General features: G+C 43.1%; 8 protein-coding genes and 1 long non-coding RNA gene across 18 annotated transcripts in view; 3 read left to right on the top strand and 6 right to left on the bottom strand.

Annotated features, from left to right (window-relative positions):
• Positions 1-5,136, top strand: part of Dmbx1 (diencephalon/mesencephalon homeobox 1) — a 5,571-nt gene extending 435 nt beyond the window's left edge. Inside the window, exons 2-4 of one of the 2 annotated variants that reach the window (XM_076862808.1) lie at positions 2,925-3,120; positions 3,401-3,749; positions 4,682-5,136. In XM_076862808.1, coding sequence (XP_076718923.1) covers positions 2,925-3,120; positions 3,401-3,749; positions 4,682-5,136 — 1,000 coding nt within the window. The remainder of the gene's footprint in view (positions 1-2,924; positions 3,121-3,400; positions 3,750-4,681) is intronic. The other variant, XM_076862809.1, reaches the window with a different exon arrangement.
• A 17,401-nt stretch (positions 5,137-22,537) lies between these two features.
• Positions 22,538-23,083, bottom strand: Tmem275 (transmembrane protein 275). Its single transcript, XM_076861158.1, has one exon. The coding sequence runs from the start codon at positions 23,081-23,083 to the stop codon at positions 22,538-22,540; it is 546 nt and encodes a 181-aa protein (XP_076717273.1).
• Positions 23,084-37,789: 14,706 nt separating this feature from the next.
• On the bottom strand, positions 37,790-40,701 carry Kncn (kinocilin). 2 transcript variants are annotated; one of them, XM_076863706.1, is made up of 4 exons: positions 40,551-40,701; positions 39,440-39,512; positions 38,735-38,805; positions 37,790-37,869 (listed from the first exon to the last, which is right to left on the bottom strand). In XM_076863706.1, exons 1-4 carry the CDS (start codon positions 40,699-40,701, stop codon positions 37,790-37,792), a joined length of 375 nt encoding a protein of 124 aa, XP_076719821.1. The 2 variants fall into 2 exon arrangements, with proteins under 2 accessions (XP_076719821.1, XP_076719819.1); XM_076863704.1 differs by having other exon boundaries at positions 38,735-38,836; positions 39,444-39,512.
• Positions 40,702-41,374: 673 nt separating this feature from the next.
• On the top strand, positions 41,375-45,564 carry LOC143402993 (uncharacterized). The gene is made up of 3 exons (XR_013091805.2): positions 41,375-41,503; positions 42,402-42,560; positions 45,484-45,564. It is a non-coding gene; the product is annotated as an uncharacterized LOC143402993 (long non-coding RNA).
• Positions 45,565-46,839: 1,275 nt separating this feature from the next.
• On the bottom strand, positions 46,840-89,899 carry Mknk1 (MAPK interacting serine/threonine kinase 1). 5 transcript variants are annotated; one of them, XM_077109926.1, is made up of 14 exons: positions 89,811-89,899; positions 80,558-80,704; positions 73,677-73,783; positions 71,488-71,589; positions 69,220-69,317; positions 66,119-66,198; positions 64,497-64,570; positions 60,437-60,541; positions 56,957-57,012; positions 53,303-53,398; positions 51,485-51,679; positions 50,708-50,872; positions 49,398-49,441; positions 46,840-48,239 (listed from the first exon to the last, which is right to left on the bottom strand). In XM_077109926.1, the coding sequence occupies exons 3-14, from the start codon at positions 73,690-73,692 to the stop codon at positions 47,993-47,995; spliced, it is 1,278 nt and encodes a 425-aa protein (XP_076966041.1). In that variant the 5' UTR covers positions 73,693-73,783; positions 80,558-80,704; positions 89,811-89,899; the 3' UTR covers positions 46,840-47,992. The 5 variants fall into 5 exon arrangements, with proteins under 5 accessions (XP_076966041.1, XP_076966042.1, XP_076716585.2 ...); XM_077109927.1 differs by lacking the exon at positions 73,677-73,783; XM_076860470.2 differs by lacking the exon at positions 80,558-80,704.
• A 3,274-nt stretch (positions 89,900-93,173) lies between these two features.
• On the bottom strand, positions 93,174-101,382 carry Mob3c (MOB kinase activator 3C). 2 transcript variants are annotated; one of them, XM_076862806.2, is made up of 4 exons: positions 101,300-101,382; positions 97,620-98,087; positions 95,040-95,242; positions 93,174-94,748 (listed from the first exon to the last, which is right to left on the bottom strand). In XM_076862806.2, exons 2-4 carry the CDS (start codon positions 98,035-98,037, stop codon positions 94,719-94,721), a joined length of 651 nt encoding a protein of 216 aa, XP_076718921.1. In that variant the 5' UTR covers positions 98,038-98,087; positions 101,300-101,382; the 3' UTR covers positions 93,174-94,718. The 2 variants fall into 2 exon arrangements, with proteins under 2 accessions (XP_076718921.1, XP_076718922.1); XM_076862807.2 differs by lacking the exon at positions 101,300-101,382 and adding an exon at positions 98,171-98,246.
• Positions 101,383-114,860: 13,478 nt separating this feature from the next.
• Positions 114,861-150,339, bottom strand: Atpaf1 (ATP synthase mitochondrial F1 complex assembly factor 1). Of its 2 annotated transcripts, XR_013091804.2 has the most exons (10): positions 149,871-150,339; positions 146,906-147,011; positions 143,499-143,549; positions 142,797-142,859; positions 131,295-131,345; positions 130,101-130,148; positions 126,544-126,639; positions 125,353-125,460; positions 116,713-118,159; positions 114,861-115,977 (listed from the first exon to the last, which is right to left on the bottom strand). XR_013091804.2 is itself a non-coding variant. In XM_076860469.2 (9 exons), exons 1-9 carry the CDS (start codon positions 150,185-150,187, stop codon positions 117,965-117,967), a joined length of 1,035 nt encoding a protein of 344 aa, XP_076716584.2. In that variant the 5' UTR covers positions 150,188-150,339; the 3' UTR covers positions 114,861-117,964. The 2 variants fall into 2 exon arrangements, 1 of the variants encoding a protein (XP_076716584.2); XM_076860469.2 differs by having other exon boundaries at positions 114,861-118,159.
• Positions 150,340-152,884: 2,545 nt separating this feature from the next.
• Positions 152,885-154,037, top strand: Tex38 (testis expressed 38). The gene is given in 3 exon segments (XM_076862597.2): positions 152,885-152,921; positions 153,449-153,562; positions 153,565-154,037. Coding segments are annotated over 3 exon segments (624 nt in total).
• A 1,605-nt stretch (positions 154,038-155,642) lies between these two features.
• On the bottom strand, positions 155,643-193,323 carry Efcab14 (EF-hand calcium binding domain 14). Of its 2 annotated transcripts, XM_076860466.2 has the most exons (11): positions 192,153-193,323; positions 190,826-190,974; positions 185,023-185,168; positions 173,849-173,947; positions 170,401-170,511; positions 168,440-168,544; positions 167,218-167,412; positions 165,408-165,494; positions 163,930-164,041; positions 162,130-162,255; positions 155,643-159,057 (listed from the first exon to the last, which is right to left on the bottom strand). In XM_076860466.2, the coding sequence occupies exons 1-11, from the start codon at positions 192,335-192,337 to the stop codon at positions 158,882-158,884; spliced, it is 1,491 nt and encodes a 496-aa protein (XP_076716581.1). In that variant the 5' UTR covers positions 192,338-193,323; the 3' UTR covers positions 155,643-158,881. The 2 variants fall into 2 exon arrangements, with proteins under 2 accessions (XP_076716581.1, XP_076716583.1); XM_076860468.2 differs by lacking the exon at positions 167,218-167,412.
• Between the last annotated feature and the right edge of the window lie 51,335 nt (positions 193,324-244,658).

The following is a 244,658-nucleotide window of genomic DNA, read 5'->3' as shown; positions in this document are numbered from 1 at the left end:
AGTGCTCATCTAGCATGTGTGAGGCACAGGGTTTAAACCTCAGTATCACATAAAAAATAAGTACAATAAAAGTATTGTGTTGAAAAAACACGTTGAAAAGAAAAACAGTGCTGGGGATGTAGCTAAGAGATAGAATGCTCCTGGGTTCAACCCCAATGCCAAAACAAAACAACTCCCACCACACACAAAACAAAAACCAAGAGCCCCAGGGCACGTGGCAGAGATAATTCAAAATCTGGGTGTTATTCTCACTTAAACAAAAATCTGTGCCTGTATACCCAGTGCAGCCCATTTGCCCACACTGTGCTGGACCCTGGTGCTGGTGTGCCTTGAAAATCCCATGACAAGCCTGTGCAGGAGGTAGCCATTAGCTAACTTGCAGATGAAGAAACCAAGGTAGACGGTACTGGACTAGTCCAGAGTAGCTGAAAAGCAGCTGAAGTAGCTGAAAGAGGGCTAGAGTGCCCGGGGAGGAAACTATAGGCACAGGGAGTAATAAGTAATAATAGCTCCATGGTGTGAATGCCATGTATGTGCCATGTACATACTGTGTGAAGTCCTCCTCCTTCTCTCTCTCTCTCTCAAAATGTTCCATCCCCATGAAGACAGATTATTATTTTCATTTTGTGTGTAAGGAGACTGAGACTCAGACTCATGAGTGGGGTTGGAACACGAGAGCTGTGGAAGGAGAGCTTGCAGTCAGTGCAGGGTCTTCCTGTTCACTTCTGTTCTCTGAGACTCAGTTGCCCCTGGCATGGTGGCAGTGCCCATCCCACAGGATGGCTGAGAGATAATTGAGATAACACATACAGGGTGTTCAGCAGAGTCTCAGCCAGGCTCAGAAGTCTTTAGTATCTAATACCCAAGGGAAGTACCAGGAGGGAGCTACAGCCTACCTGCCCCCAGTTCCTGGTTCAATTGATCGTTGCCTTGATTGCCTTTCAATGGGTAGAGGAAGGATTCAGTGACATAGGTGAGGAGCTTGTTTTCTTGGGAGGCAGTGTCACCCACCCCACCCTGTCTCAGGCCAAACTTTGTTGAATCCATGTGGGCCTAGGCCTGTGTCAGGCAGTCCTCAGGGACTTTAGGGAATTCCTATGGAGAGCAGGTGCCCATGGGCCATGAGACAGTATGATAGAGGAGTACAGGAGCGAATGGTGGGCAGCTCAGAGCTGTAGGACCTGCCAGTGCAATCAGGGCTTTCTGCAGACCATGGGGCAGGCACCAGGCCTCTAAAAGCACAGCAAAGGTGGGTGGGGATGTTGCTCAGTGGTAGAGCACTTGCCTAGCATGCAGGAGTCCCTGAGTTTGATCCCTGGCACTGAAAAAAAATAAAAACAAACAAACAATGGCACAGCAAGGAGGGAGGAGTAGCAGGAGCCAAGGCACAGAATGGGACGGGGTCTGAGAACCCTGCCCAGGTAGGGGTGCCAGCCTGGCAGGGAGGATGTGGTGATGGCCAGCCCACTTCTTTAGACCCTACCAGACCTTCAGGCAGGACTCAGGATAAAATGGAGACCCCTTCTCTAGATCATCATGGGGCATCAGTGCTCAGTGTGGGGATGCTGGGTGCAGTCTTGCCCCTGCTATGGCTGCTTGGAGTGAATCCCCTGCTCAACCTGGTGGTAACATCAGCTCCTGACAGAGTTCTGGGACCCAAGGGCCAGAGCTTAGGGAAAAGGAGTCAGGGAGAATGGCTCATGTCTGTTGGTAGGGGCTGCTCCTTCTAGTGGGGAGTTCTGCCTGTGGTATAGAAAGCCTGGCCTCCCCTGCGACCACCCTACCCTTTGTACTGTTGTTTGCTTACCAGGGTGAGGGTGACTAAACAGTCCTCACCCCTCTGTTGCCCTAAGGTGACCAGCATGAGTTTAGGGCTTAGTCTAGGAAAGGGCTGATTTGTAAGGGATCGGGCTCCCTTTAAATGGAAGTAACATCCCCAAATCTGGGGCTTCCTGGACACTTGGTTGTCTCATTCCCACTTATGATGTTGTGAATGACTCCCCAGGGGAGGAACTCTGCAGCCCTGTGCAGAGGCAGAGACAACTCAGGCTCCCTTCAGCATAGACAAGGCAGGATCCACCTTGGTGGGATGGGAGACAGTAAGTAGGGAGAGGCTCTAGTTAAGCAGAAGGCTGGAGGCTGGACACCCACCAGCCCCAGGCAGCCACTCTCCTGGGTAGTTTTTGTGAACCAGACATGTGAGCAGGACCATAGAATATGATGTTGGAGCACAGTCTCTTAGTCTTCCTGTCCCTGAGGAGGCAGCCAGAAGGGTGAAGATTGGGTGTAACAGGCCTTTATCAAACTCTCAGGGCCCTGCCAGATCAGGCTGTCTGTTCAGGAAAGTAAGAGCAGGAACCTCTGGTCCTGCCGTCAGAGACAAAATGGGTCCCCTGGAGGATGAGATTTGATGCAGAGGATAGAGAATGGAGTTCTTGCCCAGTGAGATTCCTTAACTAGACCTTGAGGTGAGTACCAGCTCATGGCCTGGCTTCTCATGCTCTGATGCCACAGAAGCCTTAGTATCCAGAATTTAAGGACCATAGGGTAGTAGAACCATTGTGGTGTGGATTCTTAGATTATTAGCATTATGTAATTTCAAAACATTATAGTAGTCTGGGACTTTAAGAATCTTAGGACATATCTACCCATCCCCAATACCAGCCAGATAAGGAAGACCCTGCCCAATCACATGCCTAACAGTCATTCTTGGTGCTGAGTTGATCTCTGTGGTCCTCTTAATAGATAATGGGATGGAAAGATTTTGAAAATTTAGCCAGTGGAAAGGGGATGGGTGATTTCCAAAGGGCCAGCATCCAGCTCTGACAGATGCCTGTGTCACTGCAGCTGGAGTGGGTCAGAGAAGGCTAAGATTCAAAACCTATTTCCCATAATTAAATGGGCCCCCTCTCCTTGCCCTCCAACGGCTGTACATTTCAAGACATCATCTTGGAGGCCCGCTATGGCTCCCAGCACCGCAAACAGCGACGCAGCCGCACAGCGTTCACGGCTCAGCAGTTGGAGGCCCTGGAAAAGACCTTCCAGAAGACTCATTACCCAGATGTGGTGATGCGTGAGAGGCTGGCCATGTGCACCAACCTGCCTGAGGCCCGGGTGCAGGTAGGGCCCAGCTCCCCAAACTAGTTCTTACAGATAAGCTCCAGCTCATCTGTCTGGCTCCTTGTTGTCCAGGAGCCAGCATTTGCTCAGTCAGTGCCGAGATGCAGCTGCTACCTCCGCTGATGGCTTAGTTGATAGGAGGGGCAATTTGGAAGGGATGGAGGGGGTGGGTTTCCTAGAGGTGGAGGCAGAGTTATTCCATCCTCCCCAGAGCACCCTGCTCCACAACAACCTCATTTCTTTTCTCCTCACCTCTGACTGCTTCTCTGCCTGTCCCCAGGTGTGGTTCAAGAACCGCAGGGCCAAGTTTCGTAAGAAGCAGCGCAGCCTGCAGAAAGAACAGCTCCAGAAGCAGAAGGAGGCTGAGGGCTCCCATGGGGAAGGCAAGACAGAGGCCCCAACCCCAGACACCCAGCTGGAGATGGACCAGCCCTCCAGCCTGCCTGGTGGCGATGCCCCTGCTGAGCTTCACCTGAGCCTATCCGAGCAGTCGGCTAGTGAGTCAGCCCCTGAGGACCAGCCAGACCGTGAGGAAGATCCCAGGGCTGGGACCGAAGATCCCAAAGCTGAGAAGAGCCCTGGGGCTGAGAGCAAGGGACTGGGCTGCAAGAGGGGCAGCCCCAAGGCAGGTGAGGCTTGGGAGATGCTGCTGTCATGCTGGGGCCCCGGCTCAGGCAGAACAGGCAGGTGCAGCCTGACAGGGGCTTGAGTATGTGACGTGTGTCAGAGTAGGGGATAGCCAACAACTAGCACTCAGGGGCATGACCATAGCAGGCCTGTGCCAGATGTTCACTGTTTAGTCGCTGAGTCATGGAAAGGTCTAGATGATTTGGGGGAGAGGGGCTGGGAGCCAGGGAGAAGCACTCAGAAGTCCAGGGCAAAAATTATCAACCATTTGGAGTACTCTAATATTTCAACAACTAGGACAGATGTGCTAGTGTATACCGGGTGAATACCATCTGGGTACCAGATTCCCACATGCAGCAGAGACTTCTCCCCAGATTCCCTCTTTCCTTGGGCCTTGGCTCCATGTATTTTCAGCTCAGAGGTCTGGTTCCTTAGGGACCCTTGTGGAAGGGGCACCTGCTGAGAGGGTCTGTAGGATGGATCTTTCCAGGGCTGGGTAACCCCTTCGCATCTCTTTCCCACAGAGCTGCCCTGGGCTGAAGCCTCCTGTCCCTAACCATGTTTGTGCAGGAACAGAGCTCTGGCCTGAGGCAGATCTCAGACACAGATTCTAAGCCCAGGCAGGGAGACTCTAGAGACTGTGGGCTGAGCCCTGGCAGGAGGGGATGGGAGCTGAGAACAGGAGGGAAGGAGGAGCCAGGGGCTCCCCAAGTTTTCAGGCACGGGAGCCTGGACCAGAACCCTGGAGATTCCTCAGGTTCCTTCCTCTCAGGATTCTGAGCCACACTTCTGGGGGTGCCCTGGTTCAGATGGGATGGATATAGTTTCAGCTAAAGCCTATTTCGCTAGTGCCAAGAGATAGGAAGCAAGGGAACCCCTGCTGTCAGGCCAGTCCCCTGTCCTGAGTATCTGGTTCTTGGTTCTCTGCTTGCAGATTCCCCAGGCAGCCTGGCCATAGCTCCTGCAGCCCCAGGGGGTGGCCTTCTTGGCCCCTCCCACTCCTACTCCTCCTCCCCGCTGAGCCTCTTCCGTCTGCAGGAGCAGTTTCGCCAGCACATGGCGGCCACTAACAACCTGGTGCACTACTCATCGTTTGAAGTGGGGGGCCCAGCCCCTGCCGCTGCTGCTGCCGCCGCTGCTGCAGTGCCCTACCTGGGCGTCAACATGGCCCCGCTGGGCTCACTACACTGCCAGTCCTACTACCAGTCCCTGTCAGCAGCCGCTGCTGCCCACCAGGGTGTGTGGGGATCCCCACTGCTGCCTGCGCCCCCAGCAGGCCTGGCACCTGCCTCGGCTGCCCTGAACAGTAAAACCACAAGTATCGAGAACCTGCGGCTCAGGGCCAAGCAGCACGCGGCCTCCCTGGGACTCGATACGCTGCCCAACTGACTGTCCGGCCTCCAACCCAGCCAGGGGTCTTGGGTGCCTCCTTCCCAGCCCCGTGGTTATTCCCAGAAGGCTCTCTAGGAGTTAATTTTGGGAGCCCAGGAATCCTGGGGTCTGGAGGTCTCTCCCTGTCCCCTTCCTCAGAGCCCCAGGTGAAAACTACATCCCTCTGCATGGCCCTGCTTGGACCCCATGGAGGCCAAATGGGGAGGTGGTGAGAGGCTGGCTAGATCCCCTTCTCAGTATGGCCTCCTCCTTCCCTTCCCTCCCCTTCTGCCCCCTAGTCAGTTGATGTGTGGAATGTGAGATATAAATATAAATATATAAAGCTATATTTTCAGGCACTGCCTGCCCCAGGTCCCCTGTCCCCTCCTATCTCTTCTCCACTGCCACCCCTGCCTCCACCTACAGCTTCTGCACTCACTCCAGCCTTCCTCTTCTCTTTCTTCCTTGGAAGCTCCCTTGATCTCTCTGTCCCTGCCCCTCAGTCTTGCCCACTCTGGTCTTCCTCTCATGTCTGTCACCCCTGGTGCTGGCTGTGTTGGTGTCCTCAGTTCTCAAGCTGTGTCTTGTGGTCTTTTTAGTTTTAGTAATTCTGCTTCTTCCCATCTCTCTCGTCCTCTTCTCCCTCCCTACTTCTTCCCTGCCTGCCCCTATACCCCTATACCCTCTCTAGGCAACAATTCCATTTCATGCCCACATAGGCAACAAAGCCCTCACTGGAGACCTTGGAGTGGCGAGCAGGAGGTAGCCGGGACCTCACAAACCTCCTCCCCAGGTCTGACATCTGGAAGGCTGCAAGAGCCATTTTCTCTTCTCAGTTTGGAGGTCCCACCCAGATCGAGGAGGGAGTGGAGGCAGGATGCAGGCTGGGTGGGCAGTAGAATAGACAGCATGCCTTCCTGTGCATCCTCCAAGGCCCAAGGCTGGGGTCAGTAATGGTCACCAGGTCTGACCAGGGCTCTGGAACCCTCTTTGGTAAGATTTTCCCTGATTGGAAGGAGGTGGTGGGGAGGAGTGCCCAAGAGAAAACAGGGCTGGTACTCCTCTCCCGCAATCCCAATGTGCATTTTCACATTCAGCAGTTTCTGGCTCTTCCCTGAGTACATCTGAGCCAGGAAGGTTGAACATGGGCTCCTGGTCACAGTGAAAGGCAAACCACACAGCAGCACATAGTGTCAGGCTTCTGTTGACTGCCTGTTCCAGAGCCAACTATGAAAGTAATTCTGCCCGGCTAGTCACTGGCATGGTGAGGTATGTTCCTGTTTATGGCCAGGCCACTCACTCAGCTGACTTCCTCTCACGGTAGCAGTGTGAGCTTGGCCAAGCCTGAAGCTTCTATGGTACCATTTCCCTATCTGAATTAGACGGCCCAGAAGATCCTATCCAGCTCCAACATTCTGCATTCTGTGCTCACAACCTTGTTTGGCAGAAGTTCTTAGTTAAATTTAACATAACAACCACAGAAAAGCTCTCAGAAGGCACAGTGAATTAGAAAATTACTGTTGTCTTGTTGTGGAGCAATGAGTTTAGTATGCATAAACACTGTGAACACTGCCTTCAGTTTCCCAGTAAGTGTAATGGGTCCCTTCTAGTTCAGGTGGTCTGGATTTTTTGTTGTTGTTGTTGTTATTCTTTTTAGATAGACATGGCAGTGGATGATCTAGATTTGATCCTGATTTTCTTGAGTTCCAGTGCTAGCCTGTAGGGTCACCTCATTTCCATGCCCATGGTCAGGGAGAGGGGGATGGGTTAAACAGATTTCTTGTCGTAATCCCAAACCCTCTGTGATCCCCTCCATCCCTGCTTAGAGAAGTTTAAAAGACTTGTCAAGTTCCAAGGCTTATCTCCCCTACCTCCAGTGGGTGCCCTAGTAAGATTGGTTTGCAGAACAGTCAATGCCCATCATCTTTGGGAGGTCAGCCTGGAATGGGGCAGATGGAGAAGGCTTTGGACAGGAAAAAGTGAGAAGAGTGGTAGGTTGGGCCCAGAAAACGATTTGAACAAAGCAGGAAAGGTGAAACTAAGTGGATCATATCACAGGAAGGCTTCATGAAAGGTGGGCCCAAGGGGACTGGAATCTGGGTTAAAGAGCCCCACCTCTGTGTGACAAGTACCAAGGTAGGCAAATTGAGGGATTCTAAGCAGGGGGTGTCTTGCTGGGATCTGGAATTTGGAAAGTGGATCCAAAGCCATGGGAGTATCAAAGGAGGAGAGACCAGGCCAAGGAATGGGAGGTTGGCAAAGAAGAGTCAAGAGGAGGTTTTTGGTTTGTGCCCATGGTCAGCTCCAGGAAGTTCTGTTTCTGAAATAAATACAGATCTCATCTGGACCAGGCATGGGGGCTATTCTTGGGTACAACTGATGACATGTGCTTTGGAATCCAATAGCCTTAGACATCAAAACCCCCTTCCAGGAAGCTTCCCCTGACCTCATAAGGGGCAAGTCCACCTGGAGTCGTATTCTGACTCCAGGAGGTTGGGCCCACCCTAGGCTCATCCCAGTTCTTTGTTAATACTTCTCTCGTTCAGTTGACCAAAACCTACAAGCCCAGAAAAGTCAGGGAAGGTACAGGTGGGGTTTCAAGTCAGTTTAAGGTACCAGCCTCAAGTACTAAAAGCAGGTGGAGAGCAAGCAGAGGGTATCCTGGCAGCAGGTAAACCTGTGTGTCCACAAGGAGTCAGAGGGCACTAGCTTGGGTGGGCTCAACCCCTTAACACTGATGCTGGAGTCTCTCCCAGGCCTGTGGGGCCACCCTGAGGGGCAGGCGAGAGCCTGAGGCTCAATCCCTGACTGTCCCTTCTAGGAAAGCCTAATTCCTCTCTGCTCACTCCTATTTGTGGTCTCCCTTTTCCTGTTGCCCCACTCCCCCAGAGTGTGTTCCGGGGACCTGGGTCCCCACCTCAACTCTAAGGCTGGCAGACTATACGGACTGCTTTCCAAATCAGCTGTTTTGTGATCATTTGTGCTTAGAGATTGTGCCAGCCCATGGCGAAAACACTGTGTGTACTGTATTTATTTATTCTGTTAGTTGAAGAAACAAGACTCAAACGATTCCCTTCCCCCTGCCCTGCCCCCTGAGTAGTGCAGCATGATGCTCTGTTCCGTGTATCTGTCTGTCTGTTGGTCTTACTTCTTGTGACGTTGTGACCTGTTCTTTGTCCTACTCGGCTAATAAAAGAACCTGGCAGCACAGCTCTTGATCTATGTTCATTCCCAGAGTGGCTTGCAGAGGTACCAAGTGTTTTAAGTGGCCTCTCTACTACCAGTAAGGAGGGCAGCAGGCCTGCCTCCTGATGACTGACCACTCCCACGCTGACCTTGCAGTTCTCGCCTTGGCCCCTACCAATCTGCAGCTAGTGTGCCAGTCTGGAGGGGTCACAAGGGAGCAAGAATGGAGAACTCTGTGTTCTCTGGGCTGCTTGCGCCTCACCCAAGCACAGGTGGCATGGTAGGCTGGGGCAGGGGATGTCTGGGAGGGAATATTCAGGGTATCCTGGGGGAGGGAGAACTCTTCATCCCTTCTGCCGCATTTCAAGAGAAAGAAGACCAGAGATATCCACCCCTCAGCCCTCCTCTTCCCTGCCCCACTCCCTCCCCTGAGTTCTCCAGTGTTTGCACAAGTGCCCCCACTTCCTGCCCTGCTATCAGAATGGTGATGTATGCTGGGGCTGGTGGGGTTGAGGTCCCCTCTGAGTCTTTCCTGGTAGGAGAACCCCAGCCAGCCTGAGTAGTAGTCAAGGAGCAGTTACTGGGCTTCCCAAGGGCGGGGCCTGACCTCCCCACTTCCTAGGTCTCTGTGACTCCAGGAGAGCATTCCTCTCTCCCCAGTGGGGCTGAGGATTAGGGCTGGGAGCATCCCCCTTCACCTGCCTCCCCGCCTCCCTGGGAGGGGCTGATGGATCAAATGTCTGCCCCAAATCTCCCACTGCTTCCTCCCCCCTCTGCTCAGAGCCATCTCCTGCCTCCTACATACCTCAGCTTTGAGGGACACACCTTCCCTGGCATAGAGTGTACCCTGGTAACGTGGCTAGTAAAATCCCTCACTCACTTGTCATTGGCTGAGGACCTGCTGCATGCCTGGCCCTGTGCTGGGCACTGGGCATAAAAACAAGTAAGAAGAATCTGCCCTGACAATTGCAATACAGGGTGATTTAGGGTTCAAAAGCCAGGGAACTGTGGGAGCACAAATAAGGGTCCCTAGCTCAGCCTAGGAAGGGCAGGGAGGTCTCTTGGGAAGGAGACTTTGACCGAGTCCTAGAGGGAAGGGTGTTCTGGGAGAGACTCATCATATCCAAACTACAAGACAGTCACTGGGTCCCTGAGCCCTGGAACAGCAAGGAGACTGGTAGGGCAGGAGGACAGTGGGGGTGGTGTCAGCAAAAGAGGGCAGAAGGGGAAGCTGGGAACTTAGACTCAAGCCCTGGGGCCAGGACCTGGGGGGCACTGGAAGCGATGACCAGACTTGTGTTTCAGTCACCCCACCCCTGACTTTGTTGCATGGTGGTTTGTGCAAAGGAGCTGGCAACAGTGAAACAGGGGAGAACACTCACATCCTGGTGAGGAAGGTGGCATCTTCTGGACTTGGTGGGGGGAAGGGATGGGGCCACACCGATGAGAGATTTAAGAGGCAAAATCACCATTGTGACTGAAGGATGGGAGGGGTCAAGGGTGCTCCCCAATCTCTGGCTGAGCTACAAGGTAGATGGAGCCCTCTGCGCTGTTGGGGCTGGGGTGAGTGTCTGGGAATGCCCCTGAGCTCAGGTGGTCCGTCTTGTTTGATGCATTTGAGGAGTCTTCGATTTATTCTAGGGAAGATGTTGAGCCTCTGTGTGGTATTAACTTGACAAATACGTATGCAGCACTTACTCTTTGCCTGTTACCTTATAAATAAGTCATTTAATCTTCATGCAACTCTGTGAGGTAGGCACTGTTATTATCTCCATTTAACAAATGGGGAAACCCAAAAAAAAGAGGGGGGGAACAGAGGAACAGAGTGGTTAAATAGCTTGGCTCAAACCACAAACTAGTAATGGGTCAACCAAAGTATGGGCCTGGTTAACCTTGGAAACCACGTTCTTGAACTTGGTGGTTGTCAATAGTGACATGACAAAAAAATCCACTTTACTAGATGAGATCACACAGAGAGAAGCCTGAGGTCAGGACCTCCAGGAAATGCTGGCTGTGATGCAGAGCATTTTACTGACGGAGTCAGGACAAGCCAAATCCCATTTGCTATTTACTGTGGGCCCCTTTCCTGTCCTCAATTTTCTCTTCTGTTGAATGGGAAAATAACCATGTCTAGCCTGCTTGCTTCCTGGGAGGTTCAGATAAGATAAAGAGGAGATGTTGTGGGGGGAGGCCTAGAAGGTGAGCAGTAATGTGTCCAGCATGCAGTAAGTGCCCAGGCAGCCCATGGCGGTGAGATGGGGAAGGCAAGAGAGGGCTCTCTCCAAAGCTTCTCCCCCTTTAACTAGGTGTTGGCCTCATGTTCTTTCAACCTGGGGTCTGGTTCCTTGGGGGCCCTTAGGGACACCTGCTAAAGGCCCTGGGGGATGGACCCCTTTAGGGCGGGCACCCCTTCCCCATCTCTTTCCCACAGAGCTGCCCTGGGCTGGAGCCCCCCACCCCTAATCTCTCATTCTCCTTTTGCTTCTGGGAAAGCCGATTAGGAGGCCTCCTGCCCGCCCCCCTGACAAGTTTGTCTGAACTTCCAACAAAGGCCCTCAGAGACTGCAGAGGGAGGGCTCCTGCACCCAGGAACCTGACACCACTGGCCAGGATCACCCCAGCAGCCTAGGAGGCGGCTCTGTGGCTCTGCCCACTCTATGACAGGCAGGAATGTGCCTCTAAGAGGACCCGTCCCACAAAAGCCTGGGGGCCCTGGGCTGGGACAGGCTCAGGACCTCTTTGCCTGGTAGCCCCTCACATCAGGGAAGGTGGCAGGGGCCATGGCCTAGGAGGGCAGGTGGGGATATGCATGCATCCTCACACACAGTGACACACTCCTAATTACACACATGTACCCCACTCCACCCCCTTCACAACACTCATAGTCTCTCATACACATGGGTCATGCTGGCTTCTGCACTAGACCACAAGTCCCAGGGTATCTGCCTTCCTGTCTCTCACACTCATGCCCACACCCTTCAAATGTCAGACACACAACCCACCACCTGCCACCTGGATACTCCCTACATACCTGCCCCACCCCACGCATGCATTCTTCCTGGCTTACTCACACTCCAGACAGCCAACCAAAGGCTCAGACTCCCCCTTCTAGACAGGCCTCTCAAGAGACAGGCCACTTCTGGCCCGAGAGATACTCAGTGATTGCTGCTGTGCTTGTGAAGATATTGGCCCGTTGGCCAGACAAGGGTCCGTCCAGTGCCAGCCCTGCTGACACTTGAACACTCATGGCCATTCCTATTTATCTATCTGGATGTGCTGCCCCGAGCCCAACGCCTCATACATAGTCTGTTCCCTGCCGGGGCCACCTTCATGGGCTCCCATGAAGGTTTGCTCAGGGTCCTGGGTTCAGAGGGCCCCATAATATTCTGAGGCTGCCATCTTGAAATCTTTCATTTTTTGTGGGGCCCCAAATTTTCATTTTGTGCTGGGCCTTACAAATTATATAGCTGGTCCCACTCCCTTATTGTAGTCTCTTTCATCACAGTCTCCCTCGGGCTACTCACTAGGCCTTTCTGTGGCTTTCTACCCCAATGCCATCATTTCCTCTCCTAGCTGGGGCTTCCCTCTCTGGCCCAACCCTCACCAGACAACTGAGTGTGATGGTTCAGGGAGCCACTAAGAGCACGCTGTACCTTCTAATGTCACCATGGGGCTCAGTATTCTCACCTGTGAAACAGAACTAATGATAGTACCTATATCAGAGTTCTTTGTGACCATTAAATGAGATAACATCTGTAAAACACTCAGCACAAGCTTGGCATATAATAAATGCTCAATAAATGATTTTAGTTTGGTTTGGTTTGATACTGGAGATTGAATCCAGGGGCACTTTACTGCTGAGCTACATCCTGAGTCCTTTTTATTTTTTATTTTGAGACAGGGTCTTGCTAAGTTACTTAAGGCCTCACTAAATTGCTGAGGCTGGCCTTGAACTTGCAACCCTTCTGCCTCAGCCTCCTGAGTCCCTGGGATTACACGTGTGTGCCACCACACTGGCTTAATAAATGCTTGTTATTAGTGTTATTATTACACTCTTATAAGTACTAGCAAACAAAAATAGACTCAGTCCTGTATTTAGTCTAGCAAGTAAAACAGAGATTACTGGAATAAGTGCCTGTACATAAATGTAAAGCTGCGAGGTGAATGCGGAGCACCCATGCCTCTGAACTCAAAGGGATTACAGCAGACAGGAGAGGCAGCCTGAGGTTAGGTAGGATCGGGGATCAACGCAGGGCAAGTCACGGCTCTGTTAGAGGCTAGACTTGGAGCTCAGGATGGGGTCAGGGCAGAACTCAATTTGGGGCAGGACTGGGTTCCTCCCAGGGCTGCTGTCAAGCCCGTTTCATTTCTAGCACTTCAGCTTCCACGAACCTGTTTCATCATCCGTAAAAAGGGAAGAACTTCCCGGACCCCCAGGTTTGTGGGAATTGAATGAGATAATAATGAACATGAGGGGTTAAGCCACTGCTGCCACTAATGACTCCAAGCCTGGCCCAAGGGTCTCCTCTCCCTTCCAGGCCCAGAAGGGAGGCTGGGCAGGCCCTACCCGTCTCCAGCTGTGGGACACTGCCACCTCAGCCTGGGATCCTTTCCAAGAGGAGTCTGGAGATTTCGCAAAGCTCTTTGAACAACAAAGGCCACAGGAGCGGTATTTCCTCCAGGAGGCTGACCGCCCAGTGGCTCCTTTATCTTGGCAACCAGGCTTGAAGAGCCGTTCTTGGAAAGAGCTTGTGTGGGGCGTGTTTGGGTGCGTGTGAGTGTGAGCGTGTGTGCACAAAGCTGCTCTTTGTTGCTGTCTCCACCTGAGCAGGCTGATAGACCTGTAAGCCTGGGTCCTTCACAGGTCACCCCATCCATCCCCGGGCCTCCACACAGCATTTGCTGGAGGGAGCAGACACATTCATTTTTACCAGGAGGTTCTCTAGAAGGAAAGAACCCCAGGAAACAGGAGCCACAATGCTTCAGCAAGAATCCAGGTTATGAGGTGAACGCTGGGCAACAGGGAAGAGATGAAAGGGGGCTTCCACTCTTTTTAGAAGGGGCACGACATGCCTCAGCCCTGGGCCTCTCCCCAGCCCATAGGGCCCTGTGTGTGGAGGGCCCACGTCATGAACTGAAAGGCTTTCCTCATTCAGGCACTCCTTCTGTCTGTCCTTGACTGGACTCCTAGAGAAAGACTGTGACCTGCCTCTTAGATTGTGAGCTATTGGAAGTCCCTTTCTGGGTCTCAGCGTCTGTTTTAAATCAGACTTGGACTTTGACAGCTTCTAACCCTGACTTAAGTCCCTGGGCTGGGTTGGTAGGAAGCTGAGATATCCAGGCAGAACCCTGTACAGCTGGACCTGGATGCTCAGTTGTTCTGCCTGCCTTCTCCCTCCCTCTCCCCAGCTCTACCACCACCATCCTGCAAGTCCAGGGGAATGGACAAGGTGAGGCTGGAGTTGCCCAGTGGAGGGCTGGGCCTGTTCATGGTCTGGGGAGTCTGCTTCAGGTTCTCAGGGGTTCTAGTTCAGCCCCATAGGGTGGGAGTTACCAACCCAGCCTACACCTGAAGGGATGGGGAGCACACTACCTTCCACGCAGCCTGCTCCAGTTCTGCTGGGAAGTTCTTTCTCATATTGAGCAGAAGCTTACTGTGCAACGGTCTCCTTATCAGGTCTGGCTTAGCCTGGGATGGGAAGGGGCCCACAGAACATGTCCACGCACACTGTTCTGGGATGTGCCACCAAACTGACCAGGAGGGGCTTCATATACACTCTGTGCCCTTGCCCACCTGTCTTTGCTTCTGCTGACCCCCACTTCAGGGACAGCCGATTGGCTCTTCAGGACCCATCCACATGCCAGTGCCTCCAGGAAGCCTTCCTTGATTCCCTGAGGGAGGGGGGATGTCCCTCTCTCTTGACCTTGTTTTTGCCACCGAATACAGTTCTCATCTACTACCAGAGGGAGCTCCCTGAGTGGGACTTGGCATGACCCAGAGCCTGGCTCAGAGCTGGTGTACAACCAATACCAAACTTGTTGAATGAAATTGGAAGAATAAGGTGAGGGACAAGCTCTGCCAAGGCCTTCAGGGAAGCTGGTTCCTGTCTAGTCTTGCCCTGGCTTCACCATATGGCCTTGGGCAAGCCCTGGCCTTTTCTCGGTCTCTATTTCCTGGGTAGAGTTGGACAGAGTGGTCTGTATAGCCTTGGGCAGCCTGGCTTCTGAGTGTCTTGCCGGGTTTTCTCCTCCATGTGTGATCATCACCCCTGGTTTCCTCAACTGTTCCATCTAGGACCTCTTCCCATGCTGGGTGCTCCCAGCCATGGGTGCAGGTGATTTTTCAAGGCACTCATGTGGCAATGCCTGAGGGGGTGGGGTGAAAGGGTCTCCTGGATGACATCCAAAGATGAGTGAGCCTTTCTGTTCATGCAGGGCCTCTACCTTTTCTGGCCCGCCTCACTCATGGCATCCTTGGCCTCTTCTGAGGACATAGCCCCATCCTAGCACAGGTTAGTTTTCACCTTTCAGTCCTGAGCACCGATGTTCAGAGTGTAGGGGTCTCACCCCAGTGTTTGCAAGGTAGGTGGGAGGGGCTCAGTCAACTAGTAATTTACCGAGCACCATCCATGTGGCGGATCAGCTCAGACACTGGGGAGACACTGTTGAACAGGACTGGTCCTTCCTCCTAACACACTTGTATGCAAAGGGGAAACAAACAACAACAAATAGACAAGCAATGAAATATACACATTTGGGGAGCTGATTAAAAGTTATGAAGAAACTGAAACAGCATGAAGTCAGGGCTCAGTGCATGTTTGAGGTTAGAGCCTGGAGGAAGAGATAGAGTACCTAGACCAACCTGAGACCAGAGATGACCAGACAGAGGGACAGCCAGGTGGATGGATTGGGGGAAAGAGGCTGGTGATTGCCTGGAGGCAGGACTGAAGGCTGGGGTGGAGGGGATGGGAAGGGGAGGCAGGATCTATTAAGCTGATGACTCCAGGCCCTAATCCTGTGCCAGGCCTAGGCGGGTAGTGTGTGTAGGGGGAGGGGAGCACCCCCGCTGGGGTGTAATTTCACGCTGAAGGGCCTGATGGGGCGTCCCAGGGACTGATCCTTTCTGGATCAGAAAACTCACTTCCCTTTGTCGCATGCAGGGCGATTAGCGCCTTAACCCTTTGTGAACTGGCTGTGGGCCAGCCCCGCCCCATCTCACCTCAGCCCCTTGGGACCTAGTTGGCCCAGCCAATTCCCAACCTGGTTCTGCCTGCTGAGAGGGAGAAGCTGTGACTGTGAAAATCCAGGGAATGGATTCTAAAACAACTTCTGTCCCTGTTCCTTTCTCTGGCACTCAGTTACCTCTGGCCCCTGAGTCCCAAAGAAGTGACCTGTCCACTCCCATCTTTGGGCTCCTCTTATAGCTCAGCCCAAGGCCAGTCTCTTTCAAGAAGTCTGGGGTCTAGTCTAATCCATTGCTTTGCTAGAAGGCTGGAACCCTCAAATTCACAGCCTTCCCACATCCTGTGTCGGGGAGCTCACTACCTTCCAGGCAACCAAGACATATCCTCTAACTCCCTCTGAGCTCTGACCGGGAATGAACACTGACCCCAGCTCAGGTCCCCTGAACACTCACAGGCCATGCCTCCAATAACATCCCAGAGACATCCAACAGTGGCATTTCAGGACTGGGTAGGTCCCTGTCAGCCCCCTGTAGCCAGGCCCTCTTTTGCTCACATCCTCATCTCTGTGTCTCTCTGAAGATAGGCCAGGAAGCCGTCTCACCTTTTTTGGTTCCAGGCTCCCTACCCTGCCCTCAGGGAAGGTCCCTCAGCTCTCCCCAGGCTAACTGCCACACCTCCTGGGGCCACGCCCCAAAGGCTCTCGCTGCCGAGTCCCCCTAGCCTGGGGAAGAGGGGCAGGGACCAGGCTGAGCCTCCTCTGAGCTCCCCTGGTCTCCCAAACCCCAGCCCCATTAAAAGAAAGCCCCTAAATGTTATTTACACTTCGGAGTCTTAAAAACCATTAACAAAAGCCACTTAATTCAATTATCTTCCCGGCTGGCTCGGTTCTCAGCGCTGAGCACCGGCCCCCCCATGCCGCCCCCTCCTTCTGCACCCCCCCCCCACTGTCATTGTGTCGGGCTAATGAGGTAAACTGAAGCGAGCCCTGTCCCCCCTGACAGGTTTATGAGAATTTAATAAAGCGTGGCCGGGACCAAATGAGTTGCCTCAGCCTCCGAGAGCTCATTGTCTTCAGCGTCAGCGTTTTTGACTCCAGCCGCCCCCTCCCCCGCCCCAGCTCCTGCCTGGCTGGGCCCCACCCCCGCCCTCTGTGCCTCCCTAGGTGAGCCCCGAGGCCGGTGGGCCTGGCTGAGGCCGGCGGGGACCCTGCAGGGGCCAGGCACCGAGGCTGATCCTTGGAGAGGACAGAAATGGAACTGGCCACTGTGCCCAGGGGAGGGGCTCTATTGTCCTCTGTGGCCCTCCCAGCCCTCACACAGCACAAGGGGAAAACATTTAGAGACTTCCTAGCTGCCCTGGGTTCTCTCTTGTGTTACACCCCCTACCAATGTGAGGTGACTGTGGGCACCATTCACTTTTTCTTGGAGTGACAGGTGAGCTCCCAGATTAAGGGGGCTTCTCTTCTGGTCAGGACACAGGTGTTAGGACATGGGCCTCCGACTTGACCTGGTGTCACTCTCATCACCTGGAGTGTAGCCTCCTTATATTTTGCCTGAAAGGGAACAAGTGGTAGACACAGCCCAGTGAGCAGAGGGAGTTGAAGAAAGTCTCAAGGCAGTTGGAAATGCAGATGGAAGAGGCTTCAAGCTGACTCTCCAGCTAGACAGGCAGAACACCCACTCCCTCCTAGTTCCTAGGATACCTTGAGAATTTCAGCCACCCTTTACAATGTGCTGGACCATCTAGACCTGGCCATTCTCTGCCTGGTCTCTTGGGATCCCAAAGCCCAGGAATTTCTGGACCAGAGACCCAGAATTTCTTCTCTTTCCAACAGTGGTTCTGAGAGTTACTTCCTTCTAGAGCTGAAGCTTGTCCTAACAGGAGCCTTTTTTGGAAGGCCCTTATATCAATGGAGAGAAAGTTTTAGAGATCAAGGCTCCATTTGTGACCACGATAAAAGTTCAGTCTTTGTTCAGGGTCAGAGTTCAGGCTATGACCAGATTCAGACTCAGGATATTATAAGTCAGGGCTCAGTGTATGGCTCAGGGTCAAGGCTATCTGTTCCCAGGACCAGAGCTCAGTCTATGACCAAAATAAGAGGTAATGTGTGTCCATGATCAAGACTCAGTCTGTGTCAAGGTCAGTGTTCAATATATAGTAAAGGTTAGGGGTCAGTGCTCAGTTTGTGATTAAGGTCAGGGGTCAGCAAATGTCTCAGAACATGAATAGGGTCAAGTTCAGTCTGTGATCAAGTTCAGGACTCAGTATGGGCTGGGATGAGGGGTAAGTCTAAGATCAGGGTTGGGTTTAGTCTATGATTAGATTTAAGATTATTGGTGACCTTGATAAAGGTTAAGTATTTGTGCAAGTTTAGGCTCCCTCTATAACCTCAGGTTCCAGCAAGGGGTTAGTTAACTCAGCAAATTTGGGTGACGTCTCCCCACCTTCAACTTGCCTGCCTCTCCCATTCCTCAGGGGCTTGGCCTTCAGAAGAGGGAAAGGCAAAATTTTGTGGTCTGGTTTGGCTGCCAGGCTTCCATCCCCTGTCATGTGCCCAGGGTGCCCTCTGGTGGCAGTCTGTAGCAGTGCTGAGTTCCTCAAATTTGGTCCACCTATCTGGCTCCTACTTTTGGGAATCTCACCCTCAAGCCCATCATCCATCTATGTCCATCTGGCCAGCTCTACCTCCCCACAGAGAAGTAGAAAACTGAGGAAGCATCCAGGGAAACTCCCCTATACAGGAGGAGATTTTTTTCATTTCCTGCTGAGTCAGGCATCTTGATCAATCCCTATCCCCTGTTCCCAGGAACTTAGAATCTCAGTCCTGCAATGAAATTCACACCTTTTACTTGGTTAATTCATTTGAAAGATATTATAGAGCATCTCCCTTGTTTCAGGAAGGTACTGAAGGCATAGTAATGAACAGAAGCCCTAAACTCTTGGGGCTCACATTCCTCTTTCTTCTCTCAAATCCCCAACTCCTAGTCCACAGTCCTCATCAGAAAGGCAGAAGGTTGAGGAAGATTTAGAACTGGGAAGCTTGGGGTCTCTTCTTCCCCTAGATTCAGAGGTTAGACTACCTACCCTAGGCTCTGGGCTGTCTTCCCATCTCCTCAGATGCCTCCTCTGAACTCCAGGGTTAGCCACCACTCACATGCCAGAGGCTCCTCAGCCTTCACCCCAGGACCTTCTCCTCTTTCTAGAACTCAGGACTATGACTCCATTCCTGCAGGAAAGCCCTCCTGGGCTTACAGACTTTTTGCCCTACTGAGACCAATGAATTTTCTCTCTAAAACCTGATCCACCATTTACCCAGGTGCTCAATCCAAATTCCAGCACTTCCTCCCAGATTCTTCTCTTTTGGATCCCCCAGGATATCCATAAGGGCAACCTGTTCTATTTACCCAGGAAATGGGTGCAGTCTCTGTCTGCTCCACAGCTACCACTCCAGGCCCAGCCCCCAGCACAGCTCTCTGCAGTAACCTCCTAACCCTCCTGTTTTCCCTCTTGCCGGCGACACTCTATTTTCCACATAGCAGGCCAAGTGATTTTTACAATAATAAATCAGATCATGTCACTTGCCTGCTTAAAACCCTCCAGTGGCTCCCATCTTACTGAGAATAAAATCCTCACCCGGGCTTACTAATCTTTCCACGAGCTGGGACATGCCCTTCTCCCCACCTCTCTAATTTCATCTCTCACCCCAGTTTCTAGGGCCCTTCTTTATTGATCTGACACATAGAGGCCAAGTTCATGCTTATCTTAAGAGTTTTTGCACTGGTCATTTTTTGAGCTTGAAATATTCTTGCTCTGAACCTTGTTGGTATGACTATTATTATTAGGAGCTTAAATGCCACCTCTCAGAGAAGAACTTCCTAACCTCTTACACCTTCCTATTGTGATTTTTCTGCATATAGCACTGTTCCCTAACTAATGTTTGCCACTGCCTTCCTTTTCCTCCTCCTCCTCCTCCTCCTCTTCCTCCTCCTCCTCCTCTTCTTCTTATTCTTCCTCCTCCTCCTCGAGGGAGGGGATTGAGCCTAGGGACACTCTACTACCAAGCTACACCCTTAGCCCTTTTCTTTCTTTCTTTCTTTCTTTCTTTCTTTCTTTCTTTCTTTCTTTCTTTCTTTCTTTCTCTCTCTCTCCTTCCTTCCTTCCTTCCTTCCTTCCTTCCTTCCTTCTTTCTTTCTAGTTAAGACAGAATTAATTTTGAACTTTTAATCCTCCTGCCTCAGACTTCCAGGTGGCTGGGATTACAGGTGTGTGCCATCACACCCAGATGTGCTTATTTAATTCTTTACTGTAGAATGTGAGCTTCATGAGAGCTCATTCACACTGTATTCTCAGTGCTGGGCACATAGTAATTAATTAGTAAAAGTTGGTTTTAAGTGGCTTCCCTCATTTCTTCTTGTGGAGAGGGAAGAGACCCCCTACCCCACCTAAGAGGCTCCCTCTTCCAGGTCAGCAGTAGTTTCCTCTGGAGGCAAAGCTCTCTGTACCATCCCAGAGCTCCCCCAGCCCTGGGGAGTACTCATCCTTTTCAAAAGACCAGCTTTGTGTCCTCCACTGCAGCCCCTGGACCTCAGAGAACAGGCCCTGGTAACTTGGTGGAGAACTTAGCCCTTATTAAGGGTCCTCTGCATAATTGCTATAGGAATTGTCAATCAGGGATGTCCCTGTACTGTTAGAATCATGTCCTCACCTTCAAAGTGGCCCCCTCAGTGGGCCTGCCTGAGGAGAGGCCTACAGGGGTGTGGAGACAGAGTGTATACTCCAGCCCCACTTTGTGAAGGAGAGTGGGGCTGCCCTAGGTCCTCACTGGGCTGGCCGTGCTGTCCTTGAAGGTCCTGTCCCTCAGCTCTCACCTGAGGAAGCCGTGTTGGGGGAGGACTCCCTAGTGTGGCAGCCTGGAGAGAGGCAGAGATGCTCTTTGCTGGAACTCCCTGGGAAGTGAGTCCTGTGGCACTGGGTGAAGAGGCTTTCTCCTGGTGTACCTAAGAAGTGGGAGGAGCCCAGATGAGATAAATAAGGACCTTTCAGCTGGTGGCAGCTGAGGGGACTGCAGGGAGCCAATGACTCGCCCCACTCTCTCTGCATTCTGCTCCCATTGTTGATCTGTTCATCTGTGGCCTATGTCCTGGATCCTCATCTGACGCTCACTCTTCCTGCCCAGCAGCCAGCTCCCATGGCAAGATCTGAAAGTCATCTTGTGGAAGAGGAAGGTGCCCTGAGAGTGTAATTCAGGCGTCTGCCAGCAGGTGGGAGAGGGGCTTGGGCTGAGCCTGGCACTGGGATGGGGTGAATCTGGGGGAGTCTCCTAAGAAGGTGGTGGGAGAAGGGGGATCCAGACCCCATGGCAGAATCAGCATGGCCCTACACTGTCTGTTCTACTAAGGCAGCGGGTGGCCTCAGACAGCTACAGACCAGTGAACCAGAAGAGAGGATGAGCCTAAAGAGGTGGACTCACACACACATGGTGGTGGTGGGGAAGTGCTGAGAAGAGGCCATCAACTCCAGGGGCTGGGTGCTTCAAAGGTTAGGGCCCCTCCTCATTAGAACCAATGGAGATGAGCTGCTCAGCACCTACTGACAGACTTGTAACACTCTTAGTGGGAGAGGGAGACAGCAGGACAGGAGGTTGAGATGGTATCAGAGGAAGAACAGAGCTTTCCTTGTGGGAAGTACCTGGGCTATGGCAGGAGGGCAGCAGAGCCCACCTTGGAAAAGGAAACCGATGAAGCCAAAGGCAGGGAGTCATGGTCCCCAAGAGGTGGCGGGTCAGTGTGTACCACCATCACTGCTTGCCTGGATCCCTGCAGGTGGGAAGGGATCACAGGATTTTCCTCCCAGTTCCCTTGTTCTACTTACAAGGCGACCCCCATTCCTCTACCAGTGCCCTTGCCTGCCAGGACAGACCACAGTCTGAGCCCAAACTCTGCAAGCCCAGCCAGCCCCAGAGAAAGTCCAGAATTTACATAGGTGGCTCTCTCCCCTCCCTCAACTACCTACCCCTCCCATACTCCCGCACATGTGTGATATTGACAGTTACCCAAATACTGCACTCCTCATCTCCTACAGGAGCCAGGCAATTGCACCCACAGCCACACTCCTACATTCATCCAGCCCCAGGTGTGACACACCCGTTCCCACAAGACATTCACAGACACATACTCCTTTCCCCACGGACTCCTTTCTAGGTCTCCAAGAAGAGCTAGTGGGTGGTTTGGCCACTGGCTAGCAGGGGCCCAGAACCCCAGTGCTCAGTCAGAGGCCCCACAACAAGAGGCCCATAGCAAGCTCCCTCCAGCTTGCTTGCACACCAGAGAGGACTGACTCCAAAGGTGCTTTATTGAGGAGTGGGAACATAGATGTGGCACAGTGAAGATGGCAGCATTGTTGGCAGTGAAGATCACTGGGACCTTCAGGGTTGGAGAATCCCCCTCAGCACTCATCCTTGGCAGGACTCACACTGTGGGGGTCAGACAGAATGGCAGGGAGTGCGCTGCTCAGCTCTACCCATTCATGGCTGAAATCAGAATCTCTCCTCCCAAATGAATCCCAAAGATCATGTTGGGGTAGAGATGAAGAGGTAGGGGAGGGGCAGAGGAGGGCCTAGAGGACTTTCACAGTGTGAAGGGATGGAGCAAGTTAGGGCTGAGTTCCTCCCTTCTCCCCGCTTGGGGACAGGGGCCTTGCTGGTAGCCAGAGCCGCTTGATGCTTCTTTTTCCACAGTGCCCAAATACTGTGGGTGGGTCAGCTTCCAAGGTCCAGGAGTCCAGCTTCATTAAAACTCGAGGGTGAGGTGAGATAGGGCGCAGAGACCCCGTCTAAGGGGCCAAGGTTGCTCATTTCTTTAGGATGTGAGCCTTGACATCTTCACCACATTCTTCCCTCCAGAAGTTCAGAAATGAGACAGGTGAGGCCACCTGTGCCCAGGACTGGTTCCTTATGGGGAAAAAATTAAAGCCCCCCTCTTCTAGTTTTTGTTTAAGTGACACAGGATGGAGGGAACCCAGACAGGGGAGTGGACAGAGGCCTTGGTCCGCTAGGAGGCGGACGGCTCCCGGGGCAGGTTGAGCTGCGTCCCTTCGGGGCGCGGCACACAAACTGCTGTGGGCGCAGGCGCGTCCAGGCTGAAGAGGCCGGGGCCCGGGCCCGGGCTGGAGCGGCCAGAGGACGCGGCCGAGGCAGCGGGGCTGAGCTGTACGGCCGTGGTGTCCTGCGCCGTGCGCTCGCTGCTTTCCATCTCCAGCGCCACTGGCCCCGCGCGCCCGCCATTCTGGCCCCGGCCCGCCGTTTCCAAGGAGCGCGTCCGGAGCGCAGGGCCCCGGCGGCTACACACGCAGCAGGCTGCGAAAAAACCGAGCGCCAGCACTAGCAGCGCCGGCCCTACGATCAGTGGCACATTGTGCCCTGGCAGGAAGGAGGCGAACGCACCCACTAGCGTCACGTTCACACCCGCCAGCAGCACGCACAGACCGCAGGCGCAGCACAGCGCAGGTGACGGTAGGCCTGGCAACCGGCCCTGGGCACGGCCGCCGGGCGCCGGAGCCACAGGTCCCTTGCTCTTCGTTTTCTTTGTGGGCGGCATAGGCCCGAGCACGCCTGGCACGCATCAAGATCCCTCCAGCCAGGGGCGAGCTTACGATGATCCTGTGAGCACACAGAGAGGGCCAGTCAGTGGAGCATCTCAGCTCAGTTTCCTAGCTACATTACGTGCCTGGGAGTGAAGAGGTCATCTTGGGCAGACCCCTGCCTCAGCTTTTGCCTCTGGAAGACAACCCACCTCATATGTATAGTCAGCCTGTTTTCCCCACCTAACTCCTGGAGTCCCTCACCGCTAATTTTGCCATTCGCTCTCCCTCCACCCAGCGCCTCCAAGAAGCCTTCCTGGGAGAATTAAATTAAGAGAGTGAATCTCTGTGAAACCCTCAGCAGGGTACTTATTAAATGATCATTATCATCACTCTCAATAGTTATAGTCAGAGGACACAGCTCTTGGGTTTTTGACAACACCACCTCCAACTCTGCCTGGAGATCATTTGATCTAGCCCCTCCTTACTCAGATGAAGGAAATGAAGTTTAGCCCTGCACAGTGGAGCAGGCCTGTAATCCCAGCAACTCTGGAGCAGGAGGATGCAAGTTCCAGGTCGGCCTAGCATATTAGTGAAACTGGAGGCAATTTAAAAAATAAAAAGGGATGGGAATGTAACTCATCCCCAAGATCTTGCCTTCCTCAACTCCCTATTGTGAGACCCTGTCTCAAAACATAAAAAAATAAAATAAAAAGGGCTGGGGATGTAACTCTTCCCCAAGATCTTGCCTCCCTCAAGTCCCTGTTGTCTTTGTAGCTCTCCTGTGCCTTTAAATAAATTTCTTAAATACTAAATCCAGCTTTTTAAATTATTCTCAGTGGTGAATTGGTCTGATACAAGCTAGCCTACCTTAGCCCAAAACAGAATTCTAGATAAGAATCTGAAAAAAAGTAAAGTGCTCCTGGGTTCAAGTTCAATCTGGAATAAACAAAACAAAACACAACACAAAACCAGACAAAGAAGAAGGAGGAGGAGGAGAAGGAGGAGAAAGGAAGGAAGGAAACAATAAGTTGATGCTCAGGAGGTCTAGTACTTTATCCAAGATCCAGGGCCTATGAATGTTTTCTCTGATATGCGGATGCTAATTCACAAGGGGAGGGGGAGAATAGTTATATTTTGGACTAAACAGAGGGTAATGAAGGAGGGAAAGGGGGTATGGGGGTAGGAATGATAGGAGTAGAATTAATTGGACATTATAATCCTAGGTACATATATGATTACATGACCTATGTAACTCTACATCATGTACAACCAGACAAATAAGTTATACTCCATTTATGTATGTCAGGAAAAGTGTCAGTGAAGGGTCTTGGTTAGGTAGAGGTAATCAGCACAATGGGAGCAGAGCATGGAGAGTGAGGAACAGGGAGGGTGACCAGGACAAGAGGCCCCATGTTCTGTGTTCAGGATTATCACATATGACATGGGGTTAATAATAGAATCAGGGGCTGGGGTGGTGGCTCAGAGGTAGAGTGCTTGCCTGGCACGTGTGAGGCCCTGGGTTCAATTCTCAGCACCACATACAAATAAATAAATTAGATAAAGGTCCATCAATGACTAAAAAATATAATAATAATAATAATAATAGAATCAGCCTTACAGGATATAGTAATAATTAAATGCTTTAAACTAAATAAAGTTAAATAAAGTTCTTAGAACAGTGTTGATTAAACATTAACCATGCCCTTGAGGGCGAGTTATTACATCTCAGATCTGAGAAGCTGGTCATGTCATGTATGGAAACAGAAGAGTTGGTCAGCCTTCCAATTGGAGGTGTCTTCCTGACTGTCTCCAAAGCCGCACACTTTGGGATTGGAAAAAGCTTGATGACTAGGTGATCGAAAATGAGAGATAGTATCAGGAAGGGGCAGCTCAAGCATGTCAGAGGGCTTGGAGGGCCACCCCCAGGCCTCCAGATCTGATGACTCCAGTGCTCCCCCTACTGGCACTATGCTGACAGGTGGCAGTTCTACTGGGACTCTCTCCAACCAAGAATCATCTTGCTGCCACACCAAGCTGGCAGGAAGTCAGGAATCCCAAAATCTTGGCAAAGAAAGCGGAAGTAGACCCTTCAGGTCAGTCATGGGTAAACCATAGATTCCTTGGGAAGTATCACACATGCACGAGCCATCTCTTTTAACCGGCTGCTGCTGGTTCTCCCAGGCAGCAATAGCAACAACTAAAGGGATACAGCAGTTTACAGTTTGCTAAGAATTTTTATATCCATGATATCACTTAATCCCTACAACTGCATGACACTTACTAATAACCACATTTACAACTGAGGAAATTGAGGCTCAGAGAGGATTGGGCTCTGGTAGTTAGAGTAAAAGGAAGAAAAGACAACCTAAAACCAGAGTAAGAGAGCAGATATCTGGGCCACACTATACACAATATTGCTTCATTTTAAAGACAAAGGTCTGATGCTCAGAAGAGGCTGTGAGATTTCCAGATTTTCCTTTCAAACAATTCACTCCCTTTAATTATCAATATCTGACATTATCTGGCAAAGGTGGGATTTTTATTTTTATTTTGCTGAGTTGCTTATGAACTCATGATCCTCCTGCCTCAGCCCCCTCTGTGCCGCTGTGCCTGGCTAGCGGTGGGATCTTTCTGTGGGGAAGGCTCCCTCTGAGGCTGAGTGTGTCTCTGGTAGAGGGGCATAGTATGGACCTTCATCACACTTCATGAAAGACTAGAAAACTGGTTGGTGAGGTGGCTGGAAGACCCAAATATCTCATTTTTTTTCCCTTATAGGGAATTTTTTTGTCTTTGGGTTTCAGCAATTTTACTATGATGTGCTAAAGTGTCTCTCTGTGTGTGTGTGGGGTGTGTGTGTGTGTGTGTGTGTGTGTGTGTGTGTGTGTGTTTAATTTATCCTTCGTGGGTTCCTGGTACTTCTACAACATGTGGGTTTACATCTACCCCCAGTATGAGAAAATTTCAGACATTCTTTTTCCCAATTTTCTCTCGCCTCTCCTTTTGGGGTCCTGTTGCACATATGTTCAACCATCTAGTTTTGTTCCACATGCCTCTCACACTCTATTCTGTATTTTTCCAGGCTTCCCCCTCCCCTCTGTTTCTGTCTGGATATTTTTCTTCTGATTTATCAACTAGTTCTCTAACCTTTTCTTCCCAAATGTCTTTCCCTACTGTTAAATTCATCTCTTGAGATCTTTTTTTTCCCCATTTTCTGTGATATGGAAGACTGAATCCAGGGTTACTTTATCACTGAGTTATATCCCCAACTGTTTTATTTTTTATTTTGAGACAGGGCCCCACTAAGTTGCAGAGTCTGACCTGGAACTTGTGATCCTCCTGCCTTAGCCTCCTAAATGGCTAACATTTCAAGTGTGTGCCACCACACCTGGCCGTCTAATGAGTTCTTAATTTCAGTTATTACTTCTTTTTTTTTTCCCAAGATCTTGCCTTCCTCAAGTCCCTGTTGCCTTTGTAGCTCTCCTATGCCTTTAAATAAATTTCTTAAATACTAAATCCAGCTTTTTTAGTTATTCTCAGGGGTGAGTTGGTCTGATACAAGCTAGTCTACCTTAACCAGAAACAGAATTCTAAATGATAATCTGAAATTTGCACTTTCAGATTGATAATGAACACTTGTGCTGTACAGAACACTTTACAATAATATCTAATTTAATTTTTTGTAACATAAGATTATTACCATTAGATTCCCCATTTTATAGATGAGGAAATCAAGGCACAGAACTATTAAGTAAACTCATCCCAAACCACTCAGGAGCAGTGCTGGTGGTGCCAGGATTCAAAACCTGGTGTCCCGACTCCAAAGCCTGAGCTCTCAGCCAAGCAAACTACTAAATTTGCTAAATATCTGTTGAATGACTGAAGTACCAGGCATGTCACAGGCTCTCCTCTAGGCCCTGTAGATAAACTCCTGAAATTGGCTCTTATATCCCTCAAATGTGAGCAGCAGAGGAGGACTGGCTGCGTTTTCCCTGTTGCAAGGAAGGTAAACTCTCTCTTTTTAAATACCTTTAACTAACTAACTAACTAATTAATTAATTAATTTTTATGTGGTACCAAGGATTAAACCCAGTGCTTCACATGTGCTAAACAAGTACTCTACCACTGAGCCACAACCCCAGCCCAGGAAGGTAAACTGTCCTGGCCCCTTCCTTGGGTTAGCATACTTGGTTCAAAAGAAAGCAAATTCCTGCCCAGGGGCTGAGCTTCTAAGTGCTAACTGCCAATGGTGATTCTTATCTGCTTGTAGGTAGCAGAACTAACTCCATAAACAGACCTGTTCAGAAACAACTCCTGGAATTTCCATCTCAGACCCAGAAAGAGCTAAGGACATGTGGGTGCTGGGCTTATGCCTGCAGTTGCCTCCACTCTGGCTAACTAAGATCTGGACATGGGCAGGGGTGAGGCATTGAGGTCATTCAGCATTTGCAATTTAATTTCCACCTCCATTTCCTCTGGGGGACTGTGGCCCTCTGGGTGCCCCGCTGTGGTGTTCTGTTTTGTTGTGGGAGCTCTGGCTGGCACTGTTGTGAGATGTCCTTGGTGCTGTTCACTGAATCCTTCTGGCTTTCCTTCCTTCTGAGCACATGTTAAGATGGCATCTCCTGGCCAATCTGTGATTCTGGCCAATGAACTGTGACTTGTGTCACTTCCAGTTGGAGTCCTGGATTATGAAGCAGGACCCTCCAAATTGATGCTTTTGCTATCTCCAATCCTCCAAGCCCTTTCTATTTCAAGTCCATCCCTGAAACCTAGCACCTGATGAGCAGTCACTGCTCTGAATCTTGAGTTGCTAGGATTGAGAAACCTTCCCTTTAGTGAGTTCTCCAAGCTGCTGAGCCTGTGAAGGTAACCTAGACCAAGCTTTCCATCTACAGATGGAGAAACTGAGGCTTGGAGTGGGGAAGGTCATGGAATCAGTACAAAGTCAAAACAGACTAACCCTTTTCCCCACCCAGTTGGACTCTGAATGTTGACATTAGCACCCATGACCCTGGCCATTAGCTCTCCTTTTTGTCTTGTGTCTCTCTGGGAAGGCCCTGTGATCTCTATTTGGGATAGAGAGCTGTTTGCAAGCAGAGGCAGGTATTTGGAGCTGGACCTCAATGACAAACATTTTGGATTTTGATCTGGTTGGACAACTGGAAGGGTTGGGGTCCCTCTCTAGGTCTAGCTGTCTGAATGTAAAGGAAGAGCTGTAAGCAGGTTATTGTCCCCAGTGGAAGTCTGTCATCAATCTGCTGCCCTACCCTCAGCTACCTGAGGTTTGTGAAGGCAGAAATGGGGACCTATTCAGAAATTACTATCAAAATATCAAAGGGTCTCATAAAAATGCTACACTGATCTGTAATATGGCTATACCTGTTCATTGTTCCAAATTCTTTGCTTTGAGCCGGGACTTATTTCCCTGAGAAGTCACTGCTGCTCAGAGGGGGTCCTGATTATGGGGGAGGGGCACACACATTGAACAGTGACTCTGTGCTAAGCACTTTCCCCACATCAACAACTTTAATCTTCACCACAAACCCTGTGAGCTATTACAAGACTGCCCCATCACAGTGAGGTTCAAAGAGGTGAAGGGATGTTTCCTGATTCACTGGCTGTAATGGGGAAAGTTCAGGTTTAAACGATTCCATCAGATTGGAAAGTCTGTTTTTCCTGTACCGGAACTGCTGCTTATGGGAAGGTATAGAGATGTTTGCCTCCTAAAAGAATGCAGTCATTGATTATTACTCTCCAGGTATCATCAACAAGCTTGGGTGGTAGTTCTCCGTTGGTGGAGGCCAGAGCTGCTAGGGAGGGGGATCTCTGTCGGAAGCCCCTTCAGGTAAGCCTGCCCCACGTTCCCAGTCCACAGCTCTGGGATATTAGTGTTGCACAAGAGCAGCTGCCTGACCAGGGGTACCTTCCAGGATTCTTTGGCCCCTGATTCCTATTTCAGTGGCTCAAGAGTCTCCGGGTGAGGGGCTTGGGGCTTCAGTTAAAACAGCCACTGGTCTGGGGCCCTCTGTCCTCCAAGTGAGACCCATTTGGCCAGTCAGAATGCTTTACTCCTGAGAATTCCTATGTTTCCTCTTAGTTCCTGAATTCTGGGCCAGTCCTCTCCACTGGTGCCCCCACCCTATGCTCTTTCTATCCTCAACTCCACCCCCATCCTCAGGGAACCTCCCACATGACCATTACTCATTATTGGATGGGGCTTATTCACTACCCTGCAAGCTCTCAGCTTCTGCCAACTGAATTCTGTCTCTCCATAGCCTGAAGAGCCACCATCACCCCACCCCAGCCAATCCATAGGTACTTCCCCACCCCAGGAGCATTTGAGCATGCACACATGCGCACGTGCACACAAGCCCACATGCACATAAGCACACAGATGATTCCCCAAGCTAGAAACAAGGTCTGAGAATGAAGCCTGAAGGTGTGGCTTTCCAGTCCCTGTCACTGACTTCTGGGCCCCATCATTCTCATCCGTGAATGCAAATGCACACATGCATACACATATCCCACATGCAAAATACAAGCACAGCTGCATTACACACAGGGTTGCAGATATAGGCCAACAGGCAGGTGAACATACTCCCAGTTGCCTGCCTTTCTGGTGGAGATGGGTTGCTGCCTAACAGACGTACCTCGGGAGACTTTTTGCCTTAACAGCAGCAGCCCCTGGGCATTAGCAATGGGGTGTAGGGGTACGAGTTCTGTTCAGCTGCTCTGATGGCACCCTCCTATTTACAGTGGGTCTCTAGGCCTGTAGCTGGCAAGCATTCACTGCACTCACTCACTGTGCCTCTCACTGGGGTGTTTCATTAGTGCTATCAGCAAAGTGGGAGTTTGCTCTAGAGATCTCTGCAGGCTCTGCGGGTTCTGACTTTTAGCACAGCTGAGGGACCCAGGGATACAGGACTCTGAAGCTCTCTCTGCAGCAACCAAAGCCCTGTGTGTTCATTAGACCAGCCTCCGCACCCATTCAGGCAAATGTAATCCTCCTGCTCTGGGGGCTTCTGACCCTCTTTCCAGTCCTTCGTGATAATCAGACTTGCCACCTGCTGGGGCCACCCAGCCTGGAATCTCAGCCTTAGTCTGGGCCTCTGCCTCTGCCCTCAGCAACTCAGTTGCCTGGAGCCAGCAGGAGAGGCCACAGGAGAGGATTTCAGACTGCTGGAGTGGAACTGCTCTTTCTGTCTGCTTCCTTTGGGACAAACTCTGTTTCCCTTCCAGTTAAGTCCTACCCCAAGAACTGCAGCATCTTGTGCATAGCCATCTGACTCTGCCCTGACTCTTCATCTCCAATGCCCAGTTCCTCCATTGCACCCATGCCATCAGCCCCTTTTATCCTTGCCCCAGGACCTTATCACCCTGTTGTGACCCTGAACCAATTCACCTCTGAGAAACATGGAAATCTTACTTTTGACTCTACCCCCACTGCTATGACTATACAAACAAATGGACAGCACCTACTTTGTGCTCAACACCATTCTAAGCTGCTATGGCCTGAGTATGGTTTGTTTCCTGGAAACACATGTGGACATTTGTGTTGATGTTGAGAGGTAAGGCCTTCAAGAGGCAATTAGATCATTAAGAGGGGTTAATGCTTTTCTTGTGGGACTGGGTAATATTTTTTTTCCCCACCTGCGTTAATTCTTGAGGTGGGCAAGTCCTTACTTTTGCTGGACTGGGTTAGTCACTGTGGGAATGGGTTGTTATAAAGTTAATCTGCTCTTTGACTTTTGTCTGTTTTTGCATGTACCTGCTTGCCCTTCTGCTTTCTGCCATGAGGTGAAGCAGCACACAGCCATCACCAGTAACTGGGCAAATGCCAGCATCTTTCTCTTTGAATTCCCAGCTTCCAGAATGGTGAGTTAAATAAACTTCTTTCCTTTAGAAATCACATAGTCTCGCCAGGCACAGTGGCACACATCTGTAATCCCAGCAACTAGGAGGTTGAGAAAAGAGAATTGCATGTTCAAAGCCAGCCTCAGCAACTTAGTGGGGCTCTATGCAAATTAGCAAGAAAGTCTCTGTCTCAAAATAAAAAGTAAGGGGTTGGGGGTTGTGGCTCAGGGGTACAGTGCTCGCTGGCACATGTGAGGCCCTGGGTTTGATCCTCAGCACCACATAAAAATAAATAAAAAAAGGTATTGTATCCAACTACAACAAAAAATAAAGTAAAAAGTAAAAAGGACTGGAGATATAGCTTGGTTAAATGTCCCTGGGTCAATCACAATACCAAAAAGAAAAAAAAGAAAAGAAAAAAGAAACTACCCAGTCTCAGGCATGCTGTTATAGCAACAGAAAATGGACTAAGACATAAGACCTTTATATAGATTAACTCACATAAATGTATGACAATCCTAAGAGGTAGGCATTATTATTATTATTATTTGGTACTGGGGATTGAACCCAGGGGCACTCAACAACTGAGCCACATACCCAGCCCTTTTTTAATTTTTAATTTAGAGTCAGGGTCTTATTGGGTTGCTTAGAGCCTCACTAAGTTGCTGAGGCTGGCTTTGAACTCACGATCCTCCTGCCTGCCTCAGCCTCCTGAGCCACTGGGATTATAAGCATGTGTCACTACACCGAGTAAGGTAGGCATTATTGCCATTCATATTTGACATATAGGGAAACAGAAACTCAGAGAGGTTAAACTACTCACTGAAGTCCACAGATATGGTAGTAACACATGGTAGAGCCAGGATTCAAACCTAGGTCATGTATCTCCTAAATCCATGCTCTTCACCAGAACTGTGTACTGCTTCTTGCTATAACTGTTCTCTGATCACACACAATCCCTGGAATGCTATATCTTCTCCATGATATTCTTGCCTGTTTCTTTTTGATTCCACTTGAGATCCCACACTGACTGATTTCAGTTATTCTCTTGCAACTGAACATGTCACTTTGTCCTTTTGTCAAAGTTGCCCAGAAAATCCTCAACCTTGCCTTGGTTCAGCTTCCCGTCTCTCCAAGTCTGTGCTCAAACTGCCAGCCTGGTCAGACAGAAGAAAACCACAGGTGGATAGCACAGGCTCTCTGTAGATTCCTGCTCTGACTTCATTTGGGCCCTCAAGGCTTCAGGAAACTTCCCTTCCTAATCTGAGCTCACCAACTTCTTCCTCACTGGACCACACCTCCTCCCGGAAACACCTCAGCCTGTCCTATCTTAAAACAAAACCTTTCTTCAACTCCAGGTCATTATAGTCTCCAGCTAACATAAATTCATTTTTATTTTGCAGTACTGGGGATTTAGCCCAGGGGTGCTCTACTACTGGCCTACATTCCCAGTCCTTTATTTTGAGACTGAGTTTTGCTAAGTTGCTGAGAATGAAACTTGTGATCCTCTTGCCTCAGCCTCCCAGGTAACTGGAATTACAGTCATGCACCACAGTGCCTGCCTGGCCTCTCTCCCCCTCTTGAAAGCACTGCCTACGCTCCATACTTCACTTCCTTCTCGAGCATCATCCACTCCAATTTGGTTTTTGCTCCATTACTCTTGGACTCCATGCTCACCAAGGTTACCAGCAGACTGCTGAGTTCAATGAACACCATTTTGAATAGGCTGCTGTCCCTAGCTTCAGTCTGCTGAGTCTTCCCTCCTGGGAACACTCTGTCTCTGGGATACAGGTTCCTTCTCCCACAAAGCCTACAGCTTCAGCCAGTGTTGGCCCCTCCTTCTCCCATAGGCTTCTCTCCATACATTTCCAACCCATCTCTGAATCCTGCAGATTCTCCCACCAAGTATCCCTGAGTCCGTCCCCTCCTCTCTGGACTCGCTGCTATCCCTGCTCACCCACCATCTCCATCTCTTCGGAACAATAAGACCCTCCTGGGCCTACACTGCAGTTGCTCCAACCATGACTCTTCTGGGTGGCTTTTTTTTTTTTTTTTTTTGGTACTGAGGATCAAATCTAAGGGCACTCTACCTCTGAGCTACATCCCCAGACCTTTTTATTTTATTTTTGAGACAGGGTCTCACTAAGTTCCCAGGCTGGCCTGGAACTTGCCATCATCCTGCCTAAACTTCCCAAGTCACTGGGATTATAGTCATGTGCCACCACACTCAGCTTCAAGTGGCTCTTTGATTCTTCTCCGGTGGAGCTGAGCTCACCAGGGTATGGTGAACTGACCAGGTATGGTGAGCTTGACTCAGCAGGTATGGTAGACCCCTGTGCCTAAGCCCTGGGCTTCATCTTCAGCTGGCCCATCCCAGTTCTGCTTTCCAGTGTAGCTGGGATGCTCCTTCTTTCCTTCCTTCCTTCCTTTAGCTTCCTAACTTGCCAACTCATGGTTCTCAGATTCTTGACTCCCTCCAGGGCCCTTGAAGTGAATCCTGTGTCCAGGTATGCTTGCTCCAACTGGCTTCCCCCAGGAGCAGGATTATGTGTTCCTTGCTTGCTATTGTGTCCCCGGTGAGGTGCCTGCCTCTCTCCAGGTGCCCAGTGAATACTGGTTAAATACATGGGGAAAGCAGGCATTGTTCAGGGAGGCCATCCATGTCCATCTTCTGCCTTCCTGGCTTCACTTGTCTCTTGGTTTGAAGTTGCAGGATGCTCACTGCTCTCTACTTTGGGTCTTTGGGAGGATGTGGGGGATGGAAGGGGCATCTAAGGCAGATTCTACAGAGTTAAGAGCAGGAGGGAAAAGGATAGTGCAGAGAGGGTCCAAGGCAGCCAGTTCATGGTGTATTCCCTTCTTGTGTCCCTCTCACATCTGTTTTCTCAAGGTCAAGTGTTCCTGACCCCTTGTCTGGGCACTGCTTCCCTTGTCTCCTGGGAGCTCAGGACTGGACAGAGTATGTCCCCCTTTTCTTAAAGCCACCCCTTCCCTTCCCCCCGCGCCCCCCCTCCAGCTTTCCCCAACTCCTGCAGCCCTCACTCACCTGGGTCGGTGTCTGGACACTGCCCTGTAGTCTGATCGCGCTGACCCCTGAGCGCAGGGCGGCCAGGGAGCGCTTGCGGTCAGTCGGGGCGCTGCCTGCAGAATTCTTCGAGGCGCTGGGTGGAGTGCCAGGCGGGGGTCGCGGCGGGGTGTCCACCCCACCCGTCAAGCTGTGAGAGTCCAGCAGCGAGGCTGGGAGAGGGGCTCCGGGTGGGTGGGCACACTGGGCCCAGGGCTCCTCACGACACGCGCAGTCCCGCTCAGCCGGCTCCCGCGGAGCAGCCGCGGCGGCGACAGGTGGGAGGAGCGGCGCGCGGGCCGGGCTGGCGGCGGAGCGGGAGCCGGCTGAGCGGGGCTCCCAACCACCTGCCACCACCCGCGGCCCCTCGCAGAGCGTGGGCAGCTGACCTCGGCCCGGCAGCCCAGGGGCGAGGCGCCTTCCCCCGAGCACCCGCTGCCACTTGCTCGGCGCCGTCCTTCTCGTCCTTCTCGGCTTCGCTCCTCCAGGTTCGAGGTTTGCAAGCTCCTTGGCAAATACCTCCCGCCGCCCCCACGGCGCCGGGCACTTCCCAGAGCCGGGCGGGGTACAGTGCTCCCCATGCCGGTGGCGGTGGCCCTGCCTTCAGCCTCTAACTGCCTGGGGGGCCCAGCGTTGTGGGGTGGGGAGAGTTTTGCAGGGATGGAGCTTGTTTTCAGCACCCCTTTGTCCGTCACCAGTCTTGCCCCCTAGAAAGGGGTGTTGCCACGAGCCCCTATGGAGTGGCCCTTTTCTCAAAATGTAAAAGGCCAGAGGTTTCCGTGGGACCAATCCTGGTGGAATTTATGCCACTATCCCCACGACGGATGGGGAGGGTGTGCTGGGCACGGGCCGAGTTCCAGGCTGGACTATTGCAGCAAGGCCTGGGTGGGAGTCGGAGCTGCTGACCTTCCAGGCCCTGAAGTTGCTCAGCTGGGAGGGCATCTTGCCCACCTTCCCCTTCACACATCCGCTTATGCATTGCTAAGCCCCACCTGATGTGAAGAGGCGTCAGGCAAACTTTCTCTGAGGGTGGTGGTCCTGTGAGGGGCTGCTGCAACTCTCCTCCATTTGCAGATGAGGAAACCGGCTCAGTTCCATGGGCATGGGGGTGGGGTGGGGGTGGGGTAAGGATGGGGGAGACGACTAAGATGTGAGTCTTATTTTCATCCTCTGCCCCCTAAATTGGAACATTCCTCCTCCAAATTGGTCCATCAAAGATGATGGGCCAAGCACTCTCTACCTTTAGTTCACTGCTGTGTTCTCACTGCCCAGCCCAGGACAGCAGTCACAGGCAGGGCACAGCCATAACCCAAGTGTCAGAACAGGGCTGTTGGGAAAAACCAATTTCCTTGACTGAACAGACTGCTGGAAGAGCAAGGGCCCCCATGCTGAAACATTGGAGGGTGCTGTTGCTGGTCAGATGGGAAAGGCATGTCCCCTGATACTACCCACCATACCAGTCCTGCCTGCTGGGTTGGCTCACCTCCCCATTTTTCAAAGTGTGGAAGGGAAGAGAAGGCAGGTGTCTTACATGGACCACTGTAGTGATGGGGTTGGGAGACGCCAGGTGGAGACACACTTGGGGACATTCACCTGCAGGAAAGCAGGTTTCAGGAAGCCCACAGCTGAGGAAAGAGAGGAACCGGAGGCTGGATCTTGAGAACCCCCATCCTGATGCACGGGTTCTTTGAACCTTTACCAGTTTCTTCCCCAGTGGACATAACCCTTGCCTTCTCCTGCCCCATCCCACCCACAACAGTATTCTACCTCTGAGCTACATCTCCAGCTCTTTTTATTTTAGTTTTGAGATAGGGTCTCCCTATATTTCCCAGGATGCTCTTGAACTTGTGATCCTCCTACCTCAGCTTCTTCAGTAGCTGGGATTATAGGAGTGCACCATGGTGCTGGAATACAGTTTTTGCCTTTTCATATGTTCATTCCTTAATTTATCCCATCCTGATCCCCAGAACCTCTCTGTGCCTGGCCCTGCCAGGCATCAGGGATTCCATAGCTGACATTGGGGAGATCTTGGGAAGCTGATGGGGTGGGGTCATCCTTCCCAAAGTTCAGGCTCTGCCTTCCCTAATTGGACCATCTCCACCCTTGGGCATCTCTTTGGGGCACTGAAGTGAGAATTGAAGATTGATAGGGAGAAGGGTTTTCTCATTGATCAAGGAGGCGCCTGAGTTATTGTTAATGTTGAGGAAAAGGAGAAATGCAGGGAGCAGGCAGAAGGGAGGTGGAGCGGGGGGGGGGGAATTCAAGGAGAGAGGAAGCTGACTTCCTTCAGTCTGGGGGAACAAACTCTCCACAACTAGCCAGAATTTGTGAAATTCGGCCCCTTTATGGAGGTTGTCCATCTGTGGTCAGGGAGTTAAGTCCTGCACCTGTATAGAGGAATGTAGCCTCAGCTGCAGAGACAGAAGACCTGGATGCAAGGTCTGGCTCCACGACTTTCCCTGGGGGACTCCCCGAGTCCCTTCTCCTGTATGCCCTCAATTTTCCCATCTGTGTAGTGAGATGGGCTCTTCCACTTTGGTTTGGTTTTCCAACATGCACTGGGTGCCTTCTGTGTTCCTAGCTCTCTGCTCTCACTTTCAAGGGGGAGAAACAGCCCAGAACCACTGAAAACCAGAACCTCCACTGTGCTAGAGGGAACCCTGGTGCTATGGAAGCACAGGGACGTCAGAGGAGGCTTCTAAGAATGTTCCTAGCTTGTCTCCTGCTTCCCAAACAAGAACAGAGAGCACATGAGCTCAAAGAATGCTGTTGGCCTAGAGGTGCAGGTGTGGAGGGAAGATGGTATCTTTTACCTGGCCATGTGCACCTTGGTCTCCTTGCCCAGGTAGATGGGGCCCTGACATGGCTCTCCAGGGAAGCCTTGGGAGTTGTTTTCCCATTAAATTTAAGCCACTAACATTTGTCGAACACCTACTGTGTGCCCTGTTTTGTGCTAGGGACTTGAAAAAGGGCAGTAGGCTTAATGGTTATTTTGTGAAAAAGAAGACTTTGAGCCTTCCTGGAGTTGTCAAGAGAGGACACAGGCTGGTGGAAGAGGATGAGAAGAGCATTGGTTCTCTGAGCTGGGCCTTTAAAGGAGGGGAGTTTTCATAGGCAGAAGGAGCAAGGAGCACCCCAGAGACAAGCCCATGCTTGGAGGTAAACATAGGTCCTGTTTAGGGAGCAGTGACAGGGGAGAAAAGGGACAGCTAGAGGCTTATCTAGAGCCAGAGTATACAAAGCCCTCAATGGGTCTGTCCTTCTGTGAGTCTGTGTCCTCTAGGGACCAGGGGATATGGCCCCCTCTGACTAACTGCTGCTCAGAGCCTGTCCCTGAGGAACTGACCAGGAGCTTGATGTTCTGAAAGGAATCTGGGCCCATTCCTCCCATCCGGGCTGCGGAGGCTGAGGGGCTTAGCTGGGCTCCCAATCTGTGTTTTCTGTGGTCCCACGGTCAGCTTCTGTGGTCAGGATAAAGCAAGGACCTGAGGCATCTCTGGGTGTAGTCAGGGACCCAGTCTCCAGATTCTAGAAAAACCAGCCAGTAGATCAAAAAGGGAGCAAAGCAGAGTTGCAGTCCTGAGAGAAATGTCAGGTTAAGTGGCTGAAACAAGGGAGTCCCATGGGGCCAATGTGACACCAGTGGCATCTGTTCTGAAGAGTCTGGGTCCGAGGCAAATGCTGGTCTGGCATCTCCAGAGCCTGGTTCATTTTTGGTTTGGATCTTCTAAGTTAGACCCAGGAGGGCTCTGAGATAGGGTAATAGTCAGGAAGTGGGGGGCAGGGCAGGGGTGGCCCTTGCCTAGCCCTCCTCGGTCCCACGGCTTCCTGGTTTCAGCTTCTCCAGCGTCCTGGTCACAGTGGACAGGCTGCTGCGGGCTCCTGGAGGAGAGACCAGGACAGGAGCTACCTGAGAACACATCCCCATAGAGCTGTTGGGGTTGGAGGAACCCACAGGGACCTGGGATTGGAGTGCCTGGTGACCCCAGGGCAGAGCTGGGATAGATGGGGAGAGAGGAGAGGCCCCGTTTTGCCCAGAGAGGACAGGACAACCCATCAAGAAGACAGCAGCCTGGTGTGGGAAAGGCAGGGCTCCGGAGCACTAACCTGGCTTGAGTTCTGGCTCTATCACTTCCTGACTGTGTGATCTTGGACATGCCACTTATTCTCCCTGTGCCACAGTGGTCCCATATATAAAATGAAGCTCACAGAGTAGCTCCCTCACATGGTTCTTGCGAGAACGAAACAAGTTATCACGCAGAGTGTTTTACAACATCCGGCATGGGACCTTCTGCTGAATAAGTACAAGGCATCCTGGCCCTGGTGGCATGACGGCAGGCTGGGGCCCCTTTGAGACACTCCTGCCCTGGGATTTTCCAGTGTGGGAGGGACGAGAAGGGGAATTGGAAGATATGCGGTTTCAGGTATCAGCTCTGAGAGTCAGATTCCACCATGGAGAAGACAGTGGGAAAACTAGGGTGTGGGACCTAGGGAGGGGTAGGGGCAGTGAGGGGTCCTCTGTCCCAGTGTCCAGGCCGGGCAGTACAGAGAAATTCTGAGAACCAACAAGAAGAGATCAGTTCACCTTGGAACAAGAAGGGGTTGACTGGACACGTGGAAGAACACCTAACCGTTGCCTTCCTGGTTGGGGAGGCCCCTCTGTATGCCTCTCAAGGTTCTCCCTGTGCTCCAAAGCCAGGCCAGAGAGGGAAGATGAAAGATGGACTCCAGAACTTTAGAAACTTACCTTCCTTATTTCCATTGGTACCAGATCTTCCCTCTCCTTGGTCTGATCCTGGGTTGGGGTGGATTCTCAGGCTCTCTAAAGGATAAGACCACCCCAGTTCCTCTGGTTAGTTAGCCATTCCCATATCAAATCAAGCTCAGGTTCGAAAGGAAAGTTCTTCCTGCTGTCTAATATCCAGCCCTGCTGCTCTCTGCTCTACTGCATTCCTTTAGTCTCTCACATAATCTGGATTGATTTGGGTAAGGGTGGAAGAAGTGAGTTTTTAAAGGAGGTGTCAGATGTTTTAAGGAGATGGGGGTCCTAGGGAGAATCAGAGCAACATAAGGCCCCACAGGGCTGAGGAGTTGGGTGTCTGTATGTGAGTTGCTGAGATATGGTGGGGGTTCTTCAGAGATCCTGAGGGGAGACGGAGGGTTCTTGCGGGTGTGAGGGGGTTTTCTAGAGATCTTGGAGGCTTTGGGGGAATAGAAAAACCTCTCAAGGAAGATGGACTCCCTAGGTTCAGACACCTTTGCGACAGGCAGCAGGCTGTAGCCTGCTACACTGTAGTCATGGCGACGCCGGTACAACACACACAGCAACTCCAATACAGTCAGGAGCAGTCTTACACATGGGCTTGCTCCACCTCCCCATTGGTCATAGACTTATACACAAAGGGTCTCCACAGTCCTTGGCAGAGAGGTCTGCAGGGAAGGGGGAGGGGACTCACCTATTGTAGGCAGAATGCGCTCCAGGTTGAACCGAGCCTTCAGGAAGGGGTAGGCAAAGATGAGGAGCCCTGAGAAGAGAGACACAGAGTGTTCTGGGACTGGGAGGGGGGTCTGGCTAGTGTGAGGTGCGGGAAAATGTGGGTGGGCTGTGGCCTGGGGGCTGGTTTTTGAAAGTGATTGAGTGTGTGCAGGAGGAGCCCAAGTGCACAGTGTGGGACTATGAGTGTGTAAATGGAAGCTGGTGAGAGTACGCGTGGGGCTGCTCCCCAACACCCTGCCTGGGTTGAAGGGACCATGCCTGTGTGAAGGGGCCATAGGCTGTGAAAGCCACAGGCTCTGGCTCTACTGTGCCCAGGTGAAGAGTCGTTACCTTCCTCTCTTCTCAACTGGCTGGAACTGGGCCAACTGACACCAACACCACCAACTCTCCTCACCCTTCCCTTGGGCCCCCAGGGGTGACCATGGGGGCTCCTCTGCATGCTCCTCCCCACCCAGACCTGGAGGGGTAGTAGCAGCGCAGATTCTGCCCTGCCCACTCCCACTCTCTCCCCAGAACAAGTGCTATGCTTGAATTTGCAGCTATGAATGCCCAGAGCCCCCAGCCTAGGGTTCCAGCTTCTGTTTTTAGCTCAAGGTGGTGAGAGGATGAGAGATGGTACTCAAAATCACTGAGGAGATGTCAGTGGGCCTGCCCCAGACAGACAGGTAGACAGAGCTGCTGCTGAGACAAACAGGGAAAGAAAAGGAAACTATTCAACTGAGCCATGCTGTTTTGCCAGCCCCCATCAACCCACCACAAACAGGCTGACAAATCCCACCACAAACTCAAGAAGTGGGGCCCAGAGCTGCAGAGCCGGGGACAACCAGAAGGGAATGTGACAGTCAGCCTCCTCATTCCGGTTTCCTCACTGCCAACAGGTCGAGCCCTGCCTCGACCCCCTTCTCCTCCCTGCACCCCTACGGGCTGCCTTGCTCACACCTCTAGCTCTCATTCCCCCCTACCAACTCCCCCTGACCCACCTCTCCCCGCCATTTCTCAATCACCTGACCAGACTCCTGGTCCCCACAGAATTTCTTTCCCCTACTCCTGTCTAGCTCCTGCTCACCCAGCCCAGCAGCACCGAGAAAGATGCCGCCCACGGCAGCCGCAGCCTTGGACACGGAGACTCCGATGATGATGCTGCCGGCCACCAGACCCAGGGCCACACAGGCCAGCTGCAGGCAGTGGAAGTCTCTGCTGCTGATGGGGATGTCCATGTAGGCCTACCCAGGGCACTGTCTCCGGCTGGTCCTGCAGGGTCTCTGTCCTCTTGGCTGTCCACTGGTTGGAGCTCTGCCTACAGCATGGGAGTTTGCAAGGCAGTAAGGGTCTGGGCTGGTAATCCTTAGATTTATCTGCAACCCTATTCTACAGCTTGTCAGAGGTCCCCTAGCTACACGTTGACTTATGTACCCCAACTTACTCTTACTCCACTAAAGGCCTTACGAACTGAAAGCCACTCTTGGAACTTCTGCCTTGCCACATTTCCCCATTAACTGCCAGAGTTCTAGTGAGTTGGGCCTGACCCATGGGATCCTCCTCTGCCGGCCTCCATCTGAGTCCTGGGAGAGCTCAGTCCAAGCTCTCCCCGTCAGAACATCCTCCCCTGGCTCCCTGGCACCTGCTCAATTGCCACCCAACCTGGGCCTATTAAAGTTTAAAGCAATGAGAGACAGGGGTGGGGGCTGGTCCTGGGGACACAGGTTCCTCTGAGGTGTAGGCAATTGGGAGGTGCTGGGTTATTCATGAGGTTGCAATGTGAGCTGCCGCCTGGGTCTCAGAGGCCCAGTGGGCAGTCAGCCCAGATTCCACTGTTGGCTCCAGAGCAGGAAGAATGAGCCGGTGGCTTCACATGGGATTCAGAAGCCAGGGCTGTGAGGAGACTCCCTGAACACATGCTCAAGTCTCATTCTGTTGTCCTCTGCCCTTTGTCCTGGAGGTGCATCTGAAGCCTCTGCTTGGAGGCCCAGAGACAGAGACATGGAGGGAGAGTTGGACGAGGCTCAAGAGGAAGGAACTGTAAGTGGGATGGAAGAAGAGAGGGGGAGGTAGCCCTCCGAGTCCACTCTCTGCCCTCCCTACACCCTTCCCCTTCCCCACTCTTGTCAACCTCTGGACTCCTTGGCAGGGTTGAGGGGTCCTAGGTTGAGGATTGGCCTTTTCCTTGGGTATGCTTGGTACCCACCCCTTTGTTAGTTGCCAGGGGATGAGAGGGTGAGCCTGTCATCTGTCCCCAGCTTCCCAGCTGGGAGCTGACAGGGAAGAGCAATGGCTGGTATCTGTGCAGTGGCGGGTACGGGATAGGGTGGGAAGATGAATTGAGGGTGGGGGTTGGATGCCAGTGGGACTGGAGCAGAGGCTGGGGCCTGGCTGGTGTCCTCAGCCCTCCTGGGCTGAGCTCCTCCACCCTGCCTGATTGGCTGCCTTGCAGGGTCCGCCCACCTGAGGATGAGGTAGTAACCAGCCCAACCCAGCTGAGCCCTGAGCCCTGGCCCTTAGTTCCAGCCTCCCTTGTTCATTGCATTCTCTGTCGCCCTTTACGGCTCAGGTACTCTGCCATCCCAGAATAGGGCCTGGCTCAGGTCCCCACATGGGCAGTTCCCAGGGTCCCACCCATTCTGCTTAGGGTCCTGTCATTAGCCCCATTGGCCTCTTTTTGTCCCTCTCTCCCTATCATGTCTGCAGTCTGGGTCATGCTCAAGATCTGCCTCCACAGCTGCCCACTCCCCACCATCCCCGCTCCTGTCCTGCCCTCTTGCTCTGAGTGTCTGCCTGGTCTTTGCCGTCTGGAAAACCCCTCCTTGTCCAGTGGGACCTGCACAGTTGACCCCACTTCGTACAACCTTGCTGACCAAACCTGGGTCACTGTCCCAGAGCCCCACCTCAGGGGCCTGCTCTCTGTCTTTGTTCTGTCTAGAGGGTGAACCATCAAGGGCAAGCTCAGAAGTGAGTTCCACAGAACACCATGGCTAGAGGGACCTGGATTTGGCATCTGGATATAGGACAGAGTTCAGGGGGAGGGCTTGTGCCCATGTGACCACCTTGGGTCTACCAAGAGAAGGACTCTGAGAACCAGGTAACCTCCGACTCTACCAACAATCTTTCTTTGGAGTGGAGTGGGTGACACTGCCAGGCAGCTGGAAAGGAGAGAGTGACTGCAAATCATGGGTGGGCCATCAGTCTCCCATAAAGAGGAAGCCCCTTGAGCCAGGTGTTCACCAGCCATGGCTGCCCTGCTAACATCCCCTGTGCCTCCTTCCAGATCGAGGTCTGATTATTTCTCTAATTAGGCAACAAATGACAGCTAATGTCTCTGTCACATGTATTGATCCCCCACTGAGTAGTTTCAGGAGGAGCTGCCAAAATAAGTGTCCATGAAAAATGTTCCCAAGAGGCCATGCTCTGGGAATCTGAGCTCCCTCCACAGTGCCCCAGCCCCCACTCCCCTTAAGTGTTTGTGCCACTCTGGGCCAGGCAGGGCCTGCACTGGCCCCTCTGTGGTCTAAGGAGGGAGGCTTTCCCACATCAGCAAGACAGAACCTCTGAGGCCATGCTTTCTGCCATACACTGGGCGTCTAGGCCAGCCACTGCACCTCATCCACTGAAGGATGGCCTCATCTGGGGGGTGCAGAGGCTAGGGCCAGGCATTGCAAGTTTCAGATGCCACAATGTTCTGACCTTCAAACACTGAAAACCAAATTCAAATTTAAGAGTTCTTCTTAGACATTCTAAATCCCTTATGGCCCAGAAAGAGTCAAGGGAGGAGGAGAGACATAGGAAGCCATTTTCAGTTATAGTTTCACCAAACCACAAAGCCATCCCAGATCCATTATGGAATGAATTGGGAAACGGAGACATCGTGAGGCAGAAGAGTTGTCCCAGAGTCCTCAATAGAACCTGTGTGCCCAGATTCTTGCTTAGTGGAGAAGTCCTCTAGCCTGTCTCCTAAATTTCCATATTGTTTTACTTGAGGTAGGAGGAATTAGCAAACCCATTGTATTAGTCCATTTTCTGTTGCTGTAACAATTTTGCCCCAAGGCTGGCAAATTTATAAAGAAAAGTGGTTCATTTAGCTCACAGTTCTGGAGGCTGGAAGTCCAAGATTGGGTGGCCCCATCCATGGTGAGGACCTCATGTGGGATGGCATCACAGTGGTAGGAACATGTGTGAGAGTGTGAGATCACCTGGTGAGACAAGAAACCAGAGAGCAGGGAGAGGCCAGGCTTACTCTTTTGTAACAACCCACTCTCACAAGACCAGCATCAGTCCCTTCTGAGGGTAGCACCCCCAGTGAACTAATTACTATGCACAGGCCCCATTTCTTAAAGGTTCTGTCACCTCCTCTCACTGACACATGGAGGACCAAGCTTCTGACTCATGAACCTTTGGAGAACATACTCAAACAATATCCAAACCGTAGCACCCTCCATCAGAGGGAGACACAGTGGTCAAACGAACCAGTCAGGAAATGCATTCTCCCCTCGACAAGAGAACATCATTAAGGGTTCCTGAACCAATTATCAATGTAGAGAAGGAGGCTTGCCAATTCTTTTCTCAATATGGGTTATGTAATCCCTGAAAAAGGAAATTGTCCCTGGGTGATGTGCTTGTAGTAATAGGTAAATGAGTTCAAGGGGCAATGCTGAGATGGGCGAGAGCCCAGGGACACCCAGAACCCAAGCCCCATGGGTTCCCTATGTCTCTCCAGCATCAGAGCTCTCCTGGAAGGAGCCTGTGTCCTCCTGGAGCCACGGAACTCGGGTGAGGTTAGGCCATGGGCATGTTGCTAGGTTCCACCTCAAGATCTCTGTGTCTTCTGGCGAGGCAGGGGCTGGAGGGGGTCTGCCTGTGCTCTTCCTTTCTCAGAAGCGCCAAGACCCAGTGTGGGGTGAGGGTTGGGAGGAAGAGTGGGCAAACAGGCCCCAGCTTGGTTTGGTTCTGTTTATTTTCCTTGAGGGCTGAGAACCCTGGAAAAGAGTGTGATTAATTCACTGGTCCCTGGGGGGACAGGCAGCTTTCTGGACCATTCAGAAGCTGAAGTATGGGAAGCGGATTCCAAGGCAACTGCTACCATGGCAACAAGCGTGTCAGCCCTGGGGGGACCTTACTTTCAGCCCCCTCCAGACCTGCAGCAGCTGGAGCACTTGGCGTAGGACCAAGGCACTGCTGATTATGGAGCTGGGTTTGGTAAGGGACAGTGGGCCAGGAGGCAGGCGGGGCCCCCAGAGCTCAGGCAGGTGACACATGGAGGCACAGAAGCTCTTTCCTGTGGGCAGATGCCCTCAGAAAGAAGTTCTCAAGGTCCAGTTAAATCAGGACTGGGGCTGGAGTCAAGGCCCGCTTACGGGATTTGTGGAAAGAGGCCTGAGGTCTAAGACACTCCAAAAGGCTGGGACCAGCTCTCTTCTCCAAGGCCCAGCCCAGAGTGAGCCCTAGAGTAGGGAAATTGGTTTCTGCCATAGCATGCCCCATGCCTGGGAGGGGCTCTGCTACTCCAGAGCCTCCCTTACTACAGCTGCCATATCTGCCTCAGTGCAGCAGAGCAGGACTTCCCAGGCTCCTTTGGCATTCTATTGGTTTTTCCCTGGCCCGATAGCTGCCCCTTCGGGATAGAGACTTCAGCCCCCGGGGGAAGAGAAGACCATCAGCAGAAGGATCCCATAGGGGGCCAGAGGCTTGTCTCACCTTGAAAGCCCCAGAGGGATCTTCACAACATACAAGCCATTCTGCAGAGGGCTCCCTGAGCTGAAGGAAGTGGGTCCCATCACTGGGACCATGGGTTGAAATGTCTGCTCTAGGAGTCACAAAAAGATAGAACTACATCTTCATACATGTATTTGTAGTTCTATCTTTGTGTGTGTCGAATGTAATGCATTCCACTATTGTCATGTATGTAAAAAAAAAAAAAGAACTAAAACCATCACTGATATTTATGGGGGACCTACAATGTGTACTGAGAACCTCGCTTGACACTTACTACTACTTTGTAATGTCCACAGCAAGCATCATGAGCTAAGCAATGAGACTTACATCTGTAGCTGAAAACAGCCAGACTCTCAGAAACTGAGAAACTTGCCAAGGCCCCAGATAGTAAGAAGCTGAGCTGGGATTTGAACCCTGTGGCAGCAAGACCCTGAGTCCAAAGCCTTTCTGGAAGGGATTTTGGGTCTACCATTCCTGCTATACAGTCCTGGAAAAACTAATTTATTCTTCCTTTTCTTGATTTTTCATGTTAAGTGGGGTAAAAATAATGTACCTACCTCTTAGGACTATTAAATAATGCTTTTAAACTTGTTAGAAAGCACTGTTAACTTAGAAAGTGCATAATAATGTTAGAAAAGCCAAAGTGGGCATGGTAGTAATGATGCAGAGCCATGGGCAGGCGGGGCGGCGTGGACTAGGGCAGGGAGGCAGGTGGGAGCGCCCAGCTCCGGAAGTCCCTTGAGTCACTTTCTTGAATCAACCTGGAGGAGAACTGACTGGCTGGGGCTTGAGTTTGGGTTCCAGGGGCTGGGAACTGCCGGGCCAAGAGGCTAGATTCTGCAGGTCTGATTTCCCAGGTGGCCTCACTTCTGGTTGATGAAGAAGGGACGTGAGGGTGGTAAGGGTTATTGCAAAGGGAAGACCAACCACAAAGTATGTCATTCCTGTGTGCAGATGGTGTGGGACAGCTGGTAGCCTGGCCCTGAAGAGAGGCTAGGGGATCCTCTCTCCCTCTCTGCTGTTCCCGAGGGAAGAGAGCTGTCATCAGCATCCAGTCTACTGCCCTGACACTCAGACCTCCCTCTTGTCACCTCCTTGGGGACCTACAAAGTCTTTCCTAGTGTGGCCCTGGAATTATTACATGAAAAGCCCTCTGCATGGTGTACATGAACACTGTGGGTGGGAGGCACTGTTTTTCTGTGTTGCCAGCTCTGGCAGGACAGGCCGTCGGGGACAAACAGGTCCTCAACAAAGGCTCAGTAATGCTAAGGCAATTTGTTCCCGTGGGTGGGGTGGGTTCAGGGACATCTACTAAAGTTCCTTTTGAGATCTGCTAGTGTGACGGCTGTGGACACTGCCTCGCCCTCACTGTGGGGAGGCTCTAAGGAGTACTGACAGCTTCTGACTCATCTCTGGGTCCCAGTAGAAGTGACTGATAGGCGTTTGATGAATCTCATTTCCTCATCTAAAGAAAAGGAAAGCAATGTCTCTTTCCCCTTATTTTTCAGATCAAATATAGTGTGATATTTGGGGGTCCTGACAAGGGTGCCTTCTGCCCATCTGGCTGGGCTCAGCCTCAGTGCAGGAGCTCTGCCTTCTCAGGTCTGCATCACTGATGCAGGGGAAGAAAGAACCACCAAGCGGGCCACAGCTCAAATTTAAAATAGTTTTATTAAAACAAGCACAATGTGTGATAGCATCATAGTTGTGGTGTTGTGTAAACATCTGACATATGCAACCTATTTATTTAACTCAAAAGCTTATCTAACACTGGCTGCATCTTCATGCTCCCGGGCATCAGGCACCACATGGCGCAGACCAGGGCAGCGGGTGGCCTACCATTCTCACTTAGGCACAGAACTCAGTCTAACGCCCCCAAATCTGTGCCATGCTTCATACATGACTCTGGGGACACAGCAGCAGAAGACACTGATACTATCTCTAAGGTGCTCATCTTAGTAACAGCTTAAAACCAATTAGAACCATAGGACACAACTGATTAAAACCCAAGTCCATGGACATCCCACTCTAGAAAATCCCTGGGCTTGCAGTGAGAGTTTAAAGTTCCATGTGGACTGGAACAGCATGGTTAAAAATCCCATTTTAAAAAATGAAATAATACTGACTTTAGCAGCAATCACAAACAAGGAAGAGGATGATAAATGAGGAACACATTTCGGTCACGGCAAAGAAAGATTATGTGCTTCTCCGCGCTGCACACTGGAAGACTGATCTGGCCTCCTGAAAGAGGAAGGCTCTCTCTGCCCTTCCTGAATTGAGGGGGTGGCTTTGCTCAGCCAAGGGAGAAGACAGGCAAAGAGGACGTCCGGAGGACAGAGGAAGGTGAAGGACTGCCAGAGGAGGGTGGCAGTGCAGAGGGGGAGAGTCAAGTGTGTTGGCAGCCTCTGTCAACTGACGCTTTGGCTTCCTTCTCCAAGCTGGTTCCCTGCAGGCTGCAGCCCCAGCAGCACAGCCCAGTCACAGAGCAGGCTGGATCTGGGGTCTGCAGGCCGGTGAGCAGGTGGAGTCCAGCAGAGATGTCCCAGCTGCAGGCGATTATGCAAAGTGACAAGTGATTGCTTTCCTTTTCAAAGACAACCCCTTTGGAAAAAGCTTTTTCCTCAAGGGCTCTGGGGAAATGGGGAGGGGGGCATTGGGGGGGCCCTGAAGGGCCTTTGTAAGTGGAAAAAGCCTGACTGGAGCCCCAAAACAGGCCTCTCTGCCTGCTCTGCAGACACTGGCCTCACGGGTTTCCAGGGGCAATACCTGGGCAGGTCAAGGCCTACGAGGTATGGCTGGAACCGTTCAGAGTCCTGTGGTTGTTGGGCAGGTTTTTGGGCACACTCCTGTGTCTCCACTGCGGCCAGCATGGGCCAGGGCCCGCCTGCGGGCCAGGCGAGACTTGGAGGGAGGAGAGAGTTTCATGGAGCAGAGGCCCTCCACCAGCACCTCTGGCTCTTCGGCCAGTTCATTCTCCTCATGCTGAGACAGCTGGCGGTTAAGGGCAATGGCCTCAGCTGCAAAGAGGGTCAGGTCCATAGTGCTGCTGTTCCTGCGGGGTGGGGTTGGGGGAGAGAAAGAGAAGAAGGGGATAGGACCTGGGGTTAGCCAGGTCAGCTCTGCGACATGCCTACTCAACACTGGGTTTCATACTCCTGCCAGATTTTTCTGAACTGCAGGGGCGACTCTCTCAAGCAGTTCTCTCCTGGGTTTGACTGAGGCTAGAATGGACTTTGAGCCTCAAATAGTCCTGGGACTGGACGGTCAGAGCAAACACCTCAACGTTCCCTGCTCTGAGCCTCTCTGCACACAGCTCTTCTGGAGGCAGGGCCAGAGACAGTGCACTAAAGCCACCTGTCCCCCTCCCTAGAAGGTCAGGGGTTCCTGGAGCAGGGACTGCCTCTTGATGTGTTTTCCCACAACCCAGCTCAGGGTGAGCCTGTAATGGGCACTTCGGGTTGTTGAATAAATCATTTAAAGGGGACCCTCATGAGGTGTAGCACCTGAAGGCATCTGGAGACAACTCCACAGAAACAGGGAGGGACCTAGCTGGGCAACAGCATCTTGGGGCAAGTGAATTGAGCCCATGCAGGGGAATACTTCCCTGTGTAACTCCTAAAAATTGGCCATGAGAGTGGCTACCTGAAGGGTTTCCCACATAGCTTAGTCCCTGCTTGCTGGGGTAGAGCTCACTGGGAATATACCTAGTTGTTCAAATGTTATACAGTCAAACAGCCCATGGTTACTGTGCATGGTAGACCTGGGCTGTTTGACATGGAAGCCATTATCACTACTGTCTAGTAGTATATGTGACAGCCCGTCCCTCTGCCTTGCAATGCCCCTCACTTCTGCTACTTTTATCAAGAGCAAAAGGACACCTGGTAGAAATAACCCACAGATCAGATCTGTCTGTGGACTGTGAACAATGACTTCTGGTTAGGTTCAAGTGGGTATGCAGAACAGGATTTTTCCTGCAAACAAAGCAAGGAGGGACTTAAAGGTGCGAGGGGACAAATGAAGCTATCCAGGTGAAAGAATTAGAGAGAGACAGCTCTATAATAGAGGGAGAGGGAGAGACGAGGGGACTGAGAAGAGCACCTGAGCCTGGGGATGGGTTTCCTATCCCCCACTTCCGTCCCAGCATGGCTGAGGGCTTGAAGTAAAGTCCAGGTGGAGGAGAGAAGGGCACTGGGTGTGTGGGAGCATTTACCTCTGGAGGACTTGCGGCGTGGGGAGTCCCTTTTCTGGAGCTTGCTAGAATGGGAAGGACAGATTGTGGGTAAGCACTGCTCCCTCTTTCCAAGAGCTGTCCCACCCAAGCCAGCACAGAGTGGGAAGGTAACTGCAGGCTCTCAGCCCGGTACAGGGACTTGTCACTGCTTAAGTGCAGGGCCAGACCTTCAGAGGAGAGAACAAAAGGGTGCACTCTGAAGTCACAGCCGCCTCTGCAAGGACAGTCTTCTTCCCCTGGCAAAGTCTTCACTGCCCTCTGAGACCTGGCTCAAGGGTCATTTCCCCCCTGAAGCAGTCCCTGTTGCCCAACACCTCCCCGTCTTAGTCCCGGCAGAGGTGGGGTCTTGTCCCTTTGTGCCTCTAGCACTTTTCCCAAGTATTCCTCACACTGTCCCTTTCTCCACTAGACCATGAGGATAGGTTGGGCTCCTCTCTCTAGCACATGGTAGATGTTCACTCTTTTTGTGTGTGTGGGCTGGGGATCGAACCCAGGGTCTTGTGCATGCAAGGCCGATACTCTACCAACTGAACTATAGCCCCAGCCCCGTAGGGGTTCACTCTTGGGTGGCTGGAAATTAGGCCCTGAGCCACTCTTGGATTGATCCTCCTTTGTGACATGAGCAGGCAACACTTGCTTCTTTCCACTGGCAGGGTGACTGAGGCCAGCTAGGGCCCGGTAGATCAATGAGACACAGTAATTAGCAAGAGGGTTCGACAGACTCCTCAGAGTGGAAGTCAGGTATTGTGACTAACCAAGGAGGATTTTAAAAAAATGCTTTCTAATGAAGACGTGGATCCTGAGCATAGGGAAAACACCATTTGCCTTCCTAGCCCCAGCCCCCAGAGCCCTAGGCCATGAGGAGAAGCATACAGTCTTCAGGGTAGCCACACAAGCTTCAGGGCAGCAAGGTCTTGCTTCTCAGCCAGTGGTGTTTTTGTACAAGAAGATGGTACCCTGAATGACAATATCAAGTTGCTTCTGGTCTGGGTGCTTCTGCCAATAGTGGGAGGCATGGCCTAGTCCCCCAGAGGGCTGTATGGGGATTTAGTCTATGGCCAAGGTTAGAGCCAAGTCTATGCTGTGTTAGGGGCTGGGCTGGCAGGTAAGGAGGAGTGGGTTCACTGTGCACTGAAGCCACTGAAGCTGCTATACCACCTCATTTCAGCTGGGGGCAATCATTCAGGCTGGGGGTCTTCACTAGCTGGCATGAGAGCTTCTTCATGGCCAAGCTGCTGTGTGCCATGGCCTGGAGAGGTGACATACCACCCTGCCCTGGAGTCACTCACCCCTTGCACCCATGGGTGTTGCAGAACTTGGGCGGCACTGAGTCTCTGCTTTGCATCTCGAACCAGAAGCTTGGAGATGAGGTCTTTGGCCTCACTGGAGATGTGAGCCCAGTCCTTGTCAGGAAACTCATATTTGCCTTCCTGGATGCTCTCAAATAGCTTGTTCTAGGTAAAGAAGATTCCTCCTGAGGCCACAGGGCCAGGGCATGGGCAGGATGGGTGGCTCACAGAGTCAATCATCTTGGCTCTAACTGACCTCAGCGGCAGCTGCTGCTCATGGCTGGGGGATGCCACAGACAGGGCCCCTTCCTAGACCCCCACTCTCCCCTAAATCACCAAACAATATGGAATGCCCTCAGCCACCGAGATGGCTAGAGGTATGACGAGTGGGGAATATCACCTGTATAACAAAGCCCCAATTCTCAGCCCTTCAGAGAGTGTGCTCTGTGAACTGGGCCCGGATGACCTCCCAGGTCTCCTCTCCCACCTTCATTAACCTCATACTCCTCCCGGCGGCTGCTTCAGGGCTTTGCCTGTGCTGGTCTTCCTTCTCATATTTCTTAACCTTCTTCCCATGGGCAAGACTCGTCCTTTCAGAGTCTACTCAGGTATGATGTCTCCAGCAAATCCCCCGAACTCCTAGCTGGGCTGAGTGCCTGACTATTTCACCCCCTGGCTGTCCTGACAGAAGGGCACTATGAACCCCTTCCAGATCAGGAACAATCTCAGCCTACTGAGCCCCAGGTGGGCATGTGCTGTGGCCCTGGTTACACTCACCTGGCAAACCCTGCAGACTTCTCCCCGGTCCCAGCCACAGTCAGTCCCGCAGTGACCTACAAAGGGCGGGTAGCCACTCAGCATGATATAGAGGACCACACCAAGGCTCCATAGGTCACAGCGCTTGTCATAGAAAGTGGCCTCGTCTCTGAAGACCTCCACCACCTCAGGGGCCATGTACTCTGCAGAGCCGCACTGTGAGGACCAAGTTGGGGAGAGGGAGATGGCAGAGAAGAGAGTTTTAGGGAGAGAGGATGGCAAAATTTCGAATATAACTTGAGTACGAGGATGGAAGGGCTGGGGTTGGGCTCCGTGGTAGAGCACTTGCTTAGCATGTGTGAGGCTCTGGGTTCGAATCTCAGCATCACATATAAATAAATTTTTAAAATACAGGTCCATTGACAACTAAAAACAATTAAAAAAAAAAAAGAGGATGGAAGGATGGAGTGACAGCAGGAGCTTGTCAGGAAAGTCAGGGCTCAGCTGGTATCATCAAGGCACTCAGAGAAGCTTAAACTGAGCCACACTGCCCTGTGGTCCACATGACCAGATCCAAGCCTACTTCTTATCTTTTTTGGTTCCTCTTCAGTGGGCAAAGGCCTTGGCTGAAAACTCTCAGGAGCCTCTCCCTGCCTCAATTCTCCATTTAAATGCAGGAAGGGAGATCTATGGCTCCATCCAGCAAGGATTTCTTAAAGTGATTCTTGTCCAGTTTCCCAGCTAACTCGGAGCAAGGAAGCATAAGGATTTAGAATTAAGAGATCATCAAAGCTAGTCTGATGACAAGTTCAATTTCCTTGCCCCTCCCATTTATAGATGGGAAAGGCAAGGCCCAGGATAGGTCAAGGAGCTCAGCAGTGGCCGACCCAGGACCAGGATCCAGGACTCCTCCCTCCCACCCTTGCGTAGAAACTGCTGAGAAAAATAAAACATTCTTTTTGCTCCCCACTTCATTATTTCAGGCTCACTGAGAAGCAGCCCCCACTCCCATCCCACAAAACTAATTTGATTAGAAGATGGTAAGTGCACTTGAGAAAGGATATTTTCTTTGTTATTGGCAATTAGCGTTAATGACTTTGAGAACAAGGTAGCCCCCGTGTGTTAAAAGCTAATACAGAAACATTACTAATAATGTTGCTTAGCATAAGAATGATATAGGCATATTTAAAGGCATGTCTTATAAAAAAAGGCTATTAGGAAAATTCACTTATGAAGCATGCAAGTCTCAAAAGAGTCATCCTAATTATAGTGCATCAAACATGTACAAGATATGTCTTAGGAAGAAGCAGCTTCCATCTGGGCATGAAATGTGAAGTGGGAGAAGCAACCGGATAATTCGGCCAAGCAATCCTACATGCATATGGCCTGGAACCTCACAGTTCCCGCCACAGAGGCTATTGGCTTTCCTCCATGGGGGGTGATGGGGGAGGGGAAGACAGCTCCCATCCTCCACCACAAGGGGGATTTGCTGACTTCAACAGAGAGAATGGAACTTGGAGCCATTCACTTTACATGTGCAACATGTGAATAGTGTTTGTTTTCACCTGGGACAAGAGTCAGAGCCTGTGTTTATAGAGACAATCTATTTCTACCTTAATAGAGAGGGCCCACCCCAAACTAAAACTCCAATCAATGTCAGTTTCATTAACAACTGTGTAGGGGGCAGGCTTGAAAGCTAACAAATCAGGCCTGGAAAGGCTATAGACATTTGATTTTCCTTCTTTAGCTCTCTGTTCTGGATGCCACAACTTTGAATCAGGCACATTCCACAAGCACAGTGCCCAGCAGGAAGGGAACCGGGCACCCGGCCATACGTACAGGGGTGGTAAGCTCTGGTGTGGTTATGGGTGTGCAGGAATTGTTCAGTTTCACCCCACTGCCCAAGTCAAAGTCACAGATTTTCACCGGAGACACCTGCAAAGGAAAAAAGAAACCAGAGATCACAGATCTAAGAAGCCAGAGGGCATGAGGAGACCAGCATGACCACATGGACACATGGCTTGTACAGCTGCCGAACTACAGCTGGGCTCTGTCTACCAGGTCATATTTACTCTGCTTGGGTTAACCAGGAGTCAGTCACCTTAGGGTTTTGTCCAAGATGTGCTCTTCTCCATGCTCTCCTCTTATTTCCCCCCAAAATGAGTGAACTCTATGATGTCAGATGGCCATGAACTCAGAATAATAAAAAGGAACTCTTGCTGGCAAACAATGGCATAGGTAGCAGGACAGAAGCCAGAGAAGTTCATGTATCTCTAAAGACAGTCCCCTTGCAGCCCACTCAGTGGAAATCAGAGGAGCTTGCAGTAAAACCCTTGTCCATCTCAGGTGGCTTAGGGTGGCTGACCTGTCCTGGCTTGCTTGTGCGGACTTTCTCAGTTAAGCACATAAAGTCTTGGGAAAAGTATGATGCATGGTCACCATGGTGGCATCAACTCAGCAGCCAGCTGCACCAGAAGCAGATGCTGTACCTGGGACAAGAGGGTGACCTGTGTCTACAGCACACGATAGATGGCCTGGCAGTGCAGAAGGAGGACCGCACAGGGGGCGAGGTGAAATCGCTGGTGAATGTAGCTCCTCCGTTCACCTGCTGAGATGCCCGCACAAAGCTCTCAACTTTTTCTCTCCTTCCTCACATCCCTTTTTGCCTGCCTCTTTCTTTCATTCTCTTTTCTTTTTCACTTAATCTTTTTTAAAAAAAATTGTGGTGAAATAAAAACATGTTTTTTAGCCATTCTTAAACGTATGACTCAGTGGCATTAATTACATCTATGTTGTGTCACCATCACCATCTGTTTCTAAAACCTTCCTAGAAACTCTACTCTAGCATTAACTTCCCATTTCTGCTCACCCCAATCCCAAGTGATTCTTTTCTTTTTTTCCTCAATACTAGGGATTGAACCCAGAGGTGCTCTGCCACCAAGTTACAACCCCAGCCCTTTTTTGAGACAAGTTGTCCAGTTTGGTCTCGAACTTGTGATCTTCCTGCCTCAGCCCCCCAAGTGCTGGGATTAAAAGTGTGCACCTGACTTCTAACCTGCTTTGTGCCTTTATTAACTTCCCTATTTCAGAGGTTTCATGCAAGTAGAAGCTTACAGTATCTGTCCTTGTGTGCCTGGCTTCTTCCAATTAGCATAATGTTTTCAAGGTTTGTCCATGTAGTAGGATGTATCAGAACTTCACTCTGATTTGAGGCTAAATAATGTTCTACTGTATGTATACACCACTTTTTGTTTATCCATTCATCTGTTGATGGATACATGGGTTGTTTTCACCTTGTGGCTACTGTGAATAACACTGTAACGCACATCAGTATACAAGTATCTGTTTAAGTCTCTACCTTGAATTCTTGGGTCATATGGTATTTTTTTTTTCTTTCTTTCTTTCTTTTCTTTTTTTTTTTTTTTTTTAATTTTGGCACTGGAGATTGACCTCAGAGATGCTGTACCACTGAGTTACTTTCTCAGCCCTTATTTAAAATTTTGAGACAGGGTCTTAGTTGCTTAGATTGGCCTAGAACTTGCAATCCTCCCACCTCAGCCCCCGAGTAGCTGGAATTACTGGTGTGCACCACCTATACCTGACTCATATGGCTTTCAATGTTCAGCTAATTGAGGAAATCCACATCTAACATTTTCACCAATAATGTACAAGAGTTCTGTGATTTCTCCAGGTCCTCACCAACCCTTGTTATTTTTCTTTAAATGGATCTTATTTTATTTATTTATATGCGGTGCTGAGGATCGAACCCAGGGCCTCATGCATGCCAGGCAAGTGCTCTACCACTGAGCCACATCTCCAGCCCCCCCTTGTTATTTTTCCATTACAAAAATTATAGTCATCTTAGATTGGCAACAGAGGTGTCTCCTTGTGGTTTGATTTTCAATTCCCTAACGATTAAGGATGTTAAACATCTTTTCATTGCTTATTAGCCATTTGTATCTCTTTTGAAAAATCTCTGTTCAAATCCTTTGTCATTTTAAAATTGGGTTGTTTGTCTTTTTGTTGTTGAGTTTTAGGAATTCTACATGTATTTTGGATATTAAATCCCTAGCAGATGTATAATTTGCAAATATTTCCTCCCATTCTGTAGGCTGTCTTTTCACTTTCTTATGTCCTTTGATAATTAGCTTCTCTTAATTTTAGTTTTTCTAATTACAAAAAAGGGCAGCAAATTTGTGCCATGAAGAGCAGATGAAACAAAAGATGTTCCTTGTAAGTCAGAGGCAATAACGGGTAGTTTGGAACACCGGTGAGTGCTGGGATCAGGACCTTATTTTAATCTAGCTCTTCTATGTATCACCTGAATAATTTTAAGTTTCTTAACTCTCTGAGCTTTAGTTTCCTTATCCATAAAATAAATATGATAAAAGTATCTCTTCAAGATACTTTATAATACTAAATAAGCCAAAGTGCCTGGCATAGTGTAAGCACTTGAGAAATGTTAATTGATTAATTATTATTAACAACCATAAAAATGATAAATTAAAAACTTCTAGGACAGGGGCTGGGGATGTGGCTCAAGCGGTAGTGCGCTCGCCTGGCATGCGTGCGGCCCGGGTTCGATCCTCAGCACCACATACAAACAAAAATGTTGTGTCCGCTGAAAACTAAAAAATAAATATTAAAAAAAATTCCCTCTCTCTCTCTCTCTCTCTCTCTCTTTAAAAAAAAAAAAGTTCTAGGACAGAGTAACTGACAGAAAGTCATAAGATCTTACTGGAGCTGATACAAGAGTTGTACGTCGAAGGCACGTTCACTCACAGCCATTCCTATGGATGAGCCACAGCTTCACCCACACCAAGGCACGTTGCTCTTGCATCTGCTCATGCATGCACACACACAAAGCTGTGAATGTGGGCTGCCAACACTACCGGGGCCTAAACCTCTCCTAAAAAGTGTAGAATTTGTCAAATGTATGTGTTCTTATAAAAATACAAACACTTTCGTTTATTAGTAGATGGAATTTAGGCCATGTTTAAATTATAGTTGCATTTGTTTAAAAGCAAGAATAAATATTTTCTTTTTAATGGGCACCTTGGAAATAAAAATGGAAATAGAAACTCTTTTAAAAAACTTGCTTCCTAATTATTGCTTCTAGTGGTGGATACAGTCTAGCCTGCATACAAATATCACTTATGGGCAGAGGTGTACCCATGTAAGATTGAGTCATTTCTGACTCACAACTGCTCTAACAGTAGATGTGTTGAACTAGAAAGCATTAATTTTATGCAGGTCTCATATATTTTACAAGTTTGTAGGCTTAAGCCAATAATAGATGACAAAGAGAAAAAAGGGACAAGGGCTATACTTGGAATGTTGAAACATTACATACTGGGTCCAATACTCTCACATGTCCATGGCAATCAGCTGAAGTTGGTTCCTGAGGCCAAGAATACTACCAACAATCTATATGGAGAGCAGGGTGCTTGCTTGACCAGGATAAGTTGTACATCCAAATCAGGCCTTAAGTACCTTTTCTGGAGATTCACACAATATATTTTCTGGCTTCAGATCGCGGTGAGCAATGCCTGAAATGACAAGCAGCAAGGAAATAGTTAACATATGCACATAATTATCAAACATTCCACACACAATTAATTTTTTCCAAATGCTGTTGTTCGCAGATTAATTCCCAATTATGGTACATTAAAAAACCAACGAGCTGCAGGAGGCAGAAGTAACCAGAGACACAAACCAAAAGCACAGTTGATTCTGCAAGTTCTTTTGAAGCAGTGGCTTTAGAAGTCTGGCAGGGATAAGAAGAGCTAAATGAATCCCAGCCAGCCTACCTTTCAGCACTGCAGTGACAACCAGGAATTCTTATTGTGCAGCCTAACACAAAGCAGAGCAGAGAGCTCTGCAGACGGCAGTGCTTGGAACAGCAATGCAGAAATAATTAGTGCCTTGTTTAAGAACATCTCAGGAGGCTTAGACTGCTCTACCTCATTTCTTCTTGTGCAGCTGATTAAAAAAAAAAAAAAAAAATTCCTTCAACATGATTCCCTGAATGTTCGGAGGACCAAGTGTTAGATAACCCCAATTCGGCCTAACTTTCTTCTCACCTACTCTTCAAGGACAGTTTTGGCCACAGGGTGCTGACTTCAGAGATGACATCCTGCATTTTGGCCAGATCTGCAGAGGGCTTCAAGTAGGAGCTTACCCCTTGAGGGAAGCTGCTGCCCTGCCAGACATGGTGGCACATGCTTATAATCCCAGCAACTTGGGAGGCTGAGGCAGAAGGATTACAAATTCGAGGCCAGCCTCAACAACTTAGCAAAGCCCTAAGCAGCTTAAAAGATCCTGTTTCAAAATAAAAAATAAAGGCCTAGGGATGTAGCTCAGTGGTTAAAGGCCCCTAAGTTTAATCCCCAGCAAATACCACCCCCCAAACAAATAAACAAACAAACAAGCTGCTGACCTGGCCAAGAAGGCACCTGAGAGAAGGGAGGAAGGAAGGGGGGAAGTGAAGGAGGGAAGAAGGAAGAGAGGGAGGGAGGGAGAAGGGGAGAAATGGAGGGAAGGAAGGAAGGAAGGAAGGAAGGAAGGAAGGAAGGATGGATGGACAGACAGATGGACAAAGTACTGACAAATTGGTCTGGGGTGTCCTGGTGGAGGACAGAGAAACATGCCCCTCCTCCTTCGTTCTGCAGCACCCACAGCACAGGGACAGGTCTGAAAAGTTGAGCAAAAGTCTACTTCAAAATCCTAGAGAGCAGCAGAGGATCTTGAGGTGGTGGAGAAAGCAGAAAAGCAGACCTTGCCTTAGTCACCAGCAATGATCAGCTGCGTGGGCAGCCTTCCCACTTCCTACTATAGGCAAAGGCCCAGCCCATCTGAGGCATTTCACTAAGAAGAAAAAGCAGAGCTCCAGCAAGCTAAGTAACTTCATCAGTCACCTAATTGAATGAGAACCCAGAGCAACTCAGCCCAGCCTGCACAAATTGAGTCGGGCTACTGCTCACTGCACTAAAAGTGAAGGATATTTTCCATTACAGCAAGTGCTCCCACAGAAGGATCATGAGACGCACACAGAGCCTTAGTTTCCAAATAGGTACCCATGGCCCACTCGTCCCCCGGCCTGAGAATGCAGAGAGCCAGGCTGTCATAATGGGCCTGCCTGTGTGAGCGCACCAGCCATAGAGCCGCTCCAGTTCATTTCCCAGAGGTTAAGCTGCAGTGTGTCCAGTATTTAAAAGTATAGAACTTGTTTCAGGGCTACCCATTCTTGCCCAATTCATCTTCCCAGCGTGAAGTTATTTAGAAAACAGCCAAGTTCAGCTGGAAATCGTTTTTCATCCCCTCCAACTTCTGGTCACATGGGCAGCTGGCCAGCTAGATGTTAACAAGCACTTCAGAACTCCTGAGACACCACCAGCCTCCGTCCCCCATAGTGCATTCTTGTAAATAAATAAATAAATAAAAAATAAAACCGCCTAGACCCCTCCTCCAAGGTTTGGCTCTTATAAAAAGCATGACCCAGTTTTGCAATCTTCAGAGGTAGCTTGGGGAGCAGTTGTAAATCTTTGTCAGGCAGGTGTTACCTACATGCATCCCAGCTTTCAGAAACAGAACTGCTGCGATTCATCATGCTGTGGAAAGTAGAGACACCCCCTTCTAGGAATTTTCATCCCAGGTGCGAGTTAGGGCTCCAATGTGAACACTGTCAGTTTGCAGATCTCTTTCAGCCACTGGAGGAAACGAGGTGGATTCAATGAACCTGAACCTCTCATACACCTGCCACATCAGCCTGGGATGTGTGCACAGCGTGCCTATAATTGGTCCTCAACACTCACTATCAGTGTGGCTGGCCAGGAGTCACATTCACGAAGGGAGTGGAGCTAAGTCACATGTTATTTGCTCCACCTACACAACCCACCTGGAAGAATGCTTTAAGGGAATCAATATTAGGAATAACAGTGCTTTTTGCCTGTTGGGAGGTGAAAGTGGAAGGAACAACATCTAAGGAAGACCTAATATGTGCCAGGAACTATGCTCTCTTTATTCTATAAACACACAATGCATACAAAAAAGGCACACAATGGCATAAAGGAATTCATACACACACACACACACACACACACACACACACACACGGCTTAGAATAGTCCCTAGCACATAACAAGTGCTTTTAAGTGTTAACTACTGTAGATGATGTTCTCATCTCTCCAAATTCTCCCATGACTCTATGTGGCAGGCATTGACACAGAGAGCACACAGCTGAAGAGAGGTGAAGCCAGAACTCGGTTTTTCCATGGTACTGCTTTTGGGTAAAATTTTTAAGAAGTATGTAATAGTCCAACGGATTTATGGAAAAGTCAAAATGCTTAATTTGCAAAAAGATTTCATTCACTACAAAAGTATTTAAATTATCAGTCTTAGGAAAGGGATTGCAAGTGAAATGTAATTCAAACAATAGCAACCCATTAGTCACCACTGCAATGTTGGACAGATATCGCAAACTTTCATATAAATACAAAATGTATTTTTTAATTTACTGTGAACAAGAGACATACAACCACATATGTCCTATTTGAAGTCAGAGATGAACTTTAAAACATTGAAAGGAATGACACTAAAATTTCGTATGAGAATGGTGGTATCACACGTGAGTTTTATGTTCTCCATCAAGAAGGGTGTACCAGGCACCGGGTACATGTACACACGTGCATGCACACCTTGTTCACTGTCAGATTCATTCTTTTCCCCCCCTCCTTTTCCTGTAGGCCTATCCTGCTTAACAGCTTCACCATCTCCCTACTACCCACATTGGAAGTCTCGGAGCAGGCTTAAGTGTCCTCACCTCCCCTTCCAGAGGGTGAGCATGACCAAATCTCCAGCTGCCTGTCAGCTGTGCCATCTCCTGGACAAGCCCCCAGCTAGGCCTGTCCCCTCTTCCTTGGTACCCAGAGCTGGCCAGCCCACCCTACCCACCCAGGTGAAGACATGGATCACCTTTGGTATGCAGGAAGTCGAGGGCAGCGGCGACATCCCTCACCACTCGGCTGGCTTCTCGCTCATTGAAGTGCTTCCGCTTCTGGATGTGAGCTAGGATGGAGCCTGGGTTGCAGAGGGGAAGAGAAGAACGGCTTTGTGAACATAGACTTATTCATTGCTAAATGTCCAGCTCCAAGTGTGGTGCCTGGCACAGGGGAGGGACAAGAATATATATGCTGAACAAAACTTGACTGCTACCTCTGTGCCTGTTTGTGAGGAAGTCCTATGTGCAGAGAACAATCATTTATATGGCAAAAAATATTAATGCCATGGAGGCTAATTTGACTTCTGGAATCAAGGCTGAGAGGGCCTTAGAGACATTTGCTTCTTTGCATCTGAGCTCAGATCCAAACAAGTGCACGATTCTTCTAATGGAAGTGCCACACCTCACTACATATGTAAAGGTCTTGAAAAGTTTGTGGGAGGAACTGCTTTACCTCGTGAACTTTCCCCTTTGTTGTTATTCATTTGGTTGGCAATGGTTAACATTTATTGAGTAGTTACTATGTGTCAAGCACCATATAATGCTCTTTAAAAAAATTATCTCGTCTTCATTACAATTGTATTAATTTAGGTAGTATAATTATCCCCACTTTATAGATGGGGAACCTGATGCCAAAAATGGTTAAGCCACTTTCCAAAGATCACATGCTTGTCAGTGGTGGAGACAGGATTTAGGCCCAGAAATTGAGCCTCAGAGCTAGATTCAGAGCAGACTTCCCCTAACAGGACTTGAGGTCCAACTCCTAGGGGGATGGACTGCCCTGAGCCAACCAAACCCTCTTTACTCTCTAGGTCTGGCCTCAGGAGAATGTTCATCTAAGTGATATGGCTCCAGAGGAGCCCAGCTGCCTCCAACATTCCATACACATAATTTAAGTCCTGGTGTGTGATGGGGATAGACACAGGCATGAACATACAGCTTGGTTTCATGTGGTCTATACAAACTACTGGAAGCCAGTACTTCTGAGCTGAAGGTGTCATTTCTGTGTCCTAAAAATGGTCTGTGCTTCTCATAAATAAAAGGCATTTCTATATATTTCTGTATATCAGTGCCAAATCCTCTGAGAGGGAAATGAGGAAAACTACCCCATTTACAATAGCCTCAAAAAACAACAACAAAAAAAAACTTGGGAATCAACTTAACAAGAGGTGAAAGATCTATACAATGAAAACTACAGAACCCTAAAGAAAGAAATCAAAGAAGACCTCAGAAGATAGAAAGATCTGCCTTGCTCTTGGATAGGCAGAATTAATATTATCAAAATGACCATACTACCAAAAGCATCATACAGATTTAATGCAATTCCGATCAAAATCCCAATGACATTCCTCATAGAAATAGAAAAAGCAATCATGAAATTCATCTCGAAAAATAAAAGACCCAGAATAGCTAAAGCAATCCTTAGCAGGAAGAGTGAAGCAGGTGGCATCACTATACCAGATCTTAAACTATACTACAGAGCAATAGTAACAAAAACACATGGTATTGGCACCAAAACAGACTGGTAGACCAATGGTACAGAATAGAGGACACCAAAACTAACCCACAAAATTACAATTATCTTATATTAGACAAAGGTGCCCAAAAACCATGCATTGAAGAAAAGATAGCCTCTTCAACAAATGGGGAAACTGGAAATCCATATGCAACAAAATGAAATTAAACCCCTATCTCTCACCATGCACAAAACTCAACTCAAAGTGGATCAAGGACCTAGGAATTAAACCAGAGACTCTGTGTCTAATAGAAGAAAAAGAAGGCCCTAATCTCCATCATGTGGGACTAGGCCCCAACTTGCTTAAAAAGACTCCTATAGTGCAAGAATTAAAACCAAAATCAATAAATGGGATAGACTCAAACTAAAAAGTTTCTTCTCAGCAAAAGAAACAGTCTGTGAGGTGAATAGAGAGCCTAAATCTTGGGAGCAAATTTTTACCCCTCAGCATCAGATAGAACACTAATCTCTAGGGTATATAAAAAACTAAAAAAACTAAGCACCAAAAAACCCCCAAATAACCCAATAAATAGGCCAAGGACCTGAACAGACACTTCTCAAAAGAGGATATACAATCAATTGATAAATATATGAAAAAATGTTCAACATCTCTAGCAATTAGAGAAATGCAAATCAAAACTACTCTAAGATATCATCTCACTCCAGTCAGAATGGCAGCTATTAGAATATAAACAACAATGAGTGTTGGCGAGGATGTGGGGGAAAAAGGTACACTCATACATTGCTAGTGGGACTGAAAATTGGTGCATCCAGTATGGAAAGCAGTATGGAGATTCCTTGGAAAACTGGGAATGGAACCACCATTTGGCCTAGCTATCTCTCTCCTCGGTCTATGCCCAAAGGACTTAAAAACAGCATACTACACAGCCACATCAATGTTTACAGCAGCACAATTCACAATAGCTAAACTGTGGAACCAACCTAGAAACCCTTCAGTAGAGGAATGGATATGGATAAAAAAAAATGTGGCATATATATACAATGGAATATTACTCAGCAATAAAAGAAAATAAAATCGTGGCATTTGCAGGTAAATAGATGGAGTTGGAGAAGATAATGCTAAGTGATGTTAGCCAATTTCAAAAAGACAAATGCCAAATGTTTTCTCTGATATAAGGTGACTAACTCATAGTGGTACAGGGAGGGGGAGCATAGGAGGAATAGATGAACTCTCGATAGAGCAGAGGGGTGGGAGGGGAAGAGAGGGGGCAGGGTATTAGCAATGATGGTGAAATGTGATAGACATCATTATCCAAAGTACATGTATGAAGACATGAATTTCTGTCAACATTATATACAGAGATATAAAAAATTGTTCTCTATATGTGTAATAAGAATTATAATGCATTCTGCTGGCATGTGTTTAAAAAATAAAATCAATTAAAAAAATGGTCCGTGCTTACTTATTAATTTTTTTTGTTGTTGTTTGGGGAAGGGATGAAAAAAATGGGGAAGAACTGCCAAAGATCTTTCGCCTGCCAGATTTAACAGTCAAAGGAGCCCAACATGCTAGAAAATATTTTCAGAAAACTAGTGCTGTAGTGAGTCTCTTGTTTCTAAATTTGTTAAAATGGAAGGCAGAAAGTAATACTCTCCATATTTCTAAGACATCCCCAGTGTGCTCAGTTGTTTTAATATCAAGAATCAACATTCACTGTGCCCTTAGTGCCTGCCCGGCACAGTGCTAAATGTTTCCCAGGAACTATCTCATTTAATCTTCACAGTAACCTACTGAGATATGTGCTACCAATATCCCCGTTTTACAGATGAGAAATGGTTAAGGGACTTGCCCAAGGACACAGGACTGGTAAGTAACAGAGCTAGACTTAAGTTTAGCTTTGTTCATTTCTAAAGTGTGCTCCCTTGACCATCAAGGCTCTCCGTGTGTCCTTCCACTCAGCTCCACATTCACCTTGCAAGTGTGTCCTAGGGTGGGGGTGAGGGACGGGGAGGGAAAGGGCTTCTCTATTCCCTTCATTATGTCAGAAAAGCAACTTAAACACATATCCCAGTGATGTGTGTGGGCGACAGCAGTGTGGTGTGGGCAAGATGGTATCCTCCTGTCTGAATAATGGAACGTTCTTGGCCTCCCCTCTGTCACAGGTCTGTGTCCTAAACAATGGGCCCTCTTCTCCTCTGCTTAGCCTTTTCAGACTTCATAATGTAAGCTAGCGCTTCCACCCCATAATTAATTTAGTTAAATAGTGAATATGTCAAAACAGGGATTGATAAATTGATCACTAAATGTATCTATATATGACTCCTATTATAATGAAAAGGCATTTAGAGAATGCCCACACAGGTGACATTCTAAGCTCTGCAAAATGCTAATTATTATCCTTCCCTCCGGCTTCCCTTCTCCCAAATCAAGGGCAGTTTTTAAGTCCTTCATCCTTTTTATTAGCTTGACTCGTTTTAGAAGTCTCTGGGATTCATGATGGATGATCACCACCCTGGGTCTTAATCCAAAGTCCAAACACATACTCAACAGGAAGTACCTCCTTGCAGTTTCTCAAAGACCAAATAAAATCTCGAGTCATCTTCGAAGAACTCAATCAGCTCCAAAATGTTCCTTAAATACGAAAAAATTGGGGGAGGTTGTATTATATATTAAAGTCCACTTACAAATATACAAATAAAAAAATATACAACACCCTGTAGTGGGGCAGAAATCAACTTGAAAATCAGAATGCTTATTAAAGACCCATGTTTGAGGAGCAGCCAATGGTGTTAGCAAGATTCAGGTCACCTTATCTTTCCATAATGTTTAGTCTCTGGTGTTTTCACCAAGTCTGTGCTGTCAAACCCCAACCCTAAAACCCACTAGGTAGAGTTATAAAAAAGTCCCGGTCACATTAAACTGAATAAAATCTGCAGCCGACTGGAAGCAATTGCGGCTAATAACACTGAATAGTAGGTGTGTGTCCTGGAGGCAAGCAGCAAATAATTACTTGCCCTCCCTCTTGCCCATAAATCACGGGGCAGTATTTACATTGCCTGGAGAAAATGGAAACATCTGTCAAATAGACTTGGGGCCTAACGTGGGCACCGCTAGACCCTAACTGCTAAGCGCTGCTTAATGAAACGGCCGCGTTCCTGGCCACTGTAGCACTTGTGGCCTTCCCCGGTGAGCACTCTCTGTCTGCCTGAGTATGCGGTGCTCTGCCAACAAGGTCGTCTTGTAACTCAGTAGGGAAGCCACCAGCCTGGATATTGGAGGTGTTGGGGTTTTTTTTCTTTGAAAGAATGAAATAAACCAAGTGGAGTCTCTAATGCTGAACTAAGAAGCTGCAGGGCTGAAAATAAAAATCTGTCCCTCATAAAAAATGCCGACCACTTTGGGAGACACGAGGCTTTTACTAGTGTGCAGGCGTCCAAATAAGATGGCCAAAATGGCCTAATTTGAAAGAAGATTGTAGAGGCAGTGCCTGGAGTTAAATCAACAGCAGCCCCTGTCCTCCAAGCTTAATGACAAAGCCATCAATACCAGGCCACTGGCTCCCTGCTGACCCTGCCATGGAGAGAGAGAGGGGGAAGCCAGTCTTGGAGGTGACCCTGATTTAAAGCCACAGAGGGAGGGCCACTCATTTGGAGCAGCCTGAGATGGGGCTGGAGGTTACCATGGCCCAGTTATCAGGCCAAGAGGTTCGGAGCTGGCTCTGGCACCCGCCGTTGGTGTTCACTAGGAACCGAGAATAGCAGCAAATATTCTTAACATCTTCATTGTTCTCATCTTGGTATTTAGGCAGCCCTAAAGATTTCTACCAGGCAACACTCAGCAGCCTAGCTTCCACAGGAACTTGGAAGAAATGAAACATCATCTCCCTCCAAACATCACCCCCAACTAGACACCGGTTCAGACTTCTAAATTACCTTAACAGGTGAGATTTACAGCATTTCACCCAAAGAGAAGATGGCTTCTTGTGGGGTGGTTACTGCTGCTTCTCCTCCCTCCCTCCCTCCTTCCCTCTCTCCCCAAGAAAGATGGAAGGAGTTTTACTTGCAGTGTGGGGAAGGAGTGGGAGCAAAGTGCTAGGGTCAGGGGATGGTGTGAAGTAACCTCCTTTTTGGTGGCCAAATGTCTCCCAGAAAAGCAGTGAGTCCCCCGCACAATACTCACTTGTTTCCTTGACACTGGTAGAGTGTCTCCACCTCTCGGAATACCCGGCTCCGACTGTGCCCTGCTTGTTTTTCGATGATCTGTGGGAAGAATAAAATCTATCACATACACCCACCTGACTTCAAAACAGCCCCTCAGCAGGAGCTCCCTGGGGAATGCAAGGCCAAACACAGTCCAAATTCAGTGTCCAGTGGAAGTCTGGAGTAGGCTGAGGCGACATGGGCACTGTGGCTCTGCAGGAATAGCAGACTGGCCTGAGGGCTTCCAGCCCAGCTGAGCCTGTTTGACTCTGGCCACACAGGATAGCAAGGAAAGCTGCTGCCCCCAGCTGCCCAGCAATACTGAGGCAGCCAGAAAGACAGAGCTACCTCTACTTGGCTCCCTGTCCTGAAGGGTAGCTTTCTGCCTTTGAGGAGTGACATCCTCTACAGAGGAAACTTCTAGAGCTGGAGGAAGGGGAGGGTGAGGAGGACAGGTGAGGAGGAACTAAAGCCTCTAGTGCCTGCTCAATGCCACACTGCAATTCCCCCAGGCAGAGGTCAGCACTTTCTCTTCTGAGAACCTGCTCTTTAGCGGACCCTGTGTTAAGTGATATATAGACCTAATCTTGGGTAACCCTTATAGTAATATCAAAAGGTAGGAAGATGATCCCAAAGAGCTGATCCCAAAACCCTCACTACCTGCTCCTAGCCTAGGTAGTTTCTTCCAGCTCCTAGAGCTCCTTCTCACCTATGAAATTGTGGGTTGCTTCCTCCCTTCTCTACCTGAAGATACTTGCCAAATGCCAACTGCAGCAATGCGTGAGCCCACAGAGTAGCAGGTGGTTTATGTGGAGACTAGCTTTGAGAAGCCTATCCACAACCCTGTGGACCAAAAGGAACCTGCAGGCAAATTTTCTGCAGAGCCTCTCTCTGCCTCACAGCTAGGACGATGATGTCCTACTCCTTCCTTTAACACTGCTGGGTACAACACTTCAAATGTCTCCAATATGTTGTAGCACAAACATCCATGACCAATTGTAATTTTCTAAATAAGCCCACATCAGTCAGTAAACCTGTGGGTCCATTTTCTGAGCAGTCAGTGAGGTACAGTACTGGGGAACAGGAGCTATTAGACTTCAAGCTATTCAGTCTCATTCACCAAGCAGTTCAGGTCCAAGTCAGGGAGAACTTTCCAGCAGGCAAGCTTTCAGCAACAGCATAATTTACTTGGAGGAGGGAATGGGCTCTGGCCATTGTGGATATGGGGAGCCAAACATGGACAACTATTTGGGGAGTCTTAGAGGAAATTTGAAGCAGACTATTTGGACATTCCATTCCGACTCTGAGGTTCATCAGAAGGATGCCTGTAAGGAAAGTTGTGTCATAAATAAAGTCTTGCAGAGCTCTGTTGGGAGAAGTTGCCCATCTCTAGGGAGCTTTTAGAGAGTAGAAAGACATAAGACATGAACAGAGCTGCTAGAAAAGACCTACTAAGCTATCCAATGTTGTCAGGGGTACATGGAGCTAGGGCCAAGTTTTTCTTCTGTGACCCAACTTGGAAGAAATAGATCTGTCATCCATGGATGTATCAAACCTTTGAAATCGATTTACATTTGTAGTTTTTATCACCTGCGTAATTTTTTAAATTACTTGTAATTTATACCAATTTATTTCCAAAAAGGAAAGGAGGTAGCTCACTTGCTGCCAGGTTGAAACAACACCCCAGCAAGAAGGACTGTGGCTTAGCAGAAGTGTTCTTCCCAATTCACAGCTTGGGACTGCAGAGAGTTGGTGAAAACAGAACGCCTTTCTTTCAGGAGTAGGTTTGCAGGGGCTTGTGGACAGGGGGCAGCACTGAGACACAGTGGCTTAGATGGCTGCCTGGAAATCAGCTTGAAATGCTCCCTTGGCTTTAGTAAGACTTTTTCTCTTGTTTAGTGATCCTCCAACGGTGGGTCTTACAATCACCTGGGGAAACTGGTGAAAAGAGACTCAGGCCGTCCCCTGTACAGAGAAACCTGGCTCTCTGTGTTAGCCCTCCGGTGCTCTGACATACAATGCAATTTCAACATGCCCTCCACCAGTGTTCTCAGACTGAAATGAGGATCCAAGTCACCTGGATGGCTTATTGATATTCACATTGCTAGGGCCACCCCTAGTTCTGATTGAGCAGATGTGGGGTAGGTACAGATTATGTGCATTTCTAACAAGTTTCCAGTGCGCATTATGCTGCTGGCCCAGGGACCTGACTTTGAGAACCACTATTCTACCACCATCTCTTCTTCCACACTGAATGGCCAGTGATACAGAGCGCAGAGCAGTGATTAAGCCACTCCAAGGTCATGAAGTTAATTAAAGCTGAGTGCTCTGGTCATTTTAGTTTTAATCTTCATTATCATGATAATGTATATTACTTGTATAGCAGTTTGTAAAGTGTTTCTACTTCTATCAGTTCATTTTAACTTTTATCTTCATAATCACCCCATGTGAAAGAAAGGGCAGGAATCATCACCTTCATTTTAGAGATGTAGAAAATGAGGCTTAAGAAGATTCTAAGACTTGCCCAATGTCAAATAGTAATAGTTTGTCAAAACAGAGTCAGGCAGGGCAATTTTAAAACTGGTGGTCCACTCCTTGAAGCTGACTTTGAGCCACTCATCTTTTTTTTTTTTTTTTTTTTTTTAGAGAGAGAGAACCTTTTTTAATATTTATTTTTTAGTTTTCGGCGGGCACAACATCTTTGTATGTGGTGCTGAGGATCGAACCCGGGCCGCACGCATGTCAGGCGAGCGTGCTACAGCTTGAGCCACATCCCCAGCCCTGAGCCACTCATCTTCTAAGCACTTTACGCTTATTAACTTATTTAATCCTCACAATAATTCTCTCTCTATATATTCTATTATTACACCCATTATACAGACAGGGAAACTGAAGGACAGGAACGTTAGGTAATTTAACCAAGTAAATAGAAAAACCAAGATTTGAATCCAGTAAGTTTAGCTTTGGAGCCCAAGTTCTTACTGAGCCACTATATTATAGAATATAAAATTTATTTGGTTTAGGAAAAACTGGGAATGAATATTTGCAAAGTAAAGCTTGGCATCCAGATGAGACACTCACTTTGACAGCATACTCTTTGCCAGTCTGCAGGCTCACGGCACCTTGAACTTTGGCATAGGCTCCCTCTCCAAGCAATTCAGAGGTCAGCTTGTACATATCTAGGGGTAAAATGAATAAGAGGAATAACACGATGAGTCACCCTCTGCAAGCAAAGATGAGAAGATCTTCCGTCACTAGGTGTCGGATCTGACCACCCAGGCACACCATGTTTCTTTAGACCTCACTGACAGGAAAGACATGTGGCTTTCTGAGCTCAGTTTCTCAACAAGACCACATACAAGGCATCTTGTTCCTCATTTTAGGGATGAGGTCAGAGAAAGGATTTCAGTTCAGCACTACTTCCTGAGCACCTACTGTGTGTCAGACAGCATAGCAGGGAAGAGTGAGGAATAAAATAGAGTCCTTCTCCTCTCTAAGGGTCACAGTCCAGTAGGGGAGAGAGACACATACACAAGCAGCCTCAAAACCAGGCGCTGTGAGTACTGACATAGAGTTTTTTCTAACTAGTTAGAAAAAAAGGGGGGTGGGTGGGACAGGAGAAGGAGATCTTCTTGGGGAACATGGGGATCCTCATAGAAGGGGTGTGATTTGAATGAATATCATTCTTGCATTTACTCATTTGTTGAGCATCTATTATGTACCAAGATCTGTGCTAAGCACTGGTGATACAAAGAGGAATAAAACACAGTTCTGATTTATACCACATACAATGGAGATCACTGAAGGTTTCTGAGAAATTTTTAGAAGTCATCCACAGGAAATCAGAGACAGTAGGAGGTTGCAAATTATGCCTTGAGTTTTTAGTTATTGAGTCAGTGGTTGTAACAGAGTAAAAGGCCTGAGTTGAAAGAATGTTAGTGACCTGCCCAAGCTCACAAAGTAGCACAAGTTCTCTGTGTCTCCAGCATAGCCCTTGCCTGGCTGATCTCATTCTCCCTTGGCTCTACTCCCCAGCTCTTTTCTTTTGAGGCAACCAAGACTGAGCAGAAGACTTTAAACCATGACGAGATCTTATCATTCTTAGTCATGAGAAGTATGTCACTGCAGAGGCTATCCTTAAATAATAGGAAAAATTCTGTGCTTACTGAAAGAGCAAAAGGCCTATTCTAAAACCCTGGAAGCAAAGGGCAGGCAAACCCCTGCACTAAGTACTTCTTTGCAGGAACAGACAGCACACTGCTGTGTGACAGCAGTATTGACACAGTGACAGCACCTAAAGTATTTTAGGTGACATGCTTCTCTCATGGTGCACACTTCAGCATTAGCCCTTTACATTTGATAGCATGGCAGGTGGTTGGAATTCAATGTTCTTGACTCATAAAGTGCTTGTTATCAGAATCACTGTACAAAACAATCAACTTGCTGGTGTGTTCGCAAGGCTGGGAAGAGGGACCATGAGGGGAAGCTACTTCAGGTCTCACAATCAAAGAAATATAGTTGAAGAGCAGCTACTGATCCTTTCTTTCAGTCCTTAGCAGTGATCTGCTTCCCCCATGCCCAGGGATAATAGCATCAGCTATGATCCTAGTATTTTGCACATAGAGTGCCCCAAATTTCTGATGACCCAACATCATGTCCCCTAAACACAACATGTACTCTTTAAAAGGGAGTCACACACATGCAGCAAAGGTAGCTATACTCTTTTTTTTTTTTTTTTTCTTGGAAAACTGCAGACTGAACCCAGGGAGGCTCTACCACTGAGCTACACCCCCAGCCCTTTTTATCTTGAGACAGGGTCTCACTAAATTGCTGAGGCTGGCCTCAAACTTGTGATCCCCCTGCCTCAGCCTCCAGAGCAACTGGAATTAAAAGCATGAGCCATTGCACCTAGCCGAGTAGCTACACTTTGTAGGAGTCAAATTCTCCATTTAGAGAAGCCTGCAGTGTCATCTACAGCCATGGTCCTTGGTGATTCTTGCTTCTTCTTACATGGTTGTTCTACCTCTCAGCAGCCCTATCAGGAACTGCTGGGGGCAGGGACACTGCTGGGACACACAATGCAATCTCACTCCATGTACAGCTCTGATAGACTGGTCTTTCTGCCCACTGATGGGTGCTTGGACTGTTCAGGGGAGTACTGTGCAACATCTGAGAGCTTTTCCACCCTGTTTATTCTGTCACCCCTTCGTGTAAAACCACCCACCCCTGTCTTCTCCCATCACACAGATGACCATGGCTGGCACCAAGATCTGTACCTAGAAGCACTGGGATGCTCATCCCCTGCTTGGGAAAATACATGCCCCCGTCTAGGAGGGCTGTGGGACCAACCTTCAAACTTTCCTGGCAGGGAATCAGTGGCCCGGGCCTTCCGCTTCTTCTTCTTCCTCTTGTCACTGTCTGCGATGGGAAGGGGTTCACTGCTGCCCATCTCTGGGAGACAAGAGGAGGAGTGAGATAAACAACACTGTACTGATCAAGTTATAAGTTTACTTGAAAGGATAAAAAAGGTAGTGGGTGGGGTGACCCATGAGCTTTACGCTGATGGTTTTAAAATATCTGTGAGGACTATTGATTTGTTTTAACCCGGGAGGCAAAACTAAAGGCAAAACCATTATAAGAGATTATTGACTGTGGCAAGGAACTCAGGTAGGCAGGCTGGATTAGAAGAGGATAACAGGAGCCTACTTTAACCAAGTTCATTAGCACATGGATTTAGATCTGCTACCAGTCAAACCACAGTCCACAACAGAACAAAGAATCCATAAGCAGAGCCTCGCCTGTGACACTCTCAGGCCTCAGCACCAGGACTAGGTAAGAATGGGGGTGGGAGCAGGAGCTGGTGCAGATGAAATCAGAGGATTTGCACAGGGTTGTGGTAAAAGCCATTCTGGGGGACTCTAGGAAGGTAACAAGAGGGCTGGCAGGAGACTGAGAATATACCCCAAATTCTTTCAAGTCCAAGAGTACAGACTTGAGTGCCTGTGGAGCTCAGAGCATCCAGAGCTCTTTCCTCAGAAAGGGTGCAGAAAGGGCCTTCTTAGAACCTGCAGTTGACAGGTCTACACCATGCTGCTAGATGAGGTTACTTATTGCAAAACCATTACTCTCTTCCTGGAAGGCACCTGGCTCCCATGTTAAAGGGAGGATGCACTGAGGCACACAAAAACTGGACAGATTGGGCAGGAAAGGGTCGGGACAGAAAGGAGCAGCAGGAGACTGATACAGGGAAAGAGGAAAGAAGGAACCATGAGCCAGTGTCCAATCACAGTTCTGTCTCTGGGACACTCTAGTAAGGGGCCTTCCCCTGTTAAAGATAAATTACTTATAGAACATGTCATGCCCCTGATCCAGAGTGGAGCCTTAATACTCTTCGCCTGCAGTTAGAAATAATAAGATTTCTCTGAAGTCTCTGGGTCTAAATCCCCACCAGGGTGATTAAGCTTCTACATCCTTCTGAAATAGACGCACTCCAGTGCTGATGGGGCACACGGTGTGAGGGACTTTAGACCAGCCTTCAATAAACACAGGCCCTGGGTTGTTGGATTTTTTTTTTTTTTCTCAGAGATTTTAAAATGGAAGCTGGCTTTTTGCCTGCTGAAGGGAAAGGCCTACTCCCTTCTCCAAGGATCTGCTGAACACGAATCAGAGAAATGGCAAGTCTGCCTGGAAGATTGATTAGTGCTGATGCCCGTCTATGTGCTGTTCTCAGAGGCAAGTACATTAGGAGAGGCACACGGAATGCACTTTCAACAGTGTTATCCAGAAAGCACGGTTAAGCAGCCAAGTGTCTGACAGCTCGGGTTAGGTGCTTGCTTCCTTCTATCTTTGGAATCTGATGATGGCGTATTTTAAATTCTACCTTTAGAATACAGAACAGATAAACACATAGATAAAGGGATCTCAAATACAGAGGATCTCAAAATACTACTCCATCAATAGCTTCAAGCACAAGCTTTATCTGGGTTCAGGAATGCTGTATGAATTCAAAGAATTAAACACTGGTACTAGGACACCTATCCTCACCAAAGGAAATTTGAAGGAAAAAATATATGAGAAACGGCATAGTAATAAAATGCAGGGTCATTCGTCTTCAGGAGCTCAAGGAATGGGCTCTGACCATGGGGCAACAGGCCAAGGAGTGGCCCTGACCTTGCAAGCACTCCAGGGTCAACTCTTGTCCCACCTATTGTCTCATCAGCTCTGTAAGCCAGGTATAGAGTGGACAAATTTTGGTTTCACCTCCCTCCACCCCTCCCTACTTCTATGGGGAATCTGCTGACAAGCAAAACAGCCAACAGGCAGGCAGCGTGCAGGAGCAGCGAGAGAGCTGGCAGCATTGTGACTCACAGGGGATGCTCAGACATACTTACGGCTCTAGCTAGAAAACCCTGTTAGTGGCAATTTATACTTGCTCTTTACCACAGCAGGCTGCAAGCCTCTTGGGAAGCAGCATACCTCTGGGCATCGCTGCACACTCAATATTAGATTTTATGGCTTCACACACAAAGATGGAGTACCTGGTTTATTCTGCATGGATCTCAACGGAAGAGGGTATGCCAGAAGGAACAAATGGTTAAGACTTTCCTTGCAAACACAACTTGTTGAAGGAGAGTTGTTTTTGAAACTAGGGAGAAAAAATGTAAGAAGATAGTGAAGAAAAAGAAATATGCTTAACTTCCCTGTTTTCACTATGGGAGGTGGGGGTTGGGGAGAGGTGTTGTGCTCTCATCAAGGGGTTGCTAGTTCCCCATCTGGAAGTGGACCACTCTTTAATTTGTCTGTCTGTGGGACCTTAATTCAGTACACATGCAATCACTAAATGCTTCCACAGGTGGAAGGTCCCACAGTCAAGCTGTACCTTGGCCTTCCTGTTGCCCTTGGCCTAGGAATTCTTAACCATCAAACTAGCTCAAAAGTGTTTGCCCCTTCAGCTCCCTGATAACTCCAGATGAGTTAAGGTTTGTGCAAACACAGATAGTCACTAGGCAAACACTGGGCAGTATCGCTGCACAGAACTAATAGTGAGTGCGCCAGCCCCACTGCAAGAGGCTGATTTCACTAGGCCTTGAGTACTCCAGTGCTTCTAAAGCCACAATTGTCCCCTGTGTACCCCTGTCTCTAAGGCATGGCACAGTGTCAGACACATATCAGCCCCTGGAAACTGCACACTGAAATGGAAATGACATGAAAAGATGCACATACTGTTAGTGCAGTGTGTGTCACACAGAGTGCGCACTCTGACAGAAAGGCGGCAGAGGAAGGCTATTCTGGCCTATGAATTCAGTTCAGTACTCTAATCAGTTCCCTGACACAGTCCCCCTATGACACAAAATGTTCTTAGCTTTCTAGCAAAAGACCAATTTGTTATTTTAGAGGAGGAAGTGAGCCCTCTTCAGTTTTCAGACAGAACCCAGCTGGTCTGGAGGCTCCCAGTCCTTGCCTTCCTCTTGGGCAGGCTCAGAGGCCCACATAGTGTAATTGGTGGAGGTAAAGGTGGAACAGGAGAAGCAGCACATTGCTGGGATCAAGAGACCAAGGTAGAAGTCCTGGTTCACATATTACCAGACAGCACCTAGGCCAAATGGCTTTGCCTCTTAAAGTCTCAATTTCTTCATCTGCAGAATAGATTTAAAAATACTCCTGCCTTGTCCACCTCAAACGGTTGCTATAAAGACCCAATGATATAATTAAATATATAAATATGCTTCAAAAAACATATGTGCATGCACAAGTATGTATACATACATATGAACACACAACAGAATTCAAAGTCTTGATAGAAATACACAAAACAGTTAACTATTTCTACATATTAAAGGGTATGATTATGCACCAGGCACTGTGCTGGGAATTTTATATTTGTCTCATTCTTACAATAATCCCCCAAAATAAATATTTTACTGAATTTCTGGTAAGGAAATAGGCTCAGAGTAGACAGCTGGTAGGCTAAGTAACCTACTGATGCCGAACATCCAGTTAATGGTTTCTCTGAGATTCAAACTCAATGCTGCCCCTTCAAGTCCAGGCCATTTCTAACCTGGGGTAGTTATTCTATGTGATGGGGTGATTTTTATTTTCTTCTTATTCATATTTTTCAGTATTCTATAAATTTTATGCAATTAAATTTTTTATTTTTATGCTATTTTTTTAAAATATTTATTCTTAAGTTTTAGATAGATACAATATCTTTATTTTCCATTTATGTGGTGGCTGAGGCTTGAACCCAGTGCATAGCACATGCTAGGCAAACGCTCTACCACTGAGCCACAACCCCAGTGCCTATGCTATTATTTTTTAAATCAAGTTTTATTTCTTAGTGAAATACATAATGATTTTTCTCTAATATATATTGGAATTTAGAATCTATGGTTTTTAAAATTGCAACTAGATTTCTCTGAATTGAAATTCATCATTCAATGATGAAAAACTATTGGTTTGATAAATATATTAATTTTATAATTACGAAAAGCAACAAATGAAGGGGCTGGCAGTAAAGTTCGGTAACAGAGTATTCACTTAGTGTGCTTGAGGTTCTGGGTTAGATCCCTGATATCATAAGAAAACATAAAAACTGCTTTTATTTTTTTAAATACTACTTTTTAAAGGAGTTACTTTATGAAAAACAGACAAAGAAATGCCCTGAACATTGGAACCTGAGAGCTGTCTGTCGCTCCCACTCTTGCCTGAACTCTGGCCAGTAGTTCAGTTTCTCTGAGAGTCAGAGAACAAAATGCGTAAGAATTAAGGGTGGGCTGCCCATTCCCTAAGGCTATTGTGAGGATCAAATAAGAAACCAGACAAAGCACACTAATTATTCACTCAACCAAAGCCATATTTCCTGGGCACCTACTGATCCTTCAGTACTAGACAGTGAGAACACGAGGAACACACCTATCCTGGTAGCAGTAACATCAACAATTTCAATATGGTAGGACAAGTGCTGTGACAGGGAAGTTCCAGGTGCTGCAGAGCAGAAGAGAGGAATCTGACTAGCTGGGCAACTGAAAGATGAGACAGCTAAGCTGGCACCTGAAGGATGAGTGGGAACTGCCCAGGGTAGGGCTGGGACAGAGCATCTCAGACTGAGGAAAAGCATCCTAAGGTCTGCAGGAGAGGCGCCATGGACAGTTAGGGCCACTTCAAGCCAGCTGAAGCATGGCACATACAGGGGGAGTGATGAAAGATCAGATCATAAGCAGTCTCAGCATCATCAATAAGAATCAATGTTTCCATTCCTAGGCATGTTTATCTTGCTTTCTCTGTTAAAACAGGGATGCATGTTTTTATATGCATAAATACATTATGTATTTCATTTGTGAAATGTGTTAGCCAACAAGTACTGATTATAGTGGAAGTACAGCAGGTGTTAAGGATACAGATCCAAGACTTAAACTGGCATCTGCCCAGGTCATGGCCCAGAGAACTCCCATGACAGGGGGTCCCATGGGAGTGGGAAGAAGGCACACAGCAACAAGTTCTCTCCCTAGCAGGTCACTTCAAGGACCACCTTCTGAAACAACTGGGTGATTTCTCTATAAAGCCTGATGAGCCAGCTGCATTTCCCCCCAAGCCATTAGCTCTGCACTCCATACTCTCACAAAGCCTATACAGAACTCACCAGCTGTCACATCTAGTGGGTGATAACAAACAGGTCAGGTCCGACTAAACATGCGTCTGCAAACAACTCCCGCTCCCCACCCACCCACTCAAGCTCTTTCAAGGTCCCAATTTGTCTGAGCATTTCCTTTAGCTTTAGGGCCTTCTAGAGAAGGTAGAGTGGAGAGAGCAAGCTGAAGAGTATAACCACGAGCTTGGTTGCCTCCTCAGGCATCAGTCAGCTGAGGGCCCAAACAAATGGCAAGCTGAAAACAGTGGAAGGAAACGGAGGGCTGGAGCTGTGGCTTAGTGGTAGAGCACTTGCCTAGCTTGTATGAAGCCCTGGGTTCAATCCCCAGCACCAAAACCCAAAACAGAAAACAAACAAACAATAAAGGAAACTAAGGAATTAAAGGAAATGGAACAGACACTTTCAGAGAGGAGGCCATGGCTAAGCCATGTGAGACAGGAAGAGGCAAAACGCAGGCTAGGGAGACTGACCCAGATCATTTACTACTTTGAAATGGCAGCAGTAGTTACAGTGCACTCTATCATCAGTAAGACAGTGTACACAGTCACCACAGTCCAGGCAATGTCTAAGCACTTTACAGACTCTATACTATATACACTCACTCATTTAATCTTCATAGCTTTATAGGGCAAGCTAATTATTGCCCATATTTTGCAGACGAAGAAACTGAGATTCAAAGAGATAGGATGGTTTGCCCTTGGTCACATTTGCCCATGTTACAGAGCTGGGACTTAAGATTAGACAGTCTGGCTCAGAATTCAAGTTTTCAACCATTACACTGTACTTTAACATTAACACTGAAAGGCAGGAGGGGTAGCCAGTGAAAGTCAGCCATCAATGAGGATGCTGTTGTTTATAAACCTTGGCCCAGAGCTTCCCTACTGATGTCTATGAATAAGACACTTATCCCTCATCAGGCCTCCAGTCCCTGGGCTCACAGTTCATGCAGCCAAACACTACCATTTTCTCCCAGGTGCTCTGATGTCAAAAAGCTGGGGGTGCTGGGGATATAGCTCAGTTGGTAGAGTACTTGCCTTGCATGCATAAGACCCTGGGTGAAATCTCCAGCACCACACACACACACAAAAAAGTTGGGCAGCACTGCTTTAGTTTACATAAATACAAGGCTTTATTACCACATTTTCTTTATTATATTAGTCTAAAGGCTAATCTAGCTGGGTATGGTGGCACACATCTGTAATCCCAGCAACCAATGAGGCTGAGGCAACAGAATCGCAAGTATGAAACCAGCCTCAGCAACTTAGTGAAACCCTGTCCCAAGTATAAAAAGGAGTGGGGATATGGCTCAGTGGTAAAGTGCCCTTGGGTTAAATCCCTGGTATCAAAAAAAAGAAAGAAAAAAGAAAGTCGTGCTCTGAGATAACTTTATTTTTGTATTCTGTCATATATGGAATATAAGCTACAACCAAAGTCCGACCACATTATTTCATGGCAGTCTGGATATTAGGTGCAAGCCCACACTATTCTCCTACGTGACCTGGTGGTTGGCTGATGTGGTTTCTAATGGCATCATTACTTTGAAGGAGCCAAGGAAAGGGCACATTTAAGCAGAAGCCAATCAAATTTAATATGATTGGTGCAAGAAGCCACAGGTAAAATCAGCTCAGTCAAAAGACCATCTGTTAAGGGAGATACCATGGAGCTAAAGTGTTATTCCTTTTGCCCAGGAAGGCTGGACAGCCTCATACACACTTCAGGATCTCACTCAGTTGTGGTAAACGCAGCATGAGGTCTGCCCAGGGTCTGGGTGGCAAGCCACAACAAGCCTAATCAGAGCTGGGGTATTGAGATTTCCAGAGGTCAAAGGTCTAAATTCAGGCCCATCTTCTCCTTCTGTTCTGATTTTGGGATCACAGCAGTCTTCAGAGCCACACTGCATTTTGTGCCAGAAGGAGTGTCAAGAAGTACATGGAAGTGGGGAAATGAAGCAGACCTGGACTTGTGTGAGAAGTAGAGAAAAGCGTAGGCTGCTATAGATCACCAAGCTCATAAATATGGCCTACAAGGCCCTTCAATTCCTGGTCCCTGTCTTTTTTCTACCCTCAATCAACAGTCATCCTTTCACATGAAAACGAAAAATAGCAGCTCCTTCAGCATGCAGTTGAAACAATCCTATGGGTACTGGGAATTTAACACAGTGCACTTTACCACTGAGCTACATCCCCAGCCCCTACTCCCCACTTTTTGAGACAGTCTCATTAAGTTGCCCAGGCTGACCTCAAACTTGTGATCCTCCTGCTTCAGCCTCCTCAGTTAGGATTACAGGCATGAATCACCACACCCAGCCATCAAGGACATTCTTACATGAAAATGGCTCTTTAAAAAACTGTGAGTGTATAGCAGTGAAGCATACATTGGCCACTAGCACAGTTCAGTGTCATTGCCTAGTGCTAAGGCACTCACAGCTTCTTGTCACTCTGCAACATCAAATAGCATCTTATTTTGCACTACCATGAAAATCCTCTTAACTTTGCAGATCCCCTAGAAGCATTTCTGCATAGCACATTTGTGAACTACTGTTCTAGGCAATGGGGAGGGACTAGGGACCATGCAGGATGTACCTTAGGGCTATCAAACTGTGATGTGTTGAACAAATTCCAGGCTGGGGACAGACAGGAGACTGAGTGAGGCCACTGCAACCACTCAGGAGAAGGCCAAAAAGTCCTACAGCTAGGGCAGGGATAGCAGGGATAGAAGGGAAGAGAAGGGCAAAGCATGTTTCAGTTGGCAGAAGGAAACCAAAGAGGCAGAACTAGTCTGTGTCCTGCCAAATGACTGAACACAGTAGAGGAGCAAAGGCTACTAGACTCCTTGAAGGAGGGGACAGTGTGTAATTCCTCTTTATCCTTACTGCCTAGTATGCAGTCAGGCACAGAGGGGGTCCTCACATGTTTATGAATATATGCTTTTTAATCAAAATGAGGTAACCATAAGAAAACTGCTATCAGAGAAGGGGAGAACACAGCCTGGGGACGGAGAGCAAGGGGAGACAGTGGTACCACCTAGAAGCTTCAGATGCAGATGGGTGACACAAAGCTGCAAGGACTATGGAAACTCAGGGACCAGGCTAAAACCATTTCACTCAACACTCATCTGGCACATCTACAAATAAGACATGCTTTATAACCTTCCAGGCATCACAAAACCTCAGGTCAGAGTAGAACACAGAACACTTCAAAATGTCATCTTATGTGTCATACATTAATTTAAAAACAAACAGAAGAGATACAACCGAATTATCAGCAATGGCTCCCTGGGAATGAGACTGGCTGAGTACAAGAATTCTGCATTTTATATTTCTGCTGTATTTGATTCTGGTTTGCTATGATGCACTTGTTTTGCTTTTCAACTTAAAAGTAATAAATGTTTTACTTACTGCATGGTTTTCTTTATGAACCTCCGTTATTCTGAGGAAATGTGCTCCTCCTTACTAAGCACCTGTCTTAAGCATGCCAGGTTGCTTGGCTAAGCCCAGCTGCCCAACTAAACACTGAAAACCATCAACTGCTTAGCTGATCTCAGGCCCACCCCTTCCTCTAGAAATACCAGATAATTTCAATGCTGACATTTGACATTTCAAAGGATAAGTGAAATGTCCACCCAATCTCTTTTTAAATAAATTTTTTAGTTGGAGTTGGACACAAACCTTCATTTTTTTATTTATTTTTATGTGATGCTGAGGATTGAACCTAGTGCCTCACACGGGCTAGGTGAGCGCTTTATCAACCCCAGCCCTCCACACAATCTTACCTAAGGTTTTCCCAACTTTTGAGCAGCAGTCCTCAGTGAACGTGAAATTCCAAGGGAAACAATGCTGCTGTTGGATGGGTTCACCTGGCTTCTGCACAGAGCTGACCTTCAGTTCTCCACCTGCTTCATCTTATCTGGCACAAAAATCTTTAAGCAGAAGTAGAAAGGATTATGAAAATGCTGACTTCTCTGAGGCCCAGAGAAGACAGAGATCTACCCATGTGTCCCCCAGTCCTGCTAATTACCCCAGGAAGTAGACAGGCACATGGCAGTCACAGACATCTCCAAGCTCTAAAAGTAAACAGGTGAATATCTGAAAATGCTGACACTAAGCACTGGAAGATTTAATGGGACTCCGAGTAAAATTTTTCATTTTTTGTTTCCACTGTGGAATTCTAGGTCCCCAAAGATGTAACTGGGCCAGAATGACAGAGATGGATCCCTCTGTCCACTCTGAGGAGTCTTATGCAGAAGGTAAAAGCTGACACTTCTGTGCTGCCTATCTTTTAGAGACAAGTGAACTCTGTCTTCATCTCCTAGTGGCCTGGCTCAAGTCTCACAGATAAGAAGTAACAGCACCAGAAGATAAAGCAGATGCAGGCGACTCAAATGGAAACAAGGTTTTGTGCCAAGTGTGTAATTTTTGCTAGTTTCCAATGTAATGACTTAAATTTTCTGTGTGTCCACTGCTATTTTTAATCCCATGGCTCTAGCTATCACATTAATAAGAGTTGTTTTGTCAACTTCTCTCTATTAAATAAATATTTACTTCCCCCTTTCCTGGGAAAAAGCTCTGAAAATGCAATTTAAATCCGAATTCTAGGCCTTCGTGCCAAAAACTTTTAAAAGGCTTTCTAACTTGAAGCTGGATATGTTTCATCATTTAACCTTGAACTACTCGTCTCCAGCTGGATGTGTCCTTAACCCCTACTCACAGCTTCCTTCCTCCTGATTTCTTTCTGCTCTGTCAGATTACATCATTCTGCCAGTTACCCGGCCACAGAACTTTTATGTCATTTCCAGTATCTCTTTCTTCTCTATCTGCATAAACTCCAAATGCTAACACTGTCAGGCTTTCCCTGACTCTTATATTCAGCTTCTTGAAAAGTAACTCCTACTCATCTTTCAAGGCCCAGGACAGTTCCAGAAAGCATCCCTGTAAGTTGCAGAAGCACCCTTTACCTTGTTTCTAATTCATCAGCATTTCATGGACAACACAGAATTCCATTATAACACAGCTGGCCATACACAGGCATGTGTGGCCTTCCCACAGGGCTATAAGTTCCTTAAAGGCGGGGATATCTTTTTCACCTCTGTATTTCCAGCATTTAACACCGTATCTGGCACCAAAGGGCTCAGTGAATCTGAATAAACTATGTCATCCTCAAAATATCTCTGTATTGTCCCTCAGAGACATTAACAGATTGGGTAGTCCAGTCTACTGTGCTTTTTATTCCCAAACCTCTTAGATCAAATGAAATGGGTTATTCTCTCTCCTGCTGCCACCACTGCACTTCCAGTGAAGGCTACACCTTTGAACTTCTAACTCTTTGCTTTTAGTCTTGCCATTTGGTCCCTTCTCATTGCCTTTCATAGGAGTTGGCAATTTTTTTCTGCAAAACGCCAGACAGTAAATATTTTATGCTTTGTGCATCATGTGGTCTTTTTAGCGATTGCTCAATCTTATCTTTGCAAAGGAAAAGCATCATATATTATATGTAAATAAATGACTGTAGCCACATGCTAATAAAACTTCATTGATACTGAACTTTGAATTTCATATACTTTCCTTGTGTCACAAAATGTTGACTTATTATCCCCAGCCATTAAAAAATGTAAAAAACATCCTTAGCTGACAGTTCATACAAAAACAGGGGGCAAGCCAGCTGCAGAATGTGGGCCATAATGTGCTAACACAGGCCTATAGTAGAAAAGAAACAAAAATGAAACTCAGAACTCCTTTATGAACTTTGTATTATTCTGCCATTTGGAGCCACCCTGGGGCTGAGGAAGTAGAACACACATGGGCTTTCGAGTATGAGGTCTGGGATGCTAATCCTGGCCCTATCATCTACTACCAAAGTAGTCTTGGACATATTTTTTTTTCTGGGACATAATTAACTGCTTTTGACTTCACTGTCATCATCTATAAAATAGAAGCAATAATATACCTGTTGTGAGAATTAAATGAATTTGTATATATTAAGCTCATAGCACCAAATGCTTGGCATTGGTTGATTCTAGCTTGTAATAAGGCTTCTCCAGATCAACTCTGGCTCTGGGAAGCAACCCTGCCACTCTATAAGCCATACCTGGGCAGTAGGAGAGAACAAAGCCATAGCCAAGCACAAAGCCAGAGAGACAGACATTGGTTGTTTTCAGACACATGGTGAAGTTTCTAAGGGCCCAGTTAGCCCTGATTCCTCTGCTACCATTCCTAATTCTGTTGGGCCACTTTTCCTCTTAGCAAGAACTTCTGACTTGCTAGGTGCTTAACCCCTCTTAGCCTGCTCCCCAAATATCTAGGTGAGCCCTGGAACCTTTCTTCATTCCTGCATCTCTTCCTACTTTGATCTGGGGAAATTCAGACCAAACGCACACAGACTGGCCTGTAGTTGGGTCTTAAATAGGCTGTGCCTGGCTGGGCACCCAAAGCTCTCTCCATCCTTCATGAACTTCCTGCTGTACTGAAAATGGACTTTCTCCAGATCTCAAGAACTAGACTTGCTATGGGAGTTTTAGAGCCCAAACCCCCAAAGTATACAAACAAGGGACATCACATTACTTTTAAGATAGAAAACATCAGTGCGGCACAGAAAAGGCTAAGGCTTAAGGTATTTTCAACCTTATTTCAAAACCTCTAAGGGTGCCACTGTCTCTGGAATACAGGAGCTCCACTGCGGTTTCCCTAGTGTTGCCCAGACCAGCCCTCCTGTGTTCTGATTTCCTCTCCCCTCAAGAAGTCTCCACCTGCAGTCCAGCCAAAGGGGCTGTTTCTTATTACCCTCAACAATTTCCAGCCTCCCGCCGTTGTATATAATTCAATCACAATACATAAAAAGCTTTATTACACATCTTCCCCCTAGACTAAGCTAAGGACAGGGAGGAGATTATGTCCGAGTCAGCTCAGGGTTCCCTACACCTTCTGTTCCCTACAGAAGCCTGGCATGGGGCAAACACTTAATAAATGTTAATGAATGAATCAAACTTCTGAAGTTTTCTCCCGTTAAACTATTTTAGACTCTTATTAGCAGACTAGCACAGTCTGGGTCACTGCCAAGAAGTAGAAAAACCAAAGAGAAAGAAAAGAAGCATAACCAATGTGATCCAAGCGATGGAAAATAGGTTTTACGGGTGAGGTGAAAGCAGCCCAGGCTGTTTAGCCTGGAGAAGAGATGATGAGGCCTAACTGGATTCTAGGTTTAAGTACAGAAAAGGTTCTCATGAGAAAAATCTTGATCTCCTCTTCCCTTTATAATCAGAAGAAACTTTTCCATATTCATAGAAAAGGAAATAATAAGAACTAGCTTAAGATAAGACCAGGGGGGTTTAACCTGGATAAAAGAACCAGATTAGGCACGATTTTTCCAGAGATACAGCATTGTTTTTGGCAAGTGAACTGGAGGAGTCTTGCTTAGCACTTTTGCTAAAAGTTGTGCAAAAGGAAACAAATATGCCATCTGGTCCTGTTTACTGTGGAGAGACATAGGAGAAAACCCAAGTCAGGTGAGATTTTCTAATAAGCCACTGACTTTTTTTTCAGTATTGGGGATTGAACCGGGGGTGCTTTACAACTGAGCTATATTCCAGTCCTTTTAATTTTTTTATTTTGGGGCTGGGGATGTGGCTCAAGCGGTAGCGCGCTCGCCTGGCTCACCCGGGTTCGATCCTCAGCACCACATACAAACAAAGATGTTGTGTCCACCGATAACTAAAAAATAAATATGAAAATTCTCTCTCTCTCTCCCTCTCTCCCTCTCTCTTTAAAAAAAAAATTTATTTTGAGACAGGCTCTCACTAAGTGGTCAAGGATGGAAACTGGCAAAACTTTTGCCTCAGCCTCCAGATTGCACACAGCAAGCCACACTTTTTATTGACTCTTTTCCTACAGGCACTTTTTCTGGTGTCATGATTTGTAACCCTGTGACAGAATAATCCAACATTTCCAAGTTTCACTAATAGGGCAATGGAAAGAGTGAAGGCAGTGACATCAGAGTGAAATGGTAGGAGAAATGGCCCTAATGAATATATTGTCTATAAAAACAGTGCTAAAACTGATATTAATATAATTTGAATGATTATAATTAAAGCTAACATTCATTTAGTACCTACCACATGCCAGGTAGCATTCATATCCCTCCCCCATTTTACAGATGAAGAAACAGACTAGGCAAGGTTAAATAACTTGCTGAAGTCATACAGCTGCACAGTGACAGAGGCAGGACTCAAATCCAGGCAGTCCAACTCTAGAGTCTACACCTTACTTATTGTCTTCCTACAGGAAGAGAGGCTGGATCTTGAACCTTAAGATCTCTGAATTCAGGTTCCTTCCCTTAATCTGCCCCAAGTCAGGAAGGGCAAAGCAATACATGACAGTTAGCAGGAGACAAGGCCTCAGAAGTGAAACCCAATCTCCCCTGTTACAGAGAAGGAAATTGAGACTAAGGACTGAGATGAGGATAAGCAGATCAGGGCTTGAATGCCAGTTTCTTATCTCCTATTGCTCTTTCCTCCATTAAAGATTCTTGTTGAAATGTGAGGAAATGATGCAATACAATGTGTCATATGCGTGGCTTCCCCAGAAGATTTCTGGAACAAACTGCCAATTGTACATCAGAACCCTTCCTGAATTACAAGGGTGCTCAAAGCCTCTCTAAACTCATTTTAAGGTTCTACTAGTTAAGGACGAGAGTGCACTGACTTATGGTATTGCAGGAGCTGCCAAAATGCTCACTTATTAACCCACTCAAGCAAACCTAGACCAGGCACCTTCCAAACTGTGGCTCACAGTTTAAGGCCCCTCACTGATGTCCCCATTCTAGGTTATTTGCACCAGACAGCCCCAGTCATGGCACCTAGAACCCTGCAACAAAAGGGAGAGATCGTCAGCCTTTGAATCTAACCCTCGTAGGTCTGAACCAAGCTATGCCACTTACTAGCTACCTGACCTTGGGGAAATCACTTTAATCTTTCTGAGGTCTGGTTTCTTCATCTTTAAATTGGGGGATATTGCAGGGATTATGAGGATTAAATAAATTATAGTGTGTAAAGCAAGTGACACATTGCAAACCACAAAGCAGACACCTGATAAACATCAGTGTTCTTTCCACCCCTCTCTACATTTGTCCACAATCCACCATTATTTCCCCTCCTCACCAGCTCTCCTTCTTTCCCCTGGCACACTTACACACACACTGGGCATCTCTGCCTCTAGACCATCCTTCAAGCTGCTCCTTCTCCCATACAGCATAAATTCCCCCACCTTCAGGAGTCCTCTGGTCAAGATGGGATTGATTTTTCCTTCTCTCAAACTTCCACTTTGTTTACATTCCTTACTACATTTACCACAGTCAGTCTGCTTTCAGTTATTTATATACTTATCTATCTTCCCAATGACACTGTAGAGAGAAGGCTTGGAGAAGACAATTACTTACAAGAGGACAGGAAATGTGTTGTTGTCCTCTGTGTATATTTCTCAACAGCAGGGGCTTGTACATGGCAAGAGCACAATATGTTCTTGCTGAATTGGATCTCTCCGCCCTAGACTGGGATTCTTTATACAAAAATCCAGGACTGAGTTTTTTTCCTAGAATAATTACTGCCTACTGAGTAAACAGGCAATTTAAAAAATTTATTCACTTATTGAGTATTTACCATGTGCCTCAATACAATACATTGACATTTATTCATATGCCAGAACTAAGATCCACTAATACTCATGTGGATTTACTTCATTCCTTTCTCCATTTCCCCACCCCCGTGGTACTGGGAATTGAACCCAGGGCCTTACACATGCTAGAAGTGCTCTATCATTGAGCTACATCTGCATCCCCTTTTTTGTTTGTTTTGAACTAGGATCTCGTTAAGTTGTCCAGGCTAGCCCTGAACTTAGATCTTCCTACTTCAGCCTCCTAAAGATGGGATGACAGGCAGGTGCTACCAAGTCTGGCCCTTTTTCATTCTTCCAACACACTCTGGACTCCTCTTGTTATATTTTTCAGCATGCATGGAGCCACTGTTGGGAGGATGTCTTTTATTCCCATAGGAAGGCAGATTTGGGAGCAAGTTCTTTGGAGAACTGGTCTACTCCACTGGGTAGGAGATGACTGCCATTAAAAACATCAGATCCGTGGGATCAGAAAACAGATCTGAGTGATTTCTATCTGCCTCAGTTTCCTAGTCTACAAAATAGTTTAAAGTACTAAAAACATTGTCAGCACATAGCACTCAATAAATATAGATATTATAATAATAATGTAGTGCTGGGTGTGGTGGTACATGCCTGTAATACCAGCTACTCAAGAGGCTGAGGCAGGAAGATCACTTGAATTCAGGAATTCGAGGCCAGCCTGGGTAACATATAGAAACTTCATCTCAAAAAACTAAATAAATAAATAAACGTTAAAAATTATTTTTAAAAATCTCAATGTTGTAAATTGGAAAAAAAAAAAAGAGGACATTTCATTTCTACAATTATCTCTACCCTATGACTGATTTCTTATGTAATCCCTATTAAGTCTTTTCCCATCTCTGGGCCTTTTCCCATCTGTAAGATGAAAGTGATAGAACCAGATGGTTCCCAAGCTCCTTCTACCTGATGTATATTTTTCTGTGATCAACAAAGAACCTTTGGTTCCATATGCTGAGGCTGTTGGCAAGGAAAAATGGAATTTGTAGTTGCTGGTCCCCAGATGGGACAGAATGCTGTTTACCAAGGCCAAGGACAGAGCAACTGATTAGTCAGCCACCTGTGAGTTTTCCCCTGCATGAACTATAGCAACAACTCTGTGGGTCTCAGAACAGAGTATGACCTCCCTCCCAACAAAACTCACAGCAAAAGCAAGACAAGAGCCAGAAAAAACAGCAGCAATGGCTCATGCAGAATCCTTGCACTTTCAGGCCTTTGATGCCTGTAACTAGGACATCATTAATCTAAACTAGGGCCCTCCTTAGCCACAAAGAGAAGGAAAACACAAAGTCCTCTTCTGAACCTGAAAGCTCATAAAACAAAGACCAAAGAGAGTAAATAGGAAATGTCACTGACTCACTTAACCACAACATTGCAGATGCCTACTGTGTGCCAGCCCTGAACCAGGCAGAGGAGGAATGAAAGAGACAGTCCCTTGTCTGTATGGAGTGACATACCAAAGGCAGACTGTGATGAGAACTCAATCAGAAATTCAGCCTCTGCTACAGAAGACAGGAAGGGGAGCAACTAATCCCGCAGGAGGATAAGATGCTTCACCAAGGAGATCACATGAGATATTGGTCTTGAAAGATGAGAAGGAGCAGGGAATGCAAGCGAAGGCTGGAGCAGGAACATGCAGAGAGTGTTTGAATAACAGAGACTAGTTTATTTTGACTGGGGCAAAGGATGCAAGTTTGAGGAAACAAAGAGAAACAGGGCATAAAAGAGGTTGGGAACAGATTATGGGGTCTTGTGTATGAGGCTGAAGAGTCTAAACTGTACAGTGGCAGTGAAGTCCACAAAGGTTTCTGAGCAGAGATACAATCAGAACAATGTCTCAGGGAGATCATATGGGCACCCATGAAGAAGATGCAAAAGGAACCATATTACTGAATTATTATGGGACCACATAATAGGAAGCCACACACTTTCTAAGCATGTGCTGCAATCCAACAGCTCCTATTTGAAAAGCTTCTCTCTCCCATGGTCTGTCTTCATGCAATATGGGTTAATGAGCCCCACAACAATCAAAATCTGCTAAAGCACTAGAGTAACAGGACTCCCAAAGTCAAGATCCCAGCTAGTTCTCTGCAATACAGAAGAGCAAAGCTGAGGTGGGAAGATTGAAAGGTGAAAGGTAGAGAGAGGGTACCAAATCCTCCGGCTAGCTCAGTTCCATATAAAAACTCTGGGTCTCTTCTTCACATTACTCCCAGCCTATCTCTCTTTAGAGAGGCTGAAGCTAAGGATAGCCAGCTGAAGGCACCTGGCTGATGGCTGAGGATCCAGTGAGACACTATATACCAACTGCCCAACAGGCACTTAGCACATGGGCAGCAGTCAATAAGTATTAGTTCCCTCCCCATGCCGCAAGGTCAGTTACACCTGTAAATCCCACTGAGGCTTCAAGGCTCAGGCCTTATCAGCTCTTCTTTCAGAGCCTCTCTAGAGTACTCCAGACCAAAATGGCCCAGTTTACAGGAATCACATATTCAGTACCCATTGCATGACAGGTGCTATACTAGATGACTTACATATAATCCTATTCAATCTTCACAGTGGCCTTATTATGCCCATTTTAGAGAAGAGAAACAAGCTCTGAGAAGGGAAATGACTGAACAAGGACACACATCTAGTAAGTGGCAAAGGTGAAATTTGAACCCAGGGCTGCCTGATCCCAAAGCCAAGCACTTTCAACATTTCTGTCATTTCTGTCATCTGCAAAAGGCCTCTGATCTCCCACTGAGTGTCCTACAGGTAGCCTGGAAATTCTCTAAGGAAAGAGACTGGGCCTGACGCTATGACACTCCCCACTGAACAATCAGCTGCAGATGGCAAGGCTTTGAATATTGTATTGTGAAATAAATGAAAACAGTTAAATTTCAAACAATGTAGTAAGCACAGTTCATAAATTCCTCATATGAAAAACTATTCATGATGTTGGACTGCCTGAGCCCTGAGCCCTGCAATAAGCTTGCCCTGTTCTGTTCCCCGGTTAGGACTGAGGCTAATACCGGTCACAGGTTGAGCTCTTAACCTCAGACACCGACAGTGATCCGACCTGTCACAACCCAAACCCCGACAGACCCTAGGCACAGGCTGAGCCCTGACTGGGACATAAACTGAGCCTTGGTCTCAGCATAGACGCAGCCTCAACAGGTCTTAAATGAGCCCTGAAAACCGTCCTAAAAGAGCGTCCCCTTCGCCTGTCCTTTAGCAGCAGAATCGGGTCGTGACCTCTAGCCGCTCTGAGGCCCTGACTGCCTCCTCCCTCCCAGGAACACCGACTCACTCCAGACCCCCGCCCCGTGTTGCTCGGAGGGACATCTGCTGTCTCGCTTTTACCTTAGCTGACCACAGCGGGAGCGGTGGCGCGCTCCCCCACCTGCAGGTCTCTCTGCCGAGAACGCGGAAGAGGCGGTGCTAGACCCGGGGGGAGGGCCGCAAGCAGAGAGGGGCGTGAGGGGGCGGTGCTGCGCTTGCGCCCTAATGGCCACAAAGAGGGGCGCGACCTGAGTATCTGCGCATGCGTGACATGCGAAGGGCCGGGAGAGCTCTGGCTAAGGGGTGGGGCTTAGCTCATTTCCACGCTTTCTTTTCCTAGTCTTAGCGTCCGGAAGCCACTGAAGGGCCTGGAGGGACCAGACCTGGCAGACGCAGGTTTAATCAGTATTTACTGAACTCTTCTGCATGCCTGAAAGGAATTTTAAATGATTTTTATATATGAATAAGTGCTGCTAGTCTTCTCTAAAACGGGCCAATTCTGTAAAATTTCTTTAGAACTATGGATGCCTAGAATTTCACTTCTGTGTTTGAGTAAAACATTACCTCCATTAGTAAAAAACAAAAAAATAAGGGAGCTGGGGTTGTGGCTCAGTGGTAGAACACTTGCCTAGTACATGAGGCACTGGGTTTGATTCTCAGGACCACATTAAAAAATAATAAAGGTATTGTGTTCATCTACAACTAAAGCAAATTTTTTTTAAAACAAAAATTTAAAAAGTTTGTCTCTTATAGAAAAACAACTGTAAAAGGACTAATGCCGCAACCAACCTCGCCACGACACTTCCGTAGGCTGCAGGTGCCATGAGAGGACAGTGTTTACTTGGATTTAATTCAGGTTCTGACGCTCAGTGTTTCCTTCTTTGTAAGATGGAAGTAAACATCCCTTCCCTGCCTGACTCAGCTTGTAGTGAAGATCTGGTGAGCAATGCTACTGAAAGAGCTTCCTGGGGATTGGGGATATAGTTTGGTTGGTAGAGTGCTTGCCTTGCATGCACAAGGCCCTAGGTTTAATCCCCAACACCACCAAAAAAAAAAAAAAAAAAAAAAAAAGAGCTTCTTGGACTGTCCATCATTCACGCCCCCCACCCCAACATTTGTTCCTTCTCCCCTTCTTGGGCAGGTTTTCTCACCTGAATGATGGAAGGAGGTGGGGAACATTAAGATTTTGCTAAATTTTCCAATCTGGGTGAAAACTGGGGACATAGAATCTTCTCCCAAGCTTCTGTTAGAATCCCTCAGTCCAACCTGAAAGCTCCTGGGTATCCCAGCCTCTCCCACGCATCACCTTTCAAGAGTCTTGCTGGCCTATTCTTCTTACTGTCTTAATTGCCAGTTGGTCCAGAGTCACTCAGGCCTATGTTGTGATCCATATTCTCAAAGTTGCTATGCCCCAACATGGCAAACAAGTTTAGTTAATATTGAATGAGGGTGCTGAGGGGCTCTGAGGAAGGGGGCTCCTCCAAGGCAGCTGGAACTCCAGCCATGTTTGTGGGTTCATTTCACCATATATTCAACAGCTCCCTGCATAGAGTGGCAGAAGTGCACTTAAAAGAGGCTGTAGTGTTCATGGGAGCCAAGGTTGGTGGGGCATCCTCACCAGTGGGATGCTGGGTCCCAGGGTGAAGAAGATGGCTTACTCCCTTGTTCCCTGTTCCCAAGATGATTATGGATCTTGAGCCAACAGGAAAACAAAGTCCAGCCTGGCTTCCCAACCAATCTGCTACTTTACCTCTTTTTTTTTTTTTTTTTAATTTTTAGTTGTAGTTGGACACAACACCTTTATTTTACTTATTTATTTTTATGTGGTGCTGAGGATCAAACCCAGGGCCTCACGCGTGCTAGGGAAGCACTCTACTGCTGTGCCATAACCCCAGCCCGTTACTCTACTTCTAATGCTTTGCTTCTCTTAAGTCTCTGTTCTGCTAGGTTTTGCCCTATTGCTGAGGAGAGGCTCTTTTCCCAAGTCACTAAGCCCCAGTTCTTTCTTTCTTTCTCTCTCCTGTAAGCATCCCTCTCTGAATCTCTCAAAGCAATTTTTGTGTTGGCTTCCTGCTGTCTTAATTGCCAGTTGGTCCAAAGTCACTCAGGCCATGTATGGTGCAAACCTTGGGCCACACAGTTCTGAGATAAATCTTCACTGTATTTCAAAATGACCATGAACCCAGCGCATGGACTTTCTAACAGCCTGATATGTCCAATGATTGTGGAGGTAGTGAGCAATCTGACATAGGATTTGTGCAAACAGCACCCTCTTAGAATGCTGGACTAAGGACCTCCTCTGGAGCACCAGAAGAAGGAACAGAAGAATGTAGGCCTTTCAGATTCTAGAGCAGTGAAAGGATGAAGGGATATTGGAGTCCACAAGGGAAGCCAGCTAGCTAAAGACAAATTTGATTCAAAAAACTATTATATGTCAAGCACTCACAACTGTACCTGAAACATAGCAAGCATTAGCTATTATTATTAATATTATTATGAAGGATTCATAGGCTGTCTAATGAAGGTGCTTAGAGATCAATCAATCCTTCACTCCTACTTCTGATGTGAAATAGCTGAGGAATACAGGTCTAAAGGAGGGTTGGTACTTATATGGAACTTTGGTGGGGGATAGGACTGGAACCCAGGTCTCTACTTCCAAGCTTCTGTACAAAGCCAGGCTGGCACTGTTGCATGTAGAAGGGGAGCTCTAGGTGGGCCTTTGCTGACTTGATAAAAACCAAGCCAAATGGATAAGATGGTTAACAACAACAAAAAGTACCAAGCTGTTTTTCAACTCCTATCTGGAAAGATTGTAGGTTAAGTTCAGTGGGATAATAAGACCTGAGCCAAGAGATTCAGATGTCTCTTGGAGAATAAGCTCAGGAGTTAGCCCCATGTCCTACCTCCACCACTTTGAGATCTAGCCAACAACAAACACTTTCCTTCTGAAATGGCTTCCTTTTCTATAATTAGGGTTGGGACTCTATTTCCACTGTTCCTTCATCTGTTAGTTCCCCTAATCCCCATATGAAGGGGTGAGATCTTAACTATAGCCAATGCCAGGTAACTTGAACTAAAACTAAGAAAATTTCACCATCAGATTTGAGTACTCCAAAGGCAAGGGCCAGCCCTCTGCTTCCCAAGGGTCTAGAATTCTCAGAGTCCTGGGAGAACCTTAGGACTGGAGAGCTGGAACAGACATGATCATACCAGCCAGCCCACTACACGGCCCTTGCTCTCAGGGCAAAAAGCCCTTCCAGCCCCATTCTGGCCTGGCACATTCCATGGTCTGCCAAGAGCCATGTGGCACCCAGACCACAGCTTCCCACAAGTGGATGCTTTAGTTGGCCTCTTTTACTTTACCAAAAATAACAACAATAAAGTCTCCCTTCTATTTCACAAAAATAGATTTCCCTCCCCCTGGCCCCCATGCCATCAGCCCTTGCCACGGTCTAGAATCCACTGTGCAAGCTGCAGTCCACTCTGGGGGAAGCTCCTACTCCCCTCACTCCAGAGCCGCAGTCAAAGCTGCCAGGCTAGCATGTTTCCCCTGGGAACTTCTCTGGAGGCAGCAAAGGCAGAAATCCCAGGCTCAGATGGCTGGCCCCAAGAGCCCCATCTGTTTCCCCATTGGGCAGGCAGTTCTAGGCTGTCAAGAAGGGCATAATTTTGGAGGCTTGGCTCAGCAGGCAACCCAGCCAACCCAAGGGGTGGTGGGGCTCTCTGGCTAGAAATTCTTGCTCAGAGCAGGAACAGCTGTGTCCTGAAGAGGGTTTGTGAAACCCTTTTTCCATGTGCATTTCTGTGTAACAGTCAGGTCCTCATTTTGGAGGCAAGCCCCTGGTCTTTAATCCAAGTCCGTGAAAGACAGTTTTCCCCTCTTCTCCCAGCTTTAGTATCCTCCTTTGTACAATGAGAGACTGACTGGATTATTCTCAGGTCTCTCTGGTATTCCATCCTGGCCTCCCAGTATAGAGGCTTTGGGAGGGCAGAATCCTGTTCCTGCCTTAGTTTCCCCACCTGTGTTGTGTGGGCACAGGGCTGGGCAAGAAGTTACTGAGCAGTGAATGAACATCCCAGTCTCTTTGTGGATGGCTGTGCTTGGAGATCCAATCATCTGGAATGTCTCAGGAATAAGGTGGGAAGGAGGCAGGTACTTTCAGGATGGCGTCTCTCCATCAGCTACAAGATCCTCAGTGTCCTGGGATGGGAGAGAGGACTTCAGATTTCCCAGTTCAAATCCACTGGATCCTTGGACTGGAGGATTATTTTGTGCTGGGTTTCAGATCCTAAGAGTCAGTTTTGTATATTCTGGGAGCTAGAATGGAGTCCAGGATTCCTGGTTTTAAAAGCTAGGGAACCTTTGTGAACATTAGGGATCATTCTCAAACCCCAGGAGGCACTCTATTATCAGGGCTTTCTTGAGACATGGGCATACTTGACCGAGCAACAGTGGTCATGGTCTAATGGTCCCAATCTCTTCATCCATCCATCCATCTCTCCATTCACCCAACATCTATGGAGAGCCTACTATGTGCCAGGGAAGGCCTATCTCTCACAGATAGGCATCCCATAGTCAAGATCACACACACACTCACACTGGCATCTGTGTTCCAACTTACACAGAGGCCACTTACTCTCTTGCTGTCACCTCAGCCACAGTCACACCCACATTCCCCAAATAGGAACCACTATGGAAAGGTCAGAGAAGAAACTGGATAGCCCACCCTTCTCCCAGACTTCATGCCAGGGGGTTTGACTCCTCCTTTCTTTCCATTTGTCCACTTGAAGCCCTCCCTTCTCTATTCACAAGCAGCGAGGAGGACATGTAGACAGACTTCTGAGAACCAGAAGTCCACAGGTATTGGGTATGTGAAGGGGTCCTAGGGCCTTCAGATTCCTCTAACATCAGACTCCCAAGGATGCCCTCCCCCAGCCACGCTGTATGCAGATGGTCCATCTGATGAGCAACAATGTCCAGGACTAGGCTCAGTGACAAATCCGCTCTGTCATTTCCCTCTGTAGAGACACAAAGTGAGGAGGGGTCAGTCTGAATTCATCTTGCCAGATAGCCACTTCCCAAACCATAGGACCCAACCATTCTTCTGTTTGAGCCTGGCCCCTCCCACCCTGGACCCCAACTGTAGTCCGAAGACTGGATTCACTGTAGCATGGAATCCATTGTCGAACGAATTGCTTCCCCTAACGTATTCACTTGGTTATTTGAATTCTGTATAGTAGGCAGCCTTTGGATCTGAAAACTCCCAAAAGCTAGCCTTGGCAGGGGAGGCAATGGAGTTTTGGCCTCACCAGTGGCTCCAGCTCCCGCTGGTCTACCAGGCTGAACTCTCGAATGAAGTAGTAGAAGTGCTTGTAGCAGGTGTTGACGTGTGCTTCTGCCCCCATGCTAAGGATGCTGTCGAAGTGGTGGATATAGACATGGACAAATACTCGGAAGAGACGGGTCAGGATCTTGGTACAGACCTGCTGGAAGTTCTTGGGGAAGGGAACTCCTAGAGGCCAGAGAGGGACAGAAAGAGGGATCAACATCCTACTGACAAAATTTTGCCAACCCTCCCCACACAGACAGCTTTTGCTATTTTTTTTTTCTCCCCAGTACATATCTCAGCACATTTGTCCCGGAGAGAGAGAAAGAGAGAGAGAAGGACGGGGAGCGTGAGCCAGAGACAGTCAGACAGACAGACATGTTTTGTTATCTCCCATGTTTTTTTTTTTTTCTCCCCAGTGCTGGGGACTGAATCCAGGACCTTCTGCTTGCTAGGCCATTCTAGACAAGTGCTGTGCCACTGAGCTCTATCCCCAGCCTCTCCCATAGTTTAGTTTTTAATGAAGCACAGATATGACTGTGCCTCCCTGCTGCTGAAATGTAAATCAGCTTCTAAGTTTTCCCACCGTCTAAAGCAGGACTTTGCACCTTTGTTGCTGGTGACTGATCAACCCTTCTCAGATCATGATGAAAGTTATGGCTTAAACTCTCCCCGGCAAGGTGTGTATCTGCAGGGATGCTCACATCACACCCTTGTGTATAAATTCCAAGGAGGGGTGATTTGGGTCTGCAGGGCTGGGATTGTGGCTCAAGAGATAGAGTGCTTGCCTAGCACCTGTGAGGCAATGGGTTCAATCCTCAACACCACACCAAAATAAAATAAAAACATTGTATCCACCTAAAACTAAAACATATTAAAAAAAGTTTTGGGTCTGTTTTTAAAATCCTGTGCCTTCAGGACTAAGTCCTAACTTGGCATTGCACAAGGTCTTTCATAATCTGATCCTGATCTCTCTCTACAGCCTCATCTTGAATCCCTCCTCTTTTCAACATTCACACAGCAAGTCCCAGACTCCCAATGATTAAAATTACTAATTACTAGAACCAGTTCATATATTCCTCATTTTTTCAAATATGCATTAGCACAAAGAACCTTCTATCTGTGAGCCTGCCCCTAAGCTGGGTCTTTTGAACCTTAGGCCTCTAAATCCTCTAAATCAGTTTGGCTGATGGGTCTGATAACCATTCTAGATATGAAAAAATGGAGGTGGTGCTTAAAGATTAAGTCACTTGCCCATTGCCACATAATTATTAATTAGTACAGACTGGAGGCAGGATTCAAACCCTCTTTATACTACATGGCAGCAACCCTCAGAAGTAAATAATAAAGACCCTGCCCTTGGACCTGTGGAAAAGGTAGTTTGTGCACAGCCCCCTAAGCTCCCTTATGCTCAGGGCAGAGGTCTTGTGGTTTACATCCTCTTCTCCATTGTGGCAGAGTCATCCAGGGTTAAAGGTATGGATATCTGGGGGGTATGGATATCTCAAAAGCCCAAGGGTATAAAGCTGGAAGGGAACAGAGCCCAGACTCAGGTCCATACCTGGCTCACCCAGCCCCACAGTCCCCTTTCTCCCTCATTGCTCTTGGTGGGATTAAGCCTTCCAGGTTCAGCCCAGGCCCCTAACACTTATCCTTTCCATCAAGACATTGGGTCCTGGTCTCATAACACAAGACATGAACTCTGGTTCTGACTTTTTCCTAATTCAGTGCACTTTCCCTCTTGGCCTCAGTTTCCTCCTATGTAAAATGAAGGTACTATTGTTGGGCATGATAGTACAGGAAATGGCAGCCACTGGCTGGGGAGGAGCTGTGGGCATTGAATTGTGACTCAGTGCCAGGCTTTCCTCAGCATTCAGACTTCTCCCCTCTGGGCCTGACCACCCTGCCACACCCATCTCTGAGTCTTATAGCCTTAATAGAAATGAGCATGAGGCTGGGTGGGAGCGGGAGCCCAGGATACAGGTGGGGCTGCTGTGATGCACACACTGTCATGCCTGCTCAGCCCCTGGGTGAGGAAGCAGGGCCAGGGTGACATCACTCATCTCCCTCACCGCCCTCACCGCCCAGGCTGCACAGTTGAGATAAGAAAATACCGCACAAGGGAAAATTCTGCCCTCAGAGCCTTGGTCTACAGTAAAGATATCATCTAGGTTCATCCAAGTTCCAATCTCTTCTCTTTCCTGGGGCCAGGAATCAGAGGGAATTCCCAGAGGATGGAGTAAGATCAGCCCAAGAAGGCAAACCTGTTACAAATAACTTGGGGCACCTGTTCTGGAAGGTTCTGAGAATCATGGTCTTGCTGGCATGGTCTCTGGTGGGGCACTCATGCTTGGGTCAAGAGCCCCCAAAGGGAATCAGACAGTCCTAGTTAAATAGCTGTCTTGAGCACACTGTCATCAACCTCTTCTTGTATGATAGCAGAATGAAAGTAACCTACCCTCCAGAATTGCTATATGAAACTAAATGCCTCAGCTACGGATTGGGCTCCTGGGGGCTCCCTCCCTTCCTGGCTCTGCTGACCCTCCAACCAGGTGGTGCTCACCAACACGCGTGGGAAAGACATCCTCATCATTGATGAGGCCCTCGATCCAGTCCATGAGTAATGCCATATAGCGTGGCGCGGAGAGCTTGGCCGGCCGCCGGTACTGGCGCTCGTCCTGCCAGCGGTATTCGTATCGGGGCCCGCCGGCCATAACCGGGCAGCTGGACTCACTGCAGCGCTCCGCCATGGTGCCATAGATGAGGTTGATGCGGTTGAAGAAGTCCACCACGTGCACAGCGATCCAGTCATCGATGTTCTCGCCAGGAGGCAGCCTCACCACACTGCGCAGGTCCAGGCCCGACTTGAGTGATGCCTGTGCCTTCTTATAAAGCTCGAAGCGCTGTGTGCCTGGCTCAAAGCGCTTTCGCGGCCGGAACGTCTTGTCCTTGGCAAACACCTGCTTCAGGCAGAGAGCCATGGCTAGGCTTGGTAGGGCCAGGTGTCCAGGGGCAGGGATCTGAGGATGCTCTGCCAAGCACAAGGGCGGGGGGTCGGTGGTCAGGGCCTTATCAAATGGGCTCTGACTTCTCAATACAATATTTGGGTCTCACCTCTCAGCCTGAGATCTGCTCCCTCCACCTGGAATGGAAATCCTCATCCTCCAGGCCTAGGGCCCCACCCCTTTCCAGGCTACCTTGTTCTCCTTCTAGTACCCACATGCACCTCTTATCTTGTTTTGTTTCCTCTGCATCTCATAGTGGGCTGGGTCTGGGCTCCAAAGATAGAGACAACTGAAGGCTCAACAGGAGACAGGGGCCGAGAAGAGATGACTGACCTCTGGGAGCCCCACCTGTTTAATGTGGGAGAGCCTAGCTGCATTGTGCTGTGGGGAGAGGGAGGGCCCTGGCCTCCGCTTCCTCTGGGATAGTTTATCCGGCCACCGGGGATTCCCAGGGAGCAGGAGGGACTTTTCTACCAAAAATGTCCTTTCCTTTTTCTTTACTCTGAAAGAGGAAAGGGCCCTCATGTGGCCAGCTGGGTGGCCGTTGAGTGTGGCCACAGGCACTGGAGGAGGGGGAGGGTGGCCAGCCTATAAGAGCACTGCTTCCTCTGACAATGGCTGGAGGTTCTTCCTTTCAAGCCAGCCTCCTCCTGATCAAGTCTCCTGGGCCTTCCCCCTGCACCTGAAACACTGTAAACATTTCTACCACATCTACTGCACCTGACACTGGAGGGTAGGAGAGTGCAGTCAGATTTACCCGGCTGAGCCCATCTAGAGTTCAGACATGCAATGCTTTTTTCCATTGCCCCCTACAATGGAAGTATCCCAGACACAGAATAGGCTTGGGAGAGAGGCAGCAATCAGCTCCAGACAAAGAGGCAAGAGTGCTGGGTTCACCACTGGATTGCTCAGAGACACCTGTAGCACCATAGATTTAACCCATTCAATTCCTGTGTCACTTTGATACAGCCAGATTTTTGAGCATCTGAGGGCATCATCTCATCTCCCCTGTGAGTGTGTGAGCTATTGGGAAATGTAGACTGAGATACCTGCTGAGACTGGAACTTAGCCACAAACTGAGCACTGACCCTGGCCCCAGACTGAGCACTAAGGCCAAGTATAAGCCAATCAGTGAGCTTGGGCTCCAGGCTGAAGCTGGAGGGCTCTGACTTGGCCTTGACCCTGGTCAGTCTGAGCCCTAACTCTAGGCCCACAATGAAGCTTGAATACAGTCAAAGACAAAGCCTGGTCTTGACTTCAGAGTGACTGAATGACATTGGAGCATTTTCCTTTCTCACATATCTGGTAATTGTTGGGACAAGACTGAGGAAGGGAGGGTGGGAACAAGGTGACAACTGTTTGTAGCTAAAAGCATGCCACATATGGGCAACAAATCAGACTAATGGAGGAGATGTTGGAACAAGGGTCCTTCCTTATACCCATAATAGGCAGGCCAGGATGGTTACTACAGGCAGTTTGGAGAGGCCTCCCAGCAGGATCTTGCCCTCTGGGAAAAAAACCTTGAACAAGTGGAAGTTCCTCTCATCCATCATGACCCATTAATTTCTTCCTGAAGAAGTGCCAGGACCTGAGCTTCTTTTCTCATCTCGTTTTCAGGTACTAGGAAATGAATACAGATCCTTGCACATGCTAGGCAGCATTCTACCACTGAACTACATCCCCAGTCCAGCACCTGAGCTTCCTGAAGCAAAGAAGAGGAGGTATCTAGGCTTTAGTTTTCATCTCCATTTCAAACTCTGTTTGGGGTAGGTGCTTCCAGAATCACTCACACACACTGCCATTAGGTGGGGGTTCCTGGGTGCTCTGCTTTTACATGGCCCCTTTTACTGAGAGTTATAGACATCCTGGCATTCAACTCCATACCCTACCTCTCTAGCCCCACCTTCCTCTTCCCTACACAAACTACTTTGCTTCTTCCTGATGTCTGAACACACCTCCCATTCTCCGGTCTGTGTGTTTTCTCCAGCTGCACCCTGCCTGACCATACTCCACCAAGTTGGATGCCACCTCCTCCTGCAGCCTCCTCTATAGAGCTTGATCTCCTCTTTGTATGGAGATGTCTCTTTGGCCATTCTCCCTCCACTCCATGCCTAGCCTAATTCAGGGGCTGGCACAAAACTGGTGCTCAGTTTTTAAGGGAGTTTTGTATTAAAATAGCCCTGAGAAGTCAACTGGCCCAACCCACTTGTAAAGATAGGGAAACTGAGGTCCAGAAAGGAGACTTGAGGACACTGCATTCATATAACAAGTTATAGGCAGAACTGGGAATTGGGATAAAGAGGGATTCAGCCCATGACAAGGAGCAAAAGACCATTTTCCTGCACTGGCTGGTCACTGGCCTGGTGGAGACAAGGATAGAGAGTGGGGTGAAGGGAGAGGGGCAACATCTTCCCCCACTAATCAGACCAACCTACTTCTTCCCCCCCCAACACACTGACAATACCCTTGGCAACTTGGTTGTCCTGACCAGGAAGCTAAAGTCCCGCCTACCTGCTGTAGAATTTCAAGGCCTTGGACTTTTACTAGGAAAATGTAAGCTGAGGGTCAGTGCAGGACAGGTACCCTTTTATCCGGGACCCTTATGGGTCTTTACTCTCCACCCTGCTCTCCCTGAACCACTACCCATTCTCCCTCTTAGTCGCTATTTCCTAATGCTGGGCAAATGGCCAGTGGCTTGCTCACTCCTGGCTGTGCAACTAGACTCCCAAATAAAGACCACAGGGTAACCCTGCCTGTTTTCTGACATTTAGCCCCCTGCCGGGGCCACACCCACCCCTCCTTGGACCTGGCCAGGGAACTCAGTCAAAGGATAGTTCCAGAGTGAATTAAGAATCCAGCACGGGGGCCCCCTGCAGGACAGATATCCAAGAGAAAGTAGAGTCGAATTCTCCACACTCTCCTGGCAGCGCTCGGCCAGCCTGCCCACCCCAGTCCCCCCTGGACCTTCTAAGAACCTCTCCCCTCTCACCAGCTGTCAGGGCAAGCAGGTTGTGGGACCCAGAGGAGCCAGCCTGACATTTCCGCTCCCGAGGACACGCCCCCCTCAACCACCGCCACCCCCAACCCGGACTTTCGCTACTCTGAGCCTTGGCCTCGAGTTGACTGTGGTCACCCTGCTTTTAGGCTAGAGTCTTCTCCGGACCGTACCATGCCGGGACCGTGGAAGAAATGAAAGTGGAAGTAAGGCAGGGACCCTGGGGCGCGGGCGCTCACTCACGGGGTCCGCCACGACGGGAGAGCTCTTCCTTGGGCTGCGGTCACATGCCAGCGCGTTGGGTCGCCCTCCTGTGGGTCCTCCTGCTCGGCAGCTCCCCTCGCCTGCCTGCCTGCCCTGCTCCGCTGTGGCCGACCTCCTGCCCGCAGGGCGACGCCAGCTCCGCCCCGGGCCCAGCCACGCCGCGGCCATGGGGCGGGGAGGGGCGGGGACAGGGACTCCCCCACCCCAATACACAACACTTCACTTGCGCTTTTCCGGAAAGTCCATATCAGGCTCCCAGCTTCCCGCTGAGCGAGGCACTAACTGAGGGGTCGGTCCTCTGGGGGTCTTCTTGGCCCTTTAGACTGTAATGTGGACATGTCCAGCTTCCTTTTTGGAGCAAACAAAAGGGCTGCTAGATAAATGGTGGTTTCCTTGCCTTCCTGGAATCTTTGGTGCCTCACTTGTCCCTGAACTCAATAAGAGATCCTGTCTGCCCTATCCACAGGGAGCAGGCGCTGAAAATCCACTCCAGTGAATGAATGAATGAATGAATGAATGAATGAATGAATGTCGTCTGTCTTGGGACCCATGAAGTGAACATCTCCTGAGAGGACCGACCCCCAACTAGTGCTCAAATCAACAGACTTCACCTTTCCCATCAGGGCATGGGGTATAGGGTGGCTTCCTCTGGCTGAACTGATTCTCACTCCTCACCTAAAGTCACCCATTTCCCATCTCCAGATCTTTGTTACACCTGTTTCCTCTTTGGAATACCTTCTTTTGCTCCTTTCTTCCTTCCAACCAAATCCAAATCCTTCCAGACCTGATCTGCTCTGCCTACTCCTCTACCTGGATTCTCTCTTGGAGACAGATAAGTATCTCACATCAGTGTTCAATTATGCTGTGATCCAGGTCCAGGAACAAGTCCCCTGGCTCTGTTTGGGATGGGAAGGAAGATTGGAGGTCTTCCATGCCAGGAGGGCCAAGGCAGACAGCTGGGCTGCAGAAGTCACTCTGGAGGAAAGTGGGAGATAAACAGGTACAAGTAGGGGAGAGCTGGAGGCCATAGATGGGCACATACCATGGCACAGATGTCCCAGTGGGCTCCTCTTAGGTCTGGACCTGCTTAATCAATGGCATGGAAACCCCAGATCCTTAGGGATTTGAGGGCTGGGGGTGTAGTTCAATGGTAGAGAGCTTGCCAAGTATATGTTGAGGCCTTGTATTCAATCCCCAGTACTGGGGAATGAGAGTTCCAGCTTAGAACTGAGGATCCATTCTGTTATTGAGCACCCATTTTTCTCGTGTCTGAAGTTCTCTATATTTTTGTGTCTGGGCCTTATTGTACTCCAAGTCCCCAATAAGAAACACCTATGGAGGGAATTCAAATCTACTCCTTTATTTAGTATCCTAACCAATACCTTTTATTGAGCATGATTGTGCACAGAGATCAGGGGATTGGATGATGATGTTTATCCAGTTACTGACTTCAGGTGCTGACAGGTCAGCAAGGGGAAAACACATCCACAGATAACACAGGTCATCCAGAAGTGAGAATATGGTTGAGCACTGATGGCTGAATTCTTGGTAAGAATGGGGATGTCTAAAGGAAAGATGCAGAACACCCTAACTGGGCATTTTTTTTGGAGGGGTACTGGAGATTAAACTTAGGGGCACTTGACCACTGAGCCATACCCTCAGCCCTATTTTATATTTTATTTAGAGACAGGGTCTCACTGAAATTGCTTAGTGCCTTGCTTTTGCTGAGGCTGGCTTTGAACTCTCAATCCTCCTGCCTCAGCCTATTGAGCCACTGAGATTACAGGCATGCACCGCCATGTGGGGCATACTGGGCATTTTGAGCTCTCAATATGAGTTTAATAAAGGAACTATTGATAGAGTTGTGGAGTGGGAGAACCATGAGGATATATAACACCAAAGGATTAGCAAAGGTGGTGGGTAGCTGTCAGCCCTAAGCTGAAGGTGCACAGGGCAGGTAAGACTAGGATGTATGGGTGGGGGGCCATTGACAGGCATTGGGGCCTACAGGGGAAGAGCATGATCAGTCCACAGCAATCAAATGGAGAAGGACTGGGGAAAAATAAGGGACCTCACTTCCCTCCCCCACTCCCTCCCATCTCTGGCCAGGTTCCTCATTAGTGGAATTTCACCAGAAGCCAAGGACAAGGGAACTTGTTGCTACAGCCAATAGGGGTCAGTTTCCTGGGCACAGGACTGGATGGAGGGTGGAGATCTGGAGAGTCAACATGGGGTCAGGGCTGACTTCACAGAGGAAATGACTTAGAAACTCCTTGTGCTTTCCTTATCATTCAGTTCTAAATATTTCACAAATTTCATTGTAATTTCCTCTCTCTAACTCTTGGATGATTTAGAAGTGTGTTTTTAGTTTCTCACCCTATGAGAGGTTTATGTTTTTCTTGTTGACTTCTCCTTATATTGCATTGTGGTCAGAGATCATGGTCTGTGAGATCCTTTGGAATTTGATGTGACTTCCTTTGTGGCTTCGTACATGGTAATTTTCTGTGCCTCTGAGTTGGGTTTTATAGGATGGGCAGGAATTTGGTGAAGAGTGAAAAGCATAGAATCTCACACTGTGGGAAATAGGTGACCCATTTAGAAGGAACTTCAGAAGTTTCAAATTCATCTGCACAGTTCTGGGTGTGTGTGGGAAGGGAGGCAGGTAGGAGTGGGGTCAGAGATAGCCCAGATCCTTCAAACACCTACCCACTTTCTGTTGCTCTCAGTTTAGGCTAAAGAGACTGTGTGTTCTCCCAGGAGGACTGTTGGAGCTGAGAAGGCCCAGATCTTGGAGATACTGGCTTTATCATGTATTCACTGTGTGATCTTGGGTTAGTCTTGCCTTCTCTGAGGCGTGTACTGCGCACCCACACAAGAGAGGCACTCTTCCCTGCTACTGTGTCCTGAGTGTAAATGGCTTCAGAAGGCTCAAATGAGGCCCATCTTAGCAGCTTGATAGGAGCCAATGAGGACCTAGGAGAGTATATACTCTCTTCCACTGCAGAATCTTGGCACATACCTCCCTGCCAGTGGCTCCAAGTGACAGCATGGTGGTATCCAAGGGTCATGAGATCTGGACTCCTGTCCTGAGTCTCCCACTGCTCTATTTTTTTCTGAGAAAGCCCCTGTCCCTCATTGGCCCTCAATTTCCACATCTGCGCCACAAAAACATCTTCCAGCCTAATTAGGTTTATCAAAACCTAAAAAGCTTCTGGCCCCTTGCCCATCTGGACCTGCACCCAGTGACTCCTTGGATACAGGGTGGTCTCTCCTGGAGACTCCATGGGCCCTCCCATGCCAGGAAAGGTTCTCCATCCCCATCCCCTTCCCAGAATGAGCTACTATACCTCCAGTGTACCTCACCAGGTACATCGCATCTACTATAACTTTTTAGGTCTGCCCTCTCCTCACTTGCATTTAAGAGTTTCTATTTCAGCTTCTGCCCTTTCCTGCCCAGGGGGAAGGATCTTCCATCTTGGATCTCCTATCCTGGCCCTTTGAGGAGACAGCATGGCAGTAAGAGAAACTGAAGTGAGACTCCCTTTGGTGTGAAGAAGACAAGGTTCAAGGGAATATGGTGGGGGAAGACAGGGTTGACAAAGATGTACATTAAAATTCAGTGTTACCTTAGACAAAGCACTTGTTCTCTGAGCCTATTTCCTCTTCTCTAAAACAGAGATAACATCTGCTCCATAGAAGGGATGGGGTATGATAGCCCTTGTAAACAGCAGAAGGCAGTGGCTGGTCTGTTTCAGGGATGCTGCCTTCAGGCACCCAGCAGGTGTTTTTGTAGAGTAGGAACTGAGTTTATTCTAGGCTCCTGGAGGCAGAGACCCAGACAACATGAAGAGACACTGGCAGGTCAGAATTGTCCAACCATGCAGCCTAGATGCTTGTGCTCTTTCTCGGGAGGGAAGTGTGCAAGCAACCCTGTGACAAGGTGTTCAGGGACTCAGTCCTTCTGATGTGTAGGAGGGCCCCCTTGCCTCCAAGAACTGCTTCAAGATTCTCTGGACTCTCCCAGCATCTTATCCATCATTTGAATTGAAGGCATTGCCCCCAGCTGTCCAGGTTTAAGGTCCTCCATCTTCAGAAGGAGACTTTTGGAGGTTGTGTCAGAAGCCCAGTTTGTGTAAAAGTAGCTTAAGGCAATTTCATATTCCCCCAGACCTGACCTTCAATATGGTCCTGGTAGATGATTAGTCCCTCCAACTACTTGGTTTGTTCCCAGTAGAGGGTGACCCCAAGAGTGGAGGTGATAGTTGGGGAGTGGATTTCACCAGTGTCCCAGACTTAGCCTTCCATAGAACCTACCACAAAGGCTGTACAGAAAGTTCTGTCCCACCCTACCTTCTTCTCTGCTGTTGTGGTTTCTCATTCAGCCTTTGGGGCTACCTGCCTAGAACTCTAGTTCAAAGCCCTTCTACATGATGCTTCTTCAGATTTCCCCAGACCCTGTGGCATTTTCTTCCTCCAAGTATGTTCACTAACACTTGTTTCTGAGTCACCAGTGGAGATGGGGGTGATTTTATAGTCCCCAGAGGGCTAGGGTGATATCTTTTGGTATTAAGAGTAGGAAATTAGTGTAGTTTTAATGTTTTAGAGAGAGAGAGCATTGTCATTCATTTGACAGGTGTTTTCTGAGGGCCTGTTAGGTGTTAGGCACTGTATCTGGGCCAGGTTATGTGGATGATGATAGAGGCCTCAGTCTTCGAAGGTGCTTCCCCTGGTCCAGGTGTCTCTCTTCCTAGCTCAGAAGACTGAGGCTGCAAAAGATACTTAGTGAGTGACAGAGCAGGGAGGAGGTGAGTTTTAAAGGGGAAGGGTTCTTAGATATCACTTAAACTCTTTGAAGTACATGGGGAAACCGAGGCACAGGGAGAAACACGGATTGGCCCAGTGCTAAATCATAAAATAAAACAATTCACAGAACCTTCTATATACCTATGATGAGATATATATTATCATTTCTTCCTCTCAGTAACCCTGGGAAGAACAGGAGGAGGTTGTTTTTTGAGAGCTTTAAAGTAGTACCTTCAGGGATGGAGGGGCAGGAAAGAGAGACAGTTCCACCAAGTGGGGAGCCAGGATTGAACATATTAGTCTGAGATCCCAAACCCTGCCTTGCAGTGCTCTCTGGGTCCTCTCCAGGCTTCAGTTTGGGAGATTGAGAAGTTGTGTCTGCTGCCTACAGACAGTCCTGCAGGCAAGGGTGGGGCTGACTTCCTGATGGAGAAGCACGCTGTGCCCCAAGGAGTCTGGATTCCACACAACTACAACCCGTGACTCCCGGCAGCTGTCATCCAGCTTGTCATAGGGCTGTATTTGGGGCCTTTTCAAGAAGTGATTGGAGGAGCTCTGCTTTGCCCAATGCTGAGTGGACTAATGCTGTGCTCTTCTCTTCTGGGAGTGACTCCAACTGCCTGGAACCAGCCCTCCTCAGGGGGGAGCCAGTGACACAGAAAGTTCTCAGTGCTTTGCAGATGCATTCCTTGGTTAAGCCCATGGAGATTTTGTTTCCCCCTTTCTATTGCAGACCCTTAAAAATGGGGTTGTATTTATTTTATCTCCTTCCATGGAACTCCATAGCAACAATTGACAGTTGTAAGAACCTTCTGGCTTAGAGTGCTTTCCCTAACTCTGGTCCTTTTTTGAGTCCTTCCACAACTTGGGGAGGTGAATATTGACTCCAAAAGGTGAAATGATTTGGCTAAGAGGCACAATCCACAATGACAGAGCTGGGACTCAAACCCAGGCCTCTTACCTCCATTCAACAGGGCTCGCCCTTCTGCTCCCACCACCTGAATGCTTAGTTAGCAAATAAACCATTTAAAGAACTATCTCCAGTGAGTTAGAGAAAGCAGAACAAACCAGTTTGGGGAAGGGAGATAGACATACTTTTCTAAAGATGTTCTGAGAGTGTAGATAATGAAGGTGTTTGTGTCTGGATCCATGTTAAAGCAATTAATAGCATTAAGTACATGCACCGTCCTCTGTAACCTTGACACCATCAAGATTTCCAGCCTCTTTTGATACCCTTGCAAATGCTGGGGCAGGTCATATTCCATACATTCTATAGATGGCAACCAAGGGAGAAAGTCATTTTGTGTGAGCCATGGGTAGAAAAAGAGAGAGATAGGAAGGGTACCAAGTATAGAGAGGAGAAATGGGTTCAAGAAACTGAAGGCTACCTGAGAGTTGCTTGCCTCCCGGGAAGAAGGCCTGAGGTAGACCACCACTGAGCTTCCCTGACCTTGAGAGCATTCCCCTCTCCACAGGGGTGCCCAGAGGACACACTGCAGGCTGCTGGCTTTGCGTCAACTGAGAAAGGCAAAAAAATTCCAGCCAATCAATCCCAGCTTCAATGGGGTGTAAGTCTCCCAAAGAGACTGTAGCTGAGTTCCCATCAATCCCTTCACTCCCTCCACTGCTGCCTGCCTAACTCCATATATCATCTCTCTCTGCTCACTCACAACAGGAGAGAACAACTGCACAGAGGATGAATGGAAAGCTGCAGCCTGCACAGGCAATACACAGTTCTCTGGACAGCCATGGGGCAGGCCCAGATAAGCCAGGGCTACAGCAAATCCAGCATTTGGCTTCAGGGGTTGTGAAAGTCTCATGTCTTGAAATCAAACAAGGAAAATATCTGGATAATGAGAGTCTGGAAAGGCCTCTGTTTTCCTCTTTTCCCCCCTTTGAGTTCTTCACCTAAGACTTACTGGGAACACATAATTCATCCCAGAAATCTTCCCTAGAGGCTGAAATTTATTCCTTGGTGTTTTTTTTTTTTAATTATTATTATTATTATTTTTTTCCCTAAACATTTCCCAGTTGGGTTTCTTGGGACCAAAGTCCAAAGAAAATTTTGAAACCAAGAGAAAGAATGCTGCTATCAACACACTGTGTAACCTTGGGGACACCTCTTCACCTGGTTTGGGGGCTTTTTCCATAGCTGTAAAAGAAATATAGAATCACTAACTTATTGGAGGGATTCCCCAAAAAGACTTAACTTCAAAATTACCTGGAGTGTTAGAAAGGAAAGAAGGAAAGAAAGAAAGGAAAGAAAATTAGTTTCCCAGGACCCACTCCTATTCAATGGAATCCGTATCTTGGTGGCAAGGCCTAAGAATCAACAGCTTCAACAAGTTCCTCGGGTGTTTCTGATGTCCAACCAGGCAGGAAGATGTCAATTAGATGAATTTGGTCTCTTTAACCTGTAAACAGTTATGTCTAATGAGCTGATGGGGAAATAAACAAATAGAGACTTGTAACCAGAAGTAACTTCATCTCAGATAAGCCATCCACAAACAATGACACAGGCTTGCGCCTTGGCTCAGAATTCTGGGTGTTATTTGGCTCCTGACCCAGATGTCAACCTCTAAGCTCTGGGCTGCCACCTGCCTACTTTTTATTTCCTCACTCCCGAATTGCTCTTGCTTGTGTGTGGGTGCTGGGCCCAGCCAGCTGGTGATTAGACTGATAAATAGTGCTTAATCCAACCTGTATGATCTGGCCTGGGCTAACCCAGCCTTCTCTTCCTTTTTCCTACCCATCAACTTCTGAATCCAGCCTTGAGACTCCCAAATTCCCAATGCCTGCCCTCTAGTCTGGTATGATGATTGCTGCTTAAGCTTTTTGAAATTCCTAGAAAAGAATTTCTAAAAATGGCAATATGATGCAAGACAAACAGCAGAACAGAAATGTGTTCCAAAAGTAGAGAACTATATTAGAAGCAGATTTATGTCCCAGAAGCAGAGATGTATACCTTAAAAAGGTCAAGTACTTAATCTAACAGCTACCATTTTGCACTTTTATTATGTATGAAGCATGGTGCTAGGCACTCTACATGTATATTGTTTTATCCTTTCTTAACTTTTATTTAAGATGAGAACACAAAGGCTCAGAGTGATTAACTTGTCCAAGGTTGGACAGCCAAGAGGCTGTCTGCCAAGAGGCAGAGAAAGGATTCTAATTGAGATCTGACTCAACATCTATGAAGCTGTCTCCTAATCTGTAAAATGGTAGTAATAGTATCCTTATGGTATTGTTGCAAAGATAAGAAACTTAGTGGAAGCAAACATATTAGTCTGCTGAGAGTCAGAAAGCAAGTAAGACTCAGCAAAACATTTCTTTGCTGCTTCTCTCTGCTGCAAAATCAGTGTCAAAATGTAAGATGTCTTTGTGCTTCCCTCTTGACCAGAGACAAGGTCAAAATGAGGGAATGAATGTGGGTTGAACAAACGAGAATTCAAGGTAGAGAATCATGACATTACAAATGTATGATTAATAATAGAAATGATCTGGGATCACATTGGACAAGTAAGACCCAGTAGTAATGGCAAGGAATTTTGGGGGGGAGGAGGATAAGTGAAGAGCTTGAGGGAACAATACTTACCTATGATTACTGTCATGACAGATGCAGAAGACCAAGGAAAAGTGAGAATCATATACGTTGGCAGGGACATAGGTTTGGAGGAACAAAATCAAGATTCTAGGCAAGATGTGATTCGAATACTGGACTGAAACCAACTAGATTGAAATAGGCCTAAGTGCTGAGACCCAAAAGTCAAAAGTTCCAGGCAGGAAAAACCATATTTGATATAAGACAACTGAGGGTGGGAATAGGGATCAGTGTGGGGAAAGGGTGGGTGGCCAATGAGATGGCCTCAGTGAGTGGCAATGTGGGAAAGTGACTTTGTGGTACGCCATGCCAACTCTCATGGGAATGCCACCCTGAATCATCTCTGGTCATCCCACAAGGCCATCTCAGACTCAACTAAGGCCCCAACTGTGAGGCAGACACTGGTGAGCTAGAGTATGTTCAGAGCTAGAGTGAAGGGCTGGGGTTTTGGGTTATATAAGGAAATAGAAGATTGTTAAATCTGCTTAGAAGACTTCAAGGCAATTAGAGATCTGTCTTCACATATCACGCATAAGCATTGCTAAGGGAAGAGGGGAGACTTTCTGAGAGGCTGCAGTTGTGGGGAGGAGAGGCTAGACTTCAGCTGGAGTGGGAAAGAACTTATCACCATTCAGAGCTGTTTCACCATGGCACAGGTCAGTTAGCAGAGTAGAAAGCTCTTGGTCCATGGAAGTTTTCAGACTGTTGCTCAGTGGCTTGGGTATGCTATAGAGAGGGTTGGGTGGTGTTGGGAGGTTAGACTATACTGGGATTTTTTTCAGTCTTTTCTTGGAAATTGTTTCTTTTTTTTTTTTTTAAATGTGGGGGAGAATTTTTAATATTTATTTTTTAGTTTTCGGCGGACACAACATCTTTGTTTGTATGTGGTGCTGAGGATTGAACCCGGGCTGCATGCATGCCAGGCGAGTTGCTACCACTTGAGCCACATCCCCAGCCCGGAAATTGTTTCTTCAAATGACAGCTCATTAGAAACCCAGAAAATAAAACACTAATTCTCTGGTTAAGCTGTTGGTTAAGGACCACACTCTCAGGGTCCCCCCTCTCAGGAACTTTTGGAATTTCCTGAAGCAGTTTGAAAACCAGTAACTGGACAGTCTATAAGTTCCCTTTTAATGTTGAGTCTTGGTAAGTCAAGACAAGAACTCGAATATGCCAGACTGCTATTTTAAAATAACTATCTTGCTCAAAAAGTTCAATCTTTCAGTCTTTTTGCTTACAAACTCTGAACCTGACTGCTTCCTCTGATAGCCCTTTGTCTTTGTTTTCTATATGTAGCTTCTATAGTAAGAGCAAGAAAAAAATGGCCACTGACTGGGACTAAAACATAATCACAATGTATTTTGCAGGGTTGGATCTTATTGTACAAGGGATGCTTGTATACTCAGGTGACTTGAGTTTTGGAACTCAAGAGGAATTCATTCAGGATCCATAGGATATCTTATCTCTGTATGCAAGATTTCATGCTGAAAACTGGGAATATAATGTCCAGTAAGAAACGACCCTTATCTCCTAGGGGTTACCAGTGTAGTGGGGAAGACAGACTTGTAAAGTCTCAGCAAAAAATCCTGCAGAAGTACAGAGAGCATGTTAGTCAAGTCAGGGTAGTGTAGGGGGAGTAGGGCTTGGGGACAAATTCTGACAGAGATGCTTTAGTGGAACATTGGAAGACAATTAAGAATTAACTTGAGGGCTGGGGCTGTGGTTCAGTGGTGGAGCGCTTGCTTAGCATGTGTGAGGCACTGGGTTTGCATATAAATAAATGAATAAAATGAAGGTCCATCAACAACTTAAAAAAATATTAAAAGAATTAACTTGGGGCTGGGGTTGTGGCTCAATGTACAGAGGTTGCCTAGCATGTGCAAGGACCTGGGTTTGATCCTTAGCACCACATACAAATAAATAAAATAAAGGTATTGGGTCCAACTCTAACTAAAAAATAATTTTTTTTTAAAAAAAAAGAATTAACTTGATGAGAGGGGAATGAGTATTTGAAGCAGGCAACAATATTTTAGAAAATTAGAATGGAGGTAGAAAAAATACAGTGTGATCAGGGAACTGCCAGTCATCTAGAGTGGCTGAAGCTAAAGAGTGGCTGGGGCCCCAGAAAGAGATGAGCTTGGAGAAGTCATCAGGAAGCGGATCCAGAAGCTCCTGTGAGCTGATCCAAAGGGACTTTGTCCTGAATGCTCTGGAGAGACTGGGAGAACTCAAGTGCTTTTTAAAAAATTTTTGGAACCAATTTTTCCTTATAGACATTTCAGTTCCTGAGACCTGAAGAGCTCAGAAGTAGTCCTGTTCAAATGGACAAGAGATATGAGCCTGCTCAGTGGACATTACAAATGGTACCATTAGGCTCGGAGCATGGGCAATCATTTCTATTCTGCGCTTGGTTCCTGATGCAGGCAGAAACCTTCAAGTCATCTCATCCCTTTCTGTGTCCACAGTCTCTTCTTCAGCAGAACAGGGATAAAAATGGTGCCACTAAGCTGCCACAGAAGAAACGATAAGTCCAAAGTGCTCCATGAGCATAAAACGCAGAACACCAGAAAAAACCTCCCTAGTTAGAACATGATGTCTTTCCAAGTAAAGTCTGGAGGAATCAGAAAAAAATGTATTGCATGGACTTTGCTCTTTCATTATCAGCAGAAAAATTGGCAGACATTCTCAGGACTGATTCCACTGCCACCTATGTCTTCTTAAATCTTGAGTTTGCTACTGGAGCAGGGGTTAGAGGTCCCTGGGAGGTCTCCCTCTTCTGAGCTGGAGCTTAAGAAGGGCAAGAGGGTAGGAGGAGAGTGGCAGTATATGTCACCATCCAGCAGGTTCCTATCAACCTCATAGGTTAGTAATAGGATTGAGAAAATCCAGGTAAAGAGCTTAGCACATGATAAGTCCCCAGAAAATGTTAGTGGCTATCGTTAACCTGTATATATTTCGAGACCAGCTCTGAGCTCACAGAACCTTCCATCTTTTGCATAAAACACCTATCGTTTGAGACTTTATTCCCTGTTAAGCTACAAGAACTTCCTGGGCAGGCAAGCTCTGTATCCTCTACAGACCCAGTAGGGCTCTGTAATCCTCCTTGTCTCTCTTCTGTGACAGCAGTGGTCAGTTTGCCTTGTATCACAATTACTCACACCAGTGTCTTGCCTGAATTGTGGGCGGGACTCCTCAAGGCAGGGACAAACCTTTAAAACAAGCATGCTTAATTAACCTAACCCTTGCTCCAAAGCCTTAGTACCTGCTGTTCTTTTTACCTGGCACTCTCTCCTGATCATTAAGTTACTGCCTCCACCCACAGTCTTTCACGTTATTTTATTTTCATTAGCACTGCCAGTATTTGAAATAATCTTATTGGTTTACTTGTCTTTTCCACAAGAAAATAAGCTACATGAGAACAGCAGCCTTATGTATCCTGTTCATTTCTATATTCTCTAGTTTTCTAAATAGTGCTTAGCATAAAATAGGTGCTCAATAAATACGAATAACTGCCCAATCAAAGTTATGTAAAATGACTGGACCACATGCACATCAGAGCACTAATCTCCAGGATATATAAAGAACTCAAAAAACTTAACAAAAAACCAAACAACCCAATCAATCAATGGGCTAAGGAACTGAACAGACATTTCTCAGAAGAAAATATATAATCAATCAACAAATATATGAAAAAAGTTCAATATCTCTAATAATTAGTAAAATGCAAATCAAAACTATTCTAAGATTTTATCTCATGCCAGTCAGAATGGCAGTCATCAAGAATATAAACAACAATAAGTATTGGCGAGGATGTGGGGGAAAAAGGTATTCTTATACATTGCTGGTGGGACTGCAAATTGATGCAACCACTATAGAAAGCAGTATGGAGATTCTTTGGAAAACTTGGAATGGAACCACCATTTGACCCAGCTATCCCACTCCTCAGTCTATACCTAAAGGACTTAAAAATCAGCATACTATAGTAACACAGCCACATCAATGTTTAGATAAGCTCAATTCACAATAGCTAAACTATGGAAGCAACTGAGATGCCCTTCAATAGATAAATGGATAAAGAAACTGTATATATACACAATGGAATATTACTCAGCATTAAAAAAGAATATAATTATGGCATTTGCAGGTAAATGGATGGAGCTGGAGAATATCATGCTAAACAAAGTAAGCCAACCCCAAAAAACCAAAGGGGTTTTTTGATAGTATTCTGATATTCTGATAGTAGATGCTGATCCATAATTGGCGGGGGGCATGGGAAAAATGGAGGAACTTTGATTGGGCAAAGGGGAGGAGGGGAGGGGTGCAAGAAAGATGGTGGAATGTGATGAACATTATTACCCTAGGTACATGTATGATGGCACATATTGTGTACAGAGAAATGAAAAGTGTGCTGCAATTATGTACAATGAAACAAAATGCATTCTATTGTCATATATACCTAATTAAAATAAATAAATAAATAAATTTTAAAAATGACTGGAGGAGTGGGCATTAATACATCTTCTTCCAGACTGAACCAAAGGTCAACATTGTGGAGAATGCAAAAAAATCAACGTATGGGATCCAACTTCTAAACTGGAGAACAAGCAAGTACCAATTAGTCTGAGAAATAGGCAAACAATCCTACCAATAACCTAGTTTGAGATAGGCAAACTATGACCAGGTGCTAGATGTGTGGCATAGAATCAGAGGCAAGAGAGAAACAGATGGCTGAAAAAGAGCTTGAGAACAGGGATCACACCTTCCTCATCCTCCTGTGTTTAGCACTTAGCACAATAGCTGTGGAAGAGTTGCTCTGTGAATAACTGTTAAACTGTATTGAGTAGACAGCCCACCAAGGTAATGCTGGGGGACTAGGTAAGATACAAACTTGGTGGTGTATAACTTGGTATCTTGGTTTACAAATATTTCTACTCAACAAATTCTCAATCTTTGTGTGTTAAAGAGATTATCTTGGACTGGGGGATGTGGTTCAGTGGTAGAGAGCTTGCCTACTATGAACAAGGCCCTAGGTTTCTACCCTAGCACCACAAAAATAAAGAAATAAAAGAGAGATTGATTTTCTCTTAAATCCACAGTCTCTAAATAGACACACACACACACACCAACAAAATAACATTTTGGCTAAAATCTATGTCATTTATTTAGTCAAAAGACAACTGATTATCTTCTATGGTCCAGGTCATGTTCTTGGTGCTGGAAACAGAGATAAATCCTGACCCTCAAGGAGCTTACAGTCTAGTGGGGAAAAGACTCAAGAATAAATAAATATAATATAACTAGAATATGCAAAGGGGACCACTATGGAAGACAAAGAGCAGAACAACTTAAATCCTATGGTCAATGTCTATAGGAAAGACAAGACCCAGCTAATGGATATTTTTGTGAAAAATAAATAATGGTTGTCAAATGTGGCTCAGTAATTACTTACATCAGAAGTATCTGGAATATATTATTAAAATGCAGATTACCAGCACCCAACATTCTGATTAAGTAGGTCAGGGGCCTGGGTATCTGTATTTTAAAATACTCTGAGCGAATCCATTTGAGAACCAGTGACATTTGAGAACCAGTCCTTTAACTGGAATGAGGAATGATCTGTACATCTGAAATAATAAGCTGTGTTAGTCTTTAATGAGGAACAGGGGAAAGAAAGGAGGAAGGGGTTGCCATTTATCAAGTTCTATTACAGTCTATATAAGGTAACAATTCTTAGAATAATCCTATGAGGTAGGTATAATAATCCCTATTTTGCAGATGAAAAAATAAGAATTACTGAGTTTAATTTATTCAACATTATAAAGTAAAGAGAAAAGCAAACACAGACATTTGAACCCAGATTCTCTTAAAGTCTGCCAATTTTCTATAACACCATACTGATACTGGGGACAAATTAATTGATTAAATGTTACAATTTTCTTTTAGTTCTTTGTTAGATCTCTCTAGGTAAATAAATATAAAGAATAGCCAGATGGTACTTTATTCACACTCAATACAGTTTATCCATGGATACATCCTTCTTTGTCAAGTTGGGTTTGAGGGCAAAGATGAGAGGAACCATAAAACAAATGGCCATTTCTTCTTTTTTCCATCATCTTCTCACCTCTAGTGGAGGTGTTATGAAAAATGCACTATAACATTGGGTATGGTGTTGCACGCCTGTAATCCAAGTGATTTGGGAAGCTGAGGAAGGAGAATTGCAAGTTTGAGGCCAGCCTGGGTACTCAGTGAGATGCTGTCCAAAAAAAAAAAAAAAAAAAAGTGTGTATATCAGGGAGCTGGGGATGTAGCTCAGTGATATAGTGCCTGGTACTGGGGGGTTGGGGGAATGGGGTAAGGAAGAATATGTACTAACTGGGTCTGTCTAGAGGGAAAGGCAAACAACCACATACCTATGAATGATATCCCACCTGACTTCAAAGATTCTTGGGATACAAAGTATTCAGAATGTTGGAGGGCACTGAAGGAAAATGGCAGGGCTGATACCAGACAAGTTTCTCAAAAGATGAATTGTCAGGACCAAGGGTTGGTCCAGAGTTTGCAAATAGCTCAACATTTTTGTTTTCTGCTGTGGTACTGGGCTTGAACCCAGAGCCCTACACAAGCTGGGCAAGTACTCTACCACTGAGATACATCCCTAGCCCTTTTTATATTTTATATTGAGTCAGGTTCTTACTAAATTGCTCAAGATTAACTCAATATTACCATCCTCCTGCCTCAGCCTCCTGAGTAGCTGGGATTACAGGTGTCTGCTGGAAATGGCTCAATATTTAGAGAAAATGTAGAAAGGTTAGCAACTCCTCTAAGTTAAAATAAACACTCTCTACATACTGACTTAGAAGCACAACAAAATACTCAGCTCGAATAAATAATGGGAAATCCAATCCTTTTTAAAAAGCTTCTGGACAGGTCCATAATGAAAAACACACACACACACACATGCAAGCACACAGCTTAAATGTCTACTCACCATAATTCAGTGTCACCCAGATCTTCCACAGGGGTAGCAGACAATTAGAGCACATTAGATAAAGAAAAGGGAAGGCACGGTACAGGTGATTAACAATAATACAGCAGGTGCCAAGTATTTTGAGCTCAGAAGGATGGAGTGTAACCACCATTCTCTTCTCACTGAGCTTAGAGCCATAACAGTGACACTACAAATCACACATGAGTTTCCAGTGTTGAAGAACAACTTTCTTATTTCTGGAGTTTCAAGAAATTGCAGAGTCCCAAGATGAAGTTTTTTTGGTGTTGAGAGATCAAACTCAGGGCCTCACTCATGCCAGGCAAGTGCTCTAACACTTAGCCATATGCCTAGCTCCAAGATGAGTTTTGAAAAATCAACCCACAGCACTGATACCATGGACAGACGGCACACAGCTTAGATTTCACTATTTTGTATAACAGACTGTGAGCCAGATTTTATTATTGCTACAATTTCTCACAATCTGGGAACATGTGTGTCTAACCATTTTTTCATGTAATATTTAGTTGTTAAAAAAAATCATGCAAATCTGGAATGATCTCCTCCTTAAAAAAGTGTTTTATTTACACTGCACTGATTCACCCCTTTCAAATGCATAGCTTCTAATAGGAAGAGTTAGAGGCATAGGTACCACAAATTGTGGTTTAACAATGTACAGGCACTATATCTGTTTATCCAGTTGTACCTGAAATCTGCCGATACCCCAAACCAGCTACACTAAAGCAAACTCTGGGGGGGGGGGGAGGTGCATCTAGATGGGAATATATAATAACATATATTAGAGCCTAACAGGATATTTGGGTTGTGCTTTTGGCCAGCTGACTGGCACATGGGAAAAGTATATAAAGCCCATATCTAACTACAGATCTTCCAGTTTATCATCATGGCACAAGTTCACAAAGATGCATAACTGGGAAAAATGAGCAACTGCACTGTTATACTATGTAAAATCAAGTCAACCATTCTGCAGCTTCCTGGCTGTCTCTTTTTATGACCAGAAATACTTAAAAAGGAAACCTCAAGTGTGCTGAGGTAATTATCAGAACATTTGGGTACCTCTGTTCCTGAATATCAAGTATTAGGGCTCATCTCCACAATCCCGTTTTGCAATAAACACATAGAGCAACTCAAGATAGACTCCTCATTAGATGCTGAACTCTTAAGTTCAAGGGGGTGGGTGGGCTCTAGATTATCCAGGGCTGAGCTGCTCTATGAAGGGTCAAACTTTACAATTCTAAGTCTTATCCTGGTTCTGGGTACATTTCAGTTCTGCTCCAAGTCCACTTTGCTCCAATTCAGCGATGACAGACATATATTTGAATTCATTTGGTCTGAGGTTAAAGGTCTCCACTAAACCATAGGTCTCTTTCCGATCAGTGCCATAGAAGAGCTGGACTTGGTTGGCGATGCACTGTGCCTCAGCAACATTCTGAAAGGTAAAAAGAATTATAAGGTCTTTCCTTGTACAGGGCCACAAAACTCTGAGTCTGAGTTCTGTGGTGGTTGGGAGCTCCTAGGAATCACTGCTTCCGAAAGCTCTAACTCTGATTTCCCAAGCCTTGGTTAGGTGTTCCTACTCCATAAAACCAAATCGTCCTGTTTATTACTATAAAAGTATTTATCACACTGTATTATATTTGTCCTTTTCCCCGCTCTTTCTGTCTTGACTAATACAAATTTCTCAAAGATATAGACCAGGACTTGTTTTAGATTTCTGCACACAGTGACATCTGGTGAATGTTTGCTGAATAAACTAATGCATATGTTCACAATTTCCTTCTACATTCAATTTCTAAATAACTGTTAAATATATCTACAAGGGAAAAAAAGAGCAAGGGTTACCCAGGTCTGAGAACTACTTTGTAAGTACTAAGTTCTTGACTAACCAGACTTACCACCTCAGTGTGAAAAATAATGCGAAAGCTAGTTGTGATAGTTTCAAATAAAATGTGTCCACAAACTGTAATATACTTCTCCCTCTGGTGGAGCATTTCATTAAGGGAGGGTGCACTCAGTGACTTGCTGCTAACAAACAAACTAAGATGAAATGATATGGAAGGATTATTGCTATTAAGACATAAGAGATTATAGCTCTGTCTTGGTTCACTCACCCTTGGGAAAGCCAGCTATTATACCATAAAGACATTCAAGTAGCCCTATGGAGAACCCAATGTGGTAAGGAACAAGGTTTTTACCAACAGCCATGTGAGTGGGGCCAGAAGTGAATCAGTCCTTAAGTTCAATCTGCCTTTGATGCCTACAGTCTTAGCCAACATCCTAACAGCAACCTCATGAGACTTTGAGCCAGAATTACCCTGCTAAGCTGCTCCTGAGTTCCTGCCCTAAAGAACTATGAGGCAATAAAGGTTTGCTGTTTTAAGCCACTAAGTTTTGAAGTAATTTGTTATGTAGCCATTTAAAACCAATCTACCAGCAAAACCCCAGAAAGAGAAAAGGCTATCTTCTCTAAAGGCAGAGCAGGGACATAGTCAGCACGGGACTGTGGGGCTGTGGGGCAAGGGCCACACCCTCAAAACCTCACAAAAGAATTACCTCAAATGATTCTTTTATTTCTACACATTCTGCAGTTCTAGTTTACCAGAGGCACTTATTTATCATCATGATGTTCATACGGCCAAAATCAAACCTCAAAAGATACTGGAAAATTCCCATAAAAACTGACTGTTCAAAGTGTGATGTGTCTAGCTACTGAATGATGAAGATGAGTTTATAGGGCTGGGGATGTGGTTCAAGCGGTAGCGCGCTCGCCTGGCATGCGTGCGGCCCGGGTTCGATCCTCAGCACCACATACAGACAAAGATGTTGTGTCCACCAAATACTAAAAAATAAATATTAAAATTCTCTCTCCCTCTCTCTCCTCTCTCTCACTCTTTCTTTAAAAAAAAAAAAAAAAAAAAAAAAAAAAAAAAAAAAAAAGATGAGTTTATAAATACTGTAGGCTGTGCTTCACCTCTATTCCCTCCCTGGGACTTTTAGGTAATTTCTCATTAGGCATTAATCTCTGAGACTGGATCTTCAATCAAAATCCTTTTCCCAAAAACCTAGCTGTGTAAAATTAATAGAATTTTAAAGTTGGAAGGAGCCTCAGAGATCATCCAGTTCTCATTTAATAGGCCAGGAAACCAAAGTAGATGGGGTTCAGGGACAAGGCCAAGGTCATGTAGTTGGCCAATGGCAGACTTGAATAATACCCAAGGGTGAGTGATCCAAGACAGAGCTATAATCTCTTATGTCTTAATAGCAAAAATCCTTCCATATCATTTCAATACATTTCCCTACATTTCACTCCAATACTGTTTCTGATAATTAAGATTATGATAGAGGCCACTAACTTTACTTCATCAATTTACCTTTCTTAAATTCAAATGTGCATCAGATGCAAATCCTAAAGTAAATGCGCTGCCACATGAGGCAGTTACTACCATTTTCTGAGCCCCAGAGTGGTAGGAATTTTGATATCAATCTTTTATTTGAGGTGGGTTGGTGAAGGCAGGGGCAAATTTAGCTGTGTTCATTCTAGAACAGTGCTATCCAAAATATTCTGCAGAATCTTAAGGATTCTGTGGAGGTGCCTCAGGTCCCTTCCTCTCAGTTTTAGCTGTTATTTCCTGGGATTTTTACATAAAATTTTGTTTGGATAAAGGGTTCCTCCCACCACTTTAAAAAAAAGTTTAAATGGTGTGTAGGGAGGTAGGTTATAGGGAGAGAGGTAGACATCTCTCTTTCTCTCCTGGAGGGTTATGGAAAGCATCCCTTACTCCTTATTCACTCAGCCTTTTATTCTCTTGATCTTCAACATAAAACATTGGCTTCTTCCCTTTCCAAAACCCACAAAGATAAATATACTTACTCCTTGTGATATTCAATAAGAAGGTATTATTAACAGACTTGATTTTTTTCTCTTTCAATTTTTTTGTATCTGTTATGATTTGGATCTGGAATTGTCCTCCTAAAAAAATTCATGTTTTGAAAGTCTGGTTCCCAATGCAGTAAGGTTCAGAGATAGGGCTTTTATGAAAAGATTGGATTATGAGAGATGTAAGCTCATCAGTGGATTAATCCATTTGATGGATTAATAATTTTAATGGACTACTAGGTGGTAAATGTAGTCAGGTGGGGTGTGGCTGGAGGAAGCAGATCATTGAAGGTTGTGTCTCTGGGGACTATATCTTGTTCCTGGCTCCTTGTTCTCTCTTTCTGCTATCCAACTGCCATGATCTTCTGCTTCACTTCAGGCTCAAAGGAATGGAGTTGGCCAAACATGACTGAATCCTCTGAAACTGTCAGCTAAAATAAAATTTTCCTCCTCTAAATTGTCCTTGTTAGGTATTCTGATCACAGCAACAAAAAGCTTACTAACACAATATATATTTACAATCAATGTACCAAGTCCTGCCCATATTTTTCCCTCTCCATTTCTGCAGTCTTTTTCTCTCTTCCACCTTTACTAGTACTGCTCTAGTTCAGATCTGCACTATCTCTGGCCCAGACTATTCCAAATGTCTTCTAAATGATCACACTGACCAACTAGAACTGCAGAATGTTTAGGAAGCAAATAATTAAGGCTAGTGGTCTTAAAACCTAACTCTTCATGGGTTACTCTATATTAAACCCTTTAATAACTCTTTTCATGCCTTTAGGATAAGGCCAAACTTCTAAACACAGTCCTACAAACCTCCTTAAAAAATATGTATTTTTTATATATACACACACACACACACACACACACTATATATATATATATACATATATATGTAATATATACATATATTATGCATGTGTGTGTATGTATGTATGTATATGTATCCCAAGCCATTTTATGCCTTTTAACATTTACTTATGTTATTTTCTCAGTTGGTAACACCTCCCTTTCCCTGTTCCTCCTCTAGGAAGCCTTCTCACTCTTTGGGCTAGGCACATTGCCCCATCCCTGACCCCACTTCTGAACCCTATATAGCACCAACTGCATTCCAATAAAATCATCTATTGATACAGATGTGAAGTCAAACAAGGTTAGGTTTTTAAAATATACTACTAACTTTTTAGCATGAAGGTCACTTCAGAAGAAACCTCTAGTTTTTACATATTTCTATTCATCTGAGATTAATGCTTTACTATACTTGGAAATGCTGTACCTAAAGTGCACTTTTCATGTTTCAGTATATATGGGACCATACATGCATATTACATTTCTAGGTTTCCCTTCTCTATATCATGTAACTTTACAATAAATTCTAATGCATCTAGTTCTGTACTATACTGGAGCCTCATAGTCATTTATACAAGGCAATGAATGTTTCCTGGTATGTTGTCAAATATTATAAGGTCAAGAAACAAATTTCATGGTGATAAGAACTGTGTAGCAGTTTGAGACCACCAGAGTGAGATGGTATGGAACAATGGAAAAAAGGAACAATGCAGAAAAAGCCTCCTCTGACCTCTAGAATCCTCTTTAAATATAATCAAATGCTGTGCTTCTACTGAAGACCAGAAAATATAGCACACTCTATCACATTTCCATGGTCAAATCAAACTTTGTCATTATAGGTAACTGTATTCCCTCCGAATCTTAATGTGAAACATATGCACTTTGTCTACTATTTCCTATCTTTCTAATTCACTCTCAACTCCAACAATCTATAACCCCACAATTCTCACTGTTTCAAACTTTCCTTATCTATTCACTTCCCCTTTACTCAGCTTTCATTCCTTGGTCAATAATTATAATCATTCCTTTGCATCTATCTTTAACTTCCTGACCCCTCAATCACTTATTATACTACTTGATCAAACCATACCCCTAGTTAAATTCAACTTTCTCTCTGTGTCCCACCTATACAAAAATTCACTCTTCTTGGTATGCTGTCATACCATGGGCAGGCAAACACTTCCATGAATAGTATATATTTTAGGCTCTGTACATCATAGAATCTTTAACTACTCTATTCTGCTGTAGAACAAAAGCAGCCAAAGATAGTATGTAAACGAATGTACGTGGCTATGTTGCAATAAAACTTCTATTTATGGATGTTAAAATTTGAATTTCATATGCTTTTCACATATAATGAAATTTCTCTCTCTCTCTTCTTAACCTAATTAAGATGTAGAAAACATTAGTAACTCATGGGCCTTATGAAAACAGCCTGTGGGTTGGATATAGTCCACAGTCTGTAACTTACTGATCAATCCTAGACAATTTCATACTTTCTCTTTTTGACTCAAATGTCTAACATCTATTTTTCCATGCTTACTCTCAGTGATGGGTTTTCTTTTCACTGAGCAATGGGGCAAGCACTTCTATAAGCTACTATTATCTCTATCCATTTAACTCTGTGTCCTTATACCCTGACTTCTCTCTGTTAATATGCTCCTGGCAAGAATCAAACCCTCATTCTCAGACTTGTCCACTCAAAAATATCACTCTTTCCCTCTTGCCTTGTATTATCAATATTCCCCTCTCTATTGGATGTTTCCCATTAGCATATAAATGTTATTTATCCCATATTCAGAACAAAAGACATTCCCACTTCTCTTCCTCTAGCTAGTGCTCCACTCTTTCCTTCGCTTAAGAGTTATTAATGTTTTCTCTTTCTAATTTCTCTTCCCATCCTCTCTTAAATCTATTCCAATCATGCTTGTATCATTATACCATCCCTTTGAAACTGCTCTCATAAATGTTCCCCCAAATCTCCATATTTGTTAAATCTAATAAATTCTCAGTCCTCATCTCATTGTCCTAAAAGCAAGTGAGATTTGGCCAATTGTGCAATCCCTATGGCTTGAAACATTTTTCTCTTGGCTTTTATAGCATTCTACCATTTTAATTTTCCTTCTGCCTCACAACTGTTCCTTCTTAATCTTCTTTGCTGATACTTCTTCATCTCTCCAGGACTCAAGTTGTTAGACTTCTTCTCTATTTTCACTTATTTCCTTGGTGATTTCATTCAGTCTTGTGGCTTTAAGTACAATTTGTGTGTTGACAAGTCCATATTTGTATCTGTAGCCTGAACCTCTCCCCTGAATACCAGACTCATATATCTAACTGCCTACTAGTTGGAGATCTAATAGGTATCTCAGATTCAACATATCTGGAAGTCAGCTCCTGATTTTTCTTCCAAACCTATTACTTCTGAAATCTTGTCTATCTTAGTTAATGGCAAATCTGCATTTCTAGAAAGGATTTTAGGTGACTTCCAGTTGAGTATGATGTGCAGAAGATTTATGAGGAAAGAAGAATGGGAAAAATGGAACTGGACAGTTTTATGAATAAAAATCAGGGAATTAATTAATGCTATTGTGATATATTAGCTGAATAACACTGTCCTTCTCACTATGCATCTGCTAAGAGAAAGAGAAACAGGGAAAATAAGTGAGTGTTGTAATGAAGAATCTCAGGGTAAAGAGGCTTTAAAGTGTCACTATATTGAGGACACCCTGAACTATTTCTGTTAGATAATGAGATTGAAATGAGCAAGAACTAGACAAAGAAGTTGTATAGTAATCATAAAACTACTTCTTGTATTTGTGCAGTGAGAACACAATGGACATTACTAGCTGTGAGCATGAACGTAGTCAGTGCTTTATCCTGGTGATTCCAAGTGGAAAAGGAAATCATGTATATAATGAAGGTTACATATGTGAAAAGTGTAGAGGAAGATAAAAGAGAACTATTCTAGACTTTCAGCTCTTCTCTACACTTAGGAAGCCATTTATTTGTCTACCACATCTCTTACCTGAAATTCTTAGGGTCAGATGTGTCTTGGATTCAGAATTACTTTTTAAAGGTAATAGGTACAAATAATATGGAACTATGGATTATACAACTCCCCACAGAAAATACACTTAGTATTTCCCTAATAAAATGTGTAATATTCTATGTCAAGTGGGACTAATAGGACTATAAATGGCCTCATCTCAGTTTAAATGAAGATTTACCTCCCAAATGAATTTAAGCCGAGTATAGTTTGTTTATTTTGGTATCAGGGATTGAACCAAGGAGTACTTAACCACCAAGCCACATCCCCACCCCTTATTTATATTTTATTTAGGGCCTCACTAAGTTGCTGAGGCTGGCTTTGAACTCACAATACTCCTGCCTCAGTGTCCCAAGCTGCTGGGAAGGTCAAGTAAGGTTTGTGACCAAATGAGTATTAGGAAATGATTTTCAGGGGCTGGGGCTGTGGCTTAGAGGTAGAGTGCTCGCCTACCATGCGTGAAGCACCAGATTTGATCCTCAGCACCACATAAAAATAAAATAAAGATATTGTGTCCACCTATCACTAAAAAATAAATATTTTAAAAAAGGAAAATTATTTTCAGAGCCTATGTATTTCAGAGTTGTGAAAAGATGATTGAGGATGTGTTCTAGCTTCAAATAGCAAAAGTGTGAGCAAGATCAAATTATTTTCAACTTTGTAAATAAGAAACAAATTAGGGAATACTAAGAGTGTTTTCTGTGGGGAGTTGTATAATCCATAGTTCCACATTATCTGTACCTATTACCTTTAGGTCTCTAGAATTTTACCTCTCATGAACTTTAACAGAAGAGTAACACCTTCAGAACCACTAAGTAAATTCAAAGAGGTAAATGTTGATTCTTACCAGAAAAGTGGAATCCATTTCTGCTGTCATCAGTACTAGGCCCTTTTCTTCCTTAAGTTCAGGGTAGTGATATAAAATCAGTTGGCTGGCTGCAGTGTCCCCCCGGGTCTGCAAGAGGAATACTTATCAAGGCTCAATAAGGTACCACCACAACAAACTGCAATTTCAAAGCAATAGAGAGTCTGGAGGAAATTCTGGTTCTTAAAAGCCCCTTGGGTGGCTAGTGAGTTGGAGAACTGGTATGTGGGGGCAAGGTCAGACTTGCAAAGGCACAGTGAAACTGACAGTTTGCAGGATGTTATTTGTGTCTTCAATTGGAAAAGATTTGGCTTTTTTCCCAGAAAATGTTTATAGAAGGCAGTGAATCCTTCATTGTGACTATACATTTAAAATCAAAATGGCACAAGCAGCTACCAAATCAAGTTCTAAAGAAAGCAATATGCCTGTGTAATTCTCACTTTTATGTACTAGTTCATTTCATAGCTAAAATCTACTCTCCTTAGCTGGCTCTGAAGATGGAGTAAGCTGCAACAAAAGCTAGAGATATAGTCCAGATTTGCAGTGTACAGTTTTAAAATAAATCTGGTTAGGGAAGGGAGGAGGGAAAAAGTATGAGAACATCATAATTTCACGAGGAAGCAGCTGTGAGCTACCTTGCTCAGCAAAATATCGACTTTTGTCTAAAAGATTCAAATGCTTTGAATCTAACTTTTTAAATCTAATGTTCAGGAATAAACAAAAAAAGGAAGCAAACAAAATGACATTCATTAAATGGAAAATATTAATCTAGCACCTCAGAAGGTGCTGACTTGGTTAATACAAAACACAAAAGACACAGAACCTTCCTCGGTGGGCTTATAGCTTGGATTAAAAAGATAACATCCTAACTTAGCCATATTTGTTAAGTGGGGCACATGCAGTAAGAGCTATTGAGGTCTGGGGAAGAGACAAAAGAGAGCCAGATATAGTAAGAAAAAGTAATCTAAGGTATTTTCTCTAATTTCTTGACATTAAGCGGGGCCTAGAAAAATAGCCCAACATTCAAAGTATGACAGTTCAGCAGTGCCATAACAAATAATGCTGGGAGTTAATAAATATTCTGTGCCCCAAACCTCAGAAAGGGCTTCTAGTCCCAACAACGAGCAGGCCTTTCTTCCTACCCTTTTGCTTGGTAGGGCACAAGCCACCTACCTGAATATTTATAAGTGCAGTGAAGTGGAGTTCAGTACCTGTCCATTGTCCTACAAAGAACTCATAACCTTCCCTTCTTGGTAGTGCACACAGAAACTGGGAAAAAAATACACAAGGAGACAGTTAAATAAAAGAAGCCATTTGCTCTAGGTCCATCCTCTTGCATCTATTACTCCATTTTTATCAATACTTGTTTTTTAAAACATTTTAGAATTATGAAATTCATGTGACAATATAACACTTTCCAGCCCACTTAAGAAATAAAGCATTAGAGATATAATTTGAGGATCCCTTTGCATGCCATTCCAATCCCATTCTAGAGTTTATATTCAGTCCTGTATATATCTATCATTCCCTTCTGTTTTTATACTTTTAATACATACGTGTAAATCTTTAAGCAAAATATACTATTTGAGCATTCAAAAACTTTAAATCTTATCAAACTGTATATATCCTCTTATAACTTGCTTTTTTTTTTTATAAGACACTGATGGACCTTTATTTTATTAATTTATTTATATGTGATACTGAGAATTGAACCCAGTGCCTCACACATGCTAGGCAAATGCTCTACCACTGAGCCACAACCCATAACTTCCTTTCTTGAATTCATATTAGGCTTCTGAGACTAATATATGTTGATAAAAATAATCCTTTAATTTCTCACTATTGTATGCAATTCTACTACAAACATTTCTCACAATTTATTCATCTATTTTTTTCTTGATGAATATTTGGGTCTTTTTCAATTTCTAAGTTTACTAATGGTATTGAAATAACTTGTTCGAATTGCTATAAAATCATTTAATAATACTGGCACATGACTTTAGATTAAATACCAAGAAATTATTAGTTTTATGCCCAGGATGCTTAGAATTGAAGATGAGCAGTAGAGAATGGTGCCAGAATAAAATAAAGTCCAATAGTACTAGTCACAGAGTTGTTTTCTTACTGGCAACCACTCAGGCTCTGATTCATTACTATTAAATATCTGAGATAACGTTGGTGGCTATTTGATATTCTTTATTAGGGGGAAATAAGTTTATGGAGTTTTATTTAGGCATATTTGAAGTATAATAAATTATATACATTTGAAGTACATATTATACATTTAATATTTATATTAAAATTTGGTTGGTTCCATTACTTGCATACTGTGAAACCATTACTATAATCAACTTAATGAACATATCTATGGTCTCTAAAAGTTTTTCTGAATCCTTTTGTAATTCATACCTCCCCGTCCCCTACTGTCCCCATGCAACCACTGATTTGCTTTCTGTGACTTTAGATCAGTCTATATTTTAGAATTTTGTATAAATGGTAGCATGGACTATGTCTTTTATCAGGGAAGGTTGGCTTCTTTCACTCAGCATTATTGTTTTGTGATCTATCCATGCTGTTCTATGTATTCATTCATTTTTATTGCTGAAGGTTATTGTGTGCATAGGTGCAGATGTATGTTTTTTCTCTCTCCCCTCATAATTTCTATGCACTTGTGACTCACATTTGGATTATTTCTATTGTTTAGTTATTATGAACCGAGCTATTTGAACATTCATGAATAGGTCAGTATATGATTGCTTTTAGTTTTTTCGGAAAAATATGTAGGAATAGAATGTCTAATTAATATGGTAGGTGTAGGCTTACACTTAAAGAAATTATTTTCTAACATGGTTGTACCATTTTATACAATCGATAGCAGTATATGAGAGTTCCAGTTGCTCCATATCTTTACCAACACTTGGCATCATCAGTCTTTTTAATTTCAATTATTCTAGTGGTATCTCATTAAGGTTTTAATTTGCATTCTCATAATAACTAATGAGAATTCAATGAGAACTAATAAGCATCTTTTCAGCTGCTTATCTGTCACTTCACTCCTTAGGTAAAACATCTATTCAAATCTCTTGTCCATTTTTTTAATTGCATTGTCTGTCCTCTTTATTATTGTAATAAGAGTTTTTAACATAACTTGGGTTGCTTCCACCATTTTATTATTTTGATTAGTGCTGTTAAGAATATAAGTGTACAAGTGTACAAATATTTTACTTTTGATGAAATCTAATCTAATGATTTGTTTTCTTTTGTAGTTTGTGCTTTTCATGGCATAATTAAGAAATCTTGGGCTGGGGATGTGGCTCCAGCGGTAGTGCGCTCGCCTGGCGTGCGTGCGGCCTGGGTTCGATCCTCAGCACCACATACAAAACAAAGATGTTGTGTCGGCCGAAAACTAAAAAAATAAACATTAAAAAAAAAAAATTCTCTCTCTCTCTCTCCCCCACTCTCTCTTAAAAAAAAAAAAAAAAAAAGAAAAGAAAAGAAATCTTTGCTCAACTAAACCTATGACTTCCTCTTTTATTTTTCTTCCATTAGTTTTTATTTATGTCTATGACATATTTTGAATCAAATTTTATGTAGTATGAGGTAAGAGTAGAGGTTCATTTTCTTTTCATATGGCTATCCAATCATTTTAGCACTTTTGTTGAAACCATTATCCTTTTCCTATTTAATTATTCTGGCATCTTTCTTGAAAAACAACTAACCTGAAATAGATTGGTCTATTTCTGGATTCTATTCTGTTCCACTGATTTCTGTCTATTTATGCTAATACCACATTTTTTTTTGGTACCGAGGATTAAATCCAGAGCCACATCCCCAGCCCTTTTTATTTTTTTATTTTGAGACAGGTTCTAAGTTGCTTAGGGCCTCGCTAAGTTGTTCAGGCTAGTCTCAAACTTGCAATCATCTTGCCTCAGCCTCCCAAGTCACTGAGATTATAAGCATGTGCCACTATGCCCAGCTCCATACTGTTTTTAATACTATACCAAAGCCTATTGAGATTTTGACTGGAATTGTATTTAATCTAGAGATCAATTTGGAGAGAACTGACATCTTAACAATATTGAGTCATCCAATCCAAGAACATGACATATCTCTCCTTTTACTTAGATTTTTTTTTGTGTGTGTATGTGTGGTGCTGGGGATTAAGGCAAGCACTCTACCAACTGAGCTATATCTCCAGCTTTAAATAATTCTTTATTTTCTGTCAGTTATGTTTGGAAAAAAAAATTAAAAATCCTAGACATTATTACCAATAGTAGCCGAGCTGTAAAGTCAGCTACCCATTCTCTTTCCCTGGAACCTTCTGAAAGCTCATTATTCCAGCAACAACCTCAAAAATGGGCACGTATTACCAGAATAGCATGGCTAAAACTACAAAGAAAATTGCCAGTAAGTTAGGAACTTGAGAGAGGTTGCAAAGATCAAGGTCTCAGGTACCTTCTAATATGCACTTACCCTAACAGATGAAGACCAACATCAGAAAGGCCTGATATGTGGTAGAGAGCTAAAAAGCCCAAGACTTATTGGGTAAAACCCACATTATTTTGTAAGGCTATAAATATCACTTATCAGTAAAATTAATATGTGGGCATCTTTGTTAAATAAACAGTACACCATAACAAGTGAGAGCATGGAATATGATGGAATGGGTTGGAAAACACCTTTCTTGGCAGTACTGCTAAGCAATCCTTACACGGTCACCAAAAACTTACTGTTGGACAGGACTGCACCCGGTTCCAGATCAAATCAAACTTCTCTTTCTGTAAGTTAGAAAAGAGTAAATTTAGTTCACAAACAGGGAAACACAAAAGACCACAGTCACAATTAAATTCACCAAGATTGGATTCTAGAACTATCAACAACTAAAACAATCTTTTAAGTTTCATAATTTATAAATCACTCTTATAACAGAAAGACAAGAGAAGTCAGATGTGTGCTTTGCTGTTCATTATCAGAATTAAGAGTGAAAATAATGCTTCAACTCTCCAGTCAGTCCAAGGTAGAGCTGAGAAGGTTTGCTCAAACACTAAGTTGGTATAAGAAATCTAAAATATAATGAAAAGTACAGACTGTTTTGACTGTTGAACTCATGGAGGGTATAGCTGTATATGTATATGAGGCTAAAAAATAGAACAAAGCAAAAACTGATAGTGATACCCTCATACATAACAACCAAAAGGTCTGGCTTTATCCTTCTATCTGTTTTCTTCCTTATTCTTACACTTATTCGTGTAAGCAAGTATATATTTTATGCATGATATAATTAAGCTTAATCTAAGCCACTTCCTCTTCAGAGAAGAAAAAGAACACTGAAGAACTAGCTGATAACCCAGTATTTAAAATGTTTTTCTGTCAGCAGAAGGGCATTAAACTAGAGAAGCCAATAGCTTTCCAATCACAGACCTTAATGGTCAAGCCAGTGACAATCTCTAAGACAGAAATTTCAAGAGGGAAAAAACCAAGAAAATGCTATTTGCTAAGGGGAAATGCCACAGAAAGACTAGGAGGAAGCTCTAAGTCAGCTTGGGTATGTTATTTATAGATAAGAAGTGAAGAAAGCTATACTAGAGGCTATGTCTTAAATTCCAACAGCCGGGTTGAAAACATCAAAAAGAAATAAAAGACATCTGGAAATTACTCAGCAACATGAACTTATACCATGCTCCCTTGTCAGAGACTTAACTCAGAGACATTTCTAAACCAGAAAGAGGGAAAACAAAAGCCATAAATATACCATATGGAGCTTCCAATCTTTGGCGCTTAGGGCATAATAAAAACCCTCAGAGCTGTAAAATCCAAGTTCTCAAGAGGCCATAAACACAAGAAAAGTAAAGGCAACTGCTGGCTAAGGTTAGAGCACTGACCTTCATACTGTAACACTTTCATTTCCCGTCCAAACTACTTACAGGAATAACTGCATAGACTGTATCTTTTGCTGCAAAATACTGCTGCCAAATCTGTACAGAAAAAAAGGGGTAAATTTGTGATAATGTGGGTAATCTTTTCAACCTATGCCAAGAAATGGTGATAATTTTTGTTTGCTCAGAATAATATTCTACTTGATAGCAAAGAGGAAAAACCCACTGTAGTGCTTTTATAACTAATATATAATTACAAAGATGATTTAATGCCACACACTCCTCTAAATGATTAAATTCTAATTCTTACTAACAAATTCTGCCAGAGAAATAGATTCTATGACCTTTGAAATCACTCCTTTCAAGATGTGCCTTGTGATCCTCTTTTGAGATCCTTTTTTTTTTTTTTTTTTGGTATCTTCTTTCTTTCCTCCCCAAATCCTCATCTCTCCAGACAACTGTGGGCCTGTTACTGATAGCCAGAACATCAGTCATTCAGAGTACAGGATCTGGAGTCAGGAGGACATGGATGTAGATTCCAGTTCCAATCATTTACTAGCTGTGCTACCTTGGGTAAATCACTGAAACTCCCTAAGTAACATCAATAAAATAGCAATAATATCAACCTCACAGGATTGTTGTGAAGACTAGCTGAACTAATACAGGTTTGTGCTTGGCACAAAGTAAACACTAAAAGTAATGCTAGTCTTTTTTTTTTTTTTTTTTTTTAAAGAGAGAGTGGAGAGAGAGAGAGAGAGAGAGAGAGAGAGAGAATTTTTAAATATTTATTCTTTAGTTTTTCGGCAGGCACAACATCTTTGTCTGTATGTGGTGCTGAGGATCGAACCCGGGCCGCACGCATGTCAGGCGAGCGCGCTACCGCTTGAGCCACATCCCCAGCCCTAATGCTAGTCTTTATTAGCTAATTTTGCCATGTTATAGGCAGCTTCCTACTTCCTGAAAGTCTTTCATATAAGGAAGAGATCAAATTTTCTAGGTGACTTTGGTATAGATAAGACAGAAGTTGACTCTCATGATGCAAATACCAAAGTGTAGGGAATACAAAATTATATAATAAAATTATAAAATTAGAAAATAAAGAAAAGAAAAATATTCCCATAGTCTTACTACCAGAAAAGAATCACTATTGTTATTTTTGATATGTTTCTAGCATATCTTAAGAATATTTTTTCTGTTATAATATAAATAGATATAATATATATGCAATACTGTCTCGTTTTTTTTTAATCTCCTCTATATCACATATATGCTCTGTGTTTATATTTTTCATTACTATTATTTTTATTGTTTTCCATCTTTTTATGTTATTGGCTCTCACTGGAAAAGCCTTCCTCTCTATCTCTGACCCCCCAATCTTTCCTGTTCTCTGAAGCTGAGAACAACTATGTTTTTTCCACATAGTCTCACTTGGTCATTTCAATCAGATGAAATGAAATAAGGCAGGAGGAGATAACAGACACATTCTATACACAGAATGACAACATTAACAAGGGCACGGAAGTCAAGAAAGGCATCAGAACCAAGGAGACCTCTGAGTGAGCACATGTTGAAGAATGGGTCATCCTTTCCTAAAATTGCTCTGCTCTGTCAATATTCCCATAAAATATATGGCCCCAGAACGATGGCTCAGTGGTAAAGTACTTACCTAGCATGTGCAAGGCCCTGGGTTTGATCCCTGGCACCACATAAACACACACACATACACACACACACATCCCAACTGAAGATACTAATCAAAGTGTGATCTAGCTTACCAAAATACAGAGCACAAAAGCACAAAAAAACCCCACTTCCTAGAACCTAAGCAAACCACTCAACTAATGCAACCTAACATTGCCTTTTCTTTCTTTCCTTTTTTTTTTTTTTGGTACTTGGGATTGAACCCAGGGCTTGGTGCATGTAAGGCAAACACTCTACCAACTGAGCTATATCCCCAGGCCAGACTTCTTAATTTAAGGATAGCATATTCTGATCATTTTGATTTAATTTATGATATTAGCAAAGTTTATGAATGAACACTGAAATTTATGAAACTATTAGATATTTCCTAACTTGGCTGGCCTTCACTACTCAAAAATTATTTCAATGAACACAAATTTGTATCTACATTTATAGGTCTAAATGATACCTCTATGATCAGGCCTCCTAGACCTGGTTTTCTTGCTCCAAAGTGACATTTATGGTACCCAAGTTCCACTGGCACTCCTTCCCAAAGTCATAGCCTGATGTCCCCCTGAGACTTTGCATACGTCTCTATTAACAGAAACTGAATTTTGTGCTGGTTTTATTTGTTTTTATGTTTGTCCCTCCACTAAACTTATTGAGAATAGGAAATTTTGTTTGGTACAGGATCTGGAGTCAGGAGGACATGGATGTAGATTCCAGCTCCAATCCCATGTTCCACTTGCACTCCTTGGTAAATGCTTGGTAAAATAAATGATATAACATCCAAAGGAAATGCATTACAACTCTAAGTGAATATGATGCAAAGTCAAACAGACATGGATTTTGAGTTCCAGCTCCCTCAACTATAAATTGAGACTGACAACACCTTCTTCACAGAGTGGTCATAAAAATTTAATTAAATAATGCATATGAAGCACTAGGGATAATACCTGACAGATATATTACTTTTATTATTATTTTGATAAATAGTACATATACCTAAAATGAAATTCAAGAAATGCCAAAAAATAGCTTCTTCTATAGTCTCATTAGAAAAGAACCAGACATAAAAAGGTAACTGGCAATGAAAATCAAGGCATGTACAATGACCAAATAGGCAGGATAGATGAGGAGTGTTTGAAGGAAGGAGTTCAAGAAGTTTCTTGCAGAAGGTTCTGGAATCGTGGAAGATTATGAATGTCAAAAAAAAAAAATGTTGAGAGCCACAGCCGAAGGGGCTCCAGCAAACTTTCAGACTGCCAGCTGATGATTGGCTCACAGCGGCCCCAGCAACACCTAGCTGATTGGCTCCTCTGTGGAGATGCTCATTGAGCTGTTTCCCTGCCCTTTCAGACTACCAGCTGATGATTGGCTCACAGCAGCCCCAGCAACATCTAGCAACATCTAGCTGATTGGCTCCTCTGCGGTGATGCTCATTGGGCTGTTTCCCTGCCCTTTCAGACCACGGAGCTGCTCATTGGGGGACTTTTTTGGCTCCGCCCATGCGACCCAGCCAATCGGCCTCAAGAGCAGGAGGATTGTGGGAGGTTGGTTGTTGGGGTGTGTGGCTTGTGGGAAGCCGGTGGTGGCAGTTGGGCTCTGAGGGTTTTTTCCTGAGGAGCTATTTTGTTTATCTTGTGTGGTTCTAAAAATAAAGTTAGTTTCTTTTGACAAGTGGCTCCTGAATTGTGCCCAGCCAGACTGCGGCATTTGGTGGCTCGCACGGGGAGCGACTGAGGGTAAGTAAACCGCTCGCCCCTGAGGGCAGGGTGAGAGGATGGGGAGCCATTTTAAGATTCCTCTTTTGTTTTGCTTCATTTTTGTTTTAAGTTGCCTGTCCCTGGAGATGAGTGAGACGGAAGAAAAACCGCTCACTTCTGAGGAAAAACTATTTACGTCTGAGGAACAGATAGGGAGAAAGGACGGATGCACATATAAGGAGGATAGAAAGGCTATAATGAATTTTTGTTGTTCCATTTTTATTTCATTCTGTCTCGGTTTTGTTTGGCGTCATCTTGTTGGGTTGTATTATAGTAGAAATACGGGATCAGAAACTAGTAAAAAACAAACTGAAAGAGTGTTAAGTAAATTGTTAGAGGAAGAAGGCATCCCAGTAAAATCAAGAGCAGTCAGGGCATACGTTGATACAATGCAAAAATGTAGCCCATGGCTTTTTAAGGAGGAGTTGTTAAATATATCACAATGGAACCATCATGGTGAAGATTTAAAAAGAATAGAAAAGAACAGCCCAGGAACTCTGCCAGCTGGCACATTGGCATTGTGGGCATTGGTATCTGGTTTTCTTAGTCCAAAACCTTCAATTCAGACAAAGGTAGAGGAAGGAGAAGACATATTGATTCAAGTAAATGAGGAGGTCTCTCAAGTTAGTCAGAAAGAGGAAAAGATTCAAGTAAAAGAGAAGGTTTTTCGAGCTAATCAGACAGAGAAAGAAAGTTTAGAGCAGAAAAAGCCATCAGGGGGAAAGTTACAAAAGGAGACTGCTACTAAAACCTTTCTATCACCAGAGGGCTTAAGTGTCCAACCAACAGCACCACCTCTACAGGAGACTGCTACTAACACCTTTCTATCACCAGAGGATGTAAGTGTCCAACTGAGAAGGCCACCTTCATATGCTGAGAGGCCCCCAACCCCCGCAGTGGATAGTTCAGATCCTGCGACAGGATCTCAAGTATTAACATGCCCTGTATTTGAGGTAGGAGGGCAGCGAATTTACCATACTTTAAATTTCAAAACAGTGAAGCAGCTAAAAGAGGCTGTAACAACCTATGGTCCTCAAGCACCCTTCACTGTAAGCTTGGTCGAATCCATTACCAACTTGAACATGACGCCAGCAGATTGGGCTAATATGTGTAAAGCTGTGCTAAATGGAGGACAATACCTGTTATGGAAGGTTGCCAATGAGGAATTTTGCAAGGAGACGGCTAGGCGAAATGCAGCAGCTGGTTATCCTCAGAGAAATCTAGATATGTTGTTAGGAAAGGGACCTTATGAGGATCAGCAGCAACAAATTGCATATGATCCTGGTGTATATTTACAAATTGCTGTAGATGCAGTTAAGGCATGGAAGACTTTACAAGGACATGGAGGTTTACAAGGTCAATTATCTAAGATAATACAAGGAACTAATGAATCTTATGCTGAATTTGTAGATAGGCTTATTCAAACAGCTACCAGAGTTTTTGGGAATACAGAACAAGCAATGCCATTAATAAAACAACTGGCTTATGACCAAGCGAATCGTTGGTGCAGAGATATCATTAGACCATGGAAACATGAAGATTTAAACACATATATTAAATTATGTAGAGACATAAATGAACAAGAGCAAGTCATGGCAGCTGCAGTAAAACAGGCTTTAGATGCCAGAGACATTAATGAACAAGGGAAAATTGTGGCAGCTGCAGTAAAACAGGCTTTAGATGCCAGAGACATTAATGAACAAGGGCAAATTGTGGCAGCTGCAGTAAAACAGGCTTTAGATTCCAGGCCAAGAACATGCTACAATTGTGAACAAGCAGGACATTTTAAAAGGAATTGCCCCATAGGAGGAGGGTTTAACAAAACTAGGTATCAAAGGAGTAGAATACCGGGTATTTGCCCACGATGCCGTAGAGGGAGACATTGGGCTAATGAATGCCGTTCTCAAACCACCATAGAGGGTACTCCATTATCAAAAAACGAACAAGGACCAAGTGTTTATCCACGATATCGTGGAGAAAGGCATTGGGCTCCATTGCCAAAAAATGGACAGGGGGGCCCAATGCTCCGGGGCCCAAAACCACAAATATACGGAGCACTGGAGGAACCCAGCAACCCCATCAGGGTAGTGCCCAGGACACATTGTCCATCAGATCCCTCATCAGACAAACCAGAGGGAGCGCAGGGTTGGACATCTGCGCCTCTGCCAGATCAGTACTAACTCCAGAGATGGGAATTCAAATCATTCCCACAGGGGTGAAAGGACCTCTTCCCAAAGGAACAGTAGGCTTATTATTGGGACGCAGCTCTTCTACTCTAAAAGGACTTATGATAAGTCCTGGGGTAATTGATCCCGATTATGAAGGTGAAATAAAAATTATAGCCAGTTCTCCAAATGGTATATCCGTAATTTCACCAGGAGATAGAATAGCACAGTTACTAATAATACCAAGCCTACATGATAAATTTTCCAGTCGTGCTATAGAAAGAGGTTCCAAGGGATTAGGCTCCACAGGTGTAGATTGGGCTATGCTGTCTTTAAATTTAGATTCTCGCCCCATGCTAAAACTAAATATTCAAGGACATGAATTTAATGGGCTACTGGATACAGGTGCAGACCTTAGCATCATCTCTTGTCAAGAACGGCCAAAACATTGGCCATTACAACAAGCCACTCAAACGCTTCGAGGCCTAGGAGTGGCGACTAATCCCCATAGAAGTGCAATGGTATTAGATTGGAAGGATCCTGAAGGATGTGAAGGAACTATACAGCCATATGTATTGGATCATCTTCCTATAAATTTATGGGGACGAGATGTCCTAGATCAATTAGGTTTGACATTAACAAATAACATCAACCAAAATGCACCCACTATTATGACTAGACAAGGTTTTAGGGAAGGAAAAAGATTAGGAAAACAAGAACAAGGTATAGCAGCACCAATACAAATAGATCAAGGAACAGACAGACATGGGTTGGATTTTCAGAAAGGGCCACTGAGACAATAAAAATTACTTGGAAATCAGAAAGACCAGTGTGGGTTCCTCAGTGGCCCCTGACTAAAGAAAAGATACTAGTAGCCCATGATCTGGTCAAACAACAATTAGCAGAAGGACATATACAACCTTCTGTATCTCCCCATAATACTCCCATTTTTGTCATCAAAAAGAAATCTGGTAAATGGAGATTATTGCAAGATTTAAGAGCCATTAATAATGAGATGGTTATTATGGGACCTGCTCAATCGGGGATTCCTCAATTGTCTGCTTTGCCAAAAACTTGGTATGTTTTAGTTATAGATATTAAAGATTGTTTTTTTTCAATTCCAATTCATCCTGAGGATAGTCCACGTTTTGCATTTACTATCCCTGCACTGAATCATGAAGGTCCTGATCAGAGATATGAATGGAAAGTACTCCCTCAAGGGATGGCTAACAGCCCAACTATGTGTCAAATTTATGTTAACAAAGCAATCCAGCCACTTAGAAATCAAAATCCTGAACTACAAATATTTCACTATATGGATGATATATTATTAGCACACAAAGCTAAAAACACATTGCTGAACTGTTATGCCACACTTACAAACTTATTAAAAAATTATAATCTAGAGATAGCAATAGATAAAGTACAATTAAATTTTCCAATTAATTATTTAGGAGTTCTATTATCCTCAACCATGGTCCGTCCACCAAAAATTCAAATACGAGTAGATCAACTCAAATCACTTAATGACTTTCAAAAGTTATTAGGAGACATAAATTGGATAAGGCCTTATCTAGGTATACCAACAGGAGAGTTGGGACCTTTATTTGATATCCTAAAAGGTCCATCAGATCCAAATTCACCCCGAATGTTAACGCCTGAAGCAAGAAAGGCATTAAAAATCATTGAAACATATATGGAAAATATGCATTTGGATAGAATTGATATAAGTTTGCCTTTATTATTTATTGTACTACCAACAAAAAATATTCCTACAGGAGTATTTTGGCAAGAAGGCCCATTATTATGGATACATTTATCTTATTCTCCTAACACTATTCTTACTAGGTATCCTGAGGCTGTAGGACAATTAATACTCAAAGGAATAAAAGCAGCAAAGGGAGTGTTTGGAATTTCTCCCAATAAAATTATTACTCCATATACTATGAATCAAATTGATGAGTTAGCTAATGAGTTAAATACTTGGGCAATAATCATGTGCAAATCTAATGTTTCATTTGATAACCACTTACCATCTAATCCTTTATTGTCTTTTTGGTCATCGCATCCTGTAATTTTTCCAAAAATGACAAGAAAAACACCTATCGGGAATGCTCCAAATATATTCACTGATGGATCAAATAATGGTACAGCGGCAATAGTTACACCTGATCAAACTTTTACATTTTTAGTACCCAAACAATCAGCTCAAAAGGTAGAGCTTAAGGCAGTATTACAGGCTTTTGTGATGTTTAAAAATTCTGTATTTAATTTATTTTCCGATAGTCAGTATATAGTTAATGCTATAGTATCCCTTGAAGATGCTGGTAGGATTTCCCCTTCCTCTACTATTTTCTCTTTGTTTTCCACTATACAAAGTCTAATCTGGGACAGAAAAGATCCATTCTTTATAGGACATATCAGGGCACATACAGGATTGCCTGGAGCCCTTAGTTTGGGCAATGATTTAGCAGATAAAACTACACATGACATACATATATTCTCTACACTAGAAGAAGCTATAAATTTTCATAAAAAGTTCCATGTCAATGCTAATACTTTACAAAAGCGTTTTAAAATAACTAAGGAACAAGCTAGACAAATAATAAAACAATGTCAAAATTGTGTGACCTTTTTACCACAAGTTAATCTTGGAGTCAATCCTAAAGGATTGATACCTAACCATATTTGGCAGATGGACGTCACACACTTGCCAGAATTTGGAAAATTAAAATATTTGCATGTTACAGTTGATACTTCTTCTGGATTTTTGATGGGCTCCCTTCATGCCGGAGAAAAAACTAAAGATGTTATAGCTCATTGCTTACAAAATTTTGCCACTGTGGGCGTTCCAAAACAGTTAAAAACAGATAATGCCCCTGGTTATACTTCTACCTCTTTTAAACAATTTTGCTCATCATTTGGCATTACTCATATAACAGGAATCCCATACAATCCACAGGGACAAGGCATAGTTGAAAGAGCTCATCAAACTATTAAAATGTACTTATTAAAGCAAAAAGAAGGAATTGGGAAGGGGTATATATTCCCCAAAGATAAACTTAAAATAACCCTTTTTACTCTAAACTTTTTAAATTTGGATTCATCAGGGCTTAGTGCTGCGGAAAGGCATATGTGTCCAAAAAATGTATATAAGCCCAAGGTACTTTGGAAGGATATTCTAACAGGACAATGGAAAGGTCCTGACCCAGTAATTGTCTGGAGTCGGGGGTCTGTTTGTGTGTTTCCACAGGGAGAACAGCAGCCGATTTGGATTCCAGAGAGATTAACTAAGGTCCTGACCCAGTGATTGCCTGGAATCGGGGGTCTGTTTATGTGTTTCCACAGGGAGAACAGCAGCTGATTTGGATTCCAGACAGATTAACTAAAGCGATTTCTACAGACCAAAAAGAAGATGTGATATCCAGAACTCCAGTTTGGTTATTCTTACATCTGCGACAGAACCAGAATGCTTTTTTCAATATCTATTTTATTATTGCCCTTTCCCATATTTTTTTTTTTTTGAGCTCATACAGACCTAGGTTAATGTTTTGCTGATCAGTCCTATTTTTTGACTATAGAGTTTTTAAACATTGCAATGGAGATTTCACCTGTAAAATGTTATAAGGCCTTTACTATTATGTTATGTGTCGTATGTATTATGTGTGCACACTTGTGTTTTGTGTTTGAATGTACGTATGTCCATATGTCATATATGATGAGCGCTCATGAAAAAATGGATCCAAATAATTTCTTTTTTTTATTCACGTGATTTAAATGGTTTAATTTAAATTGGGTACACAGCTGTTGAAGATTGTTTTAAAATGTGAACAAAAAAGGAGGTTAACAGATCTGTTTGTTTACTTTCACCTTTCCTTTTCATTATATTTAATAATTCTCTTAAAGATAATGTAAATTGTTAAGAAAATTGTTTTCTTTTAATGCCTTCTGGAACGTTACATAATTTTTTCTTTAGCCATTATTGCCAAAATTCCTATCTTCATCCCAGTGCCGGTGAAGACAATGTAAATTGTTAAGAAAATTGTTTTCTTTAAGTGCCTTCTGGAATGTTACATAATTTTTTCTTTAGCCATTATTGCCAGAATTCCTATCTTCAGTGAAGACAATGTAAATTGTTAAGAAAATTGTTTTCTTTTAGTGTCTTCTGGAATGTTATATAATGTTATATAATTTTTCTTTAGCCATTATTGTCAGAATTCCTATCTTCATCCCAGTGCATGAAGACAAAGATAAAACCAATCTACAGCTTCTGCAATAGCCATCACTGAACTGCTTGCAGAACTTGCCTGGACTATGTATCACTTATATGCATTATGAACTCACTTGTATGCATTGTGAACTATCTGTTGGTGCAGCAACTTCTGGTAGTGTTGGGGTATACATGCTGATGGTGTCATCGGTGGTACAATTTTTCCAAAAGGAGCCATCAACTGGCTTGGTGTATCTTCCTCCCTTCTGTTTGTCATGATGGTTCAGCTAAAATTTGGGGGCCAACAGAGGTGAGGCAAAGAACCTCACCCCCCCGCTAGTACGAAGACCTCTACACAGGTGTGGCTATATACTGGACTGGTAGTCAATGACGGGTAAGATCCAATTACTATGGTACCAACCTAAGACAGGAGGCTGACGCCTTGAGGTCAGCTCATCCAATAACGGGTAAGGACCATATGTACTATTGGACAACCTAAGGCAGACACAGTCCCTAAGCCACATGCTTCTTGTTTAAACAGAGAGGGGGAGATGTTGAGAGCCACAGCCTAAGGGGCTCCAGCAAACTTTCAGACTGCCAGCTGATGATTGGCTCACAGCGGCCCCAGCAACACCTAGCTGATTGGCTCCTCTGTGGAGATGCTCATTGAGCTGTTTCCCTGCCCTTTCAGACTACCAGCTGATGATTGGCTCACAGCAGCCCCAGCAACATCTAGCAACATCTAGCTGATTGGCTCCTCTGCGGTGATGCTCATTGGGCTGTTTCCCTGCCCTTTCAGACCACGGAGCTGCTCACTGGGGGACTTTTTTGGCTCCGCCCATGCGACCCAGCCAATCGGCCTCAAGAGCAGGAGGATTGTGGGAGGTTGGTTGTTGGGGTGTGTGGCTTGTGGGAAGCCGGTGGTGGCAGTTGGGCTCTGAGGGTTTTTTCCTGAGGAGCTATTTTGTTTATCTTGTGTGGTTCTAAAAATAAAGTTAGTTTCTTTTGACAAGTGGCTCCTGAATTGTGCCCAGCCAGACTGCGGCAAAAAAAAAAAAAAAAAAGAAAAAGAAAGAAACAAAAAGAAATGAGAAGTTACTTAACATCTGCAAGCAGGTTCCTAACATAATATTTTTATTCCTTTAAGAACTATAGCCCTTACTCAGTACTAGGCATTGTTCTAAGTACTTTATAAATATTAATTCATTTAATTCTCAACTCTTTGAATGTATGTACTGTTATCTCTACTTTAAAATAGAGAAACTAAGGCTCAAAAAGCTAACTAACTTGTCCATGTCAGACAATTAGTAGGTGGTCAAGCTAGGACTTAAAAGTGGTAATCTATGTTTTAACCAGTATGCTATGCTTCCCTAAAAGGCAAGCAGGACTCAGCTGGTGAGAATATGATATGTAGAGGGGGAAGAAATGGGAACAGGAAACCTACTGGAAAGATAATATAGTAATCCAGGTATAGGGTATTTTTGGTTTTAAATTAGATGTAGGCAACAGGAATGAAAAAGGGAAAATACAAGTTGGTTAGGTATGTGAGAGCAAGACCAAGAAAGACAAGTTTATGCCACTGTTTGTGTAATTCATCACTTTTGCCTCATATAACTACTTTTTCATTTTGACTAAAAAAGGTATCAGAAAATGTATGCTCTTTCTACTCTCAGATTTGGTTCACAGAACACATTTTCATGGAGTATGCCAATTCATTTTCATTCATTACCTGTTTTATTTCTTCTGCAGTTTTGTCTTTCACCATCTCAATGTTTAAGATTGAACTGAGAGTCTTGAAAGAGAAAATAAAAAGCAATTAACACCTACAATAAAAACAATAATAATAAACCCCCTCCCCACAGCTTGATTCTGTAGGAATTCTTGTAGGAAACAACCTATTGGCACATCGAAACAGAGCTTCAATAAGTATAGAAAAAGTATATGAAAATCTATATATGCTCAGAGACAGTGAGTCCCCAGCCCACACAGTTTTTCATAGTTCTTTTCCTGGGGGCTATCTATTAGGTCACCATGTTCATGCTTCACTCTCACCAATGAGTTCTATAGAACTTTGCAGCTTTTAAAAGGAGAAAGGTGGCTGTTATTTTTAATGTAACTGCTCTTTTACCAGAGATGGTTCCTTATGTGCAAATTAAGTGACAGACTAAATATGTTTTTATTTGATTTTTAAAACTACTTCCTAAAGAAAGGAAGGATGTTACTATGTTTCCTTCAAATTTTCTCCAGAACCTATACTTGAACTAGGGTCAAGGATACAAAAATTCACAGAAATATTTCTCATCTCTAGGTGAAAAATCATCTTATACAAAATCACTTAACCACAATAAATATGTTCAATTTTTTAGCCTCTTGATATAAAATGTCTCCTATGACTTTAGATTTGGATCTTTATATTTAATTAGAAACCTACCTTGTCCTTAGTGAATCCTCTGCTTATAGACTGTTTCCCCAAGGTATCTGTCTGAAATACATGATGAGACAGGATATCAATCTATGCATTATTCATAGGAAAAAGGAAATCCATTTAGCTGAAGTGCACAAGCTCATTAAATAATTTTGCACTTAAGAACTCACTTCTTTCCACTCTTTATAACAACTGTACACATTACTCTAAGAGTTCCTGTTCATGAAACAACTTGTTCCTGACTAAGACTTTGAGATGCAGAGATGAGAAAAGGTTTGTCAGTAACCATTATCAGCTAGTACTGAGAGTTCATTCTATACTTGCCACTATGAATATGAGGGATTCCTTTGCAGAATTTGGTCTGCTTGGGTTTTCTATGATTGGCTCTTTCAACTATTTCACATTGAGCTGCAGAAGAGATGAAAATATAAAGATATTTTTTTAAGACTGCTTCTCATTTCCAATACAGGTGTCCTTAGTAGACTAGAGTCTTTCTGAGTACTCAGTCTTTTTCTTTTTCATGGTGCTGGGGATTGAACCCAGGGCCTTGTGCATGCGAAGCAGGCACTCTACCAACTGAGCTATATCCCAAGTTCTCCCCTCTTTTTTTTAGTAGTAGGAATTGAACCTGTTGGCCTCATTCATGATAGGCAAGTTGAGTACTGTCTCAACAGTCTTTCCATTAAATTAGATTCCCTCTCAAAATGGCAAAAAACAACTGAAAGTGATTATTTTATCTCCTGGCTTACTAGCTTTGACAGAAGCTACACACTAGAAATCCTAGTTCGAGTTGTTGTTGATATAGGAATGCTGGTGGATGGCTGATAGTTCTGAATCTTCTATTCAGTCTCTAAGTTTAAGACTATGACTTTCAAAGGTAAGGAGTACAGCCTATACATAGGATTTTGAAGCTAAAAAATACTTTTTCTGCATAAGACCTTGCTTTTGTCACTCTATGATTTAATGAATCCAAACCTTTCAAAAATTATATATATAGAACCTGGACCCACAAAAGAGAGAAAAATCTGGTATAGGAGCTAGGATTATGGCTCAGTGGTAGAGCACTTGCCTAGCACATGTGAGGCCCTGGGATCAATCTTTGGTACCACATAAAAATAAATAAGTAAGTAAAAAAATAAAATAAAGGTATTGTATTCATCTATAACTAGAAATATTTTTTTAAAAAAAACCTGGTGCAGAAAAATTCATTATACAAAAATATAGTCTTGTCTTTGATCATATATTAGTGGCATCCTAAAGCTGTTTCTTCATATGTAAGCATACTAAAAAGGAGTAGTTCTTACTACTCATTCCCAGGTATACCATGAAAACAAAACAAACAAAACACCCATTTTCCCTGAGATGAATACTTTGAGTCTGGGGAAGAATTTTTTTGTCATACTAATTGATTATATGGTTACCATCAGCCTTCCTCTGTCTAGCTAGATAAGGAAGATATATAGTAAGTGAATATTTACCTAATAGTTGCAATAATTAAAATTAAGTACTTATTCTGTATCTTATCATTATATAGTTAATTTTTAGTGTGCTTACAAAAAAGGTGCAAAGAGGTTTCCTATATAACATGGAAAGTTTGCAATACAGTAATATTTCCAAGAGCTTCTGACTGGTAATCTTGCTACTATAAACATTTATTACAGGAAATATATTTCTTACTATAGGTCATGGTCAAAGAGGTTGAAAAATACTGCATTAGATTAATTTTCCTATATACGGTTTTCCACATACTTTCCAGCCAGCTTTGATTCCTTGTTTAAGGATAATAATGGCTAATATGTACTAAATACTTCTTATGTGATTACATAGTAAGTACTTACTGTGTGCTAGGGACTATGCTAAAAAGTTTTGCATAATATCTCACAACTCTGTAAGGTAGGTACTGTTATTATTCCTTTATCACAGAGAAGCAAACTGAGACATGGAGAACTTGTATAAGTTGCTTGGAGAGTCACCCAGATAATAGGTAGAAGAGCTAAGATTCAGTTCCTGAAATCTGGCTCCAGAGCTCATTCTCTTACCAAGTAAGTTGTCTATCTCCACTTCTAAAACCCAATCCTCACTTGGAGGTTAATGACTAACCCATTCTTTAGTCTTTACAGTTCTCTCTGCTCAAGGCTAGGGGCATCCTTTGGATACACAGCTCTTGCTGGACTGACCTTAGGCAAAATACTTCACTATCTCCTAAAATTCTTTACTTTCAAAACTCTTCCTCTATTTAACCTAGTTCCTTAAGAAGGGGTGGGAGTGGAGTATGAATGGGCAATAGTTGGACATCAGCAATCTAAATCCAGCTTGCCAATTTTTTAGTAAATAATTTTTATTTTTTGGTGGGGTGGGGGGCACTGGGAATTGAATATAGGTCTTGTGCATGCTAGGCAAGTGCTCTACTACTGAGTTACACCCCCAGTCCTATAAATAAAATTTGACTAGAACATAACCACACACTCATTCATTTACTTACTGTCTGCTTTTGTAGTATAATAGCAGAACTGAGTAGTTGCAACAGAGACCATATGGTCCACCAAGCCTAAAATATTTACTATTGGGTCTTTTACAGAAAATGTTTAATGATCCCCGTTCTATTTCAAAGTTCCCCTTTCTCCTCTTGGCTTAATTCAAATCCTCTAGCATTATGGTTTGGATCTGAAATGTCTTCCAAAGGCTCACGTATTGAAGCCTTGGTCCCCATTGCAGTAATGTCCAGAGTTGGGGCTTTGGGGAAGTGATTGGATCATGAAGACTCTGATCTTATCAATGGATTAATTCATTGATTGATTCATAATCTGATGGCATTACTGCAAAGTGGTGGAAACTATAGAAGATGAGACCTTGGGGGCATGCTCTTGGGGACTATATCTTGTTTCCAGCTCCTTTCTTTCTGCCATTTCCTCTCCTATACCCTTCCATCATGATATTCTGCCTTACCTCAGGTCCAAAGCAATGGAGTCAGCAGACCATGGACTGAAACTTCTGAAACCACGAATCAAATTAAACATTTTTTACTTTATGTTGATTTTCTCAGGTGTTTTATCACAGAGATGAAAAGCTGACTAACACACCCAAACTCTTCCTATCCTGGATCAAGTCCTACCTTCCTTGAGAAATTTTCCCTGATTCCTTCAGTCCAGTGTTGTTTACACCTTGCCTTCACCATTAGCCTGCTCATGCTGAGAGCAGGGAACTATCTTTTTCATCTCTCTATATCTCCACCATGACCACACTATGTTGCCCTGAAACAGCAGGTTAAACATATATGGTTGAAGACTGAGTAGAGAGAGGCTATGAACAGATTATCTAGTTAACCCATCAAGGAGCTCACTTCAAGGGTAAGGGTTGTAGAGTATAGGGAGGGGTACTGGTAAGCCAACAGCATAAAAAGGGGCAGGTCTTACCTTCTCCATACACTTGATAAAATCACCTTGTCGCGAGTGCCCCACTGGCTGCTTTCGAAACTCACCACGCTTCTCTAAGCGAGACTCAAAAGCAGCTGGGTCAGACCTGATCAAAGATAAACAAGATAAACCACCTGGGTTGCTCTGGATTTTGAAATAATAAAGCATTGTGTTCCATCTCAACAGAGAAAGGACACAGGAATTCAGAGAGGCTGAAGTATTTGTCTGGACTGGGCACAGGCCTGAAAGTCAAGAAAGTAGAAAAACAAATCCAGCCACGTGACTATTATTAATCCTTAAGGGGCTAGCAAAACATTTTTTTTTCTCCTGCAGGTTACTTCCCGGGCAAATACAGGGATTGGTCTCTCAGATATTAACACTCTAGTGACAAAGAATCCTCAGGATGGAAAGTGTATTTTGAGATCATTTTACTGGGTCATCTCCGCAGGAAGAAATTCTAGAGCATATCTATGTAGTGTTCAAGCTTTTATTGAACATATTTAGTTCTTTGGTATCTCCTCAGGTTAAACATCAGTTTTATTCAGATCTGGGTAACTCAAAGAACTCAACTATCCTATTTTGCAGAAGATTTAGCATCTGAGGGTTTCCCTGACCTGTTTTCCAAAGAACATGCATATAGAATATGAGAAATTATCTTTTATGTTAAAATGGGGCTGATCTTCAGGCTTGAAGTCTAGTTTTGGGCTGCCATCCTTGTTAAGAATTCTTCAGGCTGTGGGTCTGACAGTGGGATATTTGGCAAAGACATTATCCAGGGACTCTCTAGCTCCTTGATTGTAAGGACTGTAGTGTTATGGGTGAGATCTATAGGAACCAGGGACATCTTGGCTACCCCTCTGGTAGACCTTCCCAGTCAAGGCATTATACAGAGCCCCTCTCCCATAAAATTCATTTCTGGAGGTGAGATCAAATATCACTCCCGTCACTGACATGTAGATATGCAGATCTTCTTCCTTCCCTCTGGAAGGACTGTGTCAGTCCTACTAATGGCCACAGACACCTGGGTCATGGTAAGCCCATAGAAAGGAGAGGCATCCTGGGCAATAGAGGGTTTGTTGGGCCTCAGGGATAGAGAAATAAATAAGACAGAGTCTCTACCTCAAGGAGCTTACTATCCAGTGGGAGAGACAGACATGTAAATAAGTATATAAGAATGCTACAGGTATTGTCATGAAAATTTGTTCAAATATCCCCGAATGACTGAGGTGGTTTCATGCTCTATACTTTTGATTATGTTAGTCTTCCCCTTATCTGGAATTTTTCATTTCTCTCATCCAATTGTATGCATGAGTGCTAGACCATAGTACTCAAAGGAATTTTAGGTAATAAATAAGGCTAAAGAGAACAACAGATATTAGGGTGTGAAGTCAATGTGGCACCTTGGAAAGCTTACTCTTCAGGAAATAACAGTCTGTGTAAATGTTGATGGAATGATCTGGTAGGGAAGGAAAGCAAAACCATTATTTGTTCATGATTCAGAATGAGTGGAAGCTGTGGGCTGGGGTTGTAGCTAAGTGTCAGAGTGCTTGCTTAGCATGTGTGAGGCACTGGGTACAATTCTTAGCACCGCATATAAATGAATAAAACAAAGGTCCATCGACAACTAAAAAAAAAACAGACTTAAAAAAAAAAAGAATGAATGGGGAGATGTTAGGCTTGTATCATCTGAATGTGAGTGGACAACTTTTCAGATGCTTGTGCATTAAGGGATAAAAGAAAAAATTGGAGAGGAATGTAGGTCAGGGAAAAGTTTCTGAAATGACAAATACTTGAAAATATCTAAATGACAGAGGGCAAAATCACTCCATTCATTTATTCCATTGTTGTTTCAAAAAGTGAGAAAGATCAAGATAATAGCAGTGAGATTGAAACAGACCCCCTTTGAAATTAAAAGCAACTTCCTGATCATTGCTTTTCTGCATCCTGAATTTCCTCATGCTTGAGGGCAGAGGCCAAGGAAGACTGACATATACTCTGGCTAAGCACAGATTAATCTACATATTATACCACCAGGCTTTTGTTTCTACAAATGCAACTGCTTCTGTGGAACCAGTGGGAAAGCAATCTAGCTACTTTTCCCCGGTTTAAACAAACTACATAAAATTTCTTTTTCTATTGTTTGCCTATTTCCTATGCAAGCAGGTGGTGAAATGCAGGTAGCTGGGATCCAGGCAGGCTTCCTGGCTTGGCTGCCATAACAAGATGGACTGGGTTGGAAACTACTCTGTCAAAGTCTCTCCTAAGTCTTTCCACCTTTGGTCTCTTTCAACTGGCTCTTTCTTTCAAATTCTTCAGGCTCTTCTAGGCTCCCTAGCGTCCCAAACCCCTTCTAATCTCTAGGTCCTTCCCTATAAAAGCTCAGGGGTAGTGTTGGGAACCCTGGATTCAGTCAAATTCCAACCAGCTGGGTAGCCTTTGGCAAGTTTCTTCTTCTCTCTGGTCTTCAGTTTCCTTAACATAATGAGAGTTTGACAGATGAAACAACTGTGACAACACTGGTCTTTGTGGCATTTCTCCCTCCCATAACCTCCTTCCCATGCACTTAGGGCCCTAAATGAGGAGCCTGGGAATCCAAGCTTTGGGCCAGGCCTCTGCTGACTCAATATGTGACCTTGAGCAAATAAAGTCCGTTCTCTGGAAGGCTTCATTTTCCCATTTCTACAATGAAAACAGATCCCTCTCATCTGACTCACAGGGTTGTCAAAAAGTCCCCCTTAGCGTTCTGACAACTAAAACATAAAGACAACTGTGGAAAGAGCCAGGTCTTTTCAGAAACTAAATAGCTGTGAGATCTTAGGCCAGTGCTCTAGTCTCTCTGACCCTCGATACACTATCTTCACAGTGGGGACTGCACTAGTGCCCACCACGCGGAATCTCCGGCCACCGCCAAGTACCAGCACCCCCCCACCCCACCCCCCCCCTTCGCTAGCCGGCCGGGGCGCACCTGCGCAGCTGCTGAATCTTGTCTCGGTAGCGGTCGTAGAAGGGGTTGGCCTCGAGCTCGGCCCCGACCCCACTGCCCTCCGCGCCCCCAGAAGGCCGGCCTGAGCCGAGGCGCATAGGGAAAGCGCGCAGCTGTGCGGGTGAAACGAACCCAAGGCTCAGGGCGCGGCTCCGCACCGTGCACAGGCCTCGGTAGAGCCCGGCCACCTGCAGGACAGCTGGGCCCGCGCCACCAGCAGCCATCACCATAGCCGCCATGGCCGACCCCGTCTCCTCCTCTTCAGGAGAGTCGGCCCCCGGCCCGCGCGTTCCCTCCATCGTCCTCCGGGTCTGCGGCCTCGCGCTACACCAAGGTGGTTCCGCGCGCCCCAGGTTCCGGGTTCAGGAGATACGCTAGGCGAAACGGGGAAGAGGGTAAAGAGTTGGGGACGGGGGGGCTCGCCGCTCCAGCCCTGCCTGTCCGCCCTGCGTGTGCCTCGGCCCGCCTCCTCCCGGGAGCCGACCAGGACTCACGCCCTCCCTTTCGAGACCAGCAGTCTCTGCGCGCCAGTCCTCCTCTGGGGAGCTGGTGGAGCCTTAGGGTCCTCACGGAGCTTGCTCCTTTTAAAATTCACTTGGCACTCCTTTAGCAAGCTTCAAAGGTTGTTTCTCCAATCCTCTTCACAGCTGCTGCTTCTCTTTACTAAGGCTTCTAGGTGTAGTAAACTTTATCCGACTCATATCCTTTGAGGCAGACATTATTTTCATTTTACAGACGAGAAAACTGAGGCTCTGAGGGTCTAATATTAACTTCTGCCAAGTTTTACCGGAGAGATGGCCTTTTCAATATGGCAGCTGCTTCCAAAGCCTTGTTTCCTAATTGCAGCGCCAGCCAAACTGAACTACTTCCCAGAGTCATCAGGAATTGACTTTGAAAAGTCTTTAGGCTCTTTTTGGATCCTGGAATGCATTCTTCCTCAACCCAGATGCCACTATCTTTTTCACCTCTGGAACCAAGTGTGAACTCTTGAGGTCAGGGACAGTTACAGCCAAATCTGTCTCACCTGCTCCCAGCATGAATGGACTCTCTGTCAAGCAGTCTTTGGTTTGCATTGTGTGGAAGTCTTGCCTAGGTCTTATCTGACTGAAACCTCTCCTGAGGCAGGGATGGAGCCTCAAACTCTGCTCAGTTGAACCTATACGTATGAAGATCCGCCCTGCTCTATGCTAGGAGCAATGTAGTAGAGGATTAGTATGGCCTGTTCCTGGCTCAGGATCATTGCACTTGTTCTCTCTGTATATATCCACACTTGCTGCCTCATTATCATCTAGGGCTTAGTTTCCATGTCAGCACCTCAAAGGAACCTTTATTGATGAATCTTCTCTTCTTCTTTTTTTTTTAACCTTATTTTGCCCTCTTATTTTACCCTATTTTATTCTCTTCATAGCAGTTATCACCATCTGAAATTCTTAGATTCTTGTTTACATTAACTTGAGGTGCTTACATTCCAGTGGAGTGAGACAGACAATAAATAAATGTTAGATAATGATACATGCTATGCTGAAAAACAAAGCAGTTTAAGAGAAATGGAGATAAGGGGGACAACCAAGCAGAAACCCAAAGGAAACAAGGGAATGATCTGTATGGATATCTGACAGAACAGCTTTCCAGGGCAAATAGCAAGGGCAAATACCCTGAAGCAGGAGCATATGTACCCTGCTTGTGGAACAACAAGGAGGTTTTCTATGTGAATGAGTGAAGGGGATGGCAGTAAAAATGAGTCTAAGGAGGTATGGGAGTGGTTGGTTAGATTGCTCAGGGATTTGGAGGACTTGGACAAGGATTGTGGTTTTAAATCTGAGTGATATTTGAATTCACTGTGTATTTGAGCAGAGTAACATGATCTATTCTTAAAAGGCTCATTCTGGCTACTGTTAAAGTTGGAAGTAACTAAATGGTGCCAAGGAGCCAAGCCAGGACAACCTACTGGGAAGCTGACCTAGGCTTGATTAGGAAGTGGCTTTCTAACTGAGCTGGTCATAAATGAAGCAAGCTGCCTCAGGAGATGGTAAGCAAGTTCCTGAGTCAGATGAACTCTGGGGGATTAGTTGCTGAGTTAGGGAAGTTCTGTCCTCAGTACTCGAGTATCTGATGGAAGTTGGATTAGACAGTGCTCCAAGTCTCTTCGAACTGGAGATGATGTGGTTCTGGGAAATCAAACTGAAAGGACTATTTGCCTCAAGAGTAGGGGAGTTGACTACTTGGGAAGATAAGGAGATGTTTAGTGGAAATGTGGGAAAAGGCACTCCTGAGTGAAGGAGCCACGTGAGCTAAACTCCCAAGGTAAATAAACAGGGTCTTTGAGGAACCTGGCATGACTGGAAGGGAGAGGTATACAAAAGATGGAGAGGGAGATGAAGCTGGAAAGAGATGCAAGATCACATGGGCAGAGTTCCCACAGGCCCTGATGATGCCCAGGAAATACTTTGCCAGCACTTGTTGAAGAAACAAAGGAGAGATTACAAGAGCCAAACAATGAGGTTTGGACCACTTGGTTCCCCTGTGTTTTTTTTTTTTTTCCTTCCTTTGACAACTTGGTCAGAAACTTCTTAAGGGCAGGGCTGCCCAATGTTCATGGTGCTATTTGCCCCACTCACCACTGGAAAAGATATCCAGAAATGGCTCCCTAATAACTGACAACATAAATATAAGCTCCTGAGGGTGTGAGGGCCCTTTCCTGGGGGCTGTTCTGTGAGTTCACTATAAGAAGTTGGGAACAAATAATTCTGTGGTGGACCAGTCTTTGATGGAAGACAACTATGCTCATGAGATGCCACCAGACGGAGTCCCTTCCTCCCATCAACTCAGAACCCCTCCACAAGCACCACCCCTGGAATTCCCAGTGTTCAGAACCTGGTGATGATTTCTTTAGGGAACAATGGGGCTTGAGCCTTCTGAGATTCCCATTGGTGGACAGGTTAGTGGGTGAGTTCATTCTTTCCAGAGCCATAGGCCTAGTAACAAGACTCAACCTTATGGATTCTGAAAAGAAGGATATGGGCCTTCCTGGCAGTAAGTACCCCTTCAGTCCTTTGAGTGTGGGGGACAAACTTTCCCTTTGCATGAATGGAGTGGTGGATGCCTCCATGGAGTGCTAAATAGTTAAGAGATAGACTCCTCTAGGAAAGTAAGGATTCCTAGAAGGCAGAGACCATGTTCTGCCCAACCAGAAAAGATACATTGGTGTCCTTGTCAAGTGGTGAACGTTTACTTCCACGAGGGCCTTGTCCTTAGTGAGGGTTCTCAATCTGATGGATTGGTTGAGTCCTGGATTGGGAGCCAGAAGGCCTGACTGAGTCTGGGAAGGTCATGTCCCCTCTAGACCTAATGTTCCTTATCTGTAAAAGGCTAAAGTGGCCTCTTAGACTCCCTGCAAATCTAGCTTTGACTGAATTAAGAAAATGATGAGGCATATCTTTGAGGAGTGAGGGAAGGAATAAATGGATGAATGAACCAAATCAAGGCAAGGAATGAGAAACAGTTCAGGTTCCAAGCTAGAGCAGTGTCACCCTGCCCCCCCCCCCCTTTAACTGCCTCAGTGTGGGTCGCGTTGTACTTTGGATTTCTGGGGCTGTGCTCTATTATAACTAGCGGCTGCATTCTCTTTCTGCACTGGAAGAACCACCTTCAGCAGGAGGAGTGTGCCCAGCAGTGGGCACTTACAGCCCACTCCTGTACTGGATAAACAAGCGATGCCAATATGGCATGAATGCAGCTATCAACTCAGGCCCTCCCTGGGCTGTTACCAAAACTGAGATTAAAGTCGAGATTCCAGATTCTTTGTGGGGGTCAGATACCCCTGAAGGCAGGCATTATGCCAACAGAGGCAGCAGCCCCAAGGCAGAGGCCTCTGTTCCCCTGCAACCTGCTCTGGTGGTCCCATAGCAGCCTCTTTCTAACTGGATGCCACAGCACAGGACCAGATCTCCATTCCCAATTATGTTTTAGGAGATACCCTTTGCCCTACCCCTTCGCAATCAACCTCCAATGCTGAACCACTCTGCCTGCTACTCATTTGCCATCTGTATCAAAAGTAATGTCCACTTCTATTCCCTTCCCACTCTGACCCATGGAGTGAACTGTTTCAATGCAAAGCCTTTTGCTTCCGAGTTATTGCCTCCTTGCTGAAGGTGGGAGCTTTAGGTGCCAGGGGTATTAGAAAAGGGAGCTAACCTCAGGAAAGTAATATTGACACAGAGATCAAGATGTTACATTATTAAAGATTTTTGAAAAGTTACTCTTTTGTGTCTCATTTGCCTTAGAAGGACAGTATCCTTCCCCTGTTTGATGGGGGCACAAGTCTCACCAATACAATGAGAATCGGAGGTTGTCTTTGAAGAGACACATTGAACCAATACTTGCAGATGAACTCAAATCCCTCCATCCAGTATTTATTGTGTGCAAGCCCTGGGTTAGGTCTCCAAAGGCACTGCTGTTCTGCAGGATGGGAAGTACAATTGCCACAGAGTGACAGGTGCTGAGGGCACACAGCTATGGTAGTCCACAGTGGCTATGCCACCTTCTAATACAAGAACACTGCAAAATGGCTGTTATGATTCTTCTCTTACTGATGAAGGGACAAGATCCAAGGGCATATATCATTATCTTTTCTTTTTGTTGCTGAGCTAGTTGCCCAATTTACATCTGCCTAACATTAAAGTTCTTGGTCTTTCCACCTTACCCCATGGTATCCCTTCCCTAATCATGTCTTGTTAAAACATACTTGGTGAATGCTTTAGTGTGTGTAGAGTATCATCAACTTGGTCTACAAAGTGGCTTAGAGGAAGGGCTGGTGAGTACCTCCTAAAATAATACACATAAAAATACCTATATCATGTATCTTAAGAAATCCATGGTTGCCCAAAAGTTAAGAGTCCCCTATTGCTCTATTTACATGGGAATATTAATAATTTTTATATTTTCTAGAAATGGTCCAAAAAGGAGATACAAAGATAATTATGAGCTATTTGACCCCAACTTAAAGATATGAAAGCCTGGTTCTGTCACAGAAATTTTCTGCACTTACTTTGGAAATGAGCAAACCCACTCACCATATTTGATCTAAACTTTAAATGTAGACTGCCCTGAGGTAGGGCCAGTTTTTGCCTATTTTGTGGAGTGGTGTGTGTGTGTGTGTGTGTGTGTGTGTGTGTGTGTGAGAGAGAGAGAGAGAGAGAGAGAGAGAGAGAGAGAGAGAGAGAGATTGTGATTCTCAGAACTTAGTAAACATGTAGTTAATTTTTTCTTTTTTTTCTTGTGTGTGGGCTCAAGGATTAGGTCCAGCAACTGTAAAGCCTTAGTCCTATCTATATGACCTCTCTCTAGCAAAGGATTTAAGCCTTTTTCTTTTACTTTTTTTTTTTAAGGTAAGTGGACCCCCCCCCCCTTTGTAAACATGATCTAATATTGTATCTCAAAATATAAAACAGGACCAAGTGGATCTTCTCCGGTAGAACAGGGGCAGAGGTTCACTCCTCCCTCAACTTGCCCCCTCTTCACCTTGCCCCCTTCAACCCTGCAGATGCCTAAAGCCCAAGACCTACAGTCTTCACTTCTTTAGGCCCAATATTTTAATTCTGAAGGTAGATTCTAGAACACTTGCTTTGTGCCCACCTCTGTTAGCCCTTGCTTTCAAAGGAGGAAGGAATCCATTAAACATAGGGATCAAAGCATATTTTCTTTCTCTTAAGAACCAAAGGAGTGGGAGGAAGCTTTAATAAGACACAGTGAGAGAAAAAAAGAAATGTTTTATTTAGATAAATTAAAATGGCTGTATCATTGATATGAAATAAAGCTCAAATTGAGTCATGAAAACCTTGAATTCACTCCCTAAACAGAACCAAAATTGCTTATGTTACCAAAATAGCTCCACTAGAACAAAGTAAATTTGCATTTCTTAATATGTGAAAAAAGGTAGGTTAGGTTCATATAACAAACAATACACGCTCTATAAAGTCTCAAGATACCCAAATGTGTTCTGGTTTAGTTATGAAAGAAACCACATCTAGTTGGTGTTGGTAAGCAAGCCAATGAGGTGTGCAGCAAACAAAAGCTGTCACTAAAAACAACTCAACAGGCCATTACGAGTATGAGCCCATCATAGTCAAAATCCTCAACTGTGACCAGCAGGACCAGCAAGGGGGGCTCTAGGGGTTATGTCCAGCAACTGCAAAGAAAGGAAACTGCAGCAGAATGCAAAACAGCCAACAGCAGGGGAAGGGTCCATTCCTTAGCTTTGTTGCCTCAGACCCATTCCTGAGTGCTAGATACTCTGCAGTCATCTTGAAGCCAGGCACTTTATTCCTTTGGGTCTTCTCTTTCTACAGTACCTGTTTGCCTCTCTGACTTATGGGGAGGCTATTTAAGTAAACATTATGCCGACATATATATAAGGCAATGGAATAAAAGGGTCAAGAAGGTTGTGCTTTGGGAAACTAAGGAGAGAAGTGGTAGGAGCTGCCAGAAAGAACAGGTAAAAGAATTTACAATGAATGTCAAACTCATATCACTCACTTCCCAAGCTTTCTCACAGAGCTGAAAATGTGGCAGGTGAGGCTTCACTATAGTCAAACACAAGGCACAGGCTGGGTAAATGGGGACAGCATACAGATATAAATCCCAAATTAACACTAAGTGATAGGTTTCTGGGGCTTGTAAACTGGAGAGTCTGCTCAACTTGAACAAAGGAAGTTGAGATACCTACCTGTCTGGGAGACATGGTAGTTACTCAGGCAGGATGACAAAGGTATCATAGGCCTGAGTGCAGCATGGATGCCTCTGGCAGACTTGGCAGGGGAGGGGTTGGCATTATTTACAGCTCAGGGGTGATGCTGGCAGACAAGCTTGAAGTAGGAAGAACAGAAGAGAAACTGAAAAAAAAGAAACTTTGAGTTTTCCACGGATATAGCTATTGGATGTAAAAGAAAAATACATACTACAAAGAGTTAAGGTGTCCTGAATGTATCTGCCTATGAATAAGAACTTGAAACTAAAAAGGACAAGGTACATTACCCTCAAGTATATTTCATATAAATCAGTTATCAAAAAAATACCTTCCAGGTACAGACATACTATTTATGGTACAGTATATACAAACATAGCAGTATAATTCAATTTATTGCTAGAACTTTATTTGGTTGTTACAAAATCTGTAAGGGTGTATATATTAAAAAGGAGGACGGCATGGAAAGCAGCCAGAGAGCAAAAAATTCTCAAGTTTCCTAAAGTGCCAGGCTAATTTTAACTTTTCCATGAAAGTGAAATAACAGATGGGTAAGGGAAATGTTAAAGAAAAACATTTTAAAAGGGAGAAACATAAGCAATAATGACAAGCAGACACATTCATTAGAAGAGACGCTGTCCTGCTTTAACTGAATTTTAATACTTCTGCAAAAAAATTTAAGGTTAGCTAACACCAAGCTTAATGTAATGTAAAGAAAAAAACAGTCTTTACATGTTTCAGGGTACTGGACTGCACTGGCTTACAGGTCTTGGACAAGTTAAATGAAAAATGAACTCTACTAGAGAAGTTGGTGCCATGAGAGCTTCACTAGTTTCTCCCTCACTTGACTACAGCAAAGTTTTGTAAATTTTCCTTTTGTGCTACCCAAAGATTGCCTTTGGGAACAACACAGCAAGTGTAACTCAACATACAAGTGACTTAGACCATTCCTTCCAGTTCCGGGACCTGCTGTGCCAGGTCCATAAGGGAGAAGTATTGCACTTGCTACCATCATATGAAGGCTTCTGTTGTTGTGCCAGCTATAGTTTGGCATCGTCTGGACAGAAAGCCTGTATCTACTTCTGAGCTGATATCTGTAAGAAAACAATATGATTTCACACATTTCATTTCACAACTATTTTTGGCCTTAGTCATCTCACCAAGAAATCCATCAGGTTCTTGGTTAGCTCCCAGGTAAAATCTCAAAGGGGTAGTTTCTTGTTTTAAAAGTAGATGTATCCTTTTCCTCTAATACCCTGGGTGGCTAGTCTGAGACAGTGACTAGGGACTTGGGTTTTGCCATTTAGAATGGAGACGTTACTGAAGGTAAGAGCCAGCTATAGCCTTAAGATAGACTTGTGTAAGTGGATAGGGGAAGATAATCTAACTCACTTGAGGGAAAATGTAGCTCCCCACTGGATAACTTTTTGTGTTCTAAACCCTAAAAGAGGATTAAAAATGAGAAAAATCCTCAAGAAGACTTCTCTGGTTCACATGTTAGGATTCATTGAGGGAATAGGAATAAACTCTCAGAAGTCAACTTTTTAAAGTATGGAGCTGGCACTGTTCCCACAGCATCCAGTCCCTGAATCAATGTCCCTATCTGCAGACTAAACCCCATGGCAGCACCTTGGCCTTGGAGGAGGGATGAGTTAAGTATATGTGAATATAGTTTCAGTTGTTACCCAGATAAGTGATTTTTTAAAATAAGTAATTTGTTCACATCCTGCTCAAAATCATTCTTTCTACTTTCCACACAATATGCACAATTTTTCTTTCATTTTAAATATTTACAAATAGAAAAGGCCTATCTTTTGAAGACAAGACATTTTCTGAGTCTCTATAAAGTGCAGCTATTTAAGGCAAATTTATATGAAATATAAAAGGTGGCTTGTTATCTCTGTATATACATTTTCCAGTTTTAAAAGATAAGGTCTCCTCCCCTCAAAAAAAAGGAAGGAGAAAAAAAGAGGGCTTTATTATTTCTTTTCCTGGCAATTTTAAAATGTAAGATATTACTGGTTTCAGGAAATTATAGATTTCTGAACATCAGATTATAAGTAAAATGGTTTTCTTTTTTAAAAAAATAACTTTTGTATAGCTTTTCAAACAAATTAGAAGGTGGCAATATGTTTGCTACAATAGTTTGGAGGACTAGAGGGCTGATGCATAAAAGGGTTGTTTTTGTTATGTAAGTAGATTTTAGGTAGTCCAGGGTATACATCCATTCCTAAAATAACGCCTGTTGAGGCTAGACACCTAAAGCTACTCTTAGCTCCAGGAATGAGTATCTTCCATCTCCATTGGAATCAAATGCTCTCAAGCTCTCTGGATCTGGCAAGGTAGAACCTAGAGAGTTCCAGATTTCCTGGTAGGTCAGCTTCCCATCCACATCCTGGCCAGTCTTGTGGAATAAATCCTGAAGATCTGTCAAAAAGGAATTATGAAAAATGTATATATCTATTATATAGAAATTAAGTTAAAAGTAGGTTTTTACAATATTGAAAAGAAAGCTACTTTGCAGATTTGTTTCCAGAGGGTAACATTTAGGATTTCACTAAATCAGACTAAATTTTGATCCTTTAAGAATGAAAGGAATATTATTTGACACCTTCCCCCCCAAATACAAGCAGTGGGAGAAATGCATGACCTGACTTTCTCTCTGTCCATGGCCTTCCCTTTCAATTTCCCAAATTTTAATCAATGTTGAAGGAATAGAGGCCTGTTTGATAGATAGGAATTAGTCTATAAAACAGAGTATGATATATTGTAATATTTCTCATTGAATGTCTGAGTGGGGACTGGAGGAACGTCTTGGACATCCATAAGCAGTAAAAATGTCAAAAATTCAAAGTTCTCTGTTTTTTTAATGTAAATTTTTTTATTTATATATGACAGCAGAAAGCATTACAATTAGTTCTCTCAGTTTTGATAGGAAAACCAAAGCTCATAAAGGAAAGCAACTTGCCTAAGGTCATATAACTCTTACATGGCTAGATATAGACTAGTTTTCTTACTATCTATGGAACACTGTCTCTTTGGATCCATAAATTGAGCACCTTAAGATCCAGGGACTCAAGAATACAATGAGATACCATTTCACAATCACTAGGATGGTTGTCATCAAAAAGTGTTGGCGAGTATATGGAAAAGTGAATTAAATTCTCATATATTGCTGACGAAAATGTAAAATGGTGCAGATACTTTGAAAAATAGTTTGGCAGTTCTTCAAAAAGTTAGCAATGACCAGCAATTTCATTCTTAGGCATATACTCAAGGGGGATGAAAAAACATCTACAAGACCCTGCACACTAATATTCATAATAGTATTATTCCCAATAGTTCCAATGTGGAAACAATTCAAACACTAATCAACAAAAAACCCCAGAAGACAGACAGACACACACACACACACACACACACACACACACACACACTCCCCTCCCATCCTCTCTCTCTCTATATATAGTCTTCAAAGACTATCTTTCCTTAAAAGTTTTTTTTTTTTGTAATTGTAAATGGACAGCATGCCTTTATTTATTTCATTTTTTATGTGGTACTAAGGATCAAACCCAGTGCCTCACACATGCTAGCCACTGCCACTAAGCTATAGCCCTATCCCAAAAGACTGTGTCTTTTCAAAGCATTGTCTTTCTCCACTGCCCCCCTGCACTCCCAATTTTCTTTCTGGTAGCTAAAAAACAGAGCAATGCCACCAGATGATCTGTATTTTTTAAATTCAATTCACAAGACACTATTTCAGTGAATAGGATTGGAGAATTTCTATCAATAGTCTAACACTTAAAAGGACTTCATTTTGTCCTCACAGTCAAATAGAAGATTTAATTTCTAACACTAAAGAAGGTCAATATGGCTTATATTTCTTTAAAAATCTTCCTAAATTCTTTTTTTTTCTTCATTTATTTAAGACAGTATATACTTACATTCAACAAGCCTTTTGCTGTTTGGTACCTGGAAAGAATGAAAATGTCCCAAAGGGAGGGAAAACCATTGCAGTGCAAATCCAGTCCAAAAATGAGTTCTTGTAAACAACTTCTAAACAGGACCCTACTCTCCTGTCATAGGACCAGTAATACAGCTAGTAAAACCACAAAAGCTCTCTGAAAGCCAGAAAATCAAGTGGAACACTTCTTCCTCATGCCTGCCACCAAGTGGCTAGAAGAAAAAACAATTTTTTTTTTTTTGGTACCATGAGTTTATATAATATGCTATGTATTTTGTAGCAGAACTCAAATAAAAATGATTGCTGCTTTGGGTCATTTCAAAAGTGTCTCAGGCCTATGTTAAAGACTGAAGTACAAATGTTCAGACTGCTATTCCTTAATCTGATTGAACAGCCAGTCTTTCCCTGATTCAGACTCATCAATTCTTGATATAGGAGAGTGGGGATACAACTTATGTTGCCCTTCAATGTCACACTCTCCACCCCCCACACCAAAATAAGACAAAAATCAGGGATAGGAAAAAACAAAGTGATAACATTTAAATGGATATTTTAATCTGTAAGTTATCTATGCTTTAAGTATTAATTGCAGTGTATAGGTAACACATTCATTTGTTTAACATATTTGTGTGTACCAGGAATTGTGCTAGAGATTAGGGAATGAATAAGACAGTGAATAAGACATGGACATTGTCCATGTAAATTACATTTTATATGACCTTAGGAAATCACAAGAGTGACATGTGCTAAACATGGGCAAATTCAAATAGCAGCATACAGGAGGAGGTTACCCCAGTCCTAGGAGTTAATATTTCCCAGTGGAATGGCAGCTAAGCTAAAGTAAAGAGTAAGAGAAAGGGAGGTGGAAGAAATGAGTGATTTTCCAGGGAATTAGCAAATGCAAAAAGGTCTTAACATCACAATGAGTAGAACACACTACTGGAAATAATGCAAATATATTTTTATGTGAATCATACTTCCTATTGTTTATTTTACTAATATTCAGAAAAAGTCCCCTCATTTTTGGAGGGTCCTGAAAAACTGGGTCAATTTTTACTTTATTTTACTACTTTCACATTATTGTATTTGCTTTTCTGCCCTCTACACTATACTATAATATCTTTGAGGAAAGAAAGTGAGACTGCATCTTATACTGTATCCTCATTGCTAAGTATGTGGTCTAATGAGGCACTTAGTGAATGAATGAAGCTCATATGAAATATTAATGGGGAAACCCGATGGTATACTGGTTAAGAATGCAAGCTTTGGTGTCATACAGTCTCAGCTTGAATTCTGCCTTAACCAATTATTTGCTGTTCAGAGTTAAGACAGTTTCCCTATCAGTAAAATAGGGGTAGTGCATGAATACTTATGTTCATAGGAGAGACATCAGGATTATATGAGATGATACATATCAAGTGTCCACAGGAAGTACTCAATAAATATTAATGTACTTTTTTCATAAGTTAAAAAAAATCATTAAAAAGTTATTACTTTAAACATTCCCACAATTATACCAAAGTATAAAAATTTACCTTCAATGCTAGAAATTCCTGGTAGGGAGACAGGCCTTAGTTGGGCAGCTTTCTCAATTTGGTCTCCAAGAAATTGTGAGAATTTTGGCAATGTTGATGGCTTTGATGTGAAACTCTGTACTTGTTCTGTAACAAACACATATGCTTTAGTATAATCAAATTAACACCCAATTAAACTATATTAAAGGTCACCTTTTAGGGCAATTGATATGTACTTAATTTAAGAGAAATAGTTGAGAATTAAGAAGCACAGTGATATGTGAAGTTAAAGACTTGGATTGAGATGTTTATAGACAAGTGAAGGTGAATCAAGATTACATTACATTAAGTTTTCAAGTAGAAGTCCTGCTGGAATATGGGATACAGGTTGAAAATTCCTAATTAAAAAGTTTGAAATGCTCCAAAATCTGAAACTTTTTGAGTGCCAACATGACACCAGTGGAAAATTCCACATGTGACATCCTGTAATGGGTCACAGTCAAAATGAAGGTGGGCTGGGCACCATGGCACATGATTGTAATTCCAGTGGTTCAGGAGGCTGAAACAGGAGGATCTTGAGCCTCAGTAATTTAGTGAGGCTCTAAGCAACTTAGTGAGACTCTATCTCTAAATAAAATATAAAAGGGCTGGGGATGTGGCTCAGTAGTTAAGTGCCCTTGGGTTCAATCCCCAGTCCCCCCAACCCCCCAAAAAAGGTGCATAAAAATACCGCATAGGATTACTATCAGGGGCTGGGGATGTAACTCAGTGCACAGAGCCTGCCTAGCATGTGTTAGGTCCTCAGTTCAAGCCCCAGAACTGCAAAACACAAAACAATAGGAAAAAAAAGTACCCCCCAATAACTATCTGACTATGTATATAAGGTGTATATGAAACATAAATAAGTTTCATGTTGAGACTTGTCTACCCATACCCCAAAATATATATCCCATTTTATATATATATAAATATTACAAAATCTGAAATAATTCCAGTCTCAAACATTGGATAAGAGATACTCCAACCATAGTACAAGTTAGCATTATACCTATGTAGATGGTAGGAGTTTAAGAAGCCAAGTGACAACAGCATAGAAGCTGGATATTAAAGATCTTTAACATCCTGGGAGATGTGCATAAGCCTGGTCTGGGAATACATGCTACAAGGCAAGTTGGTGCTAAAAGAGGGTCACCATAAGATTATATAGCACCAAATGTTAGGACAAGGCCTCCCATTGTAGTTTGTTTCCCAACCAAAAGAATTCAAGGGAGGCTATATTGCTTTTTCAAACTGAATAATAATTGTTGGAGGAGGGGTCAAAGCCAACACAGTCTAGTGCCTTTGTTATGTCCATAATGGAGGTAAATGCATCTACTAATATTAATTAGTTATGTCCCTACCCAAAGTCAAGCACCCTTCTAAACCAATAATCCTACCATTATATGTTAATGATTTACAGAAAGACTAAAATTTATTTTTAAGTAAATTTTATACAGAAATGAAGAATCCCATAAACAACATTTAGGGCTGGTTTAATATGTTATGACAGTAACATTTTTGCCTATAATTGGATGCAGACAGCATGGAGAAGTCTATTTCCAGCTAAACATTACCCATTCTTCCCTTAATAGACCAGAGTACAAATCATGTACAAAATGGGCTTTTTCTAAATGAAAGCAAAGTGCATCAGCTTCATCTCGGTGCGCTCAGGCATCATTCACTCAGTTCGATCAGTGCTGCTGAAACACCTTTCCCACTCCCTGTGTGGGAGCAAGCTGCCCAAGCCTGCGTGAAATATTCACAAGCCTGCCCAGTGCTCACCTTCGTCTGCAATCTCTGGAGGCCTGTTGCTCTCAGGTTTGTTTGTGAGAGCACTGATCAGCTGCAGTTTCTCTCGCAGCTTGGATACCTGAGAATTTGGACTATCTTCCTTCTGCTCAAAACAAAGATCAAAGAAGGTTTAAGGTAGAAGTAAGATCTCACCTGAGTCTCCACTATTTACCTGACCTTGAGAAAGTTCCCTCTAAAGGCATTGAAGGAATGAATGAACAAATACTAGGGATATCTTTGTTGTTCAGTGTTGATGTGTGTCTAGCTGGATTTGAGGCTAGACCATTAAGGCAACATTATGCTCCAGATGATCTGATTTGCTGTGAACATTTGGCTGATGGGAGAAGGCATGCATGATCAGCAAGAAAGAAAATGTACCCTTGCTCAGGTACCTGTATGACACCCATTTCCTAAATGAGGAGGGTATTTTTTTTTAGGAGCTGTATCACACGAAGGAAATAACTGTCCTAAATTACTCGCATTGCCTTGTGACCAGACCTCTTGAGGTAGAGTTTTATGCCGGTACCACCCTAAAAAACCCCCCAAAACCAAATAAGAAAAAAATAACAAAAACAGCTGAACACAAACAAGCCACAAGTATTCTTCTATACTTCCCTCTGTTCCCCTATGGTGATGGACCATGGATGGCAACAACTGTCAGAAACATAAAGGAGCTGTGATAGTTTTAATTCAAAGTCTTATTTGTTTAAATCTTTTAAAAAGTTTTCACCCTACACTTTGTTTTATTCCTAGGAAGATCCAGATTGGCACATAAAAATAAATTTAATTATAAAAAGAAAAGTCTGCCTTCTATAAGGCCAGTTTCTAACTGATTATGCTACTATAGAAAGGTCTGATCTCATGGGTATTAGAATATCAATTCATCTCACATTTCTTTTATTCAATATGTATTTTTCTCTCTTCTATCGCTACCCTAATAGTTACAATATGTTTGGGTAGAACAAAAAAGAGAAAGGTACAGGTGAAGGGAACTGACACTTAAGTGAATTAATGTCTGTATTAAGACTGCAACCTAAACACAGGTAATGATTTTGAGGCTGGACACCATTTTTAGATGATCTATACCTTTGCCCTCCATCATAAGTAAGCAACTGTTTTAAGTCATTTCCCTAGGGAAGCCTTCTTGATCCCCCTCAACATACCCTATATATTTCCTTTATAGCATTCATCAGACTTATGATTAGTTATCTATGTACTTCTGTGTCAGATTTTTTGACTGATGGACTTTGAGCTTCACCAGAATAAGGATCACATGTCTATCCCTCCCAGTTTGGCACAAGATACGTGCCTGATATTCATTTATTCACTAATATACTAATTTACTAATTGCTTTGTCTTGAGGTTTTAGCATGTGAGACCAAAGTGCTCTTTTTGAGAAGTAGCATGTCACAAGCAGAGAGATGCTGATGCATTTATTTTTACTTTAGGTTAAACAACTTCTTATTTACCTTTATGTTTTGGGTTTTTATGATATCAGTTCTGTTGGCCCCTTGATCCAAAGACTCTCTTTTCAGAATGGCAGCTCTATCACTCATCTTAGAAGGCAAAAAGAATAAGAGGAAAGATTAAAGATAAATAAACATTAAAAAATTTGAATGACATCTAATATTTTTTTTTAAAAATGGTCAAACTCACTTAAAAAGTCTGAACACTTTCAAGAGAAATGGCAGAGGAGTGGTAGAATGGGAAGAGTGAGGGAGGAAGGTTACAGAGAGACCAAATGGAAACTGGTGCTTCTAGATGTTTCAATCACAAACTATGAAGTATAAAAGGTGACAGAATTTTTATCCAGATCTAGGCTGGGTAGGATGCCATTAGAAAAAGTAGTAAGACAGATGGATACTATTACCAGTTTTTTATGTTAGAGAAAAATGAAATGGGAAAGCAGAGACAGTACAGGAAGTTTGAGGGTGTTAAGTTTTCACAAGAAGCCTTGAAAACCTTCAAGGTATAATATTCATCAAATCATTCAAGGTTCTCAGCTCCTACTTAGATTAGCTGAGTTCAAAAGGGCTTTAAAAGAATAGGACTCCTTTAATCTTCACAGCTTTGTAGTAAATTACACACCCCTGTAAAGCAGGAAGGGGAGGAGGAGGACAGGTCGTCCTATTCTACCCCTCAAAGCCATATCCAGGCAACTTGCCAAGGCTCCACTGTGGCAGAGCCAGTTCAAACACTCTTGCCATCTGCCAGGGTTTGACTTTGTGTTGGCTTGCTTCCAGCTTTGGTGGTTACTTGAATTTATAGTACAGTTTCCTGTATTTGGTTTCATATTTTTACAAAAATATGTATGAAATCTTTTAAGGGTAGGGCCTATAGCTGTTAAGAAAATAATCTACAGGGAACCCACACAATGTATATAAAAGGTAATTAAAACAAAACAAACAACAACAATAACAACAACAAAACCAAAACAAATCACATTCTATTCATTGAGAACATGAAAACTGCAGAGTAAAGGGGCATCAGTGATTTAGTAGGTTACTTGGTTTCCTTACATATAAAATGAGGTACTGGACTCGGTCATCTCGTAAGTTGAGTTGATCTACCTAATCTATTTTAAATAGATTTCCTGACATTATATGCAGAGAGAAGTAAGATAATTCTGAAAGCCAAATTCAGGCTTAAAGAACTAGCCAGGTGTGGTGGTGCATACCTGGAGGAATCCCAGTGGCTCAGGAGGCTGAGGCAGGAGGATGGCGAGTTCAGAGTCAGCCTCAGCAACTTAATGAGGCCCTAAAGTAACTCAGGGAGACCCTGTCTCTAAATAAAATACAAAAAAGGGTTGGGGATGTTGGCTCAGTGGTCGAGCACCCCTGGATTCACTCCCCAGTAACACCCACCCCCTCTAAAAAAAGAAATAGCAGAAGATTTTTCATAACTGTCACTGTCTCTGCTCCTGTTTTAATGACTTATAAAAAAGATCAACAAGATTGCCTTTGGAAGTATGTGACAGAACTTCCCTACCAGTTGGGGCACTGGTAATAACTTGTCATCTCTGTCAACAACTTGTGGCGAGGCCTTGACAAACAACCTGATTCTGCCACATCGCTCTTTCCAAATCTGGTCTAGCACTGCTGTGCCATTCACATCATAGACCTAGTGTAAAGACTAACACAGACATGGACTAAGCACATTACAAATGTGCAGCCTTTTGAATATGCCAGAAGACTGTTCTCAAAGGTGATGGAATGCCATCTAGGTACAAATAAAACAGTGCAACACAAAACACGTCACAAAAGATCTGAAAAGGCTTACCATGCTGGAGGTCAGGTTTGTTGTATTTTCTACTTCACCCAGAGCAAAAACCACATTGCTTTCTATTAGGTTGGTTCTCTGAATGAGATTACTGAGTGTCTCATTCATCCCCTCGAGTTTAAGATCATTCTGTCTCTGGTATGCTACTAGGGTACTGTTTACCGCCTCTAAAGAGTTATGAAGGTACAGGATATCCTGGAGTGGAAATAAAGCAAGTTGCAGAATCCAGCTAAAGATGAATATTAGGCAAAGCAGAGGAGCAACACCAAATAACCATTTTTATGTCAAGTTACTGAAGTAAACTCCTTTTCCTGGTTGTGACCACCAATTGTCCGTCTCTGCTTTGTCTCTTCCACACTAAATTGTTGCTAGTTTTCACGCTCTGGAATTGTTTGATCTCAGTTTGACAGGAGGGGAAGGAAAAGAGGACTACCTACATGATTCACTCTCTGGTCCTAGAAAGCAGAGCATTTGAGAATTAATTTCCCAATGTTTACCTCACCTGCTGGCAGGAAAACCTGCTGGGTTATTAACTTAAAGTTCCATTAACCTAATTTGTCAGTACAAAACTACCTTAGGAACAATACCAATTACTGAATTGGCTTGTAACAAAACCATAACAAGTAGTGCATTATTTAGTACAAGATTCAATTATTTTTATTGACATCCACTAGAACTGATTGCTACTTAAAAAGGAATGATGACTATAGGTTTTAAAGGGCATTAAACTCAGGACAGAAATTCTTCTTAGTGAAGATTTCCTTTATTCTCTTTAATGTGATTCCGAACTCAATATTCTTTTTTCTCCTCTCTTGCCTTTCGTCTTTAGACTTTAGAAAATCCTGATTTTCAAGGATATGCTTCCTAACATTCTTAGAATTTACTGTGGTTTAAAATAGCCATCACTCTGGATTAATCTGCTATCCATCCATCTTTGACTTGCCTAGATTGCTATTTTTCATAGTTTCAGGATAATCTGGTTATTCTATGTCTTTCAAGATGTGAAAAGGAATTTACTCCATTGATTGACATGTAGGGGAAAAAGCAGAGTGCCAAAGAAAAGACAGGGCAGGATTCTGGATCCCAAGATTTCAACATGCATCCCTCTCTGATCTCCAGCAAGTAGACATAGGTTTGATGTGCCTGCCGAGGCACCGTGGAGCTAGGCCCAAACTCCTCAGGCTTCCATCACACCCCGTTGTGGGCCACAGATCAAAAGTACCTGTTTCAAATTCTCACTGTGGGTTTTATTATCAAGTTCTGATGTAGCTGAGGGTGTTGGAATGATTTTGTTGCTTCCATTGGTCCAATTTGAGAAGTGCCGATTCTGTTAACACAAACGGAGCTTAGTGTAGGCAACAGTTACTAGGTCTACTTAACTATCTGGGAAGATCCTGTAACATTCTAGCCTCCCCCAGAGTGCACCCACAGATTAATCTATAGGCATTCCTTAAGAATATACAGTGTGACTAGTCTTGTGCTAGGCTTTGAAGGCATCATGGACTTTTGGGGATGTCTAGCCCAAAGCATGGGCTGGAGCAGTTGCGCCCAGATTGCCCCAAGAAACTGAGAATCCTCCTAGTCTGCTTCTCAGTCTCTTAATGGAATAAACTCCCTACAAACCATTTCTCTGCCCCCCCCATCACCATACTCCCAGAGAAACTACATAATCACCAGAACATTCCTGTGACCAACTCAGTCTAAACCTTATATACATTTGTTCCTATCAGTGGGAAAAACTGCATAGATTAATCCTTCACAGCCCATAATATGGCTTAGTATAAAGTACGTCAGCAGGAGGATTATTATTGGCAGCCATGGAAGTTTAAAAAGAGGCAGACTTATTTACAACAGAATGTAATTGGTAAAAGTAAACTGTTTTCCTTGAAATCTGACAATGTAGGCATTTATCAACCCTGGTTTTATAAGAAAGAAAAAAAGCAACACTAAAGAGAAAAGGAAGGAAAACCAATAGTTCTAGAAAGCAAAGCAGACATTTTTTTAATTAGGAAAAAGTATTTCAGAAAATGATTAATTACTTGAAAACATGCTCAAGATAAAAGAACTGTGAGTGAAAGGGGTCTTTATTATTATGGGTCAGAGTTCCTTAGTGGCAGATCCAACTAGAAGTCAATTGTCTCGACGCCTAGATCAATGCTTTTCCCTTTCGGTTAGCTCCCACTAAATAACAAGAATTTTTGTTTTTGAAGAAAATGAAAAATCTTCCCTCCTGAGCTTTCTGATAGAGCTCTGGTCCCCTTGGTACAAACTACCCAATTTAAAACTCAGATCTCTGAAGTTTGTAGAGAGCACGTGGGTCAGATCTAGAAATTGGTGTATGTGCTTTGACTAGTCCTGCTTTCACACATATTATTCATCTCTTCAGCAAGACAGCAAGGGCTGTGCCATCCTTTTACACCCTTCACAAATCCTTTTTGGAGCTGTTACCCCTAAGTGATTAATTTAGGTCTCTGAATGATTGCAGACACATGTAGCAGTATTAGGAGACCCAGAGACAGTTGAAACCAATTACTGGGCACTGTAGGGGTTTACTTCCATCTTAGCTATTTGTTGCTGCATAACAAATCATCCCCAAAAAACTTTGTGGCTTAAAATAACAATAAACAACGATTATTCTCATGATTCTGTGACTATGCTCAGCTGAGGTAGGAGGGCTGGTCCTGCTCTATGTGGTACAGACTGAGATCACATATTTAGCTGCATTCCATCGATACCAGGCTGGAGCTGGAATATCCAAGATGGCCTTTCATCCTCTGATGGCCTCTCAGTGCTTGGGAGTTTAAAAGCCCTGCCCAGATTCTGATGCTCAGAATAATGAGAAATAAAAACTGAGGTGGTTTGTTGTATAGCAATAAATTGAGACAATTTTCCACATTCTTTTCCTTATTTTCTATTTTCCACCCTACCCACTCTATCCTCAGGAACTGTGTTTTCTCACTGTCTCCTCCAGCACCATGTTTGCAAAAGACTCAGTTTTCAGATTTATTTTCATTAACTGCTTACATCACAGGCTGCAGAACAGTCAGCACATATTGCTTATTAGATATTTTTAAAAAGTATGTAGAGGGCCTGTTCAGATCAGTGGAAAGTTGGCATCATGAATCTTTTACAAAAAAGGGTGAGAAGCATGCTGCCTTTTTTAGTATCTGCTGATCTCCTTACCATATCACTTTGTAGCAATTCCACGGTTTTCTTGTGTTCATCCACAGTTTTCTGTATTGCCTCCATAGCTAGATGGACACTGTTTAAAGTATTGCCAATGGAAGCTACACTCTGAACAGAAACATGAAAGAATGTCAATTTTTTTCCCTTTTTAATAGCTCTATTAAGATATAACTGACATGCAAGAAACCATATATATTCAAAATGCTTTGATTATTTTGACATAAATATAGCAGTAAAACTTTTACCACAATTAAATCAATAAACACTTATCACTCCCAGAAGTTTCTTCATGCCTTTCTGTAATTCCTCCCATCCTATCTCCAAGCAACCACTGATACCCTTTCTGTCACTCTGTATCAGTTGCATTTTCTAGAATTTTATATAAGTAGAACCAGTGAGTGAGTACAAACTTTTAATCTGTGGCTTCTTTCACTCAGCATAGTTGAGATTCATTCATGTTGTAGCTACTCAGAATGCTACATTTTATTGTATGGCCATATCACAATTTCTCTACTTACCTGATGATGGACATTTAGGTTGTTTTCTATTTGACTATTACAAAAAAAGCTGCCACAAACATTCATGTATAAGTCTTTATGTGGACTTATCATATGCTTTCCCTTCATCATATGCTTTCTCATCAACACAATAGCTAGGAAGTGAGTCGCTGATAATATGGCAAATCTATGCTTTAATTTCTATAAAAATCTGCCAAACCATCTTCTAAAATGGTTATGCCATTTTGCAGTTTTACCAGCAGTACATGAGAATTCCCATTACTCCATATCCTCACTGAAACTGGTACAATCAGTCCTTTCAATTTTAGCCATTCTAATGGAAGTCCAATGGCATATTGTGATTTTAATTTACATTAAACAACTAACCAAATGTAGATACGTGTTTTTAATTACTTCAAATATATTCAAACTATGAATTCTAATATGTATAATTTCCTACATATATAAAACTAACAAATTTTCTCAGAACTTTTTCTAGAGGAAAATAAAATCTTTTCTAAAGAAAAGATATTGGTTTATAAATGTGGGCCCAAGAGATAAGGTTCATCTACAAACTGCTTCTGTCAAGCCCTGCTGTGGGCAGGCAGATGGCTAGGTAAAACACTGTGGACTGCCACTGGGTCAGAGGCAAATGATGACTTTTGAGCAAAAATGGGTAGGAACAATTTTTGGTTCTGAGAAACCCAGCATTGCAGAGATGAAGAAAAATTCCATTTCTATAGAATCCTGTCGGCAACTATTGGGTACATGGAGTAACTTATTTTGCTTTCATTAGGCCTAAGGAGCCTAAGTGTACTGGGGACAGGATTCAGAAGCCATCTTTTTAAAAAACCCTGTCTTAAGGGAACATTAAAGAATGTCACCATTTGGTGGGTTCTGGCCTTTTATAAAAACATGCTGACAATTTATAGTGTCATATTAGTATTTTGATTGTTTGTTTTGTTTTTTGGTGCTGGGGACTGAACCCAGAGCCTTGAGCATACAAAGCAAGGACTCTACCAATTGAGCTATATCCCCAGCCCCCCCCCCCCCATATTAGTATTTTTAATCAAGGTAATGTTTTTTCCTACTGATATACAAGAATCCAAGAGGAAAAAAAGATAACATTTTCAACACTAAAAGAAAATAAATACATGAGATGCATTGAAGTCAGGTCTTTGAGATGACTTAGTGCTTCAAAAGTGAGCCACTTGTAATAAAAGCAGTATCTAGCATTACCAATATAAGGATTTGCAAAGACACAAGAGTAGAAGTCTCTAAGTTGGAATGCTATGTAAGCTCTGTTGTTACAAAAGCTACAGGCATTCAAAGACACCTACTGTTAGAGAATCCTCACTGGCTGGATGTATGAGCCCAGCAGGATGCCCGAAGATAGTAAGCTCTTGTTTAGAGATTTTTTTTTTAAAGAAAGCAGCTGACACAACCATGTAAACTCTGGAATCAAACTCTGAAACTAGTATTGCCACCAACTGCAAAGAGCCTGGTACACACTGGAGGAAGCTGCACAAATATTTGTTGAATTAATGAATGTAAGAATAAGTCAGTTTCCTTTTTTAATGAAAGACTGCCAGAGTTGCCTTTGTACTAATGCCTACAGAGGCCTTTTCCCTACTTGGCTCTTGGGAATAACAGCAAGAATCTGGCTTCATCAAAGATGTCTCTACCTTTTTTTTTTTTTTTAATGTTTAAAACAGATCACCATAACAGACAAACAGCAAACTGACAACTGAGCACATATGATGTTGTGTCTATAAAATAGCAAGTTTTGTTTTATTCATGGCTCAGGAATTTCTCACTCTGTTATTGAAACAACTGAAATTTTTATAAAGACTGGCATATAACTGAATCAAACTTACCACACACGAACTTTGAAAAAAGCCAAAGATCCTAGACTTAATACCCACTCTTTGGGATTCTCTTACTCCTGAATCCTTTCTTCCATTTCCTGATGCAGGAATATTTCCTTATGTTCAGTTAGGTACATTCTTTCCCCTTCCAACCCCCATCCAGTTCTAAGGATTCCTAAGTATCATCCATCTGGTTGGTTCTTGCCTCCTTCTCTAGGTCTGAATCCTACGAATCAAGTAAAGAGAAATTCTAAACTAGAATTCTAAACTAGAATCTATGCATATATTTACAAGTGAATTGCTCAGAGGATGTGTACATTTACCTTTATAAAATGTCAAATTGTTTCCCAAAGTTATTTTTTTTCCAATTTAAACTCTCAGCAGGAGTGTTTGTTTCACATCCTTAGCAACACTTGCTCCTTAAATTCTTATATTTTACTTTCCTTTACATCTTTTTTTAAAGAAAAATACCCAACTCTTGGCTATCTTTTCCTCTGGAGATGGCCCTCATTCTCCTTTGGATGTGTATCTGATTTCCTAAGTACATCTCTCTGTGTCTCTGGAAACAAAAACCAAAACCAACTTTTTTTTTTTTTTTTCTGGTGCTGGGATTGAACCCATGGCTTTGTGCATGCGAGCAAGCATTCTACCAACTGAGCTATAATCCCAACCCAAACCAACTCTTTTTAAACCATGGAAAATAGCAGAGATTTAGGGTAACACTCATGTACAAATGGTCTGCTTTCATAAAGACTACATGATGAAAAATTGAAAAGGCAAGTGTTGAAAAGCAAGACCATATAAGCTAACATACGAGTCCCAGCAATGTAAATCTAGGACTGCAATAGACAAATAAAAATGTGTGAACCCTATAAACCATCATTAAAGTAACATGTTGCAAATTAAAGGTCTAATTAACCAGACCAAAACAAAGTTTTCTGAACTCTGAAGAACACAATGATAAGATTCTATTATTGCCCTCTCTGAGCAGCTGATTTTAGATGCCAGGCTTTCAAAGAAAACTTTGAAGCTAGAAGTCCAGCAGTAGGGTTAGTCTCAGTACTTATATAAAGCACTTACTTTCTGAAGTCCTTCTACAGTGGTAGGCAGGCTAATTAAGTCTGCAGCTGACTTAACATTGGCTTTAAGGTGGTTTACTGCAGAAGTCAACAGAGAAATCTGGAAAGAAAAGGAAAAACAAACAATGAAAACAGAACTCATAGATATGTTTCCTTCACAAACTACAAGGCTGATGAAGTCAAGGTACACTTTCAGTTCGCAGGAATAAGGAACTAAAAGTACCTTGGATAGGGTTGAGATTCAGGAGGCAGCAATAATACCCTTTCTTTCCCTGCCCAATTTAAACTAGTGCCAAAGAGGGAAAGAGAGGTTATTATTCTTTATCCTAGTCCTAGCAGTTATAAGGTCTAAAATCTTAAATTACCCAAAAGATGCAGTGATTACATACAATCCTTCAATAGTTAGACAAGAAGAAAGCTAATGATCAAGGACCACTTCAAGGTTTCATTTTGGTAAAATATAACACCCTCAGTTATTTAACTGACTTTTGTTCCAGTCCATGTGGGAACATATTTTATAAAGTAAAAGCCCATCATTACAAAATATAGTCTAAGGAACTATACCTTGACAATTTGAACAGTACTTTCAACTACTTAGGGATTTGGTTTTGGTTTAATAATGTGATTAATATTTCAAACTCAATAACTCAGCCAAAGCACTACTTTGTACCCTGAAGGGGCTCAATAAATACCACTGACTCATTGACTGATTCAATGAATGTATTAAAACAGGAGTTGAATCAAAATAAAATGTGGCTTCCCTTCTGCTACTTAGGGGTAGAATTCTAAATAGCTGAACTTCTCTCTTGCATGGAGACTGGGGTAACTTTTATAATGTTCAATTTCGGGCTGCAGAGATAATATTCTAAGGAGGCTTGTAGTGTAGCTCAAAAAACTTCAAAGGGGGAAGGGAGGGGGCATGGAGTTAGAAATGATGGTGGAATGTGATGGACATTATTATCCAAAGTACATGTATGAAGACACAAATTGGTGTGAATATACAACCATAGATTTGAAAAATTATGCTCTATATATGTAATAAGAATTATAATGCATTCTGCTGTCATATATAAATAAAAAAATTAATTAAAAAAACATTCTTCAGGCTGGGGATGTGGCTCAAGCGGTAGCACACACGCCTGGCATGCGGGTGGCCCAGGTTCGATCCTCAACACCACATACAAACAAATGTTGTGTCTGCTGAAAACTAAAAAATAAATATTAAAAAAAAATTACAATAAAGTCAACAGCAGTTAAAAAAAAAAACAAAACATTCTTCAAAGATTCTCAGATCCACACTGCTTTCCTATTTCAAATTCTAGGATGAGAATTCAGATCTACCAAGCAATGATAGTAAGAATGGCCATAGAGTAAACATTTTGGTGTTTCTAGGCACAGGCCAAGGACTGTGGCAGGAACCAGGAGGATATTAGACAAAGGAGAACCACATTCCTTCCACAGATGCTTGGCATCTTCTCTGTGCCAAGCACTGCTGCAGGCACTGAGGAGACAGTGGCAAATAAGATGACAGGGTTTTGCTCTCATGGAGCTTTCATCTCAGCAGAAGGTGACAGAAAAACAAGAGAATCAGAAAGTACTAAATACTATGCAAAGAAGTTAACAGAGCTCCTGGAATGAGCAGCAGCTTGGTTTGGGTAAGGGAATCCAATAAAGAACTTGGGAACTCAGGAGTTCAAGTTCTCATTTCCTTCTTTCCCTTTAGGACAGGTAAGTTCAAAGACTTGCCCATTTTTCATTCACTTTAATGCAACAAATATTTATTAAATCCTATTATATACCCATGGTGAACAGCACAGATATCAGGGATCTTACGATGCTTATGTTTCAGTGCAAGTAGATAAACAATTTCATTTAAGAAAAATATCAGATGGTAGACAGCATTAGAAGAAAATTAAAATAAGTTGACATGGTAAGAGTGACTGAATAGCTACTTTGGATCAAATTCAGAGAAGGCCTCTATAGAAGAAAGTTAAACTAAATCTAAATAATAAAAAGAAATTAATCATACAAAGATTGGATGACGTATACTTCAGGGTAAATTGCTAGGGAAAGAGCTTGACATATTTAAAGAATAGAAAAAAGGTCAGGTGGCAGGACCAAATAATGTGTGTGAGGAGGATTTGGGGGTGGGAGGTGAAGCCAAAGATACAGGAAAGGGCCAGAACAGGCAGGATTTTATAAATCAGAACAAAGATATGAATTGTATTTGAGCTGTGATGGGAAGAGGTATAAGCAGAATCATTATATGACTGAAGATAACCTGTAGGAAGATGACTACTGCTACTCTGTAGACATATGGAAACCAGAAAAAAAGGCAATTTGAGTAGTGTAGGTAAAAGACAATGGTAGTTTGAACTTCAGTGGTAGCAGAGTTAGTGGTAGAAGTTGTGACTGACATGATTTGCTGGGAAGAGGTGAGGAAGAGAGAGGAATTAAGGAAAACTACCTCAAGAAGCTGAGGGGCTGGGGTGTGGCTCAGTGGTAGAGCGCTCACCTAGCACTCGTGAGGCCTTGGGTTCAATCCTCAGCACCACATAAAAATAAATAAATAAATAAATAAATAAATAAATAAAAGTATTTAAAAAAAAGCTGAGAAAGAGGTCACATTAAACAACTGATTAAGTATTAAATGTGATATTGGATAAAGTTCTGAAATAATATCAGGTGGGAAGGGACAGGCTTTATTGAAGCCTGTCCTAACTCAGACTCTGATGGAAAAGTTAACTTTTATAAACAAAAAAATAAAACAGGCATTCTTTTGAGGTTAGAAGGATGACAGTGGCATTGAGGAAAGTTAACTTTTATAAACAAAAAAATAAAACAGGCATTCTTTTGAGGTTAGAAGGATGACAGTGGCATTGAGGAATGGGTAATGAACAAACAGCATAAATAAGCTCAGGGTTACTTTTTCTTCATAGTACTTCTCAAGGTGATGACTTATTTATTCGTGTGATTATTTGATTAAGGTTTCTCTCCTCCACAAGACTGTAAGCTTCATGTGCTTAAGGACCATTTCTGCTGTATCTTCCAGAGTATGCTTGACACAAAGATAGTAATTAGTAAGCATTTACTGAATAAATGAATGGCTGAGAATAAACACTCTGTCTGGGATGAACCTTGAGATGGGTAGTCCAAGCAGAATAGGGGGAGAGGCCAGGAGGCAGGAGATAAGGCTGATAAGTAGTAAACTTATTTTTCAATATAGTAGGCATAACAACTACTGTTTAACAACCGTATCAGAGGGATGTGTGATGGTTCTAAAATATGTTTACAAATTCTTTGACAGTCTTACCTTCCTTTCCCTTCCCCTTGAGTGAGTTCTGGACTAATCTGACTTGTTTTAGTGAACAGAATAAAATGGATGTAAGAATCGGCAGCTTTGGAAACTAGGTCATACATAAAAGGCATTATGGTTTCCTCTCTGCTTGCTGGGATCACTCATTCTGGGAATGCTAGCTGCCATATTGTGAGGACAAACAAACATCCCTAGGTTGAGGTACACGTTGGGAAGAACTGAGGTCTCTTGCCAAGTTAGGCCTTCATATGTTGAAGCCCTGCTGACATCTTCGCTGCAACCTTAGAGATGCTAGTCAAAACCACTCTGCTGAACTACTCTCCGGTTCCCGAGTACAGAAATTCTGAGATACTGAGTGTTTATTGATTTAAGCCACTAAGTTTTAGGACAACATGTAAATCTGCAACAGATGACTAATATAAGTTATGAGGATTAAATACATATGTAACTAAAGCACAGTACCTGGTACAAACAAAACATTAAATAAGCAACAGTTTTTTAGTAGTACAATTTAATGAGCACTTAGTGAATTTTCCATAAGTGTTCCAAAATATTCAGACCACTCATCAGCATCCTAACTCTAAAAAAAAAAGTGAGAAACCTTAGCCCACAAAGGTAGATTCTCAGCAAGCTATAAAACTCTAAATAAAGTAGCAATTACATTAAGAAGGTTTTCACTCAGGCCTTTAAGAGGACATGAATAATATTAAGATTTGAAAAAGACATAAGGAAAAAGGCATTCTCAGGCATTGTTCACAGGATTCTAAACTGGAAAAGCTGTGTTAGAAGGTTATCTAGGAACAACCTTCAAAATTTGAAATGTTTATGTCTTTTATTCAGCAATTTCATTTCTAGAAAGCTACCCTGAATATTATTGCTCATGTATACAAAGATATATGCACAAAGATATTAAGGTCTTCCTTATGTGTAATAGCAAAGCACTAGAAATCATCTAAGTATCTATCACTAAGAATGAAGATACAGGTTCTACAAGTTGTAGAACAACACATATTAAAGGATACCACTTATTCCACACATACATGCTAACCCATAAGCAAATTCTTACTAAAAGCTGTCATGGTTTTCTAAATACATAGGAAGACAAATGGAAAGATGCAGGTCATATTATTGATAATAGACAACTACAGGGGAAGGACACACAAATGTATATGTGTGTGTGTGTGTTTGACAGATCAGGGTACAAACAGATGGGGACTAAATAACTAATAATAAAATTATTAAATAATAATAACAATAAAATATATTTTATTATTTAAATATTACTTAAGACTATATTCATATATTTATGAAATTTTTAAAAAGACAAGAGATGAGAAAAAAAATACACATATATGAAAAAGTTACCACATAACTTTGGAAGGGGTTTGATGGGTCTCGTCAGCCGCCCCTTCCTTCCATGCCCTATACTGGACCTTCTAAGATCATCCAATCATAAAGAGGAAGAAGGAATTCATTCACCAAGTATGTTTTACCTAGTGCCCCACAGTATATATACAGTTAGCTCAAAACCAATTTGATGTGTAAGAACATGGTTACTTCAAATGCCCTATTAATTATAAAGCACAAATTCCTTCCCATGACATCTGGCCTTCTAAAGGGACAACAAACTTCTCTGGGTAGAGTGATCTAGGTAGAAACTATTGTCCCAGTTTCCACGACATCCTGAGGTTATGGCAGAACTAGTCAGAAGTAGCTCAGGAATGGTTACGGCCTCACAAAAGGCCAGTGTGGTTATTTAGCAGGTGTCATTTTACCCAAAACCAGAGAAGTAGCTAGAAGCCAATGTAGGTAGAATTAGGTGAGGTACTGTTTCCCCTCTCCTCATACCATAAACACTCTAGGCCTAGGGTTTCAGTTGCACCACTGAAGAGTATGCTCTGAAGAGCTGACCATCAACTTGGCAGTTACCTAACAAACTTAAAAGACCTGGATCGGGATGGGGTTGTGGCTCAGTGGCAGAGCACTTGCCTGGCATGTGTGAGGCACTGGGTTTGATCCTCAGCACCACATAGAAATAAATAAGGTACTGTGTCCATCTACCACTAAAAACATTAAAAAAAAAAAAAAAAAAGACCTGGATCACACATGGTCAGTCTCTAAGAGTAAGCTATAGTCCTATAAATTACAAGGTTGAATTCCATCTTACAGCCCTCCTCTCTTCGGGGGACTAATGCAAAAATCTCGAGAAAACTATAGCAAAGCTATGTGTGTATCTGGAAAGGAGAGATGAGGGGCACCCTCTGGTTACTACCTCTGAAACTGGCCTGCCTTCTAAAACGTGCATTCTGGAATGTCAGATTTGATTTAAGCGTCACAGAACTTATCACTAAGTCATATTTTGCAATCTGAAGAATCTAAAGTTGAATTAAATAGAAACCATTAAGAAAAAATTCATATTTCAGCCAAAAGATGAGTCATCACTTTTATGCATATTACATGACTTTTCATTAGCAAAATTAAAAATAGCCACTGTAGATCATCTGCTTAATAGATCACTTTATACTATAAAGTAAAAAATGGTGCTCTTTTTATTTTTTTTGCTTTGAGGTTGAAATTAAGTGTTCTTTAAACAGTAAGGAGAAAAGTTACTAAAACAAACATTCATCAAGAGTAAATGAGGATGAATAGGAACCTTCCATCAGCATCTTATCCTTTCAACTTTATCTATCAAGCACCTATTGAATCCTGAAAGGTCATAAAGATGGGAGGCAGAATGGGAAATGGGAAAGAGGCTCTCAAGATGTATTTTAATTTTAGCACTGCTATACAGCTGTGTGACCTTCTGCAAACTACTTAACCTCTTTGACCCTTAATTTTCTTACCAATAAAATGGAGATACCATTTTCTACTTTATAGGGCTATATAAACAAAGATGATCACAGATGCAGTGCATCTAATAGTGGCCTACACAAAGAGAATACTCAATAAAGGCAATTATCATTACCTAGTAACCTACCACCACTATCATCACCATCACTTTCATCATCATGCTTAAGGTTCAGAATACATTATATAACCTTCTAGTGCAATTAGATACACATGCAAATAACCATCACATATGCTATTTGGACCAAGTACTTAAAGATATAGGGAGTACTATAGAAGGGCATTCAAGGTTCTTTTTGTTAATGGTTCTTGTTGAGGGATTTGATCTCTGGACTCTTTCTATTATGATAGAGCTATAATGAATGACTAAAATTCCCTAAACACACTGTGTTTCTATTCATCTATTCTCTTGCACATAAAGTTCATTTTCATTGGTAGTGGTAGTTATCTTCTAGAAAAGTTGCAGCAAACATTGAACTAGTGAATACTAAACTGCTGTTCCTAGGGGAAATGCAGGGTTACGTTCCTACCAGACCTTTTTTTCATCACATTTTTGTCAACTGATCAATATAATACATAATTTTGTTTTATGCATGTTTTTGTTTAAAAATATTATGTAATGCATATTGTTCACTCACTAACAGCACTACTTCAAGTCATGCTTGAAGGAAGCAAGTATATATATATATTTACTTCATAAGGCACACCACAGTCTCCTTGCATTTAAGAACACCATAGCACTTTATCTCTAGGCCTTGGCGACATTGAAACAGTAAAATCACCAACAAAAAGTATAAAAATGGGAAAAATGTGGCATTAAATATACTATAAAAAAGACACTTGTTTATAGTATAAGACCTGAAACAAGAAAGCAGTGTGTTGCATTGTTCAACCTCAGCTGTAAATGTGTACTGAGTGACTCAAATTTTTACTTCTGTGAACAAGTCAGTGAATGACTACAAAAGCCTCCCAAATATAGACTTTGGAGTTACAAATAAATTTTACTGATCATGTGAATTTGCAAATATGGAATTTACAAATTAGGAGGACAGGATATACTAATGCTTTAAGCTAAGTACCCTCTTCTCTTTCTCAAAAATTCACCTGGCCAACTCCCATTTGTCCTTCAGGACTCGGCTCAACATCTTTGGGAAATCTCAACTGACCCCAGCCTTGGTTGAATATCTACTTAAATATGCACTCATAGTAGTCATTTAAACCTGTTTCTTATTGTTTATTAGGCTGTTTACAACCATTTATATCTTTAAAAAAAAAAAAAAAACCTCAGCTGGGCAAAGTCATGCATGCCTGTAATCCCAGAAGCTCTGGAGGCTCAGATAGGAGATTCGTAAGCCAGCAACAGCGAGGTGCTAAGTAACTTAGTGAGACCCTGTCTCTAATAAAAAACAAAATAAAGCTGGGGATGTGGCTCAGTGCTTGAGTACCCCTGAGTTCAATCCCCGCTACCAAAAAAACAAAACAAAACAAAACAAAAAAAACAAAAAAACAAACAAACAAACAAAAAAAAACTTCCACTTTTTTGGTAAGACCCTTGAGGAAAGAAATTACATCTTTTTGGTTTTAAATCTATTATGCTATGAATTTTGTGTCACCCTAAAACTTATATGGTGATACTTAATCCCTAATGTGGTGGCATTAATTGGTGGAGCCTCTGAGACATGATATGGGCTCCACTCTCATGAATGAAATTAGTGTCTTCACAAAAGAGATCCAAGGTAGCTTGTTTGCCCCTTCTGACATGGGAAGACATAGTAAGAAGGCAGGATGTATGAAGCAGAGAAATGAATTTTCACTAGACATCAAGCCTGCTAGTGCCTTGACTCTGTACATCCAAGCCTCTAGAACTGTGAATAATAAATTGCTGTTGTTTGTAAGTTATCTAGTTTAAGGTATTTTGCTATAGTAACCTGAATGGACTAAAACAGAATCCAAGACTTAGTTTCATAAAAGCAGCTTAGTAAACATTTGTGGCATTAATAATCTTCAAAAGAAAAGGGAGAAGATTCCTTATAATGGTCAAGAAGAAATAGATATAAATTCAGAGGTTTTAATGAATACATTTCAACTACTAGTTTAAAGACTTTTCAAGGGAAAATATGATTTTATGGTTTCCAAACTGATAGCTTTTGTTTTAAAAACTGCATTAACTTCAACTTACATTGTGGTAAGGACAGTGCTTTGTTAAGTGATGAAATACATTTTCTTGTTGTTTAAATCACTTTGAATTACTTTTAAAAATGCCACTAAAAGCATCTTAATGGACAGAGTTACCTTTAGATATAGAAACATAGTTAAATATTAATTTTATTTTTATATCTATTTTGGTTTAGGACAAATGCCATTAGAGATGCACAGCACTAATTTTAGAAAAACACTTAGAGTGCTACGCTCCCTTTGGAAACAACATGAAGCTCTGCTTCACCACCATCCTTTCACTGTTTGGGCCCAGGCCAGTAAAGAATTGCTGTGTTAGGCTGACTTCATTAGTCACTCCCAGCATTTCTGAAGGTATATTGAAGCTAAAATGGAAAAGGTTGCAATTCAATCTTCCCAGTTTCATATATAAAACCCAAGGACTGAAGTAAACTTCTCGATATACCTGTCTTCCCAGGTACTTTTTTTTTTTTTTTAAATATCTTTATTTATTTTTATGTTGTGCTGAGGATTGAACCCAGTGCCTCACACGTGGGAAGTGGGCACTCCATCATTGAGCAACAGCCCCAGCCTTCTTCCCAGATACTTTTTGCATTAAAAATAATGGCCAGGCCAGGAATAAAAGTGATTCTTTTGTGTCCATATTTCTGGTTAAAGAGAATTTGGAAATCAAAATATATCCCAAACATGTGAAAAAAAAAATCTGTCTTCTCATACTAAGAACCAATTTCCCTTTGATTCTTCATACAATGCCATTTATAAGGAGATGGGAAATAGCTGATGTTGCCTCTTCTTGTTAAACAATCTCATCCTCATCTCAGAATAGTTAAATCCATGACTAGCTACTGGAATCCTCAGATTGCCTCAGGAGAGACTAATTATCTCAAAGGATTTCAGTGTAGTCTACTTTCACCTGATATAATCTCTGCCCAAATTGCTCATTTTCTGTGTGAATGTAAGCAAGGCCACAGTTTATCCTATTCTTTTTGTCCCTATTTTGTTACGGAGTCCAAGTATAAATGGCAACTAGTAAATACTAGGTACTACAGCCTATCAATTATTTCATAAATAATTTTTAAAAACTCCAAAATAGAATTGAATAGGAAATAACAAGCCATAAGGCATCATACATATTTAGGGTGTGTCACTGTTTCAGAAACTTATCTCAGTTACATATAGCATTTTAGATCATTTTCTGTTGCTATAACTGAACACAAGAGACTGGGTAATATAAAGAATAGGGGTTTATTTATATTTAGCTCATGGTTCTGGAGGCTGGAAAGCCCAAGAGCATGGCACCAGCATCTGGGAGGGCCTTCTTGCTGTATGGTAATATAATGGAGGACATCAAATGAACGTGATGAGACAGAACACTGTGCCATCATTCTTATTATACCATCATTGGGGGTCCTATTTTTTATGACCTCATTTAATTCTAATTACCTCCAAAAAAGTCTACCTCTGTATACCATTAGCATTGGCAGATTAAGTTTCAATTAATATACCATTAGCATTAATCTGGGGATTAAATTTCAATGCATGAACTACTGGGGAACACATTCAAACTACAACACATATGTCTGAATGTGATTACTGAGTCATTATATAAAACATTCCTTACTGTGGGTTCCAGGCAAAAGTTTGGAAGCCATGTGGTGCCCAGGTCATTGATCTTTGATCCTAAGTACTGAACTACTCAGCTCACGAACAACTGTTGAAAGGTGTAGCTTCAGAAATAATCACAAGTACTTCCTCTAGCACAGTGCTCTCTCCCACAGCAAACTCCCACTGTTTGGCTCATTCTGAACTTTGTGACTCCCCTCTGAAGAAAAGAATATCCTCTTAGTTCCACAAACATGACACACCTATTTTTAGGCATTTTGCCTATTCATGCTAAACAATCTCTTTATCTCAGAATATTAACTCCATGATTTATAAGGAGATGGGAAATACTGGAATTTGATTGCCTCAGGAGAGATGCTAATTATCTCTCAGAGTTTCAGTGTAGTCTGCTTTCACCTGAAGTATTCTCTAGCCAAACTGCTCATTTTTATTTTAATTCATTTGTTACTTGAGTTTTCTTTTCAATGATGACATCTTTCCCAAATAAACTGCAGACACAGGCTACAAGACCCAATGACAACAATAGCTCCTTATATATACGAGATGCATAGTCAACATCCTTTATTTAATTAATTAATTTATTTATGTGGTGCTGAGGATCAAACCCAGGGCCTCACACATGGTAGGCAAGTGCTGTACTGCTGAGCCACAACCCCAGCCCTGTCACATTCACTCTTTAGGAATTAAGGCCTACTGAACTCTAGCCAACTTAGGGACTGGAAAAGTTAATATTCTAGGCTTCTTTGCCTGGCCAAAGTATTTAGCTTACTTTACCACCTGCTCCTAAGCTACTCTGAATAACCACCACTAGGTATGATTTCCAGATTTGGTTTAGCATAGTATATAGCGCTACATCCCAAGGCTGCAACTGTAAGTTTATTAACTCTATTAAATAAAACAAAGCTGTCACAATCTAATAAAAACAGGTTATCCATTTTTCTTGGGGGTTGGATGACACTCCTTTTTTATGATACCTATACTGCCTCATAGGAAACACCAACTCAACAATTTCCAACTCCCTCTACACTGCTCTAACTTAGAGGAACTTTGTTCATTTAAGAAAGGGTTAAGATTTTAAATATTTGGCAAATGCATAACTAATACATATTTTAATGTATTGGGATCATAGTATGCAAAACCTCAATTTAAAAAATTAGCAACCTGAAGTAAATTCACTACCCTCATAGCTAATACAGAAATAAAATTATTGCTACCTGCTTATTCATTTCTGTGATGTTGAGCCAGACATCATTCAAGCCCAGCTCTCCAGACTCAATCTTCTCAAGTTGTTTCTGTTCACTGAGTAGTTCTTCATTAAGTTTGGGTATTTCCTGGAATGAGCTCTTCTGATTAGATTCCACTAAAAGGAAAAAAAAAAAAAATCATAAATAGAAATAAGCTTTCCTCATGATTTCAAGATGAAAAAATAATCACACAGTTGGAAAGAAGATAAATTAATAAAACTTAACTCTGGGATGATAATGATCAAATTCATATTACCAACTCCACTGTTATTTTATATACTAAATGCATATATTTAACACTAAGCCCTCATTTCAACTAGACCAACTAGAGCTATTTCACTACTGGCATTGCAGTTTTTTTAAGTCAGGTAGCTAAAAAATAAAAAATTCATGAGGAGAGGAGTTAGATATGAAACTCTGTAACATTATGATTTTGAGCAAATTATTCATATTCTTTGAACTCAGTTTCCTCATTTGTAATACAGTGATAAGATGTACTTCCCAGGATTGTTAGAATTAAGTAAGAGAATGGATGTAAAGTTTTTAACACAGTTGGCCAAGCACACAAGAAGAAATACATAAATGCTTAGTACTGACCAGCTCAAATACGGAGTTTTTCAATTAATCAATGAAGATTTATAAAGCTTGCTCCATTAATGCTCAAGTGACATCATACAAGTTATAGTTTTAAATGCAAGGGGTCTTATCACTTTTCAAAACTGTTACGAGGACTGAGGTTTTTAATACTTTTCATAAATAGCAAAGTGTTTTCTAAAATCCGATATCAACCCAAAAGCTCCAGATGAAGTAGAAGATAAAGGATCATGCTAGGTGAAGTACAGGGTGATATTTGGCCTTTTCTTTAGGAAACAATATCTCCTGAACGGTTGAGAGATTTACCAGCATGAAGGAAGAGTCCTGATAGAGTGCTTTCTCTTCTTTAAAAAGCATTTTTCCTTCTAATGGAAAATAAAATATTGATAATGGCTGGTCCTTCAGAATAAAACCTACTTTTTTTTTTTTAGGTCATAGACCGCATGATTAGTTATTACATACTTTCTTTTAAACCAAAAACTGATACAAAGGACCAATAAAAAACAATTTACTAAAATGTAAACTCCAAGATTGGGTCTTATTCATATCTGTGTAGAATATACCTGGCACAGGCTGGGTTGTGGCTCAGCGTAGAGTGCTTGCCTAGCATGTGTGAGGCGTTGGGTTTGATTCTCAGCACCATATAAAAATAAATAGAAATAAAGGCATTAAAAGGAAAAAAGAGTCAACTCTTAAAAAAAAAAATTATACCTGGTACATTTCAGGCACTCCACTGGGTCTACCTCTTCAATCTAACAAAGAAAATTTCAAGAAAGAAAGCTCCTCAAAATTCTTAGCAACAAAAACTTCCCCCCTAAAACTGAGGTGGTATTTCATACATGCCCAATATATGAAAATTTAGAAAAATGAAATTAGATATTTTTATTTATCTTTCAAAAATACTTGCTGAAGGATTTCATTTCAAGTAATAGACTTCCTTAAGTACTTTAATGTGGCATTTGATTTACACATGGGTTGCAGGAATATACCCATCTCATATAGTAAAAATATTTTCCCATTTAGTCTAAACTAAAGAAGCTCAAAGCATGTTACTGAATTTCTGACACATTTTCAGTAAGATTGTAAAGAAAACCCATCCATGAATGTTCATATTCAGGTGGTTGAAAATCCCAAAGAAGGAAAGTTTTCTTTCTTTTCTGATGTCAGTATGCATTAAGTAGGAATTAGAAGTGGAAGAGAAAAATAAGATAAACACAATAACCTAGGTTACAATTATTAACTAATGAATACATAAAAATGATAAGTCCTGAAAATACTATATCTTGAGGACTGTATGAATTAAAAGGGGATTGTAATCATTATATAATTTAGGCTTTTTAGGAGATACAAGCTAAGCAGACATACTTTTATTACATAAATGGGAGGAAGTGTAGCAAATAACTTACAATTACTAATTCATGTTCTTTCAACATGGAAAGCAACTTGTTTAAAATTTAATATGTTAATTCTCAAAAGAATTACCTAATTGATTTTTTAATATATAAGATTAGGAGATGGGGGTTGGGGATACAGCTCAGTTGGCAGAGTGCTTGCCTCACATTCACAAGGTCCTGGGTTCAATCCCTAGCACCACCATCAAAAAAAAAAAAAAAAAAAAAAAAAAGATTAGGAGATGGAAATTTCTGCACTGTATCTTAGGAGCAGAACATATGCTAATAGCAATATTTATTTATACAATGTCTTTACAACTTGCAATAAAATTTATGTAACCATTATTAAACAAATTATTATTGAACCTCTACCATGTGCCAGTCTTGCATTTGGCACCACTGTATATAGAAGACCCTAAATTCTTAGTCTAGAGGAAAAGTGAGGCATTGATTACTATATAGTGTGACCAACGTTAGAGGAATGCCCAAAGTGCTTGGGGGTACAAATACATTTTTATGAGAAAATGAAGGCTCAAAAGGAATAAGTGACTTGTTTAAATTTTAGAGCCAGGATTCAAATTTTCTGTTCTGAGGGTCAGTACTCTTTTGAGTATACTCCAGAGGTCTCACACACATCCTAATACCCTCATTAGCACAAGATAATTTTTAAGTTCTATATACTAAATATCAAGTCAGTACTTTGCCTGTATAGCCAGAAAAGGAGATGACTGATATATTAATACCATCCTTCTCTTCCAAATTCTTTTCCTAATGTTTCACACTTTAGTGACAAAGGAGGATAGCTTGGAACAGAATTTTTATTAGAATAACTGTGGAGATCTTTCAAAGTACCTGTTTCTGGAAAAAGAACACTGAGCCAAGAGTTTTAAGGCCAGCTAGTACTTTAAACTCAAGGATCAAGTTATTCCTTGATCACGAAGGAAAATGCCAAGCCTATCTGTTTTGCTATTTCAGATATTTTAGCCTCACAAGCTCCTTGGAAAATATACTGAAATAAAGAAAGAGGGGCTCTGAATTTCTCAAAAAGTATTAAACCTAGATAAGATGGTGGTCTTATTTGAGTCAGTGAATTCCACCATGTCCTTGAAAACTAAAAAGTAAGTTAGCTTATTGAAACATATTTAAAGTAGAAGCATAATTCAAAGAAAGATTATTTAAGCTTCATAAGCGTGACCCCATTTAGTCAAAATAATTGGTTTTCACAAAAAAACTCTTGGGCAAGCAGTCCACAATAGTCTAGCCTATGGACTGAATGCCCCAGGCTCCATCTCTTCTCTATCATCTTTCAGAAGTCCTGCTTTCAGATATTGAGGTAATGGCATTTCTGTTGTAGCAAATCAAAGACATCAAAAGAGGTGGATTGCTAAATCCAAACCTACTTCATTTAGCTGGCTGACAAATGTAGTCAGGATCCCAGGGGAATGTTGCTCAGCTTGAGAAAGCCAGCTCCATGGTCCAGGGCATAATCCTTGGCAGCTCCTAAATACACTCTTTCCAGAGACTGGTATTAACAAGTGCTCACTAAATATTTGTTAACTAATTTTCTGTCAGGCCTACCACAAGCCCTACATTCTCCAAACTAAGAAATTTCTTGAAAAGCTCTGCTAAGGTACAAATTACCTGGGTATCCCATAAACAGAGACATAGAGCATTTAGAGAAAGGAATCCCTAGAGGGCAGCACTGAGAAATGTGCTGAAATGTGTATAAATATATAATTGCTATGTGTGATCAAAACAAGCTGTGGCACAAGCCTATGAAGTCTAATTATGGAGAGATGATTGTACAGACAGGAGTGGTCAGTGATTACTTATGGTTAAACATTGTTTCTGAGAACCTTGTTTTTAATTTATAATTACTACTTACATATGAAGAATACATTGGCCTTAGAAACACTCTGCAATACTGCAAGGACAACCAGTAAGCCAGAGAAAAAACAGAGCTTGACTCTCATTCTTTCTTATATTATTTAACCAGCTGATAAATCATACAAGTCAGGATGATTCTGGCAGAAAATTATGGTTTACCCAATGCAATCTCTGAATCTGAAGAAAACCAAAGTGAGCATTTCATAATTTTTTCCCCAAAGCAATATCACTAGAGACATGACTATCACACTAAAGGTTAGCTATCCTTAGGTCAGGTTCAGAACCTGAAAACTGCAGGCAGCAAGAAGAAGTTGGGGTGAAGAAAAGGTCAAATGTTGTGATCTCCCAGGCTTAAAATAGGAATAAGAACTCTAATTCCAGTTCTGAAGCCAGCTTTCTTTGTGACCTTGAGAAAGACTGTGATCAGTTTCCCTGTGTGATAATGCTATCAAGGTTATGTATTTGTGATTAAGTTGAAACTAATTCCTTAGTTTAGAAAATTAACCCATGAAATCTAGAACCAAAAATTTCCGTGTTGCCAACCAGATATTTAGGTTAAATGTAGTGGAAGCTACCATGCAAACAAATCTGTCAGAAAAAATAATTTGAATGTGTAAAATACAACTTCACAATTAGAATACATAATGCTTTGTATCTTGAAAAGTCTCTTTAACCTTGACACTCTTTCATGAGACAGATACTTCTCCCAGCTGTATATTGTTCAAGGTAGGTACTCTTTCGGTTATTGAAAGCTCTTCATGAATATATAATTTAATTCAAAGAATCACAAAGGTTTCCTAAAATTTTAAAATGATATCTTAAAAAAAAGTCTTTTCCTTAAAACACATAATGCCACAAACAAGCAAACAAGCATAGATAAGGATAAGAAAGAAATCTGTTTTTTTTTTTTTTTGCTCTATGCTTGAAAGCTGATAAATATGCAGAAAACCAGCTCTTCTGGTATTTCTACTAAACTTCTCTTAGATTACCGACCCAAGTTAATATCAAAGAAATCTATGGGTATTTGGAGAAATGTGTATAGACTTACACAAGCATTGGCAACAGTGATTCAACATACTACTGGTTATACACATGAACCTGGGCAGCAAGGGGCAAGAGGACCAGGTACAAATGTCAGGTCTGCCACACGTAATCACTGAACAAGTTACTTAATCTTTCTAAGCCTCTTTGCTTTTAAGAGCATAAAAATAATAAAATGATTTATTTGTGACATGGCATATAGTAGGCATTCCATAAATGTTCGTTATTGTAGTTGCTTATTCCTATGTTTCTACATGTTTTCATAAGAGAAAATAATTTGATAGACACACCTACCCTCCTTCTCAACTGTTCCTGTAAGGTAGAAGGAATGAGCCTTCTATCGCCACTTCACTTAGTGGTGTCCAGGTCATACATGGAGGTTAACCAAGGCTCGAGGCTGCTCTTCCTTTCTGTACTCAAGAGTCAACTGCAATGTCCTGGTGGACAAGTAGCATCTAAAATACTGGTGGATAAGCACTGTCTTTTGTTTATCAGTTTAAAAAAAGATAATTGGTCAGGAGCATCGGCACACCCCTATAATCCCAACAAACTGGGAGATTAAGACAGGAGAATTATAAATTTGAGGCTAGTCTTAGCAACTTAACAAGACCCCATTTCAAAATAAAAAATAAAAAAGGATGGGAATGAAGCTCAGTGGTAAAGTTCAATTTCTAGTACCTATCTCCAAAACCAAAAAACAACTGTTGTAACATTCAAGTTGACAGCTGGAAAAGAGTATAAACATGCTGAAAAGAATGTACAATTGCTTTATCAGAATGGGCAAAACTCAGCATGGTCCAATTTGTCTTTGAACCTGGAAAAGAGTTTCAGATTATACTTGGAAAAGGGTGACCACTTACTTGTTCTAAATCTTTCCTTGAGAATATCCAGATCCTCCTTCAGAGCAACTTGCATCCACACCAAGCCAACACAGGCCACGACACAGGCAGCGAGGATGACAAAAGCACAGAGAGGATAACAGATCTTGCAGCATCGTAAGTAGTCTCCCCTATCATAAGAATAATGCCATCAACATCAATTCAGGCAAAAGGTCTTCGGAGAAAAGCTTAATTAGAAAAGTGTAAAACCAATGGTTCTTTTCAACTATCACCGCACTGTAATGTACCTATTTTTCACTTTCAAATATAAGTTCGCTCACTCCAGGGGACCTTGTTTCAGTGTATAGAAACTTCACAAACTTTTGAACAAGTTTTACTGCAAATGGAATGAAAGAAATAGGATCTGTAGGGTTAAGTGGACACCTGGTGCACTCTAGTTTATTAGCTCAGAAAGAAGGAAACAAACAAGCTAGATTTCACAAACTTATCCAGCCCTCAAGGTCTAAACTAACCCAGTAGGGTTAACTATTCTAGAATTAACCCATCATTAAACCTTCATACCCCAAACACAAGTTTAAGTACCTAATCTGAAAAAGTCACTAGAAACAATACTCTTCTTTAAGAAAACAACAACAACAAAAAAGGTAGACATTCTAAATAAACACACAAAGGATTCAATCTCTTCTGGCACTCCAACTTTCTGCCTAGCTCTTGCTTTCAAATCCTCAGAAAAATTCGCTTTTCTTTTAGTGTGTCTTCTAACAGGGTCCAAGGGTACTTTTGAGTTTCCCTTCTAGCCCTTTACCAGGTTCAGATCCAATTTCCAACATGCTCAAAGCTCACTACTTGTTCAATGACTGCGCCAACTAAAAATAGTTTAGGGAAAAGTGTTCTTTTTGTCCTTCACCCTCCATCTTCTCTTAAGTCTCATACTTTCTATAATACATCCCTCACCATATTCTCCCACCAAGATTTAGACTCATTATGAATACAAAAAATAATTAGCAGTTTGAAGATCCTGGACTCTCCTACATTCTTTTTAAAAGGCCTAATCCCAAAAGTTTCTCTGCCCCTCTATTCTTAGCCTCTTTAAAACTCCCAGGGCTCTTGGCACATTCCCCAAGTCCACAACCTTCACCCTACAGGTGGGGCTCTTCTTTCAATACCTAAAGACTGACCTCCAACTTATCCTTCATTCAGGATCTGAACATCTTTTCTCCCTCTTTGCCTTCTAAGGTTTACATTTTTTCTTCCTATAAACTTCCTTCTTCTTCCCACTGATTTGTCCCATTGGTAGTGCAAGGAGATGGCTCTCACCCTCCCAGCCCTGATCATTGCATTTACTCACTTGACAAAGCGAGAGCGATTTCCAACAACACCGAATTCCTCTTCCTCCTCTGAGCTGGAATCAGAGTCTGAGTCAGGAGGTTCAGTGCGAAGCAGACGGTGGCTGCTTGAGCCTTTCTTGGGCTTCTTTCTCCGGCTGTCCCCAGACAAACCGATCAATGCATTAAGCTCTCTGCGCTTTTTCATCTTCTTGTGTGGGGTGGGTGGAGCACCCACTCCTGAGCTGCCAGGTTCGTACCCGACGCCCAATTCTCTTGCTGCTTTGGAGCTACTACCTTCCAGGGTGGGAAATCCTGGGCCAGAGCCCCCTGGTCACTCCCACCCAGGGGCGGGACTGACCAGATCCGCTGGGGGCTGGAGAATGGAGCCCAGAGGACACTGGAACTCAAACGGGTGGGGGAAGTCACATAGAGATGGCCGAGGCGCTGATGATCCAAATGGCTAAAGCCCGGGTCATGAAGTGTCTGTCGGGTAAGAGAGTGGAAAGGGGGCAACCTTTATCTCTCAAAGGGGAGAAAAGCTACGTCAAGAATGAGAGATTCTCAGCCCTGGTAAATAGGCAATATTTCTAAGAGTGCTCCGAAAGCTGGGGAAGGACACCCAGAATAGATACTTTGAACGTTTGGGACAGGACTTGTTCTTGAAAAGGGTGGAGAAGAGGCGATGCAGAGCAAGACAGTGGGAACTCGCTGGTTGGAGAAGTGGCGGCAGGAGAGGGTTTACCCCGTTGCACTACAACAACCCGGAACTCTGCCCAGGCGACGAGAAAAAGCTCTGGCCGGGAAGGCGGAGGGGGTTTGGGATGATCACCGTTCTCTGGCCTCCGTCCTGAGTTTGAAGGGAGTCCGGGTCGGAGGGCCTGGCGCGACAGCAGCTAGTCCGGTGCCTGGGAGACCCCAGCCCTGCTGTCTGGGCCGGGGGGGCGGTGGTACTCAGGGGGCGACCGTCGGTCCCCCCACCTGAAGCGCTCCGGCTGAGTTTGAGGTGTTGCGTCACGGACGACTTCGGCTACTCACACACGCCGCTCCCACTCCAGCCGCGACTTCGGCCCCCGTTCCGGCTCCGGCCGCGGCTGCTCCCGACGCGCTGGTGGCGACGGCGGCGGCGGCCGCGGGCACCAAACCCGGGCCATCGCTCCAGCCTCAGCTCACTTCCCCTTTGGCAGTGGCCCCCCGGCACCGCCTGCCAGTAAGCCGGGCCCCCATTGGTTGCCCGCTGGGTGACGTCACGCAACTGGGTGCGAATGGTGGCTGGGAGGCGGGGCTTTAGAGGGGTGCTGGCTCTAGGCGAGGGCTGGGTCGGGCCTGCAGGTTAGGGAGGCTCCGCCCCCAGGAGGGTCGCTGGAGATCCGCAGCTCCTCTGAGCCCGGGTGGAGTTTTGTTTGCCGAGGAGTGGTGGCGGGATAGGCTGAGCACCCCGCTGCCAGACCTGCTTGGAAAGTTTGTCAGCTGTGCAGGCCGTCGGTACCCAGCCAGACTAACCTAGTCTACAGGATCCACCCCTCTGACTCGCAAGCCGTTCATTAAAAGTTTGGGCGTGTTTCGGATTAATCATCTGGTTGATTCATTCATTCAGTGTTTATTGAGGACGACATTTCAAGAGCTATTCTAATGCTGGGGATACAACAATGAGCAAAATAACCAATGTCCTTGCTTTCCTGAACAGGGTTGCCAGAATTAGCAAGTAATATTATACGGGACACCCAGTAAAGTTTAAATTTCAGATAAACAGGATTTTTTTTTTTTTTTTTTTTTTTTTTTTTGTATAAGCAACGTCTGGGACTGAAAAATAATGCGTTGCTTATCTGAAATTCAAATCCAACTGGACAGCTTGTATTTTATGTTTATCCTAAGAGCCCACACTCTAGTGGGAGGAGAGCAACAACCAGCAAACATATTCATGTCAGGAGGTGATGAATGTTATGAACAAAATGGAAACATGATAAAGTAATGGGGAATGCCTCTGCCATGAGGAAACCTTTAGTCAGAAGTCCTGAAGAAGGGAGAGAGTGAACTGGGCAACAGCTGTAGGAAAGAGTGAGCAGGAAGACCTGGTATGGCTGAACCTGGAAAGCAAAGAGAGTGGTAGGAAATGAGGTTGGAGAGGCATTTTTGACTATTCCTAAACTCCCTAGGACCTTACCAAAGGACTTTGGGAAACCATTGGGAGCTTTAAACTGACAGGAGACATATTTTGACTTTTTAATTTTAAAAGAAAAGATCACTTTAGTTACTGTGTGGAAAAAAAGATCAGGAAGAGTGAGGGACTCAAGAGACCAGTTTGCTTCAGCCTAGCTAGAGATGATGATGATAGGTGAGGATGGCAGCAGTGGAGATGGTGAGCATTCTGGATGCTTTTTCAAGACAGAGCCAACAGTATTTGCTGGTGGATTAGATGAAAGGCATGAAAAAAAGATGAGGTGGAACATTTGGAAGAAGGGCATTTCCATTTACTGAGGTGAGATGGGGCGGCAGGGAGAATGGGACAAGCTTGAGAAGCTTGTCAATTAGATATTGATATATCCACTGGGAATTCTGGGCAGAGTTGGGATCTGAAATATAAATTGGAGAGTCATGAGGCACAATGACCCTTAAAGTGAAGTGCTTTGAGCTATCTGAAAGACAAAATAATTTTCATACCCATATTTCTTTTGTGGCAATTATACTGCCTTTGTCCAGAGATTTCCACCCAAAGTCTGGGCTATGCCTGATTTGTCTTTAAGGGTTTAGCTCAGAGGTATACATCTAATAACAACGACCCATAAATATGTCATAACTGCATAACTGCGTTAAGTGTTGCATAGAAGTATGGGCAGAATTTTGGATTCCAGAGATCTGAGATTAAATTCCATTTTAAACTAATTCTGTTCATATGGAAGCCATTTAACTTTCCTGAGCTCCATTTTCCTCCTCTGTAAAATGGGGATAAATACTTCTTTTGCAGGACAGACAAGGAGAAGGTGATTGTGACAGTGCTTTTGAAGCCCAAAATCATGGTGTATTTGTTCCATTTTTATTGTCTCTGTTTGTAAAGCTGTGCTGTCCAAGTACGGTAGCCATTAGCCACGTTTCACAATTTAAATATACATTTGACTTATTTAAAGTGAAATATAGATTTTATAATTCCATAATCTCAGAAAGTTTATTGGACTGTTCTGTATTGTGCTTCTTTGAAAGACTGGAAATGGACAGGTGATTTCAGGAACCATTTCACAGTCGCATCTTGTGGTCATCTGAAGCCCCAGGCAAGAGAGGTGGCTGTCAGGAGGAAGGGTCCGGTGTTGTAAATGCTTTGTTCTTACCATGGGAACTGGGGACTGAGGAACCAAGGGATATGGGGTAGGACAAAGGAAATACCACTAGGCTGAATGATTTCTGGTCACCCAGATCTCACCCTCTCTTTAGGTGGAGGCTATGGAGAGCAGGCTGTGCCCTGCTCTGAGTTACTTCATGATGTATAGAACAGTAGTTTTCAGATTGTGCCTAACCCAGAGTTACTCCATTTTAAAAAGCAGTCGTTTGCCCTGACTTACTCCATTTTTTATACCTTTATTTTATTTAATTTATTTAATTTTTATTTTTATGTGGTGTGGGGAATCTAACCCAATGCGTCACGCTTGCTAGGCAAGCGCTCTACCACTGAGCCACAACCCTGGCCCCCGCTTACTCCATCTTGAGGTTAAGTGCTGAGGTAGAATGAGTCTACGTCTTGTTTGTATGAGTAAACAACTACTATCTGTCTAGCACAACCATAAAGCACAAACTGATAAATTCATTGTGCTATTAAAAATAATCACCTGTGAACTTACTGAATTAATCAGAAGCACATGGATGCGTGGATGTATCAAACTCATATCAGAAAAAACAGGCCCATGAGCTTATTAAAATACTTGAGTACCAAATGACGCCTATAAAAGGAGGAGCACCCAAGATGGGACACAGTGGCACACTAATTCTGTCATTTGGTCATTTGTCAAGAGCCTTGCCCAGGAAAATCGCCACAACAAAGAACCTCCAGTTCTCTATCCTGGGGCTTCAGCACAGTCTGGTTTCTGCTGCCTGTGAAGACCATGCACAGCTCACTCCAAACAGATATCTCAAGCTGGCACTCTGAAACTGCCCTCTGACCCTTGGCCTAGAATAAGTCCCTGCCCTTTGACAGCTCTTCACTTAGAATAAGTAATCTTGATCTGATCACTTACAGTGATTCTTTGCAATGTATCTGCTCAGACTTTGCCCTTAGTTTAGCCTCCTGAACCTCTGAGGCTGCCTTAACCCTTTCTTAGCCTTTCTGTAAGATATCCCCCCCCATGTGACTTGAGTATTATAAATATTAGTAGTTAAGATTGGAATAAAAGAACCTGTGATTGCCTGACTTATGTCTATCAGGTGATCACCCTAATATTCAGTGAACTTCCACTCCTGAAAGTGGTGTAGCTATGAATTTATGGTTATTCAATAAATTCTGACATTGTGGAAAGACACAAACATGCTGGGTCTATGTTAATGGCATAACTCACAACAGAAACCTTCCCCAGGACTGGCCAGTGAACTGGTCATGCGTGGAGAGGATGATGCTTATGCTGTGACCTGTCCCTCAATCCTTCCGTCTGTCTGTTTGTCTATGCTCTGTAGATCACGCCCCACCTATGTTGGGTAAGTATCCTCCAGGATCTGAGTCACTCTGTGAATGCTGCTGACCTGGTATTTCTTTTCTCTCAGGAGCTCCTGGATGCCTCTCTGGGCTCCTCCTTCAGACCTGGGACCCTCAAGACCAGGGATGGAGCCGATTCCCTCAGATCTGGGGCTCCTGTCCTGAGAGGTCCATTCTGTCTTCCCACATCAGGACTGCCCAAAGTGGTGACCCTTCTTTTGTGGATGTTCATATTATGAGACTGTGCCTGGGGAGCCCTGTTAACCTCTTCAAAACTTGCTTGAAAAGCAGTAGGAGCTGGGGGAAGTCACTTTACAGTTCTGATGCTTTAGCATTCCTGTCCATGGGATGAGGAAAATAATACTCCTTTCTCGACCTTCTGCTCAGTGTTGTCTGGGGGAGGGAATGGCAAGAAAGTGCTTTATATGACATCAGGTATCATTAGGTTGAGTGATTGTCATCTGCTGAATACTCATGGCAGCTCTCTGGGGAAGTGGGGTGAATGATGATTTCCTTGCACTCAAAAGTCACATCCTATGTAAGTTGCAAAGCCAAATCCCGAGACCTGTGCTGCCAAAGATTACACAGAGTGCTTTCACTTAGGAAAAATGAGGTGGAATGGGCAGCTTGCCCAGTTGTGGTCAGAAGTTGAATGCAAGTCTCCTGGTTCCTGGGCTAAAGTTCTTTATGATCTCAAAGTTCTCTCTCACTCCTGAGATATAATTCTCTGAATTCTGCCACTTGGCAGCTGTGTCACCTTGGGCAAATTACTGAGCCTCTTTGAACCTCATTGTCCAGTTTTTTGAAGTGATGGTAATAATAGTACTCAGGACTGGCTACATGATTTGTGTGGGCAAATGCAAATGAGAATGGGGGGCCTCTTGTTAAAAAAAGCTGGAAAAAGGCTTTTGTCCTCTTTTCTGTGTTTTTTTTTTTAACCTGTCATGCTATTTATTATTCACTATCTAATGTTCTTTCTTGGGCCTGGTAGTACGAGGCGAGTGCAGGCCATCACAGCGGCGTAGGTCCCTGTCCCATAACTTGGCATGCACACCTTCCCATCCTCTTCCTGTGTGGGCATCCAGACCCCACAGAATCAGGGGATGACAGGGAGTAGAGTTTGGCAGGGGGCTGGGTGGACAGACAGCTAAGAATCCATCTTAGGGATGGGGAGGTAGGAAGGAGAAAAGAGACAGGACACTGCGCTGAGGCTCCAGATACCCAGTGTGTGCTCTATTATTCCGTCAGACTTCACATTTGAAACACAAAGATACAATGAACATGCTGTTCATTTAATTATTTTCAAGTGTTCACAACAAGCAAACCTGCTTAACTAGGAAATTCTATTCACTGTAGATATTGAGCATCAGGAAACTAGCTCTATTTTCCTTTATACAAGGTCAACCCAATTTAAATTGCTTTCTAGTGTCTCATATAGTTTTAAATTTATTGATGGTTACTTTATATTTTTTTTCCAAGTTCTGAACACCTTAGAAAGAAATTTATCTAGACATGGAAGTTTTATTTATTAAAATAATTGTAATAAATTACTTTACCTTAAAAAAAAAAAAAGAAGATATAATGAATAGGAATTTCAAGAGGGCTACCCCAGAACATTAAACCCGACTTGTGAGCACCCTTCTGATGATGCACTCTGTGCAGCTGCACTGGTCACATACTTGTCAAACTGGTCCCAATGGTACTGGGCTCACAGAGTGTGCAGAGAGAAGTAATATGCCTGACACATAATAAATGCCTAGTAAATGTCAATTGTTCCATTAATGCAATTATAAATTATTTAATATGATGTATAGATTTGTTACATATGACTTTGATGATGTTTCAATTGTGGGAATACATCTCCATTTACCTAATAGGAAGTGCTGCTTATACTTGCTAGAAGATCCCTCTTTAGCATTATCTTTCTTGATGCTTTGCCATGGTTGAAGGGGGAGGAAGGAACAGAAGTGAACATTTTTAAATACTTAGGTATCAGGCATTTTTGTGTTAATCCTCATTGCAATAAGTTAATCCTTTCTAGGCAAGCATCTTATTCTTGCTCTAATGGAGAAAGAAATTAATGTTTCGAGAGTGAGAGAGGCTTCGCCCAGGGACACACAATAAATCAGTGGTAGACGCTGTGGCTTGGATCTGGATCAGTCCACCTCTGAAGCCTGATTTCTGCACCGGTGCCCAGCACCATGTGGCAGATCCCATTGCCTGGTGCCTTTGACTGCAGCTCACCGGAAAAGGGGCTGCCAGCTGAAGCCTGTCATCTCTCCTGGGATGGCCTCATTGGTTTTTCCCGAGCCCCTTCCCATCTTTGCTCCTGCACCAGCAGCTGCATCCTGTACCCCAACGAAGGGTCTGAGGACAATGGGAAGGGGAAGGATTAGGTGGTAGGAAAGGGGCCAAGCACCAAGATGAACAATGACTTTTTTCCCCATGGGTCCTAAGCAGCCTGAAGCAACAACTGGTTCCCAGCATTATTGTGGGATGGGGTAAGGACTACCACCCCTGGCTGGAATTCTCCTATTCTAGGCACAGCCTCCTCTGAATTGCTATAAGCATTTTTGTGTCACTGCTTGTTGAAGCCTCAGTTTCCCCACCTATAAACTGTCTTTAGTGTCCAGAACAGAACCTCGGGCAGGGGAGAATAAAGGGTTGTTTGCTGACTTGAACTATTGGAGTAGATGAAGGCATTGTTTTTCTTGGTGATTTCTATCCATCCATTCATCTGTCCCTAAGAGAGCCCCTACTTACTTTTGAGGCCTTGTGTGCTGTCCTGGAGCACAATAATACTCAGACTCTACTCAGCAAAAGTTCCAAGGAAGCAGGCAATGCCCATCCCCACTATCTCAGGGTAAATGTCGCAGAAAGGCTTATAGAAAAGAGCAAGACTGGAGTGACTAAGTTTGGATGAGAATAATAATCCTGGAATGCAAGGACCTTACCATGGCCTCCAGCCTACCTACCCTGGCCTCCTCTCGGGCTTTCTTCCCCTGGGGTCTAAACTGGAGAGGAGGCTTCAAAAGACCCTGGAAGGAGCCCTGGGCTGCCAGCATTGGGTTTGAGTTTCAGTCTCTCCACTCACTAGCTGTGTGACCTTAGGCAAACTCCTTTTTCCTCTCTGAGCCCAGCTTCTCGTCTGTAAATTAGAACTAATGATCACCTCCTGGCAGTGTCCGAGGTAAGGATTACATTTAAGTGGTAGGCTTTCAAGGGCTTCAACAGAATTGCTAAGTGCACTAGTTGTACTGGGAGGCCAGCCTTGGAGAAACCCCATTTGAACCAGGGAACTTAGTACAGTCTGGAGAGATGTTGGGATCAGAAAAAGAGAATTATACTAAGGAAGGGCCTGATGTGTGTGTGTGTGTGTGTGTGTGTTGTTCGCTCCTTTTGTGCATGCTGCTCCTTCCAGCAAGCCTCAGTGTTTGTGGATGATGGAGTGAATAGGAGACTCTGAGTCAGCAAGGCCCTGTGAAGGATCCTAAGAAAAGCTTCCTGGGCCCTCCTGAGTTCTCTTCTGAGGGAACAGTTTTGGTCCAGTAGTATACAGCTCTGATATCCCCCCCACTTCTCACTGGAGAAGACTGGTGCTAGGGAGACAGTAAAGGCAAGTGCAGCCTTGTGCTGCCCTCTGCTGGTTTCCTGAACAGCAACACTTTATACATGGGTCCCTTCCCATTCACAGGCAAAGATCCTCCCGTGTTCAGCTCTGTGTTAGGTCCACCACAGATAGACAAGATCAAATTCTTGCTGCTTAAGGGCATGTGTGTGTGTGTGTGTGTGTGTGTGTGTGTGTGTGTGTGTGTGTTTGGAGACACATACATACACACATGTACAATAAAATTGTGATAATCACCATGAAACAAGATGCAGAAAAGATAAAAATTGTATGAGGATAAGTTTTCAAATGGTGATGATCTTTAATTCATGGATTACCTAATTCATTAACTACATGTTTATTCATTACTTACTGTGTTACAAGCTCTAATATTTGTTCTGGAGCTACGAAAGGGGAGAGATTTCATAAGAATCCTTGCCTGCCTGGAGTTTACATTCTAATGAAGGGAAACAATAAATAAGACAAGTATGTTTATATGTTGTTGAAGGAGAAAAATTAAGCAGGGAAGAAGGAAAGGGAGTACTTTTGGGATGATCACAATTCCTGAAGTAACATTTGAATAAAGACCCAAGGGAGCTGGGCTCAGTGGTGCACACCTGTAATCCCAGCAGCTTGGTAGGCGGAGGCAGGAGGATTGTGAGTTCAAAGCCAGCCTCAGCAACAGTGAGGCACTAAGCAACTCAGTGAGACCATGATTCTAAATAAAATACAAAATAGGGCTGGGGATGTGGTTCGGTGTTCAAGTGCCCCGAGTTCAATCTCTGGTGCCAAAAAAACTTCCAACCAAATAAAAGAAAGTAAAAACCCCAAAACAACAACAACAACAATAACAACAACAACAAAAAAAACCCAAGGGAGAGAAAATCTGGCTTCTGATCATAATTGAATACTGTTCCTGTAATTCTGTCTCACACAGATAACTAGAAAACTGGACGAATACAAGAAACAACTGTTTAGACTTGGGACAACAGTTAGCACAGGGCTGTGATCCCTAAGAGAAAGAAAACAAACAAAATTGAGCCTGATGATCATTGACCTTTCTCCCTGAAGGCACTTTCTGGCAGAGCAGGGAGGGGAACCCAAGTAAAGAATGGGAGCCTTTCTGTGTTGAAGACAGAGACATTGACATTGGAAAGACTGAGGCATTAGAATTGCAGGGAAGAGTACTAGAAAGGAAGGAGTTATTTGGAAAAAGGACTCCCCTGAATCGGTCTAAAAAGTTATGCATATGTAGAGTAAAAATTCATGAGTGAAAGCAAATAATAACTACTGGGAAGTTCTAAACTGAGCAGCTTGTGGGACTCAGTCAGGGCTGAGAAACATTCAACTAATAATTGGCTAAGTGGAGAGAACTTGATGAACACCTGGAACATTCAGTAGAGATCTCAGAAGGGTCATGGTAGTAGGGCTAAACTACCCTTAGAGTAAAAATCCATGAGTCACTCAAATAAAGCTTAACAATAGTTTCAAAAGGAAAAGGGTTGATTCATAATAACTTAATTGCCTACCTAAGTGAAACAAACTCCAACAGAACAAAAATTTGGACCCTCAACTATGGGACATTTACAATGTTCAATGTCCAATAAAATGACTAGAAATGTAAATAATCCACAAAATATGACTTATAATCAGGAGGAAAGTTACCTATAGAAATAGATGCCAAAGTGACAAATGATGGGATCAGCAGACACAGATTTGAAGCAGCTATTTTAATATATACTTACATATTAAAAGATTTAGATGAAAACATGAACCTAATGAGAAAAAAGTGAAAGTTTCCAAATGGTACTTCTAGAATTTAACAGTATAGTATCTGAACTAAAAATGCACTGTACAGTTTACCAGAAGATCAGATACTGAAGAAAAGATCAGTGAAGTTGAAGACATGATAATAGAAAATATTCAAACTATGGGAAGGGGCAAAAATACTAAACAAACAACAACAACAACAACAACAAATCCCAAAACCAAAACTGAAACAAACAAACAAAAAACAAGCCAAACTAGAATTATATACATCCAGTGAAAATACTCTTCAAAAGTGAAAGCAAAATAAATACGTTTTTAGACAAAAGTTGACAGAATTCATGTCAATAGCTCTGCATTATTTGTTAAAAGAAATTCTTTGGACTGCAGTAAAATAACACTAGCTAGAAATTTGGATCTATACAAAGGAATGAAGAGTACTGGTAATATTAAATACAGAACCATTTTTCTTGGTTTAAATTTCTTTTTGACTGACTAAAGCAAACAACAATAGCAATGTATTATGGGGTTTATAACATGCAGAAGTAACATATTTGACAATACAGGGTAGGATAGAGAATACTGAAGTATATTGTTTTCTTCAATATGTGTGATGTGGTACACTTTGGTTTGAAGATAGATTGAATATTTATTGTAAACCCTGGAGAAACTACTAAAATTAAAGATTCATGACTAATAAGCTAATGTCAGAAATAAAGTAAAATAGTAAAAATCCAATCCAAAGATGGCAAGGAGAGAGGAAGAGACAAACTAAAATTTCAGGGAGTGGCCAAAATTACTTAAAAGATTTATAGCTTTAAATACTTATGTTAGAAAAGAAGAAAGGTTGAAAATCATGTACGTTAATTTCTACCTTAACATGCTAGCAAAAAAGAGAAGTTTAAACTCAAATAAAAGGAAATTATGACTATCTGAGAGGAAATCAATCAAACTGGAAACAAAAAATTAAGTCAAAGGCTGATTCTCTGAAGATATCAATATAATTGATATACTTCTTGCTAGACCAATGTAGGGAAAACAGAGAAGTCACAAATTATCCATATGGGAATGAAAGAGGGAATTTCATGACATAGCCTTCAGACATGAAAAGTATGAAGAGGTAACATCTTGAAAAAACTTTATTCCAGTAAGTTTGACAACTCAGATGAAATGGACAAATTCCTTTAAAAATCACAAACTGCCAAAGCTTACTCAAGGAAAAAAAAAAAAATATGGCCTGAATCACCTTATATCTATTAAATAAGTCAAATCTGTAATTAGAATCCCCCTGCATAAAAAATAAAAGAAAAGCCAGGCCTAAAATAAAATTTTTAAAAAAGGAAGAAATAATACTAACCTAACACAATTTTTAAAAAATTTGGGCAGAAGGAAATTTATCAACTTATTTTTTGAGCTTGATATTATCCTGACATTACAAGCAGATAAAAACATTACAAGGAAAGAAAACTATAGATTGTGTTTGCTTAGGAAAAAAAGGTACAGAAATCTTTAATGAAAATTAGCAAATCAAAACTATTAATATACAACATGTCATGACCAAATGGGCTTCATCCTAGGAATGAAGGATTGATTTTGCATTTGAAAAATCACTATAATTACAATGTGATAAAATAAATGAGGAAAATAATGTAAGTATCACAATATTTGCAAAAAAAAAATGGCTTTAGACAACCTTTCCTATAGAGGAAGGAGAAAAAGGGAATCTATGAAAAGCCTATAGCTAAGTATCATACTTAATGCTGAAGGTTAGAACGTCTTTTCTTTTGTTTTTTAGTACCAGGGATTGAATTCAGGGGTGCTCAACCACTGAGTCACATCCCTAGCCCTATTTTATATTTTATTTGGAGACGGTCTCATTGAGTTGCTTAGAGCCTTGTTTTTGCTGAGTCTGCAATCCTGCTTTCACTACTTTTTAACTTTCAGTACTGAGGATAGCACCTAGTGCCCTTTATTTATTTTGAGACAGTCATGCTAAGTTGCTGAGGCTGGCCTTAAACTTCCTGCCTTCTTCTCCAAGTTCCTGGGATTATAGATGTGCACCACTGCACCCAGCTCTGCTCTCACCATTTCTATTCAACGTTGTACCAAAGTCCCAGTAAGTTCTATAAGCCATAAACAACAGCACCCCCCTCTGCAAACAACAACAACAAAACCAAAACAAACCAAAAATTCTAATATAAAACAAAACTCCCAAAACAAAACCACATAGATGGATATGAAGAAGTAAAATTGACTTTATTTACACATGATATGATTATACAAGTAAAGGCTCTTTTTTTTAAAAAAAATTTTAGTTGTAGGTAGACACAATACCTTTATTTTATTTATTATTTTTATGTGGTGCTGAGGATTGAACCCAGGGCCTCACATATGCTAGATGAGTGCTCTACTGCTGAGCCCCAACCCCAGTCCAAGTAAAGGATCTTAAGGAGTCTTTACTAAAGCTATTAGAACTAATATTAATTTAGCAAAGTCATAGGATAAAGGGTCAATGTATAAAAGTCAACTGTGTTTTTATGTACTAGGAATGGAATTACCATTACAAATCCTAGCAATTATAAAATAAAATAAAATACCCCAATTTACAATAGCACAAAAACATGGAATATTTATGGATAAGTTTCACAAGCTAAGAAAAAATCTGTGCATTGAAACTATAAAATATTGCTGAGAGACTAACATAACATAACATAATACTAACTAACCTATGTTAGTATTATGCTCATAGGTTGGAAGATATTATTAAGATACCAATTATTCCCAAATTGATCTATAAATTCTATGCAGTTTTGAGCAATATGTCAGTAGGATTTTTCTTTTTGAAAGAAATTGACAATATAAGCCTTGTCAATTAAAATACATTGCTGTGTATGAACATGCATGAAACTAAGATAGTAAAAAAAACTTTTGAAAAAGAAGAAAAAAGTTGCAAGATTTATGTTATTTGATTTCAAGACTCAACAGAATATAACAGTAATGGAGATGTGAAGGAAGCAAGGGACCAAATCACATGGAAATCTGGGGAGAAAGTACCTCCAGCAGGGAGAAGAGAAAATGCAAAGGGCCCAAGGAGGGGGCACATCTGGAATGTTTGAGGAGCGATGAGGATACCAATATGGCCACACAGAATGAAGGATGTAGAGAGTAGCCAGAGATGAGGTCAGACAGGTGACAGAAAGGTAATTTAGGGCTATGCAAGACCTTGTAAAGATTATGGTTTTTATTCTAAGTGAATTAGGGAGTCATTAGAAGTTTTTGATAAAAGGAATTATGTGATCCCTTTTAATGTTTTCACAGTATCACTCTAGTTGCTAGCTCTAGAATGAAATAAAAGGGAGCCAGGGCAGAAGCAGGGGAGTATTTCAGAGGCTACTGCAATAACACAGAGATGATGGTGGTGTGGATCAAGGTGGAGAGGATACCATTTAATTGATTTTATAGATACATTTTGAAGGTAGAGCTGACTGAATTTGTTGCTGAATTAGATATGGGATAGAGAAGAGAAGAGAGGAGAAGAGAGAAAGAAAGAAAGAGAAAGAAAGGAAGGAGAAAGAAGAAAAGGAAGGAAGGAAGGAAGGAAGGAAGGAAGGGAGGGAGGGAATGAGTGTTAAGGCCCAAGTAACTGGGAGGCAGAGTTGTTAAGTATTGAAGATGGGGAAGATGGTGGAAGGAGTCATTTTGGGAGGAGTAGATCAACCATTTTGTTACAGACCTATTAAGTTTGAGATGCCTACTGGACATTCAAATGGATCTGTAAAATAATTAGTTTAAGATATTGAATCTGAAGTTCTGGGTAGGGGTTTAGGTTCCAAATATATTTAAAGCCTTAGGATTAGATTAGATCACTAAAGTGATGAATGGAAATAGAAGGACATGAGTTCCGTGGACTGAGTCCTGGGGATCCTCCAATCCCTAGCTTAGGTTCTTGGGAGGAACCATCCGAAGTAGGTAGCCTGGGCATGAGCAAAGGTGTGTAGGGACAGACACTATCAACAATGTTAAAACTAAGGATGTGGAGGTCATGAAGGGCCTCAAATACCAGGGTATCCCATCACTGAAGTGTTTCTGAAGAATCAGAATCATGGTCAGTTATTTTTGGATTGAACCCAGAGGCACTTTACTACTGAGCTACACCCTCAGCCCTTTTATTTCATTATTATTATTTTTTAAAATTTTAAGACAGGGTCTCACTTAGTTGCTTGGTCCCCACTAAGCTGTTGAGACTGTCCTTTAACTTGAGATCCTTCTGTTTCAGCCTCCTGAGCCACTGGGATTACAGGTGTGTACCACCCTGCCAGGCTCAGATTCACAATTTAGAAAGGTTGCTCAGCAGCTCTGAGGGAATGAAATGAACTGAGGGAATAAAATGGTTAGGGTGGGACAAAGCCCTTGGGCAGGAAAACCTGGCAGGAGGCAAGAGCAACAATGAGGTCATTGTATCAGGCTAGATACAGGCCAATGATCTCCTGATATGGTACTTCTCTGTCTCTGGGCTCCTGCAGCATCAAAGTCTCCAGGGATTTGTCTGCCAAAGATTCCATTTTGATCTTCCTGGCTTGGCCTGAATGAAGAGGAGAGGAGAGGAGGGAGAGGAGGGAGAGGAGGGAGAGGAGGGAGAGGAGGGAGAGGAGGGAGAGGGGAGAGGGGAGAGAGGAGAGAGGAGAGAAGGTGCTGAGGGTTCTGTCCAAGGTGCTTATGTGTAAGTTCCCATTTCCACCTCTGGAGGGTGTACCGACATTCCCATCTCAGATCTCAGGGCTAACAGAGAATCAACAAGCCCAGCATCATCCCATGTATGGCTTCGGGTTCTGGTAAAAGATGTTTGGGGATGTGTGTTGGCTTTACCTCTTCACCTTCGTAGATCTCCCCGTATTGTAGTTGTTTGACCAGATAGACTGAGAAAGTCTTCCTATCTAGGGAACTGGAGGACTCTGGCCTAGTCACTTCCCAAGGTTCCACCCCACCCTTATGAGTAACACCATGGAGGTGGCTCAGGGTTTGCCTGGCTCCTTAGTTTTGTTTCTCATAGTGGGCTAGTTGTCTCTCTGCTCAGTAGCTAATCTGTGTAAACTGTAGGCCCAAACATTCTGTCATTTTGTCTTTGCATGTTAACTTTTTCTAAAAAGCCCCTTTATGCTTCCTTTATATGGATAATCCTAATGCCATTCCATGTTCTAGTGAGGTGTACCAGTTTCCAGAAAGCCTTTACTGACCCCTCCTAGGTTGCTTAGGTGTCTCTTCCTCTTCCTCCTCCTCCTCTCTCTCCCACTTCCCCCAGGGCTGAGGACTGAACTCAGGGCCTTGCACAAGCTAGGCAAGAATTCTGCCTCTGAGCTAAATCCCCAGTCCCCCTTCTCCTCTTCTTAATTGACACTACACACAAAATTGACTTATCTATAGTTTTGGCTCCTGAAAACTGTCCTCATAGGTCCTTGTGTAGACCTGTTTCCTTTTCTTCTTCCTTCTTTCCCTCCTTCCTTTTTTCTTTCTTTACTCTTTCTTCCTGTCCCTCTCCCTCTCTTTCCCTCTCTCTCTCCATCCCCACTCTGCTCAGGAACTCACAACCAAACCCAATCCAATAAATAATATCAACATTAATTGACATTTAAGCTCCTATCCCCTTTCTTCATCCCCTGGTAAACACTATCCTGAAATTTGTATTTGTAATTTTCTTGATTAAAAATAAATGCGTAGCTAATTTGTGTTTTTATTTTAGTTGTTACTAAAGTTTATTTAAAGAATATCATGCTGTATGCACTTTCTGAGACTTGTTTTTTTTATTTCAACATAACATTGGAGTTTCATTCGAATTGTTACATGGGCTATAATTCACTCAATTTTGCTGGCTTATATAAAATATTATTTTGTGTAAATATGTCACAAATTATTTATCCATTTTCCTCTCTATAGGCATTGAAGTTGCTGCCATTATTTTGTTACTACAAATAGTATTGCTAAAAATATTGTCATACATGCATCCTGGCTCTTGTCTTCTTGTACATACTTGTGGAATTTGAAGTGGAATTTCTGATTTGTACAGTATGTGAACACTCAGCTTTACAAGGTAGTACTAAGTTGTTTTTCAAAATGGTTGTGGTCAAGTACATGACCATCAGTGGTGTATAGTAGAATTGCTGACTCACATTCTCTCTAGCACTTGCTTTTGCCAGTCTTCTTGATCTTTGTAAACTGAACCGGTCAATTTGAATTTCATTGTAGCCTTTTATTTTCATTTTCCTTCCTATTAATTAAGTGGAGCCAATGCTTACTGAAGACATGGTTTCCTTTTTTATGAAATGTCTATGACTTTTGTTCATTTTTCCTGTTGTTTTTCTTGCTCTGGATGATTTGAGGCATTTTATAGATTTTTTTTAAAGAAGAATCTTTTTAAAAACATATTTATTTTTTAGTTTTAGGTGGACACAAAATCTTTATTTTTATTTTTATGTGGTGCTGAGGATCGAACCCAGAGCCCCATGTATGCTAGGTGAGCTCTCTAAGCCACAACCGCAGGCCCATTTTATAGATTCTTGATATAAATCATTTGCTGTTTATCTGTGTAATGATTTCTCCCCAGCTGGTAAATTTACCTTTACTTTCTTTTTTGTCTTTTGTCCAAAGAAGTCATTATTTTAACAGTTAAATTTATGAATCTTTTATTTTATGATTAGGTCCTTTTTTGGGGGGATAAATTGTTTAAAAAATCGTTTTCCTGGGCTGGGGTTGTGGCTCAGTGGTAGAGCCCCTCGCCTAGGATGTGCAAAGCGCTGGGTTGGATCCTTAGCACCACATAAAAATAATTAAATAAAATAAAGGTATTGTGTCCAACTACAACTAAAAAATACAATATTTTTTTTTAAAGAAATCATTTCCTAGGTCACAGTCACAAAGATATTAACCTGTAAAAGCATTTATTATTAAATGCTTTAAAGTTTTACATTTTCCATTAGTCCTTAGTCTATTTTGAGATGATACTTTTTGTATGTATAGGGGAAAATTTCATTTTTTCATTACTGTCATATTATTTGATAAATCTCTTTTGGGACTATTTCATACTGGCCAATTTGTACCGTCACATTGTCTTAGTTACTATTATATCATAATGTATTCTGATAGCTAGTAAGACAAATCTTTCCTCCCTATTTTTCTTCTTCAGAAATACCTTGGATATTCTTGGCTTCTTCCTGTTCATTGTTAATTTACAATAAGCTTGGTAAGTTTCTCTTTAAAAAGCCCTGTGGAGATTTTAATTGGGGTTGCATTCAATGTAAAATCAACCTTTTAACCATATTAAATATGTCTATTTATGGTTATGAGATAAATATTGTCTCTATTTATTTCGCCTCCTCCTCCCCTTCCTACTCCTTCCCCTATTCTACTCTTCCTTCTTTTTGCAGTACTGAGGATTGAACCCAGGGCCTTGCAGAAGTGTTCTACCACTGAATTACACTCTAGCCTATTTTTACTTTTGAGACAGGGTCTCACTAAGTTGCCTAGGCTGGCCTCAAACTTGCCATCATTATGGCTCAGGTGGATTACAGGCATGTGTTACCAACCCTGGCCATTTTCATCTTCTTCAATTTCTTCCTTCCTTCCTTCCTTCTTTCCTTCCTTCCTTCCTTCCTTCCCTCCCTCCCTCCCTCCCTCCCTCCCTCCTTCCTTCCTTCCTTCCTTCCTTCCTTCCTTCCTTCCTTCCTTCCTTCCTTTCTTTCTTTCTCCCCCCTCTTCTTCTTCTTTTTTTAGCCAAACATACGTGTATTAGTCTCTTCAATATATTTCAATAAAGTTTTTGTTTTGTTTATTTCATAAAAATATCAGGGCTATAGAATATTTACAAGAGTAGTAAATCAACACCCCTCTACCTTTGCAATATTTGCTTTAGTTCCCTGTATTTATATAAGTATTTATGTTCTTTTATTGTAAAATACTTGAGACTAACTTACATTCAAATTATGAAACTTACTCCCAAATACTTCTACATATAACTCCTAAGTCCTAAGACATTTTTCAGAATGAGTACAGCATAATTATCTCACTCAGGAAATTTAACACCAATACATTATTTATTCTTTAATATATACTCCATATTAAAAAATTTCCACTTATCTCTCTAGTGTTCTTTGGGATCAAAGATCTCACACTGTGTTTAGTTGCCATGTCTCTTTTTTTTCTCGTTTAATCTAGAGCAATTCTACAGCGTGTCATTGACCTATGTGATTTTTATCCTTCATGATATTTATTTATTTATTTAATTAGAGCTTCATGGTCTTTATGATATTTTTGAAAGCAAAGGCTAGGTTTTGCAAAAATTTTTAAAAATTTGGATGTAAAATTGTTGGGCCAATTTATAATCCCAGCAGCAATTGTTATATAATTGTTTTCTCATGATAGTTTCAGATTAAGCGTTTGGGCAGGAGTGCTTTATCAATGACTCAGGTATCACATCTGAGGGCACACAATGTCATCTGAGTAATTGTTGGTGATGTTAGATTTGATCATTTGGTTGAGGAGTTACCTCTCAGTAATGTGTTATGATTGTTTGCATATAGATCTTATACAACTTTGTGTCATATTTATGCTTAAATACTCTATATAGAAGATTCCTAACTTAGGATGGGTTTGACTTAGGATTTTTTGACTTTCCAATGGTGGAAAGTGATAGACATTCAGTAGAAATCATACTTGGAATTTTGATCTTTTCCAGAGCTAGTGATAGGCAGGTCAATACTCTCTTTTGATGCAAAGCAGTGGCAGCGGGTCCCAGCTCCCAGTTAGCCATGTGATCATGAGGGTGAATAACTGACACTCTACAGTGTACAGTGCTGCTAAGCTGTGACATTCAGTAGGTTAGGTGTATTAAATGCATTTTTGAGTTATGATATTTTCAATGTGTGATAGATTTATTGGTTGAGTTGTAACCATATTGTAAGTTGAAGAATGACTGTAATTTTGGTATTATTATAGATGGCATGTTAAATATTGTTTCCTTTCTTCCTTTCTTCTTTCCTTCTCTCTTGATTTTTTTTTTTTTTTTTTTTTGCAATTTTGGGAATCGAGCTGAGGGGTGCCCTAACACTGAACTATATCCCCTTTTTGAAAAATTTTAAATTTGGAGATAGGGTTTTTCTGTTATCCAGAGTGGCCTTGAACTTGCTATTCACTTACTTAACCCTCTCTAGTTACTGAGATTACAGGTATGTGCCATTCACCCAACTTCAATATTGTTTTCAATAGTAATTTTTTGTTGTTGATGTATAGAAATGCAATGACATTTGTGTATCCATCTTACATCCAACTGCTTTGCTATACTCCTAATCATTCTAACCATTGGTCTGTGGGTTTTTTGTTTTGTTTCATTTTATGCAGACAATCATATTATGTGTACTAATTCACAGCTTTATTTTTTCCATTCCATTCATTTATGCCTCAACATTTTTTTTCACTTATTAGGGCTAAAATCTCTCCTTTGTTCTCTCTAAGCCTCCGAACTTCCCTCATAGTATTGATGGTACTGTGTTATTATTGTCTGATCACTTGTCTATCTCTTTTATTAGTGTAAGAATTCTTTGAGGAGGTAGACACGATAAGCCTTGGCCCAGAGCAAATGTTTGGGAATAATAACAAGTACTTACTGAGTACTGTGCTATGGATTTTGTAAAACTAATTTCATTTAATTCTCCTAAAAACACTATAAGATGGGTACAATTACTATGTCATTTTTAAAATGAGCAGAGACTCAGAGATGCTAAGGCCACACACCAGAAAGAGGCAGAACTTGGATTTGAACTCAGATTTAACTCCTAATATTTTTCTTTTAATTATTGTTTTTTAAAACTCCTTTTCCTTTTAATGAGTGAATGGGTAAGAGAATGGATTAGGGTGCTTCTTTCAATGTCTAGGTGGTTTAGGAAGTTCTCTTGGTGACTCTATTTCCCTGGAGAACTTTGAGCACAAGGCTGCTGGCTCTGGCTATCTTAGGAAGTTCTACTGGTCTCCCTGCCAACATGGTGAAGTCTATTTTACATTCTAGGGTTCCTCCAGAATGCTAGGGGCTTATAATATAGCAGGGACATCACAGGGGCTGCTATTCTAGCACAGCCCTTACAAACTTAGGCAATTTGAGTTGTGGGTTAAGACTTTTTCCTGTGTCTAGGGAGTGACAAGTGGCTCAGTTCCTCAGGGATCATGGGGTCCCATCTATGCAAGTCACAGATTTGGCAGCAGTGGCAGTGAGCCTTCAGCCAGAGAATTCCCAGGGGGAAGTTTCTAGTGGCCAGTCCTTGGCTCCTAGTCTTGAGATGCTCCTTATCCTTAGACTTTGCAGTGTTGGCAGGGCTGGCAATAGTCAATCCTAAGATATAGGGGATCACATTAGTGAGCCTGGTCTAGAGCCTAGGGGTGGTCAGGGGTAGGAGGAAATGTTCCTTATCTATAGCAATATCTGTCTTGTGTTGCCATGGAATGACAGCTATGTGTTGTCCAGAAGCCCTGAAATATTATTAGGGAAAGGATAATTCCACCTCAGACCTAATTTACTTGATTCCTGTGATTGCAAATGACCATTGTGGTTTGCTCTGAGTTCCCTGGAAGCCAAGGCACAAAGGGAACCACAATGGATACCAGTACTTCATTTCATGAAATATGAGTTCCATAAGATGTGAATAAGTGTGCCACAAATAAGCAGTTTCTTGGTCAAATAGAACTGATTAATGCTGCATACATTACACTCCACATCCCACTTGAAGATTTCTAGTGGCATTATATAATGAAGGCTCAGAGACATCTTTCAGGTGAAATTTATTTTTACTCAGAATTTCTCAAGTTTAATTGATTGTGAAGCCTCTTTCAAAGGGAAAATCTATTAACAGCTTGCAAGAAACCAGTGTTTTGAGTAGTTTATTTTGGGAAATGTTTAGTTATACAGTTTTTCTCTACAGATATTTTTTTTCCTGATTCTAAATTCTAAGGAAGATTCAAGCACATATCTGTTTCTCTGCCAGTTTGTCCCTGTCTGTCTAAATCTCTCTCTATCCCTATGAATCTTTGTCAATATCCATGTGCCCAGGAATTTCTATAGGTGGGTAGGGGGCAGGATAAATACCCCAGGTGGAAACCCATCTATAGTGAGCTAACAAATTTATTGGGGTGAATTAAAAGCAGAGCTTTTTTAACAGAGATTTTTAACATCCCAGATGTCAGTAGCTGGGAAGCCCACCAGGAATTTGCCCAGGAAACCTGGTGCAAATGTTCAGTTCAGTAGCATCTGGAGAGCCTTATCTTATATGAGGTGGTGTGTATTTGGAGACAGCTATGGTTTCAGTTGGTTGACTCTGATGACCCTCTTCTACATTTCCCTTTTCTCTGCTTGGGAGATAAGGGCTTGAGCAGCAGAAAGAAGGATTATGCTGGAAGAGGATGTGATTGGTCCTCCTGGACTTGGTTTCTGCCTTTGCCCTTCTAGGGCTGAAAAACTGGGGTTCTAAGGAGGAGGACACACAGTCTCATTGGGAAAGAGAAGGAACATTCCCTGACTTCATTCCACAAGTTCATTCAAATAATATTCCAATACTTGCCTGAAGCATGACTGATTGGAGCTTAGAAAATGGAGCTTGTCAAGGGCAGCTTCCTAGATTTTCCAGGGGTCCCTAATACCTAGGATGGTGGGGAAGGAGCATTAAAAATTGCTTGACCACTGCATTTGGTGAGATAGCTCAGGCTCTTCAAAATGTTCCATAGATATAATCTCAGTTGGGATTCACAGCAACTCTATGAAACATGGCAAGGATTGTCACTCCATTTCACAGCTAAGATAACAGGCTCAGAGAAGTGAAAGGTTGCATGCAATTTCATACTTCTGGTGAGTAGCTGGTGGTCTATATTATACCCTATATCTGCTGCCTCTGGAAAGATCCATGCCAAGCTGCTGTCCTCCCACAGTGTAGGGGGATTCTAGTCTGGTTAGAAGGGCATGGAGCTGGCATCTTGTGATTCTTTCCCCTGTGGTGGCTACCCTCTTTGACCAGCAGAGGGAAGCACTGAAACAGAAATGTTTAAAGCCTAGGACTTTAAGTTCATTCTCACTCCATATATTAGAGATTCAACAGAGTTTTAGGTGCATAACAATGGTAGCCATTTACTGAACACCTATTCTGTGCCGAAATCATTAACATATACATTATTTCTAATCTTTAAACAACTCTGCATGGCAGAGATGACTGCCTACATTTTCCAGATGGAAATGGATCAGAGATCAAATCACTGAGGACATGGAGTTGGTAAATATTTTGCTTGGGATTTAAACCTGGTTGCCTGGTTTCCAAGAATTGGTGCCTCTCCCTTAGTAGGCCCAGGACAATGTTATTTGAGTGAACTTGTGGAATGAAGTCAGGGAATGTTCCTTCTCTTTCCCAACGTCCTGCTTCTCCAGGTCAATACCCCACACAGCTGAGTGCAGATCCTCAGCACAAGGAAGAAACTACTCTGCTTCTACCCCCCATCTCCCAGTTCTGCCCAATGTCTCCATGTTGCTTTCTCTCTCTCTCTCTCTCTCTCTCTCTCTCTCTCTCTCTCTCTCTCACTATCTGTATCTCTCTTTTTTTCTGAAGCTGCCTCCAGTACTTCTTTTCCATCCAAAACCAGAACAGGCACCAAGAGTCTGAACACTGAACTGGGATGAATCCTGACTTTCGGTCTCTGCCCTTGTCAATCATCCAGGTCTTTCTGCTGCTTGATCTGCACCCAGGTGCTCTTCAATGGCTATGTCCTGGCATAAGCCTCCATCATCCCTCATCAACCCTCCACACTGATTTCCCCACTCCAGTCCTTGCTACCTCTCCACATGAATCCCCACAGAATGGCCAGGGTGGGCCTCACTGGCCATGCCTCAATTCCTTTAGAATCTTTCCGCACTCCTCATGGCCTGGAAAAGCTTCACTTCCTTAATGGGGCCTGCAAGACCAGGTGTGGCCTGGGCCTGGCCTGCCTCTTCAACCCCTTCCCTCAGTCTGCACCACCCTGGATTCATTCATCAGCTCTGGTGGCTCATCTCCTGGGAAGGATTCTACGACCCCAGCTGGAACAAATTCTTCCCCTCCTCTCCCCATGGTCCCAGCACTGAAAACAATTGTCTACTTGGATCTATTTTGTCTTTCTCTTCCACTTATCTTTGAGCTCCTGCAGGGCAGGGACCGTGTCTGAGGCACCTCTGTGTCTGAGCCCTCATACAAAGCCCAGCACACAGGAGCAGCTTAGTGGGTGTTGATTGAATGCCTGATTTGACTCAGATGGCTTCACGGCTTAGGCCTATGGCTTCAGGTTACTGCTGCTCCAATTTCCTTCTAGGTGATGGGAAAACTTTACAAAGGCACATGAAGAAAAAGCCTCAGTTTCCCTGCTGACCAGACTCCTCCTTCCTTCAGACACCCTTGCATAGTTAGGGCATACCTCCATCATGACCATGAAGTCCTGCTTTTACATCAAAGCAGAGTGGAATTCTTCCTTGGCATAAGCTTTGGGCACATTCCTTCCTCCCTTCTCCACTAACCACTTCCCTCTCCAAAAGTCTGCTCTGAGTCTCTATAAAATGTGACATGACTCCTGGCCACCTGCATTGCTCACCCACCGTCGCTGTTGTTTATCAGGAGAGAGGGAGAGGATAAGGGGAGATAGGGTAAGGGGAGAAATACCTTTTGTTCCAGGGATTTTATTTTTTTCAGTGAAGTGACAGGTACTGATTAAGCAGAAGCAGTTTCTCCTCTTTGGCACCTGCTGCCTGGGAAATGGATGGGTAATTTACTGTGGGGAGCCTCAGCATCTCCTTGAGGGAATGTCTGCCCAGGTAGTCAAAACCCCCAATCCCATATTTTGTTGTCATCTTTTAGAAAACTGATCCATGTTTTTCTGACCTTGTCTTATCCTCTCCTACTCACAGACATGTTTGTTTTCTTATTAGACACTAACCACATCATGGAGGGATTCATTTTTCTATCCATTTATGCTGCTTTTAACTGTCTTGTTTAGTTCAGGAGTTCTGACCACTGGAGAAACCATTATCCACCTCTGGGTATGTCTTACAGAGCTCTGGTCAAGTCCTTAAATCAATTCCAGATAACATTCCTAAGTCTTAATACTGCTGTACCCTCTCTTGTAGTGAAGTTTCTTTAAGCATTAGAAATCTTAACGCATTTGTTAGATTTAGTGCAAGTGTGTGTGCCCTTTGGAAACTGAAACCCTGCCCAGTTCCAGTTGCTCTGAGTAACTCAGTCAGCAACACAGTCACAGATCCAGGGCAGAGGGTTGTGAGATCACTATCTGTGGAGTGCAAACTGACATTCTTGCCTGGGATTCCACAAAGTTCTCCGGCTTCTGAGGTCACTCTGCCCCTTGGCACTTAAACAGAATCACTTGGGATCTGTTTCCATGGGTGGCAGGAAAATTAGCACCACCCTCTTCGTCACTATCTTTAGAGCTTGTGCTTTGCCTAATGGCCTCTGGGTCTTGGGGTGGTTATAACCTTCCTGCATATTCTTTGATACTTATCTTATCTAGAGCCAAGTCTAATTCTCCTCTCTGTGGTTGGCTTTAGTGATTTACTTCTAATATATAAGGGCAGAGGCAATGCCACTTGATTGCTGAGTCTAGGTTTTTATGAAGATGATGGAGCTTCTGTCAGATTCTTTCTCTTTTGGAATCTAGCTGCTATGTTGTGAGGAATCCCAGACTGCATGGAAAAAACAGGTGTGTTCTGGCCAATGAATGCAGAGATCTCAGGTGACATGTGAGCAGCATGTGAGTAAAATTTGAGAGGACAATACCCCAGTCACCATCAGACTGTAATCTCCCTATGGCCTGGAATGGCTGTTCTTTTTTTCTCTTTGATTCTGTGAACACCATCTCCTCCCTCCTTCAGTCTGGCAAAGCATCACAAATGCAAGGCAAGTGTGTGCAGTTGGAGATTTTTGAACATTTGGGACCACAGAGGGGTTGGGACCCAGCAAAGTCCAGAACAAATGTAAAATTCAACTTGAGTGTTAGACTCATGTGAAAGAAAATTCCACAGCATTTCAACCACAGAGAATTTCTTACAGGTCTGGTCCACCCCTAGGTGCAGCTTTCTGCCATTATCCTCAGATTCTTTTTCTCCCTTTCCACCTTCCTCTCCCTTGTTAGTTGCATTCATTCTTATTTTCATATAAAGAGCCACCCAACAGATTATGAGTCCGTAAACTCAGTGCTTCAAGAAACGAAATGCTCTTTCTCCACATTGAAACTTGTTCTCTCAAAATTTTTCCTATAGATGGCAGAACTGAATCGCAGTCACATCAGGGTCTCCTCACAGTCACTTTCAGACAATAAATACCAAAAGACCCATCAGCCTAGAAGCACTGTGCAGACCCCTCGACTCCACCTACCCAGAGCCATGAAGGGCCTGTGTCCTCTTTCATCCTCTGAGTTCCCTGCAGATGTCATGTAAGGATCCTTCTTACAGACTTGTCAGACTTCCTCTCGTCTTCACTCCTCTCTTTCCTTTGCTGCCCCATTCAGTTCATTTCTGGTCTCAACTATAGGAAAGTGGCTCCAGCTGTTCATGTATTTCTTCAAATTTGTTACTGATGTTATAGAATTTATCCATCATACTTAGGCTTTTGAATCCTAAAACTAAGAATTTAACTCTGATTGCAAAGACCTGCAGGGCTACCTGTTGAAGTGGGGCCTGGGAAGAGAGGGGGAGAGCAATGCATGGACAGCAGACAGTGTTTGGAACTTAACATCACACAGAGAGATTTGTCTACTTGGTTCACATCTAATCTATGGCTGAGGTAATTTCATTCCAAAATTTACCTCTTATTGTCTTTTTCTGACCAACGGAACATTCTCTGCCTTTTTTGGTAGGAGGTGCCAGGGATTAAACTCAGGGGCACTCGACTACTGAGCCAGTACCCCAGCCCTATTTTGTATTTTATTTAGAGACAGGGTCTCAGTGAGTTGCTTAGCGCCTCGCTTTTGCTGAGGCTGGCTTTGAACTCAAGATCCCCCATCTCAGTCTCCCGAGCCACTGGGATTACAGGCATGCGCTACCATATCCGGCGAACGTTCTCAAGAAAAATTCCACCTTCTTCCTAGGTTGGATTGAAGATGACTTCTAATATAATTTATTATTATTATTATTATTATTATTATTATTATTATTTGCAGTTCTATGGCTTGAACCTAGGACCTTGCACACGTTATGCAATCACTCTGACACCGAGCCACACACTCAGCATCTAGTGTTTGAGATGACATTCGCCCTTTTTCTGTAACAAAACCACAAAACTGTGTAATCAGAGCTATGGTGGAGGCCAGCACTGGGAACCCTGGGACAGAGACAAGGGAGAGTGGGCTGCAGAAGACTTCCTAGAGGAAGTGGCATTTAGCTGGGGAGAGCATTTCAGGGTGTGATGAGCAGAAGTCGAGGAGGAATTGCAGGGTGTAAATTGGCTCTTGGGGACCAGCTTGTGCCAGGTCTGGAACACAAAGGGTTTGGCTTCAATCCCAAGGGCAAGAAGTATGAGGCGGTGTCATAATTTAAATTGTTGTCTCTCTGCTCCCTCTCTTGGTATTTGCTCATTCCATTCTCCTCACCTGAAGTGCCCAGTGCTATTTCCTTCCTTATATGGGAAGGTTTTTTGGCTTTGCTCAGCCTGAACCCTATTTCCTATCCTTCCACTGCCTGCCTCTTATGGCACCCTGAACTTGCAGGCTTCTGAACAGTTTCTTCTTTCTCTCTTGTACTCCAAGCCTGTGCTCCTGCTGCTCACTGGGAATGCCCTTCTCCTGCCCATCTCTAACTGGGTTTCTCTTATTTTTCCTTTCGGTCTCATCTCTGTATCTACCTCCTCAAATCACATCCAGGCCTCTAGGTTGAACTAAGTCTGTCTCTGCACAGAGATGATATTTTTGATCTGTGTCTTCTCTACTATCCCCAAGAGAACTCCAGCCTAAGCTTTGGTTCAACTCCCAGCCCAGAACTGCCTGGGTAGGTAGCTGAGCTGCTCCCTGGGGTGGTTTCCTTTGGCAGAGAGGGAGGCAAGTGGAACTGGCAGTGCTTCCAGTGTCTGAAGTCCATTTATGACTCAGGGCTCGGGGTGTTGAAAACATAACTGGATTAGTGGGCAAATAATTAGGCAGCTACAAATGAGTGGGTAGACCCAGGGAGGGACCCAAACCGCATTCTAAGTTCCATGAAGCTAGCCCTGTTTCAGAGCCAGATGGCCTGCATCTTAGCTCAGCATCAGTACTGGTTTGCTGTGTGGCCCTCCCAAGCCCCCTCCTTCCTCTTGAGACTCTGTTTTCTTATCTATGATAGACATAAGGATCTTATAGATATCTTTATGTGTAACATGAAAGTTTGGGTTAGATGATCTGTCTCTGGGGTCTCCACAAATGTTACCATGAATGCTGCATTGGGGCTGCCTGGGGTGCGCAGATGAAGTTGACCTCACCCCTGGTTTCCCAGAGCACACAGTCCAGGAGGCATGCTCACACTCAGATGGTTTTAACATCGGTAAAGGTTAGAGTAATACCATCCTGTGAAAGATCAGGCTTTGTGGCTCAGAATCATCTGGGCAAGTGTTGGTTGGGTTGCTTTAGGCTACTGTCTGTTTCTCCCTGAGGCTGCTTCCCCTTTGGTAGAATGGGGATGATAATTCCTAACTATGAAAGGTGTGTTATGAAGGTTAAAACTCTCTTGCCCCCCAAAGACCCCAACAACCATATCGAAAGAACCTGTTATTGTAGGGCTTACAGATATTAAGAGAGGCCTGCTGGGTTTCTCAGGAGGGAGGGATTTACACTGCTTGAAGTGGAGGTGGTCTGAGGAAGCTTCCCAGTCTGGGCCTTGGAGGATGAAGAAGAGCCCCCTGAGAAGGAGCTGTCGGGGCACTGTAGGCAGGGCCTCAGAGCCCCCATCATAGGTCATAGAGCCAACCTTTCCACTCAGGCTTGCTGTAAGCCTCACGGGCTCTGCTGTCTTGCTCCAAGTGGCTTTCAGTCCCTCACTTCCGCTGGGCCCCAGCTCCTGCTTCGTTCCATGTCCTTCTCTGTGGTGGTTTTTAGGCTTTTCTGCTGGCCACCATTTCCTGCCCATCTTTCTCTGATCATGGCTGGCAACCTTCCCCCTACTCAATGCCTAGCTCCTTCTGCACTGAAAAGAATTTAGTGTCCTCCTTGGTCTCCTCAAAACCTGCCTTTCTCCTGTCTACCCTGCTCTCATGCCCTGCTGCACCTGGACATGGCCAGTCCTGCATCATAGCTCTCATGTCCTCTTCCATATTTGGGAGCTGGACCCATTTTATTCCCCCCTCTGTCCTGCACCTTCAACCTTGTCCCTTTCAGTATTTAAAATGCTCATATCTCCTCATTCTAAAAGTAGTGAAGCCTTTCCTGGACCATCAGTGGCCCTCCCCTGCACAGCAATTCTCAGAAGAGTTTGTTCTTGGCCCTCATTGGGCACATTCCTCACTTCCCACGCCCTCTACTGTGTACTGGTTTCTGGCTCCAGGGTCATGGCTGTGGCCGAGGTCATCAACATCATTCTATCCGACCTACTTAATCCACTTGACCTTTTTTAACCTGCTCAGCAAATATCACCAGGCATGAGAGTCAGGTAGTTGTTACCAGGGAAGGGCTGGAGGTGAAGCAGGAAGACAAAAGTACTTAGCAAGCTTTGGCAGTTCTCACAAGCCATCTTAAACCTAAGCTTCCAAAGGGTGGAGGCAGGACTCACAGGATGATATTACTCTAACCTTTATTATGTTAGTAATTTGATCACTTGCCCTGACCTGCACCTCTGTGAGTGATCCATGGTTGTCCTTGCTAGAGACTGGGCCACCATCCACCATCTGGCCTGTTCTGCTAATGTGGAGTTCTATCATCTGAACTAGGGAGGAAGAAGTCTCAGAGGGCATTGACTTCGTTCCCTTCATCTCCCTGGTTGGGAGTCCTAGCCTCTGCTTGTTCACTTCCAGTGATGGAGAGTTCAGTATCTCATAGTTCAGAGGCACCTGCCTGGAAGGCTGGTTGTGAATGGGCCGTTTGTGGTAAGAGCTCATTAAATGTGTGTTCCTACTCTATCTTCAGGCAGTACAGTATGTTAAAGAATTTTCACTGGATCTAATACCAAGGAGATCAACTGATCTATCTATCTATCAATCTATCTATCTATCTATCTATTTAATCTATCTATCCATCTATCCATTTTGTATATGTACCACATTTTCTATACCCATTCATCTGTTGAAGTGCCCCTAAGTTGGTTCCACAGCTTAGCTATTGTGAATTGAGCTGCTATAAACACTGATGTGACTATGCCACTGTCGTATGCTGATTTTAACTCCTTTCGATATATACCAAGGAGTGGTATAAGGGATGGGTTGAATGGTGCTTCTTTTCCAAGCTTTTTTTTTTTTTTTGCAGAAAAATATTTTTCATTTCTCTAGTCTTATCTGTCCATATCAGGTCTGTGTATCAAAGTTGACACTAAAAAAAAAAGAAAACAACAGCATAAATCTGACAACATGATATCCGCTCCCATAACCATGAGCAATACAATCTCGAAATGAAGACAATGATGATAACCGTGCTTCATCTCATATGATAAAATTTTCCTACCATCAAGAACACACTAGCTTGTCCCTCAAAAAAGGCAAAAGATATTTTTTTCTTCCAGTGATTCTAAGCTTTTTGAGGACTCTGCATACTGCTTTCCGGAGTTGTTGCATCAACTTGCAGTCCCACCAGCAATGTATAAGCATACCCTTTTCCCCACATCCTCATCAACATTTATTGTTACTTGTATTCTTGATTGTTGCCATTCGGACTGGAGTGAGATGAAATCTCAGTGTGGTTTTAATTTGCATTCCTCTAATTGCTAGAGATGTTGGACATTTTCCCCCTAGTCCTTCTTATTTTATGTCCAGTCTCCCTACCACCCTTATTCCTCCTTCCTCCTCTTGAATAGGCTCCTCTCTATTTTGTTTTTTAAAAGATAAATTTATTTTTTTTTCTAAATTTCACAAAGAATAATGTGATAATGAGACAGGAGATATGTGTGTGTGGTGTGTGTGTGTGTGTGTGTGTGTGTGTGTGTGTGTATGTTCTCAGAAGTTCTCTGGCTTCTGAGGTCACTTTGTCCTTTGGCACTTAAACAGAATCACTTGGGATCTGTTTCCATGGGTGGCAGGAAAATTAGCACCACCCTCTTTGTCACTATCTTTAGGGCTTGTGCTTTGCCTAGTGGCCTCTGGGTCTTGGGATGGTTATAACATGCCTGCATATTGGGTAGGGTCTGAACACTGAACTAGGATGGATCCTGACTTTCGGATATATATGTATATATATATGCATATATATAATATTTAATATATATATGCATACATACTTATGTGTGTGTTTGTGTGTGTGTGTGTATGTGTGTGTGTGTGTTTGTGTGTATGGGGAGAGGGAGAAAGAGAGATAAATGGTGCTAAAAGACTAGATGTCCACCTGTGGAAGATTGAAACTGGGTTCCTATCTCTCACCGCTTTTAAAAATTGGGCTATCATCCACCATCTGGCCTGTTTTGCTAATGTAGAGTCCTACTAATTGAACTAGGGAAGATGGAGTCTCAGAGGTGATTGACTTAGTTCCTCATGGATGGGAACCCTAGTCTCTGCTTGCTTACTTCCAGTGATGGTTAGCTAGTATCTCATAGCTCAGATATATATAAATATATATAATATGCAATATATATATATATATATATATATATATATATATATATATATATTCTTTACTCAGTCAATGATGGATATTTGGCTATTTAAAAATATTTTTCATTGTAGATGGACACAATAACTTTATTTTTTTATGTAGTGTTGAGGATCAAACCCAGTGCCCCACACATATTAGGCAAGGGCTGTACTCCTGAGCCATAACCCCAGCCCCATTACTTGGCTATTTTGACGAATGCTATGATACATAATAAACATGGATATACAAGCATCTCTATAGTATGCTTTTTTTTTTGTATGCTGATTTTAATTCCTCTGGGTATATTCCCAGGAGCGTTGTGCAGTAGTTCTGTTTTTAGTGTTTTGAGGAACCTCCTTACGGATTTCCTTAGTGACTGTACTCATCTACATTCACACCAACAATGCATAGGAATTCCTTTTATCCTCACCTCAGCATTTTCTCACCAGTTTTTTCCTCTTCTATAATAGCTCTTCTGCCTGGGATGAGATGGACTCTCAGTGTGGTTTTAAATCGCACTTGCCTGATGGTCAACTATGTTGAATATTTTTCATATATTTATTGGCCACTTGTGCTCCTTCTTTTGAGAAGTTTCCAGCTCTGCTGTCCATTTATCGATAAAATTATTTGTTCTTTTGGTGTTAAATTATTTTGAGTTACTTATATATACTGGATATTAATGCTCTGTCAGATGAAGGTGGCACAGATCTCTTCTCATTCTATAAGCCGTCCCTTCACCCTGTTGTTTCCTTTGTGTGTAGAGCTTTTTAATTTGATGTAATCTCATTTGTCAGTTCTTGTTATTATTTCCTGAGTTGTTGGAGTCCTATTGGAAGTTGTTGACTGTACCAATATCTTGAAGTGTTCCCTTTGTCTTTCTCTAGTATTTCAAAGCTTCAGGACTTAATTGAGGTCTTTGATCCATTCTGAGTTGATTTATTGTAAAACTTTGCATCACTGGAATGAAACATACTCAATGCATGATCTTTTTAATGTGCTGTTGAATTAGATTTGTAAACATTTTATCAAGGAATATTATTAAACTTTACTTTGTTAGTTTATTTATTTATCTATGTGCCACTGAGAATTGAATCCAGTGCCTCATATGTGCTAGGCAAGTGCTTTACCACTGAGCCCCAACGCCAGCCCTTATCTAGGATTCTTGTGTCTATGTTCATCAAGGGTATTTGTCTAAGTTTTCTTTGTTTTGTTGTGTTCTTATGGAGTCTTGATAGCAGGATAATACTGGCTTAATACAATGAGTTTGGAAGAGTTCATTTCTTTTTTATTTTATGGAATAGTCTAAGGAGCATTGATATAATTCTTCTTTAAAAGTCTGGTAAAAATTCAGCAGTGAATACATCAATCCTGGGAGAATTTTTATTATTGCTTCAATTAATCTTGTCACATTTTATTGATAAATTTAGGTTTTTATATCTACTTGGTTCAATTTTGACATGTTCTATATCTCTAGAAAAATTTCTATTTCTGCTGTATTTTCAATTTATTGGCATATAATGGCATGTTTTTAATATTTTTTTCAAAATATTTCCTAATGATACTTTGGATTTCAGTTGTATCTCTTATAATAGTCCCCTTTCTAACTCTAACTTTATTTACTTGGGTCTTCTTTTTCTTTTGGTTAGTTTGGCTGAGGGTTTGTGAATTTTATTTATCTTTTCAAAGATGAACAACTTTATTTAATTGATCTTTTGTATTTGTTTAGTCTTTTTTTCCATTTATTTCTACTCTGATATTTATTATTGCTTTCCTTCTACTAATTTTTTGTTTGTTTTTCTAAGATTTTGGGATGCATCTTTAGGTATTTTTTTTTGAAAATTTTCTTTTTTTTCTAAAGTAGGCACTAATAGCTATAAAATTTTCTCTTAAAACAAATTTTGCTGTGTCCCACAAGTTCTTATAGGTTATGTTTCCATTTTCATATGATTCTAGGAATTTTTTAATCCCCCTTCCTCCCAGTATCTTCAACAACTCACTGCTTTTTCAAAAGTGCATTGTTTAATCTGGATGTGTTTGTATAATTTCTGTTGTTTCTTTTGCTATTAATTTCTAGTTTCATTCCATCATGCAAAAAAATTCTTCTTTCTTTTCTTTTCTTTGTATTTGTTAAGATCTGCTTTATGACCTCAATGTGATCTTTTTGGAGAAAGTTCCATGTGCTGATGAAAGGAATGTATTTTGCAGCCATTGAATGGAATGTTCTGTAGATGTCTGTTAAGTCCATTTGATCAATAGTGCATTTTAACTTTGATGTTTCTTTGTTGATTTTTTGGTCTGGATGATCTGTCAATTGTCTCTGCTGAGGTGGTTGATGGTACAGGCAAGAGTAGATGTTTTTTACTTGTACCTCTCAACTTTCTCCCCCTGTCTTAGGCTATGCACCTCTTTGTAGAGCAAAGGCTGGGGCTATTCATTCACCCTTTCTTCTTTTGTCCTGACTGCCACGCAACCAGCAGGAGTGGTGTTGGCCCAGAGCCAGTTGGAATAGCTCTTAGTTGGCTTGTTCGCCAGTTGAAACTATGGTGGAACACAAGGTTCGCTTGACTAAAATTTATTCTGGAGTGACTTGCTCAATGAACTCCCAGGGCCAGACTGAAGCCAGACACTGCAATGCATCTGGTTCTACAGTGCCCTTTGTGAATTCTACTTGGAAGGTGTGCCCCATATTTTATATATATTTTTAATTGAGTGAATATTTTTCTCAATCCATTTTCCATCTGCACATTTAAAAGTGGATAATTATGTTTCTTTCTTATATTAACATTAAATAGAGACATGAGGTGGGAGGGAAAGGGAGAGAAAAGGGAAATTGCGTGGAAATGGAGGGAGACCCTCATTGTTATACAAAATTACATATAAGAGGTTGTGAGGGGAATGGGAAAATAAACAAGAAGAGAAATGAATTACAGTAGATGGGGTAGAGAGAGAAGATGGGAGGGGAGGGGAGGGGGGATAGTAGAGGATAGGAAAGGTAGCAGAGTACAACAGTTACTAATATGGCTTTATGTAAAAATGTGGATGTGTAACCGATGTGATTCTGCAATCTGTATTTGGGGTAAAAATGGGAGTTCATAACCCACTTGAATCTAATGTATGAAATATGATATGTCAAGAGCTTTGTAATGTTTTGAATAACCAATAAAAACAATAAAAAAGAAAAAAGAAAAAAAAATAAAAAAATAATCCAAACATAACTTGGAAAAAAAATTATGTTTCTTTCTTTATTTTTTAATTTTTAAAATCTAAAGTTCTCTTTAATAAAGTGAAACCAATAAGCAATTAAGAAAAACTCCACAGCCTCAAATTCTTCTTATATAAAATACAGCCTTGGATTAAATGATGCTTATTCTGAAGTCCCATTAATTCACTGATGTTTTGCTGCAGTACTTTCAGTAACACATACCTTTACATTCTTCTGGCTGTCCTATGATGAACCCTACCTCTGTCCACAAGCCAGTGAGCCACAGGCACACTTCACATGGGCCACACACCCATCCCACATACATTCTATGTTCTCAGGTTCCATTTTTTTTTTTTGGCAAGATCAACAAACCCAAATCATGCTGTGCTTCTGTGTAACTAAGAGAAGGCACTATTCCTTCTGGAAAATTAACCTGAAGCCAAGGTATTCAGGCATTTCCAAGAAGTTTTAGGTAAAGGGTTAGAGCAAAGACCATGATTTAGAAGAATGAATAAGGGCTTAAAAGTCAGGTTTATCCTTATGACAGTGGCCCCTCTTCTTGTTTTGTTAAAGCAGTAGTGAGGAAAACATTTAAGTATAACCCATTAAGAAACACAGAAGAGGAAGAAAGGTTTTGGTCATATCTATCTTGCACTCAACATTTAAGCAACTGAAAGGTGTAAGGAAAAAAAGTGTGAATCTTGTTCTCACAGTCAGAACCCCATTCCTTCTCCCAGTCGCTCTACTTCTACTATACCTTTCTTTGCCAGAGCTCTGGTCCTCAAAGCTAAACACAAGTCACTCCTATAGTACCAACAGTAAGAAAAAGGTGACATCTCAAAGTTTTTCAGTGCAAGGAAATTGAAAACAACCTGTTGTGAAAGGCAACACAGTGAAATTAAAACCGGAAGGCTATAATTTCAACCTCTTGGTAATCAATTTTCATAACTCTGGCAATGATAAGGCCTATACAAAACCCTCTGGTTACTGAGAACACAACTCTACTTAATGCTTTTGTTCGTTTTTCTTGTTTAAACCAATCCAGTAAGTTCCGTTAAAACAGCAGTTGTTACGTCTCTTAATCATGCATATTTCTAAAGAGTAAAAATAGCCACGTATTGACCTTATTGTTCAAAGTCTTAAAAACTACTCTGAAATAGTTCTCCCAAAATGCTGAACTGTTTATTACAGAAGACTTTCAAGAGTACTTATTCCGAAAAAACTTTAAAACCCCCCAGAGCCTGAGCAGTGTGAAGAAGAAGGCAGCGAGAAGGACCCCTGGACCGACCAGTGCTACAAGCACACTGCCTGGCTTCCCAGGCTTTCCTTTGAAATCTCAGTGCAAGCCATAATGACCCCCTTAACCATCCATGAGCTATTTTGAAAAAAAAAAAAAAAAAAGTCCTTGGCCACAAGGATGATGTTTTAGCCAGCTTTTTCGCTGCTATGTCTAAATGGCTTGACCAGCACAACTGTAGAGGAGGAAGAGTTTATTTGAGGGCTCACAGTTTCAGATGTGTCAGTCCATAGACAGCTGGCTGCATTCCTTGGGTCTCGAGGCGAGGTAGAACCTCATAGTGGAAGACTGGCAGAGGGAAGCAGCTCATATCATGATCAGGAAGGAGAGAGAGAGAGAGAGAGAGAGAGAGAGAGAGAGAGAGAGAGAGAGAGACTCCACTTGCCAGACACAAATATATACACCAAAGCCACGTCCTAAATACCACTTCCTCCAGCCACACCCTACCACTTCAGTTACTATTCAGTTAATGCCTATTAGGGTATTAATTCACTGACTGGGTTAAGGCTCTCAGAATCATTTTTCCTCTGAATCATCTTGTGTTGTCTCACAAATGAGCTTTTGGGTGACTCCTCACATTTTTGAATGTATGGTTGTGGTCCTGGCAGAGTCTTTTGTGATAGTTACTGTCAAGTAATTGTACACTTGAACTCTGCCTTCATAACCTCCCAGCTTTGTTTGTTTATTTTATTCACGTTGCCACAAGTGACCGAGTCCCATTTTGATTCCATTATGTACACACAATATGTATGTATACGTATATACACACACACTACATACATACACATGTGTAATCTATATATGTGTGTGTGTGTGTGTATATACACACCCACATATATTTTTTCTGAATACTTTGAAGGTGAATTGCATTCACTTCTAAATTCTTAAATTTGCACTTTCATCTGAAATATGTATTCGAATGTTTTATAAATAAAAATTAGAAATGTATCATCCATAAAGGTAAATAACACATTTATTCAAAATTCTATTTCTGTGTTTCATGATCATTTAGCAATTGCATGGTTCCAATTCAATGGTCTGAGAAGGGAGGTCTGAGTGGTACTGCAGGAGAAAGTATTTTTATATCTAGGTCCTGGAGGAAGAATAACATGTAAAAGGAAATAAAAAGTGATGGACAGAAGCTGGTTCAAAGGTTCACCTTTAGGTATTAAGGGATGAAGAGACATGAATTATCAACAACACCCATGAACAAGGTTGAGGCAGGCTTAGCTCAGCACAAGTCAGGGCAGAATCCAGCCAGGTGCAGCATTTAAAGAAAAATCTTTTTGATTTTTAGCCCAGCGCTTTGGTCTCTGAAATCCAAACTCATGGGAAACCACCCTACCAGGCGTGACAATCCTGTGATCTTCTGTCTCCCATCTTCCCTACCTATCTGGGTGGTTTTACACAGAGTGCTGCCTTGTAAATCCTGCCTGAGCTGAGATATAATGTGTCTGGTCGCGAGTTCCCCTAATCCAGTTGTTAATCTTTCAGAAATAACCCCAAAGCAGAAAGGAAGAGGAAATGACTGGTGGCAGAAGCCTCCAACTACATCTCTTCCGTTGACTGCTTGAGACCTAGAGGGAATAGTCCAGCTTCTCATAAAGTGTTGGGTAGTAAGTGCTGGGCCTCCCTCAAGTAGTTATGCCTTCCTCAATTAGTGTGATATTGGGGCAAAGCAATGTAGGTACAAATGCTCTGAAAATGGGATCAGTGTGTGTGTGTGTGTGTGTGTGTGTGTGTGTGTGTGTGTGTTCATATTTGGAGATGTTTGGGAGTGACTAAAGGGAATGCTTGTATTCCCAGAGGTGCTCCCCAGTTGTCTGAAAGGGAAAGGCCATGTGGCCCATTGGGGAATGGGACAAAATCATCCTTAGGCTGGTGAACAACTTCATAGAAGAATATCAGGTGGTGCAAAATGATTGATAAAAATTAGATTCCTTTGGGGGAAGAAAATACAGCTGTTATTCTCAGTGTCCCCTTCATTTCATTTGGAGAAATCAGATTCCCACTCCCTCAGCAGTCAAGTCAGGGTGACTGAGTAGGCTTTAAATGCAAGTGACTTCTGTGAGCATAGGGAACATGAAGGGAAAAAATCCCTTTCTGCTCCTCCTCCCTTGCCTTTCCCTTTTTCCTCCACCTACACAACTCATGGGGTCTTGTCCATTTCTATGGCTTTATGGTTCAAAGTGCTGGGTTACAAAAAATCATGTATGTAAAAATAATTAATTAATTAATTAAAAAAAATCAAGGACGAGATCTAGCTTTAAATGTGCTGCACCTGGCAGATTCTGCCTTGACTCTTGCCAAGCGAAGCCTGCCTCAACCTTGTTCATATATTGTTGATAAATCATGCCTTGCCATCGTTTAATACCTAAAGGTGAATTTTTGAACCAAGCTTCTGCCTATCCCATTTTGTTCCCCTTTACATCTCACTCATCCTCCAGGACCTGTGAGGTAGAAATTTTCTCCCAATCTGTAGGCTCTCTCTTCAAGTTATTGTTTTCTTTGCTGAGAAGGAGCTTTTTAATTTGAATACATTCCATTTATTGATTCTTGATTTTACTTCTTGTGCTTTAGGAGTCTTGTTGTGGAAGACAGATCCTAGGCTGACATGGTGAAGACTTGGGTCTAAGTTTTCTTCTATTAGGTGCAGGGTCTCTGTTCTAGTGCCTAAGTCTTTGATCCATTTTGAGTTAATTTTTGTGCAGGGTGAGAGAGGTTTAATTTCATTTTGCTACAAACGGACTTCCAGTTTTGCCGGCATCATTTGTTGAATAGGCTAACTTTTCTCCAGTGAATGTTATTGGCACCCTTGCCTAGTATGAGATAACTGTATTTATGTGGGTTTGTCTCTGTGTCCTCTATTCTGTATGATTGGTCTACAAGTCTATTTTGGAGCTAATACCATGCTGTTTTTGTTACTATAGTTCTGTAGTATAGTTTAAGGACTGATGCCTCTTGCTTCACTTTTCTTGCTAAGGATTGCTTTAGCTATTCTGGGTTTCTTATTTTTCCAAATAAATTTCATGATTGCTTTTTCTATTTCTATAAAGAATGTCACTGGGATTTTAATAGGAGTTGCATTAAATTTGTATAACACTTTTGGTAGTATGGCATTTTGATAATATTAATTCTGCCTTCCAGGAGCATGGGAGATCTTTCCATCTTCTGAGGTTTTCTTCAATTTCTTTCTTTAGTATTCTGTAGTTTTAATTGTAGAGGTCTTTCACCTCTTTTGTTAGATTTATTCCCAGGTATTTTTTTTGAGGCTATTGTGAATGGAGTAGTTTTCCTAATTTCTCTTTCAGTGAATTCATTACTGATGTATAGGAATGTGTTTGATTTATGGGTGTTGATTTTGTATCCTGCTACTTTGCTGAATTCATTTCTTGGTTCTAGAAGTTTTATGGTGGAATTTTTTGGGTTTTCTAGATATAGAATCATGAAGATCTCGACAAATTTATAGAGACATATGGCCTACCCAAACTGAATAAGTAGGTCATACATGATTTAAACAGATCAACTTCAAGTAATGAAGTAGAAAATGCCATCAAAAGCCTACCACCACAAAAATCCGAGGACCAGATGGATTCTCAGCCGAGTTCTACAAGACTTTCAAAGAAGAATCAACACCAATACTCCTCAAAGTATTCCATGAAATAGAAAAGGAGGGAACCCTTCCAAACTCATTCTATGAGGCGAATATCACCCTGCTACCCAAACCAGACAAAGACACATCAAGGAAAGAAAACTTCAGACCAATATCCCTGATGAACATAGATGCAAAAATTCTCAATAAATTCTGGCAAATTGTATACAAAAATATATTTAAAAGATAGTGCACCATGATCAAATGGGATTCATCCTAAGGATGCAAGGTTAGTTCAACATACGGAAATCAATAAATGTAATTCATCATATTAATTTTAATTCTTAAAAATAAGAATCATATGATCATCTCAATAGATGCAGAAAAAGCAGTTGACAAAATGCAGCACACCTTCATGTTCAAAACACTAAAAATCTAGGGATAGTAGGATCATACCTCAACATTATAAAAACTATATATGCTAAACCCAAGGCCAACATCCTTCTAAATGGAGAAAAATTAAAAGCATTCCCGCTAAAAACTGGAACAAGACAAGGATGTTCTCTTTCATCACTTCATTTAGCCTCATCCTTGAAACTCTAGCCACAGCAATTAAACAAGAAAGAAATTAAAGCTATACAAATAGGTAAAGAAGAACTCAAACTATCACTATTGCCCTACACTTCTTATCTAAGGGTTCGAAAGAGTTGAGTATGCTCCCTGATTTCTTTTCTACTCCAACATCCTGTAATCATGTTTCTACCTCCATTGCTCCACTGATGTGATACTCTCCAAGATCACCAATGACTTCCTACACTTTGGACCATTGGGATACTTTTCATCCTTGCAGATTTCTTGGTGTCTCTGTACTCAGTTCTCTTCTCTATTTCCTTTCATTCAATTAGTGCTTGGTAAGTACTGGGGAGAGGATAGTAGGGAAGACTGTCATGGTCCCTCCTCTCAGGAATCTAAAATTTTAGCCAGGGTGATAAACATTGAATAAGCAAATGGAAATATACTAAGTAATGAAAACCAAGTGCAAAGCCCCATGGAAGTATATAAAACAGCTAAACTCAATTTTGTATAAGAATTCATAGACTTTTTCCTGGAGGAAGTGGTATTTACACTGAAGGATGAAAGGACTTAGCAAAGAGGAGGAAGAGGATATTCTGGCTGAGGAAAGAACATATGGGGAAAAACCTGAAGGCAAGCAGAAGTCAGTGTCCTGGGAGACTAAAAGCAAACTTGATGGAAGCAGCCTGGAGAGCAATGGGAGAGGATGATGCTTGGGGAGAAGCAGGAGCCTGGATTGAGTAGCTCCATGAGGAGTGAAGTAAGGATTTCATCCTTTAAGTCCAAAGGAAGCCATAGATGAGTTTTAGGCAAAGGAGTAATGTTGTCAATCTGCTTTTTGGAAATGCTATTGATTGCACCATGAAAAATGCCTTTGAGGGAGATAAGTGGATTTTGGAGGACCAGTTAAGAGAACATTGCAGTAGTTCATGTAAATATGACTTGGTACGCACTTAGGAAGTGGTAGTGGGTGGAAAGAAGTGAATGAATTTGGGAGTTGTTTGGAAAGCATGGTCTACTGAATGTGCTGACATTGGGTTTGGAGAAAATCCACATTCTACTTCTGAGAAAAGGGGAGGAAGGTGGGGCCATATATTGTGGTGCAGCACACAAGTGGGCAATGAGTTTGGTTGGGGGAAGCATGTTAGACATTGGTGTCTGGGAGACAGGTGAGTGGGGACGTCAAGCCAGGATGTGTATATCTGAAGTTTAGAAGAGTGGTTTGGATAGGAGATATAAACTGGAAATTGTTGGAATACAGATTGGAGTGGAGAATTGTCCCCAGAGAAAATGCGGAAGGAAAGGGCAAGAGATCTGAGACAGAACTGTGACACCACCAACATTTAATGGTCTGGAAGAGTTCAGTGGTCAGCCTCTAGGTGACGCTCAGTGGTCATATCTGCTGGGATTGACACTGTTGTGTAGTTCCTGCCACACAGTATCAGGTCTGTCTGGGTGACCAGTAAAACATGATGGAAATGATGATAAATCACTTCTGAGATGGATGATGAAAGATCCATGGCTCCCATTGGTTGCTGTCTTGTGCTTTCTCTTTCAGATCATTGCTCAGGGGTAAGTCATCTGCTACACTGTGGAAAGCCCCAGGGAGGGGACCACATTCTGACAGGCATATGAGTGACCTTAGGAGTCGGTCCTTTAGACCTTTCAGATGATGGCAGCCTCAGCCAACAGCTTATCTACAATCCTATTACGGTCCTCAAGCCAAAATTCAATTAAACTCCTCTGGAGAACCTAATTCTCAGAAATAGTGAGGTTAAATTTATTGTTTTAAGCTGCCGAGATTTTGGATAATGTGTTGAACAGCAATAGATATTTATTATGGAGGGAAAGGAGCCAGCAAGGGGATTGAGAGGGGCTGGCCAAAGAGGTGCCATAGCCATCTGGAGCTCCTGGTTAGAGAAGCTGTGTAATGGCTAATTTCACGTGAACTTGACTGGACCATGAGCTGCCCAGATATTTGGTCAAACATGATACTGGGCATGTCAGAGCAAGTGTTTTTAGGTGAGATTTGAATCAGTAGAGTGAATAAAGCAGATGGCCCTCCCTAAACAGCTGAAGGTCTGAACAAAATGTAAAGGCCGAGAAAGAGGAAACTCCTGCTGCCTGCTGAGAAACCTCTTTTATCCTGCCTTTGGACTTGAACTCGTCTTGAGTTTACTGGTTTGGGGACTGAACTACACTAATACCTCTCCTGGTTCTCAGGCTTTCGGACTTGAACTGGGGCATGTAAAAGAGACATGAAAGTAGTCAGAGTCAAAATGGAATTGCTGGTGTCAACTGTAAACACAACAAAACAAAAGTAAATAAAGCTGTGGGATTATGAAGGAAGGATTCTTACACATGACTGCCTGATAAGACTGCCAGATGACAAGCACACAATCTTATACAAGAAGTACTTCCACAAGGACATCTGCCCAGGAATTGTTTGTTAACCTCAGATTGATACTGCTTTTGTTATTAGTCAGTGTGACCAAGGATTATCATTTCAAAATATCCTCATTTTTGATTTTTACAAACTTCCCCTTGCCTCAACCTCTTTGAATAAGGCTTTAGTTTACTACTGCACTTGTGTTTGCATAGCAATCCTCTGCTATTTCCAAATAAATACCATTATTCTTTGGAGGATCTCTTTTTGATGGTTTTTTATTTAGTTTGGCTAAATCTGTCATTGGCTCTCCTGGGTCTCCAGGTTGCTATCTGTAGATTCTGGGACTTGTCAGTCTCCATAACTGCATAAATCAATTCCTTATTTATTTGGTACCAGTGGTTGAAACCAGTAGTGCTTAACAACTTGAGCCACGTCCCCAGCCCTTTTTATTTTTTTTAATTTTGAGACAGGGACTCGCTAAGTTGATGAAGGTCTTGATAAATTACTGAGGCTGGCTTTCAACTTGAGATCCTCTTGCCTCTGTCTCCCATGCTACTGGAATTACAGGTATGTGCCACCATGCCCTTCTGAATCAGTTCCTTTTAAGAAAACTCTTCCTCATTCTCTATAATCATCTTAAAAAATTTTTTTGCAGTTGTAGATGGACAGCATACCTTTATTTGTTTATTTTTATATGGTGCTGAGGATCGAACCCAGTGACTCACACATGCTAGTCAAGTACTCTGCTACTGAACTGCAGCCCCAGCCCTCTAGATTCATCTTATTAGTGCTGTTTCTTTGGAGAACATGGACTATTAAAGGTTGCATCTTCTCCATTACCTCAGGATAATATGGGTAGAACTGGAGAGAAAGATAAAGCTGAGTGGGGTGGCCAGACATTTCGACCAGCCCTTCCAGATTCTGCTGTGACAGCCTCCTGTCAGCTTTATGAACTCCTGCTGGTTCAGACACTGTCTTTACCTCCCACTATCCTCACCTCCCCATTGCTTTATTGGAGCTGGGGGTTGCTTTGCCCTTTGGCTCCAGGCTGACTCCTCTGGACAGACCTACAGAATTAGTGAAAGCCCAGGAATTTGTCCTTAGTATCCTGCCTTCTGGCTATAGAGTTCAGGACCCTCTGGCTACTCCCAATTGCCAGGGACCCCGTGCCATGTACTCTGTCCCCACTCTGAGCTCCATCACCCAATGGCTTAGAGTCTCTCTTCTCTTCTCTGTACAATTGTTCTCTGTGTCTTTTGCCTCTTCCAGGGAGCTTTCAGCCTCAATGACTATGCACATGTAGAGACGGAAGTTGTTTTCCCAGCTCTTTCAGTGACTTGCTAGCCCCGTTCTTTTCCTCTGTAGGACTTATCCATGGACTAAAAGATGTATTGCCAAGGTTCTCAGCTCCGAATTCTGTCATTTTGGTGGTAGAAAGCCAATGAACTGACTAGAGGCCACAGAACTAAGAGATGAGGATGGGGATGATCTTGTGCGCATCTGGAGACACAGCAAATTTGAGGGGAGGATCTCAGATTCTGTAGGAGGCTTCAGGGACTTCAAGGCAAAGAGAGCTGTTGCCATTCCACAGCACTGTTGCAACTCTAGGCAACAATCCTACCACACTGCCAAACTGGAACCTTCCCTGGCCCTCAGGACTGTGAGATTCTGAGAGTTTGCTGAGATGGCAACTGTGGATCTGCTGGGAGTCAGACTCTGAATTCTACCTCTAGTTCTGCTTGGTGTTCCTCTCTGGTGTTCCTGATAGGGTGACCATCTCAGGAAAATCCCCAGGTGCTTGCTGGGGTCAAAAGACCAGTTATGTTATGTTTGCTTAGAGCCAGGAGGACACTATAACTGTCCCCAGAAACTCAATGAATCACTACCTTGCTGTCACTGCTATTGCCTGAACTGAATCATGTCCTGTCTGCGGTTGCTCCTGTCACATTGCTCTAGGTCTTGCCACAGAGTCACTTAACATATCACTTCTACCAACGTGGAGTTTTAAATTTTGAGACAAGATGCTAAACAAATTGAAAATACAGGAAAAAACTAGAACAAAAACTGATGAACCTAGGTCCCAGATTTAACAAATGTGAATATTTTGCTATAGTTCTTTCTGATGTCATTCTATTTTTTTTGTGGTATTGGATATCAAATACAGAACATGCTAGACAGGGGCTCTACCATGAGTTATATCCTCAGCCCCCCCCCCCTTTTTAAAGCAACTAAATGCTAGATATAGCTAAAACTGTACCCTGATCACCTATTTTTCCTTTTCTTCTTCTCTCCCTCCACAAAAGTCTAATGAAAAATTAGCATGTATTATTTTTATTTTTATAATTTTCCACGTATGGTGTATGTGTGTGTGTGTGTGTGTGTGTGTGTGTGTGTAAGTTTATCTGTATGCCATACATAATATTGTTTCTTTGTGTCTTAAAATTTTATAGCTAGCTACATATGTGTGCTGTAGTCTCAGCTAGAATTGCTTGAGCCCAGGAGTTCCAGGCTAGGCTGGGCAATATAGTGAGACCCATATTAATTTTTTAAAAAATGTTTTCTTCTTTAAAAAAATGACTCTAATTTGTTATATATGACAGCATAATGCATTTCAATTCATACTACACATAAAGAGCATAAATTTTCATATCTCTGGTTGTACACAATGTAGAGTCATACCATTTGTGACTTCATACATGTATTGTGTCTTCATACATGTACTTAGAATAATAATGTCCATCTCATTCCACCATCTTTCCTACCCCCATGTCCCCTCCCTTCCCCTCCCTCCCCTTTGCACTAGCTAGAGTTCATCTATTCCTCCCATGCTCCTCCCATCCCCATTATGAATCAGCCTCCTTATATCATAGAAGACATTTGGCATTTGGTGTTTTGGGATTGGCTAACTTCACTTAGCATTATCTTCTCTAACTCCATCCATTTACCTGCAAATGCCATGATTTTATTCTCTTTTATTACTAAGTAATATTCCATTGTGTACATATGCCACATTTTTTTTCCTTCATCTACTGAAGGTCATCTACTTTGATTCCACAATTTAGCTATTGTGAATTGTGCTGCTATAAACATTGATGTGGCTGTGTCCCCGTAGTTTGCTGTTTTTAAAGTCCTTTGGGTATAGACTGAGGAATGGGATAGCTGTTTCCATTCCATGTTTTCCAAGGAATCTCCATATTGCTTTCCATATTGGTTGCACCAATTTGCAGTCCCACCAGCAATGTATGAGTGTACCTTTTTCTCTACATCCTCACCAACATTTATTTTTATTTGTATTCTTAATAGCTGCCATTCTGACTGGAGTGAGATGAAATCTTAAGAGAAATTTTGATTTGCATTTCTCTCATTGCCAGAGATGTTGAACATTTTTTCATGTATTTGTTGATTGAGTATACATCATCTTCTGAGAAGTGTCTGTTCAATTCCTTGGCCCATTTATTGATTTTTTTTTTGGTGTTAAGATTTTTGAGTTCTTTATATACCCTAGAAATTAGTGCTCTATCTGATGTTTGTGTGATAAAAATTTGCTCCCATTCTGTAGGCTCTCTATTACCTCACTGATTATTTCTTTGGCTGAGAAGAAGCTTTATAGTTTGAATTCATCCTATTTATTGATTCTCGATTTTAATTCTTGTGCTATAGAATTTATTAAGGAAGTTGGGGCCTAATCTGACCTAATGGAGATTTTGGTCTACTTTTTCTTCTAGTAGAGGCAGAGTCTCTGAGTTGAGTTTTGTGCATGGTGTGAGATAGGGTTTTAATTTGATTTTGTTTGATATGGATTTCCCATTTCCCAGCACTTGTTGAAGAGGCTATCCTTTCTCCAATATTTGTTTTTGGTGCCTTTGTCTAATATAAGATAACTGTAATGATGTGGGTTTGTCTCTGTGTCCTCTATTCTGTACCATTGTTCTACAAGTCTATTTTGGTGCCAATAGCATGCTGTTTTTGTTGCTATTGCTCTGTAGTATATAAAGTCTGATATTGTGATGCTACCTTCTTCACTCTTCTTGCTAAGGATTGCTTTAGCTATTCTGGATCTCTTATTTTTCCAGATGAATTTCATGACTACTTTCTATTTCAATGAGGAATGTCATTGGGATTTTGATTGGAATTTCATTAAATTTGTATAGTGCTTTTTGATAGTATTGTCATTTTGACAATATTAATTCTTCCTAACCAAGAACAAGGGAGATTTTTCCATTTTCTAAGGTCTTCTTTAATTTCTTTCTTTAGTTTTAATTTTTTTATAGTTGTAATTGGACAGAATGCCTTTATTTTATTTATTTATTTTAATGTGGTCCTGAAGATTGAACCAGTGCCTCACATAGATTAGTCAAGTGCTCTGCCATTGAGCTATAGCCCAGCCCCTGTAGTTTTGTTTAGTTGATTCCCAAGTATTTATATTTTTTTGAGGTTATTGTAAATGGAGTACTTCTCCTCATTTCCCTTTCAGAGGATTTGTCACTGATATACAGAAATGCCTTTTATTCATGGGTGTTGATTTTGTATCCTGCTACTTTGTTGAATTCATTTTTTAGTTCTAGAAGTTTTCTGGTGGAATTTTTTGGGTTTTCTAGGTATATAATCATATCATCAGCTAATAGTACTAATTTGAGTTCTTCTTTTCCTATCAGTATCCTTAAATTTTTTTTGTCTGTCTAATTTATCTGGCTAGTGTTTTAAGAACTATGTTAAATAAAAGTGGTGAAAGAGGGCATCCCTGTCTTGTTCCAGTTTTTAGAGGGAATGCTTTCAATTTTTCTCTATTTAGATGACGTTGGCCTGGGGCTTAGCATAGAGAGCTTTTACAATGTTGAGATATGTTCCAGTTATCCCTAGTGTTTTTACCATGAAGGGGTGCTGTATTTTGTTGAATGCTTTTTCTGCAGCTATTGAGATGATCATATGATTCTTATCTTTAAGTCTATTGATGTGATGAATTACATTTATTGATTTCCGTATGTTGAACCAACCTTGCATCTCTGAGATGAACCCCACTTGATCATGGTGCACTATCTTTTTGATATGTTTTTTAATTAAATTTGCCAGAATTTTATTGAGAATTTTTGCATCTATATTCATTAGAGATATTGATCTGAAGTTTTCTTTCTTTGATGTATCTTTGCCTGGTTTTGAAAACAGGGTGATATTGGCCTAAGAGAATAAGTTTGGAAGGGTTCCCTTCTTTTCTACTTCAGGAAATAATTTGAAAAGTATTGGTATTAGTTCTTCCTTAAAGATCTTATAGAACTCAGCTATGTATTCATCCAGTTTTGGGTTTTTCTTGTTTGGTAGGCTTCTGATGGCTTCTTCTATCTATTGTTTGAAATTGATCTGTTTTAATTGTGTACATCAACCTGATTCAATTTGGGCAAATCATATGATTGTAGAAATTTGCCAGTGCCTTCTATATTTTCTATTTTATTGGAGTAGAAATTTTCAAAATAATTTCTAGTATTCTTCGTATTTCTGTGTATCTGTTTTGATATTTCCTTTTTCATCACGTATGTTAGTAATTTGAGTTTTCTCTTTCCTTCTCTTCTTGAGCATGGCTAAGGATTTATCAATTTCATTTAGTTTTTAAAAGACCAACTTTTTGTTTTATCATTTTTTGGAATTGTTTCTTTTGTTTCAATGTCATCGATTTCAGCTCTGAAATCAATTTTATTTATTTCCTGTCTTCTACTGCTTTTGGTGTTGATTTGTTCCTCTTTTTCCAAGGCTTCGAGATGTAATGTTAGGTCATTTATTTATTGACTTTTTCTTGTTTTAAGGAATGAACTCCATACAATAAACTTTCTTCTTAGTACTGCCTTTATAGTTTCCCAGAGATTTCTATATGTTGGTCAATGTTCTCACTCACCTCTAAGAATTTTTTAATCTCCTCTTTGATGTCTTTTGCAACTCATTGTTCATTTAATAGCATATTTTTTAGTCTCCAGGTGTTGTAGTTGCTTTTACTTTTTATTTTATAATTGATTTATAATTTTATCCCATTATGATCTGATAGAATGCAGGATATTATCTCATTTTTTTGTATTTGCTAAGAGTTACTTTATGCATAATATATGGTCTATTTTAGAGAAGAATCCATGTGCTGCTGAGAAGAAAGTGTATTCACTCATTGATGGATGAAATATTCTATATATATATCAGTTAAGTATAAGTTATTAAGTTATTATTGTATTATTGAGTTCTAGTTTCTTTGTTCAGCTTTTGTTTGGAAGATCGATCCAGTGGTGAATGAGGAGTGTTAAAGTCACCCAGAATTATTGTATTGTAGTCTATTTGACTCTTGAACTTGAGAAGAGTTTGTTTGATGAATGTAGATGTTCCAACTTGGGGAGTATATATATATATATATTTATAATTGTTATGTCTTGTTGGTGTATGGTTCCCTTGAGCAGTATGAAATGTCTTATTTTTTATCCCTTTTGATTAACTTTGGCTTGAAGTCTACTTTATTTGATAGGAGAATGGAAACCCCTGTTTGTTTCTGCAGTCCATGTGAGTGGTCTAATTTTTCCCAAACTTTCACCTTCAGTCTGTAGAGATCTTTTCTTATGCGATGAGTCTCTTGGAGGCAGCATATTATTGGGTCTTTTTAAAAATCCAATCTGCCAGTCTATGTATTTTGATTGGTAAGTTTAGGCAATTAACGTTCAGGGTTATTATTGAGACCTGATTTGTATTCCCAGACATTTTTGTTTATTTTTGGCATTCAACTTGACTTGGTTTCTCCTTTAATTAGTATTTCCTTTAGTGTAATACTTCCCTCTGCTGATTTTCATTGTTGTTTTTCATTTCCTCCTCATGGAATATTTTGGTGAGGATGTTCTGTAGTGCAGGCTATCTATTTGTAAATTCTTTTAACTTTTGTTTATCATAGAAGGTTTTTATTTCATCATCAAATCTAAAGCTTAATTTTCCTGGATATAAGATTCTTGGTTGGCATCTACTTTCTTTCAGAGCTTGGTATATGTTGTCCCAGGATCTTCTAGCTTTCAGGGTCTGGGTTGAAAAATCTGCAGATACCCTAATTGGTTTCCCGCTATATGTAATCTGATTCTTTCTCTTGTGGCTTTTAAAATTATCTCCTTATTCTGTATGCTAGGCATTTTCATTATAATGTGACTTGGTCAATGTTCTCACTAACCTCTAAGAATTTTTTAATCTCCTCTTTGATGTCTTTTGCTACTCATTGTTCACTTAATAGCACAGTTTTTAGTCTCCAGGTGTTTTCATTTTTGTACATTTGGCAACCTGTAAGCCTCTTGTATTTGATCTCTCAATTCATTCTTCATGTTTGAAAGTTTTTTCTGATATTATTTTATTGAATAGATTGTTCATTCCTTTGGTTTGGAACTCTATGCCTTCCTCTATTCCAGTTTTAGATTTGATCTTTTCATGCTTCCCTTATTTCTTGAATGTTCTGCTCTTGGTTTCTTACCATCTTCACTGTGTGGTCTACATTCTTTTCAAGATTATATATTTTGTCTCCATTGTCTGAGGTCCTGTCTTCCAAGTGATCTAATCTGTTGGTGATGCTTTCAATTGAGCTTTTAATTTGGTTTATTGTTTCTTTCATTTCAAGGATTTCATTTGGTTTTTTTTTTTCAGAACCCTTTTCTCCCTATTGAAGTAATCTTTTGCTCCCTGCATTTGCTTATGTAGCTCTTTATCAAAATGATCTCTTGCTGCCTGTATTTGCTCTCTTATATCATCCTTTAATTCACAGAACATTTTAATTATGTACTTCCTGAACTCCTTCTCTGAAATTTCTTCTGTTGTGCTGACCATGGATTCTAATAATGTAGTATCTTGATTTGTTTGGGGCACTTCCTTCCCTTGTTTTTTCATATTGTTTGTGTGTCTTCCTTTCAAGCACTGTGGATCTGAGGCATTACTATTTTTACCCTATAGGATTTTAGTGCCACTGTAGGGTTAAAATATCTCTCCTGCCCAGCTGTGATCCAAATTGGGAGTTGCCCCATAGGGAGTTGCCCCATCTAAAGATGGTGAGGAAGGTGACCCAAGATGGAGGCGGCTATTTTCAGAGATGGGGCGTTGGGTGGGGGGGCCTGGGCGATGGCATTAGGCGATGTGTTCAGAGATGCAGCTCTGTGGCGAGCAGTGTTGTGGCTGTTGGCTGTCTTCAGAGTCTGTTCAATGTCCCCAGGTGCAGGCACGATACTCCATATAGGGGACCATGGCAGTGGCTGCAGAATCCCAAGATGGAGACAACCAGGTGAGCCCCATGTTGTTAGATGGGGATCCACATGGGAGTGGCTGCCAGAGTTCCTGCACGTGGGTGTCCTGCCTGGGAGTGGAGTGCAGGATTTCTGTGCAGGTGGGCAACCAGTAGGCCTGTGTGGGTGCTGATGCCAGTGGACCTGCTTGGGCACCTGGGAGTCCTGCTGTTATGATGAGGCCTGGAGCCCTGTGTGGGCACAGCGGTCCGTGATTCCTGCACAGGAGCAGCTGTGAGGGTGTTCGCTATCACTCGCAGAGAAGCAATATTCCCACTACTTGAATCCCAGGTCACAGAGTGACACAGAATGCTGCTGCCCTCTAGCCTGCCATCTTGGATCTGGTGTGGTGTAGATTGTAACCAAGTTATGATATCAGTCTTGAAAAATTAGAATCGGATCCTTCTCCCCAGTGTTGAAGATTAAACACCTTAGAAACGCCCAGGCAAGAGAAGGCAGTAAATTTTATTTAAATTAGAGAGAGAGAGAGAGAGAGAGAGAGAGAGAGAGAGAGAGGAGAGAAAGAGAGAGAAACAGACAGACACACTCCTTCAGAAAGGAGTCAGTACTCTTTTTTTAAAATCCAGTCTGCCAATTCATGTCTTTTGATTGGTAAGTTTTGGCCATTAGCTGGTTTCCCCAATTTTTTCTTTTTTACATAAATGGTTATATGCTTTTGCAACTTTCTCCCCCACCCCACTCATCTTTATTTTTGACATTCACATTGATATGTGTAAACTGATTAATTCATTTTAATCGCCTTATGATATTCCCTTGTAGAGATTATTCAGTTTATGTAAACACTTTTGTACTGAGGGAAAATTGGAAAGTTTCTACTTCTACTTATTTTATTAACCATTATAAGCACAGCCACAAGGAACACCCAGTACCCTGATATGGTCTTTGGGTACAAGTGTGGGAATTGAATCTGTGGTTAAAATAAGAATTGCTGGGTGGTGAGGTTTGTGCTTCTGCAGCTTTTCCAAGCATTGACACATTGCTACCCAGCTTACACTCTGAATAGAAACAGGTAAGGGTTTTCATTGGTCCACACCAACATTTGGTATTGTCAACCTTAAAGATTTTTGCTCCCAGTTATTGGATGAGACATAGACTTTCACTGTGGATTAAATTTCCATTTCCTTGATTTCTAGTGAGGTTGAATATTTCTCCATGTTTTTGGTCACTTCTATGAAATTTGGCCACTTTCTATTTTCTTCTGTTTCTTCTATGAATTACCTTTTCAGATCTTTTGCCCATTTTTCGATTGGTATGTTTGTCATTTGCTTATTATTTGTAAGTCTTCATCTATTTTGGATAATAATTCATTGTTAGTTACATGCTTTGTAAATACCCAATTCCTTCTGACTTGGCTTTTCATTTTGTTTATTATATATCCTTTTTTTATTTACAAATTTCAAAATTTTAATGTGGTCAAATTTATCAACTTTATTATGCAATCAAATGCACCAATTTTTCTGTTATAGTTTATATTTCCCTAAAAGTTTAAAACTTTAAAAATTTTAATGTTCAGGTCTTTTTATTTAGAATTATTTTGTATTATTTAAGTCAGAGATCTAATTTTCCCCATTTCCATGTGAACAGTCAATTGTCACAGCACCATCTATTAAAGATTTCGTTTATGCTTACTGATTTGTAATGGTACTTTTGTCACATGAAGTTTTTGTGTCATTATTAGTATTTCTGTTCCAGTTGTGCCATTACTACACTTTTCAATATTATAATAGCTTTAAAAAAGTCTTGATATCTCTATGGAGGCCAGTCCACTCTTAATCTTTTAAAAATTCTTTGGCTATACTTAGGCCTTTATTATTCTTTAAGAATTTGAGGATTAGCTTATTAAGTCCCATGAAAATTCCTGTTGGGATTTTTTTTTTTTTTTTTTGGAATGGCATTGAAGTTACAGATTACTTTAGGAAGAAGGGCCATCTTTGTGATACTGAATCTTCTCCTTTGTCGATTTGGTATATTTCCCCATGCATTAACCTCTCTGCACCTCAGTGACTTGTGAGACGGGGATTAGATTTCCTTCTTTAATAAGCTCACAGGGTTTTGTGAGAATCCATGGAGTTTATGCTGAAGAAAATGCTTTCCAAAGTCTGTGATTCTGGACATGTTTGTTGTAGCCTTGGCGCATTATTAGGACCAACCAATTTCTGGTTCCTATCTTTCTGAGATTAAAAAAAAAAATCATTAGAAATGAGTCACACCTTTTGCTAACAAGTTTCCCATGCATTTCCCCCCTCTTCTTAACATAATTAAGCACTTTCTGTGCATCAGCTGGTGACCAGCAACCCCTGTGTGCCTGACTGTCCTGATTTTATCACTAAAAATTCCATGTTCTGG

The sequence above is a fragment of the Callospermophilus lateralis genome, chromosome 7 (assembly GCF_048772815.1).
Source record: "Callospermophilus lateralis isolate mCalLat2 chromosome 7, mCalLat2.hap1, whole genome shotgun sequence".
Taxonomy (NCBI): domain Eukaryota; kingdom Metazoa; phylum Chordata; class Mammalia; order Rodentia; family Sciuridae; genus Callospermophilus; species Callospermophilus lateralis.
The sequence above is the reverse complement of the archived record's forward strand: the minus strand, read 5'-3'. Positions and strand labels throughout refer to the sequence as shown.

Bases quoted from the DNA above. Each gene is read 5' to 3' on its own strand.
- Tmem275 (XM_076861158.1), bottom strand. From the start codon at position 23,083: ATGCCGCCCACAAAGAAAACGAAGAGCAAGGGACCTGTGGCTCCGGCG.
- Kncn (XM_076863704.1), bottom strand. From the start codon at position 40,701: ATGGACATCCCCATCAGCAGCAGAGACTTCCACTGCCTGCAGCTGGCC. The intron at 39,513-40,550 runs GTGAGCAGGAGC...CTCTCTTCTCAG, and splicing joins TCTCGGTGCTGCTGGGCTGG to GGCTCCTCATCTTTGCCTAC. The intron at 37,870-38,734 runs GTAAGTTTCTAA...TCTCTCCTCCAG, and splicing joins TACCAATGGAAATAAGGAAG to GAGCCCGCAGCAGCCTGTCC.
- Mknk1 (XM_077109926.1), bottom strand. The intron at 57,013-60,436 runs GTGATCCATGTC...TTGTCATTTCAG, and splicing joins CGACTTCCTGCATACCAAAG to GCATTGCTCACCGCGATCTG. The intron at 50,873-51,484 runs GTGAGTGTAACC...TTCTTTACCTAG, and splicing joins AAGTCTGCAGGGTTTGCCAG to AACAAGCTATTTGAGAGCAT.
- Mob3c (XM_076862806.2), bottom strand. From the start codon at position 98,037: ATGGCTCTCTGCCTGAAGCAGGTGTTTGCCAAGGACAAGACGTTCCGG. The intron at 95,243-97,619 runs GTGAGCACCACC...TCTGGCCTCTAG, and splicing joins TGTCTTTCCCACGCGTGTTG to GAGTTCCCTTCCCCAAGAAC. The intron at 94,749-95,039 runs GTGAGGCCAAAA...GTGTCTCTACAG, and splicing joins AGCGGGAGCTGGAGCCACTG to AGGGAAATGACAGAGCGGAT.
- Atpaf1 (XM_076860469.2), bottom strand. From the start codon at position 150,187: ATGGAGGGAACGCGCGGGCCGGGGGCCGACTCTCCTGAAGAGGAGGAG. The intron at 125,461-126,543 runs GTAGGTGGCTTG...TTCCTCTTGCAG, and splicing joins CTGCACTTATAAATATTCAG to ACCCGGGGGGACACTGCAGC. The intron at 118,160-125,352 runs GTAAGAATCAAC...TTTACCTTTCAG, and splicing joins AAATGGATTCCACTTTTCTG to AATGTTGCTGAGGCACAGTG.
- Efcab14 (XM_076860466.2), bottom strand. From the start codon at position 192,337: ATGAAAAAGCGCAGAGAGCTTAATGCATTGATCGGTTTGTCTGGGGAC. The intron at 167,413-168,439 runs GTACTTTTGATC...TTTCCACTCCAG, and splicing joins ACAGTGAGAATTTGAAACAG to GATATCCTGTACCTTCATAA. The intron at 165,495-167,217 runs GTAAGCCTTTTC...TTGCCTTCTAAG, and splicing joins CAAACCTGACCTCCAGCATG to ATGAGTGATAGAGCTGCCAT.